The sequence below is a fragment of the Ornithodoros turicata genome, chromosome 2 (assembly GCF_037126465.1).
Source record: "Ornithodoros turicata isolate Travis chromosome 2, ASM3712646v1, whole genome shotgun sequence".
Classification (NCBI taxonomy): domain Eukaryota; kingdom Metazoa; phylum Arthropoda; class Arachnida; order Ixodida; family Argasidae; genus Ornithodoros; species Ornithodoros turicata.
The window spans coordinates 53,205,569-53,491,975 of NC_088202.1; the positions used below are offsets into that span (position 1 = coordinate 53,205,569).

The 286,407-nt window shown below is 45.1% G+C and overlaps 8 protein-coding genes, 2 long non-coding RNA genes and 28 other non-coding genes across 43 annotated transcripts; 33 read left to right on the forward strand and 5 right to left on the reverse strand.

Moving 5' to 3' along the window:
* The first annotated feature begins 1,194 nt into the window (after window positions 1-1,194).
* On the forward strand, window positions 1,195-1,267 carry Trnaa-agc (transfer RNA alanine (anticodon AGC)). The gene has a single exon. It is a non-coding gene; the product is annotated as a tRNA-Ala (tRNA).
* Window positions 1,268-5,751: 4,484 nt separating this feature from the next.
* Trnaa-agc (transfer RNA alanine (anticodon AGC)) lies at window positions 5,752-5,824 on the forward strand. Its single transcript has one exon. It is a non-coding gene; the product is annotated as a tRNA-Ala (tRNA).
* Window positions 5,825-27,215: 21,391 nt separating this feature from the next.
* Window positions 27,216-27,288, forward strand: Trnaa-agc (transfer RNA alanine (anticodon AGC)). Its single transcript has one exon. It is a non-coding gene; the product is annotated as a tRNA-Ala (tRNA).
* A 2,651-nt stretch (window positions 27,289-29,939) lies between these two features.
* Trnaa-agc (transfer RNA alanine (anticodon AGC)) lies at window positions 29,940-30,012 on the forward strand. The gene has a single exon. It is a non-coding gene; the product is annotated as a tRNA-Ala (tRNA).
* Window positions 30,013-37,100: 7,088 nt separating this feature from the next.
* Window positions 37,101-43,049, reverse strand: LOC135385402 (putative nuclease HARBI1). The gene is made up of 3 exons (XM_064614696.1): window positions 42,428-43,049; window positions 41,901-42,109; window positions 37,101-37,656 (listed from the first exon to the last, which is right to left on the reverse strand). The coding sequence occupies exons 1-3, from the start codon at window positions 43,013-43,015 to the stop codon at window positions 37,368-37,370; spliced, it is 1,086 nt and encodes a 361-aa protein (XP_064470766.1). The 5' UTR covers window positions 43,016-43,049; the 3' UTR covers window positions 37,101-37,367.
* Window positions 43,050-43,176: 127 nt separating this feature from the next.
* LOC135385400 (DNA polymerase epsilon catalytic subunit A-like) lies at window positions 43,177-108,111 on the forward strand. The gene is made up of 51 exons (XM_064614692.1): window positions 43,177-43,402; window positions 43,482-43,608; window positions 43,815-44,033; window positions 44,535-44,674; window positions 45,864-45,944; window positions 46,879-47,011; window positions 47,842-48,060; window positions 48,415-48,500; window positions 49,521-49,701; window positions 49,810-49,881; window positions 50,513-50,626; window positions 51,724-51,936; window positions 52,158-52,265; window positions 52,329-52,457; window positions 61,491-61,593; window positions 67,313-67,459; window positions 67,530-67,675; window positions 68,501-68,649; window positions 68,720-68,812; window positions 68,927-69,071; window positions 69,159-69,316; window positions 70,236-70,431; window positions 70,513-70,638; window positions 70,702-70,790; window positions 71,063-71,165; window positions 71,243-71,323; window positions 76,922-77,047; window positions 77,122-77,304; window positions 77,894-78,112; window positions 79,253-79,385; window positions 79,499-79,595; window positions 80,528-80,666; window positions 80,741-80,847; window positions 80,915-81,043; window positions 82,366-82,532; window positions 82,846-83,006; window positions 84,182-84,357; window positions 85,307-85,418; window positions 87,017-87,258; window positions 87,477-87,561; window positions 89,360-89,563; window positions 89,631-89,684; window positions 90,358-90,426; window positions 93,550-93,645; window positions 93,752-93,834; window positions 99,646-99,775; window positions 104,065-104,199; window positions 104,283-104,362; window positions 106,930-107,062; window positions 107,117-107,226; window positions 107,946-108,111. The coding sequence occupies exons 1-51, from the start codon at window positions 43,326-43,328 to the stop codon at window positions 108,001-108,003; spliced, it is 6,663 nt and encodes a 2,220-aa protein (XP_064470762.1). The 5' UTR covers window positions 43,177-43,325; the 3' UTR covers window positions 108,004-108,111.
* LOC135385404 (ATP synthase-coupling factor 6, mitochondrial-like) lies at window positions 108,080-111,949 on the reverse strand. Of its 2 annotated transcripts, none has more exons than XM_064614701.1 (4): window positions 111,842-111,949; window positions 111,225-111,387; window positions 110,320-110,456; window positions 108,080-108,182 (listed from the first exon to the last, which is right to left on the reverse strand). In XM_064614701.1, exons 2-4 carry the CDS (start codon window positions 111,380-111,382, stop codon window positions 108,145-108,147), a joined length of 333 nt encoding a protein of 110 aa, XP_064470771.1. In that variant the 5' UTR covers window positions 111,383-111,387; window positions 111,842-111,949; the 3' UTR covers window positions 108,080-108,144. The 2 variants fall into 2 exon arrangements, with proteins under 2 accessions (XP_064470771.1, XP_064470772.1); XM_064614702.1 differs by lacking the exon at window positions 111,842-111,949 and adding an exon at window positions 111,772-111,822.
* Window positions 111,929-133,268, forward strand: LOC135385401 (GA-binding protein alpha chain-like). Of its 2 annotated transcripts, none has more exons than XM_064614693.1 (10): window positions 111,929-112,062; window positions 113,564-113,807; window positions 114,422-114,551; window positions 115,914-115,998; window positions 116,092-116,178; window positions 117,062-117,196; window positions 118,613-118,825; window positions 120,232-120,372; window positions 121,044-121,267; window positions 131,458-133,268. In XM_064614693.1, the coding sequence occupies exons 2-10, from the start codon at window positions 113,590-113,592 to the stop codon at window positions 131,650-131,652; spliced, it is 1,428 nt and encodes a 475-aa protein (XP_064470763.1). In that variant the 5' UTR covers window positions 111,929-112,062; window positions 113,564-113,589; the 3' UTR covers window positions 131,653-133,268. The 2 variants fall into 2 exon arrangements, with proteins under 2 accessions (XP_064470763.1, XP_064470764.1); XM_064614694.1 differs by lacking the exon at window positions 111,929-112,062 and adding an exon at window positions 112,185-112,694.
* Window positions 133,269-135,550: 2,282 nt separating this feature from the next.
* On the forward strand, window positions 135,551-159,567 carry LOC135385403 (splicing factor U2AF 35 kDa subunit-like). 4 transcript variants are annotated; one of them, XM_064614697.1, is made up of 9 exons: window positions 135,551-135,659; window positions 137,094-137,181; window positions 137,274-137,340; window positions 137,463-137,542; window positions 141,063-141,134; window positions 142,369-142,502; window positions 155,968-156,006; window positions 157,326-157,421; window positions 159,182-159,567. In XM_064614697.1, exons 1-9 carry the CDS (start codon window positions 135,616-135,618, stop codon window positions 159,393-159,395), a joined length of 834 nt encoding a protein of 277 aa, XP_064470767.1. In that variant the 5' UTR covers window positions 135,551-135,615; the 3' UTR covers window positions 159,396-159,567. The 4 variants fall into 4 exon arrangements, with proteins under 4 accessions (XP_064470767.1, XP_064470768.1, XP_064470769.1 ...); XM_064614698.1 differs by having other exon boundaries at window positions 159,203-159,567; XM_064614699.1 differs by lacking the exon at window positions 155,968-156,006.
* On the reverse strand, window positions 138,419-153,541 carry LOC135385405 (uncharacterized). The gene is made up of 3 exons (XR_010420401.1): window positions 153,513-153,541; window positions 138,739-138,870; window positions 138,419-138,547 (listed from the first exon to the last, which is right to left on the reverse strand). It is a non-coding gene; the product is annotated as an uncharacterized LOC135385405 (long non-coding RNA).
* Window positions 159,568-167,275: 7,708 nt separating the features above from the next.
* Window positions 167,276-173,817, reverse strand: LOC135385406 (persulfide dioxygenase ETHE1, mitochondrial-like). The gene is made up of 7 exons (XM_064614703.1): window positions 173,588-173,817; window positions 171,409-171,553; window positions 170,158-170,343; window positions 170,006-170,098; window positions 169,162-169,251; window positions 168,847-168,963; window positions 167,276-167,466 (listed from the first exon to the last, which is right to left on the reverse strand). Exons 1-7 carry the CDS (start codon window positions 173,789-173,791, stop codon window positions 167,414-167,416), a joined length of 888 nt encoding a protein of 295 aa, XP_064470773.1. The 5' UTR covers window positions 173,792-173,817; the 3' UTR covers window positions 167,276-167,413.
* An 8,363-nt stretch (window positions 173,818-182,180) lies between these two features.
* Window positions 182,181-184,951, reverse strand: LOC135383484 (uncharacterized). Its single transcript, XM_064612915.1, has 2 exons — window positions 184,568-184,951; window positions 182,181-182,430 (listed from the first exon to the last, which is right to left on the reverse strand). The coding sequence occupies exons 1-2, from the start codon at window positions 184,776-184,778 to the stop codon at window positions 182,222-182,224; spliced, it is 420 nt and encodes a 139-aa protein (XP_064468985.1). The 5' UTR covers window positions 184,779-184,951; the 3' UTR covers window positions 182,181-182,221.
* Window positions 184,952-222,726: 37,775 nt separating this feature from the next.
* Trnam-cau (transfer RNA methionine (anticodon CAU)) lies at window positions 222,727-222,799 on the forward strand. The gene has a single exon. It is a non-coding gene; the product is annotated as a tRNA-Met (tRNA).
* Window positions 222,800-226,159: 3,360 nt separating this feature from the next.
* Window positions 226,160-226,235, forward strand: Trnam-cau (transfer RNA methionine (anticodon CAU)). Its single transcript has one exon. It is a non-coding gene; the product is annotated as a tRNA-Met (tRNA).
* Window positions 226,236-228,846: 2,611 nt separating this feature from the next.
* Window positions 228,847-228,919, forward strand: Trnam-cau (transfer RNA methionine (anticodon CAU)). The gene has a single exon. It is a non-coding gene; the product is annotated as a tRNA-Met (tRNA).
* A 1,681-nt stretch (window positions 228,920-230,600) lies between these two features.
* Trnam-cau (transfer RNA methionine (anticodon CAU)) lies at window positions 230,601-230,673 on the forward strand. Its single transcript has one exon. It is a non-coding gene; the product is annotated as a tRNA-Met (tRNA).
* A 283-nt stretch (window positions 230,674-230,956) lies between these two features.
* Trnam-cau (transfer RNA methionine (anticodon CAU)) lies at window positions 230,957-231,028 on the forward strand. The gene has a single exon. It is a non-coding gene; the product is annotated as a tRNA-Met (tRNA).
* A 284-nt stretch (window positions 231,029-231,312) lies between these two features.
* Trnam-cau (transfer RNA methionine (anticodon CAU)) lies at window positions 231,313-231,385 on the forward strand. Its single transcript has one exon. It is a non-coding gene; the product is annotated as a tRNA-Met (tRNA).
* A 286-nt stretch (window positions 231,386-231,671) lies between these two features.
* On the forward strand, window positions 231,672-231,744 carry Trnam-cau (transfer RNA methionine (anticodon CAU)). Its single transcript has one exon. It is a non-coding gene; the product is annotated as a tRNA-Met (tRNA).
* A 284-nt stretch (window positions 231,745-232,028) lies between these two features.
* Window positions 232,029-232,104, forward strand: Trnam-cau (transfer RNA methionine (anticodon CAU)). The gene has a single exon. It is a non-coding gene; the product is annotated as a tRNA-Met (tRNA).
* A 278-nt stretch (window positions 232,105-232,382) lies between these two features.
* Window positions 232,383-232,455, forward strand: Trnam-cau (transfer RNA methionine (anticodon CAU)). Its single transcript has one exon. It is a non-coding gene; the product is annotated as a tRNA-Met (tRNA).
* Window positions 232,456-232,739: 284 nt separating this feature from the next.
* Window positions 232,740-232,812, forward strand: Trnam-cau (transfer RNA methionine (anticodon CAU)). Its single transcript has one exon. It is a non-coding gene; the product is annotated as a tRNA-Met (tRNA).
* Window positions 232,813-233,095: 283 nt separating this feature from the next.
* On the forward strand, window positions 233,096-233,168 carry Trnam-cau (transfer RNA methionine (anticodon CAU)). The gene has a single exon. It is a non-coding gene; the product is annotated as a tRNA-Met (tRNA).
* Window positions 233,169-234,847: 1,679 nt separating this feature from the next.
* Window positions 234,848-234,920, forward strand: Trnam-cau (transfer RNA methionine (anticodon CAU)). The gene has a single exon. It is a non-coding gene; the product is annotated as a tRNA-Met (tRNA).
* Window positions 234,921-237,182: 2,262 nt separating this feature from the next.
* Trnam-cau (transfer RNA methionine (anticodon CAU)) lies at window positions 237,183-237,255 on the forward strand. Its single transcript has one exon. It is a non-coding gene; the product is annotated as a tRNA-Met (tRNA).
* A 283-nt stretch (window positions 237,256-237,538) lies between these two features.
* Trnam-cau (transfer RNA methionine (anticodon CAU)) lies at window positions 237,539-237,611 on the forward strand. The gene has a single exon. It is a non-coding gene; the product is annotated as a tRNA-Met (tRNA).
* Window positions 237,612-237,894: 283 nt separating this feature from the next.
* Trnam-cau (transfer RNA methionine (anticodon CAU)) lies at window positions 237,895-237,967 on the forward strand. Its single transcript has one exon. It is a non-coding gene; the product is annotated as a tRNA-Met (tRNA).
* A 283-nt stretch (window positions 237,968-238,250) lies between these two features.
* On the forward strand, window positions 238,251-238,323 carry Trnam-cau (transfer RNA methionine (anticodon CAU)). The gene has a single exon. It is a non-coding gene; the product is annotated as a tRNA-Met (tRNA).
* Window positions 238,324-240,530: 2,207 nt separating this feature from the next.
* Window positions 240,531-240,603, forward strand: Trnam-cau (transfer RNA methionine (anticodon CAU)). The gene has a single exon. It is a non-coding gene; the product is annotated as a tRNA-Met (tRNA).
* A 283-nt stretch (window positions 240,604-240,886) lies between these two features.
* Window positions 240,887-240,959, forward strand: Trnam-cau (transfer RNA methionine (anticodon CAU)). The gene has a single exon. It is a non-coding gene; the product is annotated as a tRNA-Met (tRNA).
* Window positions 240,960-241,242: 283 nt separating this feature from the next.
* On the forward strand, window positions 241,243-241,315 carry Trnam-cau (transfer RNA methionine (anticodon CAU)). The gene has a single exon. It is a non-coding gene; the product is annotated as a tRNA-Met (tRNA).
* Window positions 241,316-241,598: 283 nt separating this feature from the next.
* Window positions 241,599-241,671, forward strand: Trnam-cau (transfer RNA methionine (anticodon CAU)). The gene has a single exon. It is a non-coding gene; the product is annotated as a tRNA-Met (tRNA).
* Window positions 241,672-241,954: 283 nt separating this feature from the next.
* Trnam-cau (transfer RNA methionine (anticodon CAU)) lies at window positions 241,955-242,027 on the forward strand. Its single transcript has one exon. It is a non-coding gene; the product is annotated as a tRNA-Met (tRNA).
* Window positions 242,028-242,310: 283 nt separating this feature from the next.
* Window positions 242,311-242,383, forward strand: Trnam-cau (transfer RNA methionine (anticodon CAU)). The gene has a single exon. It is a non-coding gene; the product is annotated as a tRNA-Met (tRNA).
* Window positions 242,384-242,666: 283 nt separating this feature from the next.
* On the forward strand, window positions 242,667-242,739 carry Trnam-cau (transfer RNA methionine (anticodon CAU)). The gene has a single exon. It is a non-coding gene; the product is annotated as a tRNA-Met (tRNA).
* A 283-nt stretch (window positions 242,740-243,022) lies between these two features.
* Trnam-cau (transfer RNA methionine (anticodon CAU)) lies at window positions 243,023-243,095 on the forward strand. Its single transcript has one exon. It is a non-coding gene; the product is annotated as a tRNA-Met (tRNA).
* A 1,764-nt stretch (window positions 243,096-244,859) lies between these two features.
* LOC135385408 (transcription factor Adf-1-like) lies at window positions 244,860-249,893 on the forward strand. Its single transcript, XM_064614704.1, has 5 exons — window positions 244,860-245,304; window positions 245,368-245,527; window positions 245,613-245,710; window positions 247,345-247,442; window positions 249,338-249,893. Exons 1-5 carry the CDS (start codon window positions 245,124-245,126, stop codon window positions 249,698-249,700), a joined length of 900 nt encoding a protein of 299 aa, XP_064470774.1. The 5' UTR covers window positions 244,860-245,123; the 3' UTR covers window positions 249,701-249,893.
* A 5,599-nt stretch (window positions 249,894-255,492) lies between these two features.
* LOC135383485 (uncharacterized) lies at window positions 255,493-256,350 on the forward strand. Its single transcript, XR_010419904.1, has 2 exons — window positions 255,493-255,969; window positions 256,075-256,350. It is a non-coding gene; the product is annotated as an uncharacterized LOC135383485 (long non-coding RNA).
* Window positions 256,351-286,407: the final 30,057 nt, after the last annotated feature.

Genomic DNA, 286,407 nt, shown 5'->3' on the forward strand with positions numbered 1-286,407 from the left:
ATAAATAAATAATATTCGGCATTCTTAAGAAGGAATTAAAAGACGGAAAGCGCAGGTTCTTTCGCTCATAAATCACGAAGGATGCAATGGATGAATCCTGTTCCTTTTATGTTGGTTTCAAGGTAACAATATCTTTCATTCCGCAAGGGAAATTTTTTTTCAGTTTAGCGCCCCATTAAAGAATCATAAACTGCACGCTGTGGCAGACAGTCAGAGAGCCTGCCTCTCCAGGGTATAGAGCCTAAACCACGGCGCAGGTACCGCTTAACTTTAGGGTATCGCGTAACATGGGACGGGGCTGGACGGTGGATTCCGAATAGACTCTGTAGCAGTGATATGTTCGACCCGCTAAGAAATTGCTTGATCACAGCTTGATGTACGGCGAAACGTTAATGTCCGCGAGACACAATATACTGTATACCAGTGGTTTATCGAAACCCCACTTGGGCACTCCAACACACCCTAAATGTTGGGCGACGTACCCTGCCGTTATTTTCCGTGCACCCACAATAGGGGTCGCTGCTTCAGGCGTGCATACATGTCGGCGATGATATATGGAGATGTTACGACGTGACTGTAACAATAACCCCCCTCCCCCCCCCATTCTTTGCAACAACCACGCGTGCTTGCGATTCTGGAGAGGCCACTGCTCTATGCTGCATTTCCCTATGTCCACCGTATAATTTCTCCCTTTTTTTCACTGCTGCATGTGGTAAGAACACCTCATAGGATCCTAAGGTGCCCGTATGGCACTTCAGGTGACATCGCTAGATTGAAAGGGACTGTAGTCGCAATAGAAATAGCTGTACAGTTGCTGTCAGACGTAACCGTAACGCGCGAGCACATGGAGAGCAGCACCCGAGAGCGTCGCCACAGGGTTCGAAACCAGGTCTCAGCGCCCATACAGACACATCCGCGTGATCGTGACCGTGAATACGTAGCCGAGAACGGCTGCACTAGGTGAGACAACCGCCCCAGATAATATGGCGAGACGCTCTCTTGAAGCGACCAGCAGATCTCCACGGCGATGGCGTCTGCGCGGTCTGGTGTTCCGGTTAGATCTGCCGGCGGCGGTACCCGGGAATCAATGACATGTACTTCAATGAAAGCGGCACGGAGAGTGAAATCGGAAGGTGGGTCACCATACGCGTTGGCTGCCCTAGTTCTGTGTAATGTATCTGAACTCGACGTGTTGGGGATGTAGCTCAGATGGTAGAGCGCTCGCTTAGCATGTGAGAGGTACGGGGATCGATACCCTGCATCTCCAGATCCCTTTTTCTTTTTTTTTTATCTCACCAGTTCGCAGCATTAGTACCCATCACCACAGATCCCCGGCATCTGGTACTTGCAACAAGCATGAAAAAAATAACAAGTGGAGCCGCAAAATACGTTCCTTGTACTTGTGACACGCGTCTCACTTTTTCAAGCTTCTCGGACAAATCCGAGTAGCTTTAAACTTGACCTGTGTAGGTTTCTTGGACATATCCGAAAATTCGGAAACATCATGCTCCACAGAGCCGGCAAAGAAGCATGGAAATACTCAAGAAAAATATGCCACAAGGAGTAGAAATTAGGATCACAAATCCTGGAACACGTATTCGAATAAAAAGTACGAGAGCAACGCGCAATCCTGATCCGCAAGAGAGCTTTCAATATCGCGGGTCAGAAAAGCTGTTTCCCTCGGTTGCCAGTCTGCGACGTCATGTCTGCTGCCCAGTAGTGAGACGCCTTGTACGTGACTTTCATCTTTCATCGTTGTACCGTCTTTTTCGTTTCTTTCTTCGTGCAGTTGTGTTTTGCATGGCCCTGGGGCGCATACAGAGGACTTGATCAGCTAGAACATACAGAAAAGTATGCTGAGGATTATTTTTAATGCAACTCATCGATAACAAAAAGTATCTGAACTACCACCCTTGTCATAGAGATGGCAAATTAAGAGATAAAAGTTTTTTTTTATATTAATGAGTACCCCCATCACATAGCTATTGAGATTCGCGCATCAGCACGTGACTAAGCGCGTGCAAACATCATGTAATAACGCGTAGGATTCAAGTCACTATTGTTGCGGCTGCACAACGTGCTGCACAAGTTACGACTCATGCCACTGTGCATCTGCCCCTTACTGTTTCTGCCTGCCGTCTGTCTATCTTCTGCCTGTGTGCTGCTTGTGCCAAAGCGTTCAGAGCTGAGGCTGCCTCCTACCAACAGGTACTTGCAATCAATCCACCCCTCGGTGGACTTCTTTATTACGTGTCGCTGCACCCGTCACAGGGGGTGGGGGGGGGGCATCGCTCCTTCAACGCCTCCGTCTGAACGTGGTTCAAGCTAGCACTCCCCTGTGCACTAGCTGTGGCGTGGTGGCTGATATTCCCCACTGCATCCTACACTGCCGGCAACATCCTCTACAACGTGATGCCCGCTGTAGTCGTGTATCCCAACTTGGCTACAGCACTGTAAAACATTGGCCACCTTACTGGGTCCCGTTTCTCAGGAGACCCATTGGGCAGTCACCACTGCGCTCCTCCACTTTCTCCACGCTTCGGACCTTATCGGCGCCTTGTGATCGTGTGACCGTGCGTGTAATTATTCAGTTTTTCTTCTTCTTTTCGTTTTCTTTTACTTCTCTCTGTTTCTATTTCTACTTTATTTTTTTTTAATAGTAGGCCGACGACTGTGTGGCTGACTTTGACGGCGGTACCTGCGAATGAATTATATGTTTTTCGAATAAAACGGCACGGAGAGTGAAGTCGGAAGCTGGGTCACCATGGGCGTTGGCTACCCTCCTTGTGTCTAATCTATTTTACGTGCACGTGACGAGGATGTAGCTCAGATGATAGAGCGCTCGCTTAGCATTTGAGACGTACGGGGACCGATACCCTGGATCCGTTCTCCCGTTCGTAACATTAGTGTCCATCGCCACAGATCACCGGCACCGGTACTTGCAACAAGCTCGGAAAGATGACAAGTGGATCCGCAAGATTCGTCCCACTGCACTCTTACACGCTATTTCACTTTTTCAAAATTTTTCGAACGAATCCGATTCGCTTTAAATCTGACCGGCGTATGTTTTTCGAACACATATCCGAAAGTTCGGAACCCTCATGCACGACATTACACAGTCCGACAGATTACAACAAGTCCTGCAATATATATTCGCACGGAAGTACGAGTGCAGCGTGCAATCCTGGTCTGCAAGATCTGCAAGGTATTTCTTTGAAGGTCCACATAGCATATCGACAAATATTTCCCGAGTTGTCCACGAGGTAGAACACGGTGACGGTCGGGGGACTGATCTCGTCCATGTCGAAGAACTGAAGCCCCTTGCTAAATTGAAGCCCTGTAAATAAGCTCGGCCTGCGAAGAAATTCTCGGCCCGCGCCTTGATGTACGGAGAAGACGAAGCTCTATAGGAATACGCAAAATTTCGAGTTGAATCAACATCCCGCGAAAGAAAGCTAATTAAAGTAGGTCTATATCGTGGCAAAAGTTCCTCAAAGACGACGCCATCCTTTTTGGGACAAGTAGATTCTTTATAGGAATTTATAACACGTTGGGTGAAAATGCTGTATTTACGTATGTCCAATATAAATCCTTTTAAAGTCATCTTTCTTAATCCATGTCATCCTTCTTTCGCCGTTTGTTAGTCATCTTTTTTGTCATCTTTGTCTTTCATCTGTCTCATCCTTCTTTCACCGTTTGTTAGTTTATCCTCTATTTCCTAATTCTTTTCTTTTCTTTTTATTTATTTTATTCTTCTTTCATTAATTGTCTTTCTTTGCGGAATAGCAAGCCGACGTCCCGTTTGGCTGACCTTTCCCCCGTTTTTCTTTTTTTTTTTTTTCTTTCGTCTAATATATATATCCCCCCCCCCCCCTTCCTCTCTTCATCGTGATTAGTGGTAAGGAAATGTAATAATACCTCGCCTCGCACGGGCCGGTACAGAAATATCATAATACACTCTCGAGACACTTCTGCCGAACTAAACATTCTGGATACCTTCGTTTGAAAAGTGCAAATCCCAGTATAGTATGAATTAAACTACTACTGTGCCCAAATAACACAGTATCAAGAGTAACTCCCGAAACACTTGTACTGGAATGACGCATTCCCGAAAATTTCGTTTGAAAGTACTCCCGCAATCCCCAATCATCACCTTTAAAATAAAGTTGTTGTAAAGTGTTGTTACTGCCGCAATCACGCATGCCGAAATCACATGCACCCAAATTACCTTACATGGGGTAATTCGATCTGTCTTTGTTCTGCCTTTTCGGGTTGTGTTCTTAGCTAAATCGGTGGAAGTGCCTCATGGGCTTTTTGCTGCTCTCCCAACCGCAAGGAAATAAATTGAAATTGAAGTTGGGGCTTCTTAATTTTTGCACGACTAAAATGGAGGTGACTTTTCAGGTGACAATGCGCTACTCTCGTTACACAGGGGATGTTCTTTTTTCTTCTTCTTTTCGGTAGAGATTTTTTACATAAAAAACGCTACCAGAACAGCACAAATGCCGTTCTTCCTAGCCAGGTGGACATTCTGTCGAAGAGAGTATGTAACTGCATATGATTAATTGCTAGACTCCGATTCATTATGATTATGATTAATTATTGACAGAATAAGCCTGGGACTGCACAGCTGACAAGAAAAAGGACTACAGAAAATCGCACCTTTTCTGCGGGTCTTTACATTCCAGGCAGAATAAAGTAACCGTTTTTTTCTCTCTCTCTCTCTTCAACGCAAACACCAATCCGGACAATTCCCACATACAATAAAGCGGACATGCAGAGCCACCTATAAGTAAAGTTTCAAGCGCATGGAGTAAAGCGTGAACCGCATGGACCGAAAAACTAGCCGGATTTTACACGAACCGAATTCGAGCCGAACTTTTTTCGGGACTCCAATGCATGCCATGGTGTCACATCTTCCCCTCCTTACCCTACATTTCTGAAGTGCACGTTTTCCAATGAAAATTTTTAATCACTCAGATACGGGAACGTACGACATACTGAGGTAGGTTACATGTGTAAAATGGCGCTTTCTGTAATCTTAGTAATGCTGTAAGTAATCTTGTAATTTTCCATCCGCAGAACACCAATTTCTGTAATCTTATCCTGTTAAAATGCAATTTTTGGGCAGTAAAAGAACTGCGCTTTAGACATTTGCACAAAAATAGGCACTAACACCGAAATAGGCATTTATAGTCACAATAAAATCAGTGCTGCTATGTTCCCCAAAACCCAACCCATGTATCTCTATCGAAAAGGCACTATAAGACCACAGAAAAGAAATAGGCATTTACCTAAAAATTCGAGGTCTATAATAACCTAAAATTCATTTATAAACAGTTTGACAGCTCTGCGAAACAGTTCCCAGCACCCATAACGGCAAACCTGAGCGGGGAAAAAACACATAGACAGCACAATATGCAATTTTATCTGTCCCAGCGCCCATACAGTATAATACCGCCGGTAGCAGCCGTGAGTACGCAGCTGATAACGGCTGCATGTGAGATAACCGCGCCGGGTAGGACGCCGAACTGTTTTCGTGAAGCTGCGCATGCGCGCCGGGACCCGGAAACCCAGTGGCTGACGCTCCACGGCGCCGGCGACTGTGTCCGCTTGTGTTCCGGACAAACCTGACGGCGGCCGAACCAGATGTGTCCTTCAAGGAAAGTGGCATAGAGAGCAAGGTCGGAAACGAAGTCACTATAGGCGTTGGCTACATATGTTGCGTCTTGCCTGTACGTCGTTTGTGTTGGGGATGTAGCTCAGATGGTAGAGCGCTCGCTTAGCATGTGAGAGGTACGGGGATCGATACCCTGCATCTCCATATTTCTTTTTTTTTTCTTTTATGTCTCCCATCGCCACAGGTCACCAGCATCCATACCTTCTACCAGCACGAAAAAAAAAAAAAAACACGTGGATCCGCAAAACACGCACATTCTCATTTTACGTCCTGGGCCGTAAGCCATGTGCCTGGGCAGCAACGCAGCATGTACATATACGAAAGGAAAATAGCCGGAGCTCTGTGGCTGCACGTTGAGCATTTGTTCACAATTTGATCGTGCACTCCCGGCCGAGGACAGCTGTTTCGCTTTACTTGGAGCTCGTTAGCCCGGCGCAGGGAAGTGACACGATCTTGGGTCGGCGCTAACAGTGTGTCTCGGCAGAGCTGAGCACTAAGGGGTTACATTGTCACCCCTTTTTCCTGACGAAGGCGGAGCTTCCGCCGCAACGTCGACGTGTCCCTTAACTTTCCAGATCATATTCGCAGAATTCGCGGTCACCCTCACGTCGGCACGCTCCACCGCTATACCGAACTGCTTTGCGGGAAGCTACCTTACAGGACATGAATACAATGAGAAATTGCGTTTATGCCAATTAACAGCAAAATTGAATAAGAATTTTAAGATGTCATCGTCTAAGAAGTAAGAACACCATGTAAAGAACCCCTGGAAACAAGAATTGCAGTAGCAGAATGTATATCTAATGCACCCAGGTAAAATGAATTTTAATGCATTGCGCCTATGGGGATTTCGACGATTTTTGCACAGGGCCCATTTTTAGACTCTGATTTTTCGACAAAGAAAGTAAAATTTTTGAAATGTCATCGCCTATTTTTAATCAGTACATCCTACAGGCCACATATCAACCACCGCACGGTGCGTGAGTGTTAACCCTGATGCACCCTGGGCCTTTAGAGAGGCGCCCCAGACAAGACTCCGTTCTTAGGCATCCCACGCACTGAGTTCTAGTATTATCGTAATACGCATGCGTCTAAACTCGGAAGGAGTTCGAAAGGCGAAGGGCTGTTCCTTCCGGATATCCAAAGGGCACACCCGGGGTGCAACCGGGGAACCGATACCCGGTACGGATACGAGACCCGGGTCCGATACTCTGGGATATTAATTTATAATATACTGATTAAATAATTAGATCATGACATCTCTGATATCAATTTTATATCAAGTGTTATTATCAATCAAACTTGATCAAAATGTCATTTTTGCGTCTGGGACGGCCATCTGGACGAGGAGTTGAGCAAACGCACCGACCGGGGGTGCAACAAGGGACCGAGACCCGGGTCCGATACTCTGGGATATTAATTAATAATATGCAGACTAAATAATTAGATTATGACATCTCTGACATCAATTTTATATCAAGTGTTATTATCAATCAAAGTTTATCAAAATGTCATTTTTGCGTCTGGGACGGCCATCTGGACGAGGAGTTGAGCAAACGCACCGACCGGGGGTGCAACAAGGGACCGAGACCCGGGTCCGATACTCTGGGATATTAATTAATAATATACAGACTAAATAATTAGATCATGACAAATCTGATATCAATTTTATATCAAGTGTTATTATCAATCAAACTTGATCAAAATGTCATTTTTGCGTCTGGGACGGCCATCTGGACGAGGAGTTGAGCAAACGCACCGACCGGGGGTGCAACAAGGGACCGAGACCTGGGTCCGATACTCTGGGATATTAATTAATAATATGCAGACTAAATAATTAGATTATGACATCTCTGACATCAATTTTATATCAAGTGTTATTATCAATCAAAGTTTATCAAAATGTCATTTTGGCGTCTGGGACGACCGTCTGGACGACGATTTGAGCAAACGCGCCGACCGTGGGTGCAACAGGGGAATGAGACCCGGGTCCGATACCCTGGGATATTGATTAATAATATACAGGCTAAATGATTAGATTATGACATCTCTGATATCAATTTTATATCAAGTGTTATTATCAATCAAAGTTGATCAAAATGTCATTTTGGCGTCTGGGACGACCGTCTGGACGACGATTTGAGCAAACGCGCCGACCGTGGGTGCAACAGGGGAACGAGACCCGGGTCCGATACTCTGGGATATTAATTAATAATATACAGGCTAAATGATTAGATTATGACATCTCTGATATCAATTTTATATCAAGTGTTATTATCAATCAAACTTGATCAAAATGTCATTTTGGCGTCTGGGACGGCCGTCTGGACGAAGATATGAGCAAACGCGCTGACCGGGGGTGTAACAGGGGAACGAGACCCGGGTCCGATACTCTGGTACATTAATTAATAGTATACAGACTAAATAATTAGATCATGACATTTCTTATATCAATTTTATATCAAGTGTTATTATCAATCAAACTTGATCAAAATGTCATTTTGGCGTCTGGGACGGCCGTCTGGACGAAGATATGAGCAAACGCGCTGACCGGGGGTGTAACAGGGGAACGAGACCCGGGTCCGATACTCAGGTACATTAATTAATAGTATACAGACTAAATAATTAGATCATGACATTTCTTATATCAATTTTATATCAAGTGTTATTATCAATCAAAGTTGATCAAAATGTCATTTTGGCGTCTGGGACGGCCGTCTGGACATACAAGGAAGCCTCCAGGAGCAGGAGATATATCTGAATCCTTGCATTTGCGTCAGGATTCTATTTTCTGACCACGCCAGTTACTGTCGCTGATGGTGAAAGAAGCTTCAGCACAATGAAACTGATCGATCAAGAATATCCTGCGCTCAACCATGAGAGATATCAGGCCTTCTGAGTTTGTAGTCAACCGAAAGCAAGATTATCATATCTCTAGACTATGACGCATTGATTAACCAACTTGAGAAGAACAAGGCTCGAAAGAAGGGCTTTGCGTAAATGCTCACTGTAGGCCTATGCATAATATAAACCCTACATAAATATCGTATTCCAGCTTCTGCATTGTAAGTGAGCCCGGACATATGTTCGGAGGAGGCCACGTTCTTTGTTGCTACAGCCCTCACTCTTAAAAAAAGGGCGTACTTTAACTCCTTTTTTTGCCACATATATAACACCCTTTTGGAGAGTACAATTACTCTCAAAAGGGTGTCTCCTCACTCCCTCAAGGGAGTAGCATAACACCTTTCTCCCTACTGGAGATTAATATTACTCTCCGGCAGGGAGACGAGGCATCCAGGGCACTTGCTCACAGTACGTAAGCTCAAAGCGGACAAATGCTCACGAGGTCTTGCCTGCTGTTATGTGTTAGTTATGTGTCGCGTTGTCGCTGTCGCGTTGTGTCGCTGTGTCACTGTCCTTGCAATGACACAGTACAACAGAAAAATGTTTCTCTCAGGAGAACACAATTCGTTGCGGCTGGTGAGGGGGTGGGGGGAGGGGGCTGGAGCGAAACATCAAATTTCAGCGTCGTATTTTTAACCACGCGCATGACTGAAGCATACACGTGCACAAGCATAGAAGCGTAGTAGGACTCCCGTACTAGTGGAATATGTCGGTAGAGGCGAAGCATGAGTATAATAATCTAGTGTGTTTATTGGTCGTTCACTTACTCTTAAAAATATATTTAATAGTTGCGACATCCTCTTGGAACTCTATTTTTCGGTCTTGTTATAATTCGCCCTTCGACTTTTCGACATAAACTCATTAAAAACAAATGTGTCTCCCAACTTCAATAAATCGGGAGAACGAATGATAGCACCACCTGGTCAGTTGTGATGTGTTCAGACTTGTACAAAATACTGCGCAAAAGTATTTAAAGTAAGATACTAAATACTCTACGGAAAAAGTATTTAAAATAGAGTACAAAATACTCAAAACTGAAAGTAATTTGAGTAGAGTACTAAATACTCTAAGAAGTATTTAAGATACTCTTTAAAGTACTTTAGTATTAGCAGTAAGTGCAACGCGTATTCTGAACGTGGCCTTACAAATGAAAGGAATAAACTTCATCAGCCATGCATATCTTTCATTTGCCACGTCTTGGTGTCAAGTAATGCTTGGTGCGGCATGTTTCTCGGGAAGGGAAAGGTGGTGGAGAGGAGGAGAGGAAAGGGTGAAGTGGAAGACCGAGCGGAATCCGCTCGGGGGGATAGGCTGCGTCCATGGGCCGACTTCAGGGGAACTGTGCCGGCATACGCCTATTACACATCTGAGGGAAACCCAGGAAAAACCCCAGACGGCACAGCCGGCCCGCGGATTCGAACCGCGGACCTCCCAGTCTCCAAGCGCACGCGTTACCGCTGCGCCACCGGAGCTGGTGATCCCCCTCCCTTTTCGGACGAAACAAGCGTTTGGACGGTACGGTTATTTGGACGGATTGGTCAAGTTTTCCCCCCTTTGGTTCAGTTCGTCCAATGCCCACTATGTCCAATTTCTTTCGGACGTGCTGAGTACTTGGACGTTGTGAATACTTGGACGAGATAAACATTTGGACGAATCGGGGTGCTACCGTCGGTTCGGGTATTTCAACCTCTGGCACGTGTTTATTGCTTTGATGACCAAGGAAATAAATGCCGGGATTATCTTGTACCTAATCCCCTGGTGATTCACCTGGCAATATGAATAGGAACGGTTTTCGGACGAAGTTGGCTATTGACATGCAAGGCCAGGCTTGGGACCAGCCTATTGTACAAGAGGATAAATGACAGATTCGCGAATTCCCGAAAAAAAGAAAAAAGAAAAAGGGGGTTAAATTCCAGTGAGCTGAAAATCTCGGCACGGCGGGAAGCGCGCTGGATATGGCTTGACGAGGAAGGAAAGTATTTTGAGTACTGAGTAGCAAATACCGAAAAAAGTATTTTAAATACATTAAAAATACTTGTCGCAAAAAGTATTGGTAAGAGTACCAAAATACCGGAAAAAGTATTTAAAATACTGTATTTTGTTTGAGTACGTACTCAAGATACGTACAAGTCTGGATGTGTTTCATGGGCCGTGCGAAACCACGCGCTTGTACTTTTGGGCATGCAGGAGCCTGCGGGATCATTTTGTCTTTCACATCCACAACTACATTTTGTCCTACTCCCGTTAGTCCGTACACCAAAATGTCCGTATACCGAAATGTCTGCACACCGAGACGTCCTGCACCGTAATGTGAAGCACAATCATGGACAATGTTGTTGAAATTGTCAATCCGGCAGTCCGAGACGGCCTCGTGGACGATTGGAAAAAGCAAAGGAGGGGACGACACACACACACACACACACGAAGCTCGTTCATTGGTATCGAAGAAGTGAGCCTATAGTATGAGAAATGTTCCTCTGCAGGAAAAACAGTGGCCTGCTACATTTCAGAGAATAGCGTTTTTAAGGACATATCTGTGGTTTCACGACGGCCTCTGCTTCGGTTTTCTTTCTGTCCTCAGTGACGCACTAAAGAAGACGAGATGCTACACTGACACATCCTATTTGTCCTTGTATTATTGATGACTTCGATCAAAAGTGAACTGTTTTCACCTTTTGCATAGATTGACTTCGTGCGAATACACCTACTGCGCAGTAACCGATACTGCACTTTATGATTGGATATTAAAAAACAGATGATTATATTTGTCGTGTAATGACAAAATTTCTTTTAATTGTAACATTTGTTAGGAGCACAGCTGACAATACGGAATACACGCAGATATCGAACTAGAACCTTACTCTGAAAGAAGCTCCATTTTTCTTTTTCTTTTTTCTAAAACAGAACTCGTTAGGCTACGACATATTCGCGTTTTCTTATGGCGATGCTCACTTAACCATAGGGGGGCAATAAAGGTAACGCGCTTTGTGTGTGTGTGTGTGTGTGTGTGCGAATTGACGGACATTGATATACCTCGTAGGTGAGCACGGGACCTTTCTTTTTTCTCCCATAGCAGCTCGGACTTTCTTTTTTACACATCATGCGCTATCAGAATCACTCAACAAAGTTCGTGAAATTTTAGTTTGGCAGTCCGTGAGAGACCTCGCAGACGATTTAGTTAAATGCGACTTGTTTGCAGGGGGAAAACGACTGGCAAAATCTCAAAACACACGACGGGCCAAGCTCTACTGGTTTTCACAGCTTTGTTTGTGTACTTGAAGATCTATACCAGAAGAACACATTGTACTCCGTTGTGTGTATGGCAACGGGATTACCGACGGGCTATCGAAGGTCACGAGGGAAATGATAGGAAGAAAGGGGGAAAGAACATGAGTGAGAGTTGAAGGTGGATACGCCACGTGGTGCCACTTTCGTGAACTAATTCGGGGTGTCCGCCAACTCTGCTCATAAAATTTCCCCCTTTTTCTTACTTCCTATACCTTCGTTGTCTGCCTCCCGGTTTTTCTAGTTTACCGTTTTTGCAGATGGGTCATACGCCCAGGTGGACACTGTCTCAAAGCGAGTATTCGACTACTGTGTGACCAATTCAAGGAAGACATACAAAAACTGGTTCGTTTTTGTATAACCTCGTGGGACTAATTACCTGAAATAGGCGATTTCAGATATTGCCCTTGTGCTCCGCACGGGGGCCCTCCGTCGCGCAAGTCACGCGCATCGCGCAATGCGTTGTGGGAAATGGTTTGCATTCGTGCTCGTCTGCCTGTTGCTTGAAGGTGCGGGAGGTGAAGGAGAAAGAAAACCGAAACCGTTTGCGCTCTTCTTCTCTCTGACTCATGAACACTAAATCCCAAGGTGCAGCGGGGCCTTTAGAGTCACTGTACCCGGGGGAAGAGTATCGCATTCGCTTTCCCCGTGCCGCCGCCTTGCTCATTCGCCGAGGCGCGTCACGTGGTGCATTTTCCTCCTCTTTGCTTCCAACCTCCCGCCGGGTCTACGGGGAACGCAATAGCTGGGACGCATGTGCGCGTATGTTCGTGTGCCGCTCTTGGTTTTTGGTACGTGAAATGGATCTCAGACAGCTGAGGAACTACGAACAACCATGTCTGGATGTTGTGCTGCAACGGGACAGAGTCAGGCAAAGCATTTTTCTGCATTCCGACGGGCAAAAGTGACGAGACGCGTAGATCGGCACAGAACCTGCCGGAAGAACTTCGCGCCTACGAATAGCATACGTTTGAGCGAGGTAAATTTCGTGGCGGGTTTATTTTTCATTGCAGAACCTTTGCACACAGTATTGAATAACAGTTCAACTGTGCGAAGAACAGCCGGGCGTATCAAAGTAGTGCTTGTTGCCTGCGGTGCTAACAAAACGCCACTACCAGGACCACTTGACACGCGACGACTTCGAGGACAAGGATCGAGATTCGAAAGAAGTTGAAGTGGACGGCAGTCCAAAGCAGTTTTGCGTACCGGACACCTACGAGGCTGAGGAAGGCTCCTATCCCCCGTTCTTCGCACGCAGAGTTCTCCGAGGAATCACCAAAAGACTTACACTATGCAAGATCAAGGTGCAGTGGAGGATCGTAATGCGTCGAAATATATGTAGATATGCACTATGAGAACTATTGAAACTTATGAAAACTATTCCTAAATATTGAGCCGTAATTGTGAGTGAATCAACTTTGCAGAGGAAGACAACACCGTCACAAATTTCTGTGACCAGAGCATCGAGGAATATGCGCAGGAAAAGCCTGCAGACAAGTCATGTGGAATGTAGTGACTTGAAGCTCACGGTCTACTCCTCATGGAAGATCAACTGCTTGCGTTGGAGCGGGGGATTGGAAGAACAACCCACAGCACTTTACATGCGCGCGAAAAAACGTTGGCATTGACATAGCCATTGAACGTGTGAAATAGAAATTTAATTGCGAAGAGATGAGAATAAAACTGGTGGAGGTTATTTATGTCAACCTGAAGCTGCACACACGAGCACTATAGTTTTATGTCCACAAAACAAGTGAGCTAAAAGAAGGAAAAAAAACTGATCTATAGAGCGTAAACGGGACTCGACGATGCCTTTTAGAGGCGAACACGCGCCAACATAATTCGTCTGTTAGCTACAGAATACAACGAACTATACTGTAGTGACGCTCGTGCCCTGTTTCATTAAGTATTAGCCGAGTCCCACCACAGGAAGTCACAAAATTTTTGGTGCACAGCCGCGAAATCAACGCGATGTAACACTGACTACAGCTATCCTAACACGCGATCCGCGGCGGCTTGGAAGCAATATGGCTGGCGGAGCAGACGACGCGGAGCGGTTGCGGTACTCTTCCCCCGGTACAGTGACTCTAGGGGCCTTCGGAACACGGCGCTCTCTGGTGGGCCATCCATGCAATTTCTGAAATCGTCTATTCGTTAATTAACTCTTTAATTAGGGGCTTTCTGCGCAAAGTGAGATAGCTGAATGGGAGATATTCGTCGTTGGCGGTCGTCGGTAAGCACATGCTAGAACGTAGCGTAGCAATGTAGTGCACTGATATGACTGATCGCACTGTTCCGACATCATTCATTAAGCGTGATCACCAGTTAGGCTGCTGCGACGACATCGGGTGTGAACTGGCTTAAACACAAATTCTGTTCGATAAACAAAAGAAGTCAGAATGAAAAAATGCTAGCGTAGACTAATTGGTTAGCGCACTCGACCTGCAATCGATCGGTACGTGGTTAAAGGTACTGTAAAGCAGCACCGATCAAATGTCATTTAGTGGGGCTATTCGATAGTCCAAGCCACCAGGACAAAAACTGCGCAAGTTTCATTCCAATCCACGGTGCAGTTAATTAGAAAATTACAATTAAAGATTACTGGCAACACTGTACTAGGTATTCGAAATGAATCCGTACTCCTGACATACGGCGGCAACCACATTGCATGCGTATAACACTGGGCCCGTCATAAGAATCCACCATAAAATCCGCCCCTGCAATCCACACAACGATCCACATCTGAGGATAAACGGATAAGCGAACTGAAATGAAATGCTGAGCCGTTGAAAAAAATATGTCAGACGTTCAAGAAGCCAGACAGCGTCGGGACCTGTTTGTTCACAGAGGTTCACAGAGAGAGTTTGTTCGTTCGAAAGAGGCCGCGAACAGAAGGAGAGCGCAGGCGCAGCAGAGAAGCAGGGAGAGCCTCCATCGAACAGCGGCCAGCGCTGGGTTACTTCGCAAAAAACACTGTTAACAGGGGTTTCAGAGTGCATAGGTAAACAGGAAAACTAATAATATGGTTACTAAAATAACGAAGTTCCGATGTAATAGTGTGTAATACCAATTTTCAGTGTTGCCCGCTGTACTGGGGGCTGTTTGACACCAGGCGTCGCACCGCTCCACTAGGCAGCATCTTTCATGGCAAATTAAAAATATTTATAGCGCGTTGTCGGTCGTATGGTTCCGCATATGGTATTTAGAAGCAACAAAGTCTCTAGTCACATCACCGGCATAGCTGGGCGGCCTTACTCATGAGGACGCCTCACCCTCACCTCACGACGATGAGGTGAGGGTGAGTGAGGCCAGACCACGCTGAAAGTTCCTCATGAGGACAGTCGTGAGGCATTGTCCCTCATGAGGCCCAACGTGAGGGCCCTCATGAGGCCAGTCGTCGTGAGGCCATCAATACGTGAGGGTACAACGTATTCCGTGAGGAGCCTCACAGATGAGGCCGTGAGGCCCTTTGTGAGGAGCCTCACCGATGAGGCCGTGAGGCCTTTTGTGAGGAACCTCACCGATGAGGCCGTGAGGCCCTTTGTGAGGAACCTCACGGTTGAGGCCGTGAGGCCCTTTGTGAGGAACCTCACGGATGAGGCCATGAGGCCCTTTGTGAGGAACCTCACGGATGAGGCCGTGAGGCCCTTTGTGAGGAACCTCACGGATGAGGCCGTGAGGCCTTTCGTGAGGAACCTCACGGATGAGGTCATGGGTCCATTCGTGAAGAGCGTCACGGATGAAGGGGAAGCCACTGTATCCCCTCGCTTGGAGAAGGTGTGCGTCAGATGACATCACTCTGCGCGAAGGGCCAATGGAAATTCGAAGATCTTCGAGGATCGCCATGTTCCGTTCTTAGGTTTCATTCCTCCACATACAGGGTGGTCCACAAACCATGATAGAAATTCATAGTAAAAGACGTTGGCCCCGGAGGGACATGCGGTCAAGGGATTTTTTTTCTGCCAATAACTTTTGCCACATATTGGTAACATTTTTATTTCATTTTAATTGAGGGAAAGTTAATTTCTTGAATTGAACTCCGAAATTTTCCAAGGCAACCTGACGTTTTCTTTGCGGAAATGGGTTCCCCGTGGTCATTTTTCTCAGTATAGCACATAATCCCACTCGTAATGCAATGGCAATTGCCGAAATAAATTCGTCGAAAATTCGTGGAGATGAGCCCTTGGATGCGCCTCTTTTTTGACGGCTCTAAGTTTGAGCGCAAAGCTGCGAAGAAAGGAGGTTACATTGACACGCCACACGAGGGGGAAATGGTTACAAGCCTTACCCACGGAACAAACACCCGCGGTGAGTGCGGGAATCAGAGCTATCAAAAATGAGGTCACCCGACGTGTTGACAGGCAGGGAAGGAAATACATTTTTGGACCTTTTTGCACTCCGGTCTCAGTGAATGCAGTGAACAAGTAAACGGCAGCGATGGCAAACACCGTGTATTCCAACCAAGAAAAAACTAGGATGATCATTGCTCTGGGGGCTGCAGGTATGAACTATGACAGAGCAGTCGTCAAATACAGTGAAATGCTTCCAGAAACTAGGGTGGTGAGCACTTGTATCATAAGGCGTGCATTTGTGAGACTGTCCGCAACAGGAAGTTACCGTTCCGGTACCCAGAGCGGGTCACACCCAATCTCTGCCAGTGAGTCGACACAAACAGACCAGGCCCTGAAAGAAGTAGGAGAAGATCTCCACGTAAAGTCTGCGCACCCTGGCAAAGTGAGTACAGACATCAAAGTCAAGTGTGCTGAGGATACTACACAAGCAAAAAACTCCACCCATAACACGTGAGCCTTCATCAACATTTCAGGCCGGGCGACAACCAGAAACGGCTGGATTTCTGTAACTGGATCCGATGTCGGACCCAGGAAAGCAGAAACTTTGTGAACAGGGTCATTTGGCCTGATGAGACCCACTTCTGCCATAGCGCTCAAGTGAATCGACACAACGCGCATTATTGGAGCCAAACAAACCCACACTGGCTACGGGACTACAAGCATCAGTACGAGTGGGGATTGAATGTATGGGCCGGGATTTATAACGGAGCCATTATTGGGCCAATCTTTTTTACGGGACCCCTAAATACCAACCGCTACTGTAGCGAAATTTTAGATGCCGTGTTCAGCTTTATTGATGACCTGCCTCTTGCTGAACAGACCCGCGTGTGGTTTCAGCACGATGGGGCTCTACGTCACAGCGCGCGGCGTGCAGTACAGCTGCTCCGTCACATGTTCCGGGAGAAGTGGGCTGGCCGATTTGGTCCAGTGTCATGGACCGCCAGGTCTCCGGACTTAACGCCGATGGACTTTTACCTCTGGGGTCGCATCAAAGACGAAGTATACAAAAGCGAACCACGATCGCCGGCTGACCAGCAGGGGAAAATCACTGCTTTCTGCTCGTCACTTTCCAGATCCGAATAAAAAAGGATCGTGGAAGATACAATTCGGAGAGCCCACCTGTGCATTGCAGCAGATGGCGAACGCTTCGAACGCTTTTACGCAAATGATAACCTAATCAAAGTAAACAGGAAGTGTGTTGAATGTGAAGAAATCCGTAGCATGTTGAAACAAACGAATTGAAAAAAGAAGAGAGCTGACAGGCGTTCGGCGCATACAACTCTCTCTCACACACACACATACACAGGTTCATGAAAATAAGGTGGTGCAGAAAAACTACGAGACCGCTATCAGCGGTCATAGTGAAAACAGTCGCGTACGCACCCAAAAGCAAACAAACACACTGAGCAAAACACGAATAAAATAAAAAAAGCGCGACCCTGAAACTGACGTGGGCAAAGCTGATACCTGGCAGCGGAACTCTTCTGTGGGTTGGGTTTGTAACCCTTTCCCCCTCGTGTGGCGTGTCAATGTAACCTCCTTTCTTCGCAGCTTTGCGCTCAAACTTAGAGCCGTCAAAAAAGAGGCGGTGCCAAGGGCTCTCATTTCCACGATTTTCGACGAATTTATTTCGGCAATTCCCATTGCATTACGAGTGGGGTTATGCGCTATATTGAGTAAAATGACGACGGGGAACCCATTTTCGCAAAGAATACGTTAGATTGCCTTGGGAAATTTCGGAGTTCAATTCAATAAATTAACTTTCCGTCAATTGAAATGAAATAAAAATACTACAAATATGTGACAAAAATTACTTGCAGAAAAAAATCCCTTCACCGCATGTCTCTCCAGGGCCTACGTTTTTTACTATGAATTTCTATCAGGGTTGGTGGACCACCCTGTATGAAGGCTACCATGAAGAATCTCACTTCAAAGGGGCATGCGACTTTTTCATTAGTGACCTTACAGATAAGTCATGACTCTCTTAGGCGGTCACGTTATGTTGTTGCATAAGATAAAACCCCGAGAATGGGGAACACGATTTCGAAGTCGTGTTTTGAGCGCCACACTACCTCTTGTGGATTCGTTTTTCTGCCTGTTTACTGGAATAGCAGCCTCGTCTGGAGAGGCCCTGTACCGCGTTTTCGAAAGCGCGTGCAGCTGCTTTCCCCCGCTAATTTCGAATGATTGCAACTGGACACACGCGTGCTGTGTCGTGCCAAAGGTGCCATGTGCGGTGTTTTTGTATTTTCTTTTTAAACAAATGTTACCGCTGCTGGGAATGTAACGAGGCTTTCTTTTTATTTTGACATCTCTTGTTCTTAACAGCATAAAGCTGAATATAAAGCAGCCTTTACCGGGCTCCCCAAAGTCTGTGCGACAGCAATAATGGAGGAAGTACTAAGGAAGGAACTAACAAAGCAGAACAAACAAATAACAATCAAAAAGATCTATGATGAAAAACGCGAGACTGAGGAAGAGACGAAAAACAGACGTTGAAATTGAGAGTTTGTGTGCGTCGTCTGTTTTTCGTCTTTTCCCCAGTCTCGGGTTTTTCATCATGGAGTTGTAAGAATTTTCAAAATCTTTCTTTGTCTCCTCAGAACGAAGCCAGGAGAACTGGAATCCCTGTGACTGTAGCGCGCCTTTGAAATGTAAAAGAAGGAGAAGAAAAAACAACAATAAAAAGGCACAACCTGACTGTAGGTGCGATTAAGTACCATCGTTGTGCTTAAACACTTCAGCTGTGAGCGTATCCTCCGATTCTGGCAGCAGCGTCATACGGTTCTGAGAATCGAGTACAGGATCTCTTCAAGCACTATTCCCCGCCACCACCCGATCATTTCCGTAACGGTACATCTCCACTGAAGTATTTCGGGCTCTACTTTACTGATGGCAAACACTAACGTTAAACCTCACTGTGACAGTAACAACTGTCAGCACATTTATCCACGCACAGCACGAAACCCTGTAAACAGTTTAATGCAGCACAGTACCATTAGTACACTCTTAACTCCGTACCCTTTAGTAAAGGGTAAAAAATCGCAATATTTTACCCTCTATTTCAGAAGCTACCAGGTACCCTCTGAGCGACCCCTTTTATAAAAGTTACAAGGAAACCCACTAATTAGAGGTTACGGCCTTCAATCCAGCACCTGCCCGTAAAGGTTACGCCAACGTGCGGCTTTTTATACAGGATGTTCATTTTTATTCGCAACAGAGTAGCGCTCATTTGGCAGGTGGGTTATGTGAATCTTTGCTAATTAGTCGATCCGTAGTTACAAACACATGCGTCAGGAAATGTCGGAAATGTTTGTAACTACGGATGGGTTAATTTGCGAAAATTAACATAACCCACCTGTCAAATGAGCGCTGGTGTGATGCGAATAAAAACAAACACACTGTGCGTGGGATATGGACAGACATTTACAGAACACACCAAGGTACCAAAATGAACCAGCAGAAAAGGAGATCTTGAACATATGTATATTACAAAAACAGAAGTCTGTTGAGAGGTGACACATTGTGCACAAGTGTGATTCTGGTGTGAGGAGAAACCATGGTCGCTTTACCATGTATGTGGAAAAAAGAACTATCTTCTAAGTGAGAAGCAATGCATAAAAGTGCGAGGAAGCTAGCGAGTCAAAACAACTGACCTATGTTTGCTAAGCAGAACACACCCAACGAAATGGAGAACTGCAGCAGAAAAAAAATTTATTCCACATTCGTGTTGCAGAGGCGAGCGCAAATGGCAATACAGTATTACATAAAACGCACACAACCTTGAGGAATATGAGTGTACAGTAACGCAGGAGACACTACATTACTGCGTTATCAGCGTTGGAGGCGCTCTGGGACGAGTTTGTGAGGTACTGCCAGGCTCCCACAGCTCCCCATAGAGCCCATAGTTTGAGATAATTCAGGCAACACTGGACATGCAACCAATAAAAATCAACTATGATGCCTACAATTCGGCCAATCAGGAGTCTCTCAATTTGGCTCGCTTTTCGGCCCAGTACTGGCCAGTACTGGCTACCGCTGGCTACCATCGGCTTTTACTTTTACTGGTTTTCGTGCCCGACGCTCGTTATTCCGTATTCCAGAACAACTAGGCAAATTTTTGACACAATACACATTTATTTGAAACATCGTACTGATTCAATAGTCTGACACAAATATTCACCGTGCGTACAGAGTTTGGTCCAAATCGTTGCGTTTGTTGACCAAGTTCGAACTCGGAAAACACACACACACACTACTCCCAGAAGTGAGCGACGCTCACACGAGTGCATGCGATTTCACGGTGAGCATCTCCTTTCGTTGGTTGCAGTGCGAAGGTTTCAACGAAGCGAGCAATGCTTGTCGCACGGACACCGAATCCTGTCTCCGTTGTGACTGCATTTGAAAATGCGACGGCGCTCACAAGTGTTCCTCAGGCGTCAGCTCACCACTGCATTCCAGTTCTGAACTCGAGAGACTGTTCGTACGTAGGATACTTGTGTCGGGAAACATCACAACACGCGCTGAGTCACTATGACACACAAACAAATCTGGGACGTCTCTTTGAACAATGCCGTCACACGGTGGTGTAAACTGACATCGTCGAGACGCGAGACGCCGCTGTCCGCTGCCACTTCTCTCCCTTCTCTTCTCGTAACTGCCCGCCAGACAGGCAGCGCGCGAAAGAATGCTCTTTTGAAACTTTGCCAACCAATAGCGGAGCGCGCAATGTCCTTCGGCCAATGGGTATCAACTATGATGCCTGACGGAGTAATACCACGTGTTTATGACGTACAAACATTTTTTTAGAGCCGCGAAGAGGGGGAGCTACGGGGGCCTGGTACTGCCAGGCACCAACAGCTCCCCATAGAGCCCATAGTTTGAGATAATTCACACAACACTGGGCACACGACCAATGAGAGTGCAACGTTGTAGAAATTATGCAATGCCAGTCGGCCAATCAGGAGCCTTAACTTTGGCTGACCTTTCGACCGGTTCTGGCTACCATCGACTTCTACCGGATTTCACACCTACCGCCGTTACCCGATATTCAAAATAACTGAAGCTTCTTTTGGCTAAAAGAAATATTTATTTGACACAAAGCACTGATTCAAAGATCTGATACATGGATGCACTGTGAATACAAAGTCCACTGCGTTGCTGACGCGCTGTAACTAAGTTCGAACTTGAAGCAAAACGAACACAGCTCTCGAAATCCGACGGGGCCCGCACTTGTTCTTCACTCTCCAACCGCTCCAACTCACGAAGCATTCCAGTTCCGGAGTTGATAGACTGTTCGTTGGATAATAGTCGTGTCCAGGAACAGCACAACACACGTTGAATCACATCGACGCATGAATAAACCAGCGAACACTTCTACAAACTGTTCTGCCGATTGACATCACCGAAACACGGAACACGAGAGGACGCCTTGCCGGCCGATTTTATGATGAGCATCTTCTTTCGTTGTTTGCAGAGCGGAAAAGGCGCTTGTGTGGCACGTAATCGTAATCCTGTCTTTGTTGTCAGGCCTCAAAATCCGACGGCGCCCGAACCCGTTCTTCACGCTCCAACCGCACCAGCCCACGAAGCATTCCAGTTCCGTAGTTGATAGACTGTACGTGGGATAATAGTCGTGTCCAGGAACAGCACAACACGCGTAGAATCACAAACTGTTCTGCCGATTGACATCACCGAAACACGGAACACAGGAGGACGGACCGACGCCGTGCCTACCCATGCGAGCTATTTCGAAACTATGCTCTGAAACTGCTGAAACGGCCGCCGGGACGCTGCACACACATGCGCGCGTACAAAATGCGATTTCAAAACGTTGTCGACCAATCGGAGCGCGCACGCAGCCTGGGCCAATGAGCTTGCAACGTTGTAGATTGGCGCAGTGGTACATACTCTACAGCCGCATCCTCGGTTACCTGAGGAGGACTGGTACTGCATTGCGCTGGTGACGGTATGTGAACCTGCATGTGGGATCCTGGGAACAAAAGTTTGGGCAATGAGAGTAACATTTACGGAACCATTCAAATCCGTACAAAGCACAAGGTACAAAGCAGCATAAATGCGGGAAGGCGTTCACTCCGCGATTGAGTCTTAGAATATCGTAAGAATACAACAAGTAGGAAGCTGCGAATTATATATCTCGATGCATATATCCGCAGCTCGCAAAATGCACGCCGGTGTATTGACTTGGCGACCAAGTAAGAGCAGAAAAGTAGCAAGCGTAAGTGCCGTTCATATGCAGGACCGCAAAACGCTTGCCATAATCACAACAAACCTGCGCTAAGAGCTCTTGCTATCAAAATAACGCACGTACCTAGCACAAAATGTACACTTACCCAGTGTATGAAGTGTGTGAATTAGGGCTGCGGTGGTGACGTTCGTTTTCGGTTATATATTCTTTGCAATCTTCGCACTCACTACACTTTCCCCTGAGAACACCGAAAATATACTTGTTTGCTAGCGACATCTAGCTTTTCCATTGTTCCTGACGATACTATGATAAACGCGAGGAAAACCACTGATTAAAACAGATTACACTTGTTAACGGACGGACGACGAGCGTTAAGCGTTTCAAGGAAACCGCTCTCAGTGTGGATAGACCTAGACCAGGCTCGGCTACGCAGCGAAATCGGAAATCTTGGTGGTTGCGGCATTGACAATTGTTTTCCACCCTTTAGAAAGAAACATACTATCAGTATTTCAGACTGCGAACATATAATCTGTGTTCATACAGCATTGATAACATGTAGTTGACGTATAGGTGACGCTGAAACAGATAAAAAATAACAGCGTAGATTCGCAACTGTCGTCTCGAATGGGAGGCTGAAACGCGGCATTATGCTGAAAAACAAAAGGAAAAGAAACGATAAGAAACTAACAAAGAGATTATCGTTGGAGATTTCGCTTAGAAGTTACAGTGTCGGAGTAGAGGGTACATTTATAAGTTACAACAAGCTGTTTTTGTTTTTTCCGAGATGTAACTTCTATTCGTGTTGTAAAGACATGACCTTGGTCGCTTTTAACCTCTAAATATACGTTACAGTGGTGTAACCTATAAGAAACCTCGAAATCTACGTCTATATAGAAGTTACATGTTTCTAAAAGTTACAATAAAAGGTACGGGTTTAAGAGTGTACCAACTGCCGACACAGTAAATAAACGCCGACGTCTCATGTGAACATGACGGAAAGTTCTTTTGAGGCTCACGTACGTGTCTCCTAGTGACTTGAAGACACATGAGGCCATGTGGGTCCTCATGAGGTGAAGGTACGTGAGGCCATGAGGGCCCTCATGAGGTGAGGGCACGTGAGGATGGGGACACGTGAGGCCATGTGGGCCCTCATTAGGTGAATGTACGTGAGGCGCCGTGAGGACATGAGGGCCCTCATGAGGTGAGGGCACGTGAGGATGAGGACTCCTGAGGCCATGAGAGCCCTCATGAGGTGAGGGCAAGTGAGGATGAGGACCCTCATGAGGTGAAGATACGTGAGGCCATGAGGGTCGTGAATAGCCTCACGAGGTGAAGGCATCTGAGGATGAGGATGCCTTTCGGGATCCCGATGCCCTGAAGTGAGGTTCGTGAGGGAAAATTTTGAAATGGAATGTGAGGGTGAGGGCGACTGAGGTTAAGTTACTGGTGAGGAGAATTTGGTGAGGGTGAGTGAGGCTGATAAAGTCCGTGCTTCGTGAGGTGAGCATGAGTGAGGCCGCAGGAAAATGCCCACCTATGATCACCGGCATATCATGCTTGTCTACTGCTTTACAGTACCTTTAAAATCTCGCAGCTGTCTGGCTTTTTGGACGACTGCCATATTTCAACTGTCTATATTTCAAGCATTTCTATCTTGAAAAAAAAATTATACACGATCACGTGCGTTGAAATGTCGATCGCCGCATCTTGCTGTACAAATGAGACGAAACCGAAACCGCGCGTACCAGAAGCGCATGAAGGACTGCGCTTTTTTCATGTCGGAGGCCCACGTGCGTTGAAGCAGTAGAGATGATTGGAGTAGGTGCTGACCTACTGACCTGAGCAACCGTCAACGGCGAAGTCGTCCCAGGACGCACATTCCCCCAGGGCGTCAGTCGTGAATGTGCCCACCTATGTGAGGCCGACAACGGCGAGCCCTTTCACCAGCACCACTACCGTCAGCGGCGAGCTCTTCGAGCAGTACCACCACCACCATGCAGGTTTGCGCCCCCCCGCCCCATGCGATAGTCGTGACTCTGCCCGTCTGAACATCCCCGACTACGGCAAGCAGTTTCATCGCTACCACCAAAAGATAAACCTCCGTAGGCAAACGTCATGCGTACAAGTTGCTCAGACACGCCGTCTTCCGCGAGCGTAGACGGGTAGAAATCCAGCGAACCCGTAGGGAAGGATGAAGAGAAATGCGAGGCTCACGAACAACAACAACAACAACATATATATTGTGATGATGAAGTGGGGAGGTTTTCCACTCTAGGAGTGGAACGCTACCCCATAGCTAGGCTCGCGAACAGCGTTGTTCGTGAACCTCGCATTTCTGTATCCGGTTTGGAGCAAAGATGGCTTCATTCACATAACCCCTCCACACTCTAACAAAGTTGTCATTCACTTCGGCCATAAAAGCCTGAACGGACCCTTTCTTCATTAGAGTCACTAAATAGGGAGCAGAGTAGCGACACTGAGCCAGGGGCACGAAGCTGCAATAGAAATCTATTGTAGCGGCAAACGTGACCTCCAGAGCTGGACCAATGACTGAGGACTAGCCACCCTTTTTTTATTATTATTATTATGTCGCCAATGACGTAAATGGCGTGTCGCACGTTTCTCTCTCACTACTTTCTTCCTCACTGCTCTGCTTCCCGTCCTCCTTTGTTGTTCCTTTTTTCTTCCTTTCACTCTTTTTTGGTTCGCGTTTTCGGAACGCAGTGGGAGTTACGCAAAAACGACGGAGGCTTTGCTGTTTTTGTCACATTAAGTATTTATTGTGCGATACACGCTTATGCAAGCAAGACGTACACAGCATGTCTGCGATAACGAAAACAACATGACATTAATATTGCTCCGGAATTTGCTTGAAGAAGCCTGACGATGTCGGGCTGGCTCTGGCAAGGACTGCTACTGGGGACTGGAGCTTGGTGGCTGCAAGATGAAAATTAGTATCAGATATACAGCTATGCATGTGAAAGTTGCAATGTAAACAAAAAGAATAAAGGTGCTATTGAATGCGAAAAATAAGAACGATTATGGTAGTGTTGTAAGAAGCTCGCAGCCATGAGGTGTGATGAGCGACCTCCAGTACAAAAAAATATATATTTTATTGCGCTACTTCACAGTGATATATTCAGGCCGCATAGCCTGACAAACATGGCTTTGGAGCTACGTACAGAACAGCTACCAAGTCAACGTCCGACGAAACTTGTCGAGCGAAATCACCGAGAATCAGAGTTACAGTAGCGTCATACCTTTAGACAGTACGACGTGAGCGGGTATTTAATCATAACATGAAGATGATATTGTTTCACGAAAAGAAATATAGTCTACCATCGTAACTGCAAAGCCACGCTGTCTGTCTCGGTCACAGCGTATTCCGGTCCCGATTTACAGTGATTGTCGAGCTACTTATTCACAATACACGAAGTGAATGCGGTGTTGTAAGGCAACAAGCAATAACAAAATAATTTACCTGTCGACAGCCGTTGACAGGGTATCGGGTACGAGGCGTTTGGACTCTCGAATCGTTTCTACGCCAAGAAGCAGAGCAGAAATGTTGCGCAGGCATCTTCTCTGGCAGCTGTGACTGTTCGAGGACACTGGCATGATCCAGCTAGCACTGTCGCCAGTTTGAGCGCTCGCGAACAAATTTAAAAACGACCAATCATCGTTGGGATCGGCTAATCATCGTTAACCACTGGGACTGTTGCGTCGACAGTGCCAAGCGGCATTCTACGGCTAGGGGAGTGTTTGTGTGCTTGTGTGTTGTGCTGGCTTTACGGAGATTACACAAACAGTTCAAACATGGTACACTACCAAGGCTCTGCCATCGTGGCGGACACGAAGAGTATCCCGGCGGGTCACAATTCAATGTGCTGCGCCTCATACGGAAGTTCTAACGCTTAATAACAGTGGAGTCTCACACTTTACCAGGAACGAGCCTAATTATTGACCGTTCGGGTGCCACTACCACAGTATCAGGCTCCCTTTCGCCTCACAGTGTAAGATGCAAATTCGTGCGCGCGCTGAGGCACGGTTGCAGTAGTTTATCCGGAACTGTAAACATGGGGGTGTAGCAAAAAAAAAGGGGGGGGGCATCATTACTGCTATGTCGTAAAGAAAAATTGGGGGTGTCACGAAAAATTTGATGGGGGTGTTGGGGGGTCTGGATAATGCACTGCTGTCTTCGACCCGTCGTTCACGGTAGTTTAGAGCATTGTAGCTGCCATGTGAGCACATTTGCCATTTCTATGAGGACACATCGCAGTTCGCCCTTGACATTTGTCGGCTCCGCTAGACCTTAATCTAAGCACATTGGGAGAAATGTTTGCGGGATGCTCAAACGAATGAACTTATACAAGAGTTGAATAGTTCAAACTTCTGAGAATATTTGCGTTAACCCTCCGTTTGTCTTCCGTCGATAAACCAAGATCATCTCGAACGAAAAGTGGAACCTCTAATACAGAAATCAGAGCTTCTTTTAGCGCTCCCGAAAGCACTTTGTTCACTGAATGTTCTTTTTTTTTACCTTTGTGAAGCGCGCACATGGTTCCTCCTGCCAATCAGAAGCGTCATCGAAACGTCGCCGTGACGTCATGCGCATTCACATCGCGGACTTCCGGAGCATATACGCGAACTTGCGTTCCGGTTAGATCTGATGGTGACTGTACTCAACGTGCTCTTCAAGGAAAGCGGCATGAAAGGCAAGGTCCCAAACGAGGTCACCATAGGCGTTGGCTATTCTTGTTGTGTTTTACCTGTGATTGCACGACGTGTTGGGGATGTAGCTCAGATGGTAGAGCGCTCGCTTAGCATGTGAGAGGTACGGGGATCGATACCCTGCATCTCCAGTTTTTGTTTTCAACCCTCCCCCCGTTTCGAAATACTAGCAATCTGTGGAGCCGCAAAACTCGTGCATTCTACTTCGCTCACGCGATCTTGCTTTTTAAAAGTAAGCGAGTTGGTGGTACATACCCGAAAAACCCCGAGAATAGGTAACAAAAAGCGTACTTGTTTACGTGTGCGTCTCTTTTTGTTCGCAATGTGAAGTTCCTCACACGCTTTTTAAAACAAGAAAGAATGGAAAGCATACACCATGTTCAGCATAACGCCAGCATGATCTAATCAGCGCTATATACGAGGGGTGTTCAAGTCAAACCGGGACTTTTAATTTTTCGCAAAAGTAAAATGACTTTACAGGCGAGATATTAGTTTTATTTTTCAACGTAATCTCCAGCTGCATTCATGCACTTGTCCAAGCGTTTCGAGAGGGCTTGGATGCCAGCAGCGTAGAAATCGTTACCGGCGCATAGCAGCCATGATCGGACCGCATTCTTGACCACGTCGTCGCAGCTGAAGTGGCGGCCCCCAAGGGACGCCTTCAGTGGCCCGAAGAGATGGAAATCGCTGGGGGCGAGGTCTGGACTGTAAGGGGGATGTGGCAACAACTCCCAGCCAAGTTCCTGTAAGGTGCGTGTCGTAAGATGCGCGGTATGCGTTCATGCATTGTCCTGTAGGAGGAGGATTCATTTGGTGATGAGGCCCGGCCGCTTTGGCTTCAGTGCCTTATGCACATCCCGAGAACCTGGCAATAATATGCACTATTGATGGTGGTACCACTGGGCAGAAAATCAACATGAACAACGCCAGCCTTGTCCCAGAAAATCGTGGCCATGACCTTACCCGCAGACGGGGTGCTTCGGAACTTCTTGGGAGCTGGCGAACCCTGATGCTTCCACTGTTTCGATGCGCGTTTAGACTCAGGAGTGAAATGGTGCACCCACGTTTCATCGCACGTGATGATCCGATCAAGGAACAGCTGTCCTTCAGTGCCGAAACGGTACCTTAGCTCTTGGGAGATTTCCAGTCTTCTCTGCCGGTCAAACACGGAGAGCTGCCTCGTACACAACGGGCACTGACTTTACGAAACTGGAAGTGTTCATGAATGATAGTGTTCAACGTCCCCACAGAAGGGTCCATCTTTCCAGCCAGTCCGAGACATGTTATCTGTCAGTCCTGGAGGATCATGTGCTCCACAAGTTAGATGTTTTCAGGAACTCCGACACTGGGCTCTGAGCCGCCCCGGCCGGGATCGTCCTGCACTGATGTACGGCCGTCTCGGAACCGTTTGCACCACTCAAACGCTTTGTTGTGGCTAAGTGTATCGTGGCCATACTGAGCCTGAAGTCTTCTGAGAATTCCAGATGATTTTACGCCTTCATTCGCTGTTCGATGTGCGCGCTCACCTCGTTGTCGGCCATGTTGTCCAGCACGTGTCTTCTGTTTTGCACAAACTTTGGACCACCACGTGGTGAACGCAGAGGCCTGTCCCGTGTGAAAATGAGAAAAAGAAGTAGCGCGAGTCATTTGTACACTCAGGCATTGCCTCCTCTATTACTCAATGCCTGTCAATTTGCAGATGCGCCGAGTCGCTTCCCTTTCCCGCGGAGGGCACGTAGAAAGCGCCACATAGAGAGCGCCAGAGAGCGCGAGTGGTATTTATCTCACGCATTCCTATTTTATACCCTCATAGCCATACCCTTTTATATCTGTAACGACTCATCACGTATCGCTCCACAGTCAATAAACAAAGGAAAAAAAAAACATATTTTACCTTTTCCACGGGAATTCGCCATCGACATTTTCCAACCGGCGTTTCATCTAACAGGCGAGGCGTGTCGTGTAGCGAATCGCAAAACCAGCAAAATAAAAATAATAAGTAAATAAAATAATAATAATAATATAAACAAAAGCTACATTAAAATTAAAATGCAGCAAAATAATAATAATACGTCCTGTATATGTTCTCTATATGCCCAAATATCTCTGAGAGACATTCCTGGAACCTTCCCTGGATCAGCAAATGCGGAAGAAATGCGGGTCCTCTGTCTGTCCCAGAGACGTCAACGGGCTATTCAGTCTAGTCCCTGGGATATCCCAAGTGGGATATCGTGTGGATGTTTCTGAGACAAATCTGGTTTACTGGGTCGCAGTTCGCCCTTGACATTTGTCGGCTCCGCTAGACCGTAATCTGAGCACACTGAGAGAAATGTTTGCGGGATGCTCACACGAATGAACTGATACAAGAGTTGAATAGTTCAAACTTCTGAAAACATTTGCGTTAACCCTCCGTTTGTCTTCCGTCGATAAACCAAGATCATCTCGAACGAAAAGTGGAACCTCTAATACAGAAATCAGAGCTTCTTTTAGCCCTCTCGGAAGCACTTTGTTCACTGAATGTTCTTTTTTTTTACCTTTGTGAAGCGCGCACATGGTTCCTCCTGCCAATCAGAAGCGTCATCGAAACGTCGCCGTGACGTCATGCGCATTCACATCGCGGACTTCCGGAGCCTATACGCGAACTTGCGTTCCGGTTAGATCTGATGGCGACTGTACTCAACGTGCTCTTCAAGGAAAGCGTCATGAATGGCAAGGTCCCAAACGAGGTCACCATAGGCGTTGGCTATTCTTGTTGTGTTTTACCTATGATTCACGACATGTTGGGGATGTAGCTCAGATGGTAGAGCGCTCGCTTAGCATGTGAGAGGTACGGGGATCGATACCCTGCATCTCCAATTTTTGTTTTCTACCCTCCCCCCGTTTCGAAATACTAGCAATCTGTGGGTCCGCACAACTCGCGCATTCTACTTCTCTCACGCGATCTTGCTTTTTAAAAGTAAGCGAGTTGGTGGTACATACCCGAAAAACCCCGAGAATAGGTAACAAAAAGCGTACTTGTTTACGTGTGCGTCTCTTTTTGTTCGCAATTTGAAGTTCCTCACACGCTTTTTAAAACAAGAAAGAATGGAAAGCATACACCATGTTCAGCATAACGCCAGCATGATCTAATCAGCGCTATATACGAGGGGTGTTCAAGTCAAACCGGGACTTTTCATTTTTCGCAAAAATAAAACGAATTTACAGGCGAGATATTAGTTTTATTTTTCAACGTAATCTCCAGCTGCACTAATGCACTTGTCCCAGCGTTTCACGAGGGCTTGGATGCCAGCAGCGTAGAAATCCTTACCGGCGCGTAGCAGCCATGATCGGACCGCATTCTTGACCTCGTTGTTGTGCAGGAGCCGCAAGGCGGTAGAAGCAAACAGGGACGCAGACTCGGAGTCGAGGGGATCAGGCTCGTTTAATGAGACAGGCCAAGAACGAAAGTGAGCCGAGAATAGAAAAACGAGATGGCATGTCTCGAGATCCGCGAGCATAAAACTAAAACGGCAAGTGCTGCCCCCTGGCAACGACACATTGCAACAAAATATAACCAACACTCCCCCTCAATGAGTCGTCGCTACCTTCAGCCCACACGCAAGAGTTCATGTAGTCCAAGACGTTCACAATGATGATGAGTTTTCTTGCCCGTTAGAGCCTTTGTCATGATGCTACTTGGGAATAGCCGCAGGCAACAAGTCGCGCCTTATGCCTCTCCAAGTCGCCATTCTTGTCATATTTCTTACGAAATATCCATTTACATTTTACGACTCGTCTGTCGCTTGGTCTTGGTACAACCTCCCAGGTCCCATTGCGTTTCAGATTGCCCAGCTCTTCCTCAATTGCCGTCCGCCACTCCGAACTATCCGGCATAGACAGTGCTTCCTCAACGGTAGTTGGATCGGGGATGGAGTCGCTTCGCTTTACAACGCAACAATAGTTTGGGCGTGGCTTCGACGCTAGTCTCTCGGAGCGCCTCGGCATCTGAAGATCATTGGGTTGTTCTCGCTCTTCGGGTACTCCTGGTACTCCTGAGGTTGACGGCTCGTCTTGTTGCAGCACGGGAGTTATTGCCTCATTCGTCTCCCCCTCGTCTTGTGCTTCAAATGTCACCTCTGGAATCTCTTGCAGTTCGTCATCCAGATTGCTGAGGATCACCGTGCCATCGACCATGTTGGGCGCCTCTTCACTGTCGTCTGGTGCCGGGAATTCTTCTCCACATGGTCTACCACCGTACGGGAAACAGTTCTCGTCGAAGACGACATCACGGCTCACAAAGAATTTGTCGCGTTTCCGGTCCCAAAGCTTGTATCCCTTGACGCCCTCCGGGTAGCCGAGGAAAATGCACTCAATTGCCCTTGGATCCAGCTTTGCTCTCTGCTGTCGCCGACTCTGTGCGCTCCAGGCCTTACATCCGAATACCCTCAGGTGATCGATGTTGACCTCCTTTCCCAGCCACAACACTTCTGGCACAAGACCCCCTACAGCCTTTGATGGACACTTGTTGCGTAGGTATGTTGCCGTGACAACAGCGTCCGCCCATAGTGTTTTGGTGAGGCCTGATTCGATCAGCAGGCATCGAGTCATGTCCAAGATCGTCTGATTAAACCTTTCGGCCACTCCGTTCTGCTGTGGTGTTCCAGGCACGGTGAGCTGTCGTCGAATGCCGTGTTTCACCAGGTATTGGCAGAATTGCTTCCCCGTATACTCTCCACCGTTGTCACTGCGAAGGACTTTGATGGTGGTTCCGTGGAGATTTTCTACCATTCGTCGGTACTCGTCGAACTTCTCCAACACCTCATTTTTGCTCTTCATCGGATATACGACTGCGTACCTCGAAAAATCGTCGATAAACGTCACGAAGTAGTTAGACCCTCCTTTGGACGTTGGAGTGATGTTCCCCACGACGTCCGAATGAATGAGCTCCAATGGTACTCCAGTACGAGACGAAGAACCGCTACTGGATATGAAGCTCTTTCTTCGCTGCTTTCCCTGCACGCACGTGGAGCATATTTCGTCTCTATGCAGAACTTCTATGCAAAGTTCTTGCACGGCTTCTTGGTGAAGGTGTCCTAGTCGACGGTGCCATAGTGCGTAGTCCGCCGCTTTGGCTAGCTTCAGCACAGGCCTCTCTTCCTCTACTCTGTATAACCTTCCCTTCCGCGATGCGGATGCAATGAGTTCATTGTTCTGGTCTCTCACCTCACAGCTTCCCTGATTGAATATGACCTTATATCCACGTTCTTCCATCCTTCCGACGGATAGGAGGTTACCGTCCAGATCCGGTACATACAGCACATCTTTCAGTGTGACCACTGTTCCACCACATTCCTTTGGGAGCTTGAAGGTCGCCTCGCCCTTGCCTAGAATTTCCATCGCCTCTTTGTTGGCGGCTTCTACTACTGATGAGTATTCCTGGAATCCTGTGAGCTTCGTCCTGTCCGATGTCATGTGGTCTGTGGCTCCGCTGTCTAAGTACCAGATATAACTTTCCTTCATGCCTGATTTCTTCGCGGATAGCGCCCTGTGGGATGCCTTCTTCGCCCGTGATGCGTTGAAATTTTCTTGAGGCTGGTTTCTACGGTCATCACGGTCACCTTCTTCACAGTCCCTGGCGATATGCCCAAATCTTCCACACGCGAAGCATCTCACATGACGTTTTGCCTCATCGCGGCGTCCTCCGGGCGTATGCTCAGAAGGTCTCTCAGTCTTGGAGTCGTACTTAGTCTTTCCGTACCTGGGTCTGAACTTGCTTTTCGACACAAGAGCTTTCGCATCTTCGTCCGTCTCTGAGACGTGCTCTTCGTCGCGCCTCTGTTTTCTCTTTTCCTCGACGAGTAGCCTTGCCTTGACCTCTTTAGTTGTGAGCGTGGCTTCGTCTTGCTCGAGTTTGAGAATGAGTGGTTCGTAAGCTTCTGGCAAACCCATTAGCATCACTAAGGCAACTTCTTTGTCCGTAAATGCGTAGCCTCCATTGGAGAGTTTTCTGTGCAAACCCATTAGCCTGCTCAAATACTCCTTCATCGGTTCTTCGCGCTTCTTCCTCACGTTGACGAAGTCCCGTAGAAGTTGCAGGATATGTAGTAGACCATACTTCGTGTGGATCTCCCGCAGAATATCCCATGCGGCTTTGGCGGAGGTACAGGCCCCGATATCGTCCAAGTAACTGTCCTCAACCACGAGGAAGAGGAATGTGAGGGCCTTGTTGTTGGTCCTCCTTTCGTCAGTAGTCATCTCAGCGTCTATGTAGCCGGGGTCCACTGCCTCCCAACAGCTCTTCTGCACCAGCGCTGCTTTTGCTCTAATCGCCCAAGCGTGGTAGTTTTCCGAAGTCAGTTTCGGTATCCTGAGAGCGCTATCGTCTGAGAGCGCCATGTCCCTCCGCCGCTCTCCTGGTCTCAACTTCTCACTTGCTTCTCCGCAAAGATGCGCTTGGTCAGTGACAGTCGTCGTCGAGTCACAGTCCTAGGTGTCCTGGGCCCATAACCTGTTGTGCAGGAGCCGCAAGGCGGTAGAAGCAAACAGGGACGCAGACTCGGAGTCGAGGGGATCAGGCTCGTTTAATGAGACAGGCCAAGAACGAAAGTGAGCCGAGAATAGAAAAACGAGATGGCATGTCTCGAGATCCGCGAGCATAAAACTAAAACGGCAAGTGCTGCCCCCTGGCAACGACACATTGCAACAAAATATAACCAACACTCGTCGTCGCAGCTGAAGTAGCGGCCCCCAAGGAACGCCTTCAGTGGCCCGAAGAGATGGAAATCGCTGGGAGTGAGGTCTACACTGTAAGGGGGATGTGTCAGCAACTCCAAGCCAAGTTCCTGTAAGGTGCGTGTCGTGAGATGCGCGGTATGCGTTCATGCATTGTCCTGTAGGAGGAGGATTCATTTGGTGATTAGGCCCGGCCGCTTTTGCTTCAGCGCCTTATGCACATCCCTGAGAACCTGGCAGTAATATGCACTATTGATGGTGGTACCACTGGGCAGAAAATCAACATGAACAACGCCAGCCTTGTCCCAGAAAATCGTGGCCATGACCTTACCCGCAGACGGGGTGCTTCGGAACTTCTTGGGAGCTGGCGAGCCCTGATGCTTCCACTGTTTTGATGCGCGTTTAGGCTCATGAGTGAAATGGTGCACCCACGTTTCATCGCACGTGATGATCCGATCGAGGAACAGCTGTCCTTCAGTGCCGAAACGGTACCTTAGCTCTTGGGAGATTTCCAGTTTTCTCTGCCGGTCAAACACGGAGAGCTGCCTCGGACACAACGGGCACTAACTTTACGAAACTGGAAGTGTTCCTGAATGATAGTGTTCAACGTCCTCACAGAAGGGTCCATCTTTCGAGCCAGTCCGAGACATGTTATCCGTCGGTACTTGAGGATCAGGTGTTCCACAAGTTAGATGTTCTCAGGAACTCCGACACTGGGCTCTGAGCCGCCCGGGCCGGGATCGTCCTGCACTGATGTACGGCCGTCTCGGAACCGTTTGCACCACTCAAACGCTTTGTTGCGGCTAAGTGTATCGTGGCCATACTGAGCCTGAAGTCTTCTGTGAATTCCAGATGATTTTACGCCTTCATTCGCTGTTCGATGTGCGCGCTCACCTCGTTGTCGGCCATGTTGTCCAGCACGTGTCTTCTGTTTTGGACCACAAACTTTGGACCACCACGTGGTGAACGCGGACGCCTGTCCCGTGTGAAAATGACGAAAAAGAAGTAGCGCGAGCCATTTGTACACTCAGGCATTGCCTCCTCTATTACTCAATGCCTGTCAATTTGCAGATGCGCCGAGTCGCTTCCCTATACTTCCCTTTCCCGCGGAGGGCACGTAGAGAGCGCCACTTCCCTATACCCCTTGTCGTCTGCTATGCGCTCTTGTCTGATTTCGATAAGCGCGGTTTCCAACGTTTCGAAAAATGCGCTACTGCGTACTGCCTTCTGCCATTTTTTTACTTCTGGGACCAAGAAAAAGGAGCAAGGGGTATCGTTTCACGAGGTGCCTGCGGATCTCGCGTTACGAAAGAAGTGGTAGAAAGTGATAGCGAGGAAAGATTGGGAGCCGAACACTACTTCCAACTGTTCCGTTGTGTGCAGCAAGCACTTCCTTGCGAGTGATTCCAAAGAAAACATCAAAACACTAACATGTGCGTGAGGTGACGTCAGCGCGCGTCAGACCTGGGTGTAGGGTAGTGGCGCCGTCAAACGAGAAAACGTGAACTAATACGCATGCGCAGTACGGCACCTCTGACCAAATGGAGAGGCATTGAGTAATAGAGGAGGCGCTGACTCAGGAGACAGAAAGTCCCGGTTTCACTTGAACACCCTCGTAGATACAGATGGTATATTTAATGCCTCCTCTCACTCCTTCTCACGCAGACATATAAAGTCAGGACGAATGGAAAGTAATTGTTCTGAGGCTGGTGGTGGTGGTAGTGCTGAAAAGGCTCGCCGGAATGAACAGACAGACAAACATAACACGGTGGTGGTGGCGGTGGTGGTGGTGAAAGGGCTCGCCGTTGTCGGCTTCACAGAGGTGGCAACGTCACGACTGACGCCCTGGGGAATGTGCGTCCTGGGCCGACTTCTAAGGGAACTGTGCCGACAGATATGTCTGAAAACGTCTGAGGAAAACCCAGGAAAAACCCCACACAGCACAGCCGGCACCGGGTTTCGAACCCGGGTACCTTCTAGGTTCGAATCGAAGCAGGAATCGATGCGAAGCACGGAATTTCCTTAAGACCCCCCCCCCCCCCCCCAATGAAAGACACTTAAATCCGCCCCTGCCAAACCGATGGCGCTGTCGAACACTATGGCGTCATCTGTTTACAAACAGGGATAGGTCTATTCAACAGCGAGTAAGCAACAAAGCAGAATTATCAGAATTTGCCACGAATCGTGTTCCACGTAACAACAAAGTCAGCTAGCTTGGAAAGTATATAATAGAGCATAGGATGGGTCGCCAAAGAGGTTAACTTGACACAGGAGCGCATACTCCGTGGGATGATTTGCTTCCTTTCACTTGAAGCCAGATGTTGTCAATTAGTAAATAGACTGACATAGCAAGTACGAATACCGTACGTTTTACCCTCTGGCTTTTAGCTCGTATATCCAGAGCTAACAGCTCCTGTAAGCAATTCAGATTTATCCGAAAAAACTCCACCTTTGTGTTTTCCAGTAAGGGCTCACAAAGAAAAGGCATGTCCTGACAACTGTGGCTGGTGAGGGTTCGTTGCCCTTTGCGTCACTATGGCCACCGCACAATTTACCAGCCCCCCCCCCCCCCCCTCCAACAAGGAAGGGCCGGCTCTATTGACTCAAGTCTATTATACAACTTTGCAACGCGGGTGAACTCATCTTTGCTCAGAGGCACTTTCACACTGGAGTCACTGCAGGGGCGGTTCGAGACACTCACTTTGGGGGTGGGGAGCGGTTTCTTTGTAGGGGCGCGTACAGGGGTAGGGAAGAACGGACATCTAAAGTGTAACCTGATGATCTGGGAAGGGGGGATCACCCCCCCCCCCCCCCGCGCTGGATCCGCTACTGCCATCGGGACTGCAGACGTCACGACGTGCCGATGGCTCCCCCCCCCCTCCCCGTCGGCCCCTTTACTCTCTGCTATATTCCTCCTTTCTCGCCCCGTTTGCGCATGCGCTTATGCTGGGAAATCCTGAGGAAACTAGGGTTGTGTTCGTCTATTCAACGCACGTGATTCGCAAGTCAGAGTCGTGTCGCATGAGAGTCATCATACGTCATCGATAACCCCCCTGTCCCCTACTCCTTCCTGCTGTCCTCTCTTCATCTGTCCACGTCTATACGCCGCTCATAGCCACAGTTGCTTCGCGGTGCTAACACGGAATTAAAAAAAAATACGTCATCGACTACAGCAACCCGCGTCGAGAGGAGAGTCGCTGGGAGTCAAGTCTCGAGCATCTCTAGTGTCACTGCCACAGGGATCGCGTCGTGAGAGCCACGCCCTGGCATTTTCGTCCCCCTAGAGTCGACTCTCGCGTTGCTCGGATACAATAAACGAACGCATACTGGGGGAAGCCTCTCTAGCACAAAGGGGGCCATGAATTTGTTGATGTCAACACGCTGATGTACGTAGCACACTGCCAGTTGAACAAATTCAGTCCAGCAATATGTATATCACGATATCACAGTTTATTTATGTACATGTTCCACACACTTGGAAACACATAAAAGGAGCACTCTAAAAGTTTTGCGCAATGAATTCAGTCCTTCCTGCAACTTCGACGCTGTATGACTTGGGAGGTGTCTGCTGTTCCGGCAGCACTGTTCGATCTGTGCTCTCGTTTAGTTCGGGCAGTGGTTCCTTCTTCTCTAGTGCAAAATTGTGCAAAACTGCTGTGGCGACTACAATTGCAATAGATGTATGCAGCTTGGTGGAGAGTCTAGAACTGAGGCAGCGAAAACGCCTTTTCCACAGTCCTACAGTGTCTTGGGCTACTTGATATGTCTTTGAGTGAGATTCGTTGTATCTGCAAAGAGTATCAGCAACTGCGTTAAGGAGAGATACTGACCTTTATCCCAGGATATCCATTTCTTGCATGATGTTCGTTAGATTTAGTTCCGTCCGTAGTTTGAGCTGCTTACTACTCCAGAAATGATATCAGTATTTTGCTGGAAATAGTACATCTCTGAGCCTTGTGCTTTAAAGATAAACCTGATACTGCCCATTCTTACTTCCCGATCTGCATCACCACCACCTAGGCCCTAGGTTCGGGTCACCAAATGAGGCAGGCAACGCGGAGGGAGAAGGACTACCGCAGCCTGCGAAGGTTTGGAAACAACTGAAGGTTTATTGTCGCTCCTCGCGCTCGCCTTAGCTGAGCGCTCGTCGTCATCTTTTGATAGCTGCGCTACAAACCCCTGCACACTTGCAGGCGCACTGGAGGAACCCCCGCCCAGCTCGCAGGACCTAGTTTTGCAAGATGCCTAGAATGCCTCGATGTGGCCTTTACAGCTCAGTGGCGTTACCGCTTGAGACAAGTTGACTCTCCCACCTGCTGCCACTGTGGTGCTCTTGAGGATCTGGAGCACATTCTTCTTCATTGCCCCCACTACCAACCTTCCCGAACCGCACTCTCAGAGTCTCTTCGTCAGCTGGACTCTCGCCCTTTCTCCCTATCGAAATTGCTTTGTCCCTGGCCCAATCCAGCCCAGCAACGATCTGCGCACAAAGCTCTTTTGACATTTCTGGACACCATCGGACTTCGTTAGTTATGGTGAAGGGGCTCGTTATTTTATTCCCCACATCCCCACCAGCAATGGGGTAGAATATCGCCTCTGGCGGTGAACCTCCCCACTCTCCAAAGTCAAAATAAAGTTGTTGTTGTTGTATTTTTATTCCACAAAACAAAAAATTAACTACATCTGGGACAACCCCAGTGGGGACTTAGCCGCGACTGTAATGTGCGAGGGAGCGCGTTCCCTATACCATATTTACTCGCGTATAATGCGCTCGTTTTTACACATAGACATCGCGCCATTGAGGAGCTGCGTTCAATACGCGGAGGAAAATTGGAACCCAGATTTTATTCCGAGATATTTATTCTGCGATGGAACGATTCTGCCTCATCATCGCGATTTATTCTGAGGTATCCGCGGCGATCTACCGGGAATTGAACGTTGCGATTCTGCATCATCGTCGCGATTTATTCCGAGATATCCGCGGCAATCTCCCGGGAATCGAACGCCACGACTCCTACATGGAATGGTCTTCCGTTCAATCAAGCGTGGGCGAAATACTCCTCAATGTTCGTCGCATTCGTCGTTCATTACTCTGGCGCCAGGCGCTCCATCTGGTTGACCGAGCGACACGAGCGGTCGCGCCAGCGCGACACGATGGTAGGCTGGCGTTGCGCGAGACGATCCGGCCGCGTTACTAAAGTCGGGAAGCGTTTAATGTGCGGGGAACAGAAGGGTACCAGCATTTCGGCGCTCAGGTTGGGGCGTGTTTAATATGCGAGTGCGTCCAGTATGCCAGTAAACGCGTAGCTCGCGCTCTCGGCAACTGCATGCGGAACCCTTGGCGTGGCGTCGCGGAACCCAGTTTGAGAACCATTATCCTAGGGTAATAGCAGGAAAGATCAAGGAACTGGAGCTGCTACTTACGCACATATCCAGCCACAATACACAATCATGGGTAAACACAAAAAGTTGGTACCCAGCGCTGCCTCTCACCATCTTCATCACTCTCCTTTTCCACCCAAAACTCAGCTTTTTTCACATTTTATCACCAGATTTTACCCTGTTTTACAGCTGTTACAGTTTCTAACATAAAACCTGATTTCTACCCCCTTTTCATGTAAAAAAAAAGAGAGATAAACATAAAACCACCAAAACACAAGGGTGTGATATTTTTGCACTGAATGATGCATAATTATGAGCAACATTAAATGGAAGGAGCTTATCAGATATCTACATTAAAAGTTTCCGCCCTTCCTAAATGTCCACTAGGCATAAATAAGCATTACAGTTCGAAATTGCTCCCATGGTTGTTCTGTGACATACAAGACAGTTTGTGAGCAAAAATTGCTTGGCTATAGATACGTATGTACTATGTACGGCGCTCTTATCACCACTGCTGTAGCTAAAACCTTCTGACAAAATGTGGCGGCGATGTTAATTTTCTTGATGACATCTCAACAAGCTGGACTGTATATTATTTTACCCCCTTGATCTGAAGGCAAATATACCAAGTAATCCTACAACCTGTGCTACCTGCTACTATACAAAGAGCTGAGGGAGCCCACTGACTTACGGCTGCAGTGGTTTATCCAGAGTCACAAGCAACACAGGTGCAAAAAATGGAAAGGGGGTCATTATTGCACTTACGTTAAAGTTGCAACAGCTTTATGTATCATTGCTAACATGTGTGTACAGGTGTAATAACAGAGATTTCCATTAGAGTACTGCACAGGCCTAATTTTCAGGCCCGTGCCCCGCTACTACGGCCCGCACCCGACGTCTTCTACAGATTTCCAGCCCGTAGCCGACTGTTTCCATGCTCAGGCCCGGTCCCAGCCCGCCTCTGCTCTATGTGTTCTCGAGGCCCGGAGACGTATTTAGATTTACTAAAGAGCACAGCGCAGTGAGGGAAAGGACGCAGCTAATTGGTAGAGAGTGAGGAAGTACACTCGACCGGATCGGCTGTGTTTCTCTGCCAGCAAGCCGCTCTGTGATTGGCGCTTGCTTGGGAAGACGGCGCGCAGCGGCGTGTGGGCGATATGTATGTACCTTGCGGTTCAAGAGAGACTCATCTCCGCTCTATTGCACATGCACCGGCGTTAGTTCCCCTTTCTCGAACTCCCACATGAACGAAATATGTCAGAACATCTAACCTAACTGACCCTTGTGCCGGACTGTCACGGGAACGAAATACAGTAAAACCTCCAAGGTCGGACACCTCTCTACCTCGGACAACCCCCTATGTGGGACAAGATGTCACTGCACCTGCGGGCTCGCATTGACAATACATGAGGAAGAGATTCCGTACCTCGGACAACCCCCTATCTCGGAAGTAGGACACTATTTCGGGTGCTAAGTCGGACAAGGTCGAACCAAGAGGGGCCATTCGTTCACCACTCTGACTCATTTCCTTTTGTCCCTGGGAAATCCCCGGTCACTTGACGCGGGCAACAACCGGTTGAGCTCAGTTCGTTTGCAGTGCTCGCACAGTGCACCGTATCAGAGCCACACAGAAAGCATTCAGGGTTCTTCACGCAATGCCGAAGAGAAAGCTGCTGGAGTTGACCCTTGACAAGAAGGAGGAGGTCTTGGACAGCCTTCAGGCAGGAGGAACATGCAGGCAGGTTGCAGAAGAGTTTGCAGTATCCAAGTCAACGGTTTCTAAAATCAGCACAAGTAAGGAAGAAATTTTCCGCGCTTGGGAGGAGAATGGCAACAGCAAAAGGAAAGGGCTCGCGAGGAAGACAGAGTACGAACACATCAACGCGAAGGTACTGGAGTTCTTTGTTGACTGCTGCCCGAAGAACATTCCAGTGTCTGGACCGATGTTGCGAGAGGCAGCTCTATCTATTGCAAAGGACGAAGGCGAGGCACGGTTCAAAGCAAGATTACGGCATTTTTACTCTAGGATTGTTTACAATTCACACGACTGTCTGCAATAAATAATATGTAATATGTTTTTGAGACGAGCCGTATGTTTGTTGTTTATTTCAGAAAATTTTTCCAAACACGATTCTCTAACTCGGACACCTCCCGAACTAGGACACGTTTCAGCTGTACTGCAGGTGTCCGAGATAGGGAGATTTCACTGTGTGTCTTAACACCTAACCTAACTGACCCTTGTGCCGGACTCTCAGCTCTCCCGCCAAACCAATCGTCCCCAAATGTGCGTGAGTGCACGTGTGAAACCCAGACCTATTACACAAAATAAGCATGATCACATGAAAAAAAGTGATAGTTCTCAGATGAGAATACTATGATATCCCATACCTAATGGGGAAAAAAAAGTTACACGAAAATTCAGCTGTCCAGTCTCGTGAAATATGTTCGCATACATGCCCGACAATGGCCGGCGTTGTCAAGCCCGTACCCGGCCCGGGCCCAGCGGCTGAAACCCGAGCCCGGCCCGCATAAAAAACGCAAAGTCAGGGCCAGTGCCGTGCTCTAGTTTCCATATAGGAGATACACAGACAAGAAAGACAGGGGAGGACGTGCAGAGGGATCTTTGTAAGTCACTGTATCATGAACATACCGCTTTTCACTAGCAGTGGTGGGTGACTCAAGAGGAGTAAACAGGTAGTCCGTGCAAGGATATGCAGAATCAGCAAGGATTATACCCGGGTACCTGCCACTGGTTAAAAGTGCACCAAAGTCACTTTCCTCGAGCACATTGCTTGCCTGGATTCCTCCAGGCGAATCGGCCATAATATTGTAGAACTGCATTTTGGGACCACATGTCATCTGAAATGATCAAGATACGTGTAAGTCAAGTAAGAAGAGAGTGGGAGTATTGTAACGGTCAGAATGGGGCTCCATCGTAACATGCTATGAAGGACAGCAATGTCCCAGAGTCAGCAGGTGCCACTGAATGGCAGCCTGCCGCTTTCACCATTACAATCGAAGACAACGTCTACAAACGGCTTGGCTGCTTCTTAGGGCTTTACTGCCTGATAGTGTTCCATGATACCTGATATACATTAATCTGTGTGTTATATTCGTGGTCTCTATTTTTCTTTCATTACGGAGTGCATCTTGCTTGTGAGACATAACATTATTTACCTGAACATTAATAGAGCAGAATCCATGTTCGTTCAAATACATGTTGCTCAACTCTCCGCCTGGGTTGAGGATGTGCACATGTCTGCTTAATACACAGCCAGTGACATCTGGGAACCCTGCCAGAGCCCGGAACTCTTCCTTAACCCCAGGTATTTCGTGGCTCTCAGGCAGTCTGACATATCTCAGTCTCAAGTTCGCAACGGCCCGTGATATCGTTGCAACACAACGACTGACAGATGCCTGGCTCACGTTCTCTAAATCGCCTGCCACAGCTTGGAAGGACGCGCTTGCAAAGTAACGTAACGTTATTAACAGTTGGTGGAGAGGATGCACGGGGCAACCACGATTAGATTTTGTGCGAAGACCCAGAAGCTTATGAAGCTCTAGTACGGCATCCTTGCTGAAAAGGTACCGCGACCTGAATTCGTCGTCGCCAAAGCGTTCGAAAGGGCTTTTCCAATCGCGTAGCCGGTGTCGCGGTGCTGACAGCCCTGTAAGCTTTTCATGCTGCTCTAATGCACGTTGTACAAATCCAGCGAAATCATTTGTCGATGTCAAACGCAAAACGAAATCAGAAAAGTCATCCATGTCGTGAACGTCCAGCGCCACTTGGGAAAGACGCATAGCACAAGCACAAGTTTCGTTTTCAATATAGGGCATCTTTTGTAATCTTGAGCCATGCAGTTTGTAGTTTTTCTAAGTGGGTTTTTCAGCAATTTGGTGCGCTTTGATATTGCTCATATAATTATTCACGTTCCTACTGCAGCGCTTGTCACGGTCAACGTGCGAACTGCCCTGCGAATTGGCGGGAATTTGTTAAAGGGACAAACACGCATGGTTTGTGCTTTGTTGTGGTCCCGTTGAACATGCAGTGACGCTTTGAGTAGCATCTGCGACGATGGTATTACAGAATAGTGGACGATATAAGGCTGACAGATTTGACAAGAAGAGGAACGATGACGGGAAGACTTATCAGTAAGCACATAATAAGCATCTGCAGCTTCACATTCAGTTTCGCAATGTTCTTGCGGTAATTTTCGTTATGATTTGACAGTAAGGAGGACACATCCGAGCGACGACTTCAGGACTCATTGTTCAGAGATGAAATTGACCGCAAGTTTGGTTTCGAACGGCACAAACTTCCCAACGAAAGAGTGGGGTGGCTGGTCAATATCAAACCAGTGAGTGTGCTCGGCTCAACTACAAATTGTCAGTGAGCGAGTGTGCTGTCATTGCTGGCAGTTTTATGTCTTAAGTATGAAACTAATTGAAACTACAGATTTGCATGAATACTAAGCCATTTGAAATACAGGAGGGAGGGGGTTGACCTTCAATTTGAATGCTCGCCAATATTTTGTGCTACACTGCATTGACATTTTTCCACTAGGCCGAAATTCTGAATGAGGACAAACGACTCATCAGTGCAGTAGACTATTACTTTATGGAGGAAGATGGGGGCCGCTTCAAGGTATCCCTACCCTACGAGCCCTACTTCTATGTTGCGACAAAGCCAGGCACAGAACAGGAAGTGATTTCGTACCTCACAAGAAAATATCAGGGCACGCTGGGACGTGTGGAAGTTATTGCCAAGGAGGATCTTGACCTGGTTCGTTACTCTGTTTTCTCCTGGTGCACAGATAAAGGGACTGTCATACTTCCAGTCTATCTGAAAGGTGTTCCAGACAACTTTATACATTGATGGGACACACTAATGCATGTTTCGTTACAAAGAGCATAATCACGCTGTAGAAATGAGCCATGTACTCAGGGCCAGCGAGAGAAATTACAGGCCCCAGGGATGGGTCATGCCCGGCCCCTTTCTCACGTCTCGATAACATAGTCGATAACATAAGTGTTTCGTCCTTATATGGCTACGATAGGCCATGGGTCGTGCGGGCTTCGGGGCGCGATCCCCACCTCTCGCTGGTCCTGCGTGATATGGCAGCACCGTACACACGCCAGTGAATGTATGCTCTGTAGCCTAGCAAGATCTCAGGAGCACGAAACACTTTGTCCAAAGTGGCCATTCAGTATGGTTGCAGGATGGGTTTGGGGGATGGTTCATTTCGCTGAGCCTGCATACAACAGTCACGTTAAATGTTTGCAGCCCAATCACTTGGTGGGATTGAAAAGAAAATACCTGAAGCTACAGTTTGCCTCAGTAAGTGACCTGATGAAAGTGCGGAAGGAGCTCCTCCATGCTGTTCGCAAAAATCAAGAACGGCAGAAAATAAGTGCCACGTCTGGGTATGATGCTCTTACATTCTTTGCGTTACCGAGCATTCTTTGCTGTGGCTAGAGAGTTCAGTGTGATGTTTTGTTTCGTACAGTGGTGTAGCCAAAGGGTGGAGGTTGGGGTTTCGTACCCCCTTCCCCTCAAATCATGCCTTTGATTGTGCATTTGGGAGAGGGAAAACAACTCCTCCTCCTCCACCTGAAGTTCTCATAGAAACTCCCCTGAAATAGTTTTCCGGTTACATTACTGGTTTCGTAGTATAGTTATGGGCATACAGTGCAGCCAACATTCATAAAAGTTCCGTCAGAACGTGCAAAAACATATTGATAAATGGCCTAAAGTCTATGCAGAGAATACCTGTCTCATGTAAGATTGAGAAGTGCTCAAGCTTTCGTAATCCATGATTTCCTGGAAGGACAGTGCTAGTAAATGAACTTGCAGAGCCACACCGGGATAAGTTTGCATCACACTGAGAGTATCAAATTGTTAGCACCCACTATTGTATGGATGCATGGATATGTGCATTAAGATGTGGACAAGTAACACTCACTTTGTTGTGTACTTTGTCTTATGGTGTTTTGACTGTCCAACATTGATGGGCCAAGATTGGCTCAGACCGTGGCTACACCGCTGTTAGTCGGCCACGGTCAACTCCTATGGCCCAGAACTCTGCAGTTGGTGGGCTGTGTAGCCTGTGTGCCTGGTAGCGTACAAGTTATTTGGGTTTGGGTGAGCCCAGGCCACATATGGAGCTATCAGGCTGGGCAGGTTTATTAAAGGGAGGCCGGGCTGGGGCCTATGTATGTGGCCCATGCAGTGCTCTAGAGCACCATACCATAGTTTCATGACAGGTTTCAGGTTACAGGTGGTTTCATTGCCATCAATGTGGGGATGCAGAAACTGACACTCCGCTGTGACAACTGCCTCAGTAATGGTGGAAGCTGCATAGAAATGAATTTTGACATGATTGGAACCTACTGAAAATCAGACATTTTGAAAACGAGTTTTCATGTTTTTTAATAGTGAGTCATAACTTACTTTCTGGATGCCACACAAAGATCCTGAGCATTCTTGAATGCGCAGCATCTTAAAAACTGCATATTGTAATTGAAATATTGTATACATACCTTCCTTGTATAAAAGTACTATTGGATTTCTTTGGTATGAAAGAATGTAATTCTCGTTGATTTCACGTTTTAGTGCTGACAGCAGAGAGGGACAGGATAATAACACGGGCAGCCGTAAAGCAACAGAGCAGACTGACAACATTGTGGAAATCAGGTACCGTCTTGGTTAATTTTCACGAGAACTGGTCCAGGGCCAGCTCTAGTCATGTGCTGCTGGTGAGGCTGCACAAGGCCCTGCGCCTCGGGCAAACATGACTTACTAAGCGGAAAAGATGGCGTTATCTGTTACACTACATACCGGCCCTGCAATGCTTTTTGATCAAATAAGAAATACCAGAATCTGTTGAATATCATTTGCCTAAAAAATAAAAATTGTTTTGTAAGTTTGTAACTATATACCTAACGCTACTCAACAGTTTTGTACTCATATGCATATGTATAAAATAGCTCATCAGGTAGAGTGCACAAAGGTGTTAGTAAGAGGACATAGGAAATATTTTTTTGTACCGCTTAAGCATTTTTGTTACATTGTTGCTGATAATTTGGTTGATTATTTGATGGCACAAACACCACTCTGGCCATCATGCAGTCCTTCCATCATTTTTATATCAGGCCCAGTATCAGTTCACAGCCCTGGGCTCAGTGCATGCCTCTAGACAGACCTGAACTGGCCATAGCTGCATAATTATTGTGAAGTTGTCACTACCCAATTTGCCTTGGTAAATTCTGTAATGATGAACTACTAACATTGTGCTTGTTTCATTGTCCATGGTATGAAAAAATCCATTTCTGGGGAATAGTGCTAATTTCAACGTCCACTTTCTGATGTAGAATTTACGTCTCTCAGATCATTTATGTGCGTGACACTTAAGAAATGTAACGTTTTGGCGTTATGGCTTAGTGTGGCAATGAATGAATTAAATTAACGGGACTAATTTAATTTGTAACTTGTGATTAATTATTAGGTAACATAGCTATTAAAATAAAATAAATTCCATTAATTAAAAGTCATTAAAGCGTTGCAGAATTTATTTCTGTGCCACAAATTAAGTAATCACATCACGACTTGTGTTCTTTCTATTTTCCAGGGAGTACGATGTTCCATACCACGTACGAGTGTCGATTGACCTCAAAATATTTGTGGGACTCTGGTACTCTGTGAGGGGCAGAGGTAATGATGCCCCTGTTATTTGCAAGCGGGAAGATTTATTGCAAACACCAGTAAGTGTCCTGCATCTCATTTGTTGTCCAGCAGATACGTTGAAATTTTCTAGCTACGAAGTAGACTTTTAGGGACTAAAAGCTTGTTATCAGTGCGCCTACTTAGGCAGAAGCAATCCTAATTACAAAGTTAGTAGTTTAAACTTAGGCTGTTTTGTGCGGTATAAAATACCAGGTGTCAGGACAGCACAGTGTGTGAGCGGTTGCTAGCACCTATTGAAATATACGTACATTAGTGTCAAAAACCTACAAGGTGCTTTATGTTAGAAACCAATTACACGCAACCCTTTGCTGTAACCGCCACAATTTATTGATTTTCTGGTTCATCCTTTCAGCACCACCTGATGAGCTGCTGTTCAACTCAGTAGACCCTAATGACTAAATTTAACCAAATAAAATAACCTGTCAACACCCAAACAGCGGAAATGAAATTAGTACCTACGTATTTGGTGCCAGTGGTGTGCGTCGCTGAGTGGGTTAAGGTGTCCTGCTCGTTAGTGGTAGCCAAGGTCGTGCTGAAGACTGGGAGGTGGTAGGTTCGCATCCTGCCACCGGCTGTGCTGTCTGACGTATTCCCTGGGTTCTCTGAAGACTTTCCAGACGAATGTTGGCGCAGTTGCCCCCGAAGTCGGCCCAGGACGCATACTAACGCCCCCTGTCCCACACTCCTTCCTGCTGTCCTCTCTCCACCTGTCAACATCTGTATGCCACTCGTAGTCACAGTTGCTTCACAGCACTAACACAGAATATTTTTAAAAAGTTTTTTTTTTTATATACACGAACATGTGGGAACACTGCAGTGTTTAATATGTAAAACATTTCTTTATTAGGACGTCGTTGTGTTGGCGTACGACATAGAAACAACAAAGCTGCCATTGAAGTTTCCTGATGCTGCCACAGACCAGATAATGATGATCTCATACATGGTTGATGGACAAGGATACCTCATCACCAACAGAGACATTGTCTCTGCTGACGTGGAAGATTTTGAGTACACACCGAGGCCCGAGTTTGAGGGCCCATTTATTATCTTCAACGAACCAAATGAGGTAACCTAACTTGAAGATGTCACGTTTTTCCCATGAAAGGAGCATGAGCTTTGAAATTTGGCAAAAATACTTTGGCGAGTCACTTCCCCCATCCAGTCCACTTCCACTTGTTAGAGATAGGGAGTTTGTATATTTACATTTAAATTCGGGCAAATGTGCTCAAGAAATCATTGCAAAACTGTACAAGCACACTTCATGTAGTCTACCTTGTCAGAATCAAATCACAAAAACTGTGCAGAGAAAGGCCCGTTTGGCAGGTTTTAGAGCACTTATGTAGCCCTTATTCTGCAGCTTTTCATTACGTGTGCACATGCTCTTTGTATAATGCAGTACCATTATATTTGAATTTTTCAGCTGGCTTTACTTCAGAGGTTCTTCGATCACATCATAGAACTGAAGCCGAATGTAATTGCTACTTACAACGGCGATAATTTTGACTGGTAAGAACCGAATGTTTCACATACTTTAGGTACACATCAGATGATATCGCTGGAGGATTGTTAATAACTTATGTCATTGTAGCTTTAGTGGCCTTGCACTATGGAGCCCTCTTCGACAAGGTGATTCACTGCAGCCATTACCTCATGTTTACAGTTGAAAAATACTGGATGGTGTGTCAACTGATTTGAGCTTTGCACACTGCTAGTGTTTTTCTTGTGCTTTAATTAAAAACATTGTTGTGACACTAATAAAACGGAATAACAATATTGAAAGCAGCATCATATTTATTCAGCCTACGTAAGTGAGACATTGCCGTCGTCTGCTTCATTTGCTTTGTGTTCATACTATGACAATGGTGGTGCAACCTAACGATGAAACTAAAACTGATCCTCACTTAGGGTGTGCTATGAATGCATTATCCAGGGTGTCTACTAAACTGGAAAACTGGGAATTCTCAGGGAATTTTGATGCTACTGGAGAAGTCAGGGGATTGTCAGGGAATTTGCCAAAGAGGCAGCTGAAGTCAGGGAAAATCGCAGACAAGTGCAGTAACGCTGCACAGCGAATCGTGAGCACAGATCATGGTTGAGCGGCCGTAGCAACATTGCCACGAGTAGCAGTTCACCAATATGACAAGCCCAGAGGCAGAAAAGTAGGGCAGTCTCACTAATACTCCATAAATGATCTGTATCGAAAGGTAGCAGCATGCACCAAGTTCCTTTTTGTTTTGGTCAGGGAATTCACGTAAAATACTCAGTGAAAAATGTGGAAAAGTCAGGGAATTTGTAGGCTGCAATTTGGTAGACACCCTGATTATCACTGTGTACAAGCAAGGTGAAACACTGTCTGAATTTTGATACTATATGTTTAAACTGTGCACTTGGCTGGAGTAAAACCACCACGTGAAAAATCTTACATGATGTCATACTCATGACTTTCGTGTGTTTTTGCGCCTTCTAATAGGAAACACCAAGTACACATGGAGTGTCTAGAGTCATTTGGTACTGTCTTCCCTGCAGGATGTTTGTGGAAGCTCGTAGTGCTGTTCATGGCCTAGACATGGCCAAAGAAGTGGGCTTCCAGCGTAACCGTGAGGGTCATTATTTGGCCCATTCAATTGTGCACATGGATTGCTTCCACTGGGTGCGTAGGGACAGCTACCTGCCTGTGGGTAGCCAAAACCTAAAAGCAGTTGCCAAAGTGAGTTGAATGACTGTTCGCATTCAGTGGCGTCGTGCTTGTCTGTGTGCTGCAGTTGCCGCGATGCAAGTAGAAATCTGACAGCCGTTGGTATGCATTTTGCCCTAGGCCAAACTACGCTATGACCCAGTGGAACTGGACCCAGAAGAGATGTGCCGTATGGCTAGTGAGCAGCCACAGGTACTGCATCTTTGCCAAATGAATGACCATTTCCTATCTCCTTTGTTTGTGCGTGTTATGAGCAGCACAGCTGGGCATGTGTGAGATGTTGTGTTACAGTTTCCTTTCTGCATTATTTGTAGAGCCTCTGGTAAAACTTGTTTCTACCCCTGCATTTGCGTTACCATCACTACGGGAAAACCCACAAGACATTGAACCTCCCAAATTACGATGTCAGCCACTTGTACAGGCACGGGTGAACATTCCGTACCTTGCGCTCTACGCTACCTCTCACCTTGTTTTCACTTTTTTCTTTTTCCTTTTCCACCCGTAAATCAGCTCATTCACATGATATCACCAGATTTTGCCCTATTCCAGCTTTCTACCCCGTTTTCTACCCCCAGATTTGGCAACGAACAAAAATACGAAGTTCTAATTATTTGCAAGGAAAAAGTCGCTGCTAGTTTAAGGCTTTGCACAAATTCTGTGACATCTTTGTTCTCTTCTTTTTCTTTGTGCTCTCAAAGCCTAACCTCTCTTTTGAACCATCTGACTTGAACACTCATGCAAGTTTTGATAATTTGAATACCCTTAGGTGAAAACGAGTTGTGTTTTATTTTCCGTTCCTTCTTTCGATGTTTCTTCTAACCAGGTTCTGGCCAACTATTCGGTATCAGACGCAGTGGCAACATATTACCTCTACATGAAGTATGTGCATCCTTTTGTGTTTGCACTCTGTACCATCATTCCCATGGACCCTGATGAGGTTAGTGTTCTTACCTACCTACGCAAACACTCGTGTATGGTGACTCTCTCTTGCTTACAACTAGGGCCTGACATTTTTAGGTTTTGTTTTCCAGAAAAATCGGGGGTGGGGGGGGGGTAAACATCAGGTTATATTTTGCTTCAATAATTCGGGTGTAATTGGGTTGAACTGAACCTGATTCAACGTAATTCTGGTTGAATCGGGTTGGATCAGGCGTAAATCTTCGGTTTACTCGGCATAATACACATGACACACCAGTAGACACAGCGCATCAATATTTAGTCTATACATCTAAGAGGCATGGTCTCTGTTTTAACAGTTTGTATTAGCATATTTATGCAGTTTCAACACAGTTTTCAAAGTTGTGTGTTAGTTGTGATGACTTCGGATTCCCCTGGTCCAGCAATTTTCAGGGAAATACCAGGTTAAACCCTGTTTTTCCCGATTTGAATCGGGAGGTAAGTATCGGGCATGATCGGGTAAACCCTAAAAAGTCAAGCCCTACTTACAACAGACTCCGGATTGCTGCAGAGGTCATTCACTATATTGGATGTAAATGCGTAATTTCGGTGTTTTTGAATCGTGACAGAGATGCTGATCAAGGAAAGTTTTAAGAACAGAATTGCTCATTATTTCCACTTAACGTTGAGCTGTACCTGCAGTATGTGTGCCAGCTTGCGTGGGATAGCGGTTAGGATGATCGCCTTCCACGCCGAGACTGGGAGGTGACGCGGGTTCAAATTCCTGCTCCGGCTGTGCTGTCTAAGGCTTTCCCTGAGTTTTCCTGCAGTCTTCTGTCAGCCTTCTGCTTGAACTGCACTTCTGTCAATGCTACTGCTAAGCCACTTATATCGGGCATGAGCTTATGTGCTACCTAGAACCTGTAGGTGCAGTACGGCATGGAACTGGGCACAGTGAAAAAGTATAAAATTTTAATTGTATGAATATTCCAACTTATTTTTTTTTACTGTATATAGTATCATCTTGGGCTGTTCAATTTGGCTTTTCTATATTGTTCACTTTATTTCCCATAAGTAACATTCTGCCACAAGTTGTTAAAACGAGCGACATTAAGAAAAGGAATGTTGGTCATTTAGGTTCTGCGTAAGGGGTCGGGCACCCTATGTGAAGCGTTGCTGATGGTACAAGCGTTCCATGCCAACATCATCTTCCCCAATAAGCAAGAGGCTACCCTGAACAAATTGACCGAAGACGGCCACGTACTGGACCAAGAAACTTACGTTGGCGGACATGTAGAAGCATTAGAATCAGGCGTATTCCGAGCTGACATTCCCTGCCGTTTTCGTCTGGTTTGTATCCTTCTCTGCATACTTACTGCGTAATATCAGTTTCAATAACGTTGCATGTGATTGCAGTTGCCTTCCCCTGGGTGGAACCAGTGGTTCAGTTCTATCTTGTACTTATTATTACTCTGTCATTGGAGTCGTCTACTATAAAAATGTATTGTCGCTGCTTCACTTGTACGCGTGAGACTTAGGTTTTAACACTAGGAAGTGCACTCGTTTTCTAGGTTCCAGAAGCATTCCAGACACTCATTGAGAACGTCCCAAAAACACTGCAGCATGCTGTTGAAGTCGAAGAGAAAGTTCCTCTGTCTGAAGTCATTAATTTTAATGAGGTAAGTAGTATCTCCATTCCATCAAATCTTGTTGCAAGGTTGATTTGTTTTCTTTCCTCCAAGGTCTGTGAGGAGATAAAGCGTGCATTGGCATCACTACGGGACACCCCGTCCAGGCTTGAAAAGCCAATCATCTACCATTTAGATGTTGGTGCTATGTATCCGAACATCATACTTACCAATAGGCTGCAGGTGAGCAGTTCAACATATCTCGTGTATGCAGTATGCAGTGCCACAGAGACGTGGTGAATGAGTACCATTATGCATGAACTCAGCTGTGTGGTTTAACCTTTCTATGATGAACTTGTGTACAGCCAACTGGTGGAGCTATATACTATCTGTATTTGTGAGTGAGGACCTTGTGTGTCAAAGTTTGCTCACACATCATTGTGATCACTGTAAGGCACCAACATAGAGCATTCCATTCGTAGCAGGCAGTGAAGCAGCAGTCTTTTTGCAAGAAGAGTTAGATCGGAAGACAAGTCTTCTGCCAGAGCCATGAAATGTCGGTCAATCATTCAACAAAAGATTATACCTAGGGCCTCACGCTTCAGGGTTAAACCCGATAAAAACAAGTTTTTACCCCCAATTTGCATCATATCATCACTTAGGGTAAAGCTAGAGGTGTGCAAATATTTGAAGTCTTTGAATACGAATCAAATATTTGATCCGTATTCATATTTTGTAGGGGTGTGCGAGTACCAAATTCTAGACTGCGAATAGTTTTCGAATATTTAAAATTCACTGCGAATAGTTTTCGAATATCTAAAGTTCACTGCGAATCGAGTACAAATAGTTGGAATCAGGATTTCGAATACTTTCGAGTAATAAGAACTAACACGTCACACATTTATTTATTTTCTTCCCACAAATGTACATTTTGGAGACTCTCAAACACACTGAAATAGTTGAACCTTCACTTGGTTTTAAATTCAGGCAGTCTTGGCGCACTGAGGTACACTTAACACAACACTTTTAAGTCCAGTCAAAGCACACTGGAATACTCTGTTCAGTTGTTGTTCAACAGTTCACAGGTTGTCGTGCAGAAATGTCAGCTGCCTGACATGCTCAGGGAGTAAGGCAGCTCTGCATGGTGTAGCAACATTTCCTGCTGCTGAGAATGCCCGTTCACTGGAAGCTGACGTTGCTGGAATGGCGAGGTACTTGCGTGCTAGCCTGGATGTAGATTGGAAATTTATCCAGTGGTACGTTCCAGTCTTTCACCATGTCGCGGAGGACCGATGATATTTGCGTCGCAGTATGCCTTCCCGAAAAACTACGCGTGTCCAAGTTGTACCGCTTCACTTGAAAGCTGTGATCGACGAAGTGGCACGTTAGGCTTATGAAGCTGGCGTTCGAGCGTGACGTCCACATGTCGGACGTGAATGACATGGACTCAACACCATTTTGTAAGGCGGTTTCGAGTTCTGCTTGAACTTCTCACCTTCTGTCGTGAAAGAGTTTCGGTACTAGCGTCCGGGATAGCGTCGTTCTTGAAGGAGGGCAGTAGTCTGGTACCGCTTCGGCCAGAAGTTCTCGAAACCCGCGATCCTCGACCACCCGGTACGGTTGGTAGTCTAGGGCTATCATGCGTGCCACTTTGACATCCAATGCTTCTTTACGAGCACGTGGCAGCTGTCTCTTTGTGGCGAACTTGTCGATTCTTTGCTGTTCCGCCTTCTTAGCCTCATGTTTCTTCTTAAACTCAGCATAAAGTAGGTGATGTCGCTTCAGATGATTCACGATGCTGGTTGTGGACCCCGATTGTGTCTGGATGCGCGCAGAGCACCGAAACTGCCGATTCTCTTTGGAAGTAGTCCCACACGGCGCTTCTGTTTGTTCGCTTCGCTGCCGCGTTATCCTGCACAACTTCACAATCGTGTCCATCATCCTGCAGTTTTTCAGTTGTACACACAGCCGAACTTGCCATGCCCTGCGCGACTCGTGACTGCGTCTCAACGGTTTCATCAGTTGCACGTGGTTTCGCTTTGGGAGAGGAGTGGCAAGGAGCGCGAAGAGGAAGCTCACGCGCGGTGACGTCACCACGCAGCGCTACCAGCCTAGCAGCACGCGCGGGTGTCTTCGCGTGCATCTCTGCCGGTGGGCAGATACTCGAAAAATATTCGAAAATTGCGAATAGCGAATATCCTTTGCGAATATCAACCGAATATAGCGTATTACTCGATTCGTATTCGAAAATTCGAGTACTCGCACACCCCTAATATTTTGATATTCTAAGTTTTTGAATATTCATAAAAGTTTGAATATTCGAGGGTTGCAACATGTCATCCCAGGCTATCCCAGATAAATATAAGAAACGGTGCTTTGCACAGATGTGAACCTGCACTGAAAGTTTCACAGCAAAACCTGTAATCGGAACGGAGAAAACTGGCACAGTGGATACCAAAACTCATGTAGCTCTGACATCACAGACCCCACCATTGCCAGTGAGGCAGCACACGAGAAGTCACGGGCTTACGGCTGCCAATAGGAACAGATGCAACTCGGAGGTCTGTGACGTCTGCGCTTTGCCCAGGAGCGCATTCGAGGACTCGTATCTCGCTAAATACGACACGTAGAAGAATAATTCTTTTTTCCTGTGTATTCTGGCATGCAATACAATGCGTCCATGATGTAATGAACCAGATCTATGAAAGTATCGCAACCCCTTTAAGCCCAACCCGCACGGAGCGACTTTGCTCGCGCCCGTCAGTGTCTGCGCCAGAAATGAAAGAAGAGCTAAACACGAACATCATGGAAACAATCACGCATGATGAGCACAGCCATACAACATCATCAAGGATTGCGGTTTTACTGCGCTAACGAATGAGGCTGTTCCAAACTATGCATTACTGTCAGGAGCGATGGTTTCACGCTTGAGCACAGTGAAACCATGCAGTTTCTCACCTACACAACAAATGCGGAAGGCATTGTCAGTGCAAGAAGAGAGCACTTGCCACCTTCACGTTCCTTCTCAGATGTGCTCACCACTAAACCATCCCACATTCTGAACATGTCGTTGCCCTTCACTTTTATTGTGTCTGTTTCACCAGCACTTACAATGCCAACACAGGTGTTCACCGTTCATGGGAGATGTTATGTTTGAAGTGCGAGTTGTTTTTACAGTTTTCAGCTTGCCTTATGAGAACAGCACATTGTTTCATTGTAAAAATAATTTTACTGTACATATGCATATATGCATGTATGTCCTATGCTAAGCCCAGTACACTAATACATATTCCATATTAGCACTTGGGGCATTTTGCAAAGGATCAACACAACACAACTGTGACCATGCTTGTTTTAGGGGCTTAATTGTTACTCTTAGAAGCCTTTATCCTATGGTATGATATTCGATATTCGAAGGACAATTTTGCAGATATTCGCATTTGAAAATTTCAATATTCGCACACCTCTAGGTAAAACTAATAAAACACTGAATGAGAACTTGCCAAAGTGCAAATTCAGCCACCGATACAAACACCGGAGAGCGCTATGCACTGTGCATTCATAGGCCCAGACTTTTTAGAGTTATACCCGATTATGCCCGATATTTACCTCCAGATTCAAATCGGCAAAAACAGGGTTTAACCTGATATTTTCCTGAAAACTGCTGGGCCAGGGGGATCCGAAGTCATCACAACTTCCACACAACTTTGGCATCTGTGTTGTAAATGCATAAATATGCTAATACAAACTGTCAAAACAGAGACCCTGTTGCCTCTTATATGCACAAACTAGATATTGATACTCTGTGTCTACTGGTGTGTTGTGTATTGTGCCAAGCAAACCGAAGCTCTACACATGATCCAATCCAATTCAACCAGAATTAGGTTGAATCAGGTTCAGTTCAACCTGATTACACCCGAATTATTGAAGCAAAATATAACCCGATGTTTACCACTTATCCTTCGGCAAAGATGGCCCAGACTGTCCTTTTGATGTTGCAATACAAAAGGGGTAAACCCCAATGATGTGTGAACAGAAGGTGGTTTACTGTGGTTTTGTAGGGGTGCGCGAATATTCGAATTCTCGAAATCGAATCGAATATCAATCACTCGAAGTATTCGATTCGCGAATTGAATTGGAATCAAAATTGGATATTCGATTCGCGAATCGAATATCCAACATTCGGTTTTCCGAATATTCGACTATTCCCGACGACGACATGCGACATGAATGAATGAATATGAACGACAACATCCCGAAAGTGGGCTTCACCTGATGCTACCCTCCATGAGGTGAAGCCTGCCATACAAAACTGCCATTGCTGAAAGACCAATGTAGTCAGACTATTTTTGTTCAGCTTAAGGTAATGTTAGTCAAAATTATGTATGTATGCTTCGCCAGAGGAAGGGGTGGCGTCCCTCCCACGTGATCTTTAGTGGCGCCGATGGGGGATGATGATTTGATGTCTGTCTGGGAGGTTGCCTTTAAAACGTTGAGACTCTTCAATAATGCTTGCAGCCCAGAAACAAAAAGGGTGCCTTATAGATGTTCCTTGCATTCAACATTTTAGCAGCACAACTTCCAAAACGAAGACATATACTTAGGGTTCTTCGTTTTTACGGGTTTTATGATTTTTCAAATTTGGGAGGGAAAAATCGGGTGCTATTTACACACGAGAATTCGGGGAGAAATCGGGCGCTACGATCTCTGTTTGATATGTTATCGGGGAGTTTTCGGGTGAAACGAAAGGCATATGAAACAAGCCAATGCCGTGACACTGGGACGAGAAACAATCATCTTTATATTTCCACTCGGAACTGGGTCAGTGAATCACCGCAGTATTCAAACACTTGCCCGAGCTCCACAAAAGCTCGTCTTTGACTCTTGCAGGAGGGAATCATAAAAGGTGGACAAATAGGTTGTCACAAATAGCTCTCTTTGCTGATAGTATGATTCACTTTTCTGACGGTTTACCGAGAATGACAAGTTGAAGGCCAGCAAGGATTTCGGGTAGATATTGAGCTTTACCCAAATTCTTGAAAATTTGTTCGTGGGGACCTATCGTGAAAAATCGGGTTTAACCCGAAAACGAAGCAACCCTACATGATATACCCTAGCAAAGAAGCTAAAGGATGTTCATTGCAGAGCTGAGGCAGGATGCCAATATGTTTGTTTCACAAGTGACATGCGGATGTCTAGAGACAGCTACACAACCTCATCTGTATAACAAGCCACTTCCTAACATCAAATTTTGAAATCAAGATAATTGCCTCAGTAAGTGTAGGCTCCCCTGAAAAGCAGGAAACGCTATCACGTAAAATTAAAGAGTAGGGGCTTCCAAGAATTGTGTGTGTTTTGTGACAGTTCATGCCCGAAAGATTAGACTAAAGCCATGGACTACAAATTGTAAACTTTTGGTGGAAAAAGCGTATATGGTAAAATTTGCACAAATATTCGATATTCGATTCGATATTCTGCTTTTTTTCTCCCATTCGATTCAATATTCGATTTGACTTCAAATATTCGGATTCGCGCACCCCTACTTTGTTGCATTAGCATTACATATTATAATATGAGCTAGAAAAAAGCATTTGTGCTAGTATCATAATACTCAAAAACTTCTATTACCAGTATTAGTGTATTACTTCATAGGAGAGTAATAGGTACTCCTTGGCCTGCACACTGACCATTGCCCCTGAATGTCTCATGAAGAACGTCCCCTCAGAATGTCTCATCATGTCTCATGTGATGGAATATCAGACAGACTTTGAGACAAACCTCAGGTCAAGGCTCGCGGAACCCCAGTTGGGAAACACTGGTTTAGAGAAAAAGTTAGCCGACTGGGCTAAGGCGTCTGCTCATTGGTGGTAACCAAGGTCGTGCTGTAGACTGGGAGGTGGTGGGTTCGAATCCTACCGCCGGCTGTGCTGTCTGAGGTTTTCCCTGGGTTTTCCGAAGACTTTCCAGACGAATGTCGGCACAGTTCCCCCTGAAGGCGGCCCGAGACGCATACTAACCCCCATCTCACCCACTCCTTCCTGCTGTCATCTCTCGACATCTGTCCACATCTGTACGCCGCTCATAGCCACAGTTGCTTCGCGGCGCCAACATGCAGTAAAAAAAAAAAAGTTACATGATATTTTTTTCTGTAAATGCTTCATTATGGAGGTGATCTCGCACGGGTGGACTCTTCCTGAGGAACTCATACTCCCAGAAAGAGTGTATTAAACTTAATTTCTCGTATATTCAAATGCTTTGTAAACGAAGTCATTGTGTGGCTGGAAGAATGGAAGCCGGGGATATGCAACAATAGTAACTTCTAATTCCTATTAGACCTAAGCTTTGGTGCAGCATGCTGACAACACTCAGAAGGCTGTCTATTCTTGGAGGCATTGGCCCTGTTTGAAAGCATGAGCAAACATTATACCATCCGTTTGATCATTTTACAACGTGGTAGCTACGGTACTCAATGAGTGGCTGTTTATGATGGCAGTTGTGTCGCTCGACCACAGAGAAAACTGATAAATTCATTGACAGTAAAACGACAGAAAAGTTTGAGGTTGGGATTCGTGAATATCGCGAAACAAAGTACTGTTATTGCAGAAAAACAGTCTTGTGCTTGAAACATTCTGGCGAGAAATTTATTAGATCCACATATGTGCTACACAGTAGAACCTCGTTAATTCGAACTCTGATAATTCAAATTCCCGGTTAATTCAAACAAATTTCGAAGTTTTCTTTGGCCTGCTATGTTTTCAATGCATTTAAAGCCCGCTTAATTCAAACCTCGACTCTGGTTAATAAAATCCGGCGAGAGGGAGAGTTGAGAGCACAGTGTACCTCTCGGAAGGTGCACGTGTGAGCGTGGCCGGTAATTGCGTAGTTGCGTTTTGTCCAACAGCGTGTTGCGTGCGTCCTCTTCGCGAGAAGTGAAACCGACGGCGTCCGCGGTGTGCTGTAACCAATGTCAACGAGGGCCAAGTATAAAACGCTTTCCCTGAAGGAAAAGCTGGCTGCTCTCGACGAAGTGGAGTCGGGATTGAAGAAGACTGTTGTCGCGACTAAGTATGGCATCGCAAAAAATACTATAGCGGCGATCATGAAAAGTAAAGACAAGATTCGAGGGAAGGCACATGGCTTTAGAGCAACTGGAAGAGGCTTCGGGAAGCTGCACACCCGCGTGTGGAAGAGGCACTTCTCCTGTGGCTGAAACGAGCCAGAAGTTCGAATCTACCGGTAAGCGGCCCTATCCTGCAGGCGAAAGCCAATGAACTGGCGGAGCGTCTCGGACTTGCGGATTTCAAATGTAGCAACGGTTGGATCTCACGATTTAAAGAGAGACACGGCCTGGTCTTCGAAGCTGTCAGTGGTGAGGAGGCTGCAGTGGATCCGAGCGTTGTAACCAGTAGACGAGTTCAGAAAATCCCAGTGCTCTTTTCGCACGCATTGCATCCTGGGCGCTTACTGAGTGGGGGAACGAAAAATAATCCTTCACATTTCGCTTTCGCTGACCTTGACACGTCGTGTACAATGGACTGGTAGGCAAGAAATCGGAACAGTTTGGAGGCCGTCCGTTTCTTTCGTATTAGCAAACTCCCACAGTTCAAAGCGACGCTAAGCACTCTGGGATTTTCTGAACTCGTCTATAGGCAAGCAACGAGGCTGCAAACCGTCCTGAGGGAGTATGCTCCTTGCGATGTTTACAATGCTGACGAACTGGGACGGATTTTTAAGTGCAGCAACAAAGCAGTTGTCAATTGAAAACTACTTCACTAAGTAGGCTGCTGAGCAAATAAAATGTTGACTGTTTTCTGCATGTTTGGGGCCAGATGATGTTTACAACCACTGTCCTGTGCTAGTATGTGCCGAAACATGTTTTGTATGAGGCCTGCTTATACTACAAGCCAGAATCTTGCATTGGAACACAGGTTCTGATAATTCAGACTTCCCGATAATTCAAACAAAAATATGTGGTCCCCTGAAGTTCGAATTAACGAGGTTCTACTGTATGTGCATTCTATTATGTCTTAAATGCGCAGCATCTCAATGTCAAGCTCAATGTGAAATAATACTGTCGAACCTCCAGATTACAAACCTCACGGGGATTTTCTTTCATTGTATCGAGTCTGACGAAATATGGCAGCCAATTGAGGCAGGGGATTAAGATTATTTTGTACTTAAAATTTTGTTGTATAGCGTTTCGTTATACTGATGTTCGAATATATATCTTGGCTGTCAGTAATGGTATACTTTGTACTGCATGCTGGCTATGTGAGGGAAGGAACTAGTAATGGTTAGAAACATCAAAAAAATGTATTTGAACAAAATTTTTGTGTAGCAGTCTACACTTCAACAGTCTATACTTGATGCCTGATGTAGGTAGACAGCTACACGGAAGCCTTGTTCAAGTAAATGTTTTTGTGTGTTTCTAACTGTTACTAATTCCTTCTCATTCATCACCCAGTCACTTGACATGGTTTTTGTTCTTGTTGCAACTTATGTGAGGGAACATAAATATTGTACCGTCTTTCCACACATTTGGCAAAAAGATGCCTACGGAAATGTGTTGCCTAGAGAAGGATAGAGTAGGAATAGATAGATAGTAAGGAAAAGTAGCAGCATAGTATTTACGTTACTTTTATTTGGTAGCAGCATCATGTTACTGTTTGAAATTTGTAGCAACACTAGAATTGTGCTATTTTTCTGTGGACTAGTGGGTAACTGTATTTCGTTACTTCGTTTCGGTAGCGGGTACAACATTGGGTAAAAGTGCTGTTTGAGGGAAACTGGACATCACAACATGAACCTAGAAGGGAGACAAAAGTGTTCAAAATAGCCCGTGGTCATTAACATCAGTCCTTTAGCTTGCCTTGTGCTGCTCCATGGGCAACGCTCATCCGTACCCGTAGTCAAAGAGGAGCAACAATTTTCTTTGCACTTTTTTATCTCAGTGATCCATTATAGTTGATTGCTAAGAGTTACTCGCTTTGCTTTCTCGATGTCTTATGTGCAATGCTCAGGCCCAGCTTCTTTGCAGTCTTCCCAGTGTGACGGAAAATCCTCTGCCTCTTGTATCTTTTGCTGAATCAAAGTGTTCTTTGTGGAAGAGCCTGTGTTGGCTCACATGTTTTTAAACCTCCTATCTTAGGTTATGTGTGTCCTATAAAATATGTTGTCACATGTAGGCATCAGATTGGCTAACACAGGCTAACTATCCTCTTCTTACAACATCCCTTCCTGCCTCTCATAGCACATTCTTCGTGTCTTTTACTGCAGCCGTCAGCTATGGTGGATGAGACTGATTGTGCAGCTTGTGATTTCAATAAACCAAATGCCACGTGCAGAAGATCAATGCCATGGACTTGGAGGGGCGAGTACAGTAAGTACGCAAATTGTATTTCGTCTATTTTGTCTGCCTCCAGGGGAAAGACTCACAAAATAGTCTGCAAGATATGGTACAGTTTTGATATGATACCAACAGGTTTTGATAAATAGCAGTGCAGGCTGTCTCTGTCCTTCGTTCGCCAATGTCATATGTCATTCAGATTAAAAGTATGCTTCTGAAATGTTTCTTTGGAAGGAACGAGGCACATCCTGTCACAACCAATTCAGACTTCTACATTGTATTTTCCTACAACCTACATGAAAACAAAAGGAAAGAGCAGTCATATCTGAAGTTCACATCTGCTCAGCACTGCTGCACCATGTACAGCTCGCATCAGAGTTAACTTGAACACCATTCTGGCTTGCAGACCCTGGTGGTGCTTAGTAGAAATAATGGCGGAGGGTGTTTTGGTCATCTATTTACAGTTAGAAGGGTGACCCTCATTATGATGGCATTGTTTTCTGCTAGATGCTACCAGGGTGGCTCTCTTCCAGCTTCGCAGGATGGAGCGGCATTCAATTTAAATTTGACACGAGCCGTACCATTCAGTACTAACTTACAGGATGTGCTTCTTGCACAAGTAAAGGAGAACAAAGAAAGAAATGAGGGAAACATGAAAATCCTCATTGCAAATTGGAAATACATTGTAGCCACCAAGTCTCTCCATGTCTCTCCCTCTCTCTCTCTTTCTTCTGTAGGAGCATCCTATTTAGACATTACAGTTAATTCTCCACCTGCATACAGTTTGTAGTCAACTCTACTGGCATGAAGGCATGGATTAAGTTAGAGCCTGAAGTTTTAGGGCTTAACCCGATTCTTCCCTGAATTTGCACCCCGAATTGAAGGTTGCCGCTTTAGGGTGAAACCTGATTTTTGCCCGGCAAATTGCCGTCACTGAGACGTCTGTAGGCCGCAAGTACACTAACTTGTTTGGTAGCAAATACAGTTACATCACCGTTTGTACCATACCAGTACAGTTAGTTTGAGTAACTGAGCCCGATTTCTCCCCAAATTTAGCGTACTGGAAGTTTCTCCACTCGAATTCGCATGAATTTAAGTACATGTTTATTTACCCGATTTTTACCCCCAAATTTAGAAAAAATATTTCCCAAAAACTTCAGGCGCTAGGTATAATCATAAAAGCACAAAATCATGTAGGATTGCGATCATGAGCATAGTCCACAACATTTATTACTTGAAATAACATGTCAGCATCATCTGCACTGAACAGTGTAGTGCCTGTTTTTGGCTTAACATAAAGCTGGGATCTTCTCAGTGGTCCATACAGATCCCTGACTTCCCCCACCCAAAATTTTCTTACGTGGATATTCCTCATATGATTATATACTATGTGGCAAAAGCAGCTGACACAGGTGTCACACCACCAGCACAAAGTTGCAACAACCCCTTGTGACTTAAATCCTGCGCAAACCCCCTATAAATTCCTTGCTTTTCACGTTGTAATACATTTTGATGCTCCCACCCACACTATGTGCGCAGGTCGCACATAGTGTGGGTTCATCTAGTTCCACTTCACTGTTAGGAACCTCCTTTTTTAGCTTAACATAGCATTTTAGCTCTTTAAAGGGAGACTCCTGAGACACCAAAAACATGTCACAGTGCGACATCAATCCATACAGGATGATGTTTCAGTGGACACAATTTCTCATCCCCAGGAGTCGCAGATGATTAGAAAACGAATATTTTCCTTCGAGTGATTCGATGCTCCTCCACGTAAGAGCGGTCCAGCAACACTGATCTTCACCTCACCAGTGCTGCTCGCGAGTGCGAACCTAAATAGACAGCTGACAGCCTGCACGAGACTACCTGTGACATCACGCAGGGTACAGGGAGCCAGATAGGAAGCCTTTAGGAGTTTCGATTTCAATATAAGCACAGCTTTTTTGGCAACTAGCGAGTTCCGAACCGCCAAACTGACTTTGTTTCTCGTTTCTGAAGAGTGTACCGAACTTATTTACAGAGTCACTATAAGAATTTCGAATTGTCCCAGAATCTCCCTTTAATGCATTCCAGTGCTTCCACCGAGATATGTGTAGGTCCATCATGCTGTTGTCAAGAAGGCTGTTTTTGGCTTACTGTAAGAACTTGTCTCATCATAATACATTCTGGTGCTTCAACCAACATTGCACGTCCAGTTCCATGTAATCATTGGGGAAGCTTATTAATGCGATTGCATTGTGGTACTCGAGAATTTTCTGTGCAATGTGAGCGAAAACTCTCTAATATTGCTGAACCGCTGTAGATCGTGCCACGTGTACCGCACTGGAGGAGACTATACGTAGACTAGACTATACGCAGCAGGGCACGGAGCATCAGTGTGTGGCACCGACCGGCTTGCAACACAATATATGACCACGTGGCTGTCAGTTCAGGAGTGGCTCGTAGAGTATAACGTCAGTTTGCTGCATTTAACTACAAAAGGAAAACGACCTCTCGTTCCATGTCGTATCTGGGAGTAAATCTTCAGTTTTAATGACCATTCGTGAGCGATACATTTGGAACATCATGTTCTGTACGCAATCATTTGTGGTCTGCTAATAATGTAGTTAGGTTCTGCTAATGATGTTAAAAAGCTAGTTCAGTTCTCTAAGCATCAATTCGTAAATACTGGTTTCTATGGGTAGTGTATTCCCTGATTTACTGAATCAATGCTTCGCTTTTCACCGACCTGAGCCAACACCACCTAGACAGAGAAAGCCTGCTTACTTGTCGACATATTGTAACAACTAATAGGCAGCCAATCAGGATCTTATTTTCAATGGCAGTAGCCAATCGTGAACGAGCTTTCAGCGGTTGTAGCCATGGAGACGAACCACTGTCGTCTGCGAGCAGCAGAGGTGGGCACCCTCGCGAGGGCTTGTGAGGGTGAGGGCTCCCTCACCTCACCGTCACCTCACGGAATTTGAGGTGAGGTGAGGAGCATCTTTTGGAGCAATGGCTGAGGTGAAGTGAGGAAAAATCTTCCTAGAAGACGCTGAGGTGAGGTGAAGTGAGGGAAATTTTCCTTGGGAAAGACTGAGGTGAGGTGAGGAAAATTTTCTGAAATAATTTTAAGGTGAGATGAGGAAAATTTTCTGAAAAACTTTTTGAGGTGAGGTGAGGAAATTTTTTCTCCAGAAAGGCTGAGGTGAGGTGGGATGAGATACATTTTCTGAAATTTTTGAGGTGAGGTGAGGGAAATTTTGTTTAAATTTTCTGAGGTGAGGATTCCTTTTTCATGTGAGGTGAAAACTTTTTTTCGTGTGTCGAGAGAAGAAAAGGGAAAATTTGTCCGAAAACTTTTAGGTGATATGAGGCAAGTTGGCAAAAGGTAGTTGTTAGGACTGTCTTCTTTACTTCATTTGTTTTTTCAGTGACTGTTGTAAACCGAACTATCAATAATCGCTGCTTATTGGCTGGTCCTGAGTCCTGACGATGCGTCTAGACTCTGGCTGCACATCCCACAAAAAGTAGGGGGCAATATGGGCACGACATTGGGTGCACTGATGACGTGACACTCATATGATTATGATTCACAAAGCTGCGCTTCGATTCGACCACCACTGTAGCGCTCAACCTATCGGATGCCATGCGAAGGCGGTGAACGAGACAATTAGCAATGCACCTGCCATCCCACTAGCTGATGGCGAGCGGCCATGATATAATGCGTAGGACATGATCCGTAAATAATTTTAGCTATCATCGCCATTCATCAGGTACTCACCGCAGTTGTGGCGCTTTCTGGCCTCTGTTGCGCTTGCGCCACAAACACCTACAGTCACAATCTACCGCTGAAGCAGAGAGTCGGGACCTGATGCTTTAGTCTCGATACTTGCTTTACGCTGCGTACTTTCGTCGTTTAAAAAAGTGAGAAGCGTCGACCTTGAGCAGGGAGGGGCACCCTCCTAACTGCAAGTGAGGTGAGGGCGCCTTGAACCCCCTCACCTCACGTGAGGTGAGGTGAGGGAAACATTTTTTATGCAAGGCTGAGGTGAGGTGAGGGAAATTCTCTGAAAAGGTTTTGAGGTGAGGTGAGGAAAGATTTTTTCAGGAAAGGCTGAGGTGAGGTGAGGAATTTTTTCTGATAACGTTTTGAGGTGAGGTGAGGCAAGGCAAATGTTCTGAAAAATTATTTGAGGTGGGGCAGGCGAGGAAAATTCTCTGAATTTTTTTTAGGTGAGGTGAGGGAACTTCTCCGAAAAGTAGTTGAGGTGAGGACAAAGCTCCGTCCAGGAAAATCGAGGTGAGGGCAAAGACCGTGAGGAGTTTTGCCTACCTCTGGCGAGCAGTAATGGAACATCCCCGCGTACTAAACGGGAAAGCTTTGAAATAAAGCTAAAAACGGTCTCATATCTTTCTCATGACTGATTTCTGGAAAGCGTGTTGCATTTTTTGTCTACAGATTAATGTGTACAGGTTCCAAGTTAGCTGCAACCATTTCAGAGTCCTTGAATTCACAGAACGGCGAATCGCAATGGCAGGCAAATTCTGACTATGTATGTCCAAGTAGCGAAGAAGGGAGAGGAGGCAATAAGCAGGCCTTGTGTATCTATGTGGCGTTGCCTGAGCTCTATAATTTATTATCGGCATTATAAACCATTAGAATCCACACAGTTTGAAATATGCGTGAAGAAAGGTGTGGGCACGACGTCGGGGTGGGGAAATGTGGGCGCGTGTTTGGTGCGTGACTTCTTTCTTTCCTGCTGCAGAATGCTTTGTGTCCCGCTGCAGGGAATACGCGAGGAGGAGGTGTTGGGAGAGGACGCTAACATGCCACTGCAAGGTCTCGCAGTGAGGAGATTCTCTGGTTGCTGTTCCCCATAGTTGTGGGTCTGACTGTCACGACGAAATACGAATAACTCTGGAAATGTGTCGATTCTGAGCGAAAGGGCACGCGGGAGAGCCGTTTGGGGTCACCAGCTCCTGCCAGACGCATTTATTTCAATGATGACAGGGAGCAAACTTTCCCTTTAAGGAGATGCGAGTTGAGTGTGCATCTGTGCTCAATGAAGCATCTCTAGAATTTTAAATTATCCACGTAATTTCTTAGCGGTTCAGTGAATCTGCAGCAATTCTATCACATTATGCCCTGCTGCATCTGTAGAGAGGCTGGCAGTTTTTTTGTTGGGGTGGGTGGTGGGTTGGGTAAATGCTGCCCACCTATCATGTTCCCCCCTACCCACCCAGTTAACATGATCAGTTTGAAGATAGGCGGCATTATAGTCTTCTTCACCACATGAGCTTTTGAATAAAAAGGGGGCATTTAGTTGGCTAATAGTATTGCTAGGTGTGCAGATGGCAAATGACCTTTGCAACATTTTGATGCCACCCGAGCCCTACAAATTTTTTAGCTGGGTGCCTTAACCACAAAAAGCCACAGAAAAAAATAAATATAGCGAAGCATGTTCGAAGAAGTTTCGGTAGGTTGGGCTTGCTTTCAGGAGTGATACGAAGTGCATGAGCCACATATGAACAGTGATTACATGAAATATGAAGACAAAGCAAATCCAGTGGAAGTTTCGTCATGGAAATGTTGAACATGTGGGGTATTTCACTGTTGATGCAATATTACTGCAGGATCTCTCGACTGTAACAGAAAATAATTTCAGTTCTGACAGGAGCACAGGCTACTGTTCCTGTGGGAATATGGAGTTCCCTGATCAGTTTTCTTACTAGTCCTCATTGCCTCCTGATGTGATGTCATGTGATGCAGTGCCTGCCAGCCGGGCAGAATTTCAGCGCATCCAACAGCAGCTGGAAACGGAGAAGTTTCCTCCTGCAGAGCCAGGAGGACCCACTCGAGCATTCCATGTCCTGTCAAGTGAGGAAAGGGCTGCGGCAGAAAAGAAAAGGTTGGCTGGTAAGTCTACAAAGTGCTGTGGTCTACCCTGGGCTTCAGCTTGCCACAAGGAATACATCTGTGTTTCCAGATTACTGCCGAAAAGCATACAAGAAGGTGCACCTGACCCGCACTGAGCTCAGACACACAACCATCTGCCAGAAGGAAAACTCCTTCTACGTCGACACTGTTAGGAATTTCCGCGACAGGCGTTACGACTTCAAGGCACTCCTCAAGGTAAAATATTCTGTTTGTATATACTTTCCTCAGCAAGCAGTATCATTGACCTAGTCAGAACTATGTACTGAGGTACTTTTGAATAATTGAATTTTTTCAGACTTCTTGAGAGCTCAGGTATATATGTTCTTATTGAGACTAATGGCAAATTCCGCTGGTCGTTTTCGTGCAGTGCAGTGTAGTGTACTAGTGTGGGTTGAGCGTAGAAACGAACGAAGAGAATGACCAATGAACGTGACGCACATTGTATTGGAGCGACCAGTGCAGCATGCACATTCAAGCCGTGTAACTTTTTCTGCACTACGACGACCAGCTGAGTTCGACATTAAAGTAAAAACGTATCACTAATGTGTGTATGGCAGCATTCAGCTAGGAAAATCCACACAAATAAATGGGCCCCATTGTGATAGAAAATAAGAGAGATAGAAAACAGTGGAAGCAAAAGTACTAGCGCAAGTATGTGACGAGAGAATTTGGAAGAAAAACGGCAATGGGAAGCACAGAGTAGAAAAATGACATAGAGCTACCTAGTATTCAGCAACCAGTTTAAGGAGATCTACAGCTGCCAATGTGTTCCTGAGGCATACTCAAGTGTTTCAGCCCTGATAGCTTTTATTACGTCTCCAATAATGCCCACAACAAGCTCTAAACCTGTAGATCAGTACATACGTCATACCCACATCTGTGCAGGGTAACCATAAATCTGGCTCAACATTACTGCAACCTGAGGCATACACAAATATAAGGGAACAGGACACATACGGGGGTTTGTTAGTTACACCTGTTATATTCGCGATTGTGTGTACACTTCAATACTTTACACAGGTAGCAAAGAAGAAGGTTGCTGCTGCAGTTGAGAAGGGGGATCCAACTGAAATCAAAGCAGCAAAGAACCTTGAAGTGCTCTATGACTCGCTGCAGTTGGCACACAAATGTATTCTTAACTCTTTCTATGGATACGTCATGAGAAAAGGGTGAGGGCACTCCTGGAAGTAACACCATTGGCTTTAATGCTTATGCCCTGGATCCTGTTCAATTTTGCAGTGCTCGCTGGTACAGCATGGAGATGGCTGGAATTGTGTGCCACACTGGAGCTGGCATTATCATGAGAGCTAGGGAACTCATTGAACAAGTTGGGTATGTTCCCTCATGCACCCTAAACAGCAGCTGCTTGTTTGTCTACAAGACGCTCATGCGTTGCAACAAATTTGTAAAAATAATAAATCTTTTTTTTTTTTTTTTTTTCAATAGGCGTCCTCTTGAACTGGATACGGATGGCATTTGGTGTGTGCTTCCCGCGTCATTCCCCGAGAATTTTGTGATCCACACTACAAATACCAAGAAGCCCAAATTAACAGTGTCTTACCCAGGATCTGTGCTGAATGTTATGGTGCAGGTAGAGTAGTGTTGGTACTCTAAGAGTTTTCAAGATGTAACAATGACATTTTGTACAAAAGTTGGTTTGTGTAATTGTTCTGTGTAGGAGCACAACACAAACGACCAGTACCACGAACTGGTTGACACAGAGAAACTTCAGTATGTGCAGCGTTCTGAAAATTCAATCTTCTTCGAAGTAGATGGACCGTACCTAGCAATGATACTTCCAGCATCTAAAGAAGAAGGGAAAAAGTTGAAAAAAAGGTTGGTAGTGTGGCTGCAGTTGGGTTTGAAAATCAGCCTAGCCTTAATTCCAGTGTTTGGCCACTGTATTATATCCCCACTTTCATTGACCGTGTGTCTGAATACCACTATCACAATCACAAGTAGAATGCATGTTTCTCGCTATAACTACCACTTGCAAGTACTATAGTTATATATAGGGCCCTGTGTTTTCAGGTTTTACGTTTTTTTTAAAGGGGGGTAAAGATCGGGTTTTATTTCAGGAGCTGTAAAACGGTAAAATCTGGTGACATCGGGAGGTTCTTTGGGTGGAAAATTTTTAAAAAGTGCTTCTTGCATTTTAGATTAGCATGAGATGCAGAACAGCTGAGTGTCCAATGCTTAGCGTTCTGCAGTGACTGTATTGGTGACTGAATTGGCATTTTGCCAAGTTCATTTTTGGGCTTTTTTGTGTTTTGCCGGAAGTGTAAATCAGAGGGTAAAAACAGGTTTTACTGGGTTTTACCATCAAACACAGGGCCCGCCTATTCATATATACCATATTTATATATATATATATAGTAGTATATGTAGGTAGTATGCTTACTCTCCACCACAATCAGATATTGAGAGCCCGTTCACAATATCAATCAATATGATGCAAGCCTCACATCATATTCCATGATGTCATGAATCCTGAGCTTCGGCAGTTACAGATTCAGTCCTTAACCCCAGTAATGAGCGCAGGGGTGAGCCTCATACCTTAGCCATAACGGTGAAGTTTTAATGACTTCATATTTATGAACTCTGTTACCATTTACATTTCAGCTTGTGGCTAACAACCTCACTCCACAACTCTGAATTAAATTTCCTTTTTTTCATATGGTCGTAAGAATGATTGATCCCATCTATCAGTGAATCTGACTATTGACTCCTCGACTTTATTGACTCCTCAACACAGGTATGCTGTGTTTAACTTTGATGGTTCACTAGCTGAACTGAAGGGCTTTGAAGTGAAGCGTAGAGGAGAACTGCAGCTCATCAAGATATTCCAGTCCTCTGTTTTTGAAGCATTCCTCAAAGGTACCACATTGGAAGAGTGTTACGCAGCCGTTGCCAAGGTTGCTGACTACTGGCTTGATGTTCTCTACAGCAAGGTACAGATAGTTTCCAAGGGTGGTATCAAAGTTATATGGGGATGGACATTAAATCACTTTATTTATTTTATTTTTTTTCAGGCAGAAAACATGCCAGATGAGGAGCTCTTTGAGCTTATCTCTGAGAATAGGAGTATGTCCCGAAAACTAGAGGATTATGGAGTTCAGAAGTCTACCTCGATCTCAACAGCAAAAAGATTAGCTGAAGTACGTTCAAGACATGTGCTCGAAATATTGAAAGCATGTAGTGTTACACCACTTTCCTCGTAGTTTCTGGGCGACCAAATGGTGAAGGACGCTGGTCTGAGTTGTCGATACATAATCTCCAGAAAACCAGAGGGCTCTCCTGTAACAGAGAGGTGAGAGCTTGATTCCTTTTATTCAGATAAGATACATCAGACACATAGAAAAAGAGAAGGAAAGCACTGGCCAACCGACATCAATATGCACAATGTGCATTGACTTTGTGATCGCTAGGTTATCCACCCTTAGCCAGTGATGACCCAATCCTGTTGAGCGGGCCGTGGAGAAATAGCACCTCACTTACTACGTCTCAAAGAGTGACTTTTCCAATGTTCATCTTGACTTGCATATTTGCATATACTGCATGGTAACTATATTTTTGCAATAGGGCCATTCCACTCGCCATATTTCAAGCCGAACCCAGTGTAAAACGGCATTACCTGCGACGCTGGCTAAAAGCCTCAGCAATGGATCATTTTGATATCCGAGAGGTGAATATAACTTCGAATTAGTTTCTCATCTTGTATAGTTTATGCAGGACAATGTGATTTGCAAAACCCTTCTGTAGATTCTGGACTGGGACTACTATGTTGAACGACTTGGAAGTGCCATACAAAAGATTATCACCATTCCTGCAGCACTTCAACAGGTATGACTAAAGTTACATTCTATTACTAATGATTAGAGCCTGAAGTTTTAGGGTTTTACCCAATTCTTCCCCGAATTTGCACCCCGAATTGAAGGTTGCCTCTTTAGGGTGAAACCCGATTTTTACCTGACAAATTGCCCTCACTGGGATGCTGTAGGAATGCATTAATTTACTTGTTTGACAGAAAAATTCAGTTACATCACCATTTGTACCAAACCACTACAGTTAGTTGAGTAACTGAGCCCGATTTCACCCCGAATTTAGCATACCGGAAGTTTTTTCATCCGAATTCACATGAATTAAGTACACATGTTTATTTACCCGATTTTTGCTCCCCGAATTTAGAAAAAAATATTTCTCCAAAACTTCAGGCTCTACTAATGATTAGGGCCGGACTTTTTTGGGTTATATTTTTTTAACAAAATCGGGTTATATATCGGGCTAAATATCGGGTTATATTTTGCTTCAAGAATTCGGGTGTAATCGGGTTGAACTGAACCTGATTCAACCCAACTCTGGTTGAATCTGATTGGATCAGGCATAAATCTCTGGTTTACTCGCATAATACACGACACACCAGTAGGCACAGAGTATCAATATTTAGTCCATGCATATAAGAAGTGGCATGGTATCTGTTTTGACAGTCTGTATCAGCATGAGAGAACTGATGTTCCGAGGCTGGAACAACATAGAAAGGACAAATACATACAAAGCCTCAAAATGCCCAAGAAAGTAACGTCCTAATTTGTCCTTTCTATGTTGTACCAGCCTCAGTACATCAGTTCTCTCATGTTCAACAGTTGCCGCTTGCGTCGATCCCGTTGTATGATTGTGTGTATGAGTGAGAAAAATGTGAGTGAAAGGGGGATGAGTGAGAGAGTGGTTGGTTTGTCCCTTCAGATGACGCACCCTTGGAAGTCGCCGGGGGGTGGTGTTAGCTGAGCTGAATTGGTAGAGCCCTGGACCGGCAATCCAGAAGATGTGGGTTCGAGTCCTACAGCTGGCTAACCTTTTCAGTGACTTCCGTCTTTTATTGTATCAGCATATATTTATGCATTTAGAACACAGCAGGGCTGGGCATGTATTACAATACTTTGTATTATAATAGTAATACATTTTGTATTTGTATTACGTATTATAATATGCAAAAACGCGTATTACAAGTATTATAATACTCCAGTAATACTTCTTGGATTTTGACATGCTCGTTTACCCCTATGCGCTATCTGCACTGTGATAATCCTGTTAGGCAGGTCAGCACACCCCATGTTTTATGTCATCCGCTCCTTGAACACCTACTCCTCTGGGGATAAGTCAGTGTACCCTCTCTGGTCACAACTAGTCACAAAATACCCGGGAAAGAAAGGAACAATCAGAAGTGTTTCTAGCCCTGTGCCCAAGGCTAAACAACATGGTAGCGCGCCAAACGCGCGGTTCGATTGGCCCCGTCTGGCCACTTGGCAGTTCATTGTAGCCGCTGCACGTGCACGTGTGAGCCGATTTTTGATATTACCCCTGTCAGAGGGGCGCACTTACGGCGTTAACGGTCACGGCTGTAAGTGCATACTGTCATTAACTCCTTGCCAGACAGGGTGCAATATGGCCCTTGCGACAAAACTGAGATAGAAGGGCAATGGCGTTCCCGCAAGATAGTTTACGGCATTCCATCGAAACTGCCAGTACCTCGTCACCAAGCGACCAAGCGCCATAAGAGCAGGATTTTGCACATTTAATTCAATTCGAAATAAAATGTTTTTTACCCGACTTAATGTTTTCATCTTTTTTTTCGTGTTTTTATGGCATTTTTGCACTTTGCTTCGCTTTTTATCTCGTCGATACAGGTGTTAAGTTCATAGTGACACCCTCGAACTACTGCACGCGGCATCGCACAGCGTCGTCTGCATTCAAAAAGTCGGACTCCACTCAAAAAAATATCAAAAGCACTTCAAAGCAAATGTAGTTTGCTGTTGCATTTTCAAAATATCAACAAAACGTTTTCGTGTACTCTAAGTAAGAAAAAAACGTGACTTCACTACCTTACATTCAACGTTCCCAGACTTGTTTATCGACGTGGACATCATCGACAAAATGCCTTCACGGATACCGTCTGGCAGCTCCCCAGAGCTTAAAGGAGCAGTCTAGAGGCACACAACCTTGTTTCTGTTTTTGGTCGGTATGGAATGTTAGGCGGCCGAAAACAGTTTTCCCACAGTTAGTGCAACCGTAGGGAAATTGGGACGCCTGCAATAGCCCCCCGGAATCTCCTGTGCGCGAAACACCCTCCTTCACCTCCACTTGAGAGCGCCGCCACGCGCGTCACTATGTGATGCGAGTGGTAGGGACGCTCCTCATTGGATCTGTGATCACATGATCGAGGTGAGCAACACCGCGCAGGCCATAGCGTCTGCTACCGCTTCGGAGACTCCAGGCGTTCTCCGGCTGCGTGATGTCCGAAACGAAGGATTTGAAGGCTGTGACTGACACGACCTCGATTTTTTGGGACCACTGACACCACGGGAAGAATGAGTGGTGCAGCAAGAAATTAACTGTGCGTTGTACAGCGATACCCCAGTGCTTCCCGATAGCGTGCAGCTTCTCTGACAGTTTTCACCGCACCGTTGCTTCAGTGGCTAACAGGTGGCGCCACAATACCAACATCATCGCTTGCTTTTGCTACTGTGGGTTCTGAGATTGCACAGAAGCCACGGATATATTACTCTTACTATTGCAACCTTATTTCGTCAGGCTGAATATATGCTTTGTTTTTTAGAAAACGTGATATAAATCATATAGAGAATAGAAGTCAACAAGAAACAGCTCGCAATGTTCGTAGCAGACAGTTTTTCCTGCCAACAAATGAGGGGTGTCTCTACCACAAACGTCACACTAGAGTGGGTGATTTGAGAGAGTGGGTAGGCGATTTTGCAAATTAATTGCGCCGCGGTGAAACAACTTTGGACAAAAATATTTTGTGGGAATGCTTTTCACATAGTGCCTTACAAGGTGACAGCAGCTTTTGGCCATGTTAGATACCACTTTAATGCTCCTTTAAGGCCGTATGTAACTTATGGCCATTTCTTAATGCCGTAACTTTAAGGGCCGTATATGTGCCCGTCTGACAGAGGTATAAGACTTCTTTTGGGGGTTGCTGGCAAGGCCCTCGTAAGGGAGATTATAGAGGCTCATGCAATTGTAAAGGCCGAAGATCATCAGTCAAGCGTCTATCGCTCTATCAGAAAAAGAGCTTGCTTTCCTTGAGAGGGTGTTGTAGGTGTCGCGGTTGTTCTTTTCTTTTGTGTTGTGGTTTTTCCCTGGCCATGCTCTTCGCAAATAAAAGTTAGTTGTGAGTGTGCGCTTGTCCCCTTTTCGTCATTCTTGTTCCATGTGTACTGTTTGGCGCACTACCATGTTGTTTAGTACGTACTATTCTAGCCCAACTTGCTGTTCTCGTCCAAGGCTAATGTACTTACCAGGGCCAGGGAAATTTTTGTCCCCCTCCCACGCTAGGAGGGGGGGTCAGCTCAGGAGGGACAGTTGCCCTCAACCCTGGCTAGTCTTAAAGGTGTACAGAGGGCCATCCAAAAACACTTTCGGATTAAAAATGCAAATATCCAGGGGGGGGGGGGGGGGGCAGTTTCTTCCTCTGGGTGCATTGTGAGGAAGGGGAGAGAGGGAAATCCAATGCATAAACTGACTTTTTCGGAGGGCGGTGATCACCCAACCGCCCCCTGGGTCAACCACTGACTCAAACATTGAATTTTTCAGACGATGTTACTAAAGCCAAATAATCAGTAATGCATGTATTGTCTCATACAACAGGCACTGTAAATTGTGAAATAAATGTTGTGTACGCCCTGGGCTTTTCAAAAAGTTGTGTGTTCCTGTATTACCATAATGTATTATAATACAGTATGAGTACTACGTAGTACACATTTTCAAAATGTATTTGTATTAGTATTATAATACGCATTTTCGTGGAGTATTATGTATTAGTATTATAATGCGAAAAAATAGTATTACTGCCCATCCCTGCAACACAGTTTCCAAAGTTCTCTATTAGTTGTGATAGCTTTGAATCCCCCTGATCCAGCAGTTTTCGGGGAAATACCAAGTTAAACCCTGTTTTTTTTTTCATATTCGAAGCTGGAGGTAAATATCGGGTGTAGTCGGGTAGAGGTGAGTGCGGGTAAGCAAACTTGGACCCGCACCAGCACAGTACCCGCGCGTGTGTGACCCGCAATAATTTTATCTGGGTGACCCGCACCCGCACTGCTGTCTGTATACCCGCATTCGGACCCGCAGGGGGAAGTGTTCCTCGTCCACTTTACCGCTGTTTCTGTGTTAAAACAATGGAAATTCTGAGTGTTGGCTACATGTCTCTGACGGCTTCAATCGTATGCCAATAAAACTGCAATTCAACAGAGACCCATATGTCTGCATTAATAATCGAACTCGCCCGCCAGCACTTGCCTGCTGCCGTCTGGCACATGGATTTATATGGCGAACGACATAGGGCACGGCCGAGCTCGTGCGTGACAGAGAGGGATCACTTAGTTGACCATGGAGTGAGGGTAATGCGGGTATACCCGCATTACCCGAGGTCGCATTACGGGTACATCCGCATTTTACCCGCTACTCGTAATTCGCGAATTCCTACCCGCAAATTGTGACGATGTACGGGTAACTGCGAGTACCCGCACCCGCGCTCAGCTCTATAATCGGGTATAACTCTAAAAAGTCAGGCCCTACTAATGATGTTTTACGGACCTCGTTTATTGGTAATGCTTTTACTTACCTACCCATTGTCAAATTGAACAAAAGAAAATGATAAACATGTTGAAATTATTCATTGTGTGAATATTAGCTTTGATTGTACAATCGATTACGCTGCCAACCTCTTTCTCCTGCACACATGTTCATGCCTCACACACACATACACCTGCACCCTTCTACAGAGCTTCAGTGACCATTACTTTTCTGTGACCGGTGCCTTTTCTGTAAAAGAACCTACCTTGCATTATGTGGTCTATAACAAACTATACAGCTCACAAGTGCCCATATGACAGTTTAAGCAAAGTTTGACAACATGTACACATATGCAAGGCGAAAATGCATCATAGCAGCAATGACTACAAGTTGAACACTTCAGCATCCACTCCAGCTGTCTTCACATAAGCAGTAGAGTATGCAGTATTTCACACACTCGGGATGTTTGGTGGTTCATGTTTTCATTTAAAATGTAGCACTCCAGTTCTCCTGTCCAGTTCATATTAAACTACCAATAAATGATATGAGCACAACACTTCGAGTTTCACAAGAAACGGCAAAAAGTTAAGTGAAAGCGTGTGTTTTGTTTTTACATGTGTTTGTGGTCAAGACCCATGTATGTATTGTGCCATCAAGCAGCGTTGACATATTGAGTTATCTTTGCAAGCTTTCTCTCATCTTCCATCACTCTGTGGAAAAGCATTAATGTAACTCGACTGTCCTTGTTTTCCACACATGTTGGAGACATTGTGCAAAATTGCAATACATAGCAAGTTTTCTGTAATGTTATAGACATTCAGTGACGGTGTCTGTCTAATGTGTATCCATTAGGTACCAAACCCTGTACCCCGCGTCGCACACCCATCATGGCTTCACAAACGCCTTCTTGAAAAGAATGATGTACTCAAGCAGAAGAGAATAAACGAGCTCTTTGGGGCAGCCCCGAAGCCGCAAGCGGTACTATGCTCTTTGCCATTGTCATACAGGTGATGCTGTGTGGTTGTACATTATAATGGTAATCTCACATTAAGGACAAGCAGCCAGATTCCGATATCATGGACATTGAGGACGGTGGTGTGGCCATGCCTGTTCGCCCCGTTGTTGCCACCTGTCGTAAACGAGCACGATCACCATCACACAGTAATGCTGAAGATGACCTCAAGAAATCTTGGAAGGAAGTTTTGGGACCTCCTCCACCTTTTGGCAAAACTAAGGTATGTTTGTTTATACAGTGTATATTATTAGATACAATTTCTGCAGTTGAGTGATACAACGGGCGGACGTTCTCTGCAAAATAGTATGTAGCTACCAGACAACTGAAATTAAATTCATTTCAATTTCACTTTTAATTAGAGGGTTTCAGGAGTCTGTTCTATAGCGGAATCCGAGGCAGTCCTTGTTTAAAGCCGGGCCATTTTTAAAAATTCCTGAAATGAGCACGTAGCTTGAGAAATGCATCACCATATTTTGCCATGGAATTTGATGGAAACCACTAACTAAAAAGTTCATTAATTCATTTTACGTGATAATATGTCATCTGGTAGTTGCACAGGCTATCAACTTAGCCCTATAGCTCTGTTTTTCTAATAGGAAAGCTTTGTCAAATAAAAATGAGCACCCTGTAATGGTATTCGGAAAAGCTAACACCATACCAATTGGAACCAGTCTTTGCTTTGAGCTACATGTCTTGTTGGTTTGTCCTGCAAGTAGCTTCTGTTGCCCTTTATTGTACATCTCCATATAATCCACTTTCCATCTCCACTTTCTCTTCTCATCATGTAAAGCGCTTGTCTTACTCTGCAGGAGGAAAAGATCACTTGGATCAAGTTCCAGAAGAAGAAATGGGAGTTTCAACTGCGACAGCGGCTAGCTCGTTCAAAGAGGGCAAGGTGGGAGAAGAACAGCGCATCTGACAGTGCTTCTTCAGGCTTGGTTGTAAGAGCACCCACAACAGCTACACTGGGAGGTTTTCTCAGGAAAGCCCAACGTGCTTTAGTTGACCAGCCCTGGCAGATCATTGAGGTGTGTACTGAGCTAGTGTTAGATGCCTACTGTAAAACTTGGTTGAATGTAACCACATACAGGGTGTCTCTTGAAACATGTCATGAAATTTTATTTAAAAATCTAGTTGTCCAAAAGTTATGTGACCAACGCTACTTATCTCGGGGAGCTTTTGCTATGACTTCGGAGCACTTTTATCAATTTTAATTCACAAAAAATTGAATTTTCTGAATTGAACTTCAATACTTTGCTAAATAATCCTCATGTTTTTTTTTGCCATAAACAGGAAGCATATGTCTAATTTAACCCATTTCATTACAAGAGACATTTTCTACCACAATGGTACTAGCAAAAAAAAAATTGTGAAACCATCGTTTCGAGGTGCACAAATTGTCAGCCTCCATCAAGTTAATGCAAGATGCAGCAGAAGAAAACCTGTGACAACCCCCTTCCTGTTTTCTCCTTGCTCTTGCTTCCGATAACTTTGCGTTGTAACCATGCTGCCATTATCACAGGAAGCATGAAAAAAGAAAAGTGAAATGACAGGTCTATGGTCCCCCTCGCATTGCATGTTTCGGAGGTCTGAGTGCAGCCGGCAATTTGTGGGCCTCAAAACGATGTGTTTTTTTTTCTTTCTTTTTTGCTAGTGCCACTGTGGTAGAAAATGCTTTTCCAATAGAATTGCCAAAGCCATGGCAAAAGCTCCACCAAGATAAATGCGTTGGTCGCATAATTTTTGGACAACTGAATTTTTAATTAAAATTTCATGACACATTTCATGAAATACCCTGTATGTCAGTCCTGTATACACAGGGATCTTCCCGGCACTCCCTAATACCTCCTTATAGACTTTCCAGGATGAAGAATGATGAGAACCGAGAGGCATGGAGGCAGACACACAGATCTTAGATCCCACAGAGCGAGTTAGTGAGTCTGTCTGTCCGTCCGTGACACTTTGTTTTCATCATGCTTCAGTACCAGCTTGCCTGCACCCTTCCTTTTCTTTTGTTATCATCATGAAAATAAAAAATAAATAAAAGTTGGGAAACCTAGCCTATAATTTTGTGCCTATCCAAAAACTTTTAAAATAACCCTTGTGCTTTTGTCTATATTGCTAGACTCCATAGCACAGTCAAATCTAATTTTTCTCACCTGCACCAGCTGGCTGAAACAGGACAGCCAGGCGTCTTCCGGTTGTGGGCCCTGGTTGGTACTGACCTGCATCAAATCCGGTTGGTGGTACCTCGAATTATCTACATCAACCAGAAGGTGCCAAGAGATGAGAACGATGGAAGTAAGTGTCATGCTTTTAAAATTGGATGACTAAGTAAAATTGACTGCCCTTGTCTCCTGTCGTTTGCTGCAACAGTTGGTCATCCTAATCTCTTGTTCTGTTTGCTACACTAGTGTTCACCAAAGTCATGCGACACCTTCCAAGATCCCATCCAGTGTACCACTTGTACGAGTGTAGTTTGGATGAAGTCACCTTCCAGACAAGAAATGAGTGAGACAAGTTTCCTATATTTCTTTTACTATTGATCTAACCTCATATACAGGGTGTTCCACCTAACGTGATAAAAGATTCTAACTGGCGATGTACTCGTCGGATGATTGTGGGACTTTTGGCAATTACCTTCTGGAAACTCTTGCCACCATTGAGGAAGGCTTTAGACAATTTTTAATTCAGGAAGTTCTTTTTTCTTTTTTTTTTTTTCAATTGAACTTTGAAAAGTGCCAAGCGAAACCTCACTTTTTTTTTACAGACATAGTCCTCCATGGATTACTGCAGACCCAACAAAAACTATTCATAGTATAGCAACAGAAATAGTCTAAAAAAATTAGTGAAAATTACGCTTTAGCCCCCCCTGCTTGATTATCGCAAAAAAGTGCATGCGAAATGTGCGTCTAGAGGAGGAAGTGTCCCCACCTTCATTTGTTTTTGCCTTGGTTGTCACCAGCATCAAGGTCAAAGCAGGGGAATAAAAGGTCAAACAAGAGGTGGGAACAGAACACTTCCTCCTCTCGCCACGCCCTCCGTGCGCTCTTCTTTGCGACAATGAAGCAGGCAGGACTAAAGCGGATTTTTTACTAATTTTTTTAGACTATTTCCGCTGGATACTGTGCATAGATTTTGTTGGGTCTGTGGTTATCCGTGGAGGACTTCATATTTCTGTAAATAAAAAAAGTTATGTTCTTTTGGCAATTTCAGTTGGCAAGTTCAATTGAAAAAAATAAATTTCTCTCAATTAAAAATTGTCCACAGCCTTCATATATGGTGGCAAAAGTTCCCAGAAGGTAATTGCCGAAAGTCCCACAATCCTCCAGCGATTACGTCGCCAGTTAGAATTTTGTATCACTTTAGGTGAAACACCCTGTATAATTGTTTTATTGATCTAACCTCACCGCTTTGATACAAGTGCTGCATTTGAATTTCAGAGACATAATGTCAGAGTTGTCAGCTCCACACGTAGAAGGCATCTATGAAACCCAGGTACCTTTGGACTTCAGAGTCATGGTACAGCTTGGATGTGTTTGTATGGTTTCCAAGCAGTACTATAGGGAGTACAGTTCCAAGGTAAATGCTTGGCTATGCGCCTTTTCTTTCCGTTTTTTTAAAACTGTTAGTTAACTAGCCATTACTTATTTCAGGAGACCGACACATTCAATTTTCGACATCTCTCCTTTGGTAACCTTGCCCAGCATGAATACCTCAAGCCGGGTACACTCAAGTATCTGTACTTGTATCATCATACCGAGTAAGTTGCATGATGTATAATGTATCTTGCATGATATGTTATAATGCTTTTCTTTCTCACCTATTAGGGGTCAGAAGACAATGTTTGGCTTGTTCCTTCCCACAATGAAGAAGGGACTGGTGTTTGTTATAGACACAGTTCGAACCAATCAAATGCCCAACATGCAACAACTTTACATCAACGAACGTCGGGCAAAGTGAGTGTTGTTTCCAGCATGAATATTGCTCACATAAAAACTTTGCATGGGTCATCAAAAAGCATTTATGGTATCAGTGTTATTCTTCCAGTTGTACCAGCCATTCCAATGAAATACCTGCATTTGAAATTGCACTACAGTGATTTTGCTAAGCGCAACAAGAAATGGAAAAATTCAAACTTACTGTGGGGGCTGTGTCCATTTTGAGGTGGCAACTGGGAAAATTCCAGCTGGTACGCTGACACTGTCTGAAGGACCCATGCAAGTAACTGGAAATAGTCAAATTACTTTAAAAGAAGGAGTAACTAGGCGCTACCAAGTGCAATTAGAACGTAACACAGGAGGCTGCATGTTTCTGTTAACACACACCATGTATAGAGCCTGAAGTTTTGGGGAAATATGTTTTTCTAAATTCGGGGGTATAAACATCTGCTCTAGATTCACGCGAATTTGGATGGAAAAACTTCCTGTATGCTAAGTTCGGGGAGAAATCTGGTTCAGTTGCTCAAACTAACTGTACTGGTTTGATACAAACGGTGACGTAACTGCATTTGCTGCCAAGCAAGTTAGTGTGCATTCCTACAGACGTCTCAGTGAGGGTTGCCGGGTAAAAATCTGGTTTCACCCTAAAGAGGCAACCTTCAATTCGGGGTGCGAATTCAGGGAAGAATCAGGTTAAACCCTGCAATTTCAGGTTCTAATCATGTCTAGGTAAACAGCACATTACCTGGATTACCTGGATGTACATGCAGGCTTTGCTGTGTTAGGCAGTTGGATGAGACAGAATGAAGTAAGGGATCTGAACGACTCAGCAAAATGAGTTAGCTATACTGAGGGCAGAAGCACGTGAATGCAACACTGTGTAATACTTGTTAGCCATTGGCTACTCAAGCAGAAGAAAAGCCACAGGGCAGGCATCTTGCTGTGCCACACTGCATGTTATTTATTTATGTTCAGTCTTGTACACATGCTCAAATGTTGTGCCGCAGCTTCAGCGCCAAAAACTCTCGACGTGTAATATAATATGCAGAAGGGATAATGCTGGTGGCTCTTTACTGCCATATAGCAGGCCATACATGTGTAAAGGTTATGCATCATTTAATGCATCATTGTGAATTATATCTGTTCAGTGTCACTAATGTCCAAAGCATATAGTTACAACTAACCTAATACGTAAGCTTCACAGCATGCGATTCCTTTTTATATGTTTTGAACTCAAAAGGAAGTAAATTATCATACTATAAGCAAATGAGGAAGCTATTATGCTATTCAACATGGTGGAAGACGACAGTCGCCTGTTATGATTCCGGTTCTCCTCCAAGGATATCACGAGGCACGGACGTTGATTTGCTCCCTGAAGATGAATACAGCTTTGAAGTGAAGGTGGAAACAGACATCAGGACAGTGCATCGAGCGCTGCAACGGCAGTTGTCAATTTATAGAAATGAAAAGCGAGGTCCCACCATGCTTGCTGTACAGAGTTCTCTTGGTAAGCCTTGTTCAGTATTGTGAGGTATTTTGAGGAGACACAAAGAAACAACAATTCTCTCTCGCTCCTTGGAATTAAGTTTTGTCATCAGCAAAAACCTCTTGTAAAATAATTTCGTTTGGGAAGCTGCTGAAGAGATTAATAAGGAATTGCATAAACTCATTTCTTTATTTTTAATAATTTTCCTGAAACAGTTCTGCCATTCGCAAATAGTTTGTTTGCCACAAGCTCTTTGAGACTTTTTCAGACCATCTACGTATGTTTTCATGTCAAATAGATGCATATTTATAAATTACATTTTCTCCTTTATCAGCACCATCTGAGTTGTCTGCAGTGATGCCTGGTGTGACAGAGTTTCCCATGGTTCCTGTGCACGCACGTGACAGTGATCACTTGTACAGGGTAATGGAATGGCAGAAAGTAGGTGCCAAAGCCATGGTGCGCCACTACCTTAATATCGAGACAATCCTCACGGTACGTCATCTCTTAATTTAGGCATTAAAGAAGCACAGAAAGCACTTCAGTCACTGCCCCTTTTGAAACCAAGCCATTAACTCACATATTAAAATGCACTATGTGGAATGATTCATTTGACAGATGCATAAATGTCTCAGAATTCGATTTTAAAAATCACGACTGTGCACAACAGTGCCAGTGCATATGCTACTAGCCGTCAGCGTCACTTTGACGTCATTACCATACGGCCTGCTGATTGGTTTAAGGAAATGCCTGCTGCACATGGAAGACTGGGAGAAAAAAGAAAAAGCGATTGTGATTGGTCACTCTTGTTACTGTAATGACATCACCGGTGACGTTTTTCCTGCTCCTCCTCCTCCTCGATTCACCATGCAAAACTAATTGAACGGGAACACACGCATCGATGTTCGGATGTGTTTCTTTCCTTTTTTTTTCTTTGTTGGTTTTAGTTTGTGTTTGATTTTTTTTGTGTGTGTGTGTTAGTGTTGAAGTCAAGTCACATCCTTTCATAATGCATCAGAAACAGAAGATCTTTGAGATGGCTTTCTGGGCTCCTTTAATGGCTTCAGTTTCCAGAAATGGTGTTGGCTGTATATTGTTTGATTTCATACAGTGCAGCATACTTAAACACTTGTATTTGCGGGTTTGATATATTTTGTTTGTTTGTTTTTTCTAAATTGGGGGGGGGGGGCGGTAAAAATCACGTTTTATGTTTGCAGCTGCAGAACAAGATATAATCTGGGATGTCGTGTGAAAGAGCAGGTTCTTGGGTGGAAAAGAAACAAACGTAGTGAAAATTGGAATGCATGAGATTGTGAGGGGCAGTGCCCAGTGGGGTGTATTTAAGGGTCACATGTGCCATTGTAAGTGACTGAGATTGTAGTTTGGTGAGTTTTGTCCTTGTGTTTTTCTGGGTTTAACCCTTAAACACAGGGCTCTAAACACACAAGCTGGTGTCTGCTTGCATGAGGTACTTCACAAAATGAGCCTTACAATCAGGTGGCTTACCAGAGGTTCTGAGGCCAGTGGGCCAACAATGGCTTTCCAAAAGGCATTCAATAGTAATAAAAGGCATTCCATTAAGCATGGCAAAGTTTGATGTCATAACCAGCACATATAACCAGTTCTTACACATGTTTGAGTGTACAGTCTTAGCATCTTACTTTTTTCAGACAATGCTAGAGCAGTGCCGATATTTCCATGTGCCTATTGGAAATCTGCCTCAAGATGCAGTCCTTTTCGGAGCAGACCTCTTCTATGCCAGACATTTGCAGAAACATAGCTTTGTGCTGTGGTGCTCTCAGTCTGAGAGACCTGACTTAGGTGGAAAAGAGGCTGATGACAACAGGTGATAGCACTTTTTACTCTTTCTGTGCTCTGTCTCTTGGTATTTTTTCATTCTAAGTCATAACGATAAATCACATAATGCATTGTGTTGTTTACATGTCTTGCCCATCGCTCAGGCTTGCCTATCATGGAGTTGAGTTATCATCCTATCTTCCACTTAGACTGCATCTATGCCATTCTGTCTCATAACAATAGGTTCTGCCATGTTGAAAAAATTGTTTGTCATATTAGAAGTTGACAGTTAGTCATCTTGACAGCCTAATAGGGTTTTCACTAGAATCTTCTGCAGTTGCTATTTTCATGAAGAAATAAAAGAAATAAGGATGAGTCATAATACGTAGGCTCCCCAACCCGCCCCCTGGATCCACGACTGACTCAGACACTGAATTTTTGAGAAAATGTTATTAAGGCCAAATAATCAGTAATGCATCTATTGTTTCATATAACAGGCACTGTAACTTGTGAAATAAATGTTGTGTACGCCCTGGGCTTTTCAAAAAGTTATGTATTCCTTTATTATCACAATGTATTATAATACAGTATTGGTATTATGTATTATTTTCAAAAAGTATTTGTATTAGTATTATAATACATGTTTTTGTGGAGTATTATGTATTAGTATTATAATAAGAAAAAAAAGTATTACTGCCCACCGCTGCCTCCAACCAACCTCCGTACAAAGAAAGAGCACTACTAATTATAGTTCAGACAGTTTTCACAGTGCAATGACTGCGTCAAATTCAGTTCTTTCCCACATACTACTTTATATGGAAGCAGTATGTGTGTATGCCATGTACGACAACATACATGCCAACACAATATTGTTCACTCCTGACTTGCCCCTAGCAGGGGGCTAGCAGCATGTCTAAAAGGAAGGAAAAAATCTGCGGTGTACCGCTACTGTGCAGCATGTTTTGTAGAGACTTGTATGATCTATTCCTCATCTTCAGGTTACTCGCTGAGAATGACACCTCATTTGCTGAAGTCAATAATCCGGGTGGCTATTGCGCAGTATCTGTGGAGCTGGACATCGGTGGTTTGGCAGTCTCAACAATTATTCAGGTTTGTGCTTGCCAGTGATGGCCACTAACTACTTCTACAGTAATTTAACTATAACTACTAACTACTTTGTGATTGAGTAGTTTAACTCGTAGTTCAACTACTTTTCAGGGGAGTAGTTAAAACCACTTCTTTAACTACTGCAATGTAGTTTAACTACATCTATAACTACTTAACGTTATCCATCAACACCAATCCCTTTTAGTGTTCTTGGACACCTAAATATTAGGGGTGTGCGAATATTCGAATTCTCGAATTCGAATCGAATATCAAACGCTCGAACTATTCGATTCGCGAATCGAATATCCAATATTCGATTTTTCTAATATTCGACTATTCCACGAATATGAGCGACACAACCCGAAAGTGGGCTTCACCTGATGCTTCCGTGCATGAGTTGAAGCCTCCTTTACGAAATTGCCCTTGCTGCAGAACCAACACAGGCTGGATGGTGTTTAGTTTAAGATAACGGTATCCAAAGTTAGTTTTGTGTCTGTGGAAGGGTCGGCGCCCCTCCCACATGCAGTTTAGCGGTGCCGACGAGGGACTTTGATTTGATGTCTGTGAGGTTGCCCTTAAAAAGTTAGGACTCTTGAATAATGACTACAGCCCACGAACAAGAAGGGTGTCTTAAAGATGTCCTTTACGTCTAAAATTTCAGTAGTGCAACTTCCTAGGATGAGCGCAAAGAAACTAAAGGGTGTTCATGGCTAAGCTGAGGCAGGATGCCAATTTGTTTGTTTCACAAATGGCCTGTGGTTGTCTGAAACAATTACAGCCTCATCCGTATAACATGCTACTGCTTGACAAAATTTTGAAATGAAGGTAACCACTCCAGTAAGTGTAGGCTCACCTAAAAAAGGAAGCATTGTCATGTAAAATTAAAGAGTAGGGGCTTTAAACAGAAGAATTGCGTGTCTCTCTTGTGACAGTTAATGCCAGAAAAATTACACTAAAGCCATGGGCTACAAAATGGAAACTTTTAGTGCGAAAGTCACATATTGTAAATTTTGCACGAATATTCGATATTTGATTTGGTATTCAGAATTTTTTCCCTCATTCGATTCGACATTCGATTCGACTTAAAATATTCGGATTCGCACACCCCTACTAAATATGAATCACAAGCAATGATAAACTTTGGCTCAAGCCGCTTGCGGCGAAATTCTTTCTGCGCCTACGCGATAAACTAAGTTGCAGAATTATTTCACAGCAAACGAGGCTTCACTAGACAAGCATTAAAAGTGAAGATTTAGTACACATGCACGACACAATTGCTCTGCACCTCCGTTCTCATCAAACAAGTAGCTCAAGGTAAAAGTCAGAAGCACAATCGTGCCGTAAAGCTTGCGGCAAAATCGGAAGTAGTTGGCGCCTTCAGTAACCTAACTACTGTAGTCAACTACTTAAAATAGTAGTTTAACTAGTAGTTGCCACTACATTTCTGCAAGTAGTTGATAACTACTTTTTAACTACATTCAGGTAGTTTAACTACATGTAGTTAACTACTGGCCATCACTGGTGCTTGCAACTATAATTTTTTTTAGAGTCGCATGATTTGGTGTTCATGTCTGACTTATGCGTGGCACAACCTTCTTTAGTCTCAAAACCTGACTGAACTGGAGGGCGTGAGCTCCAACGTGGCATTTGATGCTGGCATGGCGCACATATCGCTGGATGAGATGGTCTCCGGTGGCCAGTCATCTTCCTTAGTTAGCTACGACGAGATGGCCCTGTCAGCCAGCGCATTCCGGCTCCTTCGTAGCATGGTCTCTGGCTGGCTGCGTGACGTGTCTGTATATGGAAACGTTTTCGCTGATTTCCAGTTGGCACAGCTTTTCAGGTGGGTACTTCACATCCTCACAGTTATAGTCTCAAAAAAAGTCGCTAAATAAAGTTGTCAGTCATAGTAATTAATAATAATTAATTATTAGTAGTAATGTAAGTAGCTGTGACCCCCATGTTAACATCCCCATTGGGGGATGCAATGCTTGGGTCAAATACAGTACTGTATTTGTAATTGTGTGACATTTAGCAGGATTATTGTTGCGTCTAATCTAGGTGGCTGAAATCTCCTCGAGCTTTCATGTATGAACCAGCCCTCAAAAGGATCCTCAGCAACCTGATGCAGAAAATGTTCATGCAGGTATTTTTGTCATTTTGTAAATTATTCTGCCTATATAACGCAGTCTTCAAAAAGGGCTACAGCTACACTCATTAAGGTATAGGGAACCAGATTAAGTATGTATACACACTACAATGGAGACAGACTAGTATTTATTCTACTCGCCTTTTGCAATAATACTTCAGTTCCCGTGAACGAGGATGGCGATGTCAGTGCATCTTGTTTTTACAGGCCCCCACTGAAACAATGTTGAGTGCCGTGAAAATGACATGCCTATGAACTTTTTTTTTTAATGTGGTTGACAGTATAACTACAACAGTGCAGTCTTAGTTGTAACCTCTTCATACCGGAATACCTTTTTTGAGGGGCATGCCACAAATGGTACTTGAAGGTGAAATACTGTATATGTGGTTAGTTTCGTGGCCCTAATAATTCGCTAATTCTGATGGGGACACATTTGGGGAGTAGTATTTTGCAGGACCTTGATTTTGTGGAATGTTGATAATGCAGCACAGAGTTCTCAGGCCTGTCACTTACTTTGCAGAACAATAGCATTCGTGAAAATCAAGTCCTCGTGAAAATTACTGCCGTAATTTCACGCGTATAAGCCGCACCGCTGATAAGCCGCAGGGCCCATTTTTAGGAACGTTTCAAAATTTTGGGGACAGATAAGCCGAGGGCAATACGACGCGACTGGTTTTTGTGACAAGTGAGACCACAGAGAAGGCCATAAACCCTGTGGCCCATTTGGGCACGGTGTACAACAAAAGAGCTCAGTTACAGTGTTCTACCAAGATTGGACTGTGCCCTTGTTGTGTGTTCTTCATGAATCGACGGGTCAGTGGCCTTGCAGAAGACATGTACCACTGTCACCCCTTTCGTTGGAAGCTGCTTGGGGGAAGGCACCAGGAAGGTCAGTCTACTGGAATGTGGACGCACCCCTGTTACGCATTGTTTGTGCATTGGCAGGGCGGTGCTGTCCCAGAGGTACTGCCAGACCTTTCGTTAAAACCGGGCGCATAGGGAAAATACCAGGGGAAAATAGTCATGAGATAAGCCGCACAGGTTGATAAGCCGCAAAGCATTCCTGAGAAAAAGAAATCGTGCATAAGCCGCAGCTAATACGCGTGAAATTACGTTATTTAGTATGACCCAATCAGTAAAATTGCATCGCGATACAGTGGATACTGAAAATGTTTAATTTTTATGTTTTATCATTTAACGGTTCTTTTAGTCTTGTGTGTGCCATTTCTGCTGTTGGCCACTCCTGCGTTTAATTTTAACTGACACTCATCCATTTTTGCATGTGTCTCTCGTGCAGTAGTGTAAAGATGACTTTCACAATAGCTGTCTTCGGTTGGGCTGCACTTTGTGAACTAGTGCAAATGGTGCAAGGTCCTGCATTTGATTCAGTGGAAGTGCAGCCTTTGCACTACATTTGGCTATTAGATTAGAAAGAGTGTCGTGGGGCTGCAGAACAAGTTCATGAAAATGCTGCACCACCTTTGATGTCCCTGCAATGTTTCATGCACTGTGTAGCAGATGACGTGAATAGTGTGGCTGTAGTTGCTGGCGATCTTGTGCATACTGGTATTCAGTTCTGTTAAGATAAGCCTATGGTTGTTCAAAATGTTCCACTGCAGTTCAGACGTCTGTGACAAACGATCTAAGGCTTACACTTTTCAGTTCAATTGGGTTCTAGTGTAGTTTGCGCAAGGGCTTCATCTGTTTGCACTCATTTACACTGTCCCTTGCACTTTTTGACTTATCAAAGACAGCTAGTGACAATATACTGCACTGAACGTTCGTTACTTGTCAGCTCCTTGCAGAGTTTGAGCGCCTCGGGATGACAGTAGTGCATGCAAACTCTAATCGAGTGGTTGCATGCACCAAACGTCACAGACTGGACGATGGTCTGGCACATGCAGAATATGTGATCGACAGCATTCGCAACAAGGAGCTCTTCCACAGCCTGCAGATCTCTGTACAGAACACTTGGGAATTTCTTCTGTGGCTAGATTCTGTGAGTACTTCCTGGAAAAGCCTAAGTGCCTTGATGTCTAATTGCATTATTGGCCTCCCATACCCAGGCTAACCATGGAGGTGTACGAGGAAAACAATCGGAAGACGACCCAGAGGACGAAGTATGAACTTACTATCTCTATGCAGAAACAATAAGCACATTAAAACCACAGGCAGAAATACTAGGAATGCATGTCATTATATGGTAACATTTTTACTGCACTGCTGTTTTGCTTCCCTTAACTCTCTAATATGTTGCAAAACAATGTACCCCACAAGCAATTCATACAGAGAGGGGCATTGGGAGCCCAGCAACATGGGGTGCTAGCAGAATAAGGTTGTAATAGAGTGGTGGATCATGCTACACTGTACAGAATAGCTCCAGAGGTGTTAAATTAACAGCATCCACTTACAGCACTGTTATTTGGTAAACAACACACCCTGCTCTGTGCAAATTTAGATTTGTGTAGAATAGAAATGTGTTTGGACTGGAATGCATTTTGCATCAGAGTGCTACTGAAGGCACCACTGAAAATGTTTATGCAAAGTGAGACATTTTCCCTATTACTGAGGAAATGTTCCTGCGGTAAGCAAAATTCATGCAGGTGAAAATTCTGTATTGTTCTGCCTCGTACGACTGAGTCCCAGACACTCTGGGTATTCTTGATGCAACATGGAAAAGCACTGCAAATTATGTGGGGGTGATATCATGCATAAATTTGCATAATCATTCACCTATCTTATCGCTGAGGTTTCACCGTGGACATAAACAAATAATTCAAATTGTTTTCACAGGCTGAAGTATGCATGTTCTGGAATCTTCAACGCTTCTTGCCAGAGACAGCAGTTCAGGAGAATTTCAATGTAAGTACTACACAGTTTGTGCAAGGGGTGTGCAAATATTGGGGTTCTCGAATTCGAATCGAATATCAATCACTCGAAGTGTTCGATTCGCGAATCGAATATCCAACATTCGATTTTTCGAATATTCGACTATTCCCCGAATATGAACAACACCACCCCAAAAGTGGGCTTCACCTGATGCTTCCCTGCATGAGGTGAAGCCTGCCTTATAAAACTGCCATTGCTGCAAGACTAACATAAGTGTACCTGTGTTTAGTTCATGATAACGTTAGCCCAAGTTAATTGTGCATACTTTGCCTGAGATATTGGCAGCGTCCCTACCATGTGTACTTTAGTGGTGTCGGAGGGGGATTCGGATTTGATGCCTGGGAAGTTGCCTTTAAAAACGTCAGACTCTTAAATAATGCAGCCCAGGAGCAAAAAGGGTGTCTTAAAGACGTCCCTTAAGCAACACAACTTGCTCAGGCGAGAAATACCTATACACTCCAGCAAAGAAGCTAAAGGACGTTGATGGCGAAGCTGAGGCAGGACGCCAATTTGTTTGTTTCACCGTGTAACATGCCACTGCATGACATCGTATTTGGAAATAAAGATACTTACTCCAGTAAGTGTAGACTTACCTGAAAAGCAGGAAACACTATGATGTAAAATTAGAGAGTAGGGGCTTTTCACAGAAGAATTGCAGGTCTCTTGTGACAGTTGCACGTGCCAGAAAAATTACACTAAAGCCATGGACTACAGATTGCGAACTTTTAGTGCAAAAGGCACATACTGTGAAATTTACACAAATATTCCATTTTTGTATTCGACATTTTTTTCCCCATTCGATTTGACTCGACTTCAAATATTTAGATTCGCACACCCTTAGTTTGTACAGGTACACCTTGCAGTATTATGTAGTTTTAATTGTTTCACTGAGGCCCACTGCTCTCACCATGAGTTGGTTCTAATCCTCTTAAAGGGACTAGTATCTCATCCGCGAATTTATGTATGAGACCAATACAGTAATGTTCGTGACCGCTTCACAGTCAACTTGGCCAAGTTTCTCTTCCGAAAGGAGCGTACATATTAAATAAACGAGTTTTAAAGATTCGCACTCCCTCTGCAGCTAACACTAAGATGACGTAACCCAGGCACACGAATACGAGCACAGCACAGGCGATTGTCTCCAGGGTCGTCTGCCTGGCGTTCGTATCGCAATACAGTCGAGCCCGTTTATAACGATATTGACGAGAACGCGAAATCTGATCGTCGTATCAGAGTATAATTAAAAACGAGCTTTCGAGAACTTGCCGCTGGGGTTCGCGTAAACGAAGTAGATCGTCACAAGTAGAACGCCGCTGAACATGTGTGTTTGTTGGGAGCACAGAAGCATTTTATCTAGCTTTAAATTGACGCAGCTGTGCGTCGAAAGCTTTTGATAACATAACCGCCGATACCGTGTGAGGCACCGCACCTTTTGAGATCGACGACCTCATCCATTGCTCGTCATCCAATGCCGTAGTCATCATCATTCTCACGATCGGGACTACGAGGTCCATCAGAATGCGCCTCCGCCACGGGTAATCCGTCGACACGTGTTTGGGTGATGACACGCAACTGTCTGCCAATTTCGAAGCCGCGGTACTTCACAACGCGGTTGTGCACCAGTACGAAACACGTAGAGCGCATGTAACTTGGGGTCGAGCCATGCGTCTTTCCTCGTCAAAAAGCGTCTCGGAACCGCGGACGCCATCGTAGCAAGCACGCAGCAAAAGAAGAGAAAAAGCTTGAAGACGAGAGAACGATGTGGAGAGGGAGCAACCGCCTCTACTTCTTGTGAGCTCCTTCCGCCCTTTTGAAGTCGCGTGCCTTGCAACGCACGAATCTAATCCCCGGTATTCATGTGCGGATAAACGCACTGCGTTCTCACTTTAGCGGGAACGGAGGCGAAGGCTCTTGAAAATGCCAATGTAATTTGTTTTCAGTGAAATGGTGCAGTCTTGCTTTCTAATTTTCACGTGCTTTAACGGCCGCCGGGAGGATTCCGATCGCTATATACGAGCAAGTGCTTTCGCGGCGACCGTTGTATCGATGTTTTGTTTACATGTAGTTCAATGGGAGAGCTGACGGGAACCAACAATTCGATCGCAATATCGGAGTTATCGTTCTATCGAAGATCGTAATAAACGGGCTCGACTGTGAAGTCGCCAAGTGAAGTCCTCGGTAAATACACCGACTTTCGCTTACCAGTGTGAGTTCTGACGTGACCATGTTGCGTGGAAAGCGGTGTTACACTCCTGGCTGTACAAACACGTCCGCCGCTAACTGGAAACAACATTCTGCAAGCCGATCACAGGGCAAATACCATCCCCTAGTATACAGGCTCGCCCGCATGTCGGTCGGTCACCAAGGCTACTTGGAGGTGCATGAAATACATGGGTAAAAAATTTAAACACCACACTTGAGCTATAAACCTTACCTTTATTCCAAGTCATCAGTGTCAGACTTCCCAGAAACCAACGCTACTTTGTCTCCTCCTAGCGGTCTCTCTCTCCCTTTTTTCCTTTGCACAGTACGCACTATCTAACACACATGAAATACTTTGACTAGAATGTATTTTTCTCGGGTGTGTCTTCACACTTGCAGATATGAAGGGAATGTCTTGCCCCAAACTTGTTGAACTCGCACTTCCATTTGGATGGAGTGGTTATGGTCGTTGGTGCCACAATGATTAATCATTAAACCGAGAGCATGCCGCCACTGGGGCAGCTCTGTGAGCAAAGCAAGCTTTGTTTTCGACAAAGTTTTGACTATAGAAGTGGCTTGTTAGCCACAGGTTAAGCTGTTCCATTGCCTAATCAAGGAAAAAATGCCGTCCCACAGGAAAGCTGATGGTACACTGGATCAACGACTGAAAAAGCAGGACCTGTCCCGCCTAAATTGGGACATCTGGTCACTTTAGTTTAAGCTCAGGTCTTGCTACCCCTGTATTACATTGCATTCTTCTTGCAGCATTGTGCATAATTTACTGCGCGTCAAACTATCGCGGTAGAAATTAGTTTGACCTATAACAAGTTGAAACAAAATGGGTAGCATACTGAGCACTGTTGTAGTTTTGTTAATTTAGATATTTTGTTGCAGGCGGTGATTTGCAGCTACATTGAAGCTGTGTACCTGCGCATGCAAGAAGAGGTTTCACAACTTTCTCAGGTTCAGAGGAGAACATCGAGTCAAGCGGTAATGATTGCACGTACTGTTTAAGTGGACATCATGCAATGTTTCTTGTCTGTTTCACTGAAGAGAATTACAATTAGAAAGTTTCTTTTTCTTCTTCTTATTCCAGCCAAAAGAACAGAGTGTAAGCAAAGACATAGCTGAGTACCTGCAAGTATTTGTTGGTGGTGAACTGGCCCAGCGGCTTTACGGGTATGTCTTAAGCCCTTTGCTATGAGCTGTCTTCAACAGTGGTGTCACACACTGTATGTACTACTTTTCGTTATCACTGTAAACCATGCACAGTCTATTCAAAGAAAGTTTATTCGAAAGACTGATTTGTGCATGGACGAACCACAGGTGCCATTTCTCGGGCTACACTGGTACTTGTTTGTATATTTGTTTAGGATATTCCTTTTTGCGTTGCAATTGAATTGGTAGCTTTTGTGCAGTGTCGTGCTTACAGTTTTACAGATCTTTTGAGTTGAGGTTAAGCTTTGTTTTAAATGTGGAATGACTACTACAGAAACAAGTGAATGAGGCAAAGGACATGTGGAGATGACTGTCTGTCTCAGAACAACATGTTCCTGCAGTACTCACATATCGTTCCAAAAGAGTGATAACACTGGCGTGGCTTCGTTGGTGGTAGCCAAGGTCGTGCTGAAGACTGTGCTGTCTGAGGTTTTCCGAAGACCTTCCAGACGAATGTCGACACAGTCCCCCTGATGTCGGCCCAGGATGCATACTAACTCCCCTGTCGCCCCCCCCCCCCCCCCCCCCCACTAATTCCTGCTGTCCTCCCTCCATCTGTCTACATCTGTACGCCGCTCATAGCCACAGTTGCTTCGCTGCGCTATCACGGAATCAAAACAGAAAAAAAAAGAGAGGGGTACCCCTCCATGTGCCTTTTGGCCTTGAAACTAGGGGTGTGCAAATATTCGTGTTCTCAAATTCAAATCTAACTCACACGAAGTACAGTCGCCAACCGATTTTTCGGACATGCTTGAATATTCGGACTCGTTCGCGGAACGGCCGCAGGTATTCGATTTGCAAATCGAATATGCAGTATTCGACTTTCCGAATAACTATTCCCTGAATATTTCATTTCATTTCATTTATTTAACCCTTAAAGGCCCGAGGGCATTACATAAGGGACATAGGCAAAGCAAAACACAGTAATGCTAATTACAATGTTACAAGTTATAATAAAAACAATAACAATAATAATAACAATAACAAATTACAAAAAAAAATGACTACGATGATGATGCATCTCATTAATGTACAGCGTACTTTGCAACTATCAAGGTAAGTCTAGTGATAATGAAAACATCTAACAAGTTAGTTCAGTGTTAACCTTTCAGGTGTTCTGTCAGAGACTGTTGAAAGCGTGTGTTATCTGTGATCGTCACTATGCTGTTCGGCAGGTTATTCCAGAGGTCAATAGTTCGTGGTAAAAAAGAGTTTTGGAACGAGGTTGTAGAAGCATGAATTGGACAGATTTTTTTCAGGTTGTTAATACGTGATGAAGACCGGAAGGGTTTCAATATCATGTCGTGTTTTATGTCAAGAGGGCTGTGGAAAAGTTTATGAAGGAATGTTATGCTACCATGTATACGTCTTTGTTTCAGTGTGGGTAATTCGAGGGTATGCCTCATATCTGTGATACTGCTGTGCGGGTTATAGTTGTTCATTATAAACCTGATGGCGCAGTTTTGAATAGACTCCAATTCAGTGCTTAGTGTTTCCTGCCAGGGGTGCCATATTACAGATGCGTATTCGAGCTTGGGTCTCACTATTGTTGTGTATGCAAGCTTTTTAACAAGTGGTGAAGCCATACGGATGTTTCGCCTGAGGTAGCCAAGGGATCTGTTTGCACTGGATGAGATAGCACGGATGTGTGTGCGCCATGATAGGTCTGGTGTTAGGTGAAGTCCAAGGTATTTATAGTTATTTACCTGCGTTAGTACTGATGTTCCCAAAACATAATTCAAGTTAGAAGGTTGGCATGACCGAGTGAAAGTCACCGACTTACATTTCGAGTAGTTAGCTTCCATTAGCCAGTCGGAACACCACCGATGAAAAGAATGTAAGTCGTTTTGTAATATGGCTCGATCATGTTCATTATGTATGGTTCTATATATGACACAGTCATCAGCATACAGGCATATATTGGACTTGATGTAGTTTGGTAAGTCGTTGATGTAGATCAGAAAGAGCAACGGACCAAGCACGGATCCCTGCGGTACTCCGGATGTTACTGGTGAAATGCTTGAACAGGTGTTATTTGCAATTGTGTACTGAACCCGTGAGTGAAGAAAATGACGAATCCATTCTGAAACTGCGTTATCAATGTTTAGTCGAGATAGCTTGTGGAGTAAACGTGAATGCGGGACCTTATCGAAAGCTTTCGAAAAATCTATAAAAACAGCGTCTGTCAGTATCCTATTGTCCAAGTTAAGATGAATGTCATGAGTAAACCGTAACAGCTGCGTCTCACAGCTTAGTCCCTTGCGAAAACCATGTTGAGTGTTAGATAACAAAGAGTTGCTTTCAAGAAAATTAATGATAGATGAGTACAAAATGTGTTCCATGAGCTTTCCAGATACACTTGTCAACGAGATGGGTCGATAGTTTGATGGTGTATATCTGCTTCCTGATTTGTAAATTGGTGTCACGCGAGCAGTTTTCCAGTCTTCAGGAACAACACCTAGCCGAAGGGACTGGTTGAAAATGTCACACAAGAACAGTGATGAAACCATTTTAGTACTTTTAAGTATCTTAGCGTTGATACCGTCGTCACCACCGGACGACGATATTTTCAGTCTGTCAATCATGGAACATATGCCTTGGAATGTGACAGTAACTGAGGCCATGCGCTCATATGAACGACACCACCCCGAAAGTGGGCTCCACCTGATGCTTCCCTAAAATTGCTGGTGCTGCAGCACCAACACGGGCAGACCGCTGTTGTTTAACTTAAGACCGCACTAGCCCGATTTAATTGTGGAAACTTCACCTGAGGAAGGGACGGCGGTACCCCTTCCACGTACACTTTAGCGGTGCCAGTGAGGGATATTGATTTCATGTCTGGGAGGCTCCCTTTAAAAAGACTTTTCAAAAGGCAGCCTCGAATAATCCCTTGAATAAGCCTTGAAGGCAGTCTTGAATAATGCCTGCAGCCTAGAACAAAAAGGGTGTCTTAAAGACATCTCTTACGTTTAAAATTTCAGCAATGCAACTTTCCCAGGCGAGATACTACACACTCCTGCAAAGAAGCTAAAGGACGTTCGTGGCAAAGCTGAGACAGGATGCCAATTTGTTTGATTCACAAGTGACATGTCGATGTTTACAGCCTCATTTATGTAACATACCACTGCCTGACAAAATTTTGAAATCAAAATAATTACCCCAGTAAGTGTAGATTCACCTGAAAAGCAGGAAACACTATCATGTAACATTAAAGACTATGGGCTTCCCATAGAAGAATTGTGTGCCTCTCTTGTGACAGTTAATGCCAGAAAAGATACACAAAAGCTATGGGCTACAAATTGCAAACTTCTGGTGCAAAAGGCACATATATTGTAAAATTTGCACGAATATTCGATTTGATTAGAGTTCGGAATTGGAACAGACAGAGTTATGTGTTACAGTGGCCCACAAGGCCAAGCTATTCATGGACCACTGTTTAAAACAAGCCCACCAAGTCACACCAGATTTGCATCATCCTGGAGGATGGTTCCTGCTACATCAAATTGCTTCAGCACGTTCTGAAATATTTTTACTTCAGTCACACACCCACTGTACTTGCCAGATCTGACCACAGCAACCTTTTTTTTTTCAACTCCAGAAAATAAATATGGGCCTCAAAGGAAGACTATGGTCGTACACAATTCAAAAAGAAAACTTTTCCAGAGTTTTCCAGCATTTGTCTGAACACTGCCAGACGTGTGCGGAGAGTCAACTGACTTATGCTGAAAACCAAACAGTAGCTTCTTTTTGTTTTCCTATATAAAATTTGATTTTTAGTATCATGAGGCCGAGAACTCACTGATGGTGTATGGTGCTGGTGGTGTGGTGAAGACTTGTGAAAAAACTCATAGTTGTACTCACCATGTAGTAGATGAAACAGTGGTTTTCTTACTTTTGTTACTAGCATTCCTCTCATTGTTGTAACGATAACAGCAGCCATCATGTGCACATATGGAGAATAGTAGATGGGGTTTGTAGTTGCATAATTGGTGTAGTTGACACACCAATTTGTTGAAGTTCATCCAGAAATATGAAAAACCCTCAAACATTTCATTTGTGTGTTATCCAATTGTTTGCACTGGCAACAAGCATGAACTGTGCAAGATAAGCATCGAGCGATCCAGTGCCGTCGAACGTTGGAAACTTCGATGCGGCGATTGGCTGAGACTGGGATGCAGGATTCGCGGGTTGGGGCGGTGTCGGCGACAGGTCACCACGTGTCAGTGGTAACCTTTCGTGCTGCCTGCGGGCGTCTGGACGATGCAACCCTTCACGTTGTTCAACGGCATCTATCCGCCGTCCCATCTCGGATAGTGCGTCCGTAAGGACTGCTGAAAGCTCCGAGAATTGTCGGGCAAAAACGGCTGACAGCGCAGCTGTGCACTGCGATACCGTTTCTTGGCCGTTGCTCCCTCCTAGGACATCATCTCCCTGTGCACCCTCTTCCTGTGCCGGCGCTACTGGAGCAGGCAGGCCTTGCGACGAAATTATTTGTCGGGATCGGGGCCTCGTTGTAGGTCCCCGCTCTCCAGTGGGCTCCTCTGGGTCTTGGAGATTTATCCCACCGCTGCCACCAAAATGTTACAGGCCGGGAAACAGAACAGGAACATCCAACATCAAGCAGCATGTGTTCCGAAAGACCCCGCACCCTTTATCCTCTTCTACGGCGATCGCCAACGCCGTAACGATATAGAGAATGTGCAACCTTGTATGGGTAATGATAACATGCAGGAAGTGGTGTGTACCATGTAACATGCCAGAAGGATGCTATAAAGCTGTCATATGCAAGCTGTGATGGTGCATGTGCATCAACAAAGAAACGTCACAGCCTACGTACTCTGCATGTTGTTCGTATCTGTCAGTATTGCCATCGGATGATAACTGTCACATTCAGACACAACAACAACAACTTTATTTGTGACCTTGGAGAGTGGGGAGTTTCATCGCAACAGGTGATACTCTACCCCATTGCTAGTTGGAATGGGGGGAATAAAATAACGAGCCCCTTCACAATAACGATCGAAGACCGATGGTGTCCAGAAATGTCAGAAGAGCTTTGAGCGCAGAGCGTTGCTGGGCTGGATTGGACCAGGGACCAAGCAATTTCGATAGGGAGAAAGGGCGAGAGTCCAGCTGACGAAGAGACTCGGAGAGTGTGGTTCGGGAAGGTTGGTAGTGAGGGCAATGAAGAAGAATATGCTCCAGATCCTCAAGAGCACCACAGTGGCAGCAGGTGGGAGAGTCAACTTGTCTCAAGCGGTAACGCCACTGAGCTGTAAAGGCCACATCGAGGCGCATTCTGTGGATTAATGCAGCATCTTGGAGACACAACTGCCATAAAATTATCTCTTCAACGTTTTGAATATCTTTCTCTCTCTCTCTCTCTCCCTCTGTTTGAATCATCGAAAACACTGCTGCTTCATACCTTACTGCTGTAAGATGAACGATTCTTCACTCATGTTCTTGATAGATTGACTCTCACCGCGGCAATATTTTTAACTGCAACAATTAAATTTGTGAAGCTATGTCAGCACACTATATGGCTGTTGTTATTGTTCCAACCATAAATGCATGTGCTTTTAAGAGAGAGTAACAGGAACAAAGAAAACTTTATGAATATCAGATATGTCGGTAAAACTAAAATTTCATCTAATTTTCTTGTTCATCTTTCACATAGCACTACAGCGAGACTTTGCACATTTTTTTCATTTCACGGATGGGTAACAAAGGCACAACACATTTGTTTCTTGACCTTGCTCCTTTTTCACGCAGCATCACCCAAAGAATTCAACAGAAAATGCCATCAAAAATAGTTAATGGAGAGAACGTATTCCCTTCTATTCCTGGCCATCACCTTGATCCGGGCAACCCAGCACTGGAGTTTGTAAAGGCTGTCTGCAAGGTTAGTCATTTCTTCAGTGAGTAAATAGTTTCAGGTGGATGGTTGGATGAAGTGGTACAGTCACATACGTATCACACCATGCACCACCTTTCAAATTTCTTTGCACCACTGTTTGCATGTGGTGAAACACTCTGTTGAATATGCTGCTGAATACGTCCTACACCGTGTATTCACACAAGAGACATTCCCCCAGAATACTCCAGCGGAAGGTGCGAAAAACTCTGCTGTCACGTGTCTTCACGTACACTGCTAACCATGGGGAACATCCTGCGACACAGCCGCAAGATACGTATTCCGTAGCAGACGACAGCAAAAGATGCTCACGGTGTCATCTGCTAAGTGTGCAGTACGCCACTCTCGATATTACGCGCCGTGTGAATGTTCAACATAACACGGGACGGAACTGCGGCTCTGTGTGCAGTGTTTTCGCTTTTTCTTCCACTAGAATCTTCCGTGATGCTCGTGTGAATACATGGACATTGCTGAAACACACCAGGAACCAGTGCAGTGAAATCCCACTAATTCGAAATGACACCTGGGTCCCGGCAAGGCCTTGTGTATTTCAATGGGGAAAACGCCCGGTAATTCAAATGCATAAACGTGCGCACCAGTTTATTCGGACAACTTGCGGGGCCGCGCTCGACTACGCATCGGCTCATAAGCGCCGCCCTCGCATTGGCGGGCATGTTACGGACGTGTTTACTTATTAAATGCTATGTGTACCTATTACTTATAAGTAGAGCCTGAAGTTTTAGGATATTACCTGATTCTTCCCCAAGTTTGCACCCCAAATTGAAGGGTACCTCTTCAGGGTGAAATCCCATTTTTACCCAACAAATTGCCCCCACTGAGACGTCTGTAGGAATGCACACTAACTTTTTGGGCAGCAAACTCAGTTACGTCACCGTTTGTACCAAACCGATACAGTTAGTTTGAGTAAATGAGCCCGATTTCTCCCCAAATTTAGCATACTAGAAATTTTTTCACCCGAATTCACATGAATTTAGAGCACATGTTTATTTACCCGATTTTTACCCCCAAATTTAGAAAAAAAATATTTCCCGAAAACTTCAGGCTCTACTTATAAGTCAATTTCTCATAAATGCGATACTTCTGCAAGAGGAAAGGAACAAGTTACGGTAACAGTGTGCGTAAACACGGCTGGCACGGAACTGTGCTGGTAATCCATAACTTAAAAACCCGAGACTAGGGGACAAAAAAACGACAAACACAGACAAGGTCTCAAACACAGCTGAAAGTTTACTTAACAGCACAAACATATAAGCGTTCAAGTGGGTGAGAATGAAGGGTGAGGAGAACGTAAGAACGTCCCCAAAACCAACGGGAAGGCCAGGGAAGGCTTGCTGACACAGTTCCCAGCAGAGATAATGGATAGCGTTTCCTTCATAAGCCTTTTGTTGAGGTCACTTTCACTGGACATTACAAAGGTTTCATGCCATCTGGGCGCACAACCTCTACAGACTTGTAGGTGTTTTACCAATTCGAAAGAACAATCGTTATTTTTTACTTTGAGGGCATGCTCCCGCAAGCGATCATTTAGGCAGCGTTTACTGTGGCCGATATAACAAAAACCACATTCCAGAGGTATCTGATATACAATATTAGAACGACAGTTCACATACACAGTTCTGTTGCTCGCTTGCTACCTCTCTACAGCTCGCTTGCTACCTCTCTATCCTCTCGTGCTGGTAATATTGTAATTGACAAAGCAAGTAAGTGTTGCTGTTTTACGGCATCAAGACTTCCTCTTGACAACATAGTCAAGAAAAACACAGCGATTTTTTCTCAAATTTGGATGACGATACTCTGGTATGTGGAGTTTGTAACTGGGTTGGGCATAACATCGCCACAGATGTGTATGGAGTCGCGGCTGAAGAAGTAAATGCAAGCGTGTATAAGATTATTTTCTGTTCTGAGCTGTTTTGATGCTTGTGTGTAAATAAATATTCTGGAAAGAAATTGGCTTTCATATTGCCGCTGTCACGTGACCGCGAACGTGCAGCAAGACCAACATCGCCAACGTAGATAGCACCCACTACCAGCGCATCAAGCCCTTATTCAGAGCAGCTCCCTTTAGTTTGAACCCTGCTTTATTCGAACAGATCTTCAGTCCCCTTTGAGTTCAAATTAATGGGATTTCAGGAAATATTTTTTTCTAAATTTGGGGGGGTAAAAATCTGGTAAATAAACATGTGCTCGAAATTCATACAAATTCGAGTGAAAAAACTTCCAGTATCCTATACAGTCAACCCTCGATTTATGAACCTTCGATTTATGAATTCCCTCATTTTAGGAGCACAAGCACAGGGAACCAAACTTTTTACATTCATTTTCCCCTCGTTTTATGAACCTCGATATCCGAATAATGAATGGAATTTCTGGGAACCAACTAGGAGTTGACCAGCGTTTTTTCCCCGCAATTTATGAACGTCGTTCCGAGGTCAACAGAAACCTTTAAAGGGATTATTTCGTGGTCTTATGAATGACGCCTGAACGGACAAAACGTTTTCCAGTTATTGCACCCTCGGTTCTTAACCCCTCAAAATCTGAACAACAAACAGGTTTTCCGGAGTCACACAAGGGCCGACCAATTGTTCCTGACCTCAATTGATGAATAAGGTGGTCGCTGTCACCCGGAGATTAATAAACGGATTTTAAAAATCCCGCAGGAAATTTGAGACCAGTCGAGTGCGAATGTGGTGACATCTCTTCTTTCCAAGATTGACACACCGGAATGCATGATCCAAAGAAATTAAAGCAAATATTAAAGTCCAAAAATCCAAAAGCATTAAAATCCAAAGCAATATTAAACAATTTAGTATTGCATAATAAACAGAGTGTGAATGCGCTAACGTCTGTTCTTTGTGAGGTTGATACAGCAGAAGGCATGGTCGAAAACAAAATTACACAATATATTGCATTATAAACACAATCCCAACTCTGAAATACTGTTCGATTTGCTCGATAATACTCACTTAACAGAATTTTCGATTTATGAACGATTTTTCGGGAAACCGAAGGTGTTCATAAATCGAGGGTTGACTGTATATGGGAAGAAATCTGGCTCAGTTACTCCAACTAACAGTAGTACTGGTTTGGTACAAATGGTGATGTAACTACATTTTCTGCCAAATAAGCTAACGTGTATTCCTGCAGATGTCTCAGTGAAGGCAATTTGCTGAAGAGGCAACCTTCAATTCGAGGTGCAAATTAGGACAAGAATCGGGGTAGAACCCTAAAACTTCAGGCTCTACTTATAATGGCATAGCTGGAACGTGGCTTTCCTTCTTTTTCCTCACTCTGTCTCTGCTCTTCTGCAGATGAACTTTTGCTGTTGCTACGAGAATCTGGAAGTGTCTCACGCTCCAGAGGCTGCACATTACTTTTCACAGAAGGAATGCTCATCGGGAAATAAATGGTGAATGGTGCAGTAGCAATAAAGACAGCAGGTTCAGAACACAACTGAATTATAATGGCTGTGGGCTGCAGATTGTGGGCTCCTGCATCCTAGCATACGAATGGAAACGTGTATTGACAGATATGTAATGTAGTAGGTGTGGTGTTGGCTAGCAAAACAAACACAGTGACTCGTGCATTCCGAGTAACAAAAGGTGCCCGACACGTAGCGAAGGGAGCCAAATTATTTACGGAATCAAATCTGTGCACTGAGGCAGAGGTTATATTTCATGGAATGTCACAGGAAAAAAGACCAGACACGGGAGTATCTGTGATCCAATCTTAGGGAGACACGTTTATTTACCCAGACCCTGCTTGTTGTTGCTGTTTTAAATTGGGGTGGTGGGAACCAGGTTCTATTTGAGGAGCTGTAAAACAGGGTAAACTCAGGCTAGACAACGTGGAAAAGCAAATTTTGTGGTGGAGAATTGAAAAAAAAAAAAAATAATACTCTCTTTTCACATTTCAGGTGAACACGAGACACCAAGCAGCTGCACTGAATGTGCAATGCTTAGCATTCTCCAATGCCTGTATCAGTAGCTGAATTTGTGCTTCTGCAAGCTCGTTTTCACGACTTTTGGGTTTTACCTTAAGCGAGCATCATGCACAACAATCTCAAGTGCTCAGACCGTGTTACTTAAACGTGGGAGTACTGGCGGGTTGAATTTCAAAAAGTTTTTCCAGTGGAATTTACTTTCGTTTTGACTGCAGACTTAGTAACCAGATCTTTGTTTGCCTCCTATACAGAGCAATCCTGAAAAGTAAAAGGATTTTATAGAAGGGTTTACTCTTTGTGCATACTATTATTGCAGGTGTTGTCGCTCGACACCAACATCACTGAACTTGTGGTTAAGGTACGGCGTGATCTTTTGAAGCTGATTGGTGTAGGAGAATTCAGTGACCAGGCTACCTGGATAGACCCCTGCCTCTCATTCGTACTAAACGAGGTAAGGGTTTATTGTCTTTCTTTATGATGCTATTTCTTATCACCCAACTGCTTATCCAACATGTTTACAATGTTCTGCTTTAGGTCATCTGCAGTCAGTGCAACAACTGCAGAGACCTTGACCTCTGCAAGGACCTCTGCCAGGATGTTGACGAGAACGGAATGTAAGTTTAAAAAGAATGCCTCCTAATATCAGGAAGCAGGTAATTTTTGTCATCTACGAGGCGTGTTCAAGTCAAACCGGGACTTTCTGTCTCCTGAGTGTACAAATGGCTCGCGCTACTTCTTTTTCGTCATTTTCACACGCAACAGAACTCACCGTTCACCACGTGGTGGTCCAAAGTTTGTGCAAAACAGAAGACATGTGCTGGACAAGATGGCCGACAATGAGGTGAGCGCGCACATCGAACAGCGAATTATCATGAAGTTTCTCGTGAATGAAGGTGTAAAGTCAACTGAAATTCACAGAAGACTTCGACACGCTCAGTATGGCCACGATACACTTAGCCGCAGCAAAGTGTTTGAGTGGTGCAAACGGTTCCGAGACGGCAGTACATCAGTGCAGGACGATTCGGCCGGGGCGGCTCAGAGTCTGGTGTCAGAGTTTCTGAGAACATCCAACTTGTGGAGCGCCTGATCCTCAAGGACCGACAGATAACATGTCTCGAACTGGCTCGAAAGACGGACCTTTCTGTGGGAACGTTCAACACTATCATTCATGAGCACCTCCAGTTTGGGAAAGTTAGTGCCCGTTGGGTCCCGAGGCAGCTCTCCGTGTTTGACCGGCAGAGAAGACTGGAATTCTCCCAAGAGCTAAGGTACAGTTTCGACACTGAAGGACATCTGTTCCTGGATCGGATCATCACGTGCAATGAAACGTGGGTGCACCATTTCACTCCTGAGTCTAAATGTGCATCAAAACAGTGGAAGCATCAGGGCTCGCCAGCTCCCAAGAAGTTCCGAAGCACCCCGTCTGCGGGGAAGGTCATGGCCACGATTTTCTGGGGCAAGGCTGGCGTTGTTCATGTTGATTTTCTGCCCAGTGGTACCACCATCAATAGTGCATATTACTGCCAGGTTCTCGGGATGTGCATAAGGCGCTGAAGCCAAAGCGGCCGGGCCTCATCACCAAAGGGGTCCTCCTCCTACAGGACAATGCACGCCCGCATACCGCGCATCTTACGACACGCACCTTACAGGAACTTGGCTGGGAGTTGTTGCCACATCCCCCTTACAGTCCAGACCTCGCCCCCAGCGATTTCGATCTCTTCGGGCCACTGAAGGCGTTCCTTCGGGGCCACTGCTTCAGCTGCGACGACGAGGTCAAGAATGCGGTCCGATCATGGCTGCTACACACCGGTAAGGATTTCTACGCTGCTGGCATCCAAGCCCTCGTGAAACGCTGGGACAGGTGCATCAGTGCAGCTGGAGATTACGTTGAAAAATAAAGCTAATTTCTCGCCTATATGTTCATTTTACTTTTGCGAGAAATGAAAAGTCCCGGTTTGACTTGAACACCCCTCGTATTTGCAATTCTATGGTTCTTTCAGTGCTGTTGAGAACATGAAAATAGGGATTTAAAAAATGTAGGAGAAAAAAATGTTGTTCCATGTACTTAATGGGATTACATTGGTTAACCCTCTTGTAATTTTGGGCTGGCCCCCAAAAAAATACTTGGCTACATGTAGATGGAGCCTTGTGTTCTAGGGTAAATCATGCTAAAATACATTTTGACCCCACAATTGCATGATTGTCACGTAGGTTTAAACTCGAAAAACCTTGAAAACTCACTTGCCAAAGTGCAAATTCAACCACAAACATGGGCAATGGAGAATGCCAGGCAGTGTGCATTCAGCACAACCACTCGGCATCTCATGCTCATCTGACATGGGGAAACTGCTTCTATGTTCCCAGCCAAAAATATGGTTTTTGAAAAGATATTTAAAGATGCTCTATCTTGTAGTCCTGCAATAAAACCAGATTTTTGCTCCTTCCCTCTTTCTCCCCCTCCCTCCAGATTATCAACAAAAAAAAACATAAAACTGGAAAACACAAGGGTCTAAGAATAGATCTGTCCAGGCACTGTTTCAGCTCCCATACTCCTTTTTTTTTTATTTTGTGTACTGTATCTCTGAGGTATAAGACCCTAATTTTAATTACTACATGCCATAGACATAAGACAAATCCTCCCTTAGTTACCTCAAGGTGCAGCTATTTTCAGATAAATGTGTGCGCTCAATCAAAACGTTTGCCTGATATACATTGCCATTAGTCAATCTGCTCTCTTATCTGATGCATTTAGAACTTATTCAATTATTTTTCAATATGTTTTTCGTTATTGACATTTTGTTTTCATTCTTCAATACAAGTTGTTTAGAGTGCTTTGTCAGTTAAGCTATCATTTAAGCTACAGCCATTTTCACCACGGTTTCACGTGCTTTGGAAAAGTCATTATACATGTACTATACTCCAACTGTCTAGTGATATCTGATAGATTTGACTTTTGCCAGGTGTCCACCTGTTTGTAAATGTACCATCAACATCTCAATTGTGCATCAGTTTCATGTCGTGTGTCCTCAGTGTTAGACTTTCACCACTCTAGATCGTTGTATGTTTTCCTTTGCAGTTGAGGCGATACTAGTAGCAGTACATGAGCGTACTTGTCTGGTTACCCTATTCTAGTCATGAAGTGGACTGACTGTTAACGAGTGTCTGTTCCTCATTGTTGCAGACCACTGTGGTTCTGCCCTTCATGCAAAAACCCATATAAAAGAGAGGACATCGAGTCGCTCCTGATATCCAGTCTTCAACAAATATCCATGGCGCACATTCTGCAGGATGTGCAGTGTTCAAAATGCCACATGGTAAGTAAGAAGACTCTTTTCCAACGGGCTATGTTTTAAAAATATGCATTTCAGGTCAAACGATCCAACATGATGAAGTACTGTGAATGTGCAGGCAACTTTGACACACTTTTGGAAACTCAAGGCCTTGAGAGGAAGCTACAAACTTTTCTCAATATTGCGAAGTAAGTAGTAGTTGCGGTTCAACATTTGACCTGCCAATGTAACATTTTCAGTCTCCCTTTTGCATTATACTTAGAGCCTGAAGCTTTCGGGAAATATTTTTTTCTAAATTCGGGGGGTAAAAATCAGGTAAATAAATATGTGCACTAAATTCATGCAAATTCGGGTGAAAAAACTTCCAGTATGCTAAATTCGAGGAGAAATCGGGCTCAGTTACTCAAACTAAATGTAGTGGTTTGGTACAAACAGTGATGGAACTGCATTTGCTGCCAAATAAGTAAGTTTGTGCATTCCTACAGAGATCCCAGTGAGGGCAATTTGCCGGGTAAAAATAGGGTTTCACCCTAAAGCGGCAACCTTCAATTCGAGGAAGAATCGGGTAAAACCCTAAAACTTTAGGCTCTAATTATACTGTACTGTGGTCATTGTGAAAGACCTGTCAGAAGCCTCGCGAAAGATATAAACAATCTCTCTTAGAATTCATAGTAGTCAATCAGAACCACCACAGTAATCACATTTTTGTGAAGTTTGAAAGTATCACAGGGATCATAAATGTGCAGCATCATTTATGGCAAAAATAAGAAAAGACTGTCTGTAAATCATGAAATCAAGATCTTACAGTACTAAATTTCACAGGGCATCACACATTTGAAAGCTTATTGCCCTTGGGCAGAGAAAAAGTCACACACCAGAATCTCTCTCAACCGATATTTCTTTACAGGCACTTTCGCCTACCACTCTTAGAAGAAAGTGTTTCCTGGATCATGAAGAGCAACTGAGATTTTATCGTGTAATTTTACCCTGTAAATAGTGTTCATATTTTTTACCCAAAGAGTAAGACGAGTCTCAGCTGAATAAAGCTAAGTATGCCAATTTTATTCACTCAAGGACTGTACAGGGTAGCTGTCTGCTGCTCTCCACTATTTCTTCTCAGTGCTGATAGGGTCTAGCTCAGGATCTACAGAAAACAAATACAATACAGGTGGCACACATGCTACAGCTGTCTGCTCAAACTCTTGTTATAGCATGCCTAAAGAAGTAGATAGGCACATCCTCTAACACACTAGTTATCAAGCTTTCCTAAGCTGCCCTGTACCCTCACTTAAAGTAAGGATGACCATACTGACTGTTCAATATATAAACAGGGTCAGTCCCTTTCCTTCACAGGAATACCACTTATACTACCTTGCTTTTTACTAACAGCTTTGTATTGCTTCCCATGCATTGCTGTGCTGATGCTTGGGTAGATCAGCTTTCATAATGACAATTGAGTGTTAGGGTTGCGACAGGTCATCCCAGATAAAGGTAAAAGACTGTTCTTTGCACCGATGTGAACCTACATTGAAAGTTTCACACAGAAGAGGGTAATGGAAGGCAGAGAAAATGAGCACAGCTAATGCTGAAACCGAAGCACAGTTTTTTTTCCCTCGTCTCCGGAAAAATAGCCCAAAATCTCCAACCGACAAAATTCAAAAATGTAAATTTTCGTGCCTTTGATGCGTTCCAACCCGCCAACAGTGCCTTAGGTGCCTCTAATCCGCCAACAACCACCAACTTAGAGCTCTGTCTGGCCGCTCCAAGCGATTGCCATCGCGTTCGCATAATGACGAAGTTCTGCTCGGAGTGGATGGGTTATTCTAATTACCTGTCACTGAGTGGACAGCAGTCTCATGGGATGCTCTGCTTCTCTACTAAAACTTCTACCGCATTGTATGCTGTGGTTTGGCCGGCAATGCTTAGACTCAGCAGTAACCATGTTTGTTTCCATTCTTTCCCATTTTTCGGAAAAAAAAAAATGGAAGAAAACGTTTTTTTTTTTTTCAAGCGATTCAAAATTTCCGGAAATTTTGCATCTCTAGCTGTGACATCGCAGCCCTCACCGCTGCCGGTGAAGCAGCGCACGAGAAGTCACGTGCTTACAGCTGCCAATGGGAATGGATACAACTCTGAGCCCTGTGACGTCTGCGAATTGCTCAGGAGCGTGTTCGAGGGCTTGCATCTCGCTAAGTATGACACATAGAAGAATAATTCTTTTTTCCTCAGTATTATGGGGTGTCGTACAATGTGTCCATGATGCAATGAACCACATCTATGAAAGCGTCCCGACCCCCTTAACAACGTGGCAGTCCCTTATCAAGCAAAATCTTAGTGCTGCTGGTTTTTATCTACTGCTGCCTCCAACCTGGACAAGCTGTACACTGGTTTCATTTCCATAAGACTTGAAACCTCTGCTGCAAGAATTTGCTTTGCAGATTGTTAAGCACATTTTATTGCTGCGAGATAAGGTACTCAGAAACCTCAAATTACGTTTACACAGAGCAATTTTCATGGTGCAATGTGATGGATGTTTAGTGTAAGACACGTGTTACTCCTAGGATAAATACAAGTAAAATGCATGGCAGTGGAAGATGAATATCACAATTCTGCCGAAGAGTTGCTCTTACTAGTACACATGATTGTATTATCAAGGATTTTGTTGCATGTGTTGAAATCTATGAGGCATTAAAGTGAAATTCAAGTCACAATCCTGGTTCTTTCCCTCTCTCCTAAATGTACTTCATCGCACCTGCTCCAAAAGTGCAAATGCAACCAACCATATGTACTGCTTCTAACACACTTGTCTGAAATCTCAAGCTCAATGTTCAGTTGACCCCTGACAGCAGTGTCACCTACGAAAAAAGTGGGCTCGGACAGGGGGCCACCACGCTGTCTGCAACTTCTGTCGCTGGATGTTTGCACTTGATGACCTTGAAGGCGATGAAGTATACTTAAAGCAGAAAAAAACAAAAGAACCAGGACTGCGAGTTGACTTTTTCTTTAGAGGGTTGCTTCACAGCCACCCGAACATTTTCTGATTATCATGCCCCATAAAAGAACGAAGCTCACAATATCCAAATATGCAATTCCTTTTCCTATAGAGAACATATTTACAGAGAGACAACGCTATTAACGAAACACAATCTGTGCAAGTAGGGAACAAAACATGCTCAGATTAAGATATCCTTAGTCTATCTCATTTACTTTTCATTACATTACCACTTTAGTTTACAATGATATTCCTGGTATCATTACAGGATTTGTGTGGGACAACTTACCAACAAATTTAAATTCTGGGAACTTGGACATGTCCACACCCTTTCCTCCACCGTACTGGGTTTCTGCCCTCTTTATCTCGTCATCGTATTCCTTCTTTATGGCAGGGTTAGGGTCTACAAATAGGTCTCCAGATGACCTGTTAAAAAGTACAGTAGCATAAAAATGTGGCTGCAAATGGTGTCCAGCCACTGCCTTGCTTTGACCCGACAAAGTGTAGCTTCATATGCAAAAGTCTAATTAAATGTTCTTCATTTTTTCTAAGTTGTACTTTTAGGTTCGGACTGTCCAGTATGATGCCTTGCTTTAACCACTCTCACCAGTTACCGATCTTTCTGTGGATGTCTTTGCTATGAAGTCTATTTGCCTGGCAATGTAAGGCGCATCAAGGAAAGCCATAGTTTCCCCTACAGTCATAAATAAAGTAGGTATGCTGCTGTTGAACTTCTACTTTGCAACAAAGGTGCAATGTAGTACGGCACATAAGATTTCAAATGTCGAATTCACCACATTAAAACATTGAGCTCCAAGAATTAGTGTTTGCCTGAATTGATTCATCAATGTACACAGTTCAGATGAACAGCTCGAAAATGTCACAGCCCAGACAGCGGATGGCTGGCTGATGGACATACTGCCACCCGTTAACACAACATATAAACTACAGACATCCAGGGCATTAAGCTGTTATGACAAAGAGGAGGTTGACTTTTTGGGAGACAATAATGCTGATGCTTGAGGATGCCATATGCAAGAAGATTGAAGAAACTAAAACATGATTTCAACATCTCTCACTTTCTAAGATGCGGCTGGTGGTGTGTCGTAGAGGATGATAACCCATACCATCCCCACACTAATATTTTTGTGCAGTGTGAGCTACCTTTAAGATGAGGCAAAGTTGTCCACTTACTTGCTCTTCTGCGTGTATTCCCGCAACTTGTCTACGAACAGTTTCTGAATTGGGTCCGTCGGGGTTTTCTGAGCAAGTACAGCTGTGATACCATAGTTCCTCTTGCACTGCACAAGGCAGCGTCGTGCAAGGGACATGCTTGAGCCGTTGAGAGCCATTCTAACTGGAAAGTGAGATAGTGAATGCAGCCACATTATCATGTGTGTTGCTCATAGGATATGAAAAAAAAGGTAGCGATTTCACCGAACACGTTCCATGCAATTCAAATTCCTGGGAGCTTGCTTCACATGGTAAAATGTTAATTTGTAGCTAGGTCATTCGTTCGACCTTGAAAATTGGGGAAGTTGTTTATCAGATTAGTGTCTGCTATTGTATAGCGCTCGTGTGCGTTGCCTTCTAGCAGTAAAAAAAAATGGTGCAAGTAACCGGCTTGTTTCTGTGAAAAACTACACCACAGGACGTTCATCCCACTCTCATTTCTGTACAAACACGAACAGAAGGTTGACGAACTAATCGTCGTGCATGGAAGGAACATCATGTTGCATACACTTCTGCGTGCAGAACTGCTCGAGGGAATACGAAATTGAGAGGAAAAAATGCGGTTCACTTTGACTTACAGGTTCACCGCAGAGTACTCTCTCTTTTTCTTTGCCTTTTTACTTTATTTCGCTCTCGCAGAACTCATGTAGACGTACGAGAAACTGCGAGACTTCTAGATCCGGTCACGTGATGCAAGCAGCATTTCCTTTGGTCTGCAATTTCCTGTTTGCGGCGCATTACGCAAAAAAAGGGTAGCCGTTGAGCTGATATTTGAATGTGTTACGTCGTCCAGATGGAGGTAAGTGTTCTAGAACACCTGAGTGTCCGGCTAAATATCTAAACCATTAGCGTCTCGTAGGTTTCTTCGTGCCTCGTGGATTAGGGTTCTTGCCACGTCCGGTTTGGGAGGTGATTGCGCGTCACATCCGGAAATAGCCATCTTGCCCTTTGTTCCTTTTCCTCTTTGAGTGATATTTTTGCTCAACGTGGGGTTTGGTTTCATGTTATTGTAAACATGTCACCTCAAGTGACCCCACATTCCAAATCCAGTTGTCCTGTTGTCCAGTCTGTGGCAATCAGTGTGGTAGCAAACAGTCAAAATGGTTGCGAGGTGCAGAAGGCTTGCGTGCCTTTGGAATGAAAGGGTGACATGCGGCCCGCCCTCTTCTTGGGTTCATTCAGTACCTCACGATCCCGTGAAGAGCATGAGACATTTGTTGAAAGCATAAACATGCAACTTTTAATATACGATAAAGTTCCATTGTTCGAGCATTGTGCCCGGCGCGTTAATTCGTTCAAGGTTACGAGTAGTTCATGCTGTTGTTTTTTATATATTTTTTTTTTGTTGAGGACTACTGAGAAGAGCAACGTGGTGAAGTATGGCGTGAGCCCTCAATGTTTGGGAAACGTGTCTGTGATGAGACAGCCAGAGTGAGGAAACATGCAGTTGGCTTGAAAACCTAGGGGTGCTTCTCCATTCTGAAAGGGTGAAGCATAAACTCTAGTGTGCCATGAAATAAATGACAATGTTTTTACACAATGTATTCACTTATTCGTTAATACATGACTATGTGCTGAGAGTACAAGCATTAACGATAGCACACTGTCCAGATCAGTTATCTACGTGGAGAACAACCCAGGTGTTGAACATGAGAGAACTGATGTTCTGAGGCTGGAACAACATAGAAGGGACAATCACAAACAAGGCCTCAAGTTGCCTAAGAAATTAACGATGAAAGATGAAGATGTGGGTTTGAGTCCTACAGCTGGCTAACCTTTTCAGTGACTTTCATCGTTAATTTCTTAGGCAACTTGAGGCCTTGTTTGTGATTGTCCCTTCTATGTTGTTCCAGCCTCAGAACATCAGTTCTCTCATGTTCAACATTTGCCGCTTGCGTCGATCCCTGTCGTATGAATGTGTGTATGCGTGTGCAAAAATGTAAGAGTGAAAGGAGGACGAGTGAGAGAGAGTGACTGGTTTGTCCCTTCAGATGACGCACCCTGGAAGTCGCTGAGAAGGCGTGTTAGCTTAGCTCAATTGGTAGAGCCCTGGACCGGTAATCCAGAAGATGTGGGTTCGAGTCCTACAGCTGGCTAACCTTTTCAGTGACTTTCATCTTTCATCGTTAACCCAGGTGTATCCATCATGAACTACACGTGAAGTGAATGTATCGAGCCCCCAACATAGCATAACAACAACAACTATGCTGGACCATTGTCTAATCGTTCAGAAGCTTAGCATTTTAGTTGTGCCATATAATCAATAAAGAAATTTGTAACAACTGTCTTCCCTTACATAGGTCTAGCACCAGATTATTTGTGAAGCATGAAGCGGTCTGCGGCAAGCATGGAAGAACCGCCCAGTGGGGACGAGATTCAAGCCCAAGGACGTAAACCTCAGGATTGCCAAGAGGTCGTGATAGACGGAGCGGCAATGCTCGAGGCAGTAGAAGCCATTGTGTCTTCTGATGATGCCACATCTCAATCCAACATCATCCTCCAGGAGTCAGATGGAAGCACTCTTCTAACTCAGCTCGTTGAAGGGTATGACGCATTTCCCCTCGCTCTATTGTGATTACAGAGTTGATAGTGAGGAGGGTTCGAGGTTGGTTACCCGCTCTCATAGTTTCCAGCCTCAGAAGTGCATCATTCTGACAGATTCACCAATTACAAGGAGCAGATTAATTGCCCACAAGACAAGAAGGCAGCACTCGTGAATCCTGCTCACTGATGCTCACCCATCTCCAGCTCAGCTCCTTGTTTGCTCACTCACTTCTTGCTCAGTTCACTGTTTGCTCACTCATGCTCAACTCATTCATCACATTGAGCATGAACGAGTATGCCCATGTGTGTGAATTTTGTCAGGCATGCCACGTTCCAGCCTTGTAGCAGCTGCAGGCGCTTTCACTATGAAACTGCCCTTTGCCCATGTTCTCCTGCCATTGTAAGTGAAGGCTGAACTCTTTGCTCAGCTCTCCGTTTGCTCACTAATGCTCAACTCATTTGCCGCATTGAGCAAGCTCATAAGTGAGTTTTGCCAAGGTCTGCACAAGAAAGGAGTAACGATGGAAGTGTTGTCTTGGTGGTTAGCAAGCAGCGCAATTTATTGTTGCTTTCTTGGTTTGCTTCCCCCAAAGTGAGAAAGGATATCATTTCAGGTCTCAGGTAGGGGTGATTGCTCAGCACATGGACATCACAGAGCCTTTGACAACATTACGATCGCTGCTCGAGCAGCGGCTCGGGATCACGTTGCACGACTATGCGTTCTTTCTCCAAGATACACAAGAGGTAAGAGCTTTACGCAGTCTAAAATATTGCAGAGTTTAAAGGAGCAGTGAATGCCCCCTCGATAAAGTTTTCGTCTTTGTTCACAGAGGATTGTGCAACAAATAATGTGCGCTCTTGCGCAGGAATAGCTGACCTTTAGTGAGATAGATGTTTGCTATGCACACCCTCTATAAAACACATAAATGGAAGGACAGCATAACACAAGTACAGTGCTGGACAACAGTTTATGAAATATGGAGCGACATCATTTGAAGTATACGTCGATTACTCCCCTACCGTTATTAATGTCCACGGGGGCTTTGATGCTTTAAGTGGATAAGTCTGAAGAAATGTACGGTAATGTTACTATTAGAGTGCAGCTTTAAAGGAGCGGGGAACTGATAGTTACATAGTGTGGCACCCTCAAGCATCCTATCAGGAGCCATCATGTACAGTACTTTTGTTTTGCTGTATACTGTTACTGGGCAGTCAAATGAAAAAAACAAAAACTCAGAGAGAAAGCAGCCGTCGCTACGACCCTAGCTTCTTGCGTCAGACCGGCACAGGGAGCAGCAGGATCTGTGAATATCACAATTTTGCTTTTGACCGGTGTTACCATGGATTTTGGTCCTAAAGTGAATTTTCATACTAACGAGAAATGCACACTCCTGACAGACCGCTACGCAGAACAGAAGCTTACGTAGTTATCATGATCTATCTTCTGAAAAAGTCTGTTGCCAATGTCTTCTGGGAGCAGTTATCAATAATGAAGTTTTCTAAATGGTCAGTCTCACCATCAGTTCCGCTCTCGTGATAAATCTCCTTCCATTGCTCAAAGAATAACGGTGCAACTTTTAGTGCTTCGCTTGCTTCCTTCTCAGTGACGTGTGGAGGCCCACTCAGCTCACCATCAAGCACCTAATCTGTAGCGTTGTCGGCTGACCTCTGGGCAGGCCCAATAGGTTACTCCTGGAAAACACTGCGTGCGTCAGCGGCACTGTGTGACCTGGTCCTGTGGTCACTTGAGCGCTTTGGCAGTTCAAAAAGCACTATGCGTAATCCCGAGGTCAAGGACATCAGGAGTCATCCCAAATCTTGTCGGCCTACTTTAACGCACGTCACCCTCTGCTGAGGTAGTCTACATGTACCCTCTCCTTGAGGCTAGTCTGAGGGTCAAGTGCTTCGGTCATAATAACGAGAGGATAATACCATGTGTTTGATTGTACTAGTGACACAAACCTCGGTCATTGGCAGATAAGCGAATTGTCATACTAACGAGGTGGATTTACATGGCGGCAAAAACAGTTCCCAAGAAAAACGGTCATAAAGCGAGCATGTCAGATTAATGGGGGTCATACTAATGAGGGTCCACTGTATTTACAGTTACATTCAGATAAGAATCTGGTGGACCAGTGTGTTCAAGGAGAAGGTCTGGTGCAAGTAAACGTGGAAATCAGCAACAAAGATGGTGAGCTAAGTTTATGGCACCAATAGTCACCAGTATGTGCTGCTACAGAGCCTCAGTGGTGTCTAAAGCAAAGCGATTTTATTTGTACAACAGGTTTGAAAAAGATCAACATCGTGGATGTTTTGAAGCCTGCTGAAGAGATCCTGACTGTGCCGCCCACCACCACGACTATCCAGCAAGGTTAGAATAATGGACAACATTCCCTCGCTATTCCGTATTGCTCATGTCTGTTAATAGTTGACATATTGAAATTATTTTGACAAGTACATTAGGATTACGTATGTTTTTTGTGTGTGTTTTATTTTCGTATTGAATTTGTGTTTCCAATCATTTATGTCACTGGCACTTAAGAAAATGTAACGTTTTGGCATTAGGTGTAGGGTTCAGGAATTACATTAAAGTGATAAACACGGCGTTATTTATCTGGTCTGTAACAGTGCTTTTTTTACTATTTGTGCCTTCTGTATGAATGATGACAGTACTGTGTACCACCAAAAGGGCCCTGGCTCTTGGTGGACACTTATGAAATAAACGACGTGTAAGAAAATTAATTAGGTGAATTATTTTACTAGCAATTAAAATTGGTTTAATTACTTTATCTAATTTAATTAATAAAATTGCATTAAGGATTAAAAGACATTAAATGAAATTCTGCATGCAAAACCTTGTGGAGCTCTTCAATGGAAAGAGCCCCCTACTTTTTTCTTTTTTATGGTAGGGCTTGTGCACAGTCGACTCCATTGCCTATAGTCGATGGTCAGCAAACCTCCACAACACGCGAGAAGATGCTCAAAAGGTTGATCAGATGCAGTTGATACGAGCGTGTTCCTTTTATATCGGGAAAATCTGTGCAGCATGTCACGTGCATACCTGTAAAAGAAGGTGTAATTGCTTGAGACTGCAAATGCGACACGCGAATGCCGTGCAAGCAAGCTAGAAGTCCACATCTTAGCATGCTAAGAAACGCATGTGGTTAATTAGAGAGTTAAATTTTTTCTTAACATTGGTGCCTCAAGAATGCATGTGATACTGTATGTGATGATGATGATGCTGTAACATACAGACACCGATCTCATCGGGGAGCCCCCAGTTGTGAGAAAAGTGGTCCTTCCAGAACAAGAGGAGCCTGAAAACATCAGTCGATGGATCATCTCGGGGGAGTTCAAGCAGGAGATGGAAAAGCATAAGATACCATCAGGTAATGTTTGCTTTGTTTTAGTGCGAAGTCAGTTCAAATGTTGTGTCTTTGAGGCCCGGTTTCACCAACACTGGTTAACTTTGAACCGAGATTACGGGTTACTAAAACTTGAAGTGAACACTCAATTCTTTCTTTACAAAGATTAGTTGGTACGTGATGAATGTTTCAGTGTCCATAGCTTCCTTTTGTGAAGCATATTTAAGCGTTAAATTCAAGTTAAGGGACCATTACGTTAATCTCAGTTAAAATGTTAATCCACTTTGGTAAAACCTTTAGTAACTGAGTAATTGAACTAGTTAGCCTTCTCTCAGTTTTATAATATAGTGAGTGTTGAAAAGTTGAGCCTGGTGTTTTGTTTTTGTTTGCACAGCATGTGGAATGAAGTGTCAAAAAAACAACAGTACCTCACAGTTTCTATTTTCTTCTGAGAGAAATATCTGCTTACTGCTAGTCTCATATGTATTATCTTGTTTTTATTAGTATCTTACGTACTAATCACCACACAAAAATTCCTATGGTGGAGACTGTGGAATCTAGGAATCACAGTGGGAAAACGCTAAACTTTCCATAGAAATCTACAGTGTACAAAATGCAAACACAGACATTGTAATGTTGTAGTGGGTGAGGCAATTAAACATAGAAGGACAAACACAACACAAGCCTCACAATGCCCAGTTGCATACAAGACTGCAACTTTCTTCAACTGCCATGATTCAATTGTAAACACAGACATGATGTGACATTTTAGCCTTGTTTCCAAGCTGGTACACATGCTTCATTGTTGTTACCACATATTGTCCCTCACTGTTCTCAAAAGGCTTATTGCATGAATAACACGCATATCTTTTCCTGATAGGTGTTTTGTAGCCCTCTGAACTGTTTCATTTAAGTTGGTATTTTGTTTCGTCCTGCATTTTCTTTGACAGCATAGTAAATCATTCAACTGCGAAGCTTTGTGGTTCTTGTCCAGTGATGCAGACTGGTTCAATACACTTTGCCGAACATTTCTACACATCGCTTGGGCCAACATTGCTCAAGACATGGTCAGTTGCATGGCTGTTTGCTTTGCGAAACTGTGCCCATGGTAACCCTATCGGCCTGGGAATATCTTTCTGAAAAGTTGTTTGACAAGACAAAGATTCCTCTCAAATATTTTGGGAGCTACGCAACTGGCCTTGTATTGAGTCATATTGTGAGGAGGAAGATCACCGATCCCAATCATCCCCATCGCTCTGATCATCGCGCGAGAACGCGCCCAATTCATTCTGGTCTCGGCCTCCATCCTTTCCGGCTGCTTATAAAGAACCTTACCTCCATTGGCTACACCTGTCTCGCTTTTCTACCTAACAATATGTTCGCTTATTCTGCATGATACTGGGACTCTCATTCATACACACCACTGCATTTTTTATCCAGATCCAACACTATGGAAGCAGGAGCACGTTATGCGTTGGCTGCAGTGGGCACAGAAACAGTTTTCTCTTCAAAATCTCACATCGACAGACTGGAACTTCACCGGAAAGCAGCTGTGCGAACTGACACATGCAGAGTTTGTGCGCAGGGTCCCCTTTGATCCTGGTGACCTGTTTTGGACACACCTCGAGTTGCTCAGAAAATGCAAGATAGTGGGTTAGTCTATGTTGTCCTTGAATTTTTTGTCTAGAGGGACAAAGTGGAGTAGTTGGCAAAAGTTCTTAATTTGCTAATATGTAGCATAGAAGACACAGACAAAGTCGGTTAGGAATATAAACGAGACGTAGACCTGCATGCTCTCAACTAAGCAAAAAAATTTATTGGAGAGAGTATTTGTACAGAAAAACATGTGATCATAACCATCGCAAAAACCTACTTATCAAGCAACAATTCAAGGGGTCACACGTGCAAGATTACATCAACAGAATTCCCCCAAGGGCCCAGAAGTAAAAGTACAAAATATCGTCAAACATATGAACATGTTGTGACAAACAAAGGTTGATCATAGGCTGATCTGTGTGCAAGTATTCCCTTTCAAGGTTGGTAAGAAATCGGATGGGGAACTAATGCATTTTCCCTTTACCAAGTAGATGGAAAGAGCCTCTATGCCTTGATAATACAGAAGTATGCTCAAAACTAGGTGTGCATGAGCACTGGCTACAATGGACTGCAAGATGACCAGGTGGAGTCCTACCAAGGGTTAAAGCGTGCTTAGAGCCTGAAGTTTTCGGGAAATATTTTTTTCGAAATTCGGGGAGCTAAAAATCGGGTAAATAAACGTGTGCACTAAATTCATGCGAATTCGGGTGGAAGAACTTCCAGTATGCTAAATTCGGGGAGAAATCGGGCTCAGCTACTCAAACTAACTGTAGTGGTTTGGTACAAACGGTGATGTAACTACATTTGCTGCCAAACAATTAAGTTAGTGCCTTCCTACAGATGTCCCAGTGAGGGCAGTTAACCGGGTAAAAATCGGGTTTCACCCTAAATAGGCAACCTTCAATTCGGGGTGCAAATTTGGGGAAGAATCGGGTAAAACCCTAAAACTTCAGGCTCTAAGCGTGCTCCGTCAATCGAACATTCAGGCAACGGCCTGACTGCCCGACAGAGACTTTGCCGCAGCTCGATGGGATGGAATACACCACACCACAGACTTTGTGTCTTCTATGCTGCATAATAGCAAATTATGAACTTGAGTTGGGTCCCATGGTTTTGCTTTGCGATGTTCCAAGGCATGTACTATGGAACGCTCTGACGTAACTATGGCTTTGGTCATAGTTGAATGTGCTTATAAGTGGAAGTGGATTTTCGAACATCCCACGCAGTGAGAGAGGGGGCTTGGGGGGGACCTTTGGTAGTGCACTTGGGAGAGGGAAAACAATGGTGAGATCCCCTCCCCCACAGAAGGTTCCCGTAGCACCCCTCCCGAAATATTTTTCCAGCTACGCTACTGATCCCACTGATCAGGTGGCTATTATAACTGGTGTAACTCAGCCACGTACTGCATGCATAGTGGTAAAATGCAGTGGTAAAATAGTGGTCATGCAGTGGGTGTTTTGCAGCCGTGATACAACAGCCCATGTACATCCAGCAAGTACCCCAGCTCATCGCAGTACCAAAGACGCCTACATCCAAAGGAAGGATCCGAGTGCCTAAACTCTCGCCCAGGGTTGCGTACGAAGGGTCACCAGGAAACCGGACAGGTAGAACCAGTTCTGATTTGTATGTGGAATGATCGCTGCCTAGTGCCAGATTTAATGGGGGAAGACAGGGGCATGACCTTCATCCCCTTTTTACACACAATGTTTTTTAAAGTTACGTACAAATCCCTCATGTCCAGTCAGAATTTTTATGCAGCACAATATTTGTGCTATGGCAAAACAAAAACGGAGACAATAGCACATTAACAAACTGTTCTCGTACTGTGACAATTATCTCAGCGTTACAGCAGAAGATAACCATATACAGTGGGGAACTGCCATTGTTTGAAATTTGGCGCCAGTAAAAGTATGCGAACTAGTATTTTTGGACCATGGTGAGTTAATAAATGAATCGGGTGTGTACTGCATATTGCAATTTGTTGTGTTCATCAACATATAATATACGGTAATACAGTTAGGTCTTACTGAAGCTAAAATTCTGTAAAAACCCAGCCCTCCTCCATCCATATACTAACCACCTTGCACAGTACAGGCCATGCAGATTGGCCATCACCTTTGTAAATCTGGCACTGTTGCTGCCATTTTCAAAACTGCCACATATAGCAGGGGCTGTATTGTTTTTGTATTGAGGATTGCACATATCATTCTTTTATGGCAATCTTAGCTGTATGATTTAGACACGCAGAACGATGACATTATATGTGGTATTGCAGGCAACAATGGACAGATTCAACTGTGGCAATTCCTTCTCGAGATGCTCACCGAGAAGGACAGCCGCGAATATATTCAGTGGGTGGGAGACGAAGGGGAGTTCAAGCTCAACAACCCAGAGATGGTTGCTCAATTGTGGGGACTACGCAAGAACAAACCCACAATGAACTATGAGAAGCTCAGCCGTGCGCTCCGCTACTATTATGATGGAGACATGATAGCAAAGGTAAGGTCCCTGTTCTTAAGAGGGAAAATACGTACCCTGCATGTTGTCACTTTTACTTACATCATTTTGTACTATAATATGGCAGCCTTCCTTATTGCAGGGTCATTCCACGCCAAACGTCCCGGAGGCGTCGCTCGATCTCCTCAAATTTTTATGAAAAAAATTGTGTGAGCTCTTTATTATGTATACAACATCGGCCAGAAATTCTATAGAGCAATTATTAACCCTCTCGAGTTTTATAGCCCTCTCAAGTTCCGCTAAATGCCGCAAACCTTATTTTACGTATGATTTTTTTCTGAAGCTTCCATGACACTCAGACTCGTTCTGTAAACTGTGAACTCCGTGCAAAGAACATGTTTATACAACCTAGGCATACAAATTCAGATTGCTTATAATTACGACAGTTTTTCTGAGACGCGAATATGGCGAAAAAATGTGATAGTACTTTGGACTGCTGAGCGTCTGTTTTTAGCCTGATCGTCACGAAAAAAAATTACGTGGTAGCCAATACATGTGCCAAGCTAAGTACGGAAAATTAACGTCGCAGCTATAAGGGTTTCAGAGTAAAAAAATAAAGAAAAGTCAATTTTGCCAGAAATGCCTATATTCACCCCAAAAATTCGCGCGAAAGAACCCCAAGTATTCCCGTGAAAGAACATCGAGTTCTTGTCGTGGCTTCACATTCAAATTTTTGGATATCATGTGTTTGAATCGGTTTTGAATTTTCTTCAACTTTTTCTACACGTATGGCTGACGTCTTTTGTAACTACGGTCCTTCCTGACAGGGGTTTCACCGACGGCTCCGAGAGAAACATTAAGAGAGTCCAGAGTACTTTCCTCTGGCAGGGGATCCGATGCGAGTGGGGGCGATGCTGAGGATGAAGACGACGAGTGGGCACGTTCTGACGCGGAGTCCTTGGCAGGCTCTTGCTCAGCGACTGCTGTCTCAGGGTTGGTCTTAAGAATATGCATGTAACATGAAGGGCAGATGCGATTGCCAGGCACAAGTGACAAATGTGGAAATCTCTCGCACAATGCGATGGTCACGGTCTTCGTACCTCGTCGTGTAGTTGTGTGTAGATGCAAGGGATTGATGCAGCTTTTGGGAGCGACACTTGACATGTATTTTCTCAAATACATGTTGAGGTGGTGAGCACATATATCCGCAATTGTATCGAGTGTGCGCCTTGTACGGAGGCATATCAACTTCCGTTGTTCCTTAGTCAACTCCCCGAAGCACCGTAGTGATATCTCCCTCGTTGCTGTCCTCTGGTGACAGCCCAGTGGTCCAAAGGAGCAAGGTGGCAATGCTCCTTTCTCACCAGCAGTACTGTGAACATAAAAACGCACAGTTTGAGGCTGGATTCGAGCGCCATTCAGCGTACGGTCGTCGTGAGCTCTTCTATACGAGTAATAGGCCTAAATGAAAATGCTAATCATTGCACAGATTCAGCGTTACGCACCCTGTCTGACGTCCAGGCGCTACAATGTTATCGGTGCCAAACAAAATATATATGCCTTATGAGTCATAACACATTTCCCTGCAAGAGAAAATGCCCTAAAAGCTATAGTGTGTGCGAGGCACTGAGGTCTCAAGGGAGGATTACGGTAATTTTTCTTTTTCTGTTTCAGTTAGACATTGTTCACAACTGCATAATTATACGCACGTACCTTGGTTCTCCTGGCAGAGTTGTTATCCGTCTACTTGGATCAGGCAAGCTGTCATCCATTGTAAGGTGTGAAAGACTCTCGCACGAAACTCCAGACACAGCTGTGCGCGCAGCGCTGGAGATAAGGAGGAAAACTCCGCCAGTTTACAACCGCCAACGATGGTATCACCAGATCGGGCTCATAAAACCCACTGTCCAGTTCACGATGTTCTAATACCCCTCTTGGAATATTTTCGTTCACCCTATTCGCCGTCGTCTTCGACCAGCAGCATGTGTCAGCTTTTGCGAGTGCCTAACGCGCGGGAAGCACAGCGTGTTGCCTCAAGCATATGTATATTTTTCGTGTTTTTGGAAAAGCCAGATGTAACATACTGGTGTGCGGTACAAGGTTTTGGATAGGCTCTTTGACACATATGAAAAGGCCATAACTATCCCCGGTGCAAGGGGATTCCACAACTTCGTCAAACTCAAGTGTCCGCTTTGGACATACAGGCTTTTCCTAAGACAAATTTGTATGTACTGTGTTGCCGCATGTCTAGCAAGTTTGTAGTAACTTTATAACGTTGTGATTGATCACCCTTTTTGAGCTCTCAAGTGCAATATAAATGGAAGAACACAGTGTGACTGTGTTCCTTGTCTTGAGCGAACGGAAGGGTCACAGCACGGGCGCCATGAGCACTCTGTGCAATGTAAAAATTAATTTCTTGCGTTTAAAAAATATAACCCTCAAGATTTTTCGATATGTTTGAGAAGAAGTGTTGTACTAACCGTCTGCACTGTCGGAAATTTTCTATCTCGACCTCCACAGCGCGAATTTTTGGGTTGAATATAGGCATTTCTGGCAAAATTGACGTTTTCTTTATTTTTTTACTCTGAAACCCTTATAGCTGCGACATTAATTTTTCGTACTTAGCTTGGCACATGTATTGGCTACCATGTAATTTTTTTTCGTGGCGATCAGTCTTCAAACAGACGCTCAGCACTCCAAAGTACTATCACATTTTTTCGCCATATTCGCGTCTCAGAAAAACTGTCGTAATTATAAGCAATCTGAATTTGTATGCCTAGGTTGTAAGAACATGTTCTTTGCACGGAGTTCACAGTTTACAGAACGCGTCTGAGTGTCGTGGAAGCTTCTGAAAAAAATCATACGTAAAATAAGGTTTGCGGCATTTAGCGGAACTTGAGAGGACTATAAACTCGAGAGGGTTAATAATTGTACTTTAGAATTTCTGGCCGATGTTATATACATAATAAAGAGTTCACACAATTTTTTTCATGAAAATCTGAGGGGGTCGAGCGACGCCTCCGGGACGTTTGGCGTGGAATGACCCTGTAGACACACTGGCGGAGCAATTGCCCAGGGTTTTCAGCACTATACACCGTTTTCCAGCCAACCTAACACCCAGCGCTTTTCCAGCCTCTGTTTACCGCCCAAGTCGGAAAGGAGGAAACCGATACCAGGGACGAAGCACATGACATGTGTGCTTTCCTTCTGTCTGGCTTAGGTGGTAAACAGTTTTGAACATGCACCCAGGCTAGACGCCGCTGTGCTTTCAATGTGGCAGTGTCCACGGGAAAATGTTACATAGAAACTGTTATGTACCAGGAAAGAAGACAGCAGGCAGACCATACCCACACCTGTGGCAGCCACAAACAAACAAAAGCAGAGCTGTGCGAATAGCAAAATTTTCATTGCAAATAGTTTACGAATATCTCACTCGCACTGCGAATCAAATACGAATAATTTCTTCAGACGGCGAATCGAATTGGAATAATCAGAAAAGGCCCAATTTGAATAATTTCGAATACCTCATGGTGAAATATTTTGCGGTGTTGTGCTCATAAGATGATGTTCTGCTCCAAACGTGAGAGCCTTTTCAACCAGCATAACATATTGTGAGAGAAGGGTTCCTTTGTGTTGTGTGTGGTAAACTGCGTTAGTGGGATGAACTGCATTGAGAGTTAGTCAACATGTTCCATGTAGCCTGCTTTGTGTGCATCTTCCTCATTTCTATGTTTACATTGTGAATCTCCTGTACTTTTTTTTAGAGACTGCACATATATTTCCTTCTGTTACTGAACATAACCCTGAAAGTTAGGAGTACATTTACTGGAACGTGCAGTACCCAGAGTACAGTGTTGACCATGAGTAAGGCCCTTCGTTTTCCGCGATTCCGTGATTCCGCGAAATTTCGCGGAATTCGGAATTAATCGCGGAATCCTTCGTTTGGCACAGAGTTTCACGGAATCCTTTATTTTTAAGGATGTGTGGATATTAGAGTTCTCAAATTCGAATCGAATATCAATCACTCGAAGTATACGATTCGCGAATCGAAATACCCAATATTCGGGTTTCCGGATAATTGACTATTCGCCGAATACGAACGACACCTCCCGAAAGTGGGCTTCACCTGACGCTTCCCTGCATGAGGTGAAGCCGCCCCTACAAAATTGAAGCCTGCTTTACGAAATTGTTTATGCTGCAGGACAAAACAGACAGATTGTAGTTTAGCTTAGGATAACATGAGCCCAAGTTTATTGTGTATACTTCACTTGAGGAATGGGCAGCGTCCCTCCCGTATGCAGTTTCGCGGTAGCAGTGGGGGATTTTGATTTGATATCTGGGAGGTTGCCTTCAAGAAGTTAAGGCTTTTAAATAATGGCTACAGCCCAAGAACGAAAAGGGGTGTACTAAAAATGTAACTTCCCCAGGGCATGTATTGTAAAGTCCTTTCTTTTAAATTCCTATGAACTCTGTAGATGCTGAAAGACCTTTCAGCAGGTATAGAATGATTTCAGGCAGCAGACCGCATCAGATGAGAACATAAGATATCATGTATGTAATGCTGAGCCACAACAGTGCTTTGAATCTGTAATTTTATAACATATTTTTTGTTCCCACATTATCCAAGAAAAGAAAGTGTCTCCCATTTCAAGCAGGTGTTGACTGCTCGCCGCGGAAAATCGCGGAAGTTACAAGTCAGTGCCGCGGAATTTTGAATTTGCCGCAGCACAAAACAGAGGGCCTTAACCATGAGCTCACAGAAGTTGTAGACTTTAGTGACAGAATACAGTCGCCGACCGATTTTTCGGACGTGCTCGATTACTCGGACTCGTTCGCGGAACGGCCGCGGGTCCCATAGAGTTGATGTATAAGAACGTCCAAAATTTCGGACGCCGTGCAGCTCCGTCGCTCGATATTTCGGACTCTGTTTGCCCAACCCGCGAATTTCTCTCTTGGGGTGACGGAAAATATTGGTATCATCTGAAATTCGTATCGAAAGAAATCAACCAACTAAAATATTGATGCAAAAAAATAGGCAGTGATGATTGTTAATTTTCCATTCCTCTGAGTAGAAGAGGTCTGTCATAGCGCTTTTGCGTCTTCGTTTTTGGCCAACGGCCCAGCACGTGCTGTCCGCCCGCGAGTCGCGCTACAGCGCTGGAAAGCGAGCTTCACCTTAAACACGCATGCGTTAGGTGAAGCCGACTTGCAGACTTGATGACGGCGGTGCCTCTCACAGTGTACGTTGACGTACGTATCTTCAGTGTCGGTTTCTGTATTTTGTTTATGTGATCTACAGGACTTGACTCCCGTCTTCGTATACGCTTCAGTGTACGTTGACGAAATGTCGCTTCGGGAAATAGAAGCTGATGTTATCAGGTAGAGCTGGAAGCGCGTTGGGAAAGCATCGACAAATTTTTCCAGCCTACTAGGGCTTAGTAAAGTTTATTTTGAAGCGAAATTCGTTTTTTCGGACTGCTCGATTATTCGGACTTTCGCGCGATCCCTGCCGAGTCCGAAAAATCGGACGGCGACTGTATTGTAAACAGTGTAAAGTGGGCTTCACTTAACACTCTAGTGTAATGAGGTGAAGCCGACTTGAATAATGGAGCCGTACACCAAAACAGCCAGGGTGTCAAACCGAAACGTTTTTCGTTCCGGTTTTCGTTCCGGTTACATCATAAACGATCCGGTACCGGTTCTGCTCCGGAGCAAAAAAATAACGGTTCATGCCGGTTTTTAACCGGTTCCGCTTCTGCTGGGAATATTCATCCCCACAAATAAAAAATCAACGTTACAAAATGTAAACCCGTTTATTTCGCATACATGGTATTTAATATTACAGCTGTGAAATTGGTAGCTCCTGGTTCCTGTAGGTTACTGTCTGTTCAAATGGGCTTTCTCCTTTCTTGATGCACATGCTACAAACGGACTTGTTTGTCGTGATGTCATACGTAAAGTACTTTCTTGCTGGGTTGGAGCGATCGCGTCCCATCTGAATGTCTGTTGCTACTGTCTAGCCAGCAAGCACCACCGCACGAGTACGACGCAAATCGAGGAACACCCTCTCTCACAAACGCGCTCGACGGCTCCGTTTTATTTTCTTCGTGTCCTGTCCACAAAAGAGTTGCCACTTCACAAGGGCTTGCCCTCGCGTATACAACTATTCAACTTAGCTGCTCTCAAACAAGGGACGCGTTGCGCGACATTACCAATAAAGAAGCCGTTATGCAGCCCCCTTGGGTCGCTCTTTAGTTTAGGAGAGTTTGGGGGATCAAATTAAAACGAACACTACGGCACATTGCTAGAGAGTCACATGTACCTCTAAGTCTGTGTGCATGCGCGAACGATAAACCCTTACAAAGGGAGCATAAGGGTCATACATAGTATACCGACATACATTTCACCGTAACCGTAACCCTCGTATAGTATCCATGACATGACTTCAGAGCACACAACGTCTGTTTCATTCGCCTATCCGTAGTCCAAACCGGCGAAGTTTTTTCTTTGACCAAAAACCATTAAATATATTTTTCGGTTTCCCTCCTGACCGAAAAAAACGTATACGGTTTCGATTCCATTCTGGTTCGCACCCAAATAGCGTGTTTTTTTTTTTTTCGGTTTTCAGTTCCGGTTTTCGGTTCGCTCCGACACCCTGAAAAGAACAATGGTGGTGACGTGAAGTGGGCTTCACCGAACTCTTTGATGTAATGACACGAAGCCCACTTGCAGAATGGCGATAGCAAACACCTCGCTTCAGTACTATTAGAAAAATATTCGAAAATTTCTAACAATGAAAATAGGTTGCGAATAGCATCAGATATGGGTAATTCCATGCCAAACGTCCCAGACATTACGCCCGCCCATCCCCGATTTCTTTCAAAGAAATTGTGGTTGATATTTCCAATGCTTGATGCAGCCAATGCTCTACTGGCTTCCTTTTGCCGTAAAAAAATTCGCGCCGTGGCCGCCTCTTGAATATCGCGATTTGACATGTAACCTACCTGGAGGAAAAAAATTCTAACAAAATAGCTTTTGTGCAAATTCCAACCAAACCTCTTCAGAGTGAAGACAAAACATAATACTTTCAACTTTCATGCTAAGACCCATTGAAGGTTGATCGGTACTTGTTATCGAGAGTTTATGCCCTGAGAAAACTGTAAAATTTCGGGAACCTTTGGAATTTTTTACGGATCTCTGCAATTTTTTCATAGCTACTTAAACTGTTTAGCACTGTTGTGTAGGAGGCATAGAACGTGTTAACAATATTTTGAAGCATGCAGACTTACGCAGAAAGAAAGAGTACGCTGAAAAAAATCATGAATCTTGGAAATACCACTTCTACCACATATTCAACCATGAATTGCACACTGAGGTGGTCCTGATAAAAATATGAGACAAATTGGGTTTGATAGTATTCTCCTTGAACTTGTACTTTACAAAGTTTCATCTAAACAATTTTGGGTTTTAGCAGCAAAAATTTTTATCAACATTACCACCCCCGCAGTCATCTAGCATTGCCGCGCAAGGCTGCTTCACACCAAGATGCATCGCCGCCGCCACTGCTGCCAAACGTGCATGGGAGCTGCCCAAACTGATTTGCGTTGCCTACAAAAACATGTTGGATGTCCAAAACAACTTTTGAAGCTTCAGGTTCTCATGAGAACAGCATTCTGCGGTGGCACAGTACACAAGGAGCACTGGAGCAGGGATGTACTTAGACGACGACGGGTCTGCACCTATTACACCTAGCTCACTTTGATAGGAGGCGACACCATCCTCCTGAGCTGGCTCCTTATATTCAATGACGTCACTCGGACAGTTTTAAGTCCTCCCTTCTGTTATTGTGTTTTTTGGTGGTAGCACAAAGAGTGAAGTTGTCGTTGTTGCCGACTGATGAAGGAGCTATTTTTTTTCTGTGTTTCTCCATAACTTCCTGTGTCTCTGTTTCTTCTTCTTCCTTCTTGTTTGTTTCTCTTTGCTTTTGGGAATAGCAAGCCTCCATCATGACTTACTTTTCCCTTCCTTTTTTTATCATCAATAAACATTTCCCCCCACACCCTTGATTGCCTGGTGCCATAGGGTCGGTGTTAGTAAGCATTGTGTGTGTCATCGCTCAAACAGATTAAGCTTATGCAATAGCCCGCCAGTGCCCGTTGTCACCGAAATGTACATCACTAGGCCCAGTGCTCCTACTCAACTGTGTCACCGCAGTAGGCTGTTCTAGTGAGAACCTGAAGCTTGAAAGATTAATTACTATGTTCATTTCTTTCTTCTTTTTTTTTTTTTCTTTTGCTGGAGAACGCAAATCGGTTTGGGCAGCTCCCGTGTGCGTTTGAGGGCTGCGGCGACGATGCGCTTTGGGGTGAAGCCGCCTTGCGGGGCAATGCCGGATGATTTCGGGGGTGGTCAAGTTCAAATTTTTTTTTCGCTGCTAAAACAAATAGTCCTTTGATGAAACTTTGTAAACTAGATGATCAAGGGGCATACTATCAAATGCAGTTTATCTCATATTTCTATCAGGACCACCTCAGTGTGCAATTGATGGCTGAATATGTGGTAAAAAGCAATATTTCCAAAATTCATGATTTTTTTGCATACTCTTCCAAGTCTGTGTGCCTCAAAATGTTTTAACATGTTCTATGCCTCCTACACGACATCGCTAAACAGTTTAAATAGCTATGAAAAAATTGCAGAGCTCCATAAAAAATTTCGAATAGTTCTCGAAATTTTACAGTTTTCTCGGGGCATAAACTCTCGATAAATAGTGTCGATCAACCTTTAACAGGTCTTGGCACGAAAGTATTGTGCTTTGTCTTCACTCAGAAGAGATTTGGTTGGAATTTGCACAAATTTTGTCAGAATTTTTTTTCGCCAGGTATGTTACATGACAAAGGCACAAAAAAAATTTTTGTGGCAAAAATAAGCTGTGAGAGCATTGGCTGCATGGTAACAATCAACCACAATTTATTTGAAAGAAATTGGGGATGGACAAGCGCAATGTCTGGGACGTATGGCATGGAATGACCCATATTCGTTTCATATTCGAATATTCGCACAGCTCTAAAAAAGGTTGTTAAAAAAATTGCGTGAGGAATTGGTAGCCAGATGCTTATGCGACGATATGCATGGAACACAAAATTGTAAAGTAACCATAATTAGTTTCAGTTACCATAGAAACCTCTCTCTCTCTAATTTATCTCTCTAATTTCAGTCAGATCTTCGTTCACTACTTGTCATTGACTGGTATTCACCATGAAAGTTGCTCTCTGAGAAACAGTTATTAATTACAGTTACTGGTTAATTGCTCAGTCAGTGATATCTTGTAGCAAAGTTACTTGTAACTATGGGCAATAGAGCAAAACCTGGTAGAGTGTTGGAAAGTTGCACTTTTGACACACAAACTGTTGGCTCTCGTTTTGTGTGGTACTTTTGGTTTCGATCCGGACAATGTGCTGACATTTCTACATATGTAATTTCCTCTTGCTTGTTACTCTGGCATATCATTAGAGCATGAAGCTTTAGGGTTTAACCTGATTCTTCCCCGAATTTGCACCCCGAGCTGAAGTTGCTTCTTCTTTAGGGTGTAACCCAATTTTTACCCGGCAAATTGCCCTCACTGAGACGTCTGTAGGAATGCACACTAACTTGTTTGGCAGCAAATGCAGTTACATCACTATTTGTACCAAACCAGTACAGTTAGTTTGGGTAACTGAGCCCAATTTCTCCCCGAATTTAGCATACTGGAAGTTTTTTTTCACCCGAATATTCAAATGAATTTAGAGCATGTGTTTATTTACCCGATTTTTACTCCCCGAATTTAGAACAAAGCTATTTCCCGAAAACTTCAGACTCTACATATGGTACAGTGTGTATATGATGTAAACAACCACCAATACGCTGTGCAAGTGCGTCTCTGCGCATGAGAGGAGGCAGTGAGAGGGAAGAGGGAGGGCGGCGCCGTAGCCAATGGGGCTTCCCGAGTGGAGTAACTGGGAGAGGAGATATGCGCGGGACGCTCGGTTACTTGCAGAGCGTATACCAAAGGGCCACAACCCTCCTGTTTTTGCAACATCACTTCGGTGCTTTAGCAGCGCATGTACATTAGGACGCATTCATAAATTATGTCATGACATTTGACATGAAATACGGACAGCAAACTGATTGAAATTACTCCTGCATTTAGTTATGTTTGAGAGTTCTGGTGCTCACGCATTCTTTCTTTCGTACAGGTTCATGGCAAGCGTTTTGTCTACAAATTTGTTTGCGACCTGAAGCAGCTTGTCGGCTACAGTGCGTCAGAACTCAATCGACTTGTCTTGGAGTGTGAACAGAAAAAAATGGAAAAGCTCGGCAACAGCATCATGTCAATGACTACACTTGAAGTGCCTGCCATGGACGCAGCTGAGGACCCTGATGATTTGTGATACCGCTGCGACACACCCGTATTTCTCTGTACATGTCCACCTATCCTCACTTCAGAATTCCTTTACTTTGAACAATCCTGTATAGACTTATCATGGAGGTTGCATCCCTGTAAGGAACTACGTAGCATTGAGCTGGACTTGATGAAAAAGATGCAGAAAACCTTGATATGTGTACACTTAAGACCCCCTCGTTTCTGCACCAGCCTGTCGCAAAATGTGTTGTACGTGGGCCTGAATTGCAGAATTTTTATCCTTGAAATATATTGCTATGTGATATACTGGTTATGTTTGGCAAAAATTTGAGAACACTGTTGACTGGTAAGTACTACTTCAGTCTATTTCTGCAAATTAGCTGCAAGTGTACAATCCTGCAGGACCCAATTCAATAAGGCAGTATTGCATGGGGGACTAGATTGTAAGATCGTTGTGCTGAAAATTCAGCCTTTCATACGACGGAAGAAAATTTGTGATTTGCACTTTGCAGAAAGGCAGTGAATTGTACACTGATTGTCAATGTACATTCTTATATTGATGTAAATACAAACTAAGATGTATCGTGTTCAGATTAACATTATTCTGAATATTTGTTGAAGCTCTCAAGTGTTCTTTTCACTGTTGTAAAGTGCGTTAATAGGCAGTGTTGACAGTGGCTCTGTGTGGGACAGGAAGGGGGGACCTTTGCTGTTCATTACCTCTTTGTTGATAACTGTCACGGTAATATTGCTTCTAAGTCTCTCACTGCCTAAAGGCAGGCACAAACTCTGACACTTAAGTTACCCTTTTTACGTTACATAATATATTTAGAGTCTGAATTTTTAGAGAAATATTTTTTCTAAATTTGGGGAGTAAAAATCGGGTAAATAAACATGTGCTCTAAATTCATGCAAATTTGGGTGAAAAAACTTCCAGTATGCTAAATTCGGGGGGGAAGGGCTCAGTTACCCAAACTAACTGTACTGGTTTGGTACAAATGGTGATGTAACTGCGTTTGCTTCAAAACCAGTTAGTGTGCATTCCTACAGATGTCTCAGTGAGGGCAAAAATCTGGTTTCACCTTAAAGAGGAACCTTTGATTCGGGGTGCAAATTCGGGGGAGAATCTGGTTAAACCCCAAAACTTCAAGCTCTAAATATATTGTAGCGATGGTGGCAAGACTGTGTACTGCGCTGTATTTCAAATTTTGTAAGTACCATAATTTGTCGACATTCAGGTCTTGGATGATATGTTCCTAGAATTCATCATGGTCATCACGATGTGCATTGTTAGTTACGTTAAAATTCAGAGTAGCTTCAGATTTGATATAAGCATTTTGTCTGGCTGAGACAGATTTTTGTCACTCCTATAGTTTTCATATGACATATCAATTACTTGTAAGCTCCCCCCTACACTCCCACACACACACTGCTGAGATTCTGTTCTTCTAAACAGAGGCTTACACAGTTTCCTTATGGCATTATGGACTGCGTTACTCATGAATTGCAATTCTTGATGCAAAATGAGGTAATCATCATTGTAAAACCTTAGTAAGTTTGCCTACTGTGCATAGTCATATTGTATATAATACACAGTGTTTCTGCCCGATGGCATCCTGTACATAAAATATATAAGTACACATAGCTCTTGATTGTCAAACATTCATGTCATTGTGGTGCTTATCTTCTTCTTCTTTCTAGAGTATTACAAATACGTTTGCAGTCATCTGCAAGGAGACACCTACTGGCACGGTGTGTCATTAAGATCCGTTAATAATAATGTTGTTCTCTTTGCTCCATACTTGAGAGTATGGCATAGGTTATCAACAATACTCCAGCTTGAAAGTTGCTGCTCCCAAGTATATACAGTTACATCATGGTTTAGTGTTTAGTAATCGAAGTAATACTGTGCAAGCTCTTATAAGTTTCTTCGTAGACACCTGATTACAAATGTAATTTATTCCATTCCACAACTGCGAGATATCAATTCAAAAGAGCTCTTCAGGAATACACATCAGCCCATGTCCTTGCATTCTAAGGGATGTGCATACATTTTGATATGTGGTTCCATCGAAAGGTAAAGTCCTCGATTACAGTGATATTGAAGTGAAGACCCTGTAAATTCGTACGTTCAGTTCCGAGAATGTTGTTGCAAAGGAAGTTCCTCTGGCGTTTACGTAACATTTAATGTAATATTGGAGCTTTGCGGATATTTTACACCGAAGCAGGTGTGACCCCAAGCATGTGACTCGTACAACTGGCATGTGAACTCTGCATTGGCAACATGTCCCACAGCTTGGGGGGAACGACAAAAACGAGCAGCGCAAGACTGTGCTGTTCATTTTTGTGTTTTTGCCTTTTGTCCTTCCCCCAAGCTCAGGGACATGTTACCAACATCAAGTATACACCAGCTCGTTTGTATTTTACTTCAATGTTCAGTGGTATGAGAAATTTCTTTTTACAGGAAGTGAGTCACAACTTGCATATGTAAATGGAGCTATTCTATTTTCGAAGAAATACATAATTGCATAAAACTTGTGCTGTATGAGTTGCCATACATTAGTCTGGTGATCAAGCCTTATTTCCTTCAGTCGTATGCCTATGTCCAACAATGTTTAATGCTGGTTGAAGATTGGCAGTATATACGATAGCATCTAAGACAAAAACTGCCACTTGTAGTTTGTTTGTGTAGCTGTATTCACTATGGGCAGTGTTTCAGAAGTTACGTAGTGTCTACGAGCCTTTTCAGTTTCTGGGAATTATTAGCATGTTTATTCGATTTAATAATACACTATTGGAAATTGACTTTGGGCCATCTTCTGATATTCGTAAATTACCGAGTAGTCTGCATGTGCGAATAGCAGATACTACAGCCCTGAATCCAGTTGTTTTCAGTGATTACTGTACAACTTTCAGAAGTGCTTCAGAAGTACTTTAGAAGTGCAACACTGTTCAGAACCTCAACACAGGTGACTATGGACATTTATGAATGCTTATGGTCTTGTGTTTTAGGGTTCTTAGGGTTAAACACTGCAAAACCCATTTTTACCACTCAATTTGCACAACTCAACGCTCTTCTGATATTTTTGGACACCATAGGACTTTGATCCTTACTGTGAAGGGGCTCATTATTTCATTCCCCACATCACCACCAGCAATGGGTAGAGCAGTGGTTTATCCAGACCCTCCAAATTGTTGGCAACACCCCCTAACTTTTTTCCTGTGTAATACTGTTACAACGTAACTGCACCCCCCCGAGCTTGTGGTTCTAGATAAACTACTGGGGTAGAGTGTTGCCCCTGGCGATGAAGCTCCCCATTCACCACCATTAAACGAAGTTGTTGTTGCACAACTGTCATCCAGGGTAAAACCTGGAAAAAAAAAAACTAATATGAACTTGCCAAAGTGCACGTTCAGCACTGGAGAATCGTAAGCACTGTGTACTCAGCACAGCTGCAGCAACTGCAGCAATTTGGAGGTTGTGTGAAGTAAATAGTTGAAGGTGTGTTCATGAAAGGCGGGGCTTTGCTGTGGCATTGCCTTTCTCTTCGTGATCACCACGATTCTGTGATGCACGCACCTGAGATAATGCTCATGACAATGCACCTTGACCAAAGCATGAGCTGTGTCGCACCATATCTTTCCTGGATGGACTTCGGCTTTCAGGTTTGTTTGACGAGTTTTATGAGAAGTCGGCCCAGGAAACACGGATTGCCAGCTACCTACGTACACTGCCACCTGTCGTCTACGGACGGCGATAGCGGCACACACACTTCCATACGGCTTTTTGCCTTGCATGCAAGATGCAACATTCTCTTTTTGTTTCTCACACATTCGCTGTCTTGTTGCTGAGCCAGTGGCTTGCGGGCTGGCCATGCCATTGGAACGCCGTTGACTAGTGGCGACATCTCTGCGGAAATCGCTTCAAGACTAGTGATGTTGAGTATGAGCTGGAGTGGTTCGGTTCGGTGGTCGGAAGGTTCGTTTCAACATGGCGGAGTATCTCGCATCAATTTTCGGCACAGAAAAAGACAAGTAAGTAAATATATTTGTGTCCATGCTTGCTTGAACCACTTGGCTTACACGCCGGATTTACATTAGAAAGTACGGTGCTGTTGATTTTGTAAATCCCAGCTGGTATTCACTTGAACTTGAACAGTGCGCGGCAAGCATATTTGTGCTAGTCTTCGGAGCCATCCTTTTTATGACTTCTTTGATATTGCTCTGCAGTCAGGAAGCGCAGGAACTATTTGAAATGGATAGGAGTGCACGTAATGCACTTGGTGTGGGTACGGTATTCAGTTAATGTGAGTTCGAACTGGTTATTAAGTATTACGCGTTCCTGAACGGCAGTATTGTTCAATAACGATGAAACGCCAATATTCGGAAGAGAGAGGAATAAGAGGGAAAAGCTAACTGCCATCAGCTCGTTCACAGGAACATCGCTTAGACCACTTTCCAGTTGCAATATTTGTTTGACCAAAGTACGAATGTTTCAACATAAAAGCTAGTGACGGAAACAAATATGATAACTCCATGTGGCAAGCTGTCTCGCTTCCACAAGATTTTATCAACAATAATCATTGCTGCATAAGCCCATAAACATACTGCAAATAAATTAACTTGCAAGAATGGTCTGCTGGTGCATGGCTTTTATAGGGAACACTGAACATGAGACAAGACATAAACAGGACAGGCACCGCTTCGCTCCTTCTGTGTGCACACTGCACTCTTTCAAGGTTACCAATGCTAGTACAGCTCTCTGCAACATTAACTTTAATGCGGCGATGGCTGACTGATCAGTTGGAGAGCCACCCTATTGGCACTGAGTAGAACTATAGGGAAACGTCCTCCTCTTCGTCCTTACGATAACCCTCCACCACGCATTCGGAGCGGAGCATCTGCCTCTCGACAAACACCCTCAAGCACGAGCGGGATAGCCCACAGCGCTCTCTCCATATGGTTCTACTTAGCGCTGATAGGGTGGCTCTCCAACTGTTCTGTGAGCCGTCAAAAATTAACTTTCAACGATTCAGCATTAACGATTAACGATTCAGCAGGTATTACTGGGTCCACTGCACCCATTATTCAGTTGTAGACATTACGAGCTTTGACTTGTTTGTATTACTCACAAAGGCTGATATAATGTAGAACATAAGAAGCAGAGCCAAGCGAGCTGGTCTATGCAATGCAACGGAAACATCTTCTTGAGTCTGAGGAGAACACTGTGAGGAACAAGTCATCTTCGTCGGTTCTTGTTTCTCACTGCTCCTCAGACTCAAGGAGATGTTTCCATTGGATCTGATATAATAGCCATTTTTCCTCAACAAGACCTCCACAATATTGTACATATGTTTTGTCATGTTAGCTGTGCCCCCGGTCACTTCTAAGGACATGGAAGCAATACTACAGCAAGTCTGCATTTCTCCTTTGAGCACTTGAACAATTTGTTGTATCTGTCTTCTTCAGGGTCAACTGTTCCTTTTACTTCAAGATTGGTGCTTGCAGACATGGTGATCGGTGTTCGCGGATTCATAACAAACCTACTTTTAGCCAGGTATGGAACATTCTTTTCGACTGCATTCTTTATCGTGCATGTGTGTGCGACTGAGTGTTTGTGGCATGCAGTAACTTGTGCTTCCGTTACAGACAGTTTTGCTGCAGAACTTGTATCACAACCCCCAAAACTCTGCACAGACAGCCGATGGCTCACATCGTAAGTATACCCTTCACCTTCTTTTCGGTTGTGGTGCAGTGCCGCAGGGACTGCTCTAGCAGCGTATTATTTGCTGCTTTCGGGAGAAATTGTTTAAATAATCTGCTTTTTCCCCATTCTAGTGGCAAACATGACAGAAGAGGAAATGCAAGAACATTTTGATAACTTCTTTGAAGATGTCTTCGTTGAGCTTGAAGACAAGGTAAGGAGAGGGGGTTGTGTGCATTTCTTTATTTAGGCAGACCCCGATTGAGGTGATCGTTTGAGTAATGCTTAGACTAGTCGGCTGTAATGCGGTATGACAACACATGTCTGTGCGTGAAAGGAGGCAAATAGGAGAGGCCACGTGGCCAGTAAAATAATACCCCTGCCACGAAACAATATGGGGCATGAAAAATAACATTTTATGCTTCGTGAGTTAGGTAAGTCTTAATGTAATTCGTTCTGTGCCACACGGACAGCTTTAACCTTTTGAAGGCCAATGTTCCACAAGTGGAACATGCTGATTTTTAGTTATTTCCCATTAGGCAATATGTAATCACGCTGAAACTTTGATGTTAAAGGGGCACTAAAATGCAAAAACAACTTTCTCTCAAATGAAAGTCACAGTGTTTCAGTTCGTACAATTCAAACAAAGTTAGTTCACACAACGCTACTGTTTAGAAGAAAAATACGATGAAAACAGAGCCTTCTTTGGCGGCAACGAATGGGGTCCCCAACAGGCAAAGATTGGCAGCATCCAATGAGACAGCTGGAGAAGTGCACGCATACCATTCGTGGGCGTGTGGATTTGGAACGGGTCCGATCGTAGTGTTCCGTGTATGCGCGGTACGATGTGCACTGCTGCATTTTTCAATACCGATTCACTGAATTGGAGCCCACGACACTTCTCGCGAATGTTCCACTGACAACATTTATCTTCGCGTCCTTCGGACAGCGACGCCAGTCCGCTTCGCAACGCACACTATGTCTTTCACTGGGACTGCTCCATGGCGTGGCATGCACAGTTATTTATTGAACCTGATGAACAGCATGTGGATGCAGAAATGCGTCACCTATCGTCAGGCGAGGACTGAAAGGTAGCGGATGAAGTACTTGTGAATGGTGATGTTTTGTCACCTCTTCTGCCTGGTGACGTGTGCGGAGTAGTGATGTTGACGCTCCAGCAGTACGGCTGCCACGAAGAAACCTGCCAGGGTAGAACACTCTAGGGAAAACAAAGATGTAATGGAAAAATGGTTGATACGTTGTCCCTAGCGCCTTACTGTGGTAGGAAAAATTCAGAAGATGTAGGAAGAAGAGTCAATTGCAAGCACAATAATCGGAAGTGTAGAAAACATGCAAAAATAAACACCTGAAAGCAATGGGCACAATTTCACGAAGGTACAAAAAGTGTACCTTTCCAACTAAAGGCGAAGCGCAAAAGCTAGGTCATGGAGACTGACTTCCAGCAATGGGGATGGCTACACATATGCAAGTGACACGCCAACGTGGTTGCGAGCCGCATCAAACCATCGTACACACATGCTCCTGGAAAAGACAAAAAAGTACGCTCCAGTACAGCAATCATGAGCAGAATGGAAGCAACAACACATAGTGGAAAGGGGAAGATGAAGATAGCAGCAGCAGCGTTGACCTGGTAGATCTGTTGCTTTGAACCAACAGCGAGGGGCTGCGAAGCAAGACATGTCGTAAAGTCCTTTCAACAATGGTCTCAGTGTAACTGTCTTAGCCGTATGGCTCTACCCCTGTGAACTTCACAGGGGAGCATCAGCAACAGCAACACACTTGAATTTTCCCGGAGCTGTTGTGGGCAATCTACTCAAAACACTAGAAAAACTAAGCTGAGATCTGGGCTATGTGCATTCTGTCGCGTCTAGACATTCAATGAGTAGACACTGTTTTGCCCTCGTCAGGAGGATGTCGCCTGTGCAAGGGGAAAATCGCGGAAGCCCGCCAGTAGCTTGGAAAGCAACTTCACAAGCAGTTCTTTCAGGAATACCACAGCCTCTGAACTCTTGCATATAGTTTGAAGTACAAAATATATTCCTTTGTTACCGAATGTCTATATTGTAGCGTTCTCGGAAGCAGACGTCACACCCTGATGCAGCGAATGTAAAAAGAAAAAAGTCTTGTCTTTTCGGGTAATGCCGGCTTATTTGACATTGTGTACATTTGATACCTTGCAGCGCCAATGTTCCACAAATGGAACGTCACAGAGAGAAAGGGTAGCTTTCGAGAAAAATCTTCAGATTTCGGTATGACATTATGTACTTGACAGTGGTCAAACATATGGCAAAATAATACCTGAAATAATTTTCCTGCATAGTGCGGTGGGTAAACGGTTAATGGAATTTGCCTTGATGAGATTTTCTACCTACCGGGTTCACCACAACTCATTCGCACCTGAAATGCCTACTCTTGCTCCCACTGTTAGCACAGAGTAACAATTTTAGTTTGCATAAAACCACTTTCTACTGTACAACACAATGTGATTTTATAAATTTGAGCTCTCTCAGACATCTTTTGACGAAAGTGCCAAGTTGTTAGAATTTATCGACAACAGCAAAAGTACTTGAGGTGCCGCCATATTGCTTGTTTTGGATTCGGCACCGGTTGGCAAATGTGTTAACTGACCATGTTATTCAAACACATCAAAACTGCACCACACAAAGACCCACTCGACATAATTATATTCCAAAATATTACATGGCATTTTCAACATATTTTAATGGGTTTAATTTTTTAAAAGTAACATATCTCAAATTTAACTTAGTGAGCTTAACTTAACTGAGTTTAACTTAGTAACTTTATCGACATCATGATGTTTAATGTCATTAGAAAATGATGTGTGGCACGAGCTTCATAAATACTAATGTCATTCGAGACCCGAATGCCATTAGATGATAATGTCACTTTTCGTGCCCATGTGGCTCGACTCATCAAGCATGTTGTTTTCTGCTTTGTTGAGTTCATCCTCTTTTTTTCATCAATGTTGTGGCCACAAGAGATGCTTTGAGGATGTGCCTGCCTACTGGCATTGTGTATTACCATAGAGTTGTACGGAGGGGGGATGTCGTCACAAACTCTCAAACATAGCATAACTCACTTGACACTTTTCCTGTTTGACAGGTGTGTGAGGAAGGATCATTTTCTTTTTTTAAATCTTACTTCATCATGTACGGCGGTTCTATTACCTATGAGTGGTTCACCAAAACAGTTTACCACCTAGCTGTACTCACAGATGCTTTAACTGTGTTTCATTACTTTACTGAATGCAAAATCAGTTGGAGTCCACTAGTCTTATTGTATCTCAGAGTCCATTGAGCAAGCTAGACTGGGTTTCATGAAAATCCAGAGCATCCACATTACATCAACCGCAATGGCCGAGAAACTTGAACAATCTTTCATTAGTGATGCTTTGCTGTCCTTCGAAATAAGGATTTACTGGAATCCTAGGGACCATCCTAATACGTACAGTGAACTTAACGGTGAGCTCCTCTGTGAACTCATTGGCACTCTTGCTGCCCCCTCTCTGCAATTTATTTAAATTTTTTATGATTGCATGGCATCTTGAATTCTGAATTGTGTTGCATTACAGCTCCGAGTATCCACCAACTTTTTCATTGCGTTCATTTGTGCCCGTCGTATGATCTATAGTATTTGAAACCAGAGTTTAAAATTGTGGTGCTGTTCTGACTCTCCTGGTATTACTCTTTCAGTATGGGGAAATTGAAGAGATGAATGTGTGTGACAACTTGGGCGACCACCTGGTTGGCAATGTGTATGTCAAGGTAATTCTCTTTCATTTGAAGCCACGTACAGTCGCCGACCGATTTTTTGGACTTCTAGGAGCCACGAAATCAGCCGGAATCTTCAGTGAATTGCATAAATACACTTTATTTCAAAAACCTTCGCTCAGACCATTCGAAGTGACTTAGAAAAGAATCAAAGTGTCTGCTTACCGCACAACGTACTGCAGCGAATTTTGGCGAGTGTGTCATCAATGTAGTCATCACAGCAAGGATAGCCCCCCTGTTGATGGGGGTGCATCGACGACATCCCCGTCGTTGCCGTCACTTATACTTCTTTTGTTATGTTTTCGGGGCCGCCGCCGACGTTGATGCTAATGCTGCTGAAGTGTGAAACGGCAACGTCACGTCAGTCTCGATTGTCAATGAATTTGTGTCTTCGCCTCTACTAAACATGTCTATCCTAGTATCGTCATCGACACCCTCACTTGAAGTTGAGGTCGACATTTCAGTATTTCCGATACTCACAGTTGAATACAGGCGTTTTGAAAGATGAGTTCTTGCAACACGTCTGAAGCGGAGCATTTGGTTTTGATTGTACGCAAATACGCTCGCCTGCCTGCGTGCGCTGCGTTCCACCGCATGCATTATGTCAGGAATGGCGAATGGCCTTCGTGTCGTAAAGCAGTATGAAAATTTTTCTGACCAGCCTCAGTGGCTCAGTCGGTAGCGTGTTCGCCTTCTGATCCCGAGATCGCGGGTTCGAACCTGGCCGAGGACGCCAGCAACTTGGTGGCAGGGTACAAGTTGCTTAGACACACCGTCTTCCGCGAGGGACATTAAATACGGGGTGCCGTGTGATGAGCTTTCATCGCACGTTAAGGAACCCTCAGGTGGGCAAAAGCAATCCGCAGACCGACCGCTCTGGCGTCGCTCATGATCTCGGTTGTCTCGCGACGTAAACACCCAATTATAGAAAAATATAAAAAATTCTTACGTATTTCTGGTGCTCGGGTTGTGGCCATGCAGGTTTGAAGCAAGATGAGTACAATAATCGAGCACGGTTTCCGAGGAACGGCCCCAATTATTGGCTGCAGAAATACATTGGTTCTATGGGGTGTGTGACGGTGCCAACAGTTTTGTCAAAAAAATTAGAAAGCGAGAGTTATTGGAGTTTGAATTATTGGTCGGCGACTGTAGCTTTGAATATCTCACTAATGTGTCAATTTGTTTTTCACTTTTACTCATCTTCATGGCTTGGTTTCTTTGGCACCAGTTCCGCAGAGAAGAAGATGCAGAAAAGGCTGTTGCAGACTTGAACAACCGTTGGTTTGCTGGGCACCCCATCTATTCCGAGCTATCCCCCGTAACGGATTTCCGTGAGGCCTGTTGTCGCCAGTATGAAATGGGGTATGTCTTTTGTCGCTGTCTCTAAGTTGTGAAATTCATATGGGAACACCTCCGTGTTTTCCAAGCATTTCTGCGTGGGGGACAGATGGTGCACTAGACGAGTTGTGTTATGGCTATATTTTATATACATGTGACAGCGGGTTTGAAATGTTCGTTTTTTGAGAAATCCTGCTAAGCAGACACATGCAACTTAGCAAGGAGGGGTGCCTGATGCTTTACCTGCAAGGGTGAGGGCAAATATGAAAAATCTTTGGCCTCAGGTGCGATGTGTTTGATCACAATACAATATCACTCAATCCTTGACAGTTCTTCTGCGCCTGCTATACATCGTCTGTACCTCACGGGTATATCTCAGCGGTTGAACATCAGAGAAACAGAATGCAAACTAGATAAAAGGAAGGTTACAACTGGCACGTGAAATTGAAACAATGAATGAATCATTAGATGAATGTCATTTATAGACCGCTTTACGGGTTCATCCCAGCGGTCTTGCACTTGGCTGTGATGCGTACATAGCTATTAAGGAAATAAATATGAAATAGATCAAAAGTTTCCAATTTGAACAACAAAGTCAGCAAAATGCAATGGACCAATCCATTACAAAGCAACTAGCTGTGGGTGACAGATCAAGAAGGTATACTGTCTGTGTCAACTAAGCAGAGCAGTCTTTCTCAAATTGAGAACAGATTTGACCTTGATAGCTACCTGCCTCAAAAATAGAGGACGCTACAGGAGAACATGTTCAGGCGCAATCTGAAATTTGCTTACAGACGATGAGCACGAGCTTGAGACCAAACAGATCTCAAATAGCTTAAGGGGACCATGAAAGGATTTTCGCGAATTCTGAGTATTCCGCAGGAAACCGTTCTCATGATCCCTCACTATCGTACACACATCGACTTTTAACCATATTCAGTACAATGGGGCCACTGCTATCAGACAAAAATAACGGCGTGACCGCTGGATATATATCTTCGAAGCGAGCGTACGTCATCGCCATCCAATTCTCTCAGCCAACTGTGAACGACGAGCAGGACACACCCCGCAGGACCATGTGGGTGCATGGTTTCAGTTTGGACAACAACGACGTCGTATATCTGCCGTCGAAATCACTCGAAATATCGAGAAAGGCAAATCGTCAGCAATGGAGGAAGAGACTATGCGACACACACAGCGTGTATGGATCGTTCGGTACTCGGCAGCTCGTAAAATGTCACGGACGGAGGTATGTTCTGACGAAGAGGAAAACGCGCTCTGGTAACCATGCTGACAGTCAACGGCTATATTACATTTTTCTTAGGATTCTGTGTCAGCGGTTAGATACAATCTTGTCTCCAAGTCAAATTAAAACACATTTCATGGCGAAGTATGCAAGCTTGTTTGCAAATTTTGCAGTTTGCTCGCAAAAGCCCGTCCACGAATCGGCAACATGTTCTGTGTATGATGTCACGGCCAGTTCACCTCAGAGGCGGGCCGTAGGAGCTGCCGTTCACGCCCGTGGTTAATATAGAATATGTTCGCTATTTGCTTGCTATTTGAATGCTTTAGCACGGGGGAACAAATTGAAAATGATCGTGGGCTTGTCAAATACCATTTCTTGGTCCCTTTAATGCAGACTGGTCCCGATCGTCACACGTTTGTGATTAGAACAACATGTGCCAAGCTTTTAACGAGCCATTGCGGTATTAATTTTAATGACTGTTGCAGACGTGGTAAATTTTAAAAGGCTGCGTTTGTCCTACGAAAACACTACTGCAGGTTGATTATTCAGTAAATGGCGGTTGTCGATTAGGAATAGTAGTTTCGAGATGTTAGATAGAAAACTGGAGTTTGCACTGTGCAGTCTAACCGAAGGGGCTTTCTAGGGTAGAACGTGTGAGCAATGCCAAAGAAGGACACTGGCCAATCCCTGAATTTGGTGAGCACTGTCATTCCAGCCCTGTAGTGTTCTGGGGAATGGCGTTCTCATTGTGATTGTGCGTTGATCGTTACTGTTACCGCAAAGTACACATTCAAACGTGCAGGCCACAACAGCTTGGTAGTAAGCTTGTATGATAATAGAAAAGGTTGAAATATTCAAAAACCTTCAATACTATCAATTTTTCAAATATTAATTAATATCAATCCAATCAGGTATTGTAAATTTTGAATACTGTAAAACCCTTATTGTTTGCAAGCCTTTAATTTTCATAAATTTAGCAATTTGGAAAATTCACAAATTATAAGGGCATGCAAAGATGTGAAGCAAGATTTGGTGCTTTGAAACCCATGCAAGAATCACAAACTTCATCTTCACAGTTGGTTGTACAGGTCACTGTTAAGCATTAGCTGCTTTACAGCACGAGCATGTGCAGTGTCGCTTTGGTTAGATGTGCTACGGTCAACCTTGGGTTAATCACAAAGATCTACGAATTTTAGCATCTGGAATTGGCTAAATTTAGTGGCTGGGAATATGTGCCCGATTTGCAAATAATTGAGGTCACAAAATTAAAGGGTATTACAGTATTCCTGCACCTCTAGAAATTACTTGTGTGGTGTGTACACAAAACTTTGAAGGAGCACTTTAGCATAAAGGGGTGCTGACAGAGCTTAAATTGTCAGTTTGGAGTTGTGGACAGATTTTGACATTACAGTTGCATACAACTGTTAATCACATGCTTGGCAGAACAGAAGTCGGAGTTGCTAACAGTAATCTCGCAGTAGCAAACGCTCGGACTAAAATATCCAATTATAAATAATGGGCTACGAATGGAACTGGACTACTGTAGACATATTTTTATTCCCATATATAAATTTTTGCAACTGCTAAAAAATTGCAAAAGATGGTACTCTCAAATAACAAAGCATAGCATTGACCAGATACACTCTTGTCAGTTAAGTCGTCACAAAGCAACAGTGCTAAGTACTAAGGATGCAGATTCATTTGTCCTACATTCTGGAAGCCAGTCCTGCTAGCACAGAGCCTGAATAGCGAAGCAATGTCATAGTTGTGGTTTCCGGTCCCAATGGAAGTAGCAGTCGTTGTGACTGGCGTATATATATACCAGATGACAAAGGTTTCCCTCTCATCTAGATGTTCTACTACTACTGACCAGAGGTGGGCAAATGTCCTCACGATCTTTGCCCTCACCTCACCCCACCTCAACCTCCTTTTAAAATTATTTTCCTCGTCTCACCTCAATTTGTTTCTGAAAAGCACTCCTCAACTCACCTCACCTCAACATTTTCCAGAACACTTTTCCTCACCTCACCTCACGTAATTTTTTTCTGAAAAATTTTGCTCACCTCACCTCAACCATTTTTCTGAAGTATTTTCCTCACCTCACCTCAACCTTCTTTCTAAAATATATTCAGCTACTTGTTATAATTTTTTGCCTCGTCTCAACTTAACCTGTTTCTGTAAAGCGTTTTCACTTCACAATTGCTCTTTCAATTAGGAGTGGTGTCGCTCATAGCCACAGTTGCTTCACGGTGCTAACACGGAATTTAAAAAAGTATTAGGAGCGTGTAGGTGTATACGTTGTACTTGGCTGTTTGCTGTTATGTTGATTAATTCCTGACAAGTTACCGCCACAACTTTCGTTACCTTACCTCGATTCGTTACCTTACTTGGTTCGTCCTTCTTGCAACAAGTATCCATTTCATGTACAATCAGTAAAAATTGGACGTAGGGTACATGGGGTAGAGAAGTTGCACAAACCGAGCGATTTTGAGTTGTTTGTTTTTCACACTGGCAAAGCAGGAATGGCTTTTATCGAGTATCTCTCAAGCGAGAATGATAATGGAGCTGCGGAAATTGTTTTCGGGGTGGTATGCAGCTATACTTCGAATTACTAGTACATTGTGCATTTTTGTCTGTTCTGACTTGATATTATCGATCAATATTATTTAAATAGCAGATGTATTCATTTGTAGCCGGAATTCGGGGACCTTTTCTTCAAGACCCTTGTTTTGAAGCAATCAGGTAGACGTTCTGTACCGATTACTATAGTGACTTATGTGTTGACTTACTAGTTAAATTACTTTATGTAGACACAGACCTCTTGTGCTTTTCCACCTAACTTCATTGCCGTACTAAAAGCTCAATGGTTCAACTTGTGGCAATACGGAATATATGGCAGTATTTGCGCTTATTGCACTTAAAGCGTGTGTTGTTGCCTCTGTTTCTTACATCGGTCTCTGATAAGCTCATTGGTTGTCATGTACTACCGTTCCAAATAATACATGAACGACATCTCCTTACAGACTGACTAGTTTGGCTTTGTTGAAATCTAAACACTCAAAGCACACGGAACTATATTGACTTGTTCTTGTGTCTCACATCATGTATGTGACTCAACTGACTAGTTTGATTGTATTGAAATCTAAGCTAAATACATAAAGCACACATAAGCTATATTCACTTGTACGTGTATCTGATCTGACACGTCTATCATGTATCTGACTCAACTGAAAGTCTGAAACTAAAGATCTTACAGCGAACACATTTTAGTGTGTTTTTGGGGGTGGGGTGGGGTGGGGTGAAAATTTGTTAGGAGTAGTGGAAGAAGGCGGGAGACGAGTTCAATTTCTCCTCGTTTTTTTTCTTCTTCTTACAAACAAACATTTTAGCGTAGGGAGCCCATGCTCACAGTACAAAAACATTTCTGCTACATTGGTAATAGAAAAAGCTGGCTCTCGGTGCCCTTTGAAGAGATCGCGCTATTGGAAATAGCCACTCCACATCTCCTCAACCTCCCGCTCAAAAACTTTTTGGCACCTCACCTCACCTCAATCTCAATCTCAATTTCGGAAATTTTTCTTCACTCACAGACTCACTCACTAGCCACAGACTGTTTAGACTTCAACAGAACGTTGGCAAAGGATATCCGCCTCACGTATCAACTGACATGACTTATTCGTCACACGTATTTGCTGCACGTACACCGCCAAGGGAACTGGTGTGGCACCAAGGCACGGGACCTCGACCGCCTTCGAACTTCTGCTCAGTAGTGACTGGTCCCGTTACGGGCGAGAAAATATTGCAAAACCACACTGCGCTGCACACGTCCAGACAGCCATCAACACTGGACGAAGACAGTTTTTACAGCACACACTTCCACCGTCAAGTAATGCCGAGCGTCGAAGCATGCAGATCGATTCTCAGTAAACGATGAGCAGGTGAATTCTTGGACCAGGCATGCACGAAGTACTGATCATAGAGAAGAGATCACCTGATGTTGGGCACAGTCAGTTTACCCGTGAAGCGCCTATCTTACAGGCCACTTCTTTCTCTGGAACGCATCTTGTTCGATACTGTGAACGCAACAAGCAGCAACGCATCATAGTACATCTGGGGCTTTCATCATGCTTCTTCACGGGCGGCAGCCTGTTGAATATTTCCACGCTCCGCGTTGACGCAGACGACGATGTTCCAGTCCCCTCTCGCGCGATCTCATATTCTCAGGTCATTCCCTTCTTTTCTCTTCATCAGTAAACAGCTCATCACCTCTCACAGTCCTGTCTTGTCTTCAACAAATACTGTATAAGTAGTAATTTTCGCGAGACCTATTTTTTGCGAAATTCGCGAACGCCCTTCTTTTCGCGAATTTAAAGTCCCGCGAAATGTTCGAACCAATGACAGAAAAATACGTGAATGAAAGATATAAGAAATTTGAACCAGGACGCGGAGGCAACTTATGTACACGGGGTTTCTTTCGCTATTACACTGCACTGCCTCGCAAAGTGTTCTGTTCGCCGCTGCAACTGGAGACAGTAGTCCCGCCTTCATGTACGAATCCCGCGGAGATTTAGGGGTCCCGTGATTCCGATTCCTTGTAAGCCTGGATCATCCAGCAAGCTTGTATGCACTCTGCCACGTGCAGAGTAATTGTATTTGTAAAAGTTGTCGCATCACTATCTAGCGCCAATCACTCCTGCTCGATGCGATGACAAGAATGACGGGGACAGGACAATTCAGCAATGGCACAGATATAAGTCGAGTAGGACCCCCTAAACGCAGCCCTTTCAGTCAGAACTGCTCAAAAGGGAGACAAATTGAACGAGGTGCCCAGTTGTGATACCTTTTATTAGCTTCTTCCAGGAAGTTAAGGTGGAGGGGCCCCGGTCGATGCACCGTACTGCCGCAAATTTAAGGTTCCTCGAATAATTGCCCGATCCTGGTTTCTCACAAATTCTCGAATTATTGAGCCCGCGAATTTAACCACTTATACAGTACACGCGAATAACATTGCAGACGACTGAAAGATCGATTTGCAAAACTTAATACATTACTTAATACTACATACTTAATACATAATGATACATTTACAGTATATTTTACACTGTGACTGTGAGCATCATGGGATAGCGTGTGAAACCATTTGTTTAGTTTTGGTTTTTTGTGCAGACAGTTCACGAGTTGTGTACTCGCAGCTCCGTAACAGTTTCATTGCCGCAAACAGTAACGGAAATTAAATGGAAAGCCTGGTATCAGAAGCAGACATATTTTGGTAATAAGAATGGGAAATTGTCAGGAACGCACACACACATTTTACACATGGGTTACAGCATGCCCATTGACTTGGCTCAGAAGAGAGGAAGGTTGGCTGCTCTTACCACCAACTACCATCTTGATCATATGCGCAAACATTTCTGGAAATTCTTCAAACTCAATTTCAATTTTCACAGTCTCAAGTAGAGCACTGCACGGGCCTAATTTTCAGGCCCGGCCCAGGCCCGGCGGCTTCTATATATTTCCAGCCCAGCCCGAGCCCAACTCAGCCGGCCGGGGCCCAGCCCGTACCCGACTGTTTTCATGCTCAGGCCCTGTCCCAGCCCGCCTCTGCTCTATCTGTTCTCGAAGTTCGGAGGCGTATTTATATTCACTAAAGAGGCACAGCGCAGCAGGGAGAAGGATGCAGCTAATTGGTGGAGAGTCAGGAGGTACACTCGTATGCAGCAGTGGCTGTGTTTCTCTGCCAGCAAGCTGCTCTGTGCTTGGTGCTTGCTTGGGAACGCAGCGCAGAGCGGTGTGTGGGCGTATGTACATTGTGGTTCAAGAGAGAATCATCGCCACTCTATGGCATATGCTCCGGTGTTAGTTCCTGTTTCTCGAACTCTCACGCAAACGAAATATATGTGAGAACACATAACCTAACCGACCCTCTTGCCGGACCCTCATAAAAACGAAATATGTCAGAACGCTTAACCTTACTGACCCTCGTACCGGACCCTCACGAAAACGAAATATGTCCCAACACGTAACCTAACTGATGCTTGTGCAGGACCCTCAGCGTGCTCGCCACACCAATCGTCCCCAAATGTGTGTGAGTGCATGCGTGAAATCCAGACCCATTCAAGAAATAAGCATGATCACATGTAAAAAAAGTGATAGTTCTCAGATGAGAATACCTGATACCCCATACCCAATGGGGAAAAAAAAGTAACGTGAAAATTCAGTTGTTCAGACTCGTGAAATATGTTCGCGTACATGCTCGACCATGACTGGCGTTGTCAAGCCCGTACCCGGCCCAGGCCCGCCTAAAAAATGCCAAGCGCGGCCGGGCTCGGGCTTTCGGGTAAGCCCGTGCAGTGCTCTAATCTCAAGTTCGCTGGACTCTCAATCCAAATTTTCAAAATCAAGGTCATTGGGCAGTCCAAGGATATTGTGTCAAGAGCAGTGATAGAAGTGCTGCGCCATCCTGTGCTGTAGAGGGTGCTTTTGCTGAATTTGCGTCAAAGCACGGAGTAGGTGTCTACTTCTCAGTCCACAAATAATCAAGCGTGTCACAGTAAAACGAAACCTGAAGTGTATGAGAAGCACCGACGTTTCACATGGGAGCTGTCACAGTGCTTTACTAGCCGGCTCATCGGTCAAAGCGGATGCCAGCTATGCCTAGCCTAGCCTAGCCCTAGCCAAGCAGTCTCTGGAGTCGAGACCCTCAGGACGCACATGTCTTTTTTTTTTTTTTTGGGATTGTGCGGTTCGTTTGGTGTTATCTTTTCAGTTTTCTGGAAGCTGAGGGACATGTTACGTATGTCAAGCATACACCAACTCGCTTGCATTTCACTTTCATCATGTGTTTTTACTTGCGTCATATGTTCATCAGTATCCAAGCTGAGAGACCTGGGGCGTGTTTCTAAAGATATAGTCTAGGCCTATTGTTGACGTCACTGTAAATCGCTGCCTTTGAGGAGCAGTAGGCTCTCCGACAACAAAACATGCAGTTCACGTCCGCTCTGCACTGACTCCTCGGAAGCGGCTGTATTAGGTTGGCCTCGTGGCTCCCCGATTTCAGTCCTCTAGATTCAGTGGAAAATTGACTCACGCACGATGAAACTAAAGCTAAACGTGGAAAGCGCTCATTCCACATAATAAGTAGCCGTACATGCCCGAGGCCCTTCAATGGCGGATCACGAAGCTCCTCCAGAACGCTTTGAGGCATTTTCATCACTGGTGCACTGGTGAGGAGTAAAAACATACATTCTCGAGGAGCTGTGAGTTTTCACAGATTTTATGTAATCTGATTCACTCACATTTTGAAAGTATAATTTTTTGTTTGGACACATACGAGATGAGAACTAATTATGTATGTTGTCGAGCAGTCCTGTTGGATCTTTTGCTGTGGAATGCATGTCATTCCAGACATCTTATTATTGCCACACATATTTCCCATTGTGATGTCAGTCCTGTACCTGAAGGATGCACTATACTTGTCATATGTTGGCAATCACATTGATGTCCAAGGAGAATTATTGGTATAATGTAGGAGTTCTTTATATCTGAACACTTCTGGGTTTGAGTCATCATATTCTATCAAGTCACATTTCTGCATTGCCTTTGTGGTTTTGCTAGTTCACAAGTGTCATATAATTGTGTATTGGTCACAAAGCATAGCACCATATGACCTATCAAAAGTAGCATGGCTGGCCTCGCAGCCTAGTTAGGCCTAGTTAGGTTTGGTTAGTCCATGAAACCGTAGTGCAACTCTGCAACTGTGATGAAAGGTTTTTGTAGCACTGGATGCCACAAATGCATTCCTGGTAATATTTTCCAGCATAGAGCACAACATGTTACTCATTGCTGCAGTGGCAGGGGGTTTAACCAAGTTTGCCCATCGGGACAAATCGATTTAGAAATGAGGGAATGATAAGAAACAAGATTCTTTCAAAGCATCACTTCTTTGCCTATTCTGTAGGCCCACTAAAAAGCTGCTTTTTTGGGGTGAGCAATGTTCTAGAACCTGAATCGTTGATAATCATGAAAACTTGCCACCGTGTCTGTACCTGCAGGGTTAGTTGCTCTTGCTGCATCTGTATGGAGCAAGAAAAATGAAATTTTTTGATTGGGCTCTGAGTGCAAAGGATCAGTCAGTCTCAGTTACACGTTAATTCATATTACCAATTGATTGAATAACTTTACTTCATTGTTGTCGCATAGCACAGCCTGGAATTTGTGAAAAAAGTTTGGAAATATATATATATACTATACCCTTATGTAAGTCATATGTACTGACAATAACTGCCAGCTCCTGTATAGCATATTGCTGCTGTATAATGAGAGACATTTCATAATTCAAAGGCTTATACTTCAAAAGTACAGGTTTCATACAAACCTTGCGCCTGTAATACATGACTTAAAGGAGCAATGAGGTGACATTTAACGTTGCTCTTGTTTCATTTGTCAAGTTGTCCATTAGGAGCCACCGTGCAAAATATTTTTTAAATGTACAGTGTATTCCTGCGCAATCCAATTTACAAAAACAGTTTGCGAAGCGGACGCCCGACGCGATCCTGGCGCGACGTCGGCAAGTCCCTGTGCCTTTCTTTTTTGTTTCCTCTGAGCTCAATGTAGCTTATGCCTGCTTGAGCTGTGCCGGTCTACGTGAGGAGTTACGTGATCGTCCCTGCCAGGGGGACAGTTGATGTCGCAGTGTACCAGTGCTGTGTGTTAAAGAGGGAGTCTGACCATTAGGAGGAGTCTAAAAAAGAGGCTTGACTTGTCAATCAAATTGAGCGTGTTTCATTGGCTGCTGTTTCCTACGTGGGCCGCCATGCTCTAAAATTTTCCCGAAAATGGAGGTGCAGCTTGGAACGGCGAAGCGAGAATTTCATGACAGAGTTTTTTCACAAATTACTTCAATTTTATTCAGTAAGTGTACATTCTGCTGCATTTATCTTGCAAATAACCTTTAAATTATGCTCCAGTGTTGATGTTTACATGTAAAGAATGTGTTTCGTCGTCCTTGGTAGGCTTAGTAAAGACAGTGATCGCAAGCAAATAGCATGAAAAATGCTACGGATGCCCAAAATTTTGCATTTGATGACAGACTTTTATTTGTATGCACACGTTTGCCCATTCTTGATTCATTGTTATTATGTTTCATAGTTAAAATATGTATAATACCAGCAGTCTGTCCCAAGAAGTGGTTCTGTGGGCCAATCAGTTCTGCAAGCAAGCATTTTGGCGTCTTTCCAACATGCCCCTCTCCACCCAGATGGCGTTGATAAAAGGGGCTGCAGAATCCATTATGTTGGAAGGTCATCAGGGAATAGCCTATTTAATCCAATCAAATCCAGTTTCCCCCCAAAATTGTTGGCACCCAGTGAGTACAGGTAATATATAGCTTGGACAGCCTGGGATTAATAGTGAACTGTATCTTGGCTCGTGATTGGCCAGAGCACTCAAAAAGTTGGCGGAGCTCCAGGCATAGGCATACTCCCTTTGGCACACATGGCAGTGTGGTGTACCCTTCTCCTTCCCTCATTCTCCGATACGCTCTTTTCATGAGTGGAGGACTTTTGAAAAGTGTGCGAAACAGGGGCTTCTCGCTGGACCTGTAGGTCATCTGCACTCGTCGTTCTTTCACCGGAGCTCATTTATTTGTTAAAGCACATGCCGCAGCCAAAAAGAAAAGTTATTGGGGGTCACCTCAGTGCTCCTTTAATATTCTGCCCATGTGACGTGCGTGAGAAACGTGGCTTTGTGTCCATTGTCTTGATACGCAGTTAACAATAATTATTCCGTACCACAGCAAGTGCAGCTGCGAAGCGCAGTCTCTCCTCCTCCTCCTCCTCCTCCTCCTCCTCCTCCTCCTCCTCCTCCTCCTCCTCCTCCTCACATGTGCTTGTGTGGTAGCAGCTGTGGAGTGAGGCATATGCTAAGTAATGCTAGCAACTTTTACCAACCTTGGGGACTAAGGTTGAAGAATTTGCAACTCTAGAGAGTTTCCTTTCCTTCTCTCTTTTTTTTTTTTTTTTTTTCTTCCACAACTAGTAGTGAGATAGTTACTTTTACAAGTTTGTTACAAAAGTATTACGAGTAGTCTTACCCTGTATTCACACGAGTCAGTTTCCTGCAGGCAGCAAGTCAGGAAGGAATGAGAGGATATGCGAGATAAAGGAGGTCACTACGCGTCTGAAGACGCCTGCTCGTTCTCTAGCATTCCCGCGAGTCAGTTTTCCGAACGGCTGTCAGTTTTCCTGATCCCTTCTGTTTTCGTTTTCATGCTTGCATTTTGTTTGTGTCTAGCGTAGGATGGACCAATGAAAGAGAAAACTTATTGCACTTGCGCTCCTTGTGGATGTTGCAGAGTGCATTCACATTAGAAACCGGGACAGGATATGGGCCAAACAATAAATTCCGAAGAAGCGCTATGGAATGTAAAACAGCATTAACCCAAGTCTCCGTGTGGACGACCCAAGCGGCTGACGGAGTATTTTGAGAAGAGACGTCACATTTGATTTTATTTTCCACAAATGAAGCGTATCTCGATGCTGAGCACTAATATAGGCGCCATAGCGTGCCGACAAGTGATCGACTGGCGATGACGCGATATCGAGCCTACAGGTAGTCAATAATTAATTAAATTAAATTAAATCAATTAAATTTTTATTTTCCTTTCGGTAAGAAGAGCAGCTTCCAATTATTATGTTTTTATACATGTATTGGAAAGGTACAAACGAACGATTGTGAAATCAAGGTTAGTCCAGCAAAGAATATCCGCGCCTATAAAATTCATGCTTTGTATTCCGTGTCTGTTTCGCCTCATGGAGATAAAAAGCATCCTACGCAACACTGCAGTGTAAGCATTCATCTATGCATTGCATAATTGTTCTGAAGCTGCTGCACCGGTGTGTCGTTGCACCACTCCCGGGGTAAAGCCAGGCACCCTTGGCGTTCCATTTCGCCATAGTACAGCGAATGCCATTGTATGGGACACATGCAGAGCAATCCTGATGAAATAAAAAACGAGCGCGACCCGTATCCACTGCGTCACCTTCTCCTTCTGCCGGCAGCAGACACCGTCGGTCGTCGGAATCTGGGCCTGGTGGACAAGATATCCGGCTGCCTCCGACTGCCGCTCCGGAGATCAGAAAGTGGTGATGTAGTGAAGAGCGCCGGTCACGTGGCACCAGAGAGCTGTGACGTTCCCTGCCGCCTGAGCGTCTGCCGGCAGAAAACTGACTCGTATGAATAGAGGGTTACTGTTTGAGTAGAACTAGCTTTTTGTGGGACACTAACCAACTAGGAACCAACTCGTAACTAGCCACCACTTTTGGTTAGTGTAACTGTAAAATCAAGTGTAGCTAAGTTACTTTCAGTAACTCCACCTGTGCTGTAACTGCCCTTTTCACCAGCCAGCTGTTGCTGTAGTTAAATTATGTTCACAAAGTCACTTGCCAGTGCATAGCATTTACAGAATCTGCGCAGATCCTTTAAAGAATCCGTGGGAAAGCGTGGATCATACAAAGAATCTTCTCTTAGCTTCGTATAGTTGTACAGGTCAAACCTGGAGCGTGTTGTGTTGTTTCTTGGTTGCATGAATTACTGACCATCATTCACGTTACAGCTGTGCAACATAATTTCTTCGTGACAATAAATTGTGTTTTAATTTCTCCCTTGGAGTAATCTGACTAGCAGATTTGGGTAGTGATGGGATTGATAGTGATAGTAATCACGTACGGGATACTGGACCACATACGGGAGTTATCACTGTTACTTGGTTGAACGTTGAACCAGAATAATGCTGCCACAGTGTGACACTGAAGTCCTAATAGCATTATGAGGATACAGTCCTTTGATAGTGCAACACTTTTGACCCACGAGGTACTGTAGGAAACGTTTTGAAACACGACATTGGGTGCGCAATTAAGCTTCACAATTTCTTCAGAGAGTATCATAGATAAGCACAGACATCTGTGTTTGCAGCCACACTACTAGGCCATAGCATGCTCTGTCAGAGCTGGTTATGCATGTACATAGTAAAATTAAGGCTTGAGTGGCTAACTTCTCCTACCTGTGGCAATTGGTGAACCCGTCCTGGTGCTGCTTCACGGTTGTCTCTCTGGCTGGTGTACATTTCCATTTTAAGTGGAGTACATATTTTGGGGTCTGTTGTAGCATGAGTGCCCTCTGCATACCTGTTCCTTTTGTTAGTGTCTTTGCCTCATAAGAGTAACGCGCTGTGCCCTGTCTTTTTAGCTTGAAAGCAAAGACATGGCGTGGCAAGACAGCCTCTGAGTAAGTGATCATTTCTTGCGGGGGAAAGGAGGGAAGTTGCGGGGGAGGACTTTTGCAGCTCGACTTCCAATTGCATCCAGGGAGCCCCTTTGCTTGAGAGACGGTGACTTCTTGTGGTTGCCCAGGGGGGGAAGTTTGTTCTTCAAGTGTTGTTTGCCTTTACTCTAACCAAAGTGGCAAAACTTAAGCATTTCAGCTGGAGTTGTGGAATCAGCTGCATTTGTTGATGCATTTCATTTCAGCATTTTTCTTTTTATCACGGGGCTGTCTTTGCCACGTTTACTTTCCAGCACTCCTTTTGCAGAAACGGCGACCATTCGGTTTCTAATTTTCTCTAGAACCTCCATCCATAGCTGTTCGGATACCCGGCGTGACATGCGTTGAAAATCTTTATTATTTTCAGCAACTAGGGCACTGTCATGTTCTCGCCGTCGTCTGTTCGTCTGGTTTGAAGTGCTCGAGCATGTTTTTTGCCTCCTTCCCTTTTAGCTGGATTCACGCCATCCAATTTCCCCCTCACATTTTAGCTCCCTGGGTTGTCCAGCATTCTCTTCCAGCTCTCTTTCAGCTATAGAGCATTGTCATACCATTTTGCTGCACTGGCCTCTTGTTTGGCGTGTTGCGAGGTTTCTCGGGGAGATACCAGAATGTTGAATGTGTTTTAACAGATGACTGACTGTAAGTACCTTAAATAGCAGCAGATGCTGCAGGTTCTTTCTGTCGGGGTGGATATACTGAACTGTTTTAGCAGGATGCAGGGTGTGTTGACTGCTTCATGAGTCCTGCTACATAGATAACAAGAGAGTGTTTCCCTCGTGTGAGTGCAGGGAATGCAAGAACAACTGCAAATTTCAGTATTTTATGTGGCAAAGTGGTTCTTGGTGTTGATGCCCTCCTACGGAAATGCTACTCACGATTAATACTGTTTATGTTGCCACCACTGTTGTGCCTGCGATGCTGTGCTCTCATCGTGAGAACTTTTGTTTTGCCCTTTTTATGTTGGTGTTTTTGCTCGTGCACTGTGTGAGAAAATGTGTTTGTAGGTGCTTTGAAAAGTGCTCGTTTTCGCTGCACATAACAGGGCAAGGTAAGCGGTTTCCCACTGTGTCTCTCTCCCACCCCCCTCAGCAACCACAAGGTGTGACTGTGTATCCCCTTCTTGAGACTTGGAGGATGCCTATTACTAGGCTCCGTGTGAATGCTGTGGTACATAAAGAGAAGATCTGGACAAAGAAGGGTTTGAATCGCGTTTGTATGATGGCAACCCGTGGCTCAACAGTGGGTCTCACGGGGGTGTGACTTGTTTTCTCGTTGAGCAGGGAGTGCACTCGCAGCGGATTCTGCAACTTCATGCACCTGAAGCCCATTTCCAGGGAGCTGAGACGTGAACTGTACGGGCGAAAGCGCCGAAAGAGGTGGGCTTACTTTGCGACAACTTGTCATTACTAGCGTAATCAGGCTGCATTGCTATGTGGAAGGAGTGTGTAAGATCGTAGAAATAAAAAAAAATGACATCAGCCCCAGCCCCAGCATCAACCGTTAGACTGCTATGATCTATCAGACCAAGATAGAAAAGCTCTCATGTGCATAGATATGCAGCTACGCATTTACATTATCACACATTTATGTAAATTCTTGTCTGTAATGCAACCTCCTTCCTATACTGGATGATGCTGGCCAGTGTACACCACAGAACAGTGTGGAATCTCACATTTATTCTATAAACTTGGAAGTGCTTTGCCACATGACAGTGAATGCGGATAACAGCATCTGGTTTCACAGACTGGGGCTAATGACTGGGCATCCAAAACCCTTCCATTTCTTACCTGTCTTGCCATAACACACGTTTAAAATTCTCTTTTCTGCCTTCCGAGTACTTTGCTACGCCGTACGTAAGACAGGACGAGGCTTGTCATAGGCAGACATAATAAAACAACGTTAACGAACGCGAGGCGGGTAACTAGATTTCAAGCGGGAACTTCCTTTTATCAGAACAAGGAGGCTGAGCATTAAGTCTCCCATATCGGTGATGCAGAGGATCCACACATTGTTTTTGTAAGCATGTAAAACTCCTCGAAAGTATTTTTACTGATTTCCTTGACAAATATATTGAATTCTGTTTCTTATTGATGCACTATAGCTGTATGGCATGCCTTTTCTCTCAGTACCTCATAACTTTTTGCAACGCAAACTTGTGCCCACTAGCAGTGTGCTGTCACTGCTGTCCACACCACCTTTCATGTGACAAGCAGATGCTGTATTCAGTATATTTGTGGTATATTATTGTGTTCTCTATGGTCTGTATTCAGTGGTATACAACCAAAAGGTTGTATACCATTTTTGTTATGGCACACGTACTGCCCTGGGTGATGTACATCTCAACTTGAGCAAGGTCGTTGGAACATCATCGCCGATGTTTTCTGAAGAAATGTGTGTTGTTGCATGATTGTACTGAGAATGCCAAAAAATCATGTGTGCCAAAATATCATGTGTTCCATGTCATACTTTGCTGCACACCTGACTGGGTTAGCAATGGGCGTGTTATGTGGAGACTCCAGAGTCAAAGGAGTGACTTCATGAAGTCATGACTTCATCCACTAAACAGCCAAGCGCACTTCCGGTGCACGTGACTCCAATTAATCTCAGAAACGGAGTGATGGAGTGAAAAGCACCGTGACGGAAGTGTAGTGATGTAGTTCCGCCATTCCGCCAGCTCAGAGGCGTGTTTTGGCGGATGGATTACGTGAATTGTGGTGTGGATGTGTGCCCTGCGCTGCACAAAGATACCCCCACTTCGAATGGCCAGCACAAAATTTGCAACGATGAATGATGCATCAACTCCAACATCCTTTCGCAAAATCGATTTATTAAATTCTCTGCTTTTGAAAATCGAGTGCTTGCGGTGTCTGGTGTCTGCCAAGGTAAGCCGAAGCATGATGCAAGATGGTGGGTGGCCGGCAAGCAAGCGAGGATTTGGAGCGTTAAGCAGAGGCTCCTTGTGGGGTCAGTCAGAGTCACTCTCTCTGGAGTGTAAGAGTCACTGCTTAACGCACCCAGTGATCCCAAATCACAATAGCTCAAGCATATCAATGTTCCTTTGTGTTCTGGTTCAATGTCAACTGTTACCAGCTAACCCCTGGTTGACTGATGGCACGGAATGTGTGGTTCATAACAGATCCTCCTCACGATCCCGCAGTCCCCCAGGAGGTGCAGCTGCAGGAGGAGGAGGAGGTGGAGGAGGAGCACCAGGTGGTCGGCGCCGTTCCCGCAGCCGTGACCGCAGACCCCGCAGGTCCCGCAGTCGAGAGCGCAGGTCCAGGTCCCGGGAACGCAGTCCTCGCTCTCGAGAGCGCAAGGATCCTCGGGAAGACAGAGCAGGACGCTTCTGAACATGGATCAGGATGGATCATGGATCACTGTCAGACCCCACACTGTAGATTGACGGGTGGATGACCTGCTATCGATAACTTTTATTTCCTTGTTTTGTCCCATGTTTCTGTGCTGTTTCACCTGCCCCTGTATATGTTCTGCTCTGTAGAAAATTAAACGAATCTAAAGTAAGCTCTCACTTGCATGAAAAAGGAAAGTGGGCACGTAAGATCATTACAGTCGTTGTCGACATTTCTGCAGGTTTTCCCGCTCATTTTAATCCATTGGTCACTCAATTTAATCCAAGTGCTACCCAATTTAATCTCGGATTAAATTGGGTAGTGTTTGGATTAATTTGGTTGACCAATGGATTAAATTGGGTAGCGCTTGGTTTAAATTAATTGACCAATGGATTAAAATGAGTGGGAAAACCTTTAGTGCTGGTAGACTACACACTGCAGCCTCTACCTGCAACTGATGCACATTTAAGCCACATTTTGCTGCAGCTGCAATACAGTAGATTCGTGTTAATTCAAACCAGGATATTTGGTACTTTCGTTTAGTTCAAACATATTTTGAACTTTTGATTGGCCCGCTATATTTTCGATGTAATAGCTCCTTTTTTCTAACGCCACCTTCGCTTAATTTAAACTTTCCGTTAACTTGTAAGGTGTCTCTGCCCGCAGGAAGCGGCGAAATGAAGCCCACGAAGTGAGTATTTTCGATTGGTTGCGCCATTTCATGGGGCACCGTGAACCATGCGCAGAACACTCAAGAGCAAAACGTGTGCACATAACGAAACTTAAGCCGCTTGGATTGCCCATACACAAACATCGTCCATGCGCTGCACACTGCCTGCACTGCGCTGCACATGTCTTCATGGGGAAAATACAATCGATAATCGGCAGATTTTTCAGACAAAACCGTTGGCACTGTCAGACGTCCCATAGAACCAATGTATTCCCGCATCCAATAATTCTAACCGTGCACACCTCGCTTCAAATATGCATAGTTTTTGGGACCTACATCTCCTAAGCGCCCACAGTTTCGTGCTGCATTAAAACGAAGGCCAACCCCGGCGTGTGGGAAGACTGAGCTTATTTGCGCGTGAACAGAACAAAACGGAACACAACCGAACTGAACCAAACGCTCAGTTTCAAGCTCGTTGCAAGGGCTAATCCTTCAATACACAGGTCTTCGACTACGACTATCTGCGAGTATTGGAAATACTAAAATATTGTCCCCAGTTTCAAGTAAATATGTCGATGATACTGTGATAGACTTGTTTTGTTGAGGAAACAAAAAATTTTACTTTATTTGTACGGCATGAGTTTTTCGAGTTATTCCTGAAAATGCCCGATATTTAACCTCGGATCCAAATTAGTCATTTTCGGGTTTCACCCGATTTGTCTCCGAAGGTCATTTACGTTGTTCTTGGAATCGTTCTTGAAGCTACCAGCTGACAGCTTCGTCGTGAAACAGTGAAATCTAAGGCTTTTAAAATTTTATCTGCCATTGATTGGATATTAACATTATCGCAGTGTGGCCGATCCAGGTTTGCTGAGCTAGTCGTACGTTTCGTGCGATGTATGTCACGCATGTATGTGATGCGAGCTTTTGTCGGCGCAGTTGCTTCTGCGTGACAGGTACATGACCGGTTAAAGTAGCACAGAAGTCATTTTTAACACCCAGTTTTCTTCCTATAAAACTGTTAAGTAGGCCAGTAAGATGCACCATGTGAAGTAATTTACATCACAGAGTCATAATTATCGCAGAAATTGAATTTAAAATACGTCGCAAAAAGCGACCGTGTGCAACGGTGGTGAAGAGCAGTACCAGCCTGTGATCTGCCTGGAACCTCGTGCTGACGCTATAAGGAGAACGCTCGCTGATTGGCCTAGAAAAATGTTGTCTGCTACTCCGCTGTCGTCTGCTACTCGGCTGTTCGGGGTTCTGATAAAGCCCTTCTCCTCGCTCTGTAATGCTTCAGCCGCTCCTTCTATCCCCAATTCTCCGGGAAAACTGGCAAAACAGGTTTACGGCGGCAAAGGGACAAGGCGCTCACCCCGACTGACCGGCAAACCAGAACGAGTCTCCTTATGCCATCATCGGTGACGTGCCATCATACCTCCTCATCCTCGTTATAGCTGGAGTGGCCAGTTAAGGGTGAAGGCACGAAGCTATGTTTATGTGATTTTTTTTCTGGGAAACAAATTGCACACATCAAAACCTTCCGTGCTATTCGGTATAATGACTCACACACTTTCATCAGATGTCTTAATCTGAAATTTTTTTGGATGGCCCTCTGTACTCCTTTGAGCAGTTACAAGCATCTGCATGTCCGTACAGTTACTTCCGATTTGACGCAGTGGTCACTGCGACGAGTTACGGGCGAGCGCTGCGCTGGCTAAGGGTGCGTTTTGGCTCTCCGCAACTCCGAGTAATACGTGAGTTGGGTCTGACGTAACGTCATGTGACCTTGGAGTGTCCACCTTAGATAGGATTTTTCGCACGGTAGGAGTTCCTCTGTGCTCAAGATGGCTGACTGGGTGAACAGCGTGGAAATTTTGAGCACAGCTTTGCAACAAGCCGCAAGCGACCCACAGTGCAAATGAAACATGCATTCCTCGAGAAATATAGTCACAGGCTCCAAACACCTATTGCAACGTCAAATGTTGCCTCACATAATTTATTATTACGTTCCAATAAGATTTAAAGGGAGACTTCACAATGATCTTTGAAAAAAAATTGTTGCACGGCACTTTTGGTACATATTGGGCCCTAAATACAGGCTATGGGCATGGTTTCCCTCTTATGCGATGTATTATGCGGATATATCAGTTTATCTAAACCGAAACTACAGCCGGGGGAGGAAGCAGCCAAAATTTCCCTTTCCCAGAAGAGCACGAAGCCGGCGCAAGATGTCACCGGGTGTGCAGAAGCAGAGGTACGGCCGGTTATAGCGGTTTAGGAGCAGTGTTCCTTCGTGGGTTCAAGCCATTACGGCCCTGTATGTTTTTTATCCAACTCTGACGAGTGTGACGAAGTTTCTTAGGAGCCACAGGTGGACGCGGACAGTGACATCCGTGTTGCACGAGTGTTCACCGCGTCTAGTCTTCCTTCAGAGCCTCATGTATATATATCTGTCTGTATATTCAGTCTATCAGTCTATATATTTTTAGTTCTATCAGACTTGTATCAAAGGAGGTAATATCAACACCACCTTGTATATTGTACCTCTTTGAGTCTTCTTTTCGCGTACGCGCAACGTTGAGTTGGCAAAGGAGCACCCGGGCAGAGCGTGGGAACAGCGTGGCTCAGTAACACTTTTCGTTCTTCAGAGACTCCCAGATCGTGCATCAGACGTGTTCTGATGTAGAACATCTCAGATTTAAAATGGTCGGAACATATTCTACTTTGTGTCGAATCAATCCACTTATTCGAGTCTTTCGGAGTCCTGCCTCTCACTCAAGGCGACTCTTTTCATCTTTCTGGAAGCGAAAATAAGCAACACCCGACGTAGAAATCACTTGTTGCCGCAGGTTTTGATGCAGCACCTCACACCATCTCTCTTTTCACCCATTATGGCACAAAAAACGAGCAAACTATAAGGCGTTGAAGGTACAAAAGCACAGATTAAGCGGACGCGTACCCAGTGACGCAGGACGGCCGCTCAATGTTGCTTGCAACCAGAGAGTCTAACCAAACCCGAACCGAAAACTGTTATTAACCCTTATTTTTGGCCAAACCGGAACGAACCGAAACAGTCGACGCCATCTTGGAGCTGAACCGTTAAAAAATACCGGTAACCGGTTCAAATAATGGTTCATACAGAACTAAGGGCGGAACTTTGCATGTTGGGCATGAACATAAAAACTACTTTTTTTCTTCTTCTTCTTTTGTTAGCTTCGTAGCCTTCCTGTTGCTTGCCGAAAAAGTCGTGCCCTGCCTCATGCTCTGAATTTTCTGGGGTTGCGAAATAATAACAAAGATGGTAACTTAAAACTGTTATGACTATACTAATGTCGAAGACATACACATGAGTATACAGGGTGTTCCACGAGAGAGTGACTCCTAATTATAAAAAAAAATCTACGTGATATAGAAATTGGAAACCTTCTACACGACACTTGTGAAGGTTTTTGCTACCCAAACAGGTGTTTTCTATGAGTGTACCTCATTAATTAGTATAATTAGCTTAATTGAACTCAAAAATTTGCCAAGGAAAGGTACCATTTTTTTTTTGTTACTTGGAAAGCCCATGGCTACAACACACCATTTCAGTCACAAATACAGGATATGTCACAAAGTTTCCACAACAATTTAACACCCGAAAACACGTAACAACCGCCAGAAAAACCGTCGCTCGCCGAGACTCGCCTAAAGTATGGGGAGGAGGAAAGGACAACGCAGAAAACAGCACAGAACGTCTGATGTCAGTGATTATCAGTGCCTGATGGTTGCAAACAGATAAGCTTGCGAAGACAAAATACTTGTTTGCGCCCGGTCCCCGCCCTCCTTTTCTTTTCTGTTTTTCTCGTGCTGTTTTTGAGTTCAGTTAAGATAATTAGCCTAATCAATGAGGTACACACATGCAAACCGCCTGGTTGAGTGGCATAAACCTTCATAAGTGTCATGCAGAAGGTTTCCCATTTTTATCTCATGTAGATTTTTTAAAAATAATTTGGGGGCACTCTCTTGTGCAACACCCTGTATATAAGGATTAGGGATCAATGACAGCTTGGGTAGCATTAATCTAATGACATAAATTATAATAATATACTAACTGCACTAACTGCTAGCTGATGGCTAGCACAGAGCACGTGTGAGCTTACTAAGCCCCCTTACAAAGTAAAGGGCCAGCCACCCTCATGCTCGTCAGAATGAAAATAGCATACAAAGCTGGTTTTCTTTGTGCATTTGAAATAAAAGAGGTAAAAACAACCATACCGACATCGTATTTAAAAATCTCCAATGGGTCGAAAAGTCTGAACTCTGTTTGCATTTGCTCTTGCCCGTGCTCTGTCTTTGTTCCACAGACACGGCGACATGGTAGCATGGCGGTGGTCAGTGATGACACGATAACGAACCTTCTACATAAAGACCCCGGGCTCAAAATCGCAACATTCCAATCGATCAACCATGAAGCGTCTTTTGCTGATTAACGTGTATTCGCATCTCCTGAATGGTAATTCATGGTTATGCTTCTGTCGTAGCCACTAGTAATATTGTCTTTCAAAATCTTTAAAAATCTTGAACGACTGTTGACGTCTTCAAGCACTGTACCACATAAACGGAAGTGTGCTTTAACCTGGCTGTTGTGCATCATTCCCACCCGTGGCCCCTGAACCGGTTCGTGAACCGAACCGTTTGGAAAAAAACAGTTTGAACCATTACAGTTGCCTTCCGGAGCTAAACTGGAACTGGACCCTTATCGTTGCACTTAAATCCGAACCGAACCGATAAACATTTCGGGTCGACTCTCTGCTTGGAAGACACCCTTCCAGCAGCGGCCTTTTTGCGAAGATATTCCGTAACTGCATTTGAAATGTCAATAATCGTAAAAGAAACTGAAGCCTGTAACCGATTTTGTTCCGAGGTCTCCCTTTAAATCAAGTAATGCATGCGGACTGCTACTAGAGCGTACATCCAGTCCAGTTGACAACTGATGGAAATCCGGATTTAAAAAGGGATTTGATTTGGGTTGCTGAAAATAAATCCGCATTTAAAGTGATTTGCCTTACTGAAATAAATTTAAATCCGGACTTGATTTGGATTTGATTAAGAGTCTGAAATCCCTAACACTGGCATGTGGTACCATTCCTTCGCATTGCGTATCGCCCAGGGTCTAAGTATATCCAACACCAGGATGGATTGGTTCCATCTACAAATATAAAGCACTTGCTCATTCGTCAGAACTTTATGCACACAATATCATGGAGTGCAAGCTTTCATGCTGTGATTTATGTATCCTCCAAGTACCATCACTGATAGTCAAGAGATGTGCTTGAATGAAATTTTTTTTTTTTTTTTAAATACAGTGTTCAAACTCTGAGAGTTAAATATCTGGTATTACTGGTTCGAAAGTGGTCTACAATGGAAAACTTTGATGCTCTACTCTGGGCCGGAGAGCGCGGCAAGACGACATCCAGAAGACTAAACGGAGAAACTATTCAAGATTAATTATTCTGTTGCGGCTGTCACCGGTATAAAAACGTTGATCAGTGATTATTTTATAGTGTAATGCTGGATCATAACACCAAGATGAAATCAAAGTGCCAGACGAATATCGACACAGTTCCCCCTGAAGTTGGCCCAGGACACACACTAACCCCAGTCTTCCACTCCTTCCTGCTTTCCTCTCTCCATCTGTACATGTCTGTATGCCGTTCATGGCCCAGTTGCATTGCGGTGCTAACGCAGAATTTAAAAAAAAGCGAAGTTCACTACTCCTTTGACGCCTGTTACTACTTCTAGGAAGGTGTTGGAATTGAGTACCTACATAACCAATTGCATGGAAAGGGGGACCCCCATGAATGAATGTCCTCACGATGTATCCCGTGGGGGGACAAGGCATTTTTGACCAGGAGCCCCCATGGCCGATATTATCCAAGGGCTCACGCCTGGATTCCTCCGCTATCAATATTGTAATAGGTGCACACATTGAGTGCTCTCACGATCAGGATGTAAAATCCTTTGAGGGGCAAAGACTCCTCACGATTGATCTGACAGGAGCAGTGCCTCAGGAGTGAGCTCCCTCTTGATCGATATGGGAAAGGGCAAGGCTTGATGCGACAGACTGCCCTCATTGCTGATCTCGTAAGGGGCTTGGGATCATGAGAGCCCTTGTTCACATGCTGCTTGACTTCACTCATTCTCACCTCGTCAGTTTGGCATGGCACCTGGCTGCCCACCTGTTAGCACGGCTAGCGTGGTAGAAGCGAGTGGAACGAATGTTTCCTCTATGGTAGGCTTTCTGCGTGAGGTCAATAGGGCTCCCCATGTTATATACTAAACATTGCAGCGACTGCATTGAAGCGTCACAGTGGTGGTGGGTGCCGGCAACCCTTAGAACTATTCGCATGTTCTGGCGAATTATGATAACGTCTGTTTGTTTTGCCCACCAGTGGGCAGATCACGTGACAATGGCGTAGTTCTCAGGGAACTCTACTAACTTGGAAACATGCCGTATATACTAAAGTCACTACTCTGGAAAGCAGTGCAGTGTCATTGGCTGAATGAACTAATGCTAGGGAAACCAGCACTCAGAAAAAAAATATAGTATGCATGCCTGAGTTACCCATTTGTGTTTGGTCTGTTGGAGCTAAAGGTGCCTCGAGAAAATCCCTGCACGAGGTGGGCTGCGATGCAAGATGACTGCACGTGCGTCAGAGTTATCTGCACACACTTCGAGGGTGCACGAGATCGCTCACGATCAGTGTCCTATTCCTGTGTCTCCCCAAGTTGTGTTGTCCAGAATGGCGGGGAGCCAGTGTACCAGGAGTTTTATTTTTCGTATTTTTCCACAAAAGTGCCAGCGTCATCCCACCTCCTTGCAAACGATTCTTATGAGCAACCTGTTTGGTAAACATGCCATTGGCTGTGTTGGTGTGCTGTCATAGGTATGGTGGAGTCCCCTGGATCCACAAGAACGACGTTTGGGGAACATTGCTGTGGATAAGTCATGAAAGCAAGCACAGGTCTTCAGCAGCTGCTGCAGCTGAGAATCCTTCCATTATGCTGCCCCTTCTCTATTCTTCAAAACTTGATGCTGGTAGCAGGTTCTTCACAGACAATGTAATGCAAGAACTCTCGCTGGATCAGTCAATTACCATACACATTGTTTGCTGAGATGGTGTCGTTTGTGAATAGGTTCTGACTAAATTCTATGCGTAATGCATGTGTTTTTACTATGCTTTATTTATAACTATAACAGATGTATGTAGAGTGCAAACAATGTCCTTCAACAGTCACACCTATTGATATTTTCATTTTATGATATAAGCATTCAGGTCAATCAAAAACTTCATGCGTAGCATCATGCCTCAACATCCTGGAGACCACACACCATGTTTGCAGGCACAGCTTTGTCTGAAAAGAGAGGAGGGGCTCCTTAAGAGGCGGATACCAGTGGAGCTTCATCTCAGATTCAAATTTTTCCAAAAACTAAATGGCAGCAGAGGTCTGGCCCTCTCGCGTAGCCTTTATGGGCAAAAAACTAATAGAAAACTTCCACTTTGCATCTCCAGCCATCTATAGAGCCGCTCGTGTGACATCCAATATTGTGGACAAATAAATGATACGTGGAGGTACACAAATTCTTTGCTATTTGCTAGGTGATGGAAGTTCATTTAAAAAAAAGACCCCCCCTGGACATTAGTACTAATGTAAGCATGATCGGTGGATATTAGTGCTGTCGCGAGTCAGTTTACATGGCGAATTACGTATTTTTAACTAGCGGTTTATATCAACACACGATACACATTTGCTTAAAGGAGCAAGGGAAGGCTAAAAAAATATGTCAAGAGGAGTGGAAATTAGAATTCCAAGACCCCGAGATACATATTCACACAAGGTGAGTGTAGCGCACAGTCCTAGTGTACAAGAACGAGGACGAGCCTCCGACAGTTGTGCCACCAGTCTAGGCAGGCAGATCGCTCGTCTACCCTATGTCACCCGGCACCTACCTATTTGCAAAGTGGACTTTTGCAGATGGTTTTGCTCATAGAAATTTGGACGAAGCTAATGTGCCTATAGCAAGGGATTGTAGAAGCATCATGGCACTTTTTACAAACAATACACCCCAGCCGCCCTAAATGTTAATCTGACTTTGAGAATGCAATGGTCAGGTGGAGCCATCCTTCCCAATACACGTGAGAGATTGTCAAAAGCATGCTCACTGAGTTATCCCACAATAATGTGAGTCAGAGGTCAGTGAACCAGCAGAATTGCCTTTGCCAAGTTAGTCGTCGTCCCTTCTGTTAGCCTCAATAAACCTGTTGCTAGGAAAGCTGTCTGGTGACTGTCTCTGTCTTTTGCGTTTGCTGATCATATATTTATTTGCTGTTATGTTCTCAGGAGTATAGAAGGCTTATCATAAAGTTCGTCACTGCAGACTGACCTGTGAGCCATTCTGTTACAAAAGTTTTTCGCTCTACTCGGCTCTCTATTTTGTATTCCCAGCCAGAACGTTACGTCAGCTACTGTTTGCATGGTCCTCATAAATACCAGCTAAATACCCCCTTTTCTTTCGTGCCATGAGCGAACAAAATACAGATTTCCCTAACCTTACAAAAACTTTTCTTCGAGTTGTTGCTGCGGAATTTCACGAGTCAATGAGTACTGGCAGATATTGTACAGCCTCCTCTCCACTATTGTTACCTCTTTCATTGCACAGTTCTTGCATGGCATGGCATTGCATGGGCATTTCTACTTCAATGATCACAATGTCAGCCTTCATTAATCACTTACCTATCATCTTTGGATATTTCAAGTTGAGGTTGTTCATGATATCCACAAACTCAGCTTTCGTCTTGGTGAGCCTAGCATTGTACTGTAGCTCTTCTGCCACTGTAGTTTCCATTAAACCTGCAAGACAGATGTTTGAAATAATTTTTGACACCGAGGTGTGGAGCAGAGGTGTGCATCCTCACGAGGGCAGATGAGGGTGAGGATGTCCTCACCTCACGTTTGGGGTGAGGAAAGCTTTTTGGAAAAAAGATCGAGGTGAGGTGAGAGAATTTGGGGGTATTTGCCCACCTCTGTTGGGGAGACCCATATTCTTACCCTTGTAGTCATGTGCTGGATAGAGTGTGTAATCCTTGGGCAGGCTCAATATCTGAGAGTGCACAGAGTCATAAAGAAGTTCAGGATCACCTGGGATAGAAGATGAGACAGCATGCACTTTATCCTTTATTTAATTTTATGTGTACGCATTGCTCACATGGTAAACGTGGAACCTCCACACCCATCAGATTTTCAGTGCGAGGTACAACCCCTATCGTCTCGATTGATTGATTTGTATGTTTGTGTGTGTGTGTGTGCACGTGTGCTATGATACTTTGACTTTGTGATAATAAAAAAACAGAATATCCTAAGTCACAATACAGGGACGTACAACTTGTAGAACAACAGGCATTTACAATATGTATATGCCCTCCTATATGACAAACCATGATACTGGATATGGCTTTCTTTCACGTATAAATTTACTATCGGGTCCAGTTAAATATGAAACAGCATCTTTTTCACTAGCTCTCAAGACAAACTAGCAGTATGAAACCTTCCCTAAATGACTACCTTCTTTGATCATTAAATGCCTGTGCAAGCTTTTTTTTTTTTTTGTGTGTGTGTGCTTGTGCTATGATACATCGACTGTGTGATAATAAAAAAACAGAGTATCTTATATCACTATACAGGGGCCCTGAATGCAAGAATGCATTCAGGGCACAGCTTCCTACAATGCCTTAATATAATGAACGCTTTCTGAAATAACAGAGAATCAGAGATGCACTCTATCTAGACCAGGTCACTGCAGGTCACCACCTGCGACAGTCACAAGGGCCCACAGTGGGCACCTTGTTCTACTACAGAACCTCTCTCTGTGCAATGGAACACGACAAATGTTTACCTTGCTGAAAGTCCGTGCGACCGCAACCACGGATCAAGAGGGCATCTCCAGTGAATGCTTTTCGTTGGTCTTGCCATACGTACGTCATACACCCTGAGGAAAGCCAATCCATTCATTTAATACACGCACCACATGTCTACTAGACACCGTACCATTTGTGTGACCAGGTGTAGGGCGTGCTTCCAGCCTTATTTCTCCCACACCAAAGACCTCGTTGGGTAACAAATGGCGATCCGCAGTTGCCTGGGACGCTGCAGAGATGACGCTACGGCATCCCTCTATCCTCTTCTTGAGCTGACCACTTCCGGTGATGTGGTCAGCATGAACGTGAGTGTTCACTACAGAAATTCGGAGACGTCTGGGTCACACCAAAATAGAAGCACTTTTGCTGTTCTACCTCTTACGACCACCACTGTGACAACAGACAACAAGTGTTGGCTGTGGCTGTGCTCAGGGTCACGGCCGTTGATGTTGGTGTCATTTTGACTGGTGTCAATGTCAACTGGTTGACTGGTGGTTGGTGTCAATGGTTGATGTCATTTTGACTTGTTTTGTAGTTGTAATGCCCGACGTCGATGTCCTTAATCATGTAATGTCGCTGTTAGTGTGAGCAGTCTCTCTTTTTTCTTCTTTTTCTGTCTATCAATTCTAGAACGTTCCCCAGCAGTGAGTGGCACCTTTTTACGTTCCTTAGAGTTCAGGCTTTCCTCTAGGACACATTTTCTTTGTTTGTGATTGTATCTTCATCTCATATACATAAACGTTGCCAGAATATTTGCACCTCGGGGCACTAGTGTATTTGTATTTTCTGTAGAACTTTCAAATGCAAAATTTTTTTGTGTTACGTACGTTTAGAGCTCGTCAAGGCGAATTGTTTGACTCTCCACTTGTTTTGCTAAGACACTGTGATGTGTGCTATGCATGGTGATTGTTGGGTGACTGACAATATTCGAGCCTTCAGTTGTGCAACATATTCCTCCCGTCCCCATGCCACTGCCGGTGATGTGTGCTTTATCACAACTTTTTTATGCAACTTGCATCTGTTTTTTATACAATGCCACCTCACTGACTGAGATATCCCCGAATAGGTCTGAAATTATGAGCATTCTAAATTACTTCCAATTTCGCGATGCTGCCTCGCTGGTCATGAATTAACGAGAGTCTACTACATATAAATTTTTTTGGTATCGATGTTAAAGGCCTATGAAGGCGTTCACTAGCTGCAAAACATTCTTTTTTTTCCAGTGCTAGTAATATGTAAGCATGGTGTGTCATCTGAAAGGCCAGAATAACTTCTGCACACAAAAGTAACTACCCATAACGGAATGTAGCCAGCAGTTTCTAAGAACACATTTGTCGGCAAGAAATCTGGTGCTACCGCAACCATTAAAAAAACCATTTACCTGCATAGACAAGCTTGAGTCCCAGTTCAGACAGAAGCTTTACATCCCTGTCCACTTGATCCACAACTGGATCGATAAGAAGGGCCTCTTTGGTGTTCTGATCAGCCAGCAGATAAGTGTAGGTCCAGCTTTTCTCGTCGAAGAGCTGCATACGGGCAGAAAAGAATGCAACTCGTGCTACTCTTTTGCTTTGTCCCCGTCCAAGTGCACGCCATTAGCAAGTAAAATGCTCTGCTGCGAACATCAAATGGGAGGACCAACGTGATTTTATCATTGTGTCCTGTTTCCTACAATAGGATGTGACAACATGTACCACGCGATCAGTAATGAGGTTCAGTGGCTGGAAAATGCTGATCGGGACATGCAGAACATGTTCGAGGTTCCTGCGGGTGTGCTGGAAAAATAAATCAGTTGTGGTGGGACATCACATGGTTAATACCACTTTGTGCACAACGCAGTTTGTGTGAAGGTTAAGAAGGGGTAGAGAAACAGCCAAGTTGGTTATAACTTGTTGCGAGAGAAACAGGTCTTCACAACGTTACCAAAAACGTAGACTAGCTGTACCGCTGTACCGTATGTCAACATCGTACCACGGATGTAGTTGCATAGAGCAAATCGAAAACGAAACTAACTCACTTCCGTGCGCCGCGCTTATTTTGAGAATACACATTTAACTTTGAGAAGTGCTCCTTTTGGTTCACATTACTGTTTGTGTTGTGCCGCACGCGTTTCACGCACAATATCAATATCATTTTGGTACCCCTCTCTACTTGTCCACATCGGCTACTGATTCTTCATCTTGGGGCCCTATCCTCGTCAAAAGTAATCGACCTCGATTACTTTACGTCACAAGCTGTAGGGCGGGGCTGCCACGGAATACTCCGCCCTTAAATCCCGCCCGTTTCAATTGAAATTTATACCTAGTTTTCCTTCGCAGCCTCTCGGCCCTAATGTCGGACCGTGACCCTACGTCATTTTGACGTAACAATGACGTAAAAGATTAGTTTCAAAGCTGAAAAGTAATCTAGCGAAAGAGGGCCGATTACTTTGAGCGGCGATGGGTTTCGTGATGGGTCCGCATGTGCATTTCCGTTTATTGTGTTGTATAAAGTCTGTATGTGCTCGTCACAACAAAAAATTCATGTCTTTCTTCGTTTGTGTTTAATGATGAGAAAAAAGCACCGCGTAACACCGTTTCTCTGCGCCGATCGCGGCATCGTATGAGTGAAAGCGGCGGGCTTTTCGAAGCGTCGTCCGAGCCGTACGTCGTACAATCTATGTTATTGCAACGTAGCGGTGTGCACACAAAAAACTCATCGATCAAAGTTCACTGTTTCTTGAGTAAAACGATCAATGCTCATTTGCGGTATCATTACCACCCCCACAGCTCACGAGCAAAAGAAGCATATTGCAATGCGAATTAGCATTTCGCATATCGAGCACACGAACACACAGAAAAATATAAAGAAAAGCTCATAAATAAAGCTCAAGATTTAAAGCACGAACCGATTTCTCATAAACGCGTTTACGGCTCGCGCCACACTGTCCGTTCGACCCTTTGCAATGATCCTTCGCGCTTTTATCGTTTTGTCAGTTTTGTTGCCTGCCATCAGCGCCATCTCACGGGTACATACCGAATTATAAATGGCCAAGTACAATCACGGTGTCACACAAACATTGCCGTCTTGCACACCTGTACGTCAAGAAAAATAACAAACAGCAAAAAAGGAAATTACGAGCGTGCTTTTCCACGCATTTTCCACGAAATTCAGTTTTACGCCGGTAGAGTTTTCTGTTTCCGACACCTAAGAACCGAAGCAACAAGGCAGGGCAGGCAGATCACAGGTGTGGTCTTCGGATTCTCGGGAGGAAACACCGATAAGGCGGGTCGCTTTCCAAGATAACACGTGGGGCGATTGGTTGATAGAAGGTGTCAACCACTTTTAATATTCACGCCTGTTTCGATTGTGCACCAATGACAGAAGAAATTTCAAGTAATCGAGGTAGATTACTTTGACCAGGATAGGGCCCCTGGTATCGACGATGCATTTTTAAGCGTGATCCACGAGCCGTGTGTTCAGAACTCATAGTACACTTTCCCGAACAACACTGTAGCAGGAAAGAAGCAACAAGGTAGTTCAAACCACGCGGTTCAAACTTCCGCACACTGCAAACTCACCTGACGGAAGAGGAACTTGGCAGATGTCATGGTGCAAGCTGTCGTCACGTAGGGACAGCGTAGACTGACAACAAGATCCCTGTTACAAGTGCGTTGGTGCCCAGACCCCGCTTGAAGCACTGTCTTTACGCAAAGCGATATTGAAATCGACGGTACAGGACGCCGCGACCACAACCGCTGTATACATTGAGCTGCAGACGTCATTGGAGACCTCCTCTCTCCAATAATCAGCCGCTTTCTGTTTGTACCAGACAATGATAGATGTCGCTAGGTTGCTACCCTGGAACGGGTACCGCCGAAACTGGCACTGCGTTTCACAAAAGCGATATCGCCTATATTTCATTTTTAGCCTGTGATGTGACGGGAACGCGCTATGTATAAAATTGGAGCACGTTATCGGCTATTGTTTCCCTCTGACCCCCGTGTTTTTTTGTGTGTGTTTTTTTTTATTTAGTCCCAAGGGCGGATGATGAATCTGTGCTAATCTGAACTTGAACAATGTCCATTTTATTTGAACAATGGTTGCGTCCGAAGTGCAGCGCTTATTATTAGCACACAGTAATTGATTTCATAGTTTCTCTTCTAAGCGATGATCCCGTGCTCGTCTGCTGGAACATCTGTCTGATTCATGATGGTCTGACTCAGAGATTCGAACCTGAACCGAAAACCGTTATTAACCGTTATTTTTGGCCGAACCGGAACTGAACCGAAACAGTCGACGCCATCTTGGGGCTGAACCGGAACTGTACGGTTAAAAAATACCGGTAACCGGTTCAAGTAACGGTTCATACGAAACGAAGGGCGGAACTTTGCGTGTTGTGCACGAACATAAAATCTTCTTTCTTCTCTCCTTTTTTGAACCTTCCTCTTGTTTGCCGAAAAAGTCGTGCCCTGCAGGAATGATCTGGATTTTCTGGAGTCGCGAAATAACAACAACTTTATTTGAAGATGATGAAAGGGGAATGGTGCATAGGGAGTTATGACTGGAAACTAATGACTAATAATGTCTAAGACATACACAAAAACATATATAAGAATTAGGGATCAACGACAGTTTTGGGTATCATTCAGGAAGTGGCATATACTATAATAATATACTAATCAACCTTACCTATACAGGGTGTCCACCCTAACTGCAGAAATTATCGCTGACACATAGCACTACTTGTCCAAGAAAAACTGACTGCTCTACTATGTTTTTCTTACAAACAGCTGCTGCATTGTAAGATCAGCCCGGTTGTAACACAAACGTCATAGGAGAGCTGTCATTTTCTCTTTCACATCGGTATGTGTTAGAGATCATTTCTACGGTTACATTGTATATGTGTATATAAATGCGAGTAGGAGGACCAACCGATGGATATGTCGTAGGCTGTGCGACTTTAGGTCTTTCAAATTTTCTCTTCTTCGTTTGTTTTTTGTTTTTCCTTCTTCTGTTCTTTTTTGTGCAGTGCATTGCGAAAGCAAACTATCTTAGCTTAAATACAGCATGTGTCCGTGTGTACGACGTTGCAGGATAAACTGCCAACATGCGTGTGTGAACTGACAAAAGAACATACCAAGCTAGGGTTACGCCCCATTTCGTCCAAACGTTTATTTCGTCCAAGTACTCACAACGTCCAAATATTTAATTCGTCCGAAAAAAATCGGACGTACTGAACACTTGGACGAAATGAACAGGCGGGGAGAAACTTGCCCAGCGCGCCCAATACCCGTACCGTCCAATAGACCATTTCGTCCAAATGGGGGAATTCCCAAAATCTTTCGGCAGGCGACTGCCTGGCTGCATTCATGAAAGCACAGGCCATTTTGACACTGGGTGAATGGCAGGTGACTGTATTCATGAAAGCAAATGGATTATCGATCAAACGGGGAATCACAGAAAACACAAACCCGTTCACAGGACCGCTGACCTACAGTGACCGTCCAGTTAACGATGTGTTGTTTTCTATAACTATGTTCTCGCTAAGTACCGCGTTTCCCAATGTCAGTGATCTTTCTTGGAAACATCTAGGGATCTGAAAGGAAACTTGCGGTCCTTTGCCTTTACGTAGACTACTTCGAGCGGCAGTGGCTTACCAACGTTCATCTCTGGAATTAGTTTGCGGATGAGGACGATCTCCGCACAAACAATCACGCCGAAGGGTGACATAATTCGCTGCGCATGAAATTCAAGAGCCAACCCCACATGACGTTACGGACGGCATAAGGCCCAAGTGACCAAAACGTCCACATGTTCATAAGACCCGAAAAACAATTGGGCCTTTTGCGCATTTGGGTCAAATGAGCAGGACAGGATAAGGTGTCCAGAAGGCCCGAATGGTCATATGGCCCGAAAACCAGAAAGGAAGACTCACAGTGTATTTTTTCGACCGTATTTTTCAATGTATAAGCGCCGTTATACATTGAAAGAAGTTCTCTGAAGAAGTCCTGCGCGTCATCTAATGTCATCATATGCGCGTCATCATCCTGCGCAGGACTTCTTCACAGAACTTTTTTTATATATAACGGAGCTTGTACACAGAAAAATGCGGTACTTTTATCAGTGCGAGTTATATGCGAGAAATATTTTTCTGTAAAATCGCTTTTCAGGTGTGACTGCGCAGGAATTCCACACTTTGCCGAGAATCGCTACGGCTTGGTATTTTGCTCGGGACTGAGATTTATTATGTTCATCAAGCAGTGCCCATTTTGGACAATTGCACTCGGTCACTCAGTGGAATATGCTCCTTCTGCAGCGCGCATCTCACGTGAACACAAACAATGCGATTCTTCCGTTTTGTGAAATGTAGTCTCCAAAGAGTTCAGTTACAGAATCAATTCGAAGGTGTCCGCCTATTTGATAGAGCGCCATTTGGTCGAACGGCCCCGAAAAAAATGGCCCCGGAAAATTTGGTGACGGAACAAATGGTCTCGAAAAAAATTACACCGATGGGTTAGAGCGGAAAAAACGGTCCCATGCGTAGGCGTGGTTTGCGACGTTCAGACCCCTCCCGTAATCGTACCTTTGGTAGCGCATCTGGAAGAGAGAAACGAGGAGTAAACCCTTATCTCCTATGCAAATTTCCTCCTGAACCCGTCCAGAAATATTTTTTTCTAGCTACGCTACTGCCGTGCCCGGCTTGGATACCTTCGCAGAAAAAGCGCTACATATTGTGCGTCATAGCAGTATTCAAGCGAAAGTTGAAAAGCTTTTAATGCGGCAAACGAATCAGTTGTTCAATAAATATATTAGGCACAGAGCTTACCAATCTGTACCGAGCGAAATATTGAACGCTGTAAGGATTCAATATTTATTTGTATTTTACTTTTTCTCACATTTATATCTTATTTGCTTGAAATTTTTTTTCTTCATTTCAGTACTTTTATTAATATTTTGAGTTAAGTTACTTTCATTAATTTTTTTTAGTTCAGTTACCTTTTTCTCCTCTGTCGCATTCAGCATTTAATTAATATTGCGCATATGTGCAAAGAAAATACATATCTAGGTCACTCCTAGTCTTTCCTCCTGGTTTTCGGGCCATATGACCATTCGGATCATATGAATATTTTGGCCTTCTGGACACCTTACCCTGCCCTTCGCATTTGACCCAAATGCTCAAAAGGCCCAACATTTTTTCGGGTCTTATGAACATTTGGGCGTTCTGATCACTTGGGCCTTATGCACACTTGGGCCACATGAGATGATACCAAATACAGCTCAGGGGAAACGATGCTGGGAAACGAAACACCCTTCACAGACGTAACAGAGCAGTTTGCTCATGTCATCAAGGCATACCTGCAGCGCATGTCCCATTTGCTGGGCTATGCTAACTAATAAGTTAGTTGTTCCAAGGAAAAAAAAAAAAAAACTAAACGGAGCAGGCTGAGCATTTGTTTCTCGTTTTACTCGGTGTATAACATCTTTCAGTGGGAATGTTTAAATCTTACCTTCAACTAATAAGTCAGTTGTTGGAATGAAAAAAAAGAAAGAAAGAAAAATAAATAAACACAGCAGGCTGAGCATTTGTTTTTCGTTTTACTTGGTGTATGGCACGGCATCTTTCGGTGTGAATGTTTAAATCCAGAAGATGTGGGTTCGATCCCTACAGCTGGCTAACCTTTTCAGTGGCTTTCATCTTTCATTGTTTAAATCCTACCTTCAATCGTAAACGAAGCAATTGTTCACTCGCATTCGGAGATCCCCCTCCCTTTTCGGACGAAACAAGCGTTTGGACGGTACGGTTATTTGGACGGGTTGGGCAAGTTTCCCCCTTTGGTTCAGTTCGTCCAATGCCCACTATGTCCAATTTTTTTCGGACGTGCTGAGTACTTGGACGTTGTGAATACTTGGACGAAATAAACATTTGGACGAATCGGGGTGCTACCCCAAGCTAGTTTTCTTTGTGCATTCGAAATATAAAAAAAGGTGAAAACAACCGGTTACGCCCCATTTCGTCCAAACGTTTATTTCGTCCAAGTGCTCACAACGTCCAAATATTTAATTCGTCCGAAAAAAATCGGACGTAATGAACACTTGGACGAAATGAACAGGCGAGGAGAAACTTGCCCAGCGCGTCCAATACCCGTACCGTCCAATAGCCCGTTTCGTCCAAATGGGGGAATTCCCAAAGGCTCTGCTCCTTTCGGCAGACGACTGCCTAAGGCTCTGCGCTCCTTTCGGCAGGCGACTGCCTGGCTGCAGTCATGAAAGCACAGGCCATTTTGACGCTGGGTGAATGGCAGGTGACTGTATTCATGAAAGCAAATTGATTATCGATCAAACGGGGAATCACAGAAAACACAAACCCGTTCACAGGACCGCTGACCTACAGTGACCGTCCAGTTAACGATGTGTTGTTTTCCATAACTGTGTTCTCGCTACGTACCGCGTTTCCCAATGTCAGTGATCTTTCTTGGAAACATCTAGGGATCTGAAAGGAAACTTGGCGGCACTTTGCCTTTACGTAGACTACTTCGAGTAACAGTGGCTTACCAATGTTCATCTCTGGAATTATTTTGTGGATGAGGACGATCTCCGCACAAACAATCACGCCGAAGGACGCATAACTCGCTGCGCATGAAATTCAAGAGCCAACCCCCACATGATGTTTTCGAAGTTCCTCGTCGAATTTCAGTCAACCATACACCATGTAAGTACAACCAGGTAAGCAACAAATTCGAATAATGAGGGAACAACATCATTATAATTAATAGAATATAGCATATATACTTCCTCGCTTGCTCTCTTTGTATTCATGCTTCTTACCGCCATTTGCAGGCGCGCATTCGGTAGCTGCTGAACGGGGCTTCGCCAAACAGTAGACGACGCAATTTCGCCGAGAACAACGCGGCGACACAAGAGGCTCGCTCTTCCTTCCCATGGGCGTACGGAAGATACAGCTCGGGTCAAATGATGTTGGGAAACAAAGCACCCTTCAGCGACCTAACAGAGCAGTTTGCTCACGTGATCAATGCATACCTGCAGCGCATGTTCCACTTGCTGAGCCATGCTAACTAATAAGTTAGGTGTTCAATTGAAAAAAAAAAAAACGAATAAACGGAGCAGGCTGAGCGTTTCTTCTCGTTTTACTCGGTGTATAACATATTTCAATGGGAATGTTTAAATCTTACCTTCAACGTCAGTTGTTGGAATGAAAAAAAGAAAAATAGATAAACAGAGCAGGATGCGCATTACTTGGTGTATGGCATAGCATCTTTCGGTGTGAATGTTTAAATCCAACCTTCAATCGAAAAACGAAGCAATTGTTCACTCGCCATTCGGAGATCCCTCTCCCTTTTCGGACGAAACAAGCGTTTGGACGGTACGGTTATTTGGACGGGTTGGGCAAGTTTCCCCCTTTGGTTCAGTTCGTCCAATGCCCACTACGTCCAATTTTTTTCGGACGTACTGAGTACTTGGACGTTGTGAGTACTTGGACGAAATAAACATTTGGACGAATCGGGGTGCTACCAAAACAACCATACTGACATCGTATTTAAAAATCGTGAATCGGTCGAAAATGAGTCGAACTCTCTGTTTGCGCTTCCTCTTGCCCGTGCTCCAGCTTTGTTTCACAGACACTTCACTCTAACGGCGACATGGTAGCACGGCGGCGGTCGGTGATTAACGATAACGCGCCTTTGACATAAAGACCCTGGGCTCAGATTCGCACAATTCCAATACAACTACCATGAAGCGTTGTTTGCTGATTAACGTGTATTCGCGTCTCGCATATTACGTATACTGGTAATCAATGTGCCAATATCAATATCAATGACTTAAATGACTGAGGCCGAGGTAGCAGGCTTGGTTGACTGTTATATTCCTGCCGAGATTCTGCGAACAACCCGGTAGTTTAGTTAACCACCGCGACATGAGCTACGCGATGGGGCAGTCAACAATCTTCTCTTTCATATCGCGCAAAAGCTTTCAAAATCTTGAACGACCGTTGACTACCTCGTGCGTGCCTACCTCAAACCTCACATTGTTCCCGAAAAGATTTCAGATTTACGAAAATGTTCGTTCAGAAGAGACATACACGGGTAATATGCAAAACAAGGAACTGTCGAATGGTTTGCACACAATCGCAAGCACGGGGGCGCGCGGGGGGGGGGGGGGGTATGTGAAAAGTTCGGTATGTGAAAGAAATGTATGTGAAAGCACGTGGGCGTTGTATCCTAGCGGCTCTCCAACGAACCATGCTCGGCACGCGTCAAAACAGATCCACGTGGATAGCACAAAAGACCAAAACCGGTCCGGAGTGGGGCAGACAAGGTCGCGCCATTCGTGCGGTCTCCCCACTGGTCCCCACTTCTGTCGTCCTCACTGTCCCCATAGTGCGCCTGGCGCCATCTAGTGAAGACGGAGATAATCCTCTCCAGCGCCTCAAGGTCATACGCGTGCGCATAGGCCATTGTGAAAAGGGTCAATTAGCGCAGAAGTCATTTTTAACATCATCTTTTCTTTCTGTAAAACTGTTAAGTTGACCAGTAAAATGCACCCTGAGAATTCACCCCACAGAGTCATAATTATTGCAGACGTTGAATTTGAAGTACGCAGCAGAAAGCTACCGTGCGCAACGGTGGTGGAGAGCAGTAGCAGCCTGTGACCTTCCGCTGATACCACACCGTCCGCACGCGCTGATTGGTTCAGAAGAATGTCGTCAGTTAGTCAGCCGGTAGAAGCCACACAGGGAAACTCCGGAGGGACAATGAAATCCTCCATGTGCACGGTCACCCTAGGTTACCACCAGCTCCGGTGGCGCAGCGGTAACGCGTGCGCTTGGAGACTGGGAGGTCCGCGGTTCGAATCCGCGGGCCGGCTGTGCCGTCTGGGGTTTTTCCTGGGTTTCCCTCAGATGTGTAATAGTAATAACAGTTCCCCTGAAGTCGGCCCATGGACGCAGCTATCCTCCCCCCGAGCGGATTCCGCTCGGTCTTCCACTTCACCCTTTCCTCTCCTCCTCTCCACCACCTTTCCCTTCCCGAGAAACATGCCGCCTAATCAGGCAGGCAGACCTCTCGGGTTCCTCCCAACGACACTCCTCCTCCTCCCTAGGTCACCCTTTCGATCCCTAACCCCAAATGGAACAGGTTTACAGACTACAAAAGCAGAAAGCCCTCACACCCGAAAAGAAAAGGACAGGCGCAGAGGTTATGTCGTCATCGGTCGTCGTTCGCCTCCTGGTTACACTCCGCGGGGCAAGTAGAGTGTGAATGAGCACGGCTTTGCTTGTGCACGTTTTTCTTTCTTTTTTAGGGGGATTACATACATCAAAACCTTTTATGCTGTTCGGCAAATTGACGCACATACTTTCATCAGTGGATGGCCCTCTGTACATTGCAGACATGCGAGAAAAAATATTGACAGTAGTAGTAGTACTGTCAATAAAGCTCAAAATAAACTGACGCCCCCCCCCCTCTCCCGTTAGTGGGTGTTACAAATCATTTGGGAGTATAAGGGGGTCCGGATAAATCACTGGGAATGTCCATCATCAGGTCAAGTGGTCAGAGAGCTGTGCCGAAGGACACTGCTTCGATGTGCACATTACGTTGGTATCATCAAGCGGGGTGTTCTATGACTGTGAAGTAAGACCCGAGACAAGGAGTTCAGCCAAATTCTGTTTGTTCGGGGGTGTTTTATGTCGCTGTATTGGCCAATGATGGGCGTACCTCAAAATAACAAGCACCCGGCATCGTTGGTGCTTGAAGTACGGTACAAAGTACCACATTGCGAACGCACTTGAAGTACAAAGTACCTGGCAAACAACTTCGAAGTTTCTAATACTCCATGTCTGACTGTTCCGTGATGACAAAAAGTGAGCGAAGAAAGGTCGCGTTCATGGATTTTGTCTATTCCATCGACTCTCTCCAGCTTTTTGTTTCTATCGTTGAGAGAATTGAAGGCGTTAGAGCAGCTGCTGAGGACATGCGTGTAGTAACTATTCGACACTGTAAGATAGAAATGTCTGAGGTAAGGTTGCACTGGCACACTGCTCATCAACATGCAAATGTCAGTACATGTCCTAAGGCGTGCTCCGTGCCACAGTGTTCTACAAAAGGTATCCGTGCTTTGGCCGCTTTACCATCAGCAGCAAAGGCTCCTTGGAAATATGCCCATGGATGCTTTTATTTACCGTACGAACGAAACTGCTACACGATACGTGGATGGTAAGCCATGACGGCATTCGCAAGGAACATGAGGCTGTTGAGGATCCCCAAGGCACCAGCGATAGAACCTTGCACGTAGACGCCGTAGCGCGTCTCCAGGCACAGGTAGGCTATGCTGGTTGGCACGTGAACAAAGGTAGCCATGAAGTAGTTCATGCGGTACACCGTTGAACCCGGGAGTTCCAGAGCACCTGTCAAAGAATGTATTCGTTCAGGACCTGCAAATAGCGGAGAGCAAGAGTACCGACGAAATAGGGTAGCGACGACCCAAAGGGCACGTCGTTCTGTTCTCCTAATTCAGACTGTACCTACCATCAAACTCTTTTCGTTCGTTTGCTTCCTTCTTCAGTGTAACATAGTTTTTTTTTTTTTATCGGCGTCCTGGTAAGAGTGACGACGAGGTATCCTAGTATTTCGTTTGTCGCGTCAAAACACGATCTTTTAGTTTGATTATTTAAAACGAATAAAGCCCCCAGTGCTCGGAACGGGGAGAAAGAAACGACGCAACACACTTATTGAACTTCAACCGATATTCACTGTAAGGGACCGAGAGACACGGAACAAGGACGGACGGCAAATTCAGATTTCTCAAATTTCTTGTTCCGTGTCTCTCGGTCCCCTACCATGAGTCTCTACCAGCTTGCCTGCACCCTCTCCCTTCCTTCAACCGAGATGTTTCATTTTCAATCTGTCCTTTTATACTACTTGAAGTTAACTTCGGGAGAAAAGCCTCCAGAAGGAGCCTGCTCTGGTGATTGCTTTTCTTCTTCTCCTGTTTTATTTTTCTTTTCTACAAAAGCAAAAAGAACAGAAAAGGAAAACTTACTTTTACAGGTGGTCCTCGTTCAACAAACTCACGTACTCTCTCAAATCGCGATACACAGGGTTGGAGTCCCAGTTTTCAAGTCGACTGGTAGTGTAGCGGAGATTCCACGAATTGGAATTTTTTTTACCGCTTGCAAAGCCAGCGCCTCGAGGTGGAAAATGTAGCCTGTTTGCCTCAGCCCTGTTTTAACCCTTTCCTAACCGCGCCCAAGAGCGTCGATCACCGGTGATCGACTGTTTACGAGCCGTGCCCAGCACATATGGACAAATGGTGACATTCAGCGGTACAACAGACACTGCAGTTTCGGTTTCACTTTTACCTTGGACGCGTCTTCAAGCTTACTTGGGGTCAATTAGTGTATCAGAACACAAATAACGACTCTGCACACGTTGCATAAACAGAGTTTTGTGCTGATGATGATGCTAATTTTTGTTTTACTCCTTCAAGGAACTCAGTCATTCAATGGCATGTATGGCATGAGTGTCGACCTTATCTCCCGCAACTATTAAACTTATTGACCTAGAGTGTTGATATTTGTAATTGTGTTGTAACAATATTTGCCACATTTTCTATATTTTGGAATTCCCAGGTTAATATTTTTCTTCGGGGATGCAGGCATATGTTCACGAGTTTTTTGTTTCCACAGATTCTTTTGTGTTCCGAAATCAACTTTGGAAATACATGCATAGCTTCTTTTCTGAAACCTACATGACAGCCACAACAACTATGTTTGTCGAATGACCCAAAAATGGTCGTTTTTGCCGCGGTAAGGAAAGAGTTAAGAATGTTGCATTGTAGAGAAGTTATGCTTCGGTAGAAATTACGAGAACTGGAGAGCGATTTTCCCCCCGCTTCTTATAGGGACGTGTCGCTTCAGGAAACAAGTAACGGAATTTATGAAGCCTGAAAAATATGCAATCTGGCAAGATGACAGGATTGGAGCCAGACTTTATTGCAAGAAACGTTTCAATGCAGAGCCGCCGGCCGCGAGTGGGGCGGCCGCCCCGGGCGCCTCCGCCAAATGGGGCACCGGATGACACGTCCTTGTAGCACACGTTGGACAATACAGCGATAGTCAATAGAATTTTTTGTATCGGAAGTGCGCGTATGGTCCTTCATCTTTTCTTGCTTACAGCGCTTCTTTTGGGGCATGCAAGGGAGCATGTCCCAGACGGAAACTCGACTCGGGAAAGGCGCTGTTTCAATCTTACCGCTGCTATTGCATGCGGATCTGCGACAGGGCTTCATTACTATTCTGGCCTGGGACTATTTTTTTCATCGCCGCAATTTTTTTTAACGGGAAAACGTGCGATTTCCAAGTTCGGGTACTTTTGCCGAGCATTTTTGACATCAATGCTCAGGTCATTAACAAGCTTCAGTAGACTACCAGGCATCCTAAAGGTATTTACGAATACATCCGGGCCGGCCATTCGCTTAGGTGGGCCAAAAGCGGGCCGTTCACTCGTGGAAAGAACACTCGAAATCCAGCGAATGTAACCTACCTACGAGGACGCACACGAGAATGAGCATGGAATTGAAGACGAACATGATCGAGATGACGAGCAGGATGAGAGCATCGAGGCGCATATTGAGCCGCATCTGGTTGTCAATGCTTCCTTCGCTAAGCAGGAACACAATCCCGATGCCGGTCATCGTCTGGAACAGCTTGAGGACGCCGCTTGCCGTCAACACATATTGGCCGTAGCAGCCCATCGTGCTTGTCCGCTATGGTTCGACGCCGTCCACTGTTTGGATTCCCTTCTCAATCCCCTGTGTGCAGAAAGCTCGCGATGTTCTGTACAGCACATGTTGATGACGATAGTCGTTGGAGTTCCGAGCAACGTGAGCCCTTTGTAATCTCATGTAGGAGATTTGTATTTTCTATGGAGCAAACTTAGCTTTGCCTTTAGGTAAATACTTGACTGATCCGCACGATACTGGTACTTTTCGATAGTTTTTCGAAATTCACATTGAATGGATGTAACACATTACTAGTTTTCGTAATGCATATTGCTTGAAGCCCCCCCCCCCCCTTTTTTTTTTCGGAAACACACAAAATTTACTAAAACTTGGACATTCAAGTGCCGAACCACACTACAGAAAGACGCGGACGATTTTTTTAGCCTCTCGAAGGAAAATGTCGTTCCTGACCATTTTAATCATATGAATGCCATATCTCAGACCACCCTGTTCCCCGTATCGCGCAATCACGACTGATTACGGACGTCAGAGCGGCGCATTCCTTCGCAGACGGGAGTGTATAGCTATAAAATGACATTGAAAGTGTGATGCAATATGAGCACTTGGGTAGCTCCTCTCTACCATTAGGGTATTGAATTATCATGAACGAGATAGTAGGAGTAGTACTCCTAACAAGATGATAGAACGTTTATTCCTCCACTGTTTCGGGAAAAAAATTGAATGAAAATGAAGCAGGGAGGAAGGAAGTGTCGGTGCCGCAGTCAAAATGCGATCGTCATCCATCTGTCATTGATTGATTACATGATTGCCCGTAGAATTCCCGAAGATGTGCGGTGTTCACAAAGCATGCTACCCCCTAACGGCCGCACGCGCAGTCGCGTGAGTGACGCATAAATTGTGCCTATTTTACTAGGTGTCGCTATAAACGAGTCCTTTTATCTGGTCCCGGCGTCCTCATCACAAACAAGTCCAATGCAGCGGCAGTAGTTCGAAAATAAAAATCCATATGAAGTATCCCCGCGCTGTGGGGAACCCTGGCATCCGTAGCAGAGACAATAAGGAAGAACGGACCGAGAAAATAAGTTTTTTCAAATAGCATAACTAAAATCGAAAAGATCGTCTCTGTGTGTTGCAAACTCAGACACAAAGATGATTCTAAAGGCCATCCGCAGTAACAAATCATGAAATAAGAATTCCATTCCTGTAGGGGCCACATATTTGTGTCTCGTGTGTGGAACAGTGACAGTAAAGCCTGTTGTCAAAGCAACTTAGAATTTTCGTTTCAGACCTCTCTACTGCTTTTGTGCGTGCACAATGGGCGGGGAACAGAACCCCAAAGATATCCCTAAAAACGTTGTGGAGTATCTAAAAGAGCGTACAGTGAACCATCCTTAATATGACCACCGCCGTTCTTGTTTGTCCCCAGTCAGCACTTCAGTCCGCTGAACGCGTCTTCTTAAGATATTTATCACGAACATGTGCTTGATCATTCCAGTTGGCATACATCCGCGAGACATGCACTTTCCTTGACTTTCCTGACTTGCACTCCTCCATGCGCGCCTTGACTTTTTGCAACCCGTCAACTCTATAACAGTGTTGCTCCACCGGAGAAATTATACAGCAGCGCCACCAGGTGGCGCCAATATGGATTTTCATAGTTTCCGATATCGGCGAACTGCTCCAAGACAATTCAAGAGCTGCAGTCACAGAGGTGGATGTCCGTCTGCGGAGAATGTAGTCCGCACACTGAGAGTGAGGCATACCGGACGAGCCTGGCAGACGAGAAAGCCGATCGACTTGTTCTGTGAGCGCGGATATTTTATGCAAATGTTCTCCAAGTACGTCATATCCGGGGGGTATACTCAACATGATAAGTGTATAAGCAACAGTTTGAACTATGCTGGCGCATTATGTAGTGGCTCGGAAGCGATATGCGCCCGGATAAGCCAATCACGGACGTCTTAAGATTTGTGGATAGAGTTGACTTGCACGAGTTAAACTGTCCTGGAAGTAGGGGAAGGTGGGGCAAGATGAGACAGAAATTTGCAATTGAATATGGAATTTTGATTTTTCGTGTTTTCAAAAAGAAAGAAAAGAAAAACTAGCCATAGGCACATTCTCACATGTCTAGAGCTTCTCATCTGTAAATCAGAACGAACGTAGTCGTTTCTAAAATAAACACAGAACAAGAAATTCAAAATGCAGATTGTCTCATCTTGCCCCAACCCTCGGGGCAAGACGAGACATCGCGTGCGGCAAGATGAGACACGCCGTGGTAGTGAACTATACAAATTAGTTTTTGCAATCCGAGCACCTACACATCCCCCTTGAACTCACCACCCACATGACGTGCGATGTACTCACACAGAACCCGGTGCTATTCCCCTCTACCGTGCTTTGCAAACAAGGCGCCTCCGGTCTGATGTGTCGCTGGTCGCTCGCTTTTGAGTGCGCTTGTGCTTTGTTGGAAATATCTCAGGAAACAGGAAAATTTACTGGAAAATCGTAGGTAATATGCAAAAAAAAGAGGAATTTCTGGTGAACAAGAATAAAGCCACCTGATAGTTGACTTATCAGTTTCTAAATTGCATTAAATTTAAATGCATTATGTGTCGCATCTTGCTCCGTGCATATCATCGGATGCATTAATTTTTCAGTAAACACCAGATAAGCAAGAGTGCCCATATTTTGCATATATCTAGATGAATGAATAAAGAAACAGGATGTGTACTTACATTGACAGAATAAGCTTGCGACACTCTGCTGCACAGCTGACAAGAAAACGATTACAGAAAATCGCGCCTTTTTTGCAGGTCTTTACATTCCAGGCAGAAGTAACTGATTTTTTTTCCCCTTCAACGCAAACACCAATCAGGACAATTCTCACGTGCAATAAAAAGAACACGCAGAGCCACCTATGACTATGAGTAAAGTTTCAAGCGCATGGAGCAACGCGTCTCTGAGACAGGCGGCGTCGAGCAAGAAATGTCGCATCCTGCCCCGTGTCTCATCTTGCCCCACCGGGAGGACCTCCATATTCCCGGTTGCGATATCCCCGACCTCGAAATTCGCGTCCTCAAAACAAGGAAAATTAACGAGAATGCTCGACTGCTTTGTAAGATGATATGCCGTGTTTAAAACCACGACATCACTATTTGACTACTCAAATTCACGAATTAACGATGTCTGTCCAAGTCGTTTTAGCGAACGGAAGCCACATTTTAGCGGCCGTTAAGCATAGCAGGGCAGACACGGCGGCACAGCACGTTGGTTAGTTTATAATTAGGTTAGAACACGTTCGGCGTTTGCATTGTCATGTCCAGGTTAGTCCAAGTTCGCTGTTGGCAGTTTCGCGCGCGCGAATGTACATTTTATAGTCAGATAAGATTTATTTACAGTAGTTTATTTTGCTAGTGGGATTTCGGTCACTTTATTTCGAGGTACACCCGCCCCACCTTACCCTATATACTATTGCAGCCAACAGGAATAAGCGCTGACCACGGCTTAGGCTGACCACGACTACACCAGCCGTCTTTAGCGATAACCTGTCGAGCACAATGCAAGGGAGGGGGCATTTATTTCGACGGCTTCGTTTATAAGGAAGGCGCTCGAGGCAGCGTTGCTGTATTATCCTTCACGTAGACAACCGTAATTGCTATGCGTGCAAGAGAAGTGGTTACGAAAATGTCCTTCATACAACACGCATAATGATTAGACTGTCCTTCCGTAAGGGTCGTCAGTCCGTTGCCCTTCATACTGTGTGTACGGTAGTTTTCCACTGGCTATCTCTGACGCTCAACAAGTAAGAACAGGTATTAAATTTATGTGCTCTCGTGTTCTTAATCTCTAGTAGAGTTGGGGAAATTACTTTTTTGTAATACATTGCCATTACTCATTACAGTTTTGTAAAGGAATACATTACATTACTAATGCCATTACTTTCATCAAGTAATGAGATTACAGTGGCATTACATCTTCCCGGAAGTCTTTAACACAGTCGTGGAGCTTGAGGCGCGTACTGTAAAAACATGCGACTAGCCTTTCACTTCGTTACCCATTACCGGTGACAAAACACTTAAAGACTCTGCAAAGTCCCTGCGTATGAGTGATTTCGTCGAGAGATGGCAGCAGTATGTATAATCTAAATCAGCAACCATAGAGAAGATTAATTGCAGCATAGAAAGAGTTTGTGTTGAAGGGGTCCACTTGCACTCTGTCTTATTGTGGTCGGTGACACAGGTGTCTGGGGGAAAACCAGCTTGGGGATTTTCCTGGCCTGTATCATGCACAATTCCCTTTGCTCACACACAATACCCTTACTCTTTCTTATCTATGTCAATGACATTACAGAAGTTTGAGATACCAATGTACAGGTAAGATTATGTGCAGATGACTGTGTGATTTACTGCCCGATTTCATCCCCCGGTGACGCGTTGCTTTTAAATGACAACTTTGTAAGAGACGGTGTTCATGACTGTAAGTAATAAGAAGCAGGTCACAGAGTTCACTTAGCATATTAACAATAGGATGCTTCAAAAGGTTGACGAAGATAAACATCTTGGAGTAACGACAATGTCAAATTTAAGCTGCGATAACCACATCGAGAACATCTGCAGTTCTGCATTTAGGAAGCTGTTCACTCAGGAGGAGCCTAAGACGTGCGCCGCCGCATGTTAGGTTAACGGCCTATAGAACATACCTGCACCCCATACTAGAGTACTCTACAGTTGTATGGGACCCTACCCCTTCCCTTTTTATCCCTTCCCCGAGCAACGTGACGCCAACCTAGGCAGGCAGACCGCTCGAACCTACTCGAACCCCTACATCACTACCCCCCCCCCCCTCCCCCCGCGGTCCGCGAAAAGACACACTGACATGATCGAACGTGTTCAAAAATTATCCGCTACGTTCATTTATCCAAACTACAAATATTCTGACTCCGTTTCGGCATTGTTGCAACGGGCACACCTAGAGTCATTGCAGGTCAGAGGAAAAATACGCAAGTTGAATTTTTTTTACCGAACTTGTAGTCTTGGTATCGATTCCGGAAAGTACCTTTTCACACCTGCCCGCCAGTCGGCAAGACTCAACCACAACACAACATTCCTTCCTTATTGTGTATCTTGTGATACGTTTAACTATTTTTTTTTTTTTTTGCCGAACTATATTAGAGTGGAACATGTTGCCCTCTAATATCGTATCCATTGATTCTGTAATAGGATTTGCTAATGCCGTTCATACCTAGCTCACATAGGATAGGCCTCTATTTTGCGTTTTTTGTAATATGTTTCGTCTGTGTTTCAACGCCATTACTAGTTGTGTATTGTTATGTTTTACTCTTGGTTGTTGTAATGACACCTGCTTGGGCCCGCAGTATGTCTAACTGCTGGCTTTAAACAACGCGTGAATCTTCAACCCAAGTAATGATAACATTTCCCCCTTTTTTCTTTGTTCTAATAAATACAGGGTGTTCAAAATTAAGCTCTCATGAGCGCTACGCAAACACAGCGATGACAGGAAACCGGATGATAACTTTACGCTACTTGTGTAAGAAACAGGTGCTGCTAGTTATGTAGCACCTGTTTCTTACTCAAGGAACAGAAAAATAGCAGCCAGTTTTGTTTTTATTCGCCTATTTATAAAGTGCTGGTGAAAGCTTAATTTTGAACACCCTGTATATCACCCCCGAAGTAATGAGTAATATGATTAAGCATTACCCGGCCAACATGTAACGACATCACATTATTCACAAAATGTAATGCATTAGCATTACTCTCCTACATCTGATCACCAGTATAACGGATGATGCGTTTTATTATTTTTTCCTCCGCTTACTGAAATACGGTTTATTCAGTGGTCGATTTCAGCGGGATATTTCTCTGTTGAAATAAAATCCTTAGTTTCATTGTGGAATGCATCTGCATGCCACGCATATCTTGCCAAAAGCGTCATATTTGCCATCTCACTAGCGAATTCAGCCGGTCGTCCGAGTGCAGGCCAGTGTATAGTGCACCGTTTAGGGCCTGTACAGGAAAACCTCGCCAGTGCTGCTTACACCGATCCGCCCAGCAGATCATGCTAGATAGTGACTGTGTTTACCAAAAATGTGAAACCGAAACCGCGTTCAACCATCGCTGCGCAGCACTGGCAAAACCGGCAGCGGGAGGACTCATGCAACTGATGTACAAGTGTACATCATTAACAGTCGCGGCCGCAAGACAACCACTTTAGTAAGCACCTTAAACATTAAATACATGACGATGCCGGAATCCATATTCACAAACCACGTTCATAACCACAAATCACATTCACATCCCATCGTCCGAGTAGCGCGAAACAGTGTACACGACGCAGCTCTCCACCTCCACCTTCGGACGCTTTGCCCGTGGACAAAAGAAAAATCTGTCGAGCGCCTCAGCATAAAGTGAGATGTAACTGCTGCAACTGCCCCTTTAACTGTTTGCTCGACAATTTTGTTGACGATGTTCAAAACCGGCGTTCTCTGAGGAGGAGAGAGATTGAAGAGTGCCGACACCTACATATTACTTCTGAAACAATGTTCTGTTGTTTGACTAAGTATCGTGACGATAGGTGTCACGGGTGGCATCTAAAAAGCGCTGGCGCTGCTGCTTTCCATATTCATCAAGATCTCGGTAAGATACACTAAGTTCTTTTGCAAGACTTAGATGAAGTGCAATCAAACACTTCGTTGAAGTACGTCTAGAACACGAGTTCTAGTAACTCGGAACAGTGTATGCATATACAGGATGTTTCAATATTAATGTAAAAAACATACTGAAATGCAGGCTACGGACGACAAACGGCATTTACGTGTAGGTAATTTTTGTCACGTATTACGAATAATTTCATGAAATTTTAATTCAAAATAAATTTGATTTCCTGAATTGAACTTTGAAATGTGCCGTTTTGAAGTAATGTTTTGTTACTACAAATTAAGTCGAAACTTCTCTCACTCGTGTGTTACCACATCTACGTGTTCCTTTTTTTTTTTTTTTTTTTTGTCTTGTTATAATTAGGAATGACATTGCGGGCATGCCCACATCCACGACAAAATGTAGTGTAATGGGAACAGCTGGAACAAAGCCTGTACTGAGTAAGACCAATGGCGCTCATTTCTTCGTCAAGCCAGAGCCGTATATTAAAAGGGAGTCTGGCCATTAATGGGTCATGCCTATACCTGAAGCTCCACACACTTTTTCAGCTTTCCGACCAATGAAGTCTTGAAATATGGCGCGCTATCAATCAGCCTATCCTCACTATTTGCCCCCCTATCCAACATGGGCAGCGCCATTTTGGGTGGCAAGTGGATTGGATGGGATTGAAATGGATACCTCTCGCAATCTGCAAAAGTAGTGGATTGTTGGTGCAAATTTGATAAGCGCCACCTAGGGAGCGTAAGGCACGTCGGGAATTGTCGTCTGCTTCCGTCGTTGTACCGCTGCCGGCAGAACCACCTGCTAGGACACATTCTGTTGTCGGTATGATTTTTAAACAAATCTAGATGAATAGTTGGAATATAAGAGGCAAGAATGTTTATATCCATGAAATCCAGCTGTTAAATATAAGATTGTACAGCACAGCGCTGTTTTTGTGATGATTTCGTTGTGATCGCCGTGTTCACTAGGCCTAACACCGGCGACAAAACGAATTGTTTTCGGTTAGATATTGATGGATGAGCATAATTTGAAACTGATTTCCGAGAAATTTATATTAGGATGTACATTTACAGCGTAAAATCAGGTTAGTCTGTGAAAATTTTTTCTCACGAAATCCCCGCTTCACTGTGTTTGTTTTCGTCACCATTTTGGGTGGCAGTATGGTGTCTTGGCGACCAGAGCCGTATATTAAAAGGGAGTCTGGCCATTGGGAGGAGTCACAAAAAGAGGCTCGACCTGTCAATCACAGTTTCGCTCCTCTGATTGGTTTGCTTTTTACCAGGGGGGACGCCATGACACCATACTGCCACCCAAAATGGCGACGAAAACAAACACAGTGAAGCGGGGATTTCGTGACAAAAAATTTTCACAGATTAACCTGATTTTACGCTGCAAATGTACATCCTAATATAAGTTTCTCGGAAATCAGTTTCATCTTATGCTCATCCACTGATATCTAACTGAAAATAATACGTTTTGTCGACGTGTTAGGCCTAGTGAACACGGCGATCACACCGAAACCATAACAAAAACGGCGCTGTGCTGTAAATCTTATATTTAATTGCTGGATTTCATGGCTATAAACACTCTTGCCTTTTATATTCAAACTATTCTTGTAGATTTGTTTAAAAAACATACCGACGACAGAATCTGTCACAGCAGGTGGTTCTGCCGGCAGTGGTACAACGACAGATGCAGACGACAGTTCCCGATGTGCCTTACGCTCCCTAGGTGGCGCACATCAAATTTGCACCAAAAATCCACTAGTTTTGCAGATTGCGTGAGGTGTCCATTTCAATCCCATCCAATCCACTTGCCACCCAAAATGGCGCTGCCCATGTTGGATACGGGGACAAATAGTGAGGATAGGTTGATTGATAGCGCCCCATATTTCAGAACTCTATTGGTCATAAAGCTGAAAACGTGGGTGGAGCTTCAGGTATAGGCATGACCCATTAATGGCCAGACTCCCTTTTAATATACGGCTCTGTTGGCGACCCCCTTGGTAAAAAGCAAATCAACCAGAGGAACGAAACCGTGATTGACAGGTCGAGCCTCCTTTTGTGACTCCTCCCAATGGCCAGACTCCCTTTTAATATACGGCTCTGCTAAAAAGGAAGACGACGATCGCGCGCCAAAAGTTGTGGCGCTTTGGAGAACGAGCGTCTTTGTGCAGGACATTTCCACCGACAGAGATCAGGCAACGCATCCAAACTTTGGTAATAATATGGCCCTTGTAGAACGTACAGAAAAAAATCATCTCTCTTGTTTTATTGTATTCTCTGCTAACACGCATTTCCGAACTCTACAAAATTGTCGAGGTGCCAGTTCAGGGGTAATACAGTGAGTAAGAATTACATAGCTTCGGTGGCGGCTTCATGTTGTTATTAGCTGTTTCTAAGGGTTGGTGGCATTGACTACCAGTCTATCAGCGTACTTCGGACCGGTTGAGCTCACTGACATCCGATTTGTATAAATTTTCACAATTTACACAAATTTGTGGAAATTTTTAAACGGAGTGTTGCAGCGACCTGGCGCTTGCATTTTTACACTTTTATGACTTGTTGAAGCTTCATAAATGCATTAAAAAATTATTAGACCATGCGTTCTATTTGCGTTAAAGGGTTAAGCTGCCTGAACTCGACGAACTTGACTCATCCAAAGCATCCAACATCTGCGGTAGCTCTGTCGGTTCCATGCTTGTTCCGTGGTGGCCATGTTGAGCAAGTGTAAACGAAGGAAAGGAAGGCGAGAAGGAGTGGAAAGCGGAACTTGAGAGCTCCGTATTCCGGTCCACACCGTCAATATTCTCGTTGTGGCCTGACCTGCACGGGTTGATTCAGTCAACGATTCAGTGCTCGCGAGCGCACGCTGCACGCGAACGACCAGCGGAACTTGTTTCGTGTTGCTCTGAAACGACCAGCACAACATCCACGCTCAATCCAGTGCATCTTTTCTTGCACCAGAACGACCAGCTGAATTCGCTATTAAATTCCGGGAATTTCTCTGCTTACAGCGACTGAACTGCTTGCCGTAGTCGGCGACGCTCGGGCGGGCAACGTCATGACTGGGATCGTGCATCCTGGGCCGACTTCACGAGGATTCAGATGGACGCTATCACCACCGAGTGTTTCTTCTCATTAATATATATATATATATATATACACGCATTTTTTGTGCAGTCTTCGATTTCGGTCGGACGCACGACAGAACAGGAGATTAGATCAGCAACTGCGTCGTCGCGTCGTCTAGACAACTAATTTTATGGATACAGCAACGACACTACAAGACCTTTTCAGAAGGAGAGATGAGAAGGATTATGCTTCCTCTTCCTCGCTCCTCCTCAACTACTCTCGGACTCTTTCAGGGCGCTCTATGCATTGATCTGAGTTCTTTGGGACGCGAGGGAGGATATAACACTGCAAGCGAAATAAAACTTTTGAAAACCCTTCTTGTTTTTCTTCTTTTTTCACTCTTCGCTCGTTAGAAAAAAAAAAAGAAGAAAGTAAGAAAGAAAAAGACCGCGTGAGTCATTTGTCACAGTTGAGAGCTGTTCCTCTTTCTCACCGACAAGTAGGTTGGTTTGTCATCACCAGCGTGTCATACGTGTGCCAAGCCCTCACTTGCCCGACGTTTTCTTTGCGACATTTTGTAACATGGATCCAGCACCCTCGTTTTTCATTATTCACGTGCCTGTCACGTGGCTCTCACGGGTATCGGAATTTAAAAAAGTAAGTGAAATAAAGAAAAGCGGGCCGCGCCTATGTCAATTAGAGCTAAATGATGAAACACATATTTTATGCTGCTACCGCGTACCGAAGACACATATACGGTGTGCACATGGCGGTAAAACCTCGAGACTGACGACGATAACAGACACACACAGATATCTGTGTGTCTGTCAGTAGTTTATCCAGAACTGGGGTGCAGTTACATTGTAACAATAAACACAGAAAAAAAAAACATTGGGACGTGTTGGGGGGTCTGGATAAACCACTCGTGTCTGTTATGGCCGTCCCTAGTCCTGAGGTTTTATTCTATTCATGTACCATAGTCACCAGCTCGCTTGCTGTTTAGCAATTCTCTCAAACAACGACAACAACGACGACTTTATTGTGAGATGATGAATGGGGAGATTCTCTACCCCATCGCTGATGGTGAGGGGGGGGGGGGTACTATACGGTGTGTGTTTTTAAAATCGGCAATGTACACCCCATTAGAGAAGTGGTTATGGTTGTGTCTCTTCGTTACGGAGAAGTTTGCGTCTTGGGCCGACTTCACAAGGACCTGTGCCATGAAATACGAGACGTCCCGCACAATCTATACTGTGCAAATTAGGCGTCATGGTCCACGTGAAGCGTGCGTGCGGGCGTTCTTTGGGTTAGCAGCAGTGTTGTAAACATATATAGGAAGCTATACAGCACATGCGTAATCATTATGGGGCCCGGTCGATGGAAATAGGCAGGCATTTAGGCCCTCAAAAACAGCAAAATAGGCAATAAAATGCAAAATACGCAGGTTAATCAGGTAGGATCTGTGACTTTTTTGTGTCTTAGAGTGCTGAATCCAGAAAGACATGCTGGTTTAAAGGCATTAGTCAAAGTTTGTACGGTACCGTACCCACCCACCCTTCTGGTAGCCTTCTGGTACGCAAATTCTCAGACTGCCTAGAACCACGCTATATTGAATAATACTTTTATTTCTCTGTCCTAAAAAAGACAAACGGCGCAAGCAAGCAGAAACGAAAAACAAAATGAGCGCAAGCGGCATGAGCCTGAAGGCCGCTGTTAGACGGGCTATGACCCTGTCTGTGGCGTTCGTCGCCGCTTCGCGACATCTCCAGTGGGTGTGGGTGGATGTGTCTGGCATTCCTTTCCTTAGGTGATCTGGGGTAGCCGGCCCTCGTGATGAGGGCTACAATCCCCATTTTTTTCTTTCAATCATCATCATCATCTGAAGGCCACACTCACACCTCTAAAACAAGGCTCTTGTGGCATCTAAAAATGTGAATAGGGCTACAGTTCAATAGAATCCATAATAAGGCAGGCAACCTAAAAATGTCGCAGTTATAGACGTTTATAGGTATTTATAGGCAAATGCCTAAACTTCCGGGCCCTAGACTAATCAATCACGGTTTCGGGGTAGCGTCATATTGGATCTTAGGCTCAACGAGAGTTTGTCATGACATTTTTGTCATCATTTTCTTCTCAGCTGCTCCTTCGCTCAGCCACTAGATTTGACCCAGATGCCAGCGATGTATACAAAAAGAAGTCGTGGGGAATGAACAGGCTGACAGCGCCGCAGAAGCAGCTCTCTCATCTAGGAGACGAACTAGTATTGCTGACCGTCGTGCCATTCTTCGACGTCTGGCACCCCTGGCTTCCCGCCGATAGTCAACTGAAATTCCACCCATCTATGGTTGCACGAGTTGATGCCACGAAACACGTCTCGTCGACGCTGCATTAATTCATCGGATGCGGCTCAACGTGGCTTTTACAGCTCAGTGACGTTACCGCATGCGACAAGTTAGCTCTCCAACATGCCGTCGCCGCGGTGATCTGGAAGGTCTAGAGCAGTGGTTCCCCAAAATGTGGTCTGCGGACCCCCGGGGGTTTCCGAGAGTGTTCGTGGGGGTTCGAGACGATCGAAGACATCCCGAAGACTGTCTTGGCGAGTTTTGGTCACGTCATCTCTGAGAGGGAACGATATTGATATAGGACGATATATGATACTAAAGAAGGCAGAAATATACTACCTTCTCGTTTCCTGCATGGCGGTGCCTTGTTTGTTTGTTTTTCCTTTTCGCTCTTCACGCCCCCCTTATTTATGTAAACACGAATCGTACTTAATGGGGGTCCTCGAATGGATTCTCAGTGGTTTTCGGTGTCCGACACAACGAGAAGTTTGGGAAACGCTGCTCTAGAGCACAGCCTTCTCCATTGCCGACACTACTAACCTTTCAGATCTCTTTCCGTGTCTTTAAGTCAGCTGGACTCTCGCCCTCTCACTCTGTCAAAATTGCTTGGTCCCTGTGGAAATAAATTGATCCCCCCCCCCCCCAGCCCACCAACGCTCTTCCCTAGAAGCTTTTTTTTTTTTGACACCGTAGGACTTCGGTCCCCACTATGAGCGAATCACTATTCTATTTCATCACCTTACCGGTCAGCAATAGGGTAGAGTATCGTCCCTCGCGACGAAACTCCCCACTCATTATCATTCAAATAAAATCGTTGTTTTACAAAAAGAAACGAAAAGAGATTACTTTTTAGATTCATCTATATGTGTATCCATACTACACTACACGTACCTGACGATGTGTGACAGGCTTCGTTCATGAAGTAGGCGGTGAGTTAAGGCCCAAGGTTTCTTGGACACGTCGTCTTGATATCACTTGCGTAAAAGACATAAGCAAAACCTCGTAATGCAAGGTGAGAAGAAGTAGGAAGCGTATTTAGGGATGGAAAGAGAGGCCCTTGCCGACGCTCAGTATGCATACCTGCTGTCTGTTGCACCTGCTCGATGCAGCGTCTTGTTTTCACTAGCGCTAGTTTGGGGCGTGGCCGACAGTACGGTCGCGTCGCACGAAGAGAACGAAAACGGACAACATGAAAAGAGCATGCACTTGGAACGTATATCTTTTTTTTATATATATATATAGCGGGATCTGAACACACATCTTCAGGAACCGTTGAGCAAAATATTTTACTTGGGAAGTGCGAATTTCGTGAGAAATTTGGTTTACAAGAATGCACGCGCCGGCGACGATCTCGCACATGCCACTGGCGTGTGGTAATGGTGATATCAAATCAGCCAACGCTTTTTGTTAGCTGGAGAGAATCGTCTAGCTGCTACCGAGAACAACAAGTCGGGCGGCGCGAAATGCAACTGCAAAAAGAAAGAAAGAAACAAAGAAGGCGAGCTCCTCACTATTGGGTGACTGACATGACGTCATAGAGTGACAGCCGAGGGAATGAGCTTTCTTGACCCTCGAGATTTCAAGCTCGACCCCTTGCGCACCAGGATTGCGCGCTGATGTCATACTTGCCGTGCGAATCCATATCCCAAGGCTGCTAGTCGTATTTTCTACTCCTCGTGGCATATTTTTTCCCCTGAGCTCTTCCATATGTTCAATCTCCGACACATAGTGCTGGAAGCAATGCTCACTTTCTCCAGACTGCCACCGTCCTCGGCCGGGATCGAACCTTCCTTTGCTGGATGGGTAAACGGTAAACAACGACGAATGTAGCTCGCTAGACTTGTCTCTCTTTTTTTCTTTTTCTGTTCTGGTAATCTATTTATCACGAGACTTTTTGTGCTGCGGAATTTTCACAGTGTGCGCTCCACAACTAGACTTGTGACTGCGCAGAGAAAAATACTTCCGCAATCAAACACGCAAGCGCCAAGTCGTTCTTTCTTTCTGTTTTCCTGCCTCTACTTTATTGGGCAGCTACAGTTTTCAAATTCGAGCGGCAGCTAGTGCTGAACGTCTGGAATGCTTCTCCCACAGGCGACCAGATGGCGCTTGGATCGCGCAGTGGCTCAGCCGGCTCAGCATGACATATTGCGCCGCAGTCTTGGGTAAGTTACTTCTAAAAAGTAACTGAGTTACAGTTACAGTTTATCTGCCAAAAATAGTAACTAAGTTACAGTTATAGTTACTTTCTTGGTCGAGTAACTAGTTACAGTTACAGTTACCGAGAGAAAGTAACTTAGTTACATTACAGTTACTTTTTATAAAAATGACCATGATACAATTGTTAAAACCATACATTTATTTACATTTACTGAAGTGCAATAAAAATTGTCTTGCACTTAACCAGAAGCAGTATAAGTTAATACACGGTTATCCCACACGGAAAAATACTACATGTGCATGCGACCTGGCGCATCGCGATGAAAAAGAAGAACACGGTGACACGCACATGTTTCGTAACGTGTAGAGAGAGAGAGACATACGCAAGAACAAGGGACTCGCCTCAAGATGCTTTTTCAGATTTGAAGTTGACGTCCTGCTTGCCGAGTACGTCTTATTCCATAGTTTGCACTTTAACGTTTAAATTATTCTCGTCCTTCCATGATAAAAACTCGAAGGTTGCTTCATAGAGCGGCCACGGAAGCTTATGGTAGCAGCAACCCGAGCAGGATTAGCCATTGCACTGGTCGGAGCGCAAGTGAGCTGACCGGAAAGTTTCTCTTTGTGCATAATCATTCCCTTGTCCATATCCACAGGTGGCAGGATCCCGTGCTAGGGCAGTGACACTATTACTCACATATGACTCACTCCGACCGTTGAGGGTCACTAACTTCAACTAATTCCTGTTCGCAAAGCTGGAATTCCCGGCTTGGTCAAGATCTCAAGGCAGGGGGCACATACCGATTACGGATAAAAGGAAGGAAGGCACTGTTAGGGGAAGTAGGGGAAAGTAGAGTAAAGAAAAAAAAAGAACGACATTGATTCGAGTAACTAGTTACATTTTGCAGTTACTTCCACAGAAATAGTAACTAGTTACAGTTAAAAGCTACTTCTCTGGAAATGTAACTAGTTACTCCCAAAAGTAACTAGTTACAGTTACAAGTTAAAAGTAACTTAGTTACTACCCAAGACTGTTGCGCCGATTGCGCCCAACCCCCAACATTGAAACATTTTTCTCGACAGCAACACCAACTGCGCAGAAGACCAGCAGCATTGATCGGATTAAGGTAGAGAGAGTGAAAGTTCATTTTCTCTTTCTCAGGCGACCGGTGACCTTCAGAAGATCCCTGGCGGCAGAAAGCGACGAAGCGTGACTTTATTGCGTCGTTTCAACGCCTTCCGCCTGAGCCCCGGACTCCCACTTGACTGATCGTGATCGCTTGTTACTTTTTATTAGGGATGGGCCAGCCGAATCCTCGAATCGTAAGGCAGGGATTCGAGATTCGGGAATCCGAATCCCAGTACTCAAAACGGCGAATCGAATCTTTCGAATCCACCAACCACGTTTATTTGTTTCGTTTTAAAATTGGCGCCTCCGGAATCCGCCGAAAACCCGATTGGCCGGATTGGACTGTTATCCCGAATACTGTTATGCCGAAGTTATGTCATCAATTGATGAACGTAATGATATTAGTAATGCATTATAAGAAGCACGAAAAAATAATGAGTAATGTATTGCATAATTTTACAAAATTGTAATGAGTAATGTTTGTGCATTACAAAATCAAAGTAATTTTCCCAGCCCTGCCTGTGCGTGACGACTGACGACAAATACTTGCCAGCCCTTCCTAGAACCTCTTCACACGTTCACAGTACGTTACCTGCATTTCCCCCCCTCCCCCCCGTCCCTTGTCGATACATGTTGCACGAGAGTTATGAGAATGTGTTATGTTAGCGGCAAGACGGTTTAGCAAAGCTCGGCAGCGTCCTAAACTGCCCATCTTCCAAGGCAATATGTGGGCACTTTGTTTTCCGCGTAATTTCCCTTCGATTTTTCGCGTGCCTCGAAAAATCGTTGTCACGTACATGATAGTTCATGGTGCTACGTAACAGGTTCTGCGATAAGTACTGAAGAAAATCACTGTTTTGACCTAAGATTTTTTAGCAGCTTTACAACGCTGCCGGAGGTCCCGTCCACACACCAGAAGTACGAACTAGTGTCTAGAACGAACAGCAATGCTCGAGACTTTTTCTCTCAATTAAAGTTGTCACTAATTACTTTCGAGGCAATTCTACCTACCAAGGCTAAAAAAAGAAAAAAAAAAATAACTTGTACAGTATAAAGGAAAGTCAAAAGGAAAACGAGACAAAAAATAAAGGGTTTGGAGTTTTCTAGGGGGTATGTTTATCAAAAAAGAAAAATGAAACTTTTAGACATACAAATATTGCGTAACTGAGACACGTAACATTTGTCCGCCTGTGCGTGTGTTGTACATTTTTATGCCAAATATTTTACTTGCGGGGCCTTCGCACCCATGCAGAAGTTATTACACCCTGTTAAGAGGTATGGCCATATCCCTCTGTATTAATGCAGCTCCATCGGCTATACAGTCACAGAGCCGCATGCGGCTATTGTATCTTCGGCGCGTCACTGCGGCGCCACTTTTCCATTACAGCATGTGCGCGTTTTTATTTTTTATTTTTTTCCCCGTAGCTTTATGGTCGATAATTCGATTCGACGCTCTTAGTCGCGTGCGGTTTGCATGTCATGCGGCGGCCCATGCAGTCGTAAGACATATAGAGCACAAATGTTCACTCAAATAAGTGGGGCCAAATTGCAGAAATCTTCCAACGGCATCGAGCCAGTTCGGAAATACGAATGTCTTTCCATAACATCGGATTTTTCTGCGTTGTCAAGTGTTTGTATTGCCAACTGGACCTGAAGTATTCCGAGAGAAGAAAACAAAAAAGTTGGACACACACAATGTACGTAAAATCCTTAATATTCGCGGCTCCTAATTGTCACGAATTTTGCGAACTGAAACATTCGCGAATTTCTTTTCCGAAAAGAAGCTTATTAACAGTGTTTACCCACGCAAGTTATTACACTATGGCAGTCATGTATTCTATTGTTGAAACCTCTCCTTCCATCACGTTCACGAATTTTACGGATACGTGAAAATTTGTGTAGAAGCAAAAATACTCCAAAAGCCGGGAACCACACTGTACAAAAAAAAAAAAAAATAATAATAAAACACCTAACATAACAGACATAACATTTATGAGAACGTGTATAGTGGACTCGGAGGGTGCTCCATGGTTACTCAGAGAGGAACCAATTTAATACAATTGTTTTCTCTCTTATGTTAAGTCGCAGTTATTCTTTTTGCCTTGTGCGTGAAAATTGGTAGCAAGATTAGTTCCAAAATGCTAGAATCGCAGACTTTATCTTCCCGCTTGGTTATACAAGTTACTGGCGTGCATTTGATCGCCTTCATAGCACAAGCGTGTGCAATGTCGCTTTTATGAAATGCCATACGGGTAATCTCGGGCTTTTCGCGAAGTAAGCCAGTTAAGCTACAATCTTTAGCACCCAAAAGTTGCGAAATTTAGTCGCCGCGAATACGTGCCCTGTGTCCGACTGGCGAAAAATTGAAGCTTCGGAAGGCGCTTTCCAACGAAAGCAACAAGAGCGCCACATACCGGAGGTTTCCGCTGAAAACGAACAATGTTCATAGAACACGATGGAAACTGATGTTCTGAGGCTGGAACACAGAAGAAAGAACAGACACACAAAGCCTCAGGTGCCTAAGAGCAATGAATGAAGAAAGAAGGAAGCCACTGAAAAGGTTAGTCAGCTGCAGGACTCGAACCCACATCTTCTGGATTGCAATCCAGAAGATGATGGTTCGAGTCCTGCAGGTGGCTAACCTTTTCAGTGACTTCCTTCTTTCTTCATTCATTGCTCTTAGGCTTCCTTAGCGCCAGCCTACAACACACGTAGGCCCGATAATGGACGCGGTGAAACTATAAGGTTTGTATAGCTGTTTCACTGAAATGATTGAAACAGTAAAATAAAATTTTTCTGTGCGGCATTTGCGCGATGTTGCGCAGACCCCAAGTTGGTGGACACAGTGTGAGTGACTGACTGAGTATCTTTGTCACTCGCTGTTACTACTGTAGTTAGCCATTTTCGTTTTTCTAAGTGATCTGCAGTAACCGGCTCTCGTAATGAGTGTCGATTTCTCATGTTTTTTTCAACTCAACTCAACTCTGTCGTGGGTTCCCGTATTGCGTTTCCGCGTTTTGCATATGCAGCATTCCTTCCATAACAGCTCTTCGCAGGAAACTTCAGGTACGAATAATTAACTGCCGCGGAGGTGATTCTCTTTTTTTCTCAGCACTTTATTTCTGCGTGAACCATAGGAGCTACCTGGAGCTACCTAGAAACCCAACGTGCACCACTTGCTGCAAAATAGCAGTTGGGAAAAATTGTATGATGAATGTAAGACGTTGTGATACATGGTGCAGTCGGTTATCGTTCGTGCAAACGGCCTTCGAAGCGCAGCCTACACACACAACAGGAAGTAATATCTGGCGATGCAATGCAGCAACAGGTGTAAAGGTCGTTTTGAAGGACGCGGGCGAATGCTACATTGTGGTATGTCTGCCTTGGTGCCCCCCTTGCCAACGCAAACTTTGCTGATGGTAATGGATAGAAGAAAAAATGGGGAGGTGAGTTACGACTAAATGCGACTTTGCTAAATTGAAGTTATTCCTAGCTTGCTATACCGTATGCTGTCTTTGGGAACTGAACACAGGATAAAATAAACGTCCATGAAGAAGACCGAGAGACACGGACACGGAGCCTGCACCCTTTCCCTTGTTTCTAAAATAAACGTATTTCGCTTTAGTAAGGCGATAATTTCAAAGTCATCGTGCAGTGTTAGAGTATATATGCTTTTGGCTCACTAATGGTGCATAACGGTGGGGAGCTGAAGTTAATACATAGTGCGACATCTAGATCTAGGAGCAACACCGAGTGCACTGTACATGTCCCCTTAGCAATATTATGCAATTCCTAAAACGAACGATGTGAATTCAAATTGAGCTACAGAGTGAGAAAGTTTAAAATAAGCTAGCATGATAGGAAGTGTATCGGAATTTGGAAGTGTAGCTGTTTTGCGCAAATATTTGTGGGCCGCACGTTTGTCAACTGGAAATCCTCCTTAGCCAGAAAACCTAACATCCAGCATCAGATGGACAAGCTGTTTGTATAGCAGCTAAACCAGCTGTACTAGAACATTAATCTCAGGTACGGAAGAGTGCTATCTCAAACTCGTTCCGGGTTTTCGGACTTATCCGAAAAACTCCACTTCCGGTAATCGAGAGCTGAGCAAAGAAAGCAATACTGATGACTGGCTTCAGTGAACACAATTTCTCATCGCCAGGTGGCACAGATAACTAGAAAATGAATATTTTCCTTCGAGTGATCCGGCGCTCCTCCACGGAAGAACGATCCAGCAACACTGGGCTTCACTCACCGGTACGTGCGCCTTTCTGCAGGTTCTGTCCTACAGGTGGCGAGTATTTCAGACGAAATTGAGGAAGCAGCCCAAGCAGCAAAATGCACTGAAAGTCGAGTGCAATAGGGGTGGACGGGTAGGTGAAAGGCCTTGAACAGATTCGTGAAACTACAGAACACCGATACGACACATACCGTCCACCCCTACTGCACTCGACTTTCGGTACATTGTGCTGCTTGGGAGATGACTCGTCATCCATGTTGCGCGAAGAAGTTACCAAGCGCGTGCACGAAAAGCAAGCGGCAGTCCCCACGAGACCATACCTGCGATGCGACACAGGGTACAGGAGGGCAGAGAGGGAGCCTTCAGAAGTTTCGGTTGCGATGTTAGCTTCCCAGCCCTGTTGGCAACTAACGACGTCCCCGACTGCCAAACGAACTTTATTTCTGATCTTGGAAGCATGTTCCGAACTTGGTTGATTGTATTTCCAATTGTCCCGGAGTCTCCCTTTAACCATGCGCGATGCATCCGAGGTGGATCTCTATCCTTACCTAGAGACACCTCGACGTTGGAGTCACTGCATAGGGTGCGCGAAAGGGGTATCCTATTTAGTGAACGTACTCGACATAACTGCATTTGAGGTCATTTCTCAAGTTTACTTGGAAAATGTCCAGTGTCTGGGGGGATGGGGACATGAAGATTTACTTAAAAAAAGAAAGGAAAGGTCAGCCCAGTGTCTATGGTTTTTCTTTCCCTTTCCCTGCGCCTCAAATATTCTCCTCAGAGTGCACGAGAGAGAGCAGATACCGTGCAGATTGTCTTCTTGAAAGGGCAGCTAGCTGTTTCAACGTAGACAATGAGATGGTACTACACATGCGAAAGCTGCCTTGCGAATGTTTTGAGGAATACGTATCGGGATGTGGAGTCAGTGGAGGTGGAGTCGAGAGGAGAGTCACTAGAAGTAGACTCTCGAGTGGCTCTCGTGTTGAATCCTCGAATGTTTGAACGGGAGCCACTTCCACGAGGATGACGTCATGATCATCGCGCCGAAGCATGTTTGCCCAGCAAGAGCCGACTAGTTGCTCGAGCCCAATAAACGAACACAACCACAGATGGCGTCTGCAATTTCTCCCGCGTCCAACAGCAGGTGTTCCTGCAGGGCAGCTTCTAATTCTCTTGCGAGCGTTCCGTTTCGCAGTCGTCGCTTTTTCTCCGGGTTTCGGATATTAATTGAGGTGTAAAAAATAAACTCCGAATTCTCGGGAAACAATAAGCTCCGAAAAAACACTCTCCGAGTATGCCCACACATCACTGCATCACACACATACACTCCGCAAACCTGGAACCCTATCCACAAGGTGTACTTTCACATGTTGTTGCGAAGAAAAGACAAGATATGGAGAGAAATAGGTGGGTGTAGCCATCTTAGGGCACATCCCACGGATTAGAAGGAGACATTATTTTCGGCTATAACGTAGGTTCCATCTGTGGCGTATCCCAAGCTGAAGGTGCCACTGCGATTCGCTACAATGTGGTGAATTGTCATGTCAATTTCAGGCACAACTGATCAGTGAATAAATAATTTGTCGGTGTTTTTCAAAGAGCCCGTCTGATCACCCATTTGCCCTGACCGACGTTTCTCCAATCTTGAGATGTCACTAAAATAGTGATGTTCAGTGGACATGAAACAAGCCATTCTAGACATGAGGAACCATTGTTTCGCCGTTCAAGCACCTCGTAGTGTTTCGCTATTGGACGTCCCATTGCCAAAATAATGGTTGGGGGATTTTCATGTCGGCTGAAAGAATGGGGACTAAGGAAGCAAGCGAACTGGTGACTATAGAATACACGATTAATAAAAAAGGGAAAAAGAAAAAAACGAAACTAGGGAGACGACGAGAAACGGACACGCACGCACACACACACAGACAAAGTCTGAAACTACATCTGTGTGCGTCCGTTTTTCGTCGTTTCCCTGGTTTAGGGGTTTTCCCATCATGTTTCCTGGTGGGTTTTGCCAATGACTAGCAGTCTGTTTGCAAGACGAAGTCAAATCATAGGCACCGACTGCGGGATGGGGGGCTGAGCCCCTCTGGGACTTTCCCAGGGGGTCCAGGGCCTCTCCGGGAAGTCCACCTAGCTGACACAAAACGAACGTTTCGTAGGACATCCTAAGAATCGCATGTTTCATACGAGCGATCATGAAAATCATGTAAATATTTGTCTCACAACGTCACAACACGGAATTCCTGACACACTGCACGACCTAGGTGTATGAAAGGGGGGAGTGCATTGTGCCCCGGTCCCATCCGGAAGATAGAAAACTCTCCGTCTATACGTCAACTCAAACATAAACCGACAAACGAACACCGAAATGTAGTTGTTTTTTGTCATTATGATTATACCGTGAACTTCATTATTTCTTTTATTTTTCTGCTGTTCCCTCTTTTTGTGTGGGAAAACACAATTCATTTAGGCAACAGGACTCTGACGTTTCATTCTTTCTCCCTCTGTAATTACTGCTCGGTTATTAATTGGCAATCAAGCAGAGGAAGCTCAGGAAATCGTGGTACTTGCGAATGACAAAACGACAACGCAAGAGCAACATACAGAATAAAAGAGAAGAACAAAACGTGCAGCGAGACTACTGAGGTCCGGAACCTGAATCTTGTTTCTGGCTCCTGCTAATAAACTTACATGCATTAAATATCATGAACATGACTAGTTCGCAACCGCAGCACAGCTTACAACCCCTTTCCAAGAGCGCGCTGACGTCGGGTCGCACGTGGTACTGACTTCAGGAAGTAAAACCATTGTATCCCACAGGAGAAAAATCAATATAGCCAATAACCACGCGTGCAGAGAGAGTCCCCTCGCTAAGTTCGTCTCCCCTTCAACATTCTCGCTGTCGGAGAGGAGGGAAGAAAGAAGAAGTAAGGACGGAACGGAAGGTACGTGTCTACGTGTGACGCCGGATGACGTTCATGGCGCGCCCACTATAGTTCACAATGACGCCGACAGATGGCAGTGGTTGGGCTAGGAGGAAATGTTGGGATGGTTGCGAGTTGCAACTTGTAACAAGCGCCTCAGTTATTATTCCGCGCTGAGCTGTGATTAGTGTGAGAGTGATTAAAGAGGTACCATGGGGGGGGGGGGGTGCGGTAACTGAGAGAGTAAACGTGTACGGGGCACTTTTTTTGGTCACCTTAGCTTTTGCACGGACCCCTGTTAACTCATTGCACACACGCACATATGCAGATATACTTTTGAAGACAGTTTCACGGTCGCACTATATGGTGAGCTAGAAGGACCTCTCGCTCATCATTCTAGCTCACCATAGTCGCATTGCGATGGTTTGTGGGGACCATACTGCCCGTTTCTATAGAGCGCATTCCTGCAATTTATTATGGAACCTATCGGATACATTTTATCTGCTCCACGATATAGTTGCAGAGAGCAGTGTCATCATATTAGAATGTCCAGTACTAACTATCATGTCACAGGAACCACGTAACCCCTGTACGTCTGTTGTGTCAACACACAAGGTCGGCAGAGCTGTTCGATAAACGTAAACGTTGAGCGAAGCACTCCTAATCAGCTCAGGTCGAAGGCAAAGTGCTGTGTCTTGTCATTCTCGTAACAAACTTCCGTTTCTTTATGAATCGGTGGCAGTCCAGTGAACGAAGGCTGAGGAAACAGTCAAGGACGCAACGGGAAGCCACGTAGAGCATAGCTTGCATGTCTCAAAAACGGATACGTACGAATAGCAAAACCGTATCTGCAGGAAGTTTGCTTCTTCCGTTTCTAGGTTGACAGTTTCTCGAGCGCGCGACCCTGGATCTGGTTCCAAACGGTAGAAAGGCTGATGGGATTGCAGGAGGCCCCAGAATTATTGTGGGCGTCTTTTAGCTGATGTGCCTTGATGCACGCTGCCAGAGTGATTTACGTTGACTTATTTGCCGAGACGTTGGCCGGAACTATTGCGTCTTTACTCAAAGAGTCACAAATTAGGTTTGTTCAGTGCACCATGTGAAAACATTGGTGGAAAACACGAACACAGTAACCATAAATCACACTCTCTGGGTATCTCGCACCGGAATCATAGTCATAATGAAGATAAAAACCATTCATTACAGGAAACCAAGTCGTCCTTTTTCGCAGGATGTGGGTTAAAGTCTCCCAATGAGCTTTACCGTGAGGGTAAAGATGGTTCACTCCTAGCTTGCTCCTTTTGCTTGCTCCTTATTCGGAAATGTATTGCAAGGACGTTGGGAGCGGCCAGTGGAATGACCCTGACTGACTGCGTCAAGTAACATCTGTACCTTATTTTGGTAATACAACACGCGTTGTTGGTCTTTATCCAGATGATTAACTGTTATTCATACGAACCATTATCCCAGGCCTACGAGTGATGTTTATGGACGGATTGCGCTTACTGGACCTGGTTCCACTTTTTGTATTGTTGACTCTATGAGATGAGCCACAGAAGATTGTGGTTCCACTTGCACGTGCCTTCTTGTTTGAAGTACAACACCGTTGACAAACAGGGCTTTTTTGCATACATTATGGGCTCTAGCGGCCATAGAGTGAACTGATGCACTTCACTTTGGCCGGTCCGTGTGTGCTAAAAAGGAACAGCCGGATGATGCCGTTACTTTTCGCGCGTCACATTTGCGAAAACATAAAGGAGAAATGTTCCCTTGTTTGCGTATACTCAGAGTGACACATCAGATAGACGTGCAAATCATTTAACGTGCACGATAAATGATCCTCTCCTCGAAATAGCATCCCGTCTCCTCCCCAGAGCCAGATATAATAAGAGAACGCATGCAACAACGGACGGAAAATTCCCATCGCGCTCGATTGTGCTTGAAGGATGCACCTCTTCCGGCTGAGGTTCGCCTGAAGAGAATGACACCCTCTGTCAGATGTATGTTGGTTTCCGTGGTGAGCAGGTGACCTTATTAAATGGGTTCTTGTCAATGAAAGTCGCGACATGCTGTCATTCGTGAAGGTGCTTCCGCGTCCCCGGGTGATCCTTCTTCATATTGCTATTCTTCCTCCTCCCTCGACCCCCCTTTCTCCTCCTCTTCCTTCCCTTCTTTCATATACCTTCTTCTTCTGATTAGCTAATCTAGTATAAGGGTATTGGGGAGTGCATCATCATTCTCCTCTTGCCATAAAGAAAACGTCTGTCCTCACATTGTTACGTGTCAATAACCATACGACTTTGGAAGAATGCAATGCTTGTGGCCAGATTTTGTGATTCTGTATAAGTATCCTAAGATATATTTTGTGCAGAGCAGAGCAGAAAGCGTCTCTTGTCCCGCACACCAATGAGCAGAGAATATTCTGCTTGTCCCAGAACTGCAAGCTAGGGCTAAAAAAGCAATGAAACCATAGCTTCGAAGATTTTATGACGCAAACTAAAGGTACGTGTGATTGCCTAGATTTTGTACAGTGCCCACACGTACCAAAAGTGTCTCTGCAAACGCATGTGTGTTTGTACAAACGCTGTTTGTGTAAACTCACGGTGTATGTGCGCTACGCACATACTAAACCGCACACAACAAGTAAGAATAAAGTTTTAGGTGAACTGAAATTCCAAAAGACATTATTGACCACATTTGCAGCTGTGTTTCTTCATTTTACCTTCGAACATACGTTTTGCACGAGACACTTTTGGTACGTGTGGGCACTGTACACAATCTAGGCCATCACGTACGTACCTTTATGATTTGTACTATAAATATTCGTAACTATATTTTCTTCTCTTTTTTATCCCTTGCTGTTCTGCGACAAGCAGAATAATTTCTGCTCATTGGTACTCCGTATACGCACCAAAATACCGCAGCAAGTCTATCATTAGTACGGATCAGCAGTGTAAACTTAAAGAGAAAGAAGATAGAGAAGGGGTGCTAGCCATGTCACGTCGAGACTGCGAGGTACCCGGGTTCGAATCCTGTTCGAATCCGGTTCTCGCGGAAGGGATGAAAGGTGGGTGGGGGAAGGGGAAAGGGAAAGGCTCACACGTGTGGTTTTACAGTTTCCCACAATATACAACCGACCGTAAGGGTCCTTCAGAAATTTCAGCAGGGCTTTGTGTACGGACTTGCGGCGCTGGAGGTTGCCGCCTGTATGGACGATCTCCTCAATCTGTATAGCTGTGATGTTCCAGTCCAGGGTGCTGCACTGCTTTCTGGAGATCCCGTCTGGAGTCGGATGTAGCCGGACGCACCATTAAAATGTGTTCCTCCGTTTCTGGTTCACCGCATTGGCGACAATTTGGACTGGAAGTGCGGCCGAGTTTGAAAGTGCGGGCGCATGTGCTGGCACTACGAGATCGGATGCGAAGCAGGAGGGAAACATCAGCCTTGGAGAGGCCACTCGCCCCACAGGGTGGGGGTGCAGACCCGTCACGCGTTCGCGTATCAGGAGGAGGAGGAGTGCCGTTGGGAGGAACCCGAGAGGTCTGCCTGCCTGATTAGGCGGCATGTTTCTCGGGAAGGGAAAGGTGGTGGAGAGGAGGAGAGGAAAGGGTGAAGTGGAAGACCGAGCGGAATCCGCTCGGGGGGAGGATAGCTGCGTCCATGGGCCGACTTCAGGGGAACTGTGCCGGCATACGCCTATTACACATCTGAGGGAAACCCAGGAAAAACCCCAGACGGCACAGCCGGCCCGCGGATTCGAACCGCGGACCTCCCAGTCTCCAAGCGCACGCGTTACCGCTGCGCCACCGGAGCTGGTGCGTATCAGGATGTAGTCTTCATACATGTCTTTTGATAGCTCTGGAACAGACCAAACTACTTGAATGCGCCTGACCTTTCGGTTCGACTTTTGTAGCCCAGCTGAGCATCACCGTAAGAAAACCGTTTGCCGCCACCTTCAGTGATCAGAAGGAAAAGCTGACCTGTTGCCTATTCAATTTGTCATTTTATCTACGCGCCAACTTATTCCAAGAACACAAGCTTACATCTTATCACGTACAATGTACGTCTTATGTTAACGTCGAAGGTATGAGAAGCCTTGACTGCTAGAACGCCTACGAGTATCAGCGATATTTCGAGTTATGTTTTTTCCCTCGTTGCATCTGCAAATCAGGCCTATTCGCCCACACACCAATCTTCCCGAATCGCACTGTCCCAGTCTCTTAATCAGCTGAACTCTCGCCCCCACTCTCTATCAAACTTCCTGGTCTCTGGTCAAATCCAGCCCACCAACACTCTGCCAAGAGACCTTTTGACCTTTTTGAACGCCATCGATCGGACTTCGATCCTTATTGTGAAGGGGCTCATTATTTCATCCTTCACATCACCACCAGCATTGGGGTACCGTATCGTCCCTGGCGATGAAACTCCCCATTCATCATCTCGAAATAAAGTTGTTGTTGTCAGGCCTATTCAGGTCTGTTCGATCTTACGTACGTAAGATCGATTACTGGCATTAGCCTCGCTTAGCGCAGGACAGATTGCTTGAAGCGTCCACCAAGCCTTGCTATGTCGAAGGGGTTGATTACATCTGATTACATCTGAGGGGTGGGCGCGGCGCTGCTTGCAGCGGACCCGCCACGTTACGCCGTGACGTCAGCATCACTCATGCGAACTCTCAAGGAGGGGAGGGGTCCCTAGAGGGAGGAAATATCTGTTTATTTGCAAACATGGTGGCATCCATCGGGGGTCCGCTGCTCCTTTTCCTGGAAGCGTCTCAATGGCTCGAAAGCGAAGCTAAATATATATATACAAAACAGAACACACATGCTAACACAAAACAAAAACACATATGTACAGGACTTGGAATGTGAGATGGACACCGGGCCTGATTTGATTTGATTTCCACGCGTGTCAGCAACGCATGAGGATGCCAGGGTCTTGTGGCAGGGTGCTGCTGATGCGGTTGTTTGATCAGTTTCATTTTTTCAGGAACCCACGGTCTTCACGAAATAGAGGGATCGATTGACCAGCTTAGCAGGTCCCAGAGAGTGTTCATATCAAAGACCTCTCTCGCGTGCTACCATGGGCATTCCGCGATGGTGGCAAGGGGGGGGGGGGGGACCGTGCTCCACTCCCGCGCCCTGTAGCTCGCTCCAAGATCACTTGTGGAAATCGCGCGCTCATGGCTCTCAGGTCGCTGTGATTTATACTCGGACGTCGTCGGTCATAACAGCTTGAATCTCATCCATCAAATCTTCTGCATAGCGGATCCTCTGCGATTGTTGTCACTCTATTATATCGTGTCTATTGGTTGCACGCTCGTCACACCATTGGAAACTTTTTTTTCTTAAAAAGCTGACGCCAACAACGGTGAGCTCTTTCAGCACTACTACTACTACCACCACCACTTTTTACTTTTATTTCGGAATAGCAAGCCGACCTTTGTCTGACTGGCCTTTCCTTTTTCATTTAATAGACTGTCATGTATATGCCCCCTTGGAAACTCTTTGCCCTTCCCTGGACATAAGTACTGGGAACACCCATGCGTACTACAAGTGTGCTACGTCTTTCACTCTTCGTGTACTACGTCTTCATACTTCGGTCATATGTCGTCTTCATCCTTGCGCAATAACGAACGTTACTTGCTACACACGATACGCTGAAGCCAAAAAGAGAGAGAGAGACAAAAAATAGGAGTCTTCATCGCTTCTTTAACAAGGCAACTTATACGGAAACTATTCGCAATTAGCGCCTTGTGTGTAAGGCCCGGTAAAACCCGTTTCTACCCCGGATTTGCATCGTCTTCACTTCGTAGCCCAGCGAAAGCCCCCGAAAACTAGCTTGGCAAATTCGGCCACCAATATGGGCACTGGAGAGCGCTAAGCGCTGCACATTCAGCACGCGGCTGTTCCGTATCTTGTGTTCATCTAAAGTGCGACAAGCGCCCTTTTTGATATTTTCCCAAAGAAAATCTGCTTTTCCACCCGATATCATTACCCGATTTCCCTCGTTTTACGGCTCCTGAAAATGAACGCAAATTTTTACTCCCGAGTTTCAAAAAACACAAAACTCGAAAAAACAAGGCCATTCGCACTGGGATACATTCGCAATGTACAATTCTCGACGACGTCTATATGCAGATGCGTAGCAGGCGTGTCGCATTAACTTATCTATGTGCTATCAGTCACGCAGAGCCCGCGACCGAGACCTTGAGACACATTTACAAAAAGCGAAACTGCGTTGTTTGGGTTCCGTCCAGATATCCTCAACGCCACCCCGCTGTTGACATTCCGTTTGGACTCTCAGCTTTCATCCTATCTGGTTCCTAGCGATTGTAAGTTGAATGTGAACTTCCGCGATTGCCGTAACGATTTTCCCGGAGATGTGTTCCGCATTTCGTTTGTCGTTGTTTTCAAAAGACAAATTGGCATCTAGCCAATGTAGTTTGTTTTATAAAACTGCTCGTTTTCTTCGTTTCTGGTCACCAAGTCCGCAAAGAAAATTTGGCAACATTATTGCCCTGTTTTGGCAAGGCTATTGTTACTATGGTGGATGACATTCTAGTCCACGACATTATTACGTTCATCGTATTTAGCGTGCAATGGCGGATACTCGGATGCCTATTCGTTAAAAAAAAGTAAAGTAGGCGGAATAAGGTAATGAGAATGAAAAAGAGAACTAAAGAGAATGGGGGTGTCAGAAAGGAATGCAACGGCGGAAGAGTAGAAGAACCACTGAAGATATGATACGATAGTTTATTTGGGGACCAAGGGCCAAAAACCGGAGAAAACAAGCCCGCAAATTGTCAGCTGCACTCAGCCCCGAAAGAAGCGATGCGAAGAAGCCGTGGAAACTCAACAACCGTAAATCCGTCATGCGCTTTCTGTTTCCAGCGAGATAACGTGATAGAGAAAAAGTGAGCGAAATCCTCGTTGCAAAACAAACTACTGGAAATAAACGTTATCTGACTACAAAATGCACAGTCGCGCTCGGGAAAATGCCAGCAGCGAACTTGGACTAACCTAATAATAAGCTACAGTAACCAACAGACTGTTCCGTCGTGTGCGCCCTGCTAAGCATAACAGCCGCTAAAATGTGGCTTTCGTTAGCTAAAACGACTTGGACAGACATCGAAAACCCGCGAATTTGAGTTGTTAAATAGCGATGTCGGATTTATAAACATGTGATGTGATGTGATATGATAAAGAAAAAAATGGGGGAAGCAACGGAGCAATTGAGCATTTTCTTTGTTTCTAGACCATGATTTCGGGAATTTCGCAACGGGGAATATTGATGCCCTTCCGGATGGGGGGGGGGGGGGGGGGGGCTAGTACACGTCCTCTGCCGACTTCAGGGGGACGACGTACACACACACACACACACACATATTGGATGATGATGAGGCGGTGAATCGCCTACCTGCCCACCACAGCCCTATTGCGAATTGGGAACGCATGAGGGGATGATGATGGGGGGAGAACTTTCAGAGATCCGTCACCAGCAAGAGCTCTGCAAGAAGACGGAAGCCTTGCATCTGCATGGTGGGCAGCGTTCGACCACGTCCGGGGATCTTCGCGTGGTTGAACAGCCCTTTGTCCCCCCCAATACGTTGCATAGAAACTTCCACCAGTGCACGCTCGTGGTGATATTGCCCACAAGCCAGGATGACACTCATACTCTGCAACACTCTATTTTATTCTCGTTTTCTTGCCATTTTGGTTTGGAAAAGACATCGCTTAGCCATTCCAAATTCGAATACAGATAACCGTATTCCATTCGAATTCGAACCGAATTATTCGCTTCGGTATTCAAAAATACCATATTTGCAATATTTTGATGCAGAAACTGTTCCGGATTTTGACCGCAGAAACGAAGCCTTCGTGTAACCTGACCTTCCATGATCGAAGTCGGGAGTCACCGATATCCCGAACAGCAACTGTATTCCTATTGGGCCCAGAAGGAGAACAGTGTCTGTTTTCCTCTAGGTTTTCCACAACTCGATCAGCTTATGTGAGACTCCCCAAAGGCTTGAAACTTCCCAAACTTCCCTTCCTGGTATTTCCGCCTTCCAAGGCTAAAATAAGGGGGCGGGAGCGAAAAAAAAGGATGAGAGCCTCGTGCACTGCAGAAGCTGGCTACGCCACTGTGCGTTTCAACAGCACATGACCGATCACGCCGCGTGACGTCTGCGGACTTTGCGCACTAGACTGCAGTCTATTTTAGGCTCGCGCGCGAGTGCTTATCCGAGTCAGACGTCAGCATTTGATGCAGAAAGGGCGACCGCATTTGGTCTCATCCTGTATCGTTGTGTTGGCGGGGATGCAGGTGTCTCGTGCAGGGAGGGAATTCATCTTTGTATCTGTAAATGGTCTTGCGGTAAAATGCAGGAAAATTCGGCTGGTTGATAGACGTTTCTTTCTTTTTTCTTTTTCTGCGAAATCTTGAACGGAAGAAACAAAGCCTCAAGTACGAGCTGTATCACGCGTCAGGGTGAAGGTTAGCATAAAGAATTTTCTACGCCACAATGCATACAGAACGTGGCGTTGGTATGCGTTCCATAAAATGAATAGAGACGAGACAACAACACTCAAAATGGCTTTTCTCGTTTGCTTGTACGGCTATAGAGAACGTACAGCTGCGGAGACTGCTCGATGTATGTAAAGTCTACGAGCTTCACATCTCAGTATGCATCGGTGCACGTGAAGCAGAAGTAGATATCATCACATTCACATCCGGTATCACAACAACATTTATGCAGCTGTGGGAGTACAGAATCGATCCGTGCGTGAATCGATCCTATGGTGCGCTGGAAACATTTTATTTTTTCCATCATAGGCGTTCTGTATTTGAAAAAACTAGGCAAAAATGAACATGGAAGCGTTCAATGGGAATGTGATAGATAACAAGAAAGAGGGAAGCCTGGATGAGCCCGCAGGGAAATGTTCCGGTTGTGCGCTTTTGGACCCGCAGCATTCACCATATACGCCCACATTCTTGGGGTAGCAGCGTTATCACAGCGCCATTCATATCATTCGAAGGGTGGCAGGTGGCACTATTGTCCTGTACAACACATTAGGTCCACATAAGTGAGGCCAACAACAGCAAGCCGGTTTCGACACCACCACCACCACAACAGCACATTAGGAAGAAGTGAGCCGCAGGTTGCGATCGGATGGCCAACGTAGTAGAAACCCACCGTAGTGTGATCGAGGCCATGGTGCAAGAAGGCGACATCTCAAAATACTCAGAGGCCGAGGAATGTCCATGGGATTTAGTCCAACAGCCCTCTTGTTGGTTCGACGTTCGACAACTCAGCACGAATTTATAGATGGCCCGCTTGCAGGAAACTCTGAGTGCAACACTGTTTGAGTGCTGCGCTCAAAAAGTTTCGTGAAAGCGGGCCCAAATCTCGACTTGACTTGCAGCTGCCTTGGAAGAGTGTCAACGCACTTCAGGAACCCTCCTCTCGGATTGAAGCGTTCTTACGCAGTGAGCTCGACTTGACACGTGCGGCGAAAATTTCTTCAGCGCTTGGGCTACCTTGAACGCGACTTGGACTGCGCTTCAGTACGGCAGCTTAGAGAAGCCACATGACGCTCAGAATCTTGCCTTGGCTTTACATGAGCTGACGCGTCATGAATTTGTTTACAGGGCATTTGCGCATGTGTTGGTGCCACGACAGGTGTAACACACATTGTGAGTCCTGACGCTGAGAAATGTCGTGTTTTAATTCTGCAGAGCAAATTTTAAGTGGGAAATTGTACGAAAATCTCGCTCCCGGACGCAGTTAAGGTTAGAAGGCTGCGACTTGACGAAGTAAGGAAGCGGGAGGGCTCATGGAAAACGCAAGTCGTCTTAAGTGAAGACAGAGGTCTTGGTGCAGACTTGCACAAGTCAAGATGCGGCTTCAAGTCAAGTCACGTCTGTGAATTCGGCGGTGAGACATCTGTCAAGGCAAAGCGCGTCTCGAATAAATGTGAATGGAAAGTAACTGTTCTGAGGCTGAAACACACGAGAGACGAACACAACGCAAGTCTTAAGGTGCCTAGGAAGGTGGACAATTGAAAACGCACTCGACCGGCAGAGAGATTAATAATACGATGATATTGTGAAGAAGAAATGTACAACAATACTTTGTACAACAACTAATGTACAACAATACTTTGTACAACAACAAATGTACAACAATACTTTTAAATAATCAATCTAATCAATACAACCGTGCAAAGCGGTATGAAGGAATTTAATGACAGAAGCAGCCACTGGACTCCTCCAAGAGCTATATACAGAACTCCGACCGTCGTCGCTGTCGTGGCTATATAGCACGGGGAAACATCCCATGTCCATCATCACTTCTCCTTCATTTATTGTTGTTGTTGTTGTTTAGCGAGAAGGAATGAGCGTGAGTTTCGTCCTCCTCTCCCTCTTCGTAATAATATTGACGCATGCGTTCGCTGTCCACCATGCCCTCTGAAGCAATCGTGTCATACGCTGTCAGACAGACTTGTACGTATCTTGAGTACGTACTCAAAATACAGTATTTTAAATACTTATTCCGGTATTTTGGTACTCTACTCAATACTTTTTCGACCAAGTATTTTCAATGTATTTAGAATACTTTTTCCGGTATCTGCTACTCAGTACTCAAAATACACTCCTTCCTCGTCAAGCCAAATCCAGCACACTTCCCGCCGTGCCGAAATTTTCAGCTCACTGGAATTTAGCCCCCTATCTTTGTTTCTTTTTTTCGGGAATTCAGGAATCTGTCATTTTCCTCCTGTACAATAGGCTGGTCCCACGCGCTTGGGCTTGCTTGTCAATAGCCAACTTCGTCAGAAAACCGTTACTGCTAATACTAAATTACTTTAAAGGTATCTTAAATACTTCTCAGAGTATTTAGTACTCTACTGAAATTACTTTCAGTTTTGAGTATTTTGTACTCTATTTTAAATACTTTTTACGTCGAGTATTTAGTATCTTATTTTAAATAATTTTGTACAGTATTTTGTACAAGCCTGTACGCTGACCATGCAACAGAGGCCTAAGTCTGTTACGTGCGTGGGTTTTTCCTGGGTTTCCTCAGACGCTTTCAGACATATGTCTCCACAGTTCCCTTAGAAGTCGGCCCAGGACGCACATTCCCCCAGGGCATCAGTCGTGATGACGTTGCCCACCTCTGTGAGGCCGACAACGGCGAGCCACCACCTGTTACGTGCGTACAAACGTACTGTGACAAAGTCACTTCTAATACGGCTTTCAAAGCCAAAGTGAAAGCATATGGCTTTTAGCACAGCGTTTGAAAACGTATTGTATAGCATTGAAGAAAGAAAAATATGGAGATGCAGGCTCCATAAACATGGATCCAGCTTCTCCATGACACTTACAGCTACGTGCTGTGTGCCAATGAAATACAATTTCCGACGTATTCAACAGACTGTTTACGTATAAAGCGTGAAAGAATAACGCGAAAGTTGGGCGTTATATTATTTGCCATTGCCGTGCTGTGTGTCCAGTGATTTAAAGCGAGGGAACGGACGACTATATAAGCGCCGATTTTCACGGAGAAGACAACAAATACTCAAACTGAAATATAGTTGCACCTGTCATACGTCATAGAAACGTTATGGAGCCATTTGAGATAGCAATTGCACACTTTGTAATGGATATAGTTACGTAATGTAGTTCCACCTTGTCTCCCTTGCGCTGCATCATGTCTAGTACATCTTCTCATATTGCTCTGCCAATCAAATAAAGCAGCGGAATGTATCACATTATGGGCACTGTGCTGGGCAGATTCGAAGTATTTACATGCATCCAAACATTAAATGTTACGAAGCTGTCACTAACAACAGTTTTATACATTTCTGTCTTTTTAAGATTGGGAAGCCGGTGCTATAGGAACTGAAGCAAACTTGACAAAATCTCTAGTGAGCCCCAAGTTCACGGTATACATCAAGGCAGTTGCGTAGCCAGAAAAATATTTTCGGAGGGGTTTATGGGGACTTTACGTGGGGGAAGAGGATTTCACTTTCGTTTTCCTCTCCTAAATGCCATATACTGACAAAGGTGCGGCTTCCGGAGGTTTTGAGCCCCTCCCCACTCTGGCTACGCCGCTAGATCAAGGATTCTAAGATTCGGCTCTGAGAAATCTGGGGACACCCGCAAAATTGTTCCGAAATGATGTTCCGAATTAATGCTCCTGAAAGAAGAGACAAAGGGAAATGAACGCATGAAGCGAAACAGGTACAGCCCACTCCACCGTGAGTGGCCGGCGAATATCACCTTTAATTTCCTCCTCGCTGCATGGCTGGTACTTTTCCGCGATACTTTCTGAGCTCTCGGGAAAATTTCCACAGGAAAGCGTCCCGCCTGTGAGTCAGCATGCGAATTGTGCGTGTGCAGCACGTTATGCAGGGAAGTGTCAGTTTATATGCCGGTCCCGTACTCGTCATGTAAAACGAAACCACTCCTGTCTGTCTACCCATACTTGCGAGCAGTGCTTCACAAATAGCAGTCACCTACAATGTTGACGAAGACACAGTCTTTCGGGTGTCCTTCCCGAATTTTTTCGTACACCTGACTCCAGATGTCATTTACTTTCCCCCGTCATCTCCAACTAGTCCAAATTAATGTGCTGATTCTTTCCTGAGACGCCTATGTGTTTGGCATTCAATATCAGCGAGCATGTGTGCTGCCAGATGCGTATACATTGGGGATGACGGTGCACCGAAGCTCATCGGACAGGTCTCCGAGTGCCCATACATGGCCCTGCGCCGCGCTCACGCATGTGACAACAGTGCCCGAAGTTTCAATACGCATCTTTTGAATTATTCCAGTAGCTTGTGTACTTGTGGTGGCCTGTGGGAGAGACACCGACGCGCCAACGGAAGTTCTATACCGACGCATGCAGCCGCGAAGCTGAGGCCACGTGGCAGGAGAAGCGTCTCTAACGGAACTGGCGCTCGGGGACATTCCATATCGCCGTCGATAAGCGGCCGTGTCTGCACATAGGTCGTGCCACTGTAAATAAATCTGAATATAAAATGCACAGTCGCGCGCGGGAAACTGCCAGCGACGAACTTAGACTAACCTGGACATCCAAATACAAACACCGAACTTGCTACCTAAAAACAAACTAACCCACATGCTGCAACTTAGACTAACCTGGACAAGCAAATACAAACACCGAACTTGCTAACCTAAAAACAAACTAACCCACATGCTGCAACTTAGACTAACCTGGACAAGCAAATACAAACACCGAACTTGCTAACCTAAAAACAAACTAACCCACATGCCTGCAACTTAGACTAACCTGGACAAGCAAATACAAACACCGAACTTGCTAACCTAAAAACAAACTAACCCACATGCTGCAACTTAGACTAACCTGGACAAGCAAATACAAACACCGAACTTGCTAACCTAAAAAACAAACTAACCCACATGCTGTAACTTAGACTAACCTGGACAAGCAAATACAAACACCGAACTTGCTAACCTAAAAACAAACTAACCCACATGCTGCAACTTAGACTAACCTGGACAAGCAAATACAAACACCGAACTTGCTAACCTAAAAACAAACTAACCCACATGCTGCAACTTAGACTAACCTGGACAAGCAAATACAAACACCGAACTTGCTAACCTAAAAACAAATTAACCCACATGCTGCTCCGTCGTGACCGCCCTGCTGCACCTAACGGCTGCTAAAATGTGGCTTTCGTTCGCGAAAAACGACTTGGAGAGGCATCGAAAACCCGTGAATTTGAGTAGTGCACACACACACACACACAAATAGAGATACGATGATGAGATGAGTAGTAGTTCAATATAGTGATGTCGTGTTCTCAAACACAGCATATCAAATTACGAAGAAATCGAGCATTCTCCTTGATTTTCATTGTTTCGAGAATTTCGGATAGGGGATTTCGCAATCGGGAACATCGAGGTCATCGCACCATCTCCTCTGCATATTCAGTATACTATATCATATCGACACAGGAACAACGATCACATGTGGGCCAGCTGAACAAGCATGACGCTCATTGACCCTGAAACTTAACTTGACGTGCCAGAGTTGGCATAAATGAGATATATGACAGAATATCTTCATTCCATTCCATTCATCATCTTAAAATAAAGTTGTTGTTGTTGTTGCTTTCAAAAGAGCATCTTTTGGAAGCGAATTCTGTCATGTGGGGCACCTGCAGAAAGCACACTGCAAGCTGCCATATTTTGCTGTGGCGGCAATGTGCGGCCGACGGGGGAGTGGGATATATTTATTATGAAAAAAAAAAAAAGAAATGGCCGACACCTGACGGCTCTGATGGGGGATAAACGGTGACTGATGACCTTTCTATGGGCGACGCCGGAAGTGTGGCAACACCCCTCTGACCCTTGATATGGGTAAAAATAAGGTTCCCTATATCGATTATACGAAAGCAGAGAATTACGTAAGTTGACGTTTGCAAATCAAGGCCACAAGGGTCCCTTCCACGTAGAGAATAGTGCTCCTCTGGGATGAACACGCCTATTTTTCTGCAATTTTTCAAATTCCTGTTTCCAGTTTCAAATTCCAGTTGATTGTGCTACATTCCAGTTTCAATTAAAAAAGTTCAAAACGGTGCTGCAGGATTTCTCTGCTGCCGATACAGATATGGTGAAAGTACAACTCAGATGAAGGCCATGCAGGGTTGTGATGTACTCTGTGATCGCCGTAGAAATTGCGATTAAAATTAGTAATTTTTATGGTATCTCCCACTACCAGACTGCCTTAAATCCTTTACTGTATGTTTTCCGCCTTCATATGTGTCTTTCAGAGTGAGTCATGCTAAGAAGGTTCTCGAATATGCCTGCCGAACAGACGTCTCATTCTTTCCATTGTGTATCTCAGAGTGAAAAATCGTCAAAATGTAGTTTGTGAGCACTAGCATATAGCGCTATTAACATTTTATATGCAATTATCATTAGTATTAGCAAGTTTATTATGTATTAATATTGTTTATTAATATAGTATCAGTTGCATGTCGTGGGTGCTTGCAGGATGTTACCCGTATTTGCTTAGTAACCACCCCCTACTGCAACGCATTTTAGCGCTGTAGGTATGTTCCCACTACTACCTGGACTGGACTGTGTATTTTTTCCTTCATCGCCCAAGTAATAAATTAAAAAAAAAAAAAGAAGAAAAACTGAGATCTTGGAAACACACGCCAAAGAGCGTAATCATTTTTGTATTTTTATGGTGAACTCCATAATGAAGGTGCCTGTATGGTGCCGTCCACCGGCTAGCCTGTATCTACGCCATTTTGTCGTTCTATGTTGCAGCGCAGTTCTACTCCATAAAGTTAACTGTGATGCGGTGATGATCCTAAAGAACACGGCGGAGCGCGCACCCTCGCTCTGCATACCGCCTCGGTAGCGCAGTAGGCAGCGCGTCAGTCTCATAATCTGAAGGTCGTGAGTTCGATCCTCACCCGGGGCAGGCGGTGGTTTGCATTTTTACACCATTGCTTGCTAACAAGGTGTCGAACCGAAACGTTTTTCGTTTCGGTTTTCGTTCCGGTTCTATCATAAACGGTCCGTACTGATTCTGCTCCGGAGCAAAAAAATAACGGTTCATACCGGTTTTAACCGGTTCCGCTTCTGGTGGACATATTCATCCCAGAAAAAAAATCAATGCTGCATAATGTAAGCCCATTTATATGCATTCATCGTATTTAATATAAATAGGGAGCTGTGGAATTGGTAGCTCCTGGTTCCTGTAGGTGACTGTCCGTTCAAATAGGCTTTCTCTTTTCTTGAAGCGCATGATATACAGACGGACTTGTTTGTCGTGATGTCATACGTAAAGTACTTTCTTGCTGGATTGGTGTGATCGCGTCCAATCCGAATGCCTGTTGCTGCTTGCTCGCCAGCAAGCACTACCGCACGAGTACGACGGAAATCGAGGAACACCTTCACTCACAAACGCGCTCGACGGCTCCGTTTTCTTTTCTTCGTGTCCTGTCCACAAAAGAGGCGTCACTTCGCACGCACATGCCTCGCGGATACGTACATGTATTCAACTTGCTGCTCTCAAACAAGGGACACGAGATTGCGTGAGATTGCGCAAGGTTGCGCGAGATTACCGATGGAGAAGCCGTTTCGCAGCACCTTTGGGTCGCACATTGGTAGAGAGTCACAACCGGTCACATGTCCATCTAAGTCTATGTGCGCGAAGGATAATACGAAGCCAGCCTAAGGGTCATAGTATACAGACATACATTGCACCGTAACCGTAACCCTCGTAAAGTATCCATGACATGACTTCAGAACACACGACGACAGTTTCATTCGCCTACTCGTAGTCCAAACCGGCGAAATTCTTGCTTGGACCGAAAACCGTTAAATAATTTTTTCGGTTTCCCTCCTAAGCGAAAAAAAAAAAAAAAACGTATACGGTTTCGATTCCGTTCTGGTCCGCACCAAAATAGCGTTTTTTTTTTTTTTTCGGTTTTCGGTTCCGGTTTTTGATTCGCTCCGACACCCTGCTTGCTAAGAAGGACAAAACACAGGTATCGGCGCCGCTGTATGGACCCCTAGGACGCGTTTAAATGCCCTCGCAGGCTATGTAGTACAACTCAACAATCCTTGTAAGTGAAACCAGGACTTCCGGTGAGTGTAGCACCGTCGTCAGATAGTGTTGGGTCCTAGAGGTCTATATAGCGGCGCCGATACTTGTGTTTTGTGCTTCTTAGCAAGCAATGGTGTAAAAATGTAAACCACCGCCTGCTCCCGGTGGGGACCGAACACTATCTCACGACGATGCTACACTCACCGGAAGTCCTGAGTTCACTTACAAGGTTTGTTGAGCTGTACTACATGGTCTGCGAGAGCATTTAAACGCGTCCTAGAGGGCTATATAGCGGCGCCGATACTTGTGTTTTGTGCTTCTTAGCAAGCAATGGTGTAAAAATGTAAACCACCGCCTGCTCCCGGTGGGGACCGAACACTATCTCACGACGATGCTACACTCACCGGAAGTCCTGAGTTCACTTACAAGGTTTGTTGAGCTGTACTACATGGTCTGCGAGAGCATTTAAACGCGTCCTAGAGGGCTATATAGCGGCGCCGATACTTGTGTTTTGTGCTTCTTAGCAAGCAATGGTGTAAAAATGTAAACCACCGCCTGCTCCCGGTGGGGACCGAACACTATCTCACGACGATGCTACACTCACCGGAAGTCCTGAGTTCACTTACAAGGTTTGTTGAGCTGTACTACATGGTCTGCGAGAGCATTTAAACGCGTCCTAGAGGGCTATATAGCGGCGCCGATACTTGTGTTTTGTGCTTCTTAGCAAGCAATGGTGTAAAAATGTAAACCACCGCCTGCTCCCGGTGGGGACCGAACACTATCTCACGACGATGCTACACTCACCGGAAGTCCTGAGTTCACTTACAAGGTTTGTTGAGCTGTACTACATGGTCTGCGAGAGCATTTAAACGCGTCCTAGAGGGCTATATAGCGGCGCCGATACTTGTGTTTTGAGCTTCTTAGCAAAGAATGGTGTAAAAATGTAAACCACCGCCTGCTCCCGGTGGGGACCGAACACTATCTCACGACGATGCTACACTCACCGGAAGTCCTGAGTTCACTTACAAGGTTTGTTGAGCTGTACTACATGGTCTGCGAGAGCATTTAAACGCGTCCTAGGGGTCTATATAGCGGCGCAGATACTTGTGTTTTGTCCTTCTTAGCAAGCAATGGTGTAAAAATGTAAACCACTTTCTGCCCCGGGTGAGGACGCGTTTAAATGCTCTCGCAGACCATGTAGTACAGCTCAACAAACCTTGTAAGTGAACTCAGGACTTCCGGTGAGTGTAGCATCGTCGTGAGATAGTGTTCGGTCCCCACCGGGAGCAGGCGGTGGTTTACATTTTTACACCATTGCTTGCTAAGAAGCACAAAACACAAGTATCGGCGCCGCTATATAGACCCATAGGACGCGTTTAAACGCTCTCGCAGACCATGTAGTACAGCTCAATAAACCTTGTAAGTGAAACCAGAACTTCCAGTGAGAGTAGCATCGTCGTGAGGTAGTGTAGCGCAAGAGCGTCCGATAGTGGTTCTTAGGTTAGGTAACTTTTCAGGTATGGTGTTGCTCCTAAAGAACAAGCCGGAGCGCGAACCTTCGCTCTGCATACCGCCTCGGTAGCCATGGTCTGCCAACTGCAGGTTTTGCAAAGTCCCTGAAACCGTTGACCACATCTTTCTTGATTGTACGGAAGCACAGTTTTTCTGGGACGACATACAGATTAAAGTACTAAATAAACGCCTCTCTCTGAATCCATATACAATCAGATTCCTACCATTACATCCGAATGAAGATATACGCTACGATATTGTCATGCTGATAGCTATGTATTGCTTGTGGAAGCTGCGTATGGCAGACAGAAATGAAGAGCCATTGGCGTCGCCCATGCAGTATTTTAAAGTAGAAATAACGCAGCTGAAGCTATGCTGCATGCAGCATTTGGAAGCACCACCGTGGTTAGAGCATCTGTGTGAATCGCTGTCCACTATGTAAATTATTACTCTCTGTGTGGGACGTGTTTAACCTGTGCGTTGTGTACCATGTCTTTTTTTCTATCCTGTGTATGTATGTAAATTTTTACTCTCTGTATGTGACCTGTGTAACCTGTGTGTTGTGTACCATGTATTTTTTTGTATCCTGTGTATTTGGATGCTACGGTGTGCATCATTCATTCATCATACATCACTCATTAACACTGTACAGTCATAGCTTATTTTAATGTTTGTAAATAAACGTTATTACCTGGTGGAAAAAAAAAAAAAAAAACCGCCTCGGTAGCGCAGTAGGCAGCGCGTCAGTCTCATAATCTGAAGGTCGTGAGTTCGATCCTCACCCGGGCAGGCGGTGGTTTACATTTTCACACCATTTCTTGCTAAGGAGAACAAAACACAAGTATCGGCGCCGCTATATAGACCCATAGGACGCGTTTAAACGCTCTCGCAGACCATGTAGTACATTTTTTTTCTTTTCCACCTTTTATTAACAAACACACAAGTGCACACAACTACAGGTACGTCACACGGTCGCGAACGCCGTGGGCCATTACAAAACGTCTAAAGAGGAAACTGAAGACCTTTTGAATTTGTACATACGATTTTACAAGTACGTAAGGGCATCAGACAATGTTTCTAACCAATCTGGCAGCTCTAAACATCGCATAAGGCACAGCTTAAGTTGAGATATTTCTATCTTAAAGTATTTCATAGGAGGCATTAACGGTTCTTCGTTCCTGTCAGCCATACGAAGTTTCCACAGACAGTACAAGGCTATAAGCATGACAATATCGTACCTGACTGTTTCCCTCGGGTGTAATGGGAGAAACCGTATGGTGTGTGGGTTAAGCCGAAGTCGAGTTTTGAAAACTTTATACTGGAGATCGTCCCAGAAGAACTGGGCTTCTGTGCAGTCTAAGAAAAGGTGATCATGCGTTTCAGGAACTTTGCAGAACCTGCAGTCTGCCGACCAGGGCACGTATATGCCCTTCTGCGCGAGCCATGCCTTGACAGGTAGTGTTGACGTATGAAGTTTGTAAAAGAATGTCTTCATGTTTGGTTTGATTGGCATCCTTTGGACTCGAACCAAAACATCCCTGCCTGGCCAAGTGGGTGGAATATCTCGATAGACAGGCACAGGGAACAATGTATCGATCAAGTGGGCCACCAGCGTTTTCTTGTTGACAGACAAGAGGTATTCAAGGGTAAACCTGGCTTTCAAAAACTGCATGCACTCAACGACCTCCTTGAAAAAGCCTGTTAACCGCATCGTTCCCTCTGTGAACGTGACGTGTAACTCGGGATGTAATTATATGTAAGGATGCGTTTACTCCCTTCGAGAACTGGATGCAGCTCCTCACGAATGAACCAGAGTCTCATGACCAGTTGTTTGACAAAGAGGTGCTGTAGGCCGAGGCCTCCATCACGAAGTTTTCGAAAAAGATAGTCGCGACGCATCCTCTCAAATGTAGAGCACCAGATTGTGGTGGCAAAAATCCTGTGACAGGCGTGCACTACTTTGCGCGGGCATTGCAAGACTTGCAAAAGGTAAACCAGTTTAGCAGCTAGAAACACGTTGCATACTGTCGCTCGCTGAAAAATTGAAAGGTCTTTCTTCCTCCAGATGAAAGCGTGTTTCCTTATGTTGTCGAGCCTCTGGGACCACATTCTACTCGGGTTCCTGGTTTCTTGCAACGGGACACCAAGATAACGAGGGTTTTGTTCCTGCCACGGAATACCGCAAAAAGCTCCAGGTGTTGTCGCCCAGTGGCCGCACCAAACGCCTAAGGACTTGTCTTTGTTTACACGCGCTCCAGACGCTTGGCCAAACAAATCAACTTGTTCCATGACATTCACTACGCTAGGTTTGTCCTTGACAAGGAATGCAAGATCATCAGCATATGCGGCCACCTTGATCACAGTACCGGCCAGTTCGAACCCGTGGATATTATTCAGACGGATGACTCGCCGACACAGCGGCTCCAGGTACAAGTCAAAGAGCAGTGGTGACAGGGGACAGCCCTGTCGAACCGAGGATCGCAGCATTATCGGTGCGGCAAGAGTGTTGTTAATGATGAGGCTCGTGGCAACTTGCTCGTAACAAAGCTTGATGCGGCCGACAAAGCGAGCTCCCACGTTGACGTATTCCAGCAACGCAAACAAATATGTGTGACATACGCGGTCAAAAGCCTTAGAAAGGTCCAGCTGCAACATGGCCACATGGTCCCCCTCGTACCGACACCAATCCAGAATGGTACGCACCACATGGATATTCGTCAGTATAGTCCTACCCCTTATTCCGCACGTTTGGTGATCACCTATCAATTGAGGTAACACAAGTTGTAGTCGAGCAGCCATAACTTTGGCGTATATTTTGTAATCGACATTGCATAGGGTAATTGGCCTGTAATCAGTAACCTTTGCCGTCGAACCTTCTGCAACTTTTTTAGGAACCAGCACGGTGTGCGATCGCCGGAAACTGCCGGAAAAAATCCCGTTTTCTTCAGCCTCGGCGTATACATCCAGCAAAATAGGCACGAGATAAGCGGAAAACTTCTTGTAGAACTCGGCACATAGACCGTCCGGTCCAGGGGAACGATTTAAGTTCAGTGATGCAATTGCGTCGCTGATTTCTTGTTCTGTGAGCGGCGACGCTAACAGTTCTTTATCCGTTCCCCGAGCTTAGGCATTTCAGAGAGGAAAGCCTGGCTACAACCCTGATTGGCAGTGATAGCTTGCCGTCCCAAACAAACTTGTGTAATATTGCACAAATGTAGTATTGCACCATGTAGTACAGCTCAATAAACCTTGTAAGTGAAACCAGAACTTCCAGTGAGAGTAGCATCGTCGTGAGGTAGTGTAGCGCAAGAGCGTCCGATAGTGGTTCTTAGGTTAGGTAACTTTTCAGGTATGGTGTTGCTCCTAAAGAACAAGCCGGAGCGCGAACCTTCGCTCTGCATACCGCCTCGGTAGCGCAGTAGGCAGCGCGTCAGTCTCATAATCTGAAGGTCGTGAGTTCGATCCTCACCCGGGGTAGGCGGTGGTTTACATTTTCACACCATTTCTTGCTAAGGAGAACAAAACACAAGTATCGGCGCCGCTATATAGACCCCATAGGACGCGTTTAAAACGCTCTCGCAGACCATGTAGTACAGCTCAATAAACCTTGTAAGTGAAACCAGAACTTCCAGTGAGAGTAGCATCGTCGTGAGGTAGTGTAGCGCAAGAGCGTCCGATAGTGGTTCTTAGGTAGGTAACTTTTCAGGTATGGTGTTGCTCCTAAAGAACAAGGCGGAGCGCGAACCTTCGCTCTGCATACCGCCTCGGTAGCCCGGACTACCTGGGGGTGCCATTACACGCAAGTAGAAACACAAACAGGATGTGGTCAGAAAGAATTGCATAAGATGAAAAAGCATGCATTCACTTGGAGAGGCAAGGAACTGTGAATATTCCAGCGGGCTTCAGTTTGCAATGTGTTTTTGGTGGCGAAAATGGTATACATTTTGCAAGTACTTCAGTGTTCCCGTAAAATCGTACATGCATGCCATCGCGTGTTTGCCACCACGATATGGTGCTCAAACATTTGAAAGAATGCGCCGAGGAAAACCTTTTCAAGAAAGTCAAGGATGGAGGTTTAGGTCTACAGCACATGTTTGTAAAGCAGCTAATCATGAGACTCTGGTTTTATAGGCAGTCTGTGCACCCCCTATTAGACGCCGTGAAGAGAGCAGTAGCCTACAACTATATGCCTGATATATTTGTTGGCTTCCACGAGCATGGCTTGCAGTTGACAGGGTTTTATCAGGAGGTCGTGGACTGCGTCAACTTTCTAAAAGTCAGGTTTACCCCAGATTACCTCTTTTCGGTTTCAAAGAAAGTGTTGGCAGCCCATTTGATAGATACCTTGTTTCCCGTGCCAATTTACAGGCAAATTCCGTCTGAGTGGCCTGGAGCGGACGTTTTACACAGGGTCAAACGCATGCACATAAAGCCGAATATGAAAACATTCTTTTCAAGCTTCATACATCAACGCTCTCTGTGAAAGCATGGTTGGAACAGAAAGGCATATATGTTCCATGGTCTGCCAACTGCAGGTTTTGCAAAGTCCCTGAAACCGTTGACCACATCTTTCTTGATTGTACGGAAGCACAGTTTTCCTGGGACGACATACAGATTAAAGTACTGAATAAACGCCTCTCTCTGAACCCACATACAATCAGATTCCTACCTTTACATCCGAATGAAGATATACGCTACGATATATCATGCTGATAGCTATGTATGCTTGTGGAAGCTGCGTATGGCAGACAGAAATGAAGAGCCATTGGCGTCGCCCATGCAGTATTTTAAAGTAGAAATAAACGCAGCTGAAGCTATGCTGCATGCAGCATTTGGAAGCACCACCGTGGTTAGAGCATCTGTGTGAATCGCTGTCCTCTATGTAAATTATTAATCTCTGTGTGGGACGTGTTTAACCTGTGCGTTGTGTACCATGTATTTTTTTCTATCCTGTGTGTATGTAAATTGTTACTCTCTGTATGTGACCTGTGTAACCTGTGTGTTGTGTACCATGTATTTTTTTTGTATTCTGTGTATTTGGATGCTACGGTGTGCATCATTCATTCATCATACATCACTCATTTAACACTGTACAGTCATAGCTTATTTTAATGTTGTAAATAAACGTTATTACCTGGTGGAAAAAAAAAAAAAACCCGCCTCGGTAGCGCAGTAGGCAGCGCGTCAGTCTCATAATCTGAAGGTCGTGAGTTCGATCCTCACCCGGGGCAGGCGGTGGTTTACATTTTCACACCATTGCTTGCTAAGGAGAACAAACACAAGTAGCGGTGCCGCGATATGGACCCATAGGACGCGTTTTAAACGCTCTCGCAGACCATGTAGTACAGCTCAATAAACCTTGTAAGTGAAACCAGAACTTCCAGTGAGAGTAGCATCGTCGTGAGGTAGTGTAGCGCAAGAGCGTCCGATAGTGGTTCTTAGGTTAGGTAACTTTTCAGGTATGGTGTTGCTCCTAAAGAACAAGCCGGAGCGCGAACCTTCGCTCTGCATACCGCCTCGGTAGCGCAGTAGCAGCGCGTCAGTCTCATAATCTGAAGGTCGTGAGTTCGATCCTCACCCGGGGCAGGCGGTGGTTTACATTTTCACACCATTTCTTGCTAAGGAGAACAAAACACAAGTATCGGCGCCGCTATATAGACCCATAGGACGCGTTTAAACGCTCTCGCAGACCATGTAGTACAGCTCAATAAACCTTGTAAGTGAAACCAGAACTTCCAGTGAGAGTAGCATCGTCGTGAGGTAGTGTAGCGCAAGAGCGTCCCGATAGTGGTTCTTAGGTTAGGTAACTTTTCAGGTATGGTGTTGCTCCTAAAGAACAAGCCGGAGCGCGAACCTTCGCTCTGCATACCGCCTCGGTAGCGCAGTAGGCAGCGCGTCAGTCTCATAATCTGAAGGTCGTGAGTTCGATCCTCACCCGGGGCAGGCGGTGGTTTACATTTTCACACCATTTCTTGCTAAGGAGAACAAAACACAAGTATCGGCGCCGCTATATAGACCCATAGGACGCGTTTTAAAAACGCTCTCGCAGACCATGTAGTACAGCTCAATAAACCTTGTAAGTGAAACCAGAACTTCCAGTGAGAGTAGCATCGTCGTTAGGTAGTGTAGCGCAAGAGCGTCCGATAGTGGTTCTTAGGTTAGGTAACTTTTCAGGTATGGTGTTGCTCCTAAAGAACAAGCCGGAGCGCGAACCTTCGCTCTGCATACCGCCTCGGTAGCGCAGTAGGCAGCGCGTCAGTCTCATAATCTGAAGGTCGTGAGTTCGATCCTCACCCGGGGCAGGCGGTGGTTTACATTTTCACACCATTTCTTGCTAAGGAGAACAAAACACAAGTATCGGCGCCGCTATATAGACCCATAGGACGCGTTTAAAACGCTCTCGCAGACCATGTAGTACAGCTCAATAAACCTTGTAAGTGAAACCAGAACTTCCAGTGAGAGTAGCATCGTCGTGAGGTAGTGTAGCGCAAGAGCGTCCGATAGTGGTTCTTAGGTTAGGTAACTTTTCAGGTATGGTGTTGCTCCTAAAGAACAAGCCGGAGCGCGAACCTTCGCTCTGCATACCGCCTCGGTAGCGCAGTAGGCAGCGCGTCAGTCTCATAATCTGAAGGTCGTGAGTTCGATCCTCACCCGGGCAGGCGGTGGTTTACATTTTCACACCATTTCTTGCTAAGGAGAACAAACACAAGTATCGGCGCCGCTATATAGACCCATAGGACGCGTTTAAACGCTCTCGCAGACCATGTAGTACAGCTCAATAAACCTTGTAAGTGAAACCAGAACTTCCAGTGAGAGTAGCATCGTCGTGAGGTAGTGTAGCGCAAGAGCGTCCGATAGTGGTTCTTAGGTTAGGTAACTTTTCAGGTATGGTGTTGCTCCTAAAGAACAAGCCGGAGCGCGAACCTTCGCTCTGCATACCGCCTCGGTAGCGCAGTAGGCAGCGCGTCAGTCTCATAATCTGAAGGTCGTGAGTTCGATCCTCACCCGGGGCAGGCGGTGGTTTACTTTTTCACACCATTTCTTGCTAAGGAGAACAAAAACACAAGTATCGGCGCCGCTATATAGACCCATAGGACGCGTTTAAACGCTCTCGCAGACCATGTAGTACAGCTCAATAAACCTTGTAAGTGAAACCAGAACTTCCAGTGAGAGTAGCATCGTCGTGAGGTAGTGTAGCGCAAGAGCGTCCGATAGTGGTTCTTAGGTTAGGTAACTTTTCAGGTATGGTGTTGCTCCTAAAGAACAAGCCGGAGCGCGAACCTTCGCTCTGCATACCGCCTCGGTAGCGCAGTAGGCAGCGCGTCAGTCTCATAATCTGAAGGTCGTGAGTTCGATCCTCACCCGGGGCAGGCGGTGGTTTACATTTTCACACCATTTCTTGCTAAGGAGAACAAAACACAAGTATCGGCGCCGCTATATAGACCCATAGGACGCGTTTAAACGCTCTCGCAGACCATGTAGTACAGCTCAATAAACCTTGTAAGTGAAACCAGAACTTCCAGTGAGAGTAGCATCGTCGTGAGGTAGTGTAGCGCAAGAGCGTCCGATAGTGGTTCTTAGGTTAGGTAACTTTTCAGGTATGGTGTTGCTCCTAAAGAACAAGCCGGAGCGCGAACCTTCGCTCTGCATACCGCCTCGGTAGCGCAGTAGGCAGCGCGTCAGTCTCATAATCTGAAGGTCGTGAGTTCGATCCTCACCCGGGGCAGGCGGTGGTTTACATTTTCACACCATTTCTTGCTAAGGAGAACAAAACACAAGTATCGGCGCCGCTATATAGACCCATAGGACGCGTTTAAACGCTCTCGCAGACCATGTAGTACAGCTCAATAAACCTTGTAAGTGAAACCAGAACTTCCAGTGAGAGTAGCATCGTCGTGAGGTAGTGTAGCGCAAGAGCGTCCGATAGTGGTTCTTAGGTTAGGTAACTTTTCAGGTATGGTGTTGCTCCTAAAGAACAAGGCGGAGCGCGAACCTTCGCTCTGCATACCGCCTCGGTAGCCCGGACTACCTGGGGGTGCCATTACACGCAAGTAGAAACACAAACAGGATGTGGTCAGAAAGAATTGATAAGATGAAAAAGCATGCATTCACTTGGAGAGGCAAGGAACTGTGAATATTCCAGCGGGCTTCAGTTTGCAATGTGTTTTTGGTGGCGAAAATGGTATACATTTTGCAAGTACTTCAGTGTTCCCGTAAAATCGTACATGCATGCCATCGCGTGTTTGCCACCACGATATGGTGCTCAACATTTGAAAGAATGCGCCGAGAAAACCTTTTCAAGAAAGTCAAGGATGGAGGTTTAGGTCTACAGCACTTGTTTGTAAAGCAGCTAATCATGAGACTCTGGTTTTATAGGCAGTCTGTGCACCCCCTATTAGACGCCGTGAAGAGAGCAGTAGCCTACAACTATATGCCTGATATATATGTTGGCTTCCACGAGCATGGCTTGCAGTTGACAGGGTTTTATCAGGAGGTCGTGGACTGCGTCAACTTTCTAAAAGTCAGGTTTACCCCAGATTACCTCTTTTCGGTTTCAAAGAAAGTGTTGGCAGCCCATTTGATAGATACCTTGTTTCCCGTGCCAATTTACAGGCAAATTCCGTCTGAGTGGCCTGGAGCGGACGTTTTACACAGGGTCAAACGCATGCACATAAAGCCGAATATGAAAACATTCTTTTTCAAGCTTCATACATCAACGCTCTCTGTGAAAGCATGGTTGGAACAGAAAGGCATATATGTTCCATGGTCTGCCAACTGCAGGTTTTGCAAAGTCCCTGAAACCGTTGACCACATCTTTCTTGATTGTACGGAAGCACAGTTTTCCTGGGACGACATACAGATTAAAGTACTGAATAAACGCCTCTCTCTGAACCCACATACAATCAGATTCCTACCTTTACATCCGAATGAAGATATACGCTACGATATTATCATGCTGATAGCTATGTATTGCTTGTGGAAGCTGCGTATGGCAGACAGAAATGAAGAGCCATTGGCGTCGCCCATGCAGTATTTTAAAGTAGAAATAACGCAGCTGAAGCTATGCTGCATGCAGCATTTGGAAGCACCACCGTGGTTAGAGCATCTGTGTGAATCGCTGTCCTCTATGTAAATTATTAATCTCTGTGTGGGACGTGTTTAACCTGTGCGTTGTGTACCATGTATTTTTTTCTATCCTGTGTGTATGTAAATTGTTACTCTCTGTATGTGACCTGTGTAACCTGTGTGTTGTGTACCATGTATTTTTTTTGTATTCTGTGTATTTGGATGCTACGGTGTGCATCATTCATTCATCGTACATCACTCATTAACACTGTACAGTCATAGCTTATTTTAATGTTTGTAAATAAACGCTATTACCTGGTGGAAAAAAAAAAAAAAACCGCCTCGGTAGCGCAGTAGGCAGCGCGTCAGTCTCATAATCTGAAGGTCGTGAGTTCGATCCTCACCCGGGGCAGGCGGTGGTTTACATTTTCACACCATTGCTTGCTAAGGAGAACAAAACACAAGTAGCGGTGCCGCGATATGGACCCATAGGACGCGTTTAAACGCTCTCGCAGACCATGTAGTACAGCTCAATAAACCTTGTAAGTGAAACCAGAACTTCCAGTGAGAGTAGCATCGTCGTGAGGTAGTGTAGCGCAAGAGCGTCCGATAGTGGTTCTTAGGTTAGGTAACTGTTCAGGTATGGTGTTGCTCCTAAAGAACAAGGCGGAGCGCGAACCTTCGCTCTGCATACCGCCGCAAACGTGTGCCATCAAGAATAGAAGAATACAAACCAATATACATCTAGTTCGTACGGTGTTGGACTGGTGCAGATATGAGGGTGGGCATGTGGCGATGCTACAGTTGGATCTTTCGAAAGCTTTCGATAGAGTTTGTCATACATACCTGTTCGCATTGCTGCGTCATGTCAACATGGGAGATAGGTTTGTAAATCGCATCCAGTTGTGCTACAAACTAGTTGCAACGAGCCTTGTGGTGAATAGATTCATTGCCACCCCGATTGCGCTTGGAGCTTCGGTCCGGCAAGGTTGTCCTTTATCGCCTTTACTTTTCGATTTGTACTTAGAACCGTTGTGTAGACACGTAATCTGTCAGTATGACGTTCATGGCTTTCAGCTGGGTGGTGTTGAAGTTAAAGTTGTGGCGTATGCAGATGACGTTGCGTTCTTGGTGAAAGATAAGAGAAGTGTCGAAAAAATAATGGAGCAGGTCGACTTGTTTTGTGCAGCTTCTGGAGCTCAAGTAAACAAAGAGATGTCTTTAGGAGTATGGTGTGGGCTTTGGGGTTCAACTCCAGAAATATTTTGCAATATCAAGTGGCAGACGAGCAACCGGGACTACCTGGGGGTGCCACTACACGCAAGTAGAAACACAAACAGGATGTGGTCAGAAAGAATTGATAAGATGAAAAAGCATGCATTCACTTGGAGAGGCAAGGAACTGTCAATATTCCAGCGGGCTTCAGTTTGCAATGTGTTTTTGATGGCGAAAATGGTATACATTTTCCAAGTACTTCAGTGTTACCGTAAAATCGTACATGCGTGCCATCGCGTGTTTGCCACCACGATATGGTGCTCAACATTTGAAAGAATGCGCCGAGAAAACCTTTTCAAGAAAGTCAAGGATGGAGGTTTAGGTCTACAGCACTTGTTTGTAAAGCAGCTAATTATGAGACTCTGGTTTTATAGGCAGTCTGTGCACCCCCTATTAGACGCCGTGAAGAGAGCAGTAGCCTACAACTATATGCCTGATATATATGTTGGCTTCCACGAGCAAGGCTTGCAGTTGACAGGGTTTTATCAGGAGGTCGTGGACTGCGTCAACTTTCTAAAAGTCAGGTTTACCCAGGATTACCTCTTTTCGGTTTCAAAGAAAGTGTTGGCAGCCCATTTGATAGATACCTTGTTTCCCGTGCCAATTTACAGGCAAATTCCGTCTGAGTGGCCTGGAGCGGACGTTTTACACAGGGTCAAACGCATGCACATAAAGCCGAATATGAAAACATTCTTTTTCAAGCTTCATACATCAACGCTCTCTGTGAAAGCATGGTTGGAACAGAAAGGCATATATGTTCCATGGTCTGCCAACTGCAGGTTTTGCAAAGTCCCTGAAACCGTTGACCACATATTTCTTGATTGTACGGAAGCACAGTTTTTCTGGGACGACATACAGATTAAAGTACTGAATAAACGCCTCTCTCTGAACCCACATACAATCAGATTCCTACCTTTACATCCGAATGAAGATATACGCTACGATATTATCATGCTGATAGCTATGTATTGCTTGTGGAAGCTGCGTATGGCAGACAGAAATGAAGAGCCATTGGCGTCGCCCATGCAGTATTTTAAAGTAGAAATAACGCAGCTGAAGCTATGCTGCATGCAGCATTTGGAAGCACCACCGTGGTTAGAGCATCTGTGTGAATCGCTGTCCTCTATGTAAATTATTAATCTCTGTGTGGGACGTGTTTAACCTGTGCGTTGTGTACCATGTATTTTTTTCTATCCTGTGTGTATGTAAATTTTTACTCTCTGTATGTGACCTGTGCAACCTGTGTGTTGTGTACCATGTATTTTTTTGTATTCTGTGTATTTGGATGCTACGGTGTGCATCATTCATTCATCATACATCACTCATTAACACTGTACAGTCATAGCTTATTTTAATGTTTGTAAATAAACGTTATTACCTGGTGAAAAAAAAAAAAAACGCCTCGGTAGCGCAGTAGGCAGCGCGTCAGTCTCATAATCTGAAGGTCGTGAGTTCGATCCTCACCCGGGGCAGGCGGCGGTTTACATTTTCACACCATTGCTTGCTAAGGAGAACAAAACACAAGTAGCGGTGCCGCGATATGGACCCATAGGACGCGTTTAAACGCTCTCGCAGACCATGTAGTACAGCTCAATAAACCTTGTAAGTGAAACCAGAACTTCCAGTGAGAGTAGCATCGTCGTGAGGTAGTGTAGCGCAAGAGCGTCCGATAGTGGTTCTTAGGTTAGGTAACTCTTCAGGTATGGTGTTGCTCCTAAAGAACAAGGCGGAGCGCGAACCTTCGCTCTGCATACCGCCTCGGTAGCGCAGTAGGCAGCGCGTCAGTCTCATAATCTGAAGGTCGTGAGTTCGATCCTCACCCGGGGCAGGCGGCGGTTTACATTTTCACACCATTGCTTGCTAAGGAGAACAAAACACAAGTAGCGGTGCCGCGATATGGACCCATAGGACGCGTTTAAACGCTCTCGCAGACCATGTAGTACAGCTCAATAAACCTTGTAAGTGAAACCAGAACTTCCAGTGAGAGTAGCATCGTCGTGAGGTAGTGTAGCGCAAGAGCGTCCGATAGTGGTTCTTAGGTTAGGTAACTCTTCAGGTATGGTGTTGCTCCTAAAGAACAAGGCGGAGCGCGAACCTTCGCTCTGCATACCGCCTCGGTAGCGCAGTAGGCAGCGCGTCAGTCTCATAATCTGAAGGTCGTGAGTTCGATCCTCACCCGGGGCAGGCGGCGGTTTACATTTTCACACCATTGCTTGCTAAGGAGAACAAAACACAAGTAGCGGTGCCGCGATATGGACCCATAGGACGCGTTTAAACGCTCTCGCAGACCATGTAGTACAGCTCAATAAACCTTGTAAGTGAAACCAGAACTTCCAGTGAGAGTAGCATCGTCGTGAGGTAGTGTAGCGCAAGAGCGTCCGATAGTGGTTCTTAGGTTAGGTAACTCTTCAGGTATGGTGTTGCTCCTAAAGAACAAGGCGGAGCGCGAACCTTCGCTCTGCATACCGCCTCGGTAGCGCAGTGGGCAGCGCGTCAGTCTCATAATCTGAAGGTCGTGAGTTCGATCCTCACCCGGGGCAGGCGGCGGTTTACATTTTCACACCATTGCTTGCTAAGGAGAACAAAACACAAGTAGCGGTGCCGCGATATGGACCCATAGGACGCGTTTAAACGCTCTCGCAGACCATGTAGTACAGCTCAATAAACCTTGTAAGTGAAACCAGAACTTCCAGTGAGAGTAGCATCGTCGTGAGGTAGTGTAGCGCAAGAGCGTCCGATAGTGGTTCTTAGGTTAGGTAACTCTTCAGGTATGGTGTTGCTCCTAAAGAACAAGGCGGAGCGCGAACCTTCGCTCTGCATAAGGTGTATGCCAAAGTACTTGCTGCCAGGCTCCAGCTTGTGGTGACACAACTTGTTGGCGATCATCAGACATGCGCAATCAGGAACAGGACCATACAAACAAACATCCATGTTGTCCGCTCGGTTCTAGACTGGTGTCGACTTGAAGGAAGTCATGTAGCCCTACTGCAAGTGGACCTCTCTAAGGCTTTTGATCGGGTGTGTCACGATTATTTGTTTTCGCTCTTGCATTACGTCAACATGGGAGACAAGTTCGTAAGCCGAATCAAGTTGTGCTATGAACAGGTTGCAACGAGCCTGGTAATTAACGGCACTCTTACCGCGCCAGTGCCCCTTCGAGCTTCAGTACGACAAGGCTGTCCCATGTCATCCCTACTATTTGATCTATACCTTGAGCCGTTATGCCAGCGTATCATCTCTCGTGGTGACATACGTGGTTTCGAGCTTCGCGATGCTGTGGTGAAGGTCGTGGCGTACGCGGATGACCTTGCGTTTCTCGTGACAGACAAGCCAAGTGTCGTCAAAGTTATTCACGAACTTCATGTGTTTGGTCAAGTCTCTGGGGCACGTCTAAACAAGGACAAATCTCTGGGGATATGGTGCGGTCAATGGGGAACAGCCCCGGAATTCTTTTGTGGCGTTCAGTGGCAAACCCGTGGTCCTTGCTACCTTGGGGTCCCGTTAGACAAAAGTTGTAACACGACCTCCTTGTGGTCGGAGCGATTACAAAACATTAGGACACATGCTTCGACCTGGAAAAAACAAGATCTCTCAATGTTTCAACGAGCTTCTGTGTGCAATGTTTTTCTGGCCGCTAAGCTGATTTACCTCTTGCAAGTCCTGCAATGCTCCCGCAAAATTATACATCGTTGTCATCGCATATTTGCCACCACAATATGGTGTTCAACGTTCGAAAGGATGCGAAGACAAAACCTGTTCAAGAAAGTCAAGGACGGCGGACTAGGCTTACAGCATCTCTACATCAAGCAACTCGTCATGAGACTGTTTTTTTATAGGCAGAGTTCACACCCGATTCTGGAAACCATCAAGCGGGCCCTTGCGTACAACTACATTCCCGATATATATGTTGGGTTTCACGAAGAAAGTCTACGCTTAAGCGGGTTCTACAAAGAGGTTGTCGAGAGCCTAAACTTCTTGAAGGCTAGATTCAGCCTAGAGTACCTCTTTTCTGTCGCCAAGAAAACGTTGGTAGCTCATCTTCTCGATGTACTCTTTCCTGTGCCCATCTACCGTCAAATCCCCTCCGGATGGCACGGCACGGATGTATTGTGCAGAGTCAGGAAGATGCCGGTCAAGCCCAACATGAAGTCATTTTTCTTTAAATTACACACGTCCACACTGCCCGTGAAAGCTTGGCTTCAACAGAAGGGATTCTATGTTCCGTGGTCCGTGAATTGCAGATTTTGCAACACGCCCGAGACTGTCGATCACCTTTTTCTGGACTGCACAGAAGCTTTATTCTTTTGGGATGACTTGCAGTTCAAAGTCCTTAAGCGCCGTCTTTCGCTTAATCCTCACACTATCCGCTTCCTCCCATTACGCCCCGGTGAAAATGTGAGATACGATATCGTTCTTCTTGTTGCCATGTACTGTTTGTGGAAGCTTCGTATGGCCGATAGGAACGAAGAGCCCTTGTGTCCTCCTATGAAATATTTCAAAGCCGAACTACTGCAGGTAAAGTTAGCTTGTACTCAGCTCTTAGAAGTGCCTGAGTGGTTAGATACAGTCTGCGAAAGGCTGAATGTTTTGTAGAAATTGTGTTATTAACGTGTCCGGTATAGAGGAGAAACATCGTATTCTCTCTCTGTGATTTTGTCGTATTGTGTATGGTATTGTGAGGTATTGAGTCGACGTGACTCAGAGTAGTAAGCTCTGAAAAATAAAGGTGGAAAAGAAAAAAAAAACCGCCTCGGTAGCGCAGTAGGCAGCGCGTCAGTCTCATAATCTGAAGGTCGTGAGTTCGATCCTCACCCGGGGCAGGCGGCGGTTTACATTTTCACACCATTGCTTGCTAAGGAGAACAAAACACAAGTAGCGGTGCCGCGATATGGACCCATAGGACGCGTTTAAACGCTCTCGCAGACCATGTAGTACAGCTCAATAAACCTTGTAAGTGAAACCAGAACTTCCAGTGAGAGTAGCATCGTCGTGAGGTAGTGTAGCGCAAGAGCGTCCGATAGTGGTTCTTAGGTTAGGTAACTCTTCAGGTATGGTGTTGCTCCTAAAGAACAAGGCGGAGCGCGAACCTTCGCTCTGCATACCGCCTCGGTAGCGCAGTAGGCAGCGCGTCAGTCTCATAATCTGAAGGTCGTGAGTTCGATCCTCACCCGGGGCAGGCGGCGGTTTACATTTTCACACCATTGCTTGCTAAGGAGAACAAAACACAAGTAGCGGTGCCGCGATATGGACCCATAGGACGCGTTTAAACGCTCTCGCAGACCATGTAGTACAGCTCAATAAACCTTGTAAGTGAAACCAGAACTTCCAGTGAGAGTAGCATCGTCGTGAGGTAGTGTAGCGCAAGAGCGTCCGATAGTGGTTCTTAGGTTAGGTAACTCTTCAGGTATGGTGTTGCTCCTAAAGAACAAGGCGGAGCGCGAACCTTCGCTCTGCATACCGCCTCGGTAGCGCAGTAGGCAGCGCGTCAGTCTCATAATCTGAAGGTCGTGAGTTCGATCCTCACCCGGGGCAGGCGGCGGTTTACATTTTCACACCATTGCTTGCTAAGGAGAACAAAACACAAGTAGCGGTGCCGCGATATGGACCCATAGGACGCGTTTAAACGCTCTCGCAGACCATGTAGTACAGCTCAATAAACCTTGTAAGTGAAACCAGAACTTCCAGTGAGAGTAGCATCGTCGTGAGGTAGTGTAGCGCAAGAGCGTCCGATAGTGGTTCTTAGGTTAGGTAACTCTTCAGGTATGGTGTTGCTCCTAAAGAACAAGGCGGAGCGCGAACCTTCGCTCTGCATACCGCCTCGGTAGCGCAGTGGGCAGCGCGTCAGTCTCATAATCTGAAGGTCGTGAGTTCGATCCTCACCCGGGGCAGGCGGCGGTTTACATTTTCACACCATTGCTTGCTAAGGAGAACAAAACACAAGTAGCGGTGCCGCGATATGGACCCATAGGACGCGTTTAAACGCTCTCGCAGACCATGTAGTACAGCTCAATAAACCTTGTAAGTGAAACCAGAACTTCCAGTGAGAGTAGCATCGTCGTGAGGTAGTGTAGCGCAAGAGCGTCCGATAGTGGTTCTTAGGTTAGGTAACTCTTCAGGTATGGTGTTGCTCCTAAAGAACAAGGCGGAGCGCGAACCTTCGCTCTGCATACCGCCTCGGTAGCGCAGTAGGCAGCGCGTCAGTCTCATAATCTGAAGGTCGTGAGTTCGATCCTCACCCGGGGCAGGCGGCGGTTTACATTTTCACACCATTGCTTGCTAAGGAGAACAAAACACAAGTAGCGGTGCCGCGATATGGACCCATAGGACGCGTTTAAACGCTCTCGCAGACCATGTAGTACAGCTCAATAAACCTTGTAAGTGAAACCAGAACTTCCAGTGAGAGTAGCATCGTCGTGAGGTAGTGTAGCGCAAGAGCGTCCGATAGTGGTTCTTAGGTTAGGTAACTCTTCAGGTATGGTGTTGCTCCTAAAGAACAAGGCGGAGCGCGAACCTTCGCTCTGCATACCGCCTCGGTAGCGCAGTAGGCAGCGCGTCAGTCTCATAATCTGAAGGTCGTGAGTTCGATCCTCACCCGGGGCAGGCGGTGGTTTACATTTTCACACCATTGCTTGCTAAGGAGAACAAAACACAAGTAGCGGTGCCGCGATATGGACCCATAGGACGCGTTTAAACGCTCTCGCAGACCATGTAGTACAGCTCAATAAACCTTGTAAGTGAAACCAGAACTTCCAGTGAGAGTAGCATCGTCGTGAGGTAGTGTAGCGCAAGAGCGTCCGATAGTGGTTCTTAGGTTAGGTAACTCTTCAGGTATGGTGTTGCTCCTAAAGAACAAGGCGGAGCGCGAACCTTCGCTCTGCATACCGCCTCGGTAGCGCAGTAGGCAGCGCGTCAGTCTCATAATCTGAAGGTCGTGAGTTCGATCCTCACCCGGGGCAGGCGGCGGTTTACATTTTCACACCATTGCTTGCTAAGGAGAACAAAACACAAGTAGCGGTGCCGCGATATGGACCCATAGGACGCGTTTAAACGCTCTCGCAGACCATGTAGTACAGCTCAATAAACCTTGTAAGTGAAACCAGAACTTCCAGTGAGAGTAGCATCGTCGTGAGGTAGTGTAGCGCAAGAGCGTCCGATAGTGGTTCTTAGGTTAGGTAACTCTTCAGGTATGGTGTTGCTCCTAAAGAACAAGGCGGAGCGCGAACCTTCGCTCTGCATACCGCCTCGGTAGCGCAGTAGGCAGCGCGTCAGTCTCATAATCTGAAGGTCGTGAGTTCGATCCTCACCCGGGGCAGGCGGCGGTTTACATTTTCACACCATTTCTTGCTAAGGAGAACAAAACCCAAGTAGCGGTGCCGCGATATGGACCCATAGGACGCGTTTAAACTGTCTCGCAGACCATGTAGTACAGCTCAATAAACCTTGTAAGTGAAACCAGAACTTCCAATAAGCGTAGCGTTCTCCTCTAAGTGAATAAAGGATATCGCAGTGAGTATGTAGTGCGGCACCTTCGAATGCATCGGCTCTGTGACAGCTCAGCAGAATAAGGATTTTCCTGAAGAGCACTTTTCAGGTTGTTCGTCAGGATTTCAGGTTGTTCGTCTTCGCACCAGAGAGAATTCGGTAAAAATTAACCCTTTTGGTGTTTGGAACACCGTCCTTTTTTAATCAAAAGAAACTTTGCAAATGTTTGCCGTTATTAAGAAACGGGGGAATTTGGCGGGTTTCTCGGGAATCACTTAGAACTTCAAAGGCCAGCTTCTCCTGCATCATCCTGAGCTGTCTAAAATGAAGTTCTGGTCAGAAATTGGACGGCGACGTCCGATATACAGAGGGAAGCACTTGCACACATTCCTTCAGTTATCCATTGCTTTTTCTTATCCTTATGCTGTCAAAGTTTCTCTCATGTCCTACGTTGCCTTGTGGGTGCCGAGACATTGGATTCGAGTAATTAGATAGAAGAAACTGAAACTCTAAAGGGTTATTCATCACAGATATGCATATGTGGTAAAGCGTGTGGCTAACATTGCATGAGCTGCCGTAAGAGTCGAACTAAAACAGGCGGGAAAACTCAATACTTGGTATATCATTTCTGAATAATTTTATGCCAAAAGGAATATCGAAATTTGAGTGGCTACCTTAAACTAGCGGGCACTCCATTCAGTTCAGCTCGAATATCTACATAAGCCACGTTTTGCGATGCAGAAAAAAAAGGAAGAAAAAATGAAATGAGAAAATGCAAAATGCTAAAGTTTGTTTCCGTTGAGCGGTTTCGTTGAGTTATTTTGTAGCATCTGTCCACCTTCATTCGTGCATGTAAATTAAGAGATTTTACAATAACACCGGCTCGACTCTGCACCCGGGTTGCCACGCGGATGTATTCATCACACACAGTTTTACGTCCCAAGAATATCGAGCTGCAATTCGATTTTGGATCACAGGAATACTTCGGTAGCAGTTTTTGATTAGAGTAAAGTCCTGCCTTAGTATTGTTATGGCGTATTGAGATTTCGGGTAACTGTACAATCAGAATTACACGGATGAGCAAAGTAGCAAGAGTCAGGCGAGCTGGTGGTTATATGAAGCGGGTAACATTGCCTTGAGTTTGAAGAGAACAAACACAGTCTCGGTGAACACGATGGATATAGTAACTGTTCTGAGGGAAAGTAATTGTTCTGTTCACAAACGGACGACACACAAGTCCCCTTACCCACTTCGCCGTGCAGTCTTTCCCTTGTTTGTGCTCCTTGAACTCGAGGAAACGTTGCCTGCCTTACATTCCCTCCTTCAAGTGCTGCCATAGAGGGTGACGTGCTTGGAAAGGACAAGTTACATCCTAAATAGCGCTTTTAAAACCCCAAGGCTGTTCAATGCAACCAGAATTTTCTCCTATTATTTGTACTCAACTACCCTGCGTTCTGTCCTAATCCCCAACAGCGAGCGTTTTCTTTCCATCGCTCTCTCACGTGTGCTCACGCAGCAGGCCCCCGTCTTTACTTGTTTTCATGCCGGCGACCCTTCCTTCTTTTTTCCTGCATCGCGTTTCCGTCCGAGCGTGTTGCGAACACCTCCGGCCTATCGGTTGCCATGGCAGCGAACGAACGGCTCGCTGCGGCGCGCGCCAGTCTAGTCCCCACTGATGCGAAGCGTTCCGTCTGAAAGCGTTGCGACGTCACCAGTCTGTGAGATGCGACGGCTCCCTGCAGACGCGTAACGTTGTTTCGGGCATCCTCGGAGGTTCACAACTACCTAGTTTGTGAAATGTAATGCGCTGTGCGTAGTCGTATTCGGCAGACAGGACGGTATTGGACTAGCTGCGCACATGCCGCTCTGCATCGGATCGACCATGGCAGCCATAATGTGGGATTACGCGAGGCAAGAACGGCTGTGCGCAGAGGTGGCAAAGCACCCCTTATTATTCGACAGGAAAACTTCGGGTTATAGCGATCCCGTGCAAAGGTCACATGCATGGCGTGTCATTGGGAGAGCTCTAAACTACCCAGGTGAGTCTGTTGGTTAAACGCGTATTTTACGAAAGAGGGCTAACCATGACTTACATGGTGCAGATGAGGAGTGTCACAAACAGTGGCGTACGATACGTGACAAGTACGTGCGTGAAGTTCGCCAGGGGAGAGAAGACGGTGACACAGGAATGGATCAAGTGCAGTCGAGCTGGCCACTCTTTAGATGCTTGGGATTTTTAAGAGGTCACATTCAAATGAGAAGGTAGGTGGCTTTGTGAAAAGGTTAACACTCAATGCAGGGGGACTGGCCATGCGCAATTTGGGAAACTTCAAAATATGTTATGCAGGAACCATCGGATGCTCGAACAAGATCGCGCTGATAAACAGTGCCAAGCGGCAGCATCTGGGACGGATATGATACTGCAGTGTGACGTGGAGACACCAAGTACGTTATTATACGATACTTAATATGGCGCGTTAATGTGAACGTGGCCTCAAGCATATGACGCGTGAAAGCTGAACAAAAAAGAAACGAAGGAACTTTCGTTTGTCTATACCTTTCCCCACTCTGCTGTGCCGCGTAGCCATGTACTACCGGCCTGCACCCTTGCTCTTTTGTCGTACCGCTTCCCTCCTTTTTGTACGCGACGCATTCATAGAAGGACGAGTTCCCAGAATTTTCCATCGGGGTGAAAGTTTATTCCCTAAACTAACGCTGTAGTGTATACTGGCTGCTGTGTTTCTCCCCCTTTTCCGAATTACTACAACTTGAAGAGGAGTTTTAAGCTTGCACTCCAAAACGGAAGAGAAAGTGCCGTTTAAATGGGAGTCCATCGAGATCCGTCTGCCAGCTATTCCAGAAGGACATTTCAGGTTATAGTGATCATTACTATACTCGTAGACAGGCACCTTTCGCAGCAGAGCTTACCAGATTAGTCCACACGTGCATGTAAGCTTTCGGCTGAACGACGAAGATACATCTATGAAACAACAACAACAGTTATATTCTGACGATGAAGTGGGGAGGTTTTCCACTTTAGGAGTGGAACGCTACCCCAGGGGTCTAATATGAGCGGTGACAATGATGAGCGATGACGATGCTGAGAGATGACTGCGAAAACCGGCGATGTAGCTCCCCAATCCTCATCATAAAATAAAGTTGTTGTTGTCTTGTAAACAGCCATAGTTTTCAGAACATCTCCCGCGACTTGATGCTCCTACGTGTAAGGTCGAATAACGAGGAACCTTGCACGGACGTGTGCATTCGATTGCACAAGTAACTTTACGTAGCAGCAACACAGCACTTGTTCGGACAAAAATGGTACAAAAACAAGAAGGGGAGGTACGACGAAAAACCCCGAGGCACCTTTCTCTTACATATGTTCACGGAATCGTCCATGATTTTTATCTCAGGGGTTGTTGGACACCCGTCTCAGTTAGTTACTGTCATGCATGTTCACGCACAACAAAATCGCGTAAAAAATTTTGGGGATTCGTAGGGTGTAAGGGATGGGGAGAGGTGTGCTGAGAAAATCCTTGCACGTGCGTGTTCCACGCTAGAGTCACTAAATAAGCTACGCTTCAGAGTATCGACACTGAGTTCCAAGAGCGAGCATGCGCCATCTTGTTTCCGCGCCACGGTAGCCACGCGCATTTTAGCGGATGATGGCATCTCTCGAGGTTGGTGAAATGTTCCTTTCTCTTGCAAGCAGCTCATCAAGGTCCGACGGCCTTGAGCTCACCTTGACGTCCTCGGGACGCTCTGGGGACAATACACGGATTATCGCACAACAATCATACACGCTTCTCTATCCCACAGCCTGCATTATGTTAGCTATCTTTGATCCTCAAATGGGGATGATGTGGATGTGGTGCTGAAACAAGATGGCGCTCCTGCTCTCCCTTGGAACTCAGTGTCGATACTCTGAAGCGTAGCTTATTTAGTGACTCTATTCCACGCATAACATTAGCTCATGCTTTGTGCGCTCAACATGTGTGCGCTTGCGATCCTGTCCAGAGTGTTGTTAGCGGAATTGGCAAACAAGCTGTTGCGCTGATGCGGTACATGCATATCTGCAGGGTTACTCGAAGTTCTGGTGAATGGTGGCGATGCGTCTTCGACTGAAGAACCTGCGGTCAAAATCACTGGAAGCGTGGGAGAGTACTGGGAGCACGAGGTATGCCACGCAAAGGGTTTTTCTCGTTCGGTATTGACGCGTGCGCAAAGAAGCGCACAAAGAGATAGAGGGAAAAGTGTCCGAGCCATTCTGGCCTATGCTAACCTTTAGTACCAGTATACATAGCTACACGTCACAACGGCCGTTGATACGTGCGGTGCGGTGTCCGTCTGAATCCAACGAGAGGGAGGACGCTCTGTGAATGAGGAAGGGCGAGCACATGACACCGCTTTCAGAGTATGCTGTGCGCTATGGCGAAGTGCCCTTGTGTATCAAGAAGCAGCTTTGTAGTGTTCGCAGAACGGGAGTTTCGTGAGGCGGGCTGACTTGTATCGATCATCATTTACTGAGAACATAGTCTGTGTCCTTTTCTTTCTCTGTTCTAATCAACATACCCCTCACCCCCCTTGTCGCAGGAGAATATGTCGTAGTTACGTGGGAACAGTGGTAGATGATTGGAGGAGTTCTAGGTGTGAAACGCTGAATTCTGAGAAGTGATTGAAGTATGATTGAAGTATGGCAGACATCGAAAAAGCAAGAGCGGTGTTCCGACGACTTGCCTAGGAGCCTTGACTGACCTGCAGGCCCGGATTTAGGGGATGGGGGTCAAGATGTCCTAACCCCATAAATTTGTCGTGATATAGAGTTTCAATTGACCTTGGTAGTGCGATAGTATTCTGTCCAAGGCAGGACCCCCCCCCTCCTCCCTCAGAAAAGTCATGGATCCGCATCTGCTGACGGGACACGCATTCTCTCTCATCACACTCTCTCTTACATTTATTCTCATTCACACACATATACATACATACGGCGCGATGGCTTTTTCGATGACTGCCATATACTTCAACTGTTCATGTTCCCAGGTAAGTTGAGTTTTGTGCTGTGTTTGTCTCTTTGTATGTCCCAGTCTCAGAACAATTACTTTCCAATCGTGATTTATTTCTGTTTGTTTGATTGATTGATTACTAATCAATCACGGCAAGGTTTCGTCTACTTACCAAACTTCGTGCCGCAAGCCCGTAGAACGCGTTTTGTCTTCCTATAGGCCAGGGTGTCGGGAACCTTTGCAATCCTAACGGCCACATTTCACCCTCCCCCTCGTCGACTTTTTTCCAGGGATCGCAGAAGATATTTGAACACATTCTAAAATAAATCTAAATTAGCCTCGCAAAATTAGTTATCGCTGCTGAATAACAAGCTGAACGCGTTCTGCACACATGCTACACATTCCTTTGTAACTATTACTGTTTAACAAGTTTAGCTGTAATGAAAGCTTGCATTTTCGATGGCTTGTTGCATTCACAAAGTTATGGTACGAGAATACGACAAACACCTTTTGTTCATTTTACTAAGAGCGGGAAAGGAAACACAGAGAGAGCGCTTTTGCCTGAGGAATTCGCCTGCCGTGCCGCGCCCTCTGCCTGTCAGCTATATAAGCCCCGGAGTTTTTGTCACGCGCTTGGTCTACGCTGGGCTGCGACTGCAGCAAAGCTGAGCCGCAAGCGCCCCGCGGGCCGCAGGTTCCCGACGCCTGTCCCAGACGGTCCTACACTGTGCCAGATACGACGAGAGCAGGTTGGCAGATCTGCTACAGTGGTAGCGCATTCAAGGGTGGGTAACTGTTTCTGGAGAAAGGTCCTGGGTCCGTACGTTCCATTCAATTGTTGCAGTAAATGACACGTTCCTCATTTATAACCTTACTTCTGAATAACGTACATGGCACCTTATACGAGATGTCCAATTAACTGGGCAACCGCCAATTTAAATGGTTAATTATCAGAAAAGAAGATAAAACCTACATGACCCCCACTCTCTTTTTGCTTTTATTGCGCGTTTCCGTTGGATCCACAAAGTGTCGTTCCACATTTCATGCAAGTGCATGGTTGTGTTTTCAGGAAAGCCACGAGGACACTTCCGAAGCGTCGGACACATTCCGCGAACTGCAGCAACAAGAGATGCGCTACGAAAGCCCGGTGCGGAGATCGGTAAAGCGAAGGCAAACACACGCCACCAGTGTTACTCTTCCCACTGCATCGACAGATGAGTTACCCACGGTAAAGCAAGAGAGGGTCAACGGCGATCATTGCCATAGAGAACACATTGACGTTAGGGACTGTGACGTTATGTTCCTCTTGAGTTTGAAAGAGACGCTTAAATCGCTGCCACCGAGGAAAAAGAGATTGGCGCAGTTGAAGTTCCAACAAGTTCTCTACGATCTAGAATTTGGCGATGATGTGTCGATGACTGATTGTACATAGGGTTCGATAACCATGACGTACCGATATGACGGTGCCCCAGCGCAAGGGAATAATGAACATGTGGTTTGTTTCATCTGTATTATCATCATAATCCTATCGTCCACATAACTATTTTTATTAAAAGATGCCTCCAAGCCCTTCATTTCACTGTGAAAATAGACCAAAAGCCAGGGGACATCTGTTTTGTGATTGTTATGCAAGCCAGTGTGTGTTCTTCGTTCTATAAAATTTCACTGTGAGCGAGGAGCGGTTGGCGCAGTGCGTTGTACCCACGTCACATGCGTTGTAACCCATGTTTGAATGTTACTTCCACCGAATGATTGATTGTGTAAATGCTTTCTGCTGTAGCCTGTCTATTCAAGCAGTTCTACTATGAAGTACAGAAACACGCACTTAGAGAGCTATAAAAACACATTTTATAGTGCGTGTGAAGCATACTTTCGGCATACGTCACTTTTCCTCGCTTCCATCATGTCTCGCTTATCCCGCCATCTCGGGAGTCGTCCTCTTCCGTCCGGATAACGGATTCGTCCGAATAATCGAATCAAGCAAACTTCCAGGGAAACCCGAAAATATAGGAGGCCTCTTTATTGCTCCAGAAAAACGAAAACAAGGAAAAGATCGCCTTTGGTATCCGTTCCCTCAAAACGTCAGTGCACTGTTTGAAATTAGTAGGCATTAGCAGGAAACCGGAGATGCTTTCGGACGGTCAACATGCACATATGGATTTATTGTGCCCGGAGGATGCAGGACACATCTTCCTCTTCCTACTGTGTGTCCGCATACGTCAAAAGAGAGTGACCTCTGGATGTTGCAAAGTGGTTGACTGAAACTGACTAATGACGCCATAACGCAGGGTCCGTCAGCGCCATCCATCCGTTGCGCAGACTACTACGATTGTAAATAAATGACGTCAGAGATTACGTCAGAAGTACGAATAATAAGCAGTGCATAATTACCCATGGTGCGTTTTGCATTCGCGCACTTCGTTCGCGTTATATTCCGGACAGCTGACATTCCAAAGCCGTTGGCCTGCTGGCATAGCCGAACCTTCCCTTTTCCTTGCCGAACCATTCTAATCACCCAGGGCAACAAAACCAGACGAGAACAGAGAAAAATAAATCATATCAGGTTTAATGACACATAGCCATTTGAAAAACATACAGTTATCGCAGGTGTTGACAACTCCAAACAGAAGGGTATGGTGATGACCACACCGAAATTATGAAGGGTCAGTTGAGGTCCATTTCTCACCTAGAGCTAAATGTACACGCAGTGATTAGCCGTTTCTATTTTTTCAATGAGTGGCCATAATGGGTCTGTTGCAAAAACATGACATCGTTGGTTGGCACAGCTGATTCCTACTAGCGCTCACGCCGACATCATGGCCGGTCTCGCCACGACCAAAGCTTTTTTTTCTTTTTCGCGGGGCCGGCAACAGGGGATGCATGGCATTCATCTGTTCACACGCGTTCGTCTTGGTCTATACAGCTCCGTGAAGTGAACCTTGATTCCTGGTTAAACCAAAAAGTGTACTAACTCCGTATTACGATGTACGGACACACGGCACGGGTACAGGCCCGGGATGCACGAATAAACAAGCCCAGTGACGCCATTGACACGTGCGCGGGGTACGGGAACGTACTCGGGTGGTAGTAGGTGATTTCGTGTATGTGTATGAGTGCGGGCAACAGATAGTTTTTCCTATATTGAAAAATGAATAAGCTATTAGTGCACACAAAAACCACGCGCACGTCGTAAATATCTTTTGTTGCTACCAACACTCAGGATCATTCGTGCCTCATGATGATAGCCATGCCGATAGGTCTGATTTTGCATTCTCGCTAGCGTTCACTACCAGTTTTACCTTGGGCAAAATTTGTTATCAAAATCTTTTACGAGAATAATTTTACCACGCTTACGTGGTAACCCGCTTGGGAAGTTCGGACTGATCGACCAACACGCGTGTGACACTGAGGCTGTGGTGGTGGTTTTACTGAAAGAACTCGCCGTTGTCGGTCTCACAGAGGTGGGCAACGTCACGGCTAGCGCTCTGGGGTAATGTGCGTCCTCGGCCGCCTTCTAAGGGAACTGTGCCTGACAGCGTCTGAAAAGAACCCAGGAAAAAATCCAGACAGCACAGCTGGCACCAGGATTCGAATCCGGGCACCTCCCAGTCTCGACACGACATCGCTAACCACTCAGTCACGCGAGACAGTGAGGCTGTATTCGTGACGGCGCATACGATCGCACAAATCAGGACGATGCAGTGAATTACGCGTGCTCATTTCAGTCATCAACGCTGCCTCAGCGTCTTGGTGTGTTCCACCCGTCGTCGAACCGAAAGGGCTGCTTACTCGGGCGATCTTTACGATAGGCCTGCCTATCCTCCTGATTTCGTTGTGAGGTTTCTCTACCAATAGAGACAACCCTGGTACTCGGGACAGGTATACAGGACAACACGACCTCGATACTTTCTCCAGTGTTTACACTCTTCACTCGATTCCAGTTTACACCGAAGTGAATGACCCCTTTGTTATAGTTGGCACGCTGCTACTTGTTCCAACCGCCTCGACATAGTCGGACGCAACTAGGCTCTTTTTGGGGCAGTCCACATATCGGTCCACATAACCCAAAGAAAGAGCGTTAAAAATGGAACGGCTGATTGCTTCACACCATTCCACGTCTCTTTTTCTGGCATCCGTTCGACCACAGGCATGAGCCACTATATGCGTAATTTAAGTCACGCCGTTAGTCAAGACCCCGTGACGTGACGTTGCAGCCGGCTCCCACCGTTCACATGTCTACACCGGGCATGGAGCCAGGACGTGGAACATACTTACGCATTCTCCGGCAAAAAGTCACGTTAAGGGTATTCAGCGCCACTTTCTTTGGCTCAGTCGGCGTCCCGCTGGCGCCCTGTCACGAACGCTGAACTAGCACGTGGGGAAGAGGTATTTGACGCTCCAGCGCCGCCTTCTTTGGACCTGAGGCCAGGCTAATGCCGATAGGTTCCATAAGAAATGTAAGCCTTGAAAGGGTTGTGACACTTCGACACACGTGGCTCGTTACATCGCGCACGCGTAGTACTGCGCACCGGGGTACGGAAACGCCGGAGGGGCGAGCGCTACGGCCATTCCCATTGGTAGTTGGAGGCACATGACCTCTCCAGCGCTGCTTCACTGGCGGAGACACCTGCAGTAATGTCACAGCCCAATGGGATTCGATATTGGCGGTGCCGATTTTCTATGCGTCTATTACCCTGTTTGCTGTAAAACCTGGAATGCAGGTTCACGTCTGTGCAAATAAATGTCTTTAGCATTTATTTTGTATAACATGGGACGAAGTATCGCAACCCCTTAAGCGATGGAAAGGGAGAACACTTCTCTCTCTCTCTCTGTTTTATTTATTTATTTATTTATTTTTCGTGTCTGTGTTGGAAGCGATCTTGATTGATTGGATCTTCGAGCGCCCTGGTGCAGGTGATAGAATCCAGTTCACATCACATCACAAACTGCTCATAAGCATTAATAGTGAGTTTTAGTGCAGCGTTCGCTACCGCCTTTGGGTACGTAAGTGAGAGCTTTGGTACGTGGTTCCGCGCACGCTGAAAACATACAGAGAGCTTCGCGCGCTGCGCAGAACTACTACGCTATCCCCTACGTAGGCAATGGCGATAGCGTACGATGCACTAAAATTCTCTCTAGTGTTTATCGTGTTACGCACTTCCTTTTCGTACCCTCCTTATCGCCCATCATCGCGTCTGTTTTCCCAGGACAGGCAAACATGGTCTAACGGAAAGCATGACGGAAAGCGAATAAATAGTGAGTGTTATCACGTTGTATGTGTGTCTTTTTTTACGCTTGGCTAAATTACGAGTGGAATACTCATATGTGAATCACTGTTTGCTGAAGAATCCGAGAGATTCGCTTTCGAACGTTGCGGCTAACATGCAATTGGGGGAAAAAAAGCGCAGAAACTGGACAGACAGAGAAGACACGAACACACGGTGTACGTGTCTTCTCTGTCTGGCCAGTTTTCCCAGTTTGTTTTTTCCTAATCGTGATATACCAGCTTGCCCACACTATTGTCTTAACTAAAATGCAACTTATCTTGTTGTTTAAGGGTGTACGATATGGCGTATTGAACACAGGACGCGAGCCTTGGAAGTGCGAAGAAAAGGAAGTCGTCGAGTGAATGCGCGCGTTGATTTACTGGCCTTGCTGGATTTAATGCCCCACTGGAAATTCATTCTTCAGTAATCCGAGTAATTCAGTGGCCTGGAAGCAAGTGAATTATCTAGTAACGTAATCATCGGAACAATGGATTACATCCCAAGCAGCACAATGTACTGAAAGTCGAGTGCAATAGGGGTGGACGGTATGTGTCTTATCGATGTTCCTTAGCTTCACGAGTCTGTTCAAGGCCTTCCACCTACCCGTCCTCCCCTATTGCACCCGACTTTCAGTACATTTTGCTGCTTGGGATCGGATTCAATCCTAAAATGGAGAAGAATGAGGAGATGTTGAACTCGTCACCCGACGAACTGAAAAAACAAACCCACCCACACACACACACACACACAAAAAAAAAAAAAATTACTAAGCTACTTGAGACAGTGCCCCTCCCCTCATCCTCGCCAACTCACTACCAAGTTTACGAGTGCCAGAAACGTCGCGTCTCTATTCTTGGGTTCCCGAGCACGCTGCACCTTCACCATAGCGAAACTTCAAGCTTCATTGTTCAAACGGTCCAGGCAGATTTCAATCGACTACCTTATTAGCGAGAAACGTTCGTAGCCTCGCCCTTCAATGTATCGTTTTAGGGTTCCACAAATAGCTCGCGTCGTCTGCTACAGACACCAAAAGAAAACTTTCTGCGTTTTTCATTAAAACGTTATTTCACTTACTTTTTTCTACATTCTGAAAAGAGTACAGCGCCTTCTTTCGCCCGTTATCAACCACACGTCAGGATTATGGGGTGTATATAACGCGTGTTGGCTTGCTGAGATCAAGATCGCGGGTTCAAACCCGGCCGTGGACGGTAGCAATGTGGGGGAGGTAAATATTGCTACCAGCACCGTGTGTCGGAGATTTCCGCCGCCCGTCAAAAGAATCCCAGGTGGTCAAACTTATCCGCAGTCCTACCCTGCAGCACGTGCGACATGTCGCAATACTATAGGCATGCAGACAAACCTTAAGTGTAACATCACGGCACCATTGTTGTTGTTTTTGTTGTTTTTTTTTTTTTTGGGGGGGGGGGTACGCTATGAAAAGTTTAGATAACATGCGACCGGTTATGTGTGGTGGAGGGGAACCTGAGTCACATTCGTGTTCTGAAACGCCTTTATTATTAGACATTAGACATTTGGCCTTGTATGTTTGTTGAGTGGTGCTCAAGATAGTTATTTTTTTTGGTTCCTTTAATTGCGTAATGCATATGTAATAAGAATTCAATGTGAAAATGCTTGTTATTTGGTTGCAAGCATATAAAACATTGCATGTGACCAATCTTGTAGAAACTCGGATGGCGTCGCGTTCCACCTGCTCACTTTCAGCTCTCAATGCTAGAACGTTATACTATAACCCTCTCAAAGCAGTCGTTCGAAAACGACGTAAAATAATCAGATTAGTTATGTTTACAACCTTGTTCGACCCATCATTCATTACCATGTACCAAATTGCTGTTCAGAATATTTTATTAACATAATTATCTAATTACACAAGTAACTGCTCAGATTACACTTTGCTTACCAAACTGCTAAGCAGTCGACTGTTGTAGTGCCAATCGAAGCCTTCCACACGCTATCAAGTGCGGCGCCCCTGACTATATCGCTGCAGAGCGGCGTCGCTGTTTGCTTGAGGCGCCCCAAGCAGCAGAATGTAATGAAAGTTCAAGTGCATGGGGGTGGCCGGAAGGTGTCTTATCAGCGTGGTGGTTCATTATCAAAGCTATCCACGAAGAAAACGTCCTTGATCTACCCGCCCAGCCGACTGCACTCGCTGCATTGCGCGCTTGGGGCCATTGACACATTTGAAATCCGCAGCAGTTTTGGTCACAGTTTCCTCAGTCTATTCTCCAGGACTGTGAAGAACTCTATTCCGAGACTGCCGTGACGCAGCCATTCAGTTGCAGTGACCGTACCATATGAACACACCACAAACCGGCCACAAAGTCTGATGAAGAAGCTGTTGAAGTGAAATGCAAGTTTTCTTTGCAAAAGAGGAGCATCTTGAAAACATCGAATACAGTGCAAAAAGCACCCGGTGGTAAGTGCTCAAACTAACCTTATCCAGCAGGTGTGCAGTAGTGTGCCCGTGACTACACTGTGGCAATCTATGGTCACAGAGTGACGTACTTTTTTTTTTATACAGCACAAGATTTATTATGGGGCAGTACGGTACGTGTGGAGATGGATCAACATACGAAGTCAGAAAAGGGATTACGAAACCGTTCATTTGCAGCAGCGCTAATACTATACTGTTACGATTTCTGGGTCAGTACAACTGGAGCTTGAGATATGCGTTGAAGACTGAAACTGAAATATCAGATGCAAGATTGTTTCATGCGAATGCAGAAACAGCTGGGTTTACTTCATCATGGATAATGTTGTGAACGCAGCATAAAAAATGACACAGGAGACGGCACGAGTGCGATGTTTGATTGAATAATTATTCAATACATGATTCAATACAATTAAACTACCCCGTTTCCAGACGTTATACCCCATCATGGACTAAGTCTGATCTAGGAAATCTAAGAATACACACACACACGACACTGCAACCGGCGACACTGAAACCGAAACACAGACAAATAATCACACAAATATATGTCCATGTGTTTCGCTTGTAAAATCGAACGTCTGCAGTTTTGAGTCTCGTGTGTGTTTGTGTCTCTGCGTTGTCCAGATTGTAGCTTAGTTCATGATGCGGTACGCCCCCTGGCCTGCATTTATGCCATCTTATCAGCTGGGTTTAATGCCAGCTGATCTGCATGATAGTGCAAATTATGTTATTTCATCTAGCCAATCACTTCTCAGCTTTTTGCGAATGTTTTCTCGAATCCTCAGCATCCTTTGTCATGAGAAATTGATGTTCTGAGGCTGGAACACATAGAAAGGACAAATACATACAAGCCTCAAAGTGCCTAAGAAATTAATGATGAAATTCATCATCCTTTGTCAGTTTGCGCACGCTCTTTTCACTTGTGCTCCGATGCTATTCATACCGCCGTACTCAGACTCCGCACTCAGGATCCCCAGAGCTTAGTACGTTAACAGCGCCCCCCTTTTTAATAGCCTTGGCGGTGCATTGAGCAATGAGCATGCGCGCCCGCTGCACGTGCAGGATCCACAAGGCTTCAGCTTTTGTACGCCGGCTACCAGGCTACCAACGGTTGTCACGTTTGTGCTGGACATTATGGTCGAAAACATAGTACCGATAATAACAAGACACGAATTCCGGAGTCCGTGTAATCTTTAACCAATGTGTGTGATCCACCATCAAACAGTCAACGCCTTTGGACCAGCCAAGCGCGTAGACGACGTTGCCGTTCTGAGCTGGGTTAATTCGAGCCAACCTTGAATGCGTACATCAACAGAGATACACATTTTTAATCGTCGGAGGCTGCAATGAGACCTTGGCGCAGATTCAAAGGCCGAGCTATTTTTGGGCTCCTGCGTCTCATGGCATGTCCGCCGTCAGCCGCTGCCTGGCCGCCGAACGAGGGGAACGATAGAACATTTCAGCCGCACAGTGAAAGCTATTACGAGTGCGCCGTCCCGCCCTTTCGGTACCGGTGCACGGGTTAAACATACCTCGGACGGATTACCTTGACTCGAATGTCAAGCTGTGCATGTTTACGTCTGTAATTATGCCCCCGCGCTTTGTTTGTGTTTTGACGCCGGTCGTTGGAAGGACGTTTACTGGCGTGTGGGGAAGTTGGGTTGGTTGCAGAAGTAAGGGTCGCAGCATGGTTTGAAAGTGAATGACACAGCAGAGTACAGTGCATCTTTAGTCATCAGATAGTCCGGTTCATTTCGATGTTTTGCGAGTCTGCCTTATTTGTCTCGTCATTCCAAAAAGCAAAACGTATGCACGCCATGCAAGATTTTCGTGTGTGCAACACTTACAGTGTCTCTAAATCAGCTGGACTCTCGCCCTCTCACCTTGTCAAAGTTGCTCGGTCTGTGGTCATACCCAACAACAACAACAACAAACAAGGGGGGGATATATTTATTAGACGAAAAGGGGGAAAAAACGGGGGAAAGGTCAGTCAAACGAGACGTCGTCTTGCTATTCCAGAAATAAGAACAACCTGAACATCCCTGTTGTGAACAACAAACAAATCGACTCTGACCTTGGGTGATTCACCACTGGAGAGCAGTACACTACCCCATTACATGCGAAACATTAGATGTGAGATATGAGAATAAAGTCATGCACACCCAGCTCACCAAGTCTCTGCCCTAAAAGCGCTATAAGCTTTTTGGACGCCGTAGGGCTTTGGTCCTCACTGGGAGGCGACTTATTATTATATCTCACCACTTCACCGCCAGTAATGAGATATAGTATCGTGGCTGGCGATGAAACTCCTCAATCATTCGCATTAAAATAAAGTTTTTGCTATTGTTGTGAAGTACAAATATTAGCACCTACTGCGTAGCCAGGTACAGCAAAACTCCAAGTCTACGGTAAAAACTAGTGGGGCCAAATCTCATCGCAATATGTGCTGTCCGATGTTTTCCCAGGGCTTTCCCTCAGACATTCCGGGCACATTTCCCCTCAAGACTGGAAGAGCGAAAATAATTAAGTAGCGCTAAACGCAGCTGTCACCTACACGGGCAAATGCACCTGCGAAGAAGACACAATGTTAAACCACAATTTTTCAAACGAGCCTGGAAGCACCATGTACAGCGCTGCATTGCTTTTGCGTGGCATGTTACTTCGTCAAAACGATCCTATTGGACACAAATAGGGTAGCAACATTTCTCCGATGCAGCGGCTGTCGCCGCAAGGAACCAAGTATACTGGCCGAGGAGTCGAGGACCAAAAACACAAGCAGGGTAGAGATCAAAGCAAGAGCCTCTCAGAGACCTGAGGCTCTTGCTTTGATCTACCTCCACCGGGTCGCTGGATTTTCCACTTTTCGACGAACACAAGAGGATAGCCGTCCACACACAATAGTGAAATGGGCGCAACTTTGTTCATTTTACAGTTCTAGACTATTATGAGATATCTCCAATTTACCGCGACATTTCTTCCGAGAAGCGGATATCTCAAGTATATACGATTGCAGGCAGTGCGGCAGTTTAGCCGTAGCAATAAGAAGAAAACAGGTGTAAATAATGGGTCGTCGAACACGCCTCCACGAATACTTCACGAAACAGCGTTGGCGGAACTGCATTACTTTTACGTCGTGCGATGTAACATCCCTGTTGTGAACATACGCACTAACTGCGCCTGCATCCCGACCCAGATGAAGGCATCTTCCCAGTCAGTCAAGGATGCGGAGCTTGAACTGTTTCTCGGCCCGCGGTTTGTACTAGAAACACAGCTGACACAGTGGGCGGGTCGCCGATGTCGTAATGTAGGCCAGGTGAGCTTCTGCTTTGGACACGCTACTTTGGCAGATATACGAGAAACGTCCGTGACAGCTGTGGCAATTCACCGCAGTGTACGACATTCACGTTCAGGAAGCCAGAATAAGCACGTGCTGTTGAAGATGCATAGTTTGTTAAGCGTAGTATAAAAGCTCATAATGAAAATAACACACGTTGAACTTCATATAGTGCACATTACATTACTATTTTTGTACTATTTTTTTAAGCGTGATGTGGGCAAGCTTACGCTGTCCCATCCTACAGTTGCATGGTAATACGACATTAAGTTATGCGCGCTCCTCGTGTTTAAGCTGCACCATGCCCTCAGGTCCTGGATTGGTGTAATGAAAATAAATTTGAGAACGTGACTCTGCTGTTTATGGATTGTATGCTTTCTGCATGTAATTAGTGCCTCTCATTTTCCATGTATCTAATATACATATGTGTGACATAAGAAAACAACAAAAGCATGATGCGTGCTGACAAATTACTGAAATTACCTTAAACGTTGCACCCAATGACTGCAGCTGCACTTGGGGAGCACCTGCTACCCAATGCCTGCACTCATTCTATCTATTCTTGACGTCTACTAGCCTGCTTGAACTCCTCTGACCTCAGAGGCAGAGCTTTTGCCATGAATGCGGAGACGTGATCTTCACAGCACTGTGTAGCAGCCGACAGGCTGTATTATTTCTCGAAAACAAACTTCCTTCGCGGCCCCCGCTTCTTCACAGACACACGCCGTGCCAGACCGATCACGTGAACCCGCGACGCTGTAAATTTCTTCGAACTCGCGGGGTCGCTTGGCATGCGTGGTCTGCCTCTCGGACGCGGTGTAACCTGACACCCGGTTTGCGCGTCCAGAGGGGGGAGGGGGGGCAGTCTGGACTGGGGTTCCGAAGGAAGCGGACGCTAAAATAAACACCGCTCATAATGTAAAAGAAGTTGTTTTTCTTCTGAATTAATTCAATCTTACAACTGGTGACCCTCTACACTTCGCAACAACTACATCTCCGGTGGCCGACCGGATGAATTACTATCCCCATATCAGTTACTACGCACCCGCGCGTGTGTGATATCTCATTTGCGTGTGTCATGTGTGTGTGCCTAATCTTTTTCATCGTCATCCAACTCATATATTAACCCACATGCTCTGAGGTATGGTACCGCAGTTGTTGCGGTGAATCACCTCATCCCATCGTCATTCCTGTAGTTGTTGTTGTTGTTGTGTAAAGCTTCATGCGCGGCTACGAAGACGATCATTATTAAGGTTGTCGGAGACCGGTGAAACTACCCTTGTGGCACGCTTGTTTCGATCAGGATCGATCATCGTGGATCGAAGTGAATATCTGGCCTCCACTTACGCATTACGATTCCCTATGTATGGTACTGCACTAAGTGATGAGTTCCATGTGCAATCTTCCGTAGACAACGCGTACGTCAGTGAGAACGGTACGTGGCCAAAACAACTTCCATGAAGCTAGGATACTCTAAAGAAGATCTTCAAGTCACCTTGAGACGTGACAAGCCTCGCATTCGAATCGTTTTAGTTGACGAAAGCGTCAACCACGTGGAGAATGTACAACTTATTCTTTGCGTCGCTCTTACGTAAGGTGCTGACGTGTCAACTCAATCAACGACAGTCTCGCTCGCTTAGCCTGACGTCAAGCTCATGCCTCAAGTACTTTCTGAACTGCATAGTGAAATAACAGATAACAGCGCCGCAAGCTGCTTTCTTTTCGTACACACTTTGATATCATTTCCGCGCTGTTTTTGTACCGAGTAGAATGCTGGAAACGAGGAGAGGCATCTGCGCTCTACGCGTCTGCTACCACAAAACTAGCGCTAATATTTCTGTATAAAACAAAATCTGTGATACTGAGGCACCTGGGCGAAGGTTTGGAAAGTAAGCCGTACCAGGATGTTGAGGTTGACTAAAAAATGGAAATAGACAGAGGGAGGGAGTAAACCACCATGTTGGATGGAAAGTCACCTTATTGGAAGAGGGAAAGAAGGTACTATAAATATGGTAAAGTGGTAAACAAAGTTTTCATTAGTAACTTAATTCTAATCGATCTTGACCGCACGGGAAACACTTCAATGTGTTTTATACTTGTCTTCCTGCGCTTCCTCGAACTAAAGTGAACACAGTCCTCTGACCCCAAGGCAGGATATCCTTGTGTGTAGGGGTGGTGTCACCGTGTCAGTCATCAAATCAAGCTTTGTTTCTTTTTATTTCAAGTGAAATTGTTTCATTTCGCCTGCACCCATTGCCGTTATTTGATGTATTTGTTTACTCTTTCTATTCAGTTATTTTGATTGGTGTGCATTTTTTCCATTTCACGGTCTATCTAGCCCGCACATAAAATACCAGAATGCATTCTCTTTGGTGTACCTTCATCCTTGTGGACGTGAAGGGAATATCTCTCTTTGAGCTCGCTGAACTTGCACTTCAATTTCGTCATTATTGTCAGCGCCGCGATGATTGATCACTATACCAGTACAATTCGCTCCCATCGCGCAACTTGATGACCAGAGTGCCCAAGCGAGTTTTGCTTCCACAAAGTGTTGACTTTAGAAATGGCTTTTTAGCCAACACGTAGGGAGTCCCACGAGCTAGATTGCGGTGATGTGCGAGCCAGGAAAGGGGGGGGGGGGTTACACTTGGAAGTTGAAAGTTCTTTCGCTGTTTAGCCACGTCCTTCTTTTTCCACTCGCGGGGTTCGTTACGGCCAAAAGCGGGACAAAACGTCGTCTCACAAGCATGCAGATGGGACAGCAGGATTACGAGCGTCACAAAAACAACAAATAAGTAATGATGATGTATTGGGATGTTTCGCCGCTGAGGCAGCACCCTATCCCATTGTTTGAGGGGGAGAAGATGGTGAGTGAAGAGCTTAAAAGAGGGACCGTCCCTCCTAAATCAGGATTTTACCCCAAATACAAGGGAACAATGCCATTTTTCAAGCTTCGTCTACTGTAGATTGAGAGCTGCAGAAGCCTTATTTTCCAGATGCTCATCTCAAAAACACACACAAAGAGAAGGAAAATGAGAGCATCGGCGGCGTTGTCAAAAGAATGAATAGCCGGGCATTTTTGGTCTAATAAGAATTCGCTTTCAATTCGAGGCAAAAAAGGAAGCCCAGCAGGACGAGAGCACACGCTGCCAACGAGACCTTTCTGAGCGCACGGCGAACACGCGCTCAAGTCAAACGGGGTGGGGGTGGGGATATATTTATTAGAACAAAGGAAAAAAAAGGGGGGGATGGTCAGCCAAACGGGACGCCGGCTTGCTATTCCGCAAAGAAAAAAAGAGGGGAAAGAAAAATAAAGAGAAGAAGAATATATAAATAAAAAGAAAAGAATTAGGAAATAAAGGAACAACGGTGAAATAAGGATGAGATAGATTAAAGTCAAACGGGTTCCGAGTGTGAAGCCTCGAATAGCACGCATACATATTTGTAAACGTGAAAGACGTTTCATCTTGTTGCTTGGACACGTGTAGGTGAGAAGGAATCCAGACACTGACGATAACAAGGACATAATTTAATTTAGACGCTATCTAAATGCTGACTGATAATAAACGATAACAGTACTCACTAAACGATGACTCCGGAAACGTTGTATGTTCAAAAATTGTTCCTGTTGTAATGCTTGCCTTTTACTAATTACGAACAAAAAGTATTGAAAAAGAAACCGCACTGATATCGCTCGGAAACCCATATTCAACGGGTAGAGGCCTACTTCTTAGTGTCAGACATGTTCTCATTGGTTGATTTTTAGCCAAAAACGTAGCGAAAATCGCAGCGACTGCGAAAACCTGATTTCTTCTTTTATTTTTCGCGAACATGTTTTATGGAAAATAGTTTATAAAACTAGATTGTAGACAGAAATTTTATATTTCCTCTTTGTCATATGGCGATAACGCGACAAGCTTGGCATATATTTCAGAACAGAAAATTACATTTCTTTATCCAGATGAGCACATTATACTTCGGTCAGAAAATATCGACCTCCTAATATCGATATTAGTGCAATAATCTCTTCAAAGATGCAGCCACCAGATGTACGGAATGGAGTGACATGTTTCACGTGAATGGTGATGGCAACCAAGAGTGTTTCCGCCTGCAAGTAAGGAAAACCTGCCTCAATTATCCGTTCGGCTAGTTTTTTTATGACGACCGATCTGCAATAAATTGAATGCTCGCGACGAAGTCAAAAAAAGGATACGATGAAACGACAGTTACCGACGAGAACCGCCAAACCGAAATAAGAGCAGGCAGACCACTCGTCTACCCCCCCCCCACACACACACACACGAAAAAAAGAAAAATCGTTGTAATAATATTATTGGAGTATACATTTACACAGAAGGTAAGTCAGCCTATTGTGGCGACATGTTACACAGCCTGGTAGGAAAACTAGTTGTCATTCGCTGTTCCGGGTACGGTTCTCGCTAGTATTCAACAAATCGCCTGCGCCCTTGCCCCTTTGACCGTCACCGATTCCGTGAAACAGCGTTCCATGAAATGGCTTCCAATCAAATATCGACATCTTGTTCAAACTCTGTTCGATGAAGCGACCCGGAACTTATAACATATTTCTACTGTTCAAATGAAGCTGTAACAAACCTAAATTTACAACAAAGTGCGTAAAGCAAGACTGTAGAAGCCCATAAGCTTTCTGTTTCTTGTTTACCTTTGTAACAACATAAATTACAGGACGCGTCACACTTTGGGGACCACTCGGGTATCACGTGCTTTCCTTCGTGTACAACAAGGCTTCCTGCATGGGGCACGACGCCCCCGGGCAACCAATATAGCTCTCTCACCCCTCTTCCCTGGCACTCTGCTTGTGCGGAGACACGTACCAGTCGTTTTCAATGTCCTCTACTCACCTTCAGGACTGTATCGTGTTGAATGCCGAGCTGAAGAGAACATACCAGAGGGAACGAATAATTACAGTATTAATGTGTAAACTTAACTCCGTATTCAAGCTATCAAGTTTGTCTACGTTTTCCATAAAAAGCGCCGAACAACAGGCCCAACGTGATACTTTGTCGACATTGCCACGAGACGGTAGCGAAGTTTCCTCCATTCGTTAGTTGAAGAAATTGAAGGGAAAGCGTGGGATCCATTTTGCAACGTAACGCTTAAAGGGGGGGGGGGATTTATTGGCAGAAAAAAAAAGGGAAGATGAAAGGGCAAAGGGGGATATGTTTATTGAGAAAAAAAGAAAAGAGAGGTCAGCCAGACGGAGGTCGGCATGCTATTCAAAAAGAAAAAGAAGAAAAGCAAAGTAAAGAAAAAGGAAAAACAAAAACGCACAAAACTAAAACTAAGAAGTCACACACATGGCTCACACAATCACAAGATGTTGACAACGTTCGCCAAGGGGAAAGGTCAGCCATGAAGCACGCCAGCTTGCTATTCCCTAAACAAAAATAGAAAATAAAATAAAAAGTAAATAGATAAATAAAAAAGGCACACGGCTCACAGGGAGCCGAGGAGGCTTAAAGGGATTGTGACACATAGAAATGGTTACTTGAATCAGGTCCTGGCAGACGAGACAGCCTCGAAACAATAGCGAGTGCTAGTGGACCGCTGATACTACCGTGCCGGTGAAGCTTACCGTGCCTACAGGAACCATTGACAGAGAACGTGACTCAGAAATAAACTCATAATCTTATCTGCTGATTACTGCTAGACACGGTACCCTATACCGGGCTACAGGTAGCGGTCTACTAACACTGGCTATTAGTGAGTGTTAGTAGACGCCTAGACCGTGATAACGTGCCTCCGTGAATACCGTGTCTAGCGCATACAATCACGTGATAAGATACTGAGTCAGGAACGCTGTCATTGTTCCGGTATACAGACACGGTAGCTCCCCGGTGACTTTATTAACGGTTTACTAACACTCGCTATTAACTTTACGCTCTTTTCATTCATAATAGTGAGTTTTGGTATATCGTACGCTGTCGCTTTTACATACGTAAGGGAGGGGGGGATATATTTATTAGACCACAGAAGAAAAAAAAAAAACTGGGGGAAAGGTCAGCTAAACGGGACGTCGGCTTGCTATTCGTACGTAAGGGATAACGTGGTGGTCCTGCGCAGTGCGCAAAGCTCTCTTTATGCTCTGCGCGTGCGCAGAACCACCAACGCTACCGCTTACGTACGCAAAGGCGATAGCGTACGGTATACTAAAGAATTTCCTGTTTAGGTATAGTTAGTTTAGGTATGTTTTAGGTATGTTAGTTTTCCTGTCTAGGTATACTAAAGCTTACTAATGTCATGCTGTGTTTCCAGGGCCACTGAATTACAACTTATTTTCCGGTTCCAGACATCTGTCTCACTTTTCCTTTTTAAATCCGTGAGCTTTCCATTACCTTCCAACAGGTGACGTTGGGGCACTTGAATGACGTAATCGGAGAAGTTGGGTGTAAAACCTTTATGCCTTGCGATAAGAGCGAGCAGTTCCCTCACACACCGTTTTCTTGACACGCTATCTCTTCCTCTTGCCTGAACTTGTCAGAAGTCTCTGGTGTGTGTGTCACGCTTAATCTTATCAGCTCTGATTCAACCCAGCGTGACTGCCTGGAGATCATTGTTCGCTACTCCTTTCAGAAATGGGTACACAACTTGCGTCATTATAGTGCAGTTCACAAATAGTATGTTTGATGGATGAAAGAATGGGATGGTGGATTTCAAGTTGGTATGCCTGTTACAATAGGTTTTGTACGAAAGTGAAAGAATATTATTGCTGAAAATACATATCATACAGTGCATCATTAAAATGTGTGGGAGGGGGGGGGGGGGGGGTGTTGGCTGAGTATTCCAATGCTGGAGCTTTCGGATTGTATTTGAAAGAAAAATATCAAGGAGCAGGGATAAACTTTTTTAGATCATGTGTAGCAAAGTAGAGGCTGGGAAATTTTGTTAATTAATTAATAAGGTCCGGCAGGCTCCTGGGCGCCCAAAAATACAGGGACGGGGTTGCGTATAGGAGGCTGGGCACTGCCCCGGTACCAATTGTATAGAAAATGAAAGATGATGATTGGGATGGCAGTTCAGGTGATCAAGGCACAGTGGAGAGACCGGTTGATGACACACTCTACCAAAATTGACGGAGACCTTGATGCATATGAGCAGGACCGGGGCAGGCACCTTGCCGAAGGTAAATGGACGACGGTCAACTGCATGACCTCATCCCGCGCTGCAAGATCTCGCGTTCCCGTACACCGTCCGTCCTTTTTTTGTCGCGGAATTTACGAAACTTACTTTTCTTACGGCAACTATATTTAGGAGCGAAACACTGCTGTCTCGCTCAAATGACCCAAAAGAGAGCATTGCACCATAAACGTATAGGTTTTTCCACGAGCCCATAAAAAGCACGGCCTCTCTCGCTACAGTCGCTGCGCTCTCGAATAATGCACGCAAAGGCGTCAACGACCGCACTGCGTTTCCATCGGACAGAAGTATTACCCCGTGTCTACAACCTCATATTTTATTGGACTCCAGATATTTTTATACGTCCAGTCAAGCTGCCTGATGCATTTGTGCAATAACCCTTCAGCCTGCGGGGTTCCCCATGCATGTAATATTTGGCGACACCCCACCCCCTCTTTCGTATGTAGAACCCCAAGAGAGGGGGGCGGGGCTTTGATATTTAGCTTTAGACATATCGACAATGACACATAAAACTCCAGTAATAATGACCCCAATGATTTTTTTCAAAAAAGACCTCCTTCCATCGTTGCGATTCCAGATAAATCATCAGTGCGGGACCACCGAGTGCGCTTTTTTTTTTTTTTTTTACCGTCCCAATATAAGATCCTTTAGGATGCAAGTCTCACACAATAAGATGGATATTGGCCTTATTTTTATCCTGCTTGACAGCAGTTGGCCGCCGCCAGTGAAATCTAAAGATTCATCGCGACACTACTTTCCTTTCTTGGTTGTGAATTATTTGTTCTATCTTGATGCATTGCCATCGCCCCGTTTGTCGCACAGTTTGTTACGTAACTGCCCTCCTGAAGACGCGACGGGTGGTCTATCTTTACATCCGTCTCGTTGGGTGCACAATGCAATTCCGTCATTGACGTCATAAGCATTAAAGCGTGATGCTCGAGTTCTTGGCCATTCGTTATAAGAGAGCTCTTTGTGTACTTAGAAAACAACACATCAAAATAAAAGCAGCTGATGGTTAAAATACAGTATTGACGACTTGATTAAGGCAAGGCTTGATCTGCGTTTAACCAGGGTGTGCACGGCCAGTATTGATGACGCGTGGCTGACTGAAAACCTGCACTATATCTCGACGGGGGCGCACTCATGGAACAACGCCACAGCCACAATGTCATTAGAGGGACTATATATCTTGGGTGAGCTACCCATTTGCAACCGAAGAGATTTGAGCGCTTCTTTGCAGAGGAGTGTGATCCTTGTTGGACCACATTTGGTGCATTTGAAAATGCCGCGCATGCATTGCATTGCCTCGTTATTCATCAAATCTACTATAAAACGTACGAGAAACAACAAAAGGGGAAACGTGCAGAAGCATGCACTCCCGCCCTAAGGCGCCGTAGGAGCCGCAGACAGGGGTTTCCAAAAGAAAACGATGTTTTCCTTTGCCATCCAAACGCCTCAGTTTGAATGTCTGTGGTCCTTCCTCAAATTTATTTTTCGATATCCGCGGCTTATACGGGTATGTTGGTCAGCTAAGTAAATCGTCACATGGAACAGTCAGGATATCAACTGTTCTCCAACGTGCTGCCGACGCTGTACACACAGTTCAGCTCTAGCACCAGGGATGGGCAGTATTTAAATACATTGTAATTAAAATACTATTTAAAATATAAATACATGTATTTATATTTTGTATTTAAACACAGACTTGAAAAAATGTACTTATAAATTTATTTAAATATCAATTTTCGGGTATTTATTCTTGTAGATACTTCATAAATACTCCTAAATAGAGAATATACTGACTCATATCTAAAGTTGCCCTGCATTTGACCTTTCGGGAAGAAGGGTGGGTTTGGGGTCCAGTTATGCCATGTTTGCGCTAGCATGCGCATGCGACAAATCATTTTAGATGGTGAGTTTTTCACTGTCGTTGCGGACTACGCTTACGACTACACGATTACATTGTTGTACGAAGCACATTCGTCAACTTTAATACAAGCATTTGTTCATCGGCACCTGTGGAGATGCTGTTCTCCTTTGCGAATCTGATTGTATGGCCGAACTGAAGATGCCTAAAAGATGCAGTCTTCGAGAAACTTCTTATTAAAATCGCCATGATAATCTAACAAATAAATGCTATTGTTCCTTGCTGATTTGTTGTTATGATCATCGTTATTTCTGTAATTCCATGGAATTACAGAAATCTGCAGATGACATCTTCCTCACACTGGTATGGTATTTAAATACTGTATTTATATTTTGTATTTACATACTCATGTTGAAAAGTATTTATGAAGAGTATTTAAATACCCCTTTCAACAAAGTATTTTGTATTTATATTTAAATACTCAAATGTATTTATGCTCGTCCCTGTCTAACACCTATGTACCTATTCTGGTAACAAACCTTTTCTGGAAGTCCAGTTCGTCCGGTTTCGTCCTGCTCGGCATTGTCTTCCTATAAGTTTGTTATGCACAGTCTCCTCCAAGATCATTGCCTCTCATGCAGGTCAGTATTCGATCCGGGTCTACCCGATCGGTGAAGCCAGAGAAGGTAGGGGAAATCTATTTCAGACTGCCTGACTTCGACCAGGTCGGCGCGACCAGCAGGTTCTGCCGTGCGGAACCGCAGTCGTCTTGTGGCACATCTCGATTCTTCGGGAAATAATCGCTTCGTTTCGCTCACCGATTTTAATATAAAGGTGTATGTAATCCATATAAGTACTTCAATATTTCTCCATAATTCATGGGGTACGGAGCGACATAGGTATAGCTGACGTTCTCTCCTGGGCACAGCAACGCCTGTAACGATGTGTTGATATACAAAAATTGGGATGAATTGGTGGATGAACTGCTCATGAAGTAAATACTAAATACTATAACTGGCTGTGTCTTCGGGCATTCTGCCAAACGCGTTTAAATGCGTTCGCTTTAAAAGGGCAATTTTTGGTGAGGTTCTCTTTGGTTCTTTTTGGAACGCTATCAGATTTCTATGGAAAGTCTTTTAATGTTTTGTGAAATCGTTTTCGTTTCTGCGTTACTCTTGGTGGCTGCACAATTTAGGCGTACCGCAAACACAGCCTGGCGATCACGTGGTTAGAGCACTGTCAGGTGGTGTCACGTGGACCTATAAATCCACGGACGGACCTATACCAAGGTTTGTCCCATGAAGCTTTAGGCAGGGAAAGATAAAACACACATATGGGGAGTGGGGGGGGGGGGGGGGAGCGGATGTAAGGAGGTCGGAATTGGGGACTGTGTACGAATTTGTGAAGCTGGCACAAAGGACGGTGTCGCTGAAGTCAGCGCGGATTACCATTGCTCATTAGTTTTCTCTGAATAGCGTGATGAAACCATGGCTACAAATTTCGAAAAGCACGTCTGTAACAAGTATAGTGTCATACTTAATAATTTTGCCGCTCTAGCGCTACTGCGCCATCCGATATCCGTAAAAGCAGAATGGAAGCAAGTTGGTGTAGACGCGGGTGTCTCTTTTCCCTCAAACTCAAGGAAATGTTACCTTATTCACGTTTTTATTATTTTGTTGGAATTCGCATTCGTGAAAAGAACGACTCTGCATGAACAGGATAATGTACGAGTATTTGTACAAATAATTGAACAGAATCTTGTAATTGAAACCAGGCAGGAACAACATTCACGCCTGCCTCAACTGACATGCAATATACGTAACTGAACATTTATTCTATCTGTCCCACCATGACAGCATTTAGCCTGCAATCAAGAAGTGCATGTGTGGGGTGCAGAGAACGCCACTGACTGGGTTTTTCGACGATTGCCATATTTTCAACCCTGATCACAGACTTTTTTCGTGTCTGTATCGCATCTTGCTTTCGCTATACATAGAGTAGCAGATGGGTATCCAGGAAACGACCATGAGAGAAAAAGTATGCGGCTCCCAGTGTGCGCCATTTTCACCCCCAGTGTGCGAAGAAGTGACAGCGGTACAATGTCGACAAGCGCACAACCCCGGTTTATTTCTCTCTCCCTGCGCTGCGATTGAGCACCGCGCCGGCCAATGGTGCTGCTGCAGGTGGTGTGATGTCATATTGCGATGTTATTGGTGGCATCCACTGTACCACGTGATGTTGTGACGTCATCGCGTGGTGACGTCATTTCGTTTCTGCTTACAGTAATCGACGAGAAACCTCTAATGATACAGCTAATGATATAGCTGTGAAAAGAAGAAATGCAAAGTTAAAGGAAACAGTAACGCGCAAAAGCCAGGCCCTAAACAGCGTCGTACAGTGAACAATGGTACTGGATAACTCAAACTGGACTGGACTGGATAACTGGAAAACTAAACGTGCTAGTTGCTTTGCAATAGCGTCAACATCGTTGCACTATAACTAGGGACCGTGCAGAAAGTTTCGGAGCGGCGAAAGAAGGCGCCATGTATCGGTCGTGTAGCTTCTGCGAACGAACACTGTCGGACGTGCAGCGGCCGTGTTTTGTTCGGAAGAATCGCCCACATTTCGTTTGCTTCCCTTATGTGCTTTTATCGAATGGCACTGAAGTCGGTAGTGAGGAAAAGGCGACGCAGAGAGCGACTGGAGAGTTAAAATTCATCAAATTGTGGCGCTGTCGCCACGGTCTTCAGCGCGCCGCCTGCAGAAGCGCAGTCCCCTATTGCACAAAGAACTTCTCAGTTCTAAACTAAGCTCATACAAATATAATCGTTCAACATCACAGTGATCTCTCTTCAAGAAGATAACATTTGTGTGAGTGTTATCTAATCGCTCTATTAGGGTTAAGTATGTGTCTTGACAAGCGTTTGTCGGTCGCCAGGCATGCCTGGCTCATCTTGTGGGTCAAGTACATGTCATCAATCACAGCGCGTCTCGGATATGGCATGCAGATAAACTGAGAAGGACAAGGAACGTGAAAGGAAAACAGGACTAGGGCTCACTTTCATTCACTCATGGCACTGATGAAACCAAAGGCATACAAGTTGGGAAAATTGTGGGCGTACGTGCTGCCACTGTGACCGGTGCTTCTAAGTGTATCTATAGAGGCGTGTATTCCGAGATTTTCTCCGCTTAGTATGCATTAGACGCAACAAGAGCGCGAGGGTGTAGCACTATGACAACGTTTGTATACACGTTGTGTTCAAAGCGTATTAAAAGACGTCCTGTAGGATTTAGAAATCAAACCCGTCCAAAGTGCCCCCCAGCTGACTTCTTTTCGACCTAGGATATGCAGTAACGGTGGCATTTTGACCACTTCGTGCTGAGAGACAGTCTGCATGCTCATCACTTTTAAGCTTTCTACTTACATATTGAACTCTTACTACTAACAGCAGCCGAAACAGGAGAGGCAGATGGCGTAGACCACAGGGGTGGCACAAACCCGCCATTGTCGAAACTACCCTCAAGCGGGTGCTTTTCGCAGAACCGCCATCTTGTCGTGGTCACATGTCATACGCAACGTCATTTTGAGGTCATGTGGCTTTGTTTACACGTCGTTTTAGTGCTTGCCGACATATTCCGATTGGCATAAAGTCAATAGATGAACGTATTTTGCCAGCGTAAGCTATACGATGCTTCTTTCGCGACATAGTAGTTTAAGTACAGGGTGTATGCTATAAAAGGTCAGCCACATTTTCGCGCGTGGCGCGATCGAGTGAGTCAGCGCGGGGTCGTCATCACATCTTTGGAAGTGGTCAACAGTACGAGCCCTCATGTACAAAACTGCTCGTTTTCCTGCATGATTATCGAATAAAAATAATTACCGGATCGAAAAACGTTCAAAACGGTACACAGAAAGAGCAAACGCGTTGTTTAGAAACGGTTTGGCCGCCGATGACGGGCGCGGCCATCTTTAAGGTCACGTGTGCGGTGACGTTTGCTGTGACGTGTGACCATGACCTGTCCAGAATGCATTGCGTTCGCCCAGCACGCTTTCGTCTATGCAGCACCTTTGGGTGCCAACCCTGTGGAGTAAGATGCGAACGCAGCGTATATCACGATCATCTCAACTGTGTCTCAATGCCCGTAGTTCTATGCGATTTCACGTGTCGTACGAGTTTGTGAGCAAGTATCGTTTTCCCCCCGGTCCTTTCTAGAGGTAGCGTCAAGTCACGTACTTGACGCCACGCAATAAATTTTACAGTTCGACGCACGAAAGCCGCAACGTAGTAGAAGCATTCTATACGTTGGCGATGTAGTTTTATAGTTTCTTGCTCGTAAACCCAGGGCAAAAAGTCGTACATGTGACAGAGCATTCTTAATATTTATAATTTGCTAACAAAATTGCGGTAAAAGCGCCCGGGGCGACGTCTTGTGGGATATAATCCCCAATTCGTCAAACAACACCTATCTACGTCCCCGAGAATGATTTGCCTCTCCTGGTGGCTATGTAGCCAACACGTAGCACGCTTTCTTCGTTTTAGACCCATTGTTTTCCACAATGCAGCATAGTTTTGTCGCCGTACTTGACGGGCAATGCGTAGTTGACAAAGTGTTGCCCGTGGCTTTTTAGCTTGAATTTTCTAAAAGAGGTACGAGTGCAGTAGAAAGAAAAACTGTGCCGGAAGAGCACTGACAGCTCAAGCTAGCGAATATATAAATTTTCTGAGATTGCATGTCTACTGCGTTATGGTTAGCGAGGACCAGGGAAAGGTAGCAGAAACGGTAACAGAAACGGAAACTGTATTATACCGGAAATATAGCAGGTAACTGTAACAGAAACGGATATCGCACAGTTAGAGTACCTGAAACAGAAACGGAAACGACAATAATTTACGGTATTAATTCGGGTACCGCAGAACCCGAATTACTGCAGTTCTGTACCATATCATGTAGATAAATCTATGAAATAAACCTCAATGAAGCAAACTAAAATGAACTGAAGAACTAAAACTAAAATGAACTATCAAACTGGAGCATATAAGTAGTATGGGGCTGTTCGGCTGGGCCAGAGGGCGCTCATGCTTGCGGCAGTCAGCGCCACTTGTGGCGATTGAGCTAAGTTTTCTAAAGTAGCGGGTTCTCTCATCACGCACATGGTATTGCTGTGCGACGATGACCAAGTTGTGTTGCGCTTTTGAATAAGGCGAAAGGGACCGAGGATTGTTTCCGCATCAAGTCGGAAGAGGGAAACCGTCAACAGCGGCGCGTGTTCGGCGCATGGCAGAATATTATCGAACAGGCTCGAAATACGAGTAAAATGTGCCTCCCAGGTGCCGTAGATCTATTAGCTCAAAGCAAAACCTGACTGAAGAATAAAGCCTGAATGCATACAGTTGGATATCTCTGGTTTCAAATGTCTTACTCAGGTTTACAAAGAGGGTTTGAGAGCCGGTGGAGTAATGATTTGTGAAATGAATGGAGCGAGCGCTACGAATGTTTGTCAGCAGCCAGTAGTCGGCTGTTTTTATGAGCGTTACATTCTTTCTTTTCCCTCCTTGCTTACTTCAACCCAAGCTACCACTTGTCACATATCCGTGACTGTTTCTATGGGAGTCAGATCAGAACAGTCATCAGAACAAGAATTTAGATGCCTTTGCGGCTGAGATTATTGACTTTGAGACACTTGACTGTGAATGAGAACTAACTTAATGACAGACATGTCTCGAGTACAACACAACTTTCATAATCCAAGGACCATTTGCAATGACTCCCGATGGATCCTGCGTAGGTATGATGATTTTGGGATTCACATGCACTCGCGACATCTTATACTTCTCCTAGGCTTGGCAAGCATTCGCTATCTAGGAATTTGTTCCACCTATATATATATATATATATATAATATTCCAATAATATAGCAGCACATGTTGCTGCTTTTTGGCCGCCCCTGTACCGCTTGTGGTATAATAATAAATGAAAAAAAAAAATCTGTAGAATATGTAACTAATGATTAAAAAAATAAATGCATAATCCACACACTCATGATTTTCACATAGTACTACGTACGCAACCCAAGACATAGGTCTACGTCTACGACAGAATGCCGTAGACGCAGGCGAGCTGGTGGACGAAATTCATTATGTAAAAGCCCTGAGCGTGGGGCACGAAGAAAATACAAAGGCCAAACAGCTCAAGTTTATAAGCTTGCAGAATCACACAGCTATCAGCTTGAGTTTGAATGTAAAAAAAGAGAAGTAAAACAGATATGATACAGGTACGCTCCGGTGTTCCTTGTGCAGTTCCTGCGTTTTAAAACGGTAACGCGGTCCAGGCTTTTATTTTTCCCGTTCCCCGGGCTGTATATTCTCAGATATTGCACGGAAACAGGTGGAAGATCGTGCACAGCGCATGTAATCACATTCTTCGCCTAACGAATCTACTCTGAAACTTTTCCTCCCCGTACCACCAGGGGAGAAAGGCGGCGCTAGTGTCGCCCTGCCAAAAGCTAGGCGAACGTCCCTATACAGTAAATAGAAGAAGCATAGTTCTTATACGCTTATCGTGACCTGGAAGTTGCAAGCGTGAGTAACATTCCTGGAAACCATGTTCATATTATCTGTTCACAGAAATCACGTACTATATGCGTATTTTGAATAAACGTTGTCTCTTGTATGCATGTGTCCCTGGAGTCCTCAAAATAGACTTGAGAACGTAGAGGGATTAAGTTTTGTCACGGTCTCAATGCTCTTTTTTTCTTTTAAAAAAATGAGAAAAAAGGAGAAAAGAAAGAAGGAAAACAAAAAGCTGGAGGTAGGGCGGTACCGAAACCCGACACGGAAACGCAGCGGGAACGAAAGCAACAATGGTGGTAACCGAAACTGAAACAGAAACAAATAAGGGCCAGTAACGGAGGTGGTAACGGAAACGAAAAAGATTCCAGGCAATCCAGAAGATGTGGGTTCGAGTCCTACAGCTAGCTAACCTTTTCAGTGACTTTCATCTTTCATCGTTAATTTCTTAGGCAAATTGAGGCTTTGTATGTATTTGTCCCTTCTATGTTGTTCCAGCCTCAGAACATCAGTTCTTTCGAGATTCTGTCACCTTTCCCCGGCGAGGACAACGAGAGCGCCGACGAAGCAACCTTTGAACAGTGTGTCCTTGAATCGCATTTCAGCCTCTCTTGAGGGTCGAATATTTTGGGAAAACGAGCCCGCGTGCTTCCCCGATATCGACCACACTGAACGGCGAGCAAGGAGGAGGAAGGGCATACAACGGGTCGATACCCTTCTTATTCCCCCATGTCTCTCTACCTCTCACTTTCTACCATAGGCAACTGCGCAATATCTACTACGTCGTAGCGGGCTTCCCAATACCGGTCATGCAAGTCGTGCTCTGAGATCAGTGCTATACGACTCGATAATTTGGATAAGACGACATGCACGATTATTGGGGCTGTTAGTTTATTGGGTCTCATTCCTAATGCATTTCAGGAAACCATTTGGGTCAGAATGGTATGGAGTTAGGCTCGTTGGTGCATAGTGATAAATGAAATAAAAACCAGCCGTAAAGACCCAGACAAGGGATGAGGAGGAGACGTACGTTGGAAACAATTTCGGATGACAACATAGAACGTTCTTAAGCAACTTCCCGGCATCTTGATTGTAGATGTAGAGCGTGTCGAACTTATAACAGTGCATAAGAAATAAGTTTTCGGTGCTTTTGCAGAAATTGGCCCAAGGTTTTATCTGAAACTAAGCTAAGCAAAAGCTAGGTTGTTTTGCGGCACGCATGGAGTATGAACTATATAGTTGTTTTTAGCAGGTGTGGCCTACGCACTTCTTTGACCGCGTTTACTTAAACACAACAGACTGAGTAGGAACGTAGCAGTCTGTCGTCCCATGTCAGAGAAACAAAAATATATGTGGTTACTGAACCATGGAGCGGTGATAGAATACGGTATCAATCGAATCCTTTGATTTGCCCTTTATTATCTCTTTTTTTCGAGGGAATTGGGGACGTGTGAGAATATGTGAATGTGCTGTAGAGATTTTGGTGATCTCATTACACCCTGCAGAGCCTTAGAGCACAGCTCCGATCTTCAACTTGTCGTTATCCCATAGCGCTCGTCACTACTTCCCGATCCATCACTTCGGCCCGTGATTCGCCACGAGCTCTTGCGCGAGCCTATCAAAGCGGCGTTCGAGCGCGCGAACTTCAAATATAACGATAACGATCGCTAAAGTGTTATCAGTTAGTCTATCTTATCTGCCGACTGATCCAAAGGTTGCGGGTTTGACTCCCGCTGAGGACGCCAGCAAATTCTGGCAGGGTACAAGTTGCTTGTACACGTCGTCTTCCGCGAGGAACGGAAATACTACGCATAAAGGTTGCAGTGCACATTAAGAGACATTGGCAAAATAATTCCACAGGCCGACCACTGTGGCGTCACTCATCATCACAGTTAGCGATAGAAAACCATAGATTATCGAAGTCCTACACGGATAGCACTTTTCCAATCCACCTTTTACCAACAGGTTCAGCGTCCGCAGCCTTGCTGAAAACGCCACCAGCCTCCGACGCGACGTCGACAGAATATTGCTGACAGACGTTGACGTTTTTAAAAAGAAGAGTAAGCGACGGGGTTGGAGTACCAGCACTGGAGTCTTTATTAGTCGATGCAATAACACGTACACGTTCAGATTCACAAATATCAGGATATTCGCTGTTCTGTTTACAAGTGACCGTGCGAGATTGATAGTGTGAGCGCGTATATAGGGACGGGTACTTTTTGTGTGTTTGCGCAGATCTGCGAAGCAGACATCCAACTGAGTGATAAGATACTTGCCGTGCAATGAGTGTATACAATTTGAGTAAATGAATCAGACTTGTGTGAATTTTCGGATGCTTCAGATACCGAAGAGGATGACCAGCCCCATGCAGCTATTTTCCCAGAAATCGACCTCGGGGGGGGGGGGGGGGGGGGTACCGAGCTGCCAAGGAGGGGGGTATATACTTATGGGTACATGTATGTTTATGGGTTTCTGCATTGGTAGCCGAGCTGTATTGGGCAATTTATATATAAAAAATCGGGGGGTGTTGCCAAAAACAGAGAGAAAAATCAGACAGAGAGCAAAAAAAGAAAAAAGAAAAAGAAAACTCCACGAGGGGGGTATCGGGAAATCCCTGGCTTCATGGTCTGAGGGTGAGGTGATCGCCTTCCATTCCACGCCGAGACTGGGAGGTGAGTCAGTTTCATATCCCAGCACTGGATGGATTATATGTCAAAGGGTAGAACGTGCTGGAGGGTCCAACGAGCAGGAGGATCCAACGATGGATCCTTCCGCTCGTTGTATGCTTTAACACGTTGGATCTTCCAGCACGTTTGGACCCTTCTGCTCGTTGTATACTCCAACACGATTGATCTTTCAGCACGTTTGGATCCTTTAGCTCTTTGGAAACTTGGAGTTGGAAACTTCTTCACGCGTTCCCCTATACTTTGCGGGAAAGATTAATACCACAATAAACAGATGGCCGAAAAACATTGCGCGAACATGTCAGAAGAGCTTTGAGTGCAGAGCGTTGCTGGGCTGGATTAGGCCAGGGACCAAGCAATTTCGATAGGGAGAATGGGCGAGAGTCCAGCTGACGAAAAGACTCGGAGAGTGCGGTTCGGGAAGGTTGGTAGTGGGGGCAATGAAGAAGAATATGCTCCAGATCCTCAAGAGCACCATAGTGGCAGCAGGTCGGAGAGTCAACTTGTCTCAAGCGGTAACGCCACTGAGCTGTAAAGGCCACATCGAGGCGCATTCGGTGGATTAATGCAGCATCTTGACGAGAGGTGTTTCGTGGCATGCGGAAAGCGAGCGTTGGATCAACACTGCTCAACATAGAGGGGGGGAAGAATGTCGGTTGTCCATTGGCGGGAAGCCAGGGGTGTCACTAGGCGTCGCAGAATTGAACGGCGGTCTCCTCTCAGCAGAACAATACTGGTCCGTTTCCTATACGAGAGTGCTGCTTCTGCGGCGCTGTCGGCCTGCTCGTTCCCCACGACACCACAATGGGCTGGAACCCACTGGAGAACTAGCCTGTGGCCTGCTGCGTAGATGGTGTGGTAAGCCATTAACACATCTTTGACTAGGGGTGCGGATGGGCCTCGTATGCCGGAATTTTCAACTGCTTGAAGTGCAGATTTGGAGTCTGTGATGACTGCCCATTCCCACGGTGTAAAATCAGCGATGTGTTGTAGAAAGAAAAGGATGGCACAGAGTTAAGCTGCTGTGGAGGAGGTTGGATGTGAGAGGCGTCTTCCGTGCACTACGCCGTCGGATGGTATGACGAATGCTGAGGCGGACTTGTTGTTTCGGGATGCGCCATCGGTATAAGCTGCCGTAAACGTAGAAAACTTCTCGTCTACCTGAGCATGAAAATGGGCTCGGAGGACTTGAGGGGGGACCTGATCTCTTTCCAGAAGGTTTGGGAGGCGTACAAAAGTGTGTGGTACCGGTAGAGACCAGGGGGCTTCCGGCGGTATAGTGCCCTTAGTTATGAAGCCAGTGAGAGTTTGGCGTGTCCTCTGCGCTACTCGATAGGAGTCGCTTTCAGGGCGGTATCGAATTTTCCTGAGGAGCGGGTGGCGGGGAATGTGAGCACGCAAACGAAGGTAGTGCCGAGCCGTTTTCCGTTCACGGAGAACCTCAATCGGGAGCACACCAGCTTCAGCCAGCACTTGCCGTGTTTCAGCCACTCTTGGAACTCCGAGGCATCGACGAAAGCTTCGAGCAAACACGGACCGAAGTGTATTTAATCAAGTTGTTGATATCCTGTGCAGAATAGGAAGGCTGTAAAGCACAGTCGCATTCACCAATGCCGCGTGAACCGCGAGCAGGGAACGCTGATCACAGACCCATCCTGAGCCAGAAAGATGTTGAATTGCGGGGAGCCATCGCTGCAGTTTAGTTTCAATGTGTTTAATGTGCCGAGCCCAGCGCAAATCGGAGTCGATTACCACGCCAAGGAAGCGGTGGAAGCGTACCGGCTCAAGCTTCTTTGTACCAAGCCAAAGAGGGAAATTGGCCATAGCTTTGCGCGTGAAAGGGAGCTCAACACACTTTTCGGGTGAAAGGTCCATCCCAAGGTTCGTGAGGTACGTATGGATATTATTTATATGGATATAGTAGTGCACAAAAAATACATAAAGCACGTTCTTCTCTATGTAAACCAAATTTCTTGACAACACTACTTCCGATGCCAACCACCCTCTACCCTTTGTTTTATTACGATATGTCGACATTGTGACAGCCCTTCCCGTGACCATTTTTCCGGGACCCCTCAGCAACGTTTCGCACCAAAATGTCCGGATCCCATCGTAATCCCCTCAACACCGTGGCTTTCGGCCGCGACCTTGTTCGCCACTAGCTTTGAACGTAGTTCAACTCTACCAAATCCGTCGCGCTGTCGAACACTATGACGTCGTTTGTTTACAAACAGGTAGTGTTGGTGCCGAAACGACGAAACTTGGTGCCGAAATGCGAAATATCTGTGCATTTATTTCGACTATAAACAAAATAGTGCGGAAAGGGACAACACTATACGTCTGGGACGGTAAGACTCCTATTGCGGCTATACGATCCAGGTATCTCAGAACATCACTGAAAGTTGCTTGGTAGTTCTCCAGCCACGACCCGAACATCGCCATTTCTGATGACAGCTTGGTGTTTCTCTCCAGGATTTCTTGGGAGGGCTGCCTTGCGACGGCCATGGGGTCGCGAAAAAGGGCATGGATCCGGTTCTGCGTAGCATGCTGCGATACCTGTAGCCACTGTATGAACTCTGTAAGGGTTTGGTGGCGATTCGGCAGGCGGCTGTGTAGGCTGTTGTGCCAGCCCTCGACGTAATTGGTCGTCCTGGGTCCTGTATATTGCCGTACTGACCCCAGGTGTCGCCGCGTATGATGATATTTTCCACCCAGATAAGGATTCGAAATACCGTGCAAAACTGTTCAACTTGGCTTCTTCTATGGGTGTAGACGCTGGTCTTGCTTGGATGAGGTGCTTGGCAAATCTCAGACGGAAAACCTCAGGCACAAACGGGATGTGCCGAATGCGGCGGAGCCATTCGTTTACAGCAGGGTTGCTCTTGCAAAGGGTTGTCAAGCCCAGTTGGTCACGTTTTTGGTTCACGGTCTTAGCAAAGTGAAAGACACATCCTCTGACCTGGAAATATTAAGATACGTTAGGCTGCTGGCGAGGGGTCACATTGAAGGTTATCGTAGGTTAAAAGAAGTCAGGTGTGAATTGCATACTCACCATTAATGAACCCCGCTTGCTTCCAAACATGTTCTTGGCAGCCTGAATAGCGGCGCATTCAAAATCGAAGAGCCAAGTTGCTGTTTGGAGCCCACCGGTCCTTCCAAACGTTTGCTCAAGCGCATTCTTGAGTGTCGTAAACAGCTTTTTGTAGATCGCCACGTCGCATGCTTGCATGAGAGCATACAGGACGGGATGGGCCTCGCCCTCAACCAGGACGTGGAGCGTGTAGAGCTGACCAGGGTAGTGGAACTCCCGCGAGCTGTACTTGTAATTTCCATCACCGAGCACAAAGTCCGCTTGGAACCGAAGCCGTAGCCCGTCGTCATACTGTCTTTGATATCTTGCCGGACGTTGGTGTCACAATCTGAAAAGCGGACGTCAACGGCCGACAACGCTTCGTCGTACGCCTGACGGGGCCGCTTTCGATTTCGTCGAATTTCTGTCCGAACTTCATACAGATACCTGTTGCCCAGAACTTGAGAAGCTGTGGCATCCTCTTGTGGTGTGCAGCTGTGCGGTGTCCTCGGATTGTCAGGGTCCGTGACCAACACCCCGTTCTTAACTGTGAGGTGGGCAACCGGGCATCGCTCTCCTTCCTCCCTGGCAGGTTTGCTGGCCTTGTAGCATGCTATGCACCGGTAGTAGCTGTTTGAAGGGTCTCTCGGATGCTTTGATTTGAACGAAAACTCCAGTACAGAATTCGTCCATCTCCTGCTTTGGTACTGAATGATGTCGTGGGTGCTATTGTGGGAGGGCAAATACGTCGGGGCACCCCAGTTGGAATCCACAGAGAAACGGCAGATACGCACAAGCCGACCACCACAACCAAACTAAGCAGAAGGGAGGAAGGGAAACGATACGGGAGGTCGCTTTTCAAGTTATTGTTTCTGCAATACTTAGGCAGAGGACACTGCACCCTGTATATGAGGCAGGGTCGACCCATTTATTACTGCAAAAATATTCCAAATGTAAGAGGGGCCGACATTGTGAACTATTGAACTCTCGCATGGCACGGCACTAACGATGTCTATCTCATGAGGGACGAAACTTCTAAGTAAATTTTGTTAGGTTATGTCGGAGCTCTCTACTTTACCATTTATTATTGTTGTTATCTATCATTGGATCCTTCGTCTCGCATGGTATCCTTCCTCCCGTTAGATCCTTGTTCCCATTGGATCTTCCGTCTCTTCTTGGACCCATCTTCACGTTGGATACTTGTTCACGGTGTCACGTGACCCGATTGGATCCTTACGCTTGTTGGACGCTCGAGCCACAAGCGCACTGGATGGGTGTTTTTCCTAGCCAGAAAATGCCGGCACAGTTCCGTGTGAAGTCGGACCAGGACGCATGACCAACCCCACCCCACAAGCAACGTGCCGGTAGTTCTTCAGGAGAACGCCATCGAGGGGGGGCTCCGCAAGAGAACTCCATGGACCAACAAACCAACTAATGAGACGAATAACTGTGTATTCGATTCGAATTTTCAGATCACTGAAGTAGAGTATCTTTCAAATCGAATATATTCGAATTGTTCGGAATCTGCAACTGTAAGTCTGACAACTCCGCAATAGGATGTGTACAGTGTGTGTGCACAAAGTGAGTGCTGTGCGCATCCGTATGCACATACCATGTACATGGTGTATATGTCCTGACCCCCCTTTCAATTCAAATTTTGTCGTTACATAGAGTTTCAGTTGATTTAGGTAGTGTAGTAGGATACTGTCCAAGGGAGGAAGATCCCAGATCCACCTCTGTCCGCATGTATGCTGTATATGCAAACGGTTCGGTTACAAAAACTGTAATGCACTCAGCGTACATCAATGTATAAGGAAACAGTGCTATAGGCGCACCACAGAGAAATGGAGGCACGCACGCTTGCGCACGACGAGCGGGGTTCTCAAGGACGTATTCGGGACCTCATTCCCGGCACCTCCTGGAAGTCTTGGGCCGAAAGCTTGAAATTATATTTCATAACTATTCGCTTCGGGTCTAAAAACGCTCTTATCATAGCTCGAAAGTAAACATCTTTCAAAACAACGAGCGTTTGTCTCTCGCTCCGATGCCAACCTACTACTGTCAACAACGACGGAAACATCCTGGTGAACCATGTGTTACGGAGTGTGCTGGCAGGAACGCACTCGATGCGCTGACGCTTGAACAGTTCACGTAATCAGTGGTCTGCTTTATTCGTGAATTCTGTCCAGCCAACGCCTTATGACAGTTATTTCGTGGAACGTCCTACAACGTGCTTGTGCGTGTCTGGCGAAATTGCGGATGGGAAAGCTGCCAGTGTTTCCTCGTTCAGCGAATTTTTCGCTTCATGTCACCCATCTACTCTGTACGAGACGTGTCTTCTTTGCTCTTTGATTATGTCACAGATGCTTCATCGACGACTTATATAGCTTTACTGACATTTCGTGGAAGAGTCGCGCAGCGCGCCACAAGGACTGAGGACGCATAAAATTAGTTGAGGCACCCGCCCTATATCAACGAATCTCACTGGAACAGTGGATGTATATCGAACACTATAACTGCGTCCTCAGATTATACAAGCAGTCTACGTGTGCACGAGTACGCTTGCGTTTCGCACCAAGGACCCATCGATGACGTACAAGTTGTTTTGACACGCGGTCTTCTGCCCATATGTTGAGATTTCAGCGCACGTTAAAGAAACCCTCAGGTGAGCAAAATTAACGCACTGCCACGGAATTACTATACAACTAATAAGCACTGTGACGATTTAAGCAGGTTTTACACTAACGTTTTTCACGGAGTCGAAACGGGCTCGATTGCCCTTCAGTTCTATTTTCGAAGCAAACAGACGGCAAACCACGGTCGTGTGAACTAGACCTAAGGCGACAGACCCAACCAATACCGAAGATAAGCAAACGCTTTCACATATACCCCATATATTATCTGATTGTGCTCAGAGCCACCGTGCAAATTGTTTCAATGGGGTTCCCAGAAAACTAATTACAAACAAATTTAGTCGAATATTTCGCTGCCGTGACGTACACTATTAGTGACTTCCGCTTTCCGGACTGCCAAGGGATCAAGTCACAGATTCGAGAAAAAAAAAAAAAGAAGAAGAAAACTTGCTGATTACGTTTTCGCACATCTCGGAACAGTCCTCGATCACCTCTGTGACGTCCCCCTACAATGAGGTAGCTCATGTTTGCGTCACCAGGAAAAATGAAACAAGATGAGAACACGTCGTTCACTTTTCTTGTTATTCTCTACGAAAAAGTACGACGCTCTGTTCGGTGCAATTTTTCGCATTTGACATCCGCACGTGACCCGCAGCAGAATACAATTCTAATCTCAAGATCGGTCAGCAACTCCAGATCCTGATGGCATAAAAACGTCTTAATTTCTGGAATTAGACGCAACCCATGTCGAGTAACGCTATTTTTCGAATGGTGTCACGCTGAAATGTAAAAATAAAATGTTGAAAAATAAGTTTCTTAAAGTTTCATAATTCATGTCGTGAATACATATTCACGTCGTACAAATATAATTCGAAAAACCAACGCTTTCTAATTGGCGGGGAGCTAGGGCTTTGTACATCCGTCATCAGCTCCGGGAAATAATATACCTTAGCTATTTACATAAACAGCGATGCAACAAGGGCTGCACAAGGGCTGGCAAGGGATGCACAGCTGGCAACAAGGATAGCCTTGCTCCCAGTCCCAGCCCGTGATGGACGAATTAAGCCTACATGTATTACATTTGAGCCTAGGCCGAGCCAACGTCCTTTCGGAGTTCACCGAGCTGGGATGTGTGCATCACTGCCGGTATTCATACACATCGTCGTCTGCACTCCCTTAAATTTCGGTTATCTCAGCTATATTTGAAAGAATATAGTCAATTATGGTACAGAGTTGAATGAAGACGAGGAATTGTCTTCATTCACCTCTTTGGACACTTTGTGACGCTCTTTGTTTTTTCTGCATTGAGATTTCGCACGTGGACTCTCCTACACTGTTGCTTTTGGTGCCAAGTTTTGTGGTGATGTTCTCATCCATTCCGTTTCAAAGTGTATATATTTGTGTAGTTTCCCTTTCTTTTCTGAATAACGCGTCCTGGAGTAGTCAGTCCCGAGTGGCTCGGGACTAATATCTCCATTTTTTTTCTTTTACAAATCTATCAATCAGGTGAATGAAGACGTTAATATCGTGCATTTAATGTATAGAAAATCGTCCCGCTAATGTATTAATGCAGGACAGAGGCAACACCTAGGCATAACGACGATTTATTTTGACAAGAATAGATTGTGATTGGCAAGTTTATAAACGTGTTATTCTTAACGGTTTATTCCACGGTACACCCCTTTGAAGAAGTGAATATGTAGGTCTTTGAAGAAGCAGTTTCGCTCGTGCATCAGAGGTGTGTTACTACAGCAAGATATTTCGCAACCGCTTATTTTCTACCAATTCAATTTTTCGTTCGCGGTTTGAGCGTTATGCTTCGAAGAAACCTGCAACGTGTCGCGCCCGCGTCTGGACGCGCTTCTCCTGCCGACTCCCGCACATGTGTTTGCGAACGTCATCGTATTTCCGCCGCCATTGGAAACGTGGCTCCGTGCACGACTACAGCAACGCCAAGGCTGCAAGAAAAATGCGCCTCGTTCCGAGCGCCTGCAAGCCATGCACACGTGGATTATGGAATTCCACTTCACACGCCGCTCTGAAGTATGTCTGATCGTCTAAACATCTCGACATGGTTTCATCAAGGCGCTTTTCAGCGTTTTTATGTGTCGCTGACACCATACGCAATTAGCGTTGCGAGAAAACGTATTCGTTCCTGGTCTGTCTCTCTTCATTCTTACGCGGCGTCCGATTAATAAACAATAATTTCTTGACAATCTTGATAGTTGATAATTCGTAGCTTTACGTCGCGAGACAACTATGCTAATGAGCGAGCGGCTAGCTGGCGCCCTCAGCCGGGATCGATAATTGATTAATGTGTTATTTTCACCGCGGTACACGTTCCACACGACATGACCGAACATGTCCGAACGTCTATCCACGTGATCATGCCTTGAATAACTCGACAAATTGGTGCTTACCACGCCGCCTTCCCTCATAAACACGCACGCACGAACAAAACAAAGTACATAAATTTCGGTATGCGGTTGTTCGTTGGTGTCGCATCCTTGCCCAGCAATCTACATTTGCCTTACAACGCCTCAGGCACTCCTAGGAAACTGAAGAACATAGTGGGCTGGCTGGTGCCAGTGCACAGTGGTTTATCCAGACTCCCCCCTCCCTCTGAATGTTTGGCAACACCCCCTAACTTTTCTTCCTGTTACAGTGTAACCACAACTCCAATATTTTGCGACCCCCCCCCCCCCCCCCCACCCACCCCAGAGCTTGCGGTTCTGGATAAACTACTGATACTGCACATTGGGGCGAAACAAAGACATAACATAACTTCGTTGGACAGCGACTCCGTTTGTTGTTTTATGCCTTTATGTCGCCCCGCTGTGCGTTCCCAGGAAACACACACAGACAGCACAACCGGTGCCGAGATTCGAACACAGGTCACCTCACAATATGCGATTGTACCGCCCGAATAAAGCCAAGATGGGCGGTAGTGAAGTGCGGAGCGGAGCGATCAGTGAAGACCACAAAGGGGTCACGAATGTGAAGGATCCACTAAGCTGTCTTTATTGTAGGGCTACCAACCACACACCAACCTTCCTGAACCGCCACCCACCCCCCTTTCTCTCAAAA

Excerpts from the sequence above, each read along its gene's own strand:
- LOC135385404 (XM_064614701.1), bottom strand. The coding sequence starts at position 111,382 with ATGGCTCTCAACGGCTCAAGCATGTCCCTTGCACGACGCTGCCTTGTG. Across the intron at positions 110,457-111,224 it reads GAATACACGCAGAAGAGCAA|GTCATCTGGAGACCTATTTG; the intron begins GTAAGTGGACAA and ends ACTTTTTAACAG. Across the intron at positions 108,183-110,319 it reads CCCAGAATTTAAATTTGTTG|ATCCTGAGCTAGACCCTATC; the intron begins GTAAGTTGTCCC and ends TGTTTTCTGTAG.
- LOC135385408 (XM_064614704.1), top strand. The coding sequence starts at position 245,124 with ATGCCGCTCTGCATCGGATCGACCATGGCAGCCATAATGTGGGATTAC. Across the intron at positions 245,305-245,367 it reads GAGAGCTCTAAACTACCCAG|ATGAGGAGTGTCACAAACAG; the intron begins GTGAGTCTGTTG and ends TACATGGTGCAG. Across the intron at positions 245,528-245,612 it reads GGTCACATTCAAATGAGAAG|GAACCATCGGATGCTCGAAC; the intron begins GTAGGTGGCTTT and ends TATGTTATGCAG.
- LOC135385402 (XM_064614696.1), bottom strand. The coding sequence starts at position 43,015 with ATGGATGACTTTTCTGATTTCGTTTTGCGTTTGACATCGACAAATGAT. Across the intron at positions 42,110-42,427 it reads TCTGCTCTATTAATGTTCAG|ATGACATGTGGTCCCAAAAT; the intron begins GTAAATAATGTT and ends TGATCATTTCAG. Across the intron at positions 37,657-41,900 it reads ACCACTGCTAGTGAAAAGCG|ATACAACGAATCTCACTCAA; the intron begins GTATGTTCATGA and ends TACTCTTTGCAG.
- LOC135385401 (XM_064614693.1), top strand. The coding sequence starts at position 113,590 with ATGAAGCGGTCTGCGGCAAGCATGGAAGAACCGCCCAGTGGGGACGAG. Across the intron at positions 113,808-114,421 it reads CTAACTCAGCTCGTTGAAGG|GTCTCAGGTAGGGGTGATTG; the intron begins GTATGACGCATT and ends ATATCATTTCAG. Across the intron at positions 114,552-115,913 it reads TTCTCCAAGATACACAAGAG|TTACATTCAGATAAGAATCT; the intron begins GTAAGAGCTTTA and ends CTGTATTTACAG.
- LOC135385406 (XM_064614703.1), bottom strand. The coding sequence starts at position 173,791 with ATGACGTCTGCAGCTCAATGTATACAGCGGTTGTGGTCGCGGCGTCCT. Across the intron at positions 170,344-171,408 it reads ACTCAAGCTTGTCTATGCAG|TGAACACTCACGTTCATGCT; the intron begins GTAAATGGTTTT and ends GAATTTCTGTAG. Across the intron at positions 170,099-170,157 it reads TACACCTGGTCACACAAATG|GGTGTATGACGTACGTATGG; the intron begins GTACGGTGTCTA and ends GGCTTTCCTCAG.
- LOC135385403 (XM_064614697.1), top strand. The coding sequence starts at position 135,616 with ATGGCGGAGTATCTCGCATCAATTTTCGGCACAGAAAAAGACAA. Across the intron at positions 141,135-142,368 it reads TTGGCAATGTGTATGTCAAG|TTCCGCAGAGAAGAAGATGC; the intron begins GTAATTCTCTTT and ends CTTTGGCACCAG. Across the intron at positions 156,007-157,325 it reads CGTGGCAAGACAGCCTCTGA|GGAGTGCACTCGCAGCGGAT; the intron begins GTAAGTGATCAT and ends CTCGTTGAGCAG.
- LOC135385400 (XM_064614692.1), top strand. The coding sequence starts at position 43,326 with ATGGTATTACAGAATAGTGGACGATATAAGGCTGACAGATTTGACAAG. Across the intron at positions 80,848-80,914 it reads TACTTGTATCATCATACCGA|GGGTCAGAAGACAATGTTTG; the intron begins GTAAGTTGCATG and ends CTCACCTATTAG. Across the intron at positions 89,685-90,357 it reads AAGACGACCCAGAGGACGAA|GCTGAAGTATGCATGTTCTG; the intron begins GTATGAACTTAC and ends TTGTTTTCACAG.
- LOC135383484 (XM_064612915.1), bottom strand. The coding sequence starts at position 184,778 with ATGGGCTGCTACGGCCAATATGTGTTGACGGCAAGCGGCGTCCTCAAG. Across the intron at positions 182,431-184,567 it reads TCTCGTGTGCGTCCTCGTAG|GTGCTCTGGAACTCCCGGGT; the intron begins GTAGGTTACATT and ends ATTCTTTGACAG.